Raw genomic sequence first — 288358 nt, forward strand, 5'->3', positions numbered from 1 at the left:
TTTAGGTGTGTATGACTCATGTGTCATTAAGATAGCCCTAGCAGGCCTCTAATGGAAAGGAAATGCAAGTCTTTAACCTCAAAGTAATATAAGGTTTGATTGTCTTCACAGTTCTGATCAAGAGATGAAGTGGTTTATATAGGATATTTATCCCCATTTAGATTTATATTTTCATATCTCTATTTTTGTCAGCTTTGAGGTATAATTGACAAGCAAATTGTATATTTAAAAGTATACAATGCGATAATTTGATATAGGCATTATGAAAGGATTCCTGCAACTAACACAGCCATACCTCACATATTTACCTTATGTTTGGTAAGAACACTTAAGTTCTAGCAACTTTTAATTATACAATTCATTGTTATCAACTGTAGTCTCATTGTTAACATTAGATCCTCAGGCCTGACTTTTTTTTTTTTTTTTAAAGATTTTATTTATTTATTTGACAGAGAGAGAGATAGCGAGAGCAGGAACACAAGCAGGGGGAGTGGGAGAGCGAGAAGCAGGCTTCCTGCCAAGCAGGGAGCCCGATGTGGGACTCGATCCCAGGACCCTGGGATCATGACCTGAGCCAAAGGCAGATGCTTAACGACTGAGCCACCCAGGCGCCCCTCAGGCCTGACTCTTAACTAAAAGTTTGTACCCTTTAACCAACTCCTTTGCTCTTCAGGGTAAAGCTACAGGTTAGGGATTCCCTCCGGATTGTGTGGTGCTATGACTGGCGTGGGGTTTGTGGCAAGAATGCATCTTAGCTTGTCCTACCTGCTTACATGTAGGTATTTAGGTGTTTTTTCTCAGTTGTCTGCTATATAGGAATAACTTACTTAGTTTTCGGAATTCTCCCAGAGAAAAATGATCCATGTGTAGCCGTACATTCAATGCATCAGTGGGAATAGGGAAAGTCAGAAGCCAATTATGTTGCCAACTTCCATATAGATTTAGATCTGAAAGAATCTGTAGAAAAAAGTCAGTCTAAACATGATATGTTGTAGATGCAGAAATGGACCTAGTGAGATAACATGACTTGTTTATATGGTTCAACAACCAAAATGGCCATCACCAATTTGATTAACCTTTCTCCTGGGTCTTTATATGATAAGAAGTTAATAGTAGAATGGTATCATGGACTAATGACTTCTGAAGATATGGGTGAACAATGTTAGAAGCCAGAATTCTTTCTGGGGCTGTTCTCCCTGAGATGACCAAGATTTTAGAACTGCTGAGAAATTGGATGAGATGAAAATATATATGAAAACCATGTATTAGGGAAGTTGGGGAAAAATGAGCCTGTAAATAATGAAAGAGAGTCCCGGTTCCTGATTTTTCTAAAAAATGTAAAGAATTTAATAATATGCATATTTTTAAAAATGTAGAGAGTATCACTGAAGCCATTGAAAGTCCTTTAAACTCACCTGTGGATTCTCACAATATCTTGTGACATACAGTTTTCATTCTAGATGAAGAAATTTGGGCATGAAGTAAAATCTGAGGATGGTAGAGTTTAAGGAACACAAAACAGACTCTGAGCACTGCTAAATCTATGTTGTGATTTAGAATTTTATCAGTAGTGTTTTTATCAAATCCCTGACCATTCTCCTGAGGAAAATGCAGCTTGAATCTCCTTATTCATATCAGAACAGATCTTAATCAACAGTGGAGGGTCTGAATACTTTTGCATACTTTTGAATTTTCCAGGTGGAATGATAGTGTATGATCTCTAAACGGAAGCAAGTGCTCTCGTGCCAATATTCCACTCCAAGTGAATTTAGTTTGAGGGGTTAATGCCACAAAGGATTGACGAGTCACGCACGGAAGTGGTGTAGTGGTCCCCTGAGAAGAGAACAAGAACATTGGTGTTCTCAAGGCACTTAAGTGATGACAAGAGGCCCAAGTGCCCTTACATGTCATTTACATGAGAAGCAAAGTATATTCAAGCTGGATTTGCAGTGTCCTTAACATGACAAGTTTATAGCCTCTTAGAGATTAATAGCATGGTGGCCAAAAGTACTTCTGTGTTACACGTTGGAGCTTCACAATGAAACAGATGTTTTTGATTTAACCTGTGAGAATATTTGTTTCCTGTTCCCTGCTTTATTGGCTTTTCACTGAATCGATCAAGTATCTGCATTTGCAGAGAGATGGTATGCTGTAACGTAATTTTTTCTTTTCCTCTTTTTAATATACACAGTAAATAACAAAATGGGTATTTATACATATTGAAAATGGCTAGTTCAAAGGACCCACAGTATAGAGCTAAGGCATTTTGGAATGCTGATGGAGTCACTCCTGCACATTTTCAAGTTGTGGCAGCGTTGCAGAATTTGCAATGTATAGTTCAGCTTCAGCCACGTGAGTTGGTTCACTGTGCAGAATAGTGTTGACCAATTGCCAAACTATTTTCAACCCAAAACAGCTGGTCAATAAACATGTTGATCTTTCTGGCCCACACTGCTGCCATATGCAGTCGTGGTAGCAGGTGAAAGTCATACTTGCTCATTTTCAATTCCCGTTCTTGCCCACAAAAAAATGGCTTAGATCTTGCCTGCTTGTTCTGAGGTCTATTTTTAATATCGAATGTGCTGACTGGGACTAATTGATGGATTATAATTCTAGCCCTTCTTGTGATTTGTTGAGTGACCCAGGGAAAGTTATTTTTTTTATTTTATTTTTTTTAAAGATTTTATTTATTTATTTGAGAGAGAGAATGAGAGAGAGAGAGCATGAGAGGGGGAGGGTCAGAGGGAGAAGCAGACTCCCTGCCGAGCAGGGAGCCCGATGCGGGACTCGATCCCAGGACTCCAGGATCATGACCTGAGCCGAAGGCAGTTGCTTAACCAACTGAGCCACCCAGGTGCCCAGGGGAAAGTTATTTTTGACTCTGGCTTATAAATTCTCTTAATGCACAAAGAGAAGATGCCAAGGGTAATGCACCTATTTCAAAAGAGTTTTGAGAACTAGAACTTTGGAAGCAAAATAGAAAACTGTCCCAAATACAAAGTGCTCAATAAATGTTTAATTATGTTAGCACTGATTGCAAAGCCTGATAGAGATACATTAGTCTTGCTTTCAACCATCTATTCCCCTTTTATTTGCAAGAAATTCCAGATAAATAACACTGCACATCACTCTTGATTAAACACTTACACAAATAACTCTCTTGCTACTGCTGTTTTTGATTCAAGTCTGAAAAGCCTAGGGCCTAGGTACTTGTGGTTAAGTTTAACTTTCTGCAAAGGTATTTTGTATCTTACACTGGCACAGTTCTTCAGGGAAATGGAGAGTTCCTTTTGAGAGTAGTTTCGGCAGAGTCCATGATATCCTAGGTAAGTTGATGCGAGATGTTTTATTTCATGCCCCACATATTTACTCCATAAACTAGCTAACAAATGAGGTTTGAAGAGTCTACTGGGGGAAAAGGAGTGTTGGGAGAAGTTGGAGGGAGAGTTGGGGAAAGGCTGGACCCTGCCCTGTTGGTGACAGAAAGAACAGAGTCTCCACTGCAGAGACTGCAGATAACCTGAGTTTGCAGCTCAAGGGCTGGACGGAACTGAGCTCGCCGGCAGGAAGTTTCTCCAGAGAAACACATGGATCTGCACAGCCCGCAGCATCTTCCTAGAGAAGCACCCTGTGGTGGTGGCTATATGATTTTTTTTTTTAAGATTTTATTTATTTATTTGACAGAGAGAGACACAGCGAGAGAGGGAACACAAGCAGGGGGAGTGGGAGAGGGAGAAGCAGGCTCCCCGCTGAGCAGGGAGCCCGATGCAGGGCTCGATCCCAGGACCCTGGGATCATGACCTGAGCCGAAGGCAGACGCTGAACGACTGAGCCACCCAGGCGCCCCTGGCTGTATGATTGTGAATACTTTTTTTTTTAAGCTAAGGAAACCACCGAAGTCCATTTTAAATAAAATAATTTTTGTTTTATTTTTAGTAACCAATTTACTGAACACTTTGAACCTGATGGGCTGCCAACATGGTTATATTTTTTTTCCCCCTAGTATCACTATGTTTGACTGTCAGTTTTCTCTTTTCTTATTTGGTCACCAATATTCTAATTCTGCCTAGCCTGTCCAGTGTCTCCCAGCCCTGGCCAGGCTTCAGTCTCAGGGGCCAGAAGAAGAGAAGGAGCAAGACCTATTCTTTTTTACTGTTCCTCTAGGTTTCTGCTGCTTCAGGGTTGGGACAGGGGAGGGAGAGTTAATGGGAACACATTCTTTTTCTTCACAAGTGCAATTGTAGTGTGTCCTTGATTTTTTCTTTCCTGTGTGTGTGTGTAATGGGGGGCGGTAAGTCCCTCAGTGTAGGCTCTCATATGTTCATATGTCCTTCAGGAGGTCACTCACTAGGTTGTTGTCTGACTCAGAAGATGTCCACTGGCTGACCTCCCTCATGCCTGGTTCGGTGGCGTACACCCCAAAGTCTTTTGCTGCTTGGGTTGTTGTGCCTTGTAGGTGGCCTTCTTGGGTCCTGTCAGGGTGGCTGAAGCTCAGCCGCCTTGACAGTGGTCTGTTTGCCCCATGGGAATGTGATGCATCCTTGCCCCCCGCCCCCGAGGCGGGGGTCTGCTTGTCAGTAATTCACTGCAGACCATTTTGTTTTTACTCTGCTCAAATACTCACAGATGGCAAAGGGTAAGTCCACTGCACAGACATCCAATAGGAAGAAATAACAGTTTTCTAATCTCTGCAATTGGTTTGGGAGAGGTGGATTCAATCCTTAACATTCCTATCCATTACTCACTCCTCCCAGGCCAACCCCTGAATCCATCTTCTTCTGTTTATTTACTTTGGAGGCTGCAGAAGAAAGTTCTGCCATTAGCCTCATAATGGGTCCTGCAGAGGTTTGCCAGGTGGGTTTTTAGAATATGGGTGCATTTCATCTGTTGTTTTCAGCTTTGGAGCTTTAGCCTCGTTCTAGGAGAAAAGGAAAAGTCCTTTCAACATCTGGCTACATTCGGTAGGAGGGGACTAAAGAAACTCACTAGTTTTGCCACTTTTCTTCATACCCTAAAGACAAAATTATTTTTTTGTGTGCCTGAACTAGATTTTAAATGAAAAACAAAACAAAACAAAAACAAAAAAACAAAGCTTTTGTCTACAAATAAAGATCTTCTGAATATTCAGTTTAGGTGGTGGTCAATGGGGAAGAAAGCAGCTCTCAAGAACCCCAGACTGGCATTGGCAGTCCAGCCAGCTCACCATCTCTAATCTCTACCCTCACTGTACAGGGCTTCGAGGAACAAGCTCAAGAAGAATACATGATGGTAGGGAAGGTTTTCTGTTAAAAACTCAACTCTGCAGCTTTTCAGCAAGATGTATAGGTCATTACCCTTAAGGTTTCAAATTTCCTCAGTTTAGCCACACCGGTCTTGTCCCACTGTTGTCTACCTTTTGCTTTGTGAAGTGATGGGAAAAATCAAACATGCTTCTATTTGCAGTCTACTCCAGGGATTCTAGGAGATGAAATGTGGCTTAAGTTCCCTGGGTAGGGTATATGGTAATGAGAGCTGCCGTTTATTGAGCATTCAATGGTACCAGACATGTTCTGGAGACTCATTGAGTCTCCTTATCAATCCTTTTCTGTAGGCATGGTTGCCAATCTCCTTTTACATATGCGGCACCTAATGGACAGAGAGGTTAGGGCAGCTGCTGAAGGTCACGTAACTCGGACGGGACAGAGGTAGAGACTGATCCTAGGCCTCCTGGCTCCACAGCCTCTACTCTTCCCCACTGTCATGTTGCCATAGGAATCTGTGAGCAGTGATCTCTTAAATAGACATTTGTCATGATCTCTTTATGAAGAATTAAGTATTCTCTTAGCTTCTCAAGTTACTAATAAGACAGGTTTGAACTTTGCCAAAATAAATTTTATAATCTCGCAGTTTTTACTTTATGAATCTGATTTTTTTTTTTTTTTGCTTATTAAATAATTTTTGTTCCCCATCCCAACAGTGAACAAAAAGTTTCCTCTGTAGTCACTTTAGTGAATAGGCTTATACGTCTTCTGGTCCATGGGTAAAGAAAACAGGATCAAAAAAAAAAAAAAAAAAAAGAGATACCAGTCCACACAGATAGTGGCAGAGCTGAAACCAGAACTCAGGACTGTTTCTAGTATTGGCTATTTAAGGGTGCAATTTTTATTGATTTCAAACGTTTTATTGTGCACTATGTACTGGGTTCTGTATTAGGAGCTTGGGACACAGAAATTAGATATGCTACCCTTACTAAAGAAGTTCAGTCTAGTTGGGACCACCCATGGAATGAGTGATTGCAGAATGACTTAGGTATGATAAGACCATCCTATGTGACATAAAAAGATGACATGCTCAACTCAGCCTGTGCCTACTTCAGAGGCAATGCTTGAGCTGGATTTTGAAAAATAAGAGTTGGTCAGACTGAGAAAAGGGAAAGGCATATTCAGAACTAGCATGTACAAAGCCATGAAAAATATTTGGACAATTGCAAGCTCAGCAGAAGTGAAGAGGGCCTGGGGTGGGAGGTGAGGATAAAGAGGAATGCAGACAGGGAAGCCCTACAGGGGTTTTTACATTGAAAGCCATAAAGGCCTTTACATTGAGGAGCAACATTTGATTTGAAGTTCAGAACCCTCATTCTGTCTTGCACTGGAGCCAGGAAATCAAATTCTAAGGGAGTCGTAATTCAGACCTAAAAGAGAGTAGTGGCAGTAGGAATGAAAAAGAAGCAAAAACAGGTAATTTTAAGAATGCTGTTCAAGTTTCATGTGAAAATCAAACAAAAGGACGTGAAGAAAAGGCATGGAAGTTAAATTTTCCTTGGCCTATTGCTTGTCATCTGATGTGCCAATTCCTGTTAGGCAACCCTCATCTGTCTGGGTATTTTCATGGGTACTGTCAACTCTGACTTCCAGCAACTGATTGCTAATCCTATGGTTCCTAGAATCTTAGATGTCTTGCATGGTCCTTTACCAACAGGCGCCAATATACCCTCCCTCGCCTTTTCCGTGTTCCTTGGCCCCACTACTTCTCACCTTTGCCTAAGTAACTATTTTATAATGTGTACTGCTCTTAGTTGAAATGTTTTATCTCTGGAGTTCTTAACAAAAACCTTGCTCCTCTTTTAGGCTGACAAAATGCTATTCAGCCTTATCACTGGTGGGAATTTCCAGAAGGAATGTATCACACCTTTACTTCCATGTCCTAGAAGAGGCCTGATGGTTGTTGAGAGGGTTAAATGTTTTACTACTAAGTTCCTTGCATAAAGGGCCCAATAACAGTTCTTAAGCACATACTGTAAGTACATAATTCCAGTACAATGTGATAATTTATATACAGCATTTATTGTGTTGGAATTATATGCTTATGTATATTCCCCCATTTTAATTGTATGTGCTTTGAGGGTATAACTATTACAACGATGTATGGGATGTTGCAGGTATCAATTACTTTCACAACGTTTTATGGTTCTTGATATGGAAGTAGTTATTAACATTTTTTTTAATCTCCATTGTTCCCTCCCTGTTATATACTGGCCCATTTTATATACTCTCCCTTATAAAATAAATGATTACAAAAAGCAAGAATTTAGAGAACAGATGTTACAGTTGGTTAGGAATTCTCAATTGTCATCTGAAGACGTTCAGCCTTTCCCAGATATGGTTCTTACTTGGAACTTTAATAGAACTCTTTCAGTTTGAAGACATGGAAGGAGCTTAAGTAAATATCTTAAAATGATATGGTTTTGGTATTAATAACCATCTGGGATGGGTATTTCGTACAACCCTGTCCACTTAGCTCTTGAATCCAACGTCTTTTGCTTAACACACAAAAAAAGAAAACATAGAAATGCTGTGAAAGAAATGTTTTTGTTCATTTGAAAAATAAAATACCAACTCTGCATTTTGTTAAGATTCATTTTATAAAATACCTTAAAAGAACAGATAAAGTACTTGAGTTTACATAATAATCAGAATTGAAAAAAGATGAATATAAATTAATTAAACACATAACTATTTTGCCACATTAGACAAGTTTTAAAAAGGCATTTAAAAAAAATAGTAATTGGGAAGAAAACCCTTCACTCTCTTGCTGTCTTTTTTTGGAAACTTTTCCTAGAAGCACTGAAATCCCAGGTCAACAGGCGGCACATGTGTTGTTGAAAACACACTGTAATTTGCTTCCAAATCTGTCAGCTTAAGAGAAAAAATTAAAGTTTTAACCAGGTTCGATAATTCAGTGCAAATTAAAGCTTCAAGTTGAAAATTCAAGAGGAAAAGTAATGTCCAAACTGTAGGAAATGGTTCTGGAACTGAAAAAGAAAAAAATTCACATTATGAAGAAATCTTTGCAAGTGTTCTTGTGTGTGAGATATTGAGTTAACAAATGGGCCCTTCGAAGTTGCAATTAGGGCTTTAGTAAGACTATCTGCAATGTGGGCAAGGGAAGATGAACAGGGAAGACCTAAATGTCATTTTGTGGAAGGAAGCGCAAATTAACCATAAGCACTGCTCTGATTCAATTCTAGAAAATTTGGACAGGATATTGCAGACATCAAGGGGAAAAAAAGAAATTATGGAGACTAATTTACTAGACTATCATTGAGGATAAGTACTTCTATCCCCAGAACATGTTGGGGGATAGGGGAGAGCAGGTTAGTGTTGGCCATGATTGGTTTTAATTATATGGATTATATGGTCTACTGGCTTAAAAAATAATTATATTACCAAGTCTTGAGAAATGGGAGGAATGTCTAACTTTCTAGATCACAGTGAAACCAAGTATTGATCATTTCCAACCATTAATGAGTAGTCATTTTTATAATTAAAGTATTTTTAATTATATCCACAAAAAAAATTTTTTTTTGAGTTTGGTAGTCATTGGTAATATGTAGCAATGGGATTTTCATGACCACATTTGATAGAAAGTTTCTCTCTTTCCATTCCATAGAAGTTTCTGATTCTTTTTAATGATAAAACTAATGGTTGCTATTGAGTACAAGATGCAGAGATTTTAGTGGAGGCTAGTAAGTCTTCTTCGCAAAGTAGATTTTTTTTTAAAAATGTAGGTCTAAATTTATATCACCAGTCTTTTTCTAATTCTCACTGGAAATTTTCACATATTATTTGAAAACTGAGGATGAACTATGTTTTTCTAACATTTGTATTTTACATCACTCTCTAATCTATTGAAGTTAAAACAATGTTATCACAATGAAGTGGCAACTTTTGGCTTTTAGTTGTACCTATGATTGGCAAGTCATAAAAAACACAAAACATACAGTGCTATTCCAACGTGCCATCGGAGACTGACAAAAAAAGAAGTGAATAATCATGATGATGTACATGGAGTTCCTAAATCAATGAAGAATTAGCTGATGCCATTCTTAAGTGTACAAAACTGCACTCATATACCTGCTCACAGGTGGAACATCTAAGGAAAAGTCAAAATTCCTCTCTGGGGACACCACTGACCAGTGCAGAATCACCTGAAGAAATTAAAACACCCAAGCCCGTGGACTCCTTTCAAGTACCTCCTATCGTGATAGCCAAATCCTCAAGGGCAATGTCACACGTCACTGCAAAACAATGCATTGGTTCTCCTCCCCTGGTTAACTTGGTGACCCCTCCAGGCTTGCACATTGATTTCCTGGGTCCTGCTAGGTGTTTGGTCCTGTCCTTTCAATCCTGAAGAGAGGCTCACTAGCAGATGCATCCTTGTATATCACACCAGGTGTGAGGCTGAAAGAGGAGCGGCAGAAATGTGCACCACCCTGCAGTGAGTCCATATTTAGAAAAGCTTCTGTGGGCTCATTTCACACAGACCTGGGTTTTGTCCCATTTCTCCACTAACTTCTCATTAGGCTTTGTCCATCAGAAAGAGACTTTTGCCATCAAAAGCACAGATAAAGAATAACAAAACATTGCATCGCAATCAGCTTGTGACAGTTTGTGCTTTAAAAACATAGTGCGTCAAGCACATCAGAGATGCTCAATAAATATTTGTAGATTTATTAAAAGTAATAACATGGTTTCTGAAGAACCAACCTCCATTTTGGAAAAAAAAAAAAAAGAAAAACCATATACATTTCTTTCCCCTGACTGGATGGAACAATGAGAATCTACAAATTAAATATGAACTCTGATTTGATTGCAGTTTGCCAAAAAGGAAAAAAAAAAAAAAGAACATTGCCACAGTAGCATCGGCACTCACCAGTGCGTTGAAGATTTAACTTTTTCCACTGCGGTATGAACTGGTTCCTACACCTGTTAGGTACCAGAGTGGAATCACTCAAATAGGAAATGAACTCTATTCCACTTTGGGAAAGGTACGATCATAATTTTATCTGAAAATTATTAACATATTTCAGGGAGACGGCCCTCTTATTCAGCTTGTCTCAAAGTAATGCAGGCGTAAATGCCAGCGGACCTCATCATATAACTTCAACATGGCATTGTCACGTGCAAATGTATTCCTCCCACATCTGCAGTAGTTGCTTCCTACTATTTTATGTTTCTACAGAGTAGTGACGCCCCTGGGATGACAAAGATGAGAATATGGGGGGATAAAGATCACAAAACTTACACTAAAAAGGGATGTTCCTCTATATCATATGAAAAACCCCTTATCAAAAGGCAGTGAGCTCACGGACGAAAAAATGCTTTATACATTCATAATTTTCCCGTCTCACAACAGCAAAGGTTTCCAAAGACAAGACTCAGTAGTGAAGGCCACACACTGTTTTTTTCTTTTCTTTTTTTTGCATTAGTTCGATATGTTGAAAATCAGAACCTTTGAAGCATCTTGTAAATGGGAGAAATGGAACTGGACCCGGCTGGGCGTGGGGGCGGGGCGTGATGGAAGGGATCCAAACGAACGTGTGACTCAGCTATTGACGTGGACAGCAGGGGAATTGGTGGGAAATGTTACAGCAGACCTGACCCCTCTACCAAAGGTCTGTCAAGAACACAGTACAAGGATCAAAAAACAAAAACCAAAAACCCTAAAACAGAACTAAAAACAAAAATGAACTGCAACTTCGTCAGCTTGTAAACAAGGAAAAGCATTTCACAGATTCAAAGTTCAAGGGAAGTAAACGTCTTTAAATTATTTTTGTCAGTTCAACCCTGATTTAAAAAGTATGGCTAGCAGAAATAAGGAAGCGCAGCCGTTGACATCCTGAGCGAGCAGATGTCTTCTGAGAAGCAGCACTTCCAAGCCTCTTCTCAAGATGCCACGCCGAGGAGACACCTTCTCTCACTTGTCTCTTTTCCACGGTCCTGGAATATCGATTGCTTGCCATGCTGGTGTGGACAGTCCTGGCTGCTATAGATTTAGACGTGGGGAGACTGGAGGCGGGTAGGCGAATTCTCGGAGGATGCTCCGGGCCACTTCCACATTATTCTGGGCTATCTCTAAGGCTCTCTTCACTTCTTCAAAGGCATAACCCTCTCCCATGAGTTTTGCAATTTTTGCATCAACATTTTCCAATGCTGCCTCGGGCCCGTGGGGTTTTCTGTGGTGGATTTCTGGTGCAGTCCTGCGTGGTCGTGGTTTAGGAGGTCTGGCTGGTGCTTGTGAACCATCTGTGTAGATTTTGAAAAAGAGAGATCATGTAAATAATGGGCTAAAAATAAAGACACCATATCAGTTTGATCTCATTTTATATGAAAACCCTATTTTTCATTGTCTCCATAAATAAACTTGCCCTCCCATTTGAACATTAAAAAAAACTGAGTTAGAATGTGTTGGAAGTTTGAGAAATTAATACAAATTTACTCCCAATTCCACATGTTATTCTTTAAGCCATATGAAGTAACAGGTAGAGAAGGGAAAAAAAAATTGAAAATGAAAGGCTTTCATTATGGGGACACTAGCTTATTCTTTCCTACTATGGTGGAAGATCTTTCTTGGGAAGTTTCTACCAGAGGAAACTGTTACAAGGTTGTCGATATTCCCGGAAGCACATGCCTAGCAGGTCCTCCATCCCACCCAGGCCACAGAACAACTACTTTGAGCAATAGGCTTTGTAGTGTCTCTGCCCGTCTGACTTTTCAAGTTAATAATGCTGTCACCTGATGCTGGGGTGGGGAGAAAAATAGTATATGCTTCGAGTCTACTGTTAGTTAATAGGCTGAGCAGAAGTAAACTCACTGCTTTGCTCAAATACTTTACCCAGATTCCAAATGTAGGAAGTTTTGCTAGAGAAAAAGCAAAGCCAGCAAAAACATGAGCAACGGAGATTCGTACTCCGGATCAGTCCCCTGATAAGTTTCTCAAAGTTAAATCAAAAGACATTAGTGCCCATGAATGGAGAGTAATCTTACTAAGAGAAAGAATTAGAGACCACCGCCCCTCACAGACCCCAGGGCATGGGCTGGTAACTTGAGAAGGCACTTTTATATCATGGATGTCCATATCTATATTTGGTACTGTTTTTCAAAAGTCAAAATTAAAAAAGAGATTAAAAATTACCAAATTTATGTCATGCAACACATTTATGGATTTAAGACTATTTAGACATCGACACTTCCTTAATATCTTTCTCAGACCACTGACAAATGCCAAATGATAAATCCAAGGACATAGTTAAGTAGATGAGGAAGTGAGGCTACAATCCAAATGCCTTGTGACTCTTGTCCCCATCCTTGCCCTCCTGGTCTCTGCTGCTTTGCCAACTTTCCCAATATCTTCATGAGAAATTGTAAGCTGATATTTTCAATAATAATCAAATCTAAATCAAAAAATTATCTAATACATTCTTTTATATTTTTCTCATAAGTCTTTTTCCATGAGAAGGTAACTTGTCAAAAACATCCTCTTCACAATTCCAGCAGTATAGTAGTATAACAGACATCCGTGAAAGCCTCCAATATGAACATATTTGGTTCCACACCAAACTGGATGATAGTCTTATTTTTAAGCTTTACTTTCTTGAGAATACTGCCCAGTTTGGAAAAATGTAGCTATAGATAAAGCTTATTAAATTATGCTCATATACAAGAACACATTAATTTCTGGTTCTTGCTCAAGTCTGTATATACTGTACCTTGCATCTATCAGTAAACATCTCAAGTTACTATGGTCTGCGAAACTGCATTTCTTACTATGTTTTCAGGTCCCATTTATTTTCTACTAAGTATTTCCATTATGTCATGCAGAGCTGGACAATAAATTTTACTTTGCTTCTAATCATTTCCATCTAAACTGTTAGAAATTCTAGCAAGCTATCCTTTAATCAATCACCACAGAAGTCATACATTGAAATCTTGTCTGCTCTGATTTACTTTTTGGTGAGAAAAAGTACCTACACTTAAATGCAAGTCTAAATTCCCCGTTTTCTACAGGTAAGGCTCAAAGAGTTTTTCTAATACTTTTATTTTACTTTTGTCCAGAATACTGAGAAGGGCAGATGAATGCCAAGCATCACTGAAAAGAACAGCTAAATATGCTCCTAGAATGGGAAGGATACTATGGTAGCCGGAGACACATCTAATAGTATAACTGGCAATGAAGTTTTAAGATTGAGAACTTTTAAATGTAATAAGGATATGTATTTTTAATTGAAGTATAGTTGACATACAATATATTTGTTTCAAGTGTACAGCAGTGATTTAACATGTATACGAAGTTTTTAAAATATCACCGACTATATTTCCTATGCTGTCCTGATGTTCTAACTGGAAGTCTGCACCTCTTGATCCCCTTCAGCTATTTTGCCCATTCTCCAAACTCCACACAACCACCAGTTCTCTGTATTTATGAGTCTTTCTCTGTTTTTTTCATTTGTTTTTTTCAGATTGCACATACAAGTGAAATCATATGGTATTTGTCTGATTTATTTCACTTAGCATAATACCCTCTAGGTCCATCCACGTTGTTGCAAATGGCAAGATGTCACTTTTTATGGCTGAGTAATATTCCAGTGTGTGTCTCTGTGTGCGTATATACATCTTTATCCATTCATCTGTTGAGGGGCACTTACATGGCTTCCACTTCTTGGCTACTGTAAATAATGCTGCAATGAACATAGAAGTGCATATGTATTTTCACATTAGTGTTTTTGTTTACCAATGTCTTACAGTTTTCAGAGTACAGGTCTTTCACCTCCTTGGTTGAGTTTATTCAGGCATTTTATTATTTTATTTTTTGGGGGGGCTTTTTTGGCATTTTATTCTTTTGATTCAGTTGCAAATGGAACTGTTTTCTCAATTTCTCTAATAGTCCATTATTAGTATACAGAAATACAACAGATTTCTATATATTAATTCTGTATCCTGCAATTTTACTGAATTTATTTATCCTAATAGTGTTTTGGTAGAGTCTTTAGAGTTTTCTATATATGGTATCATGTCATCTGCAAATAGTGACAGTTTTACTTCGTCCATATGAATTTGGATGCCTTTTGTTTCTTGTCTGATTGTGGTGACTAAGACTTTTGGTACTATGTTGAATAAAAGTTGTGAGGCCGAGGATCCTTGTCTTGTTCCTAATCCTAGAGAGAAACCTTTTCACTGTTGAGTGTGATGTTAACTGTGAGCCTGTCATATCCAGCTTCACGATGTTAAGGTATATTCTCTACCCACTATGTTGAGAGTTTTTACCATATGAATAGATGTTGAATTTTGTCAAATAAGTTTTCTGCATCTATTGAGATGATCATATGATTTTATCCTTCATTTTGTTAATGTGCATCACACTGAATTGCAGATGCTGAATCATCCTTGTACCCCTGGAGTAAATTCCACTTGATTGGGGTGAATGATCCTTTTAATGTATTTTTGAATGTTGTTTGCTAATGTTTTGTTGAGGATTTTTGCATCTATGTTCTTCTGGGATATTGGCCTGTAATTTTATTTTTAATAATATCTTTCGTCTGATTTTGCTATCAAAGTAATGCTGGTATTGTAGAATGAATCTGGAAATGTTCCTTTTCAATTTTTCGGAATATTTTGAGAAGGGTAGGTATTAACTCTCTTTAAATGTTTGGTAGAATTCACTCATGAATCCTTCTCGTCCTGACTTGTGTTTCCTGGGAGTTTTTAAATCACTGGTTCAACTTCATTACTAGTAATTTGTTCATATTATCTATTTCTTTCTGATTCAGTCTTGGAGGATTGTGTTTCTAGGGACTTAGCAATGATTTCTTTTAGGTTGTGCAAATTGTTGGCAAATAATTTTTTGTAGTAGCCTTTTATAATCCTTTGTATTTCTCAGTTGTAACTTTTCCTCATTCATTTCTGATTTCATTTGAATCCTCTCTTTCTCTTGATTAGTCTGGATAAAGGTTTATCAGTTTTGTTTCTCTAAGAACCAGCTCCTAGCTTTGTTGATCTTTTTTACTTTTTTTTTTTTTCCAGTCTCTATTTCATTTATTTCCACTCTGATCTTTGTTATTTCCTTCCTTCTTCTAACTTTGGGCTTTATTCTTCTTTCTAGTTCTTTAGGTATAAAGTTAAATAGTTTGAGATTTCTGTTGTTTCTTGGGGTAGGCCTGTATGACTATAATCTTCCCTGTTAGAACTATTTTTGCTGCTTCCCACAGATTTTGGAAATTTGTGTTTCCATTTTCATTTGTCTCAAGGTATTTTTTTATTCCTCTTTGATTTCTCCATTGACCCACTTCTTGTTTAGCAGAATGTTGTTTAGTCTCCATGTGTTTGTGTTTCTTCCAGTTCCTGTAATTGATTTCTAAATTGATACTGCTGTGGTCAGAAAAGATGCTTGATGTAATTTCAATCTTCTTAAATTTATTGAGAGTTGTTTTATGGCCTAACATGTGATCTATCCTGAAGAAAGTTCCATGTGCACTTAAAAAGAAGGTATACTTGCTGTTTGGGGATGGAATGTTTTGGATAAATCTTAATTTGGTGTAATATGTTGTTCAATGATACTGTTTCCTTATTGATTTTCTGCGTGAATTATCTATCCATTGATGTAAGTGGGGTATTAAAATTTCCTGCTATGATTTCATTAGTGTCAATTTCTTCCTTTATGTCTATTAATATTTATGTATTTAAATGTTTCTATGTTAGGTACTTAGGTATTTACAATTGTTATATCCTTTTGTTAGACTGATCCTTTTATCCTTACATAATGCCCTCTTTTACATCTTTTGTGTCTGATGTCCGCTTTTTTTTTTTTTTTTTTTTTGTCATTTTCATGGAATATCTTTCTCCATGCCTTTACTTTCAGTTTGCATGTGTCTTTAAGGTGTGAAATCTCTTGTAGGCAGCATACAGATGGATCCTTTTTATCCATTCATTTGCCCTATGTCTTTTGGTTGAAGCATTTAGTCCACTTATATTTAAAGAAATTATTTATAAGTATGTAGTTATTGCCATTTTGTTAATTGTTTTCTGGCTATTTTCATAGTTCTCTGTTCCTTTCTTTTGCTCTCTTCCCTTGTGATTTGCTTGGATTTCCTTCTCTTTATTTTTTGAGTATGTATTAATTATAGGTTTTTGGTTTGTGGTTAGCATGAGTTTCATATATAATTCCCTATTTATACAGCAGGTTATTTTGCTTGTCACTTAAGTTTGAACTCATTTTGAAAGCACATTTTTACCCTGCACCCCACAATTTATGTATTTGATGTTATCTTGCACATTTTTATTATGTGCATCCCTTAACTAATTATTGTAGATAGTTGATTTTACTACTTTTGTCTTCTAACCTTTGGAATAGTTTTATAAGTAATCTAATCTAGTTTTACTATATAAGGCCTTATCCCCCCACTCCGCACCCCACTTAAGTCCCTTTAACATTTCCTGTAAGGCTGGTTTAGTGGTGATGAACTCCTTTAACTTTTGTTTGTTTGAGAAACACTAACTCTCCTTCAATTCTGAATGATAATCTTGCTAGGTACAGTATTCTTGGTAGTAGGTGTGGTTTCCCCGGCCCCCTCCCCACCCCCCACCCCCAGCACTTTGCATTTATCATGCACTACCTTCTGGCCTGCAAAGTTTCTGCTGAAAAATCAGCTGAAAGTCTTACAGGTGTTCCCTTGTACATAGCTAGTTGCTTTTAAGATTCTCTCGTTATCTTTAATTTTTGGCATTTTAATTATTACGTGTCTGTGCACGAACCTCTTTGGGTTCATCTTGTCTGGGGCTCCTCTGTGCTTCCTTGGCCTGAATGGGTTTTCTTTCCCAGGTTAGAGAAGTTTGCCGCTTTTATGTCTTCAAATAAGTAAGTAAGTTTTCTGCCCCTTTCTCTTCTCCTTCTGAGACCCTTATAATAAAAATGTTAGTATGCTTGATGTTGTCCAAGAGGTCCCTTAACCTGTCCTCATTCTTTCTTTTGCTGTTCAGCTTGGATGACTTCCACTATTTGGTCTTCGAGATTGCCGATCCACTCTTCTGCATCCTCTAAACTGCTGACTTCCTCTACTGTATTTTTCAACTCAGTTACTGTATTTTTCAGCTCTGATTGGTTCTTTTTTATATTTTCTTTATTGACATTCTCACTATCTTTAAGACCATTTATTTGAACTCTTTATCAGATGGATTGCATATCTGTTTCATTTAGTTTCTCTTTTTTTTTTTTTCTCCCTCTGAGGTTTTGCCTTGTTCTTTCATTTGGAAATTCTTCCTCTGTCTCATTTTGTCTGACTCTGTGTTTGTTTCTATGTATTAGGTAGGTCAACTACATCTCCTGGTCTTGAAGGTAGTGGCCTTGTATAGAAGGTGTCCTGTAGGGCCCAGAAGTACACTCTCCCTTGGTCATCAGAACCAGGTGTTTCACCGATATTCCATGTGTGAGCTGTGTGTGTGGTGGGGGGCTGGCTTCTACCCTCGTCCTCCAGGTGTGGCAGGGTAGGAACCACTTTAGAGGGACATCTGTAGGAGAGGGCAGGCTGGATCCATGGGGGAATGCCAGAGTGGGGTGAGCAATGCTAGGAAAGTAGATGGAGAGCATCCAAACTGGTGACCACCAGCATTGAGCTAGCTAGGTTGAAGGAGGGCAAGGAAAATGGTGTCTGCCAACACTTCCATTCCTGGAAAAAAGTTTCTACAGATCTCTGCCCCTCCTGCACATACCCTAAAATGGTCAATAAATCTTCAATAATGGCCCTGGTGCCTTTTCAAACTGCTGCCTTGGAGTAAGTTTATGTACAGGCCCTTTAAGAGTGGAGTGGAGCCTTGATTTCCTATGGCCCTCTGGCTCTTCTGGAGTGAAGCTCCACTGATTTTCAAAGACATTATGGGGTTTCATATTCTTGATGCAGATCCCTAGGGTGTGGGGGATACCCAGTGTGGGGCTTGAACAGCTTACTCCTCAGGGAGGACCTCTGTACCTGTGATATCCTTCCTGCTTGTGGGTTGCTGTGCCAGGGGTTTGGTTCCCAGCCACATCTCCTCTCTGCCCCTTCTACCCTTCTTGGGGTGAAAGAGCTGTTCTGCTAGTCTTTAGGTAACTCTCAGAGTTGCTCTATATGTAGTTGCAGGCTTAGTATGTCTGTGGGAGGAGGGGAGCTCAGGATCTACCTACTCCACCATCTTTTCTTTATCCTAAACATATGTATTTTTGATCCTGGTAGAGAACATTAAAACAAGGCACCTTTCACCAGGAAAAACCCCAAGAAGCCTATCTGTTATGTAAGGCTGCTATAATTAATACTGGCAATGGTAGTTGCAGATGACTATTTTTTTTGAAAAAAATTAGTAAACACAATTTAGGAAACCTAAGTTAGCAAGGAAAAACACACACACACACACACACACAGACCTGATGATTAAATCAACTCTAGAGTAGTGAAGGTATCTCTGATCCTGGAACTGGTATTATTTTGCACACAAAATACATCTGAAATATCAACTATGGAAAGTGATTCAAACAACCTTTGGAAAGAATCATGCTAGATTTTGAAGACTACTAAAAAAGACCTTCTTAAAGCAAAGATTTATTATCCTAATAGATATTTTCCCTTGAAATCCAAAAGTCACATATCCCAGCTCATTTAATCCTAGTCCTCACTGCCTTAACTCAAAATTTATTTCCTCAAAAGAGTGCTGACCTCTCTTCAGAATTTTACAAATGCTTGGAATTTGAATTGTATCATGTATTTGAGCCTACAAATAGAAGTAAAATGGAATCTGTTGCAACTCTGGCCACTTGTTTATAAATTTCTACTTACTGATGAATATTCAAGTTTGGCATACCTTAATTTTTTGTTCAATTGTTTTAATTGAATAGAGTAGCTCTGTACCAGGTAACTGACAGCTACAACTGAGACTTTTCTGGATGTAGATGAGGAACATCACTTATACATGGGATTGGTTAGATACATTTCACTTTGGCAACTAAGATTTTAAGTGACCTTGAGCTAAGCCATTTACTTGTACAATTTTCACTCTCTAAATCTACTTTCCTATCTCATTTTTAGAAATATTATTTATCCCTTCTCAGTGAGGTAGTATGCAAATAATTAATGTAATGGTCTTTTCAGCACATATATTGAACATTAAAAATAAAGGACAATGCGGGGGAGGAGCAAGATGGTGGAGGAGTAGGAGACCAAAATTTCGTCTGGTCCCAGGAATTCAGCTAGATAGGTATCAAACCATTCTAAACACCTACGAACTCAACAGGAGATTGAAGAAAAGAATAGCAACAACTCTCTGAACAGAAAAGCAACCACTTTCTGGAAGGTAGGACGTGTGGAGAAGTGAATCTGAGGTGATACTCGGGAGGATAGACGGCGGGGGAGGGGGCCTCCGTTAGCCACTACTGGCAAGTGATAGAGCAGCGGAGCACAAAATTGGAACTTTTATTTATTTATTTATTTTTTTTTTTTTAAAGATTTTATTTATTTATTTATTTGAGAGAAAGAGAAAGAGACAGAGAAACAGCATGAGAGGGGAGAGGGTCAGAGGGAGAAGCAGGCTCCCCGCTGAGCCGGGAGCCCGATGTGGGACTCGATCCCAGGACTCCGGGATCATGACCTGAGCCGAAGGCAGTTGCTTAACCAACTGAGCCACCCAGCTGCCCCAAAATTGGAACTTTTAGAAGTCGGCTCTGCTGAGGGACATCGCTCCAGTGGCTAAGCGTGGGGTTGAACCCTCACTGGGACAGTGTGGTCTCAGGACCCTTGGGGTCACAGAAAGACTGGGGGTGCCTGAGTGCGGCAGAGCTCCCAGGTATTGGAGCGAGGAAGCCGGTTGCAGAGACGGAGCCGAGGAGTGGGCTCTCAGCTCGGGGTTGCCATAAACCATGATCTGCAGCACAGTTGGGCCACTGCTCCTCCAGCAGGGACCCAACAAGCGGCAGATCCGGGGAGACTCCCCTTCCTCCCTGGGAGGAGTGGTGCGGGAGTGCATGGCAGGGATTGGAGGGGTTGCTGGGGTTGGAGACTCCACACGGGGTTGTGGGCCAGGGATAGAAATGGTTGGTCACAGGCTGGGTGAGCATGGAGTGCAGCCAGAGACCGGGGAGACGAAAGTGATTGACTGCTTTTCTCTGGGGGCTCACTGAGGAGTGGGGCCCCAGGTTCTCGGCTCCTCCGGGGCAGAGATTGGGAGGCTGCCATTTTCACTCGTCCTCCAAAGCTGTATGGAAAGCTTGCAGGGAACAAAATCTCCGGAGAGCAAACCTGAGCAGATTACTTAGTCCGGACTGGCAAGGGTGGGGCAATTCCGCCTCTGGCAAAGACATTTGAGAAACACTGCAACAGGCCCCTCCCCCAGAAGATCACCAAAAACAGCCAGGCAAGACCAAGTTTACCGATCAATGAGAACAGCAGAACTCCAGCACTAGGGGAATACAGCACATAGAATTCGTGGCTTTTTTCCATGATTCTTTAGTCTTTCAAAGTTAATTTTTTGAATTTTTTTTTTGAATTTTTCTTTTTCCCTTTTTCAACCAACATCAATACTTTTTCTAAAAAATCTTTATTTTTCATTTTTAGAGTCATATTCTATTCCTTCATAGTAGTTAACCTTATATAAGTTGTTCTCTCTTTAAAATTTTGGGAGGCACTTTCTTCTAACAGACCAAAATCTAGCGTGTGGCAATGATCTATGCACCAGCATGATCATATTCTTTATTTTTCTTTTTTGTTTTTTTCTTTGTCCCTTTATTTTCCCCCAGTTTCAGGTCTCTTCTGATTTGTTTAGTGTATATTTTTCTGGGGTCGTTGTTACCCTGTTAGCATTTTGTTCTCTCATTCATATATTGTCTTCTGGACAACATGACAAGACGGAAAAAATCACCTCAAAAAAAAGAACAAGAGGCAGTCCTGACTGCCAGGGACCTAATCAATATGGACATTAGTAAGATGTCAGAACTAGAGTTCAGAATGACGATTTTAAAGATACTAGCTGGGCTTGAAAAAAGCATGGAAGATATTAGAGAAACCCTTTCTGGAGAAATAAAAGAACTAAAAATCTCACCAAGTTGAAATCAAAAAGGCTATTAATGAGGTGTAATAAAAAAATGGAGGCTCTAACTGCTAGGATAAATGAGGCAGAAGAGAGAATTAGTGATATAGAAAACCAAATGATGGAAAATAAAGCAGCTGAGAAAAAGAGAGATAAACAACTACTGGATCACGAGGGCAGAATTTGAGAGATAAGTGATACCATAAGATGAAACAATATTAGAATAATTGGGATTCCAGAAGAAGAAGAAAGAGAGAGAGGGGCAGAAGGTACATTGGAGCAAATTATAGCAGAGAACTTCCCTAATTTGGGGAAGTAAACAGACATCAAAATCCAGGAGGCACAGAGAAACCCCCTCAAAAATCAATAAAAATAGGTCAACACCCCAACATCTAATAGTAAAACTTATGAGTTTCAGAGACAAAGAGAAAATCCTGAAAGCAGCTTGGGAGAAGAGATATGTAACCTACAATGGTAGAAACATTAGACTGGCAACAGACCTATCCACAGAGACCTGGCAGGCCAGAAAGGACTGGCATGATATATTCAGAGCACTAAATGAGAAAAATATGCAGCCAAGAATACTATATCCAGCTCTATTACAATGCTGTCATCATCAAGACAGTATGGTACGGACACAAAAACAGACACATAGATCAATGGAACAGACTAGAGAGCCCAGAAATGGACCCTCAACTCTATGGTCAACTAATCTTCAACAAAGCAGGAAAGAATGTCCACTGGAAAAAAAGACAGCCTCTTCAACAAATGGTGTTGGGAAAATTGGACAGCCACATGCAGAAGAATAAAAATGGACCATTTCCTTACACCACACACAAAAATAGACCCAAAATGTTTGAAAGACCTAAATGTGAGACAGGAGTCCATCAAAATCCTAAAGGAGAACACAGGCAGCAACCTCTTCGACCTCAGACACAGCAACTTCTTCTGAGAAACATCGCCAAAGGCAAGGGAAGCAAGGACAAAAATGAACTACTGGGACTTCATCAAGATAAAAAGCTTTTGCATAGCAAAAGAAACAGTCAACAAAACCAAAAGACAACCGACAGAATGGGAGAAGATATTTGCAAATGACGTATCAGATAAAGGGCTAGTATCCAAAATCTATAAAGAACTTCTTAAACTCAACACCCAAAGAACAAATGATCCAGTCAAGAAATGGGCAGAAGACATGAACAGACATTTTTCCAGCTAGGCTGTCATTGAAAATAGAGGAGAGATAAAAAGCTTCCAGGACAAACAAAAACTAAAGGAATTTGCGAACATGAAACCAGCCCTACAAGAAATACTGAAAGGGGTCCTCTAAGCAAAGATAGAGCCTAAAAGTAACATAGACCAGAAAGGAACACAGACAATACACAGTAACAGTCACCTTACAGGCAATACAATGGCACTAAATTCATATCTTTCAATAGTTACCCTGAATGTAAATGGGCTAAATGCCCCAATCAAAAGACATAGGGTATCAGATTAGATAAAAAACAAGACCCATCGATACGCTGTCTGCAAGAGACTCATTTTAGACCCAAAGACACCTCCAGATTGAAAGTTAGGGGGTGGAAAACAATTTACCATGCTAATGGACATCAAAAGAAAGCTGGGGTGGCAATCCTTTTATCAGACAAATTAGATTTTAAACCAAACATTGTAATAAGAGATGAGGAAGGACATTTTTCCAAAGACATCCAAATGGCCAACAGACACATGAAAAAGTGCTCAACATCGCTTGGCATCAAGGAAATCCAAATCAAAACCTCAATGAGATACCACCTCCCACCAGTCAGTATGGCTAAAATTAACAAGTCAGGAAACGACAGATGTTGGCAGGGATGCAGAGAAAGGGGAACCCTCCTACACTGTTTGCGGGAGTGCAAGCTGGTGCAGACACTCTGGAAAACAGTATGGAGGTTCCTCAAAAAGTTGAAAATAGAGCTGCCCTATGACCCAGCAATTGCATTACTGGGTATTTACCCCAAAGATACAAATGTAGGGATCTGAAGGGGTATGTGCATCCCAATGTTTATAGCAGCAATGTCCACAATAGCCAAACTATGGAAAGAGCTAAGATGTCCATCGACAGATGGATGGATAAAGATGTGGTAGATATATACAATGGAATATTATGCAGCCATCAAAAGGAATGAAATCTTGCCATTTGCAATGAGGTGGATGGAACTGGAGGGTATTATGCTAAGCGAAATAAGTCAATCAGAGAAAGACATGTAGCATATGATCTCACTGATATGAGGAATTCTTAATCTCAGGAAACAAACTGAAGGTTGCTGGAGTGGTGGGGGGTGGGAGGGATGGGGTGGCTGGGTGATAGACATTGAGGATGGTATGTGCTATGGTGAGCGCTGTGAATTGTGTAAGACTGTTGAATCACAGACCTGTGCCTCTGAAACAAATAATACATTATATATTAAAAAAAAAAAAAAAAAGCAGGAAGGGAAAAATGAAGGGGGTGAAATCGGAGGGGGAGACGAACCATGAGAGACCATGGACTCTGAGAAACAAACTGAGGGTTCTAGAGGGGAGGGGGGTGGGGGTATGGGTTAGTCTGGTGATGGGTATTAAAGAGGGCATGTACTGAATGGAGCACTGGGTGTTATACACAAACAATGAATCATGGAACACTACATCAAAAACTAATGAGGTAATGTATGGTGATTAACATAACATAATAAAATAAAAATAAATTTCAAGTTAGGGAAATTATGACAAATCCAAGGATCAAACTTACTTGCTACCTCAAAAAAAAATAAAGGACAATGAATTCACATTTATGATAACTGCTATACTTAAATGCCATGAATAGTAATTACTACAAATTAAAAGTAATGTCAGAAGTGTGGAAGGGGAAAAAACGGAATCCGTTGTGAGTGCTAATTCCATAGAAAGCTTTTAAGCAACATCTTAATAAGGAAGATCTGTTACAACCTGAACTAAGAGTAGAAACTATTTAAAAAAGTGGGGGTAGGGGCTCAGTTGGTTAAGCATTCAACTCTTGATTTTAGCTAAGGTCATGATCTCAGGGTTGTGAGATCAAGCCCTGCATCCGGCTCTATGCTGGGTGTGGAGCTTGCCTAAGATTCTCTCCCACTCTCAAAGGATTCCTTTTTTTTTTTTAGTTAAAAAAAGGGGAGGAGGAGATCATTTTCATGTTCATCATTAGAGCAAACTGCTTAAAACTAATCTTTCTTTCTACATATCCATTCCCAAAGCTTATAGACAGCCTTCACTTTACAGCTTGTTCTTTTTCACCATGTCTGAAAGAGACACCAGGTCCTTTTTCCCTTTAGAATGGGTAAGTAATAGAAAGGAGCAATGAAACAGAAGATGAAACTATCTTATAGTTCCCCAAAAGTTATTATACTTTTGGAGTACATTGGAATTACTATGAATCTTACCAACTCTATGGAAATTTCTGTACCTGAATAAATGACCTTTCAATATCTTAAGGATGACATGTGTTACTCTAGTGCTGCTGCCCATGCTCACTGTATTTTTGAGCTATGAGCAATGGCAATGGCATCAAAATAAGTGCAAGAACACATGGAGCCATAGGATATAAATAGCACATCTTCTTGGAGCACCGATTTTACTCAAGGATTACAGATTGACCAAGGAGGAAAATGTAAAATTTGCACAAGTTTTTAAGATAAAACAGACTTGCAACACACTGGGGCTTTAACCAAAAGTGGACAATCAGGAAATTGATTCAGAGTTAACTCCTTGGTGGGCTGAAAGGTTTGAGAAGCGGTGGTTTAGGGTTAAATCTTGATTCAATTTTCATTATCTGAGCATATAAAAGAGCAAAGCGATACTGAGAAAAGTCCTGGATGGCACGGGAATAATCCTGATGAACACATGGTTAGAATAATACCTTAAATGGTTACTCCAGGTCGTGCATTCTAAATGAGGGCAGTATCCTCAGGAGGATGAAAATTGGTCCTTGAGGGATGAGAAAAGGTCTTAGATGCTAAAAGGTACACAGAAATAGAGAGTATATCTGTGGTATTAAACTGTCATTGTTGCAGGAGGGCAGGAGTGATTACAGAAAAAACAAAGGTCTAAAAGGGTCCTTAGGCAGATTATGATTAAAAAAAGCAAACAAAAGGCAAGGTACACTGCTGTCACATTTCTCAGGGTTGATGGCACTTCTACTTCAGGGGCTACCAACTATTTCACTGCAAGAGGTCCTTATTTATTACTCCCTTCATCGTCTAAAGTTTGGTGGTTTTTTTAAATACGTATTTTGAAAGATGTATCTAATAAGCAAATGTCATCACACAGATGAATCTATTTCCTATTTGTCGTATTAAGCCTTATTTAACAATAGCTATAACACCAAGTTTCTATATTTCTAGACCAAAGCAGAGGCATTTAATTCATTAGTTTTCTTGCAAATAAAGTTAGGGTTTCTGTTAGACTTCTAAAATATTAGTCTGTGACAGCACATAAAAATGATGGACCATCATACAATAATTTAAAATGACACTTATTTTAAAACTTAATGATGTGGTGAGTTACTTATGAAACTATGTTAAATGGAATTGAGACAGAATTGACATACTGAGTATGATCTCAATGTTGTGAACATGTACACAGACAAACATTAGAAGGAAGTACACAAACATTAGAAGGAAGTGCGCCAACATGGCAACAATGTTCTTGATTGATGATGGGTTAGAAGTGACTTCTCTTTGTTTTTGCATTTTATTCTCCAATGTGCATGTACTACTTTCATAATTAGAAAAAAACCAAATCGCCTCAGATCCCCTCTGCTAGCTTTACAGGTCTAAGCTGCTCAAAGATCTAATATGGAGAAATAGAATGATTTTGCTGATATAAAAAGTATAGAAAGCATAGAGTGGGTGGCTTCCTAAGATCATGTGAAACATGACCAGAATCTAGGTTTCGAAATCTCTAGTACAATTTCTAATACTCTCTTCCATCCCTCTGTCGTCCTTACTATTCCTTTGCTTCTATCAGACTTTATCCATTGGGCATCTCTAAACTCTGTTTAACAATCATTGTTATATGCATGTGTGATTTTTTTAAACTTAATTTTGGCTTAGCTACTGGCAGGATAACAACAAACTCTGCTAACAACAACAATAAAAATGCACACATAGCTTACTGATAAAACACAGAATTCATATCCTAATATACGGATACTTACTAGCTGTGAGACCCTGGGTAATTTACTTTCTTCTATAAATTGACATTAATACTATTTCAGATTGGTTGTGAGGAATAAAATTTTGTCTATATTTATAATATCCAATAAATGAGATATATACATACATATATAATTACATAGTTATACACATAAATGTTATATATATTGAATTATCTCCTCTGTTTATACATATACTATATTCAAAATTCTTAGCTTAACATTTGGCCCACAGTAACTGCCTAACAAATTTAGAAATTAATTATTATGTACAATCTGAGACATCATCTCTAAGTTAGAGTTACTACTTCATGGATAGTATTTGAGATAGATATCGAGTCTTACTTGAGTTACTACTTCACGGATAATTTACTACTTCATGGATAATATTTGAGATAGACATCAAGACTCAGACTATTGATTTTCTCAACTATAACAATATCTGAGAATTAAAATAAAAATATAAATTTAACTGATCGAGGCATTAAAAAATTTTTAAATACATCATTATGACTCTGTTATTCTACTGGAAGTTAGATCAATTCTAGAACTCATTTATGCCACAAACTTCAATTGCTATTAGTATAGATACACTGATTTTATAAGGACATGTTTTAATATAGTTTTCACTAAATTACAAATAAAAAAAAATCTTCACATACACAGTGGTAGATAATTATGATAGTTAAGGCTAAAGTTATACAATTTTGTAATACATCCAGACAATGGTTATAAGAGAACTATATTACTATTAAATTTGTAAGAAAAAAGGACTCTAGAAACTCTAGTTTGAAAACTAGAGCTATGTGTAAAAGACATCTCAGGTAGTTGAATTGTGGTGAAACTCTTAACACTGCATTTTCCTTTGTTGAAACACAAAACAAAATCTTATAAACACAATTTATCTTCAAACATCTTATCACTAATGACAATACACAATTCCAACCCTTGACTGAAGTGAAGCCACGATTTTCAACTGAGATTTTAAGAATATTCTATAGATCAATAGATGATCTCTATAGAGATCTCTATAGAATATTTGGTTTTAATATAAAATCATTCAATATTCTATTTTCCTTTAAGCTAGTAAAAAAACTATATTGGAATTAGTTCCTTTTATGATGAGACCTCCTTTATTTTGTTATTGTATTTGGTAATAAGATCTTTTACCAGTTACAAACATATTTAACATAAGTCATGTGCTGAAATTCTAGTTTTTTTTAGTGTTATTTTGAACTGCCTTCTAAATATCAAGAAATGAAAAAGCTTCCCATGAGCTAATTCTGCACTTCAGCTGCACGAGCACAAACACATCATTATGACTTTGTTATTCTCTGGATTTTTAAAGAATGGTATTCAAACTATAGCACATTATATCTTAAAACAAGAGAAAAGCAAACTGGAAAATTTATAAAAACTCACACGTAGCTGATAGAGACATGAACCCCATGTGAAGAAATGAGATTATTCGCAAAAAAAGTTTGCCCCACATACAGGTATATGTGAATTTAACAGAGTCTGGTAAAATCCACTTTTTTAAAAAAAATTCACTTATTTCTGATGAACTATTATGACATTCATATTAAATATCAATTGTTACATCTAAGAATATTATTTTGGGGGAGGAATAAAATATTTGGAAGGCTGTTGGTATATGTAGACATACATGCATACATTTTTTTTAGGTAAGATAAGGAAATATTTTTAAATCAATGAAAAAATATTTTTAAATTTTTAAAAAATATTCTTTTTCACAGAAAATTTATATATAAATCACTATCATTTATTTAGAACATTATGAAAGACAAGAGAAATTGAATTTGTAAGATACAAATTATACCGGAATCCTTAAAGGTCATTTTAAAAAGACCTTAATAAAAACACGTCACTGCAAAATAAGGGCTTTGAGAATCCTAAAGACACATGGCACCCAGTCTCCAGTTTTTAATAGACAGACCTAATCCAAAGAACAAGCCCAGCCCTCTGTTGGTGTGAAATAAACCAGTGGGCAACCTGTCAGTCCCGTGAACTGCATGTCAGCAAATATCTTGATGGAAAAAAGTATCTTATTTTCTGTGGTCCAATTGTGTTTGTAAAGAGAGTTCAGGGAGTAGGTTGAAATATTTGATGTTACAGCTAGCTGAGGCCCTCAGAGTAATAATCAAGACGATTTTTATCTCTCAGGTAAAAGCCAGTTCAGACTTCTGGTAAATGCCTATTTGGGGATATTTCAACAAGGTTGTGACTCAAAAGTTCTTCCTTGAAATTTCTAGTGTAATGCATATCAGAATTCCTACCATTTGAAATCATATGTGAATGATGTTCCTCTGGGCTCTACAACACCCACATATTATGGAGCAAAACTGTAAAGAAGCTGTGTAAATACAGCCTTTTGGCCACAATTCTTCAAAAAACTTGAATATATGTTTCTTTTAATCTAGAATTGGTGGCAGTGAATAGATTATTTTAAATCAGTCATGGTACTTTCCTCAAAGTTGTATTTTAATGTTACTTCCTGAAGGGATTTGCTTCCTTCTCTTATGTAGAGGCTGTCAGATAATGTCACTCCTTCTTGAGTTTCACATTTTTTCATCTATCTGGAAATCTAGGCTTTCGACTGGAACTACAGTGTTTCAATGGCTACCCAGGGATATATCTGAAATCTTGAAAGGACTAGAAGTAAATAGGCAAGACAGCATGGACCAAAATTTGAATAGGTTAATAAAATTTTCTAACTTTCTGAGATCTCTTCAAATGTTAGAACATGTAAAACCATAGAGGGGCTTCTCCAATACATGTCATCAAGTACATAAGAACTACCGTGTTGATAATTCTCAAAGCAACTCATGAATTATCTTGATTCAGAGGTTACAGAATGGATGGCTGTCACTATCAAATCTTGAAAGAGGATAAGAAGCTACATAGGAAAAACTTCTGATGTTTACAATTATGAGACAAAAATATTGCTCAAAAAAATAGGTGTGTTCAGTTCTGGTCCAAAATGGCAATGCAGGAAGACCCTGAACTCACCTCCTCCATGGACACACCAACTCTGCACCTATTTATAAAGCAATTCCTCCTGAAGAACTGAGGGCTGACTGACCAGCTTCTGTACAACAAAAGATAGACCACAGACAGAACAGCAAGAGAGATGGAGACACAGTCATGAAGGGAATCCCCACCACTGATGCTGCCAGCTGCCATGTGGAGGGATGGTTCCGAGGGACCATGAGCAGATCTGTCTGCCCTAGGGCACAGAAACAAAGCTGTGGTTTAAACTTCTTTTAAAAGAGCAACTAGAATATAAAGGGACTAGCCCTAGAACCCTACCAAACAATGGGGGAGCTGCTAAAACTCTCTCCAGGTTGGGCAGGCTGGTGAATACACGATTTCCATTCCCCCCTCCACCTTGGTTGAATGGATGGGAGCAGGGTTCAGGCATCCTGACTGGACTACCACCTCACTGAGCCCTGGGGCCCTAGCCCACACCAGCCCTCACTGTCCCACCATGGCAGCCCCAGAGTGGTGCACCCTTGTCGGCACTCGCTGTGGCTCCAGCTGTTGCACTGAGGGGGCACAGGTGCACTGAAGCCTGGAACACTTCCCGTAACACTTCGGCTTCAGATGGTTTGCCAGGGTACCCCCCAATATGCAGCACCCTAGGAATCCCCAGCCCATGCCCATCTCGGTTTCAGCTGCCCTGCCAGGTCACCTGCTGCATGGAGTGTCCTGGGCCCCTACAGCCTGTGTTGGCCTCAGCTCCAGTCAGCCCTCCAGGGCACCTCTTGCACTGAGCACCCCGTGACATCCTGGCTTGTACCCACTTCAGCTTCAGCTGCCAGGGCATTCTCTGCTTGGAGAGCCCTGGGATCACCCCAGCCCATGCACACTTCAGCTTAGGGACCTCCCGCAGCCAGCCAAATCCACAGGCACACAGTTTGTACAAGGGAGGACTATACACAAGAGTGTTCCTTCAAGCTTAGGAGAAGTTGGGGTTCTACCTAATTCATAGACACAAACATCAACCAAAATGACAAGACAGAGGAACATGCTCCAAGTGGCAGAACAAGACAAAACCTGAGAGAAAGACCTAAATGAACTGTAGATTATCAGGCATATTGCTTAAGAATTTAAAGTCATGATCATAAAAATGATCACTGGGCTGCAGAGAAGAGCAGAAGAACTTAGAACTTCAACGAAGAGATAAAAAATATAAAAAAGAACCAACCAGAGCTGAATAGTACAATAGCTGAAATGAAAAATACACTAGAGGAGATTCACAGTAGTGAATGCAAGAATGAAATCATATCCTACATCTTTTCCAACCACATGTTAAGAAACTAGAAATCAATCACAAGACAAAAAAACTTGAAAAAGCACAAATACATGGAGGCTAAACAACAGGCAACTAAACAACCAATGGGTCACCAAGTCAATGAGGAAATAAAATAGTACATGGAAACATGAAAGTGAAAACACAATGGTCTAAAATCTTTGGGATTTTATATAGAGAAAGAAGTTAGTTCTAAAGGGAAATTTATAGTGATACAGACCTATCTCAAGAAACAACAGAAATCTCAAGTAAATAACCTAAACTTATACCTAAAGGAACTAGAAAAAGAAGAACAAACAGAACCCAAGTTAGTAGAAGTAGGGAAAAAAAAGACCAGAGCATAAATAAATGAATTAGAGACTTAAAAAAAAAAAAAAATCATTGCAAAAGATCAATGAAACCAAGAGCTGGTTCTTTGAAAAAACAGACAAAATTGATAAACCTTTAGCTGGATCATTAAGAAATAAAAACACAAAATCAGAAACAAAATAGTAACAACTGAAGCCACAGAATACAAAGAATTATAAGAAACTACTACAAAAAAATTATATGCCGACAAAGTAGACAAGCTAGAAGAAATGGATAAATTTCTAGAAACATCAGATCTTCTGAAACTAAATCAGGATGAAATAGAAAATCTGAACAGATCAATTACTAGTAATGAAATTGAACTGATAATCAAAAACCTCCCAACAGTAGTCCAGGACCAGATGGATTCACAGGTGAGTTCTACCAAATATTTAAAGAGTTAATACCTATTCTCCTCAAACTATTCCAATAAAATAAAATAAAAAAATAATAAATAATAGAAGCTTCCAAATACATTCTGTAAGACCAGCATTACCCTGATAGCAAAACCACCAAGACAAAGACACCACAAGAAATGACACCACAGGTCATTATCCTTGATGAACATAGATGCCAAAATCTTCAAAATATTAGTAAATGACATTCAAAAATACATTAAAAGGATAATTCACCATGATCAAGTGGATTTATCCTAGAGATGCAGGGATGCTTTAATATTTGCAAATCAATCAACATGAAATACCACAACAGAACAGGATAAAAATCTTAATAGATACAGAAAAAGCATTGGACAAGATTCAACATCTGCTCAGGATAAACTCTCAACAAAATGGGGTTAGAGGGAACATATCTCAACATAATAAAGGGCATATGTGAAAAATACACAGCTAACATCACACATAATGGTGAAAAACTGAGCTTTTCCCCTAATACCAGGAGGAAGACAAGATGTCAACCCTTGCCACTTTTATTCAACATAGTACTGGAAGTCTTAGCCACAGCAATCAGAGAAAAAAGAAGAAAAGGCATCCAAACTGGTAAGGAAGAAGTAAAACTGTCACTATTTGCAGATGACATGATGCCATATACAGAAAACCCTAAGGATTCCACAAAAAAAAACTGCTAGAATAAATGAATTCAGTACAATCGCAGAATACAAAATTAATCCACAGAAATCAATTTCATTTCTATATACTAATAATGAAGTAGCAGAGAGAGAAATTAAGAAAATCTCATTTATAATTGCACCAAAAAGAACAAAATATCTAGGAATAAACCTAACCAAGGAAGTGAAAGATCTGTACTTTGAAAACTATAAGACATTGGTGAAAGAAACTGAAGATTACACAAGCAAATGGAAAATTATTTCATGCTCATGGAGTAGCAGAATTAAAATGTCATACTACCAAAAGCAATCTACAGATTCAATGCAATTTCTATCAAAATACACAAAGCATTTTTCACAGAACTAGAACAGATAGTACTAAAATGTGTATAGAACTACAAAAGACCACAAATAGCCGAAGCAATCTTGAAAAAGAAAAACATAACTGGAGTTATCGCAATCTTAGATTAAAGATATACTACAAAGCTGTAGTAATCAAAACACTATGGTACTGGCACAAAAACAGACACATAGGTCAATGGAACAGAACTGAGAGCCCAGAAATAAACTTGTGATTATATGGTCAATTAATGTACAACAAAGGCAAGAAATACAATGTGAAAAAGACAGTCTCTTTAACAAATGATGTTGGGAAAACCAGACAGCTATATGCAAGAGAATGAAACTGAACCATTTTTTTTTTTTGAAACAACCACTTTCTTACACTATACACAAAAAGAAACTCAAAATGGATTAAAGACCTAAATGTGAGACCTGAAACCATAAAATTCCTAGAAGAAAACATAGGCAATAATTTCTCTGACATCATTTTCCTAGATAGGTCTTCTCAAATAAATGATTGTGACTACATTGAAATAAAAAGCTTTTGCACCGTGAAGGAAACATCAATAAACCCCCCAGAAGGTAACATACTGAACGGGAGAAGCTATTTGCAAATGATGTATTTGATTAGAGGTCAATATTCCAAATATATAAAGAACTTCTACAACTCAACACCCCTCCCCCCAGATAATCAACAACAGGTAGAGGACTTGAATGCATTTTTCTTTTCTTTTTTTTTTTTTTAAATTTATTTATTTGACAGAGAGAGACACAGCGAGACAGGGAACACAAGCAGGGGGAGTGGGAGAGGAAGAAGCAGGCTTCCCGCTGAGCAAGAAGCCCGATGCAGGGCTCGATCCCGGGACCCCGGGATCACGACCCGAGCCGAAGGCAGACGCTTAACGACTGAGCCACCCAGGCACCCCATTGAATGCATTTTTCTAAAGATGACATACAGATGGCCAATAGACACATGAAAAAATGTTCAACATCACTAACTACCAGGGAAGTGCAAATCAAAACCACAATGAGATATCACCTTGCACCAGTGAGAATGGCTAGAATCAAAAAGAGAAGAAACAACAAGTGTTGGCGAGGATGTGCAAAAAGGAACCCTCAAGCACTGTCGGTGGGAATGTAGATTGGTGCAGCCACTGGGGAAAACAGTCTGGAGGTTCCTTAAAAAATTAAAAATAGAAATACCATATGATCCAGTAATTCCACTACTGGTATTTGCCCAAAGAAAACAAAAACCCTAATTTGAAAAGATATATGCACCCCTATGTTTTTTGCACCAGCATTATTTACAATAGCCCAGATACGGAAGCAACACAAGTGTCCATTGATCAATGAATGGGTAAAGATGATGTGTGTGTGTGTGTGTGTGTGTGTGTGTGTGTATCTATCTATACACACACACATGTGTCTGTGTGTGTATACACGCAGAATATTCTCGGCCATAAAGCCATAAAAAAAAAATGTGATCTTGCCATTTGTGACAACATGGATGGACATAAACAGTATTATGCTAAGTGAAGTAAGTCAGAAAAAGACAAATATATCTGATTTCACTTATATGAGGAATCTAAAAGATGAAACAAGTGAACAAAATAACTAAAAGCAGTAACAGACCCATAGAGAACAAACTGATGGTTGCCAGAGGGGAAGGGTGTGGGGGGACGGGCAAAATTGGTAAAGGTGAGTGGGAGATACAGGTGTCCAGTTATGGAATGAGTAAGTCACAAGGATAACAGGTACAGGATAGGGAATACAGTCAGTGGTATTGTAAGGACGCTGAATGGTGACAGAGGGTAGGTTCACTTGGGGTGAGCATACCATAAGGTATGGACTCATCAAATCACTATGTTGTACACCTAAAACTAGGGTAACATTGTGTCAACTGTACTTCAACAAAGAAAAATGTGTGTTCAGCATAACACATACATCAGCTACTCTCCCCTCCTTCTACCCATCCACTCCCCTACTCAGCTATCCACCTATCCAAGAATCATGCGCTGGGCACTCTTGTGAACATATGGGGACATAGCAGTGAAGCAAACAAGACTCCTATCTTCAAAGCATTAATATTCTAGCAAGGAAGACAGATAAATAACAAATCAAACCAACAATGAATGGCATTTCAGGTAGTGACAGGTGCACTGAAGAAAAATAAAGCACAAGAAGAGCACAGAAAATGACTGCATAAGGTCTAGGAACTATTTGAGATATGGTGGTAGGGGATGGCCTCCCAAAGAAGCAAAGCAGCAGCATTTCATTATTAATGGCCAGAAGTATGACTGGTATTTACTAAAATGGCACATCCTTCTCCCATTCTACTTACTAGCTGCCAGCAGAGCACTGTGGCACAGCACTTTGAAAATTAATAGTTTGGTGCCAATATTAATTCTAAAGAGATTTCTTCCTTTAGTCAAAAAATAAGAGAATGCAGCACTTTGATGTACAAAGAGATTTTTCCCACTTCTCATATCTGGTAAGGCAAAACAAAAGTTAGAGAATGAAAAGATTCTGAATCAGAATATGTGCTTTACTGAGTGAACAAAGATAATATGAAGGCATCATTCTTTTTTCTATTTCATGAGGCAGTTTTGTAGGCATTCCTCTCATAATACAAGCAAATTGTAAAGTGATAAAAATACTTTTTTTAGGCTGGCAGTGCTCATTAAATTATATAATGAATAGAAATGTGCTCTGAAAAGCAAAAAGCACTATATGAACATTAAGGAAGCATTATTACTATTATTAGCCAACTCACCTGAAGATGAAGGAAGCTGATCATAGTCCTGTGATGATCTGTTGGATTTGATATTTTCACCTGGTAATCTCCTAGCAGGAGGCAAAGGAATTTGGCCACTTGCTGGATCAAAAAAGGGATCTTAAAAGTAAAGATAATTTTCAAATTAAAATGGTTATCTTTACCAAGTGGCTGGAAAAAAAAAATTCTAGAAATTCTCTATAAAGAGCAAAAGTTTTGAAAATATTAGAATAAGAATTTAATAACTGATATTAACCATCTTCTAATCCTATTTTCTAATTTATTCATTACTTGCTCAAATATGCTGTTCCTATTTATTTCTAGACAATACAAAGTACTAATTATATATTTTTCAGATCTTAATTATAAAATTCTTAGTGATAAAAGCTGCTTTGAATTCTTATTTTCTGTCCCATTCTGTCCTGTACAATGAGTAGAAACTGTTGCAAAGTAGGGGCACCTGGGTGGCTCAGCCGGATAAGCGTCTGCCTTCAGCTCAGGTCATGATCCTGGGGTCCTGGGATTGAGCCCCAAGGGTCCTGGGATGGAGCCCTGAGTTGGGCTCCCTGCTCATCGGGGAGTCTGCTTGTCCCTCTGCCCTTCCTCATGTTCTTGCTCTCCCTTTATCTCTCTCAAATAAATAATAATCTTAAAAAAAAAAAAAGAAACTTGCACAGTAAAAAAAAAAAAAAAGTTTTGAATTTTGCCTGTAAGAGTCATTATCACATCAGTTAATCTCTAAGCGTTAGGCGTAATCTGTAAAATGTACCTGACATTTGGGGTTTGTGAGGTTTAAATGAATCCATGTGTGTGAAATCTCCTGTATATATAAAGTGCCTTTTAAATTACTACTACATTGGGCATCCTATGCTAAAAGTCATTTTTAACTGGGTCACTGAAGAGTAGATTCAATTGTTAAAAATTGTACTATTAGTAACATTAAACTTTGCATATACAGTAAAAAGTGATATTTTTAACCACCTTGATCATCAGAGCGGGGGCATCTGCAATAGTGCAAATTATAAATTATACACAAATTAAAAATTATTTTGCTACTTTTAATGATGTTTATTAACTGGAACTGAAGGCAGAAAAATAAATTTTGTCAGTGGTACCATATTAAATTGTTAGGACCATAAATCTAACTGGTTTAAAATTAGTAGTATATGGATTTAAATCCATAGATCTGGTTTCATTTCTGAGTAGATACACATTACCTCTGCAATGTCTGGCTCACTGATAATTTACTTAGCTACCACTTCTATCTCTGGCTCCTCTGTTTTCTTCTCTCATATTACTTTCTTTTATGTCTGCCAGCATCTCCAGAGGTACGGTAAGTTCCTCTGAGGGAATGGGTCTTATGTTACTCATCATGTTTGAATTATATCCCCTAACACACAGTACCAATCACACTGCTTGGCAAGTAGCCTAAACGTCATAAATATTTGCTTTTAACTACCAAAATAAACCCAGGCCAATTTATATTTTTCATAAATTCAAAATCAGTGAAATCTGAATTGCTAGCATAAGATTTAGATTGTAAATATTAAGGATCCAATGTTTTAACATCCCTTGAAGTTTGTCATTAAGAATACGTAAGAATTTGATTATTTAAGAAGAAAATGAACATGGGGCGCCTGGGTGGCTCAGTCGTTAAGCGTCTGCGTTCGGCTCAGGTCATGATCCCAGGGTCCTGGGATCGAGCCCCGCATGGGGCTCCCTGCTCGGCCAGGAGCCTGCTTCTCCCTCTCCCACTCCCCCTGCTTGTGTTCCCTCTCTAGCTGTCTCTCTCTCTCTCTGTCAAATAAATAAAATAAAATCTTAAAAAAAAAAAAAAAAAAAGAAGAAAATGAACACATACTAACTTTTAACTAGATAGTGCAAGAGTTGAGGTCTTTGATTATTATTTTCCCCATTTTGAGTACAATAATTACCCCTGCTTTGCTAGAGACTTTTTGACCTAAGGAAGGTTACTTACCTTGCTTTCATTAAATTCAAGATTAAAATTAATGTTAGATTTTGCACTTTTGATACTTGAAGAGTCCATGGTTCAGCCTCATTAATTTTGCTGAAACATTTTTGGAAGCAATGAGAAGATAAATCAAATCCCATGCAACAAATGTTAATCTTTTCATTTGGAAGAGTAAAGTATTTGGAACTAGGTATGGTGATTTCTGCCCAAATTTAGAAATTTCCCAAAGATTTAGAATTGAATATTCAATAAAATTTACCTTCCGTTATTGTGCATTTTAAACATCACTGATATAACATTAGGTCTGGGAAAGATTGCCTGTTTACAGTACATACACTTTAAAAAAAAATTCTTTAGGGGTAATTTAAAGGTTTGTCAAATATACTTATGCTGTACTAATCATGCATTTAAGACTAAACATTAGATCCTGGATATACTGCAGGGTCATAAATAGACTACAAAATACAGAGTTGTAGGATATTGCTCCATTAAACTATTTCACTTTAAAAGTCACTAGGGTACACTAAAAATATTACCATAAATAGCAAAAATACTTAGTTCAGTTCTGACTCACTATCATATGTGTCTTCCTTCACACTAAGTTTGCTACTGGTCAGGGATAGGGCATCCTGGGCTTCTAGAGCAGGTTGTAAAGTTGAAAGTATTCATGCTTCGATGGGAAAAGATCTACAACCCAGTACAATAACCACCAACTGTCTCCTGATAAAGAAAATTTGAAAAGCAATAAAGTTTTTAAAAATAAGTTCTTCAAAAACTAATTAAAGTAAAATTTTATATCCACAGTTAGAATTAAAACATACAAATTGAAAATACCATAGCCAATGTACCATTTGTATAGTAATAAATGTTCAAGAAATGAGTGAATAAACACGATGGGATTAATCTATTCTAAAAGCAAAGTACTATTGCCTGTGATTTACAGTATGGTAACTACCAAAATAAACTAAATTAAATTGAAATTTTAATACTTAGTTTAGAGATTATAAAAATCTAAGGAAAGACTGGGAGGAAAGGTTTGCTCACTATAAAAGAAGTGGGAAAATATTCATTGAAATTATGCTTTGTAAGAAGGAAACCTATCAAATGGTTATTTCTAGGAGGTGGCATTATGGAACGTTTTTCTTAATTCCTTTTTTTTTTTTTTTAATCTGAAACACTTCCAAATATTTACTCAAGTGTAGAAAAAGAGGCAAATAAAATTGGACAGTTAAAACAGTGGCATATTTCCTGCGGGGCTGTCCAAAAACCATCTGGAAGATTTATCTGTTATCCTCCACATTTTAAAAGAATATCAGTGCAGGATCTAATTGTTAGAAGGGTCTAAAGAGCTATTTAGGTGAAATGAAATTCCTCCCTCTCTGTGGCCCTCACTCTTTAACTCACATTCATAAAATCCCTACTAGGTAGTGATCAGGCCACTGATTAAATCCTCCAGTGTTAGAGAACTCATCACCCCTCTGATTCAATAATTCTTAAAGAAAAAAAAATGTTTAAGAATTCTTAATTTAGGAAATTACAATGACATTTTCATTTTTTTGAAAGATTTTATCTATTTATTTGACAGAGAGAGACACAGTGAGAGAAGGAACACAAGCAGGGGGAGTGGGAGAGGGAGAAGCAGGCTTCCTGCGGAGCAGGGAGCCCGATGTGGGGCTCGATCCCAGGACCCTGGGATCATGACCTGAGCTGAAGGCAGATGCTCAACGACTGAGCCACCCAGGTGCCCCAACATTTTCCTTCTTAATCATTCTTCTCACTGGTCTGCCTTCGGAGGAAACACTGAGGAAATCTAGCCCTTTTTTCACAGATACTGTAACTAGAAACAACCCCAGTATATATACCGAAGGTCGTCTCGCTCATTAAACGTTGCAGGTCCTTTAATCCGCTGTGGTTTCTGCAGTCAGGTATAAATTCCCGTGAGCACCCTGGCTGCCTTCCGCCAGGAATACCCCAACTCAGTATTTCCCTCAAAATTGAGCATGCCTCACAGTCCCCCAGAAGGCTTGTGGAAACATAGATGGCCGGTCCTACTCCCAGAGTTTCTGATTTGGTAAGTTGTCTGTGGAGCCTAAGAACTGTAATCTTATGTAAGTCCGCCGGTGACACTGATGGAGCTGGTTTGCAGACTACAATCTGAGACTGACTGTCTCCGTGACAGCTGAGCACTGGACCTCACCTCTCGCCTCCTCGGGTCTGAACTCTGAGTACAACCCTCAAATGGCAGGAGCTCCCATGGTAGCCACATGGTGACAGTGTTTCATAAAGGTCATAGTTAACAGAACCGCCTAAATCCTCTTCAATAACTCTTGCTAATGACCTAAATATTCTATTTTACTTTGACATTGCACTTCTGGATGCAACTGGAAAACTTTCATTTAACTGTAATAGAGTCAATTTTTTTGGCTTTTCAAGTTGAATTGTGACTTTAGGATTGGATAAGGACTTCAAAAGAGATTCCAGGTCAGAAAAATAGTGAAAGCAAGGTTCAATGAGGGCTGCCAGATATGTTGTGTATTTGGTGCACTGCACAAAGACATGCAGTTATGGGAATGAGTAGACTGTAATACAGCCTTGGCTTTGTTCCTGGAGCACTGGTCCCGGCACAAGGGGGAAGGACGGGGGCCGCTTTCAACCCACCAGCACAAAAGAAGGGCCTTTTTGTAATCTGAACAAAAGCACATATGTGCTAGCAAAGTATAAAGCTTTTTTTGAAGATTCTTTAGGTTTTGTTAAGATAAGACTAGCCCATCCAGAATGGATGCTCATGCACAGCAGTGGGCATGACTATTTGCTGAAAGAAATCTCGCATGAAGGCTGAAAGCAGAAACCAGATCAAAGAAGCATCAGAGCTGCACCCCTGCTTTGCTTCCCTCCACATCCTGCAGGAGTCCTAAGGCTCCTTCGCAGAAACCCAAGACCTTGCAGTTTGGAGACTGTCGCTTCACAGAAGTCAGTGGGCTTATAAGGCTGGAAAGGTGAACCTGACTCAAGTGTGCAGGGCACTGAACGCTGGGAATAAAGAGGGAGGTTTGATCAGGTGTTTAACACAACACCATGAGGAAATCTAATTTTTTTTTTTAAGTCATCTATCCTTTGTCTTCAATTAGGGATAATGATTTCATTAAGGAAACCAAATCTCAATCATGCCCAGTAAAGGTTTACCATTACACTAGGCTAAAATCTTCCCGATTGAACCACAGTGACAGCAACAACGGTACAATGCTCATGCAGTCTGCTTTAAGACAGCGATCCCCTCTATTTCCCTTTTATGGGTCTACAACTAGGGAGTCAAACTTTCATCATTTATAGAGGGTTCTTTAATGAAGTTCACTGAAATAAGAGTGCAGAAAGGTCACAAATCTTCTACTTTAGATACATAATGTATTAAATCATTTGCAAAATGGTACTTAAATGTTTATTTATGAGTCAAAAGAAACCTTCATGTTCTATTATTATGTAAGAAGAATTAAAATAGTTCTTTTGAAAAGGAGGAACTCTAACATGTGGTTTAAGGAGATTAAGAGTACCAACTTCCAGGTATACAATAAATCACAGAGACTGAAAGTACAGCATAGGGAATAGAGTCAATAATACTATAACAACACTGTCTCGTGACAGAGGTGACTACGCTTTTTGTGGGCTACACTGAGGAGCGTATAGAATTACTGAATCAATGTTGTGAACCTGAAACAATAGAACATGGTATGTTAATTATGCTTTAATAAAAAATAAATAGAATTGATTAAAAGCAGCTGTCTCAGTGGATCTCATATAGGATCTGGCAACAGACTAGAAATTTGTCACGTTAATGATATGAAAGGCTGGAAGAGGAAAAGAAATTACTATTTCTTTTCTTAGAAGTATTTATTATCAAGGGATGTCAACACTATTGAGAATGGAATTAGACTACCTGCATGTACAAAAGAAGGTCAAGAGACGGTCAACAGGTTCCAACGATACGCCCTGGCCCCATACCAGCCTCACACCATAGGTTAAGGGTGACTGTTGCTGAGCTGCCTGGCAGCCAAGCAACATCAAAACAAGCAAACCTATATATGAAATAAAAAGAGTTTTTACAACTTTTGTTTTATCTAATTAAAGGTGCATTTTCATTTTGTAATTTTTTTTAGTAATATCGATGGCATTTTTATGAAGTTTTTTAAAGTAAAGCACAATGAAAAATAAAATTATGATAACTAAACATTTTACAATTAACTCTTTTGATTAAAAACAGGTAAAGCTGTGTATTTGTGTAAAATGTTCTCTTCCAACTCCCGGAAAACTTGACTTAATTTTAAAAGAAGGCACTACATTGGCTTTTATTTAATGGGGATTAAACCACATAAATAAAAGATGACAGGGACCTTGTAGGAACCTGACCAGAGACTATCCAGAAGTTAGCCTTAGGAAAGGTTAACTAAAGTTTAGTGACTCTTTTTTTTTAATGTTAAAGTCCATGTATAAAACAAAGATTTGAATAACTGAATAAGTGAAAAAGATAGCAAATGTTATTAGTGTTTATGATCTAAGAATAAATAGGAGCCTAATAGTTTTTTTTTTTTTAAGATTCTATTTATTTACTTGAGAGAGAGAGTGTGAGCGAGCATGAGAGGGGAGGGTCAGAGGGAGAAGCAGGCTTCCCGCTGAGCAGGGAGCCCAATGCGGGTCTCCATCCCTGGACTCCAGGATCATGACCCAAGCCGAAGGCAGACACTTAACCAACTGAGCCACCCAGGCACTCCTAGGAGCCTAATAGTTATCCATGCTTTCTGCTTGGATTAGAAGGGGTATGACCCTCGCTCTTTGATTGGTAGTATCCAGTGAATTCACGGACCCCAGGAGGGGAGGGAGCTATCTCACACAGCAGGTGATACAGAGGACAATTCAATCAATTATTTACTGATGAAAAACTAAATTCAAAATTATTTCTTAAAAAATGAATCTCTTTTAGAAACTGAAGTTACCTATTCCAAGTTATAGGTATATAATTTGTGTGTCTCATCCATAAATCACCTCAAATCTTCCAAGTTATCAAACTGAGTGGAAAAAAAAACCTAGGAAAATGAATACTAAAGGTGAATGATAATGGCTAAGATTCCCAAGTTTTCACTAAGACACTGAGGCAGCCCAAGGTCAAACTGAGCACTTATTAAAAACTTTCAGATTTATCTAATATAAAAATGTAAGGTAATTCTTAGAAAAGAAAAATTTTACCCTCTGTTCATCCAAACCAAATTGAGAAAAAGGTTTCCGAACACGGATCAGTCTCACCAACGTGAAAGATCGGAACAGTTAATAGCAGCAGATTCAATGTAACTGATTATTTTTTCCTGACAGTTCTAATGGAGCGGATGGTTTATTATAAGTCTCTTTGTTTTTATTTCTACTCCTCACTTGAAAGGCAAAACAAAACAAAACAAACAACCTATGTAGTAATTTTTCCTTGAAAAAGAACACTTTGAATAGATATATTGAGATATTAAGGGATAACAATAGTAACAATAAAATGCAGATACTTCAGAAAAACTTATCTACTGATGTTGTAATAATGCAATTTACCAAAACATTATCTTTTTGAATACAATTATGACCCGAAGCCATAGCTAGTAAAATTAAAACTATTAGGAAAAAAATACTACACTCAGAATCGGGAGAGTCTAAATTCTCTCCTCATCACTACTCTCCCAATCACGGAGCCCTTTTGGGTCTCAGGGATGCCTTCTGTGGCATAAGGATGTTATCTGGATTGGATGAGCTCTACAGCACCTAGGATTCCTATCGCTTCTGACATTTTTGTAATCCCAGGACCCTGAGATCATGACCTGAGCCGAAGGCAGACGCTTAATGACTGAGCCACCCAGGTGCCCCTGTAATCCTTTGCATTAAATCAACCAACTGACAAGCAAACCTACCCAACTACTGTTTTTTTTCTACCCGGATTTCTCTGCTATGGAGTTAGAAACCAGTAAATTACTGATGTTTATTTGACAGTACGATCTTAGAAATGTTCTTGTTTTAAGTGAAAAGTTTTCTTTGGCTTTTCCCTCTTACCTGAAGGAAGAAGGAAAAGGTCCTGTCCTGAGGATGGCCGGCTGTTGGAGCCGGGAGGTTTGGAGTGTTCAGTGAGGCTATGCCTTGCAGGAGGTGGGGGAGGTGGGAGGGATGGGGGGAGGGCGTCAAAAGCATCTTCACCTGCATTTAAAGAAAGGTCAATATCAACAGCAGAACTTCATTAATGAAAACACAGCAGCATCAGGCCAAAGTAATGATTGATTTTCTCTTGCTGCTCATAAAGAACTTCACCTGCAGGGTTTATCTCACAGTTTACCAACTTTGAGAACGAAAGCTGCTTATTTTCTGGGAGTGTCTGAAGAGAAACACAGGCATACAAACACACATGTACATGTGCCAACTTTTCAAACTCCCAGGCCTTTCTGGTAAAAAGCAGCACTGCAGGTTATGAAAGAGCTTATTATCTACCTGTAACCTTTATAATATTAAGACACGAAGTTTGAACTAAAAATTATTGTAGGTCGTACCATCAAAACAGAACTTTTTATGTAACAAGAGTTCACAGCCTCTTATTAGAAAATCACACTGTGCACAAGAAATTTAATGTCACAGAACAGATTATCTTTTAAAGTTTATTCTTCTGGATTTTAATTCATTTAAACTAATGTTCCATATATTGTCAAAATACAGAAAATGTACCTATAGTAGAGAAATGTATTTTTCTATTTATCAGATATTGCTAAAGAGGAATAGTTAAATATAGAACTCTCTTCTGTGGTCCCCAAATTACTTATATTTGCATATTTCCCAGCTTTAGTAACTACAGAATATTGCAGTATGCTTTTATGTCTACTTATTTTTCCCTTGTCACATCTTACTATTCTACTCATATTTTCCCTTATCTCGATTCTTTAAAACAACAAAATTGCAATGTATGTATTTTTGTAAGTAATCTCAAATACTTTGTGAATAAAACAGGGTATAAGCAAACACCTACATATTCCTGTAGTAAAAATTCATGTATTTAAATTTATTGACTTAAGCCAAAGGTATATTAAAAAAATAGCTTTATCATTCATCCAACTTGCCTTACAAAACATATTCAAAGTATTTTCTCTAATGATCATAAGTCTTTTTCTTAAAGATTTGGAACTTAAAACATTTGGAGGTGTGGCAGAGGGGAGGAAAGAGAGCTTTGCTATCCTGCCAACCTTAGGCTATCTGCTACATTCATTATCTTATTCATCCAAATCCTTTTTTCAGCCCCTCAATGTCAGGTACCATGCTAGGCACATGGGTAATGTGAAGATCAAAATCACAAGGCCCTGATGCAAGGAGCTTAGATTCCACAAGAAGATCTAAGAAAAACTCACAAAGAGGTCTGATTCACAGGTAAGAGTCCCTCAGGTCTCACAGAGAGAGCTCCACATTGGAAGGAGGACAGGAAAAGTAGAAAGCGGTATTCAGCAAGGTGTTATCAAGAACAGAAGGGCCTGGGATATCAGAGGCTCAAAAACATTTTTTCATTAAATGCAAGGATGGTGTCTTCTAGACAGAGGGAATAGTATAAATAGTATAAATAAAGCATGAAATGTACATGAAGAGCTGGAGGAAGGTCGAGTTACAAAGACAGGCTGGAGCACTGATCTGCATTGTTTGATATGGTAGTCACCATCCATATACAGCTGTTTAGTTGAAATTAAAATTCAGTTCCATCCACAGTCGTGCAGGTAAATATATAGATTCTTTACATCACCACATAAAGTTCTACTGAACAATGTTGATCTAGGTCATGAAGACTTGGGTAACAGGTCAAAAACCAGCACATAGGAAGAAGTGGGAGGGAGAAAAAAAACTGTAGGTAAAGAAGTTAGCAGGTGCCTGTAATTGATGTAGTGAGAATGAAGCACTGAGCTACAGAAAGAGCAGGAGCAAAAGACACTGCAATTATATAACTAGATACACGGGTTGACGGTGTCTGGGAAAAAAGGGTCATTTCACAGTTCTTGGTGCCTACTAATTGATTCAGAGAAGCTTATAGATGGACCTTCATCATACATTACTTTATGTTATGGTGACTTGTTATTGTGAAGCCTTAAGGTGTGGAGATTCTAATTGTCTTCCTCTAAAAATAGGTGAGAAACTTCTAGAATAAACACAGATACCAGCACCAGCCAACTTTAACATACATACATGTGTACCTTCACGCATGTACACACACACATTAGTGTACTTTACATTAAAATTCGAACCAAAGAGACTGAGATTCTTTGGATGTGTAATTGCAGTGATTGTAAGACAGAATCTATCTTATATATATAATTTTCCATAATGTAATTAGCTAAGTAAGGGGAACTGGGCCATGTTATGCTGAAAGAAAGAGTAAGTACACATTCATTAAGAACTGTACTTAAGGAAAATCTCAGATGAACACTTCAAAACTACTAGAACACAAGGGCTCAGGGGAAGGAAGGATGAGCTCTCACAGGTTTTTTAGACTACATTTAGTACGTGAAGAGATGACTTGATAAAATGCAGACTGATGGCCAGCCCTGTACACCATTGCTTCAATCATATACGTGGAATAGTGGTTACGTGAACGTGAGAGCCACCACTACCTAGAGAATCCATTCTAATTCAGACAAATTCATAACCTTGTAAGTCTGTGTTACATTTAACTCTGAAATCTGATAATTCAGATAGATATTAACTGAAAGAAGAGGGAGGGTGGCTTGTTTGAAAATTGTTTTAAAGGTTTCAACCTAATGGAGGGATGAGAAGATCATAATCAGAGGGCGTCCTGTTGAGTGAAGAACCATGCTTTGGATTGTCCCGAGTTGGAGGCCTGGCAGGTGGTAATGGCACTGGATCAGAGGCTGAATCAAAAACATCTCCTAGAGGATAACACAAAATCTTAATGTATTTTCAGTACAACAATGGCATGGAATTTTGCCTTTAAATTCTGACCATTAAGATCTAGAACACAAAGAGAATATGTTTTATACATACCCTTTAAATATATGCCTAATTCAGGGATGTTTGATTTCTTCATCTCTGAAGAGGTACCATGTGTTCCATTTAATATACAATGACCATTATCACAAGACCTAAAGCAGAGATCAAAGGACAAAAATCGTAAGAAAAACTACTTTCCATTTAAAAGTAATTTGGAGGGTGATAGGAACTAGCAATGCTGCTCATACGCCAAAGCTTGAAAACAAATATAATTTCCCTTTCTGGAAAAGGTATAAGAAATATAATCTAGATATTTTTATTCAACTATTTTTACAAAGAAGAAGTAAATTATCTCATGGAGACAATCTTTTTTTAAAGTGAAATCAAGAGTTACAAAGGCCACAAAAATTGTTGATAAGCTAAACACATCTGTGAAAATTAACATATTTGGACGAGTTCAATAATACCTTGTCAAGTTTTTGAAGAAAAACATGTAGTAAGGCAAAAATAAATACGTAATAGTCCCAATGACTTTATTATTTGTTGATGGTATTTAACATATTTTTATTTCTGTAATTTAAGCTTTCCTTATAATAAACTAGAGCCCATCAAAGAAGAATTATTAAATGTTCCAAAATTTCATTAAAATTCTGATAGGCATATTTGAAGACATAGGGTCTGTGTGAGAATTTCACTACCGCTGTGACCAAAACTCCGGCACTTCTAGCGGCTGTAGACAACTGACTTTGGCAAAGGCCTTGGGTACATGACAAATATTTTAATTTGGGTGTCTGTAAAGGATAAGACTTACTAAAAAAGTATTTTTGTTGTTTGTATTAATACATTGGAATCATACCATGACCACAATGGACAAAACTGGGCCATGGGAATATAGCAGGAAGAGAAAGTACAGAGCATCTTTTGTCTTTAGAATATGGCTGTGTAACAATGAACTCTCTGCTCACCAAGTTATTCTGTTCACAAAAAGCTATAGGAAACAGAGTTTGTATTTTCCTTTTCTCTGATTTACTCTGAATTCTTGGGGCAAAGTAAAAGTACATACATAATGGATGAGATAGTGGATATTTAAATAGTTACAGCAAGAGTGTTTCATCTGAAATTCATTCCCATTCTCTCTGGTGGCCATGTCTGTTTCAGGGGCCAGAGATGGTTCATTTTAAAACAGTTATCATGTATTGAATTTTCATAATAATGATGGATTTTTACTGAAACTGAATTGAATTATTCATCTACTGTTTAACTTTTTCCACATATTGACAATTTATTTCTTCTGATGTTCCAAAGGGGGAAAAGGAAGTGTTTAAGCTTAAAGAGCTTAAAGAGTGTTCTGTGGAGGACATAAGAAGTTACTTCATCCATTGGCTTTCGAGAACAAATTAGATAAAAAAATTCACTCCAATTAAGGTTAGGGATTATCAACATTTATTACTTCTCTATAACAATAGAAAGATGATAATGGTGGTCATAATTCAAATTTATTTTCAGGATTTGGGAGGCCTGTCACCAAAAATCTCATCCAATATGATCTGACAATTAAAATTTAAAGCATTTAAATTATACCTCTCACTTCTTCAGCAATGAAAAAAATGAAATCCCAAGGAAACCAAAAAAGCTCATCTTATTTCAGTCTTTAAAAATTACATTTGTCAGAGTCAAAAGGACTAAAAATTGTGACAATTTGTATTTGATGTGAAGGAATAAGTTTCTTCTAATAAGAGTAGGAGATATTTGGTTCTTCTGATATAAGAAATTGCCTCTCAGTTATTTATCTTCTCAATGATACTGTTTTATCAACAAATGCCTTAAACACCACTGATTAGCACGAAATGCTTTGGTTCTTGTTTTGAAATATGAAGCCCTAGACTGCAGAATGTTAGTAATCCTGGTTAAGAATTCTGCAGAGTGTTGATAATTCTAACCAGGATCACTCATGTAGACAGCTCTCTGGTTAAAATGAAGATTTGCTCCTTTTTTCCAAGTATTGCATTTTCACCTCCGTGTGATACTCAAAGGCACTAAAAGATTTTTTAGATTTTTCATCTGAAAAGAAGGAAACACTCCACTCATAAAATGCTTTCCACTGATTGACTTGACCTTGAAAAGGAAATGGCACACGAAGGAAAGATGACAGAGATGGCTGAAGTGTTCGGCAGTTCTATCCTCAACCAAGAGCTGATGGAAGGCAGGAAGGCTGGGCTACCAGCCGGAGTCGAGCCCTATGCTGTGTGCCGAGCATCTCTCCAGGGATTCCGTCTCACAAAGGCAATGAGCTCACAAAGTAAGTTTCAAAACCAAGATCTGACTTACTGAGTACCTCGTGTAAGTCAAATGAGAAAAAAGAAAAATACTTGAGATTACAGATTATTAAGTCAATTATGTAAGTGCAGAATCATCTTTCTACTTAAAAACATACTAATATTTCAATACCCACCACCCGTTTTTAGTAACTGTTATACACCTCAGTGGAGCTGCCACTTCAAAGACCACGGGAGTCTCCATCATAAGGAGAACAAACAACTGACAAGAAGAAAAAAAAAAGACACTATCCCTCACAATCTTATTCGAGCTAAAGAAAAGTAAAATAGTTCCTGATTAAAAAAAATACAACTAAGGGAAATACTTTTAGTTGGTTGTTTTTTGTTGTTGTTGTTGTTTTTACTTCTTCAAGATATGATGGATAGAAGTAGGTAGCATATCAAGAAGGGAAATGAATATATATTATACTAGTCTTTACATCATGAAAAAAAATTCTAAGGAAGGTTGAGTAATACTTTAGTTTCTGAGCACTGATTTTTCTTCATGAGATATGTGCTTAGAACTGATAATATGCACTGAAAATAGTGTATTAAAAATTCATGAATTAATCACCACAATACGTAATGTACAGCATTATTAGACTATAATTTGTTTTGTGGGGGGGGAGGGGCAACAAAATGTTCCATTAGATTTACTAGTCGATTAATTTAGTTAAATGACTTCCTGATTAATGAGGAATCTCCATCTTTTAGTTTTCTCTGAAAATAACGCAGAAAATAATATATAGGAAGAGGTGGTTTTGACCAAGAAATCAAGGATTTTTAATTAAATACATGTAATTCAGTTGCTTAAAAAAAACCACAATGATAATGCTTATGCAGATGTGAGGTGATAAAAAGCGGCCTCTATGCTTACCTAAGAGGAGGTTTTACATTATGGCAATGAGATGGTTGTGAATTCAGGGAAACAGGATGGGATGAAGGAATCTTGTATTCATCATCATCTTCCTCTACTGGGTCTCTGGTTTTCTCTGAAAGGGAATTTGCTAACGGGCCAGTACACCTACCGGAGAGGGAAGAAAATCCAGTCTAGTTTCAGCATAACAATTCAGAACAGGCAAGTCGGATGTGATATATTCAAATCAAAGGAGCTACTTTGTCACTTGTGTTCATTTTTCAATTACAGGGTAACATCAGAAGGGCTGTTCTTATACTAAATACAAATGAAAAGGATTTTCAATCTTTTGTTAAGAGTCTATTGATGAAATAAAAGAATTTTCATACTTATAATTTTAAATGGCACAGTAAGAAAAACTAGTATCCTGTCAAATTAAATAAAAAGGTCTTGAAGTCAAAAGAGAATGTATAAAATTATTCAAACCAAAGCTATTAAAATATTAACACTTTGTTCCAATTTAACTTAAATGGGTAAATTAAGATAATAAATATATACGCATGGTAGTTTTATATATTAATGAAGTCTTTATAGAAAGGTCAAACTTTGTCTCTTGTGAATATTACCTATAGCTGAAAAAAATCCAGTTCAATTAAATGAATTCCTTCTCCTGTGGAGTTCAAGTACAATTCAAATTGTTAATTTTTTTTCCCCCAACAACTACTAAGAACTAAAAATGACTGGAACAATTAGGAGTAGATAATAAGAGAACTTATTAAGTCTTTGAGGTACAGTACATTATTTTTATGGCTTCAATTCCCTGGCTAAATAAAAAAGAATGAAAATGAGTACAACAATTACCTAATATCAAAAGAAATTTTCAAGCATTTTACTTGTCCATCAGAGTAAATAAACAAAATAAAACAAAGCCAAACAAGGAAACAAAACCTACTGTTTTTCAGTCGTCGCTAATGGAGTTTAATCTAATCCTTGCTTATGCAAGTGAAAAATATCAAAGTAGAAACACACGCACCTACCCTAACTTTCTGGCACCCAACCAATTTGCAAGACATTATTGGTGTATATAAACCCAAAGCTTTTGTTAATCATGGTGAAACCTCTGTTTCATTAAAAGCTTTTTTTTTTTTTTAAATTCCTGTGACTGCAATTTTGAAGCACCTTCTGTAGAGGGAGCAAGAATCCTTTGGTACATGTGCCATCAAGCCTGAAATAACTTTTTCATTTAGATTTCTTCTCACTAGTTAGAACGAGAAAAATTTTAAGGGCTTTTCTTTGTGCCCATTACAAGAAGACATTGTGAAAAACGTAAAAGTTTTCAAGTTTCAACTATGTATTTGAATCCTTAGAAAGTTCAAAGATTAAAGAAAAATCCCTCCTAAGACTTTTCAAAAGCATATTTTTACCTGTCTTTGAAGACTTTTTCAATACTGATTTTTGAATTCTTGTTTGTTTGAACAATCTCCAAATTCAAATGACAGTTTATAGTGAGATGAAAGCACAGTGACACAGTGACAAAAAAATCCACTACCCAGAGCCCAAGCTAATGACCTGATTAATAACCTAAGGGTTACACCTCCAATGGTGTAACCTTAGAAGAGCTATGTATATTCCAAATGAAGGCTGGGGAGTACATGGACTGCAAAATGGTGATCTTGATGGGTGTTAGAGTAGGGAATTCAAACATGACCATGGACATTGATTAACCTAACTCAAGGACCAGAATGGGTTCTATCAGCAAATGAAAGAATATACATCCTTTCTGTCTCCTAATATACTTTCATTCATAATGAATCCTTTTTTCCTATGCAAGTCAAGCATATCTTGTATAAAAGAAAAAGACTTATTAACCAAATGTTCAACAACATCAATGTTAGAAATCTACCATCTGCCTGTTGAGGGTTACTTCCAAAGATTTAAGAGTTTCCAAAGAAGCACTGCATATTGAGACAAGAATGGACAGTTTTTGAAATCACATCTGTTATGGCTGATTCTATATTTTCTCTTTAATGATAAAGAATTTCATCTGGGTAATTCCCCCCCTACTCTTTTGCTTTGCTGCAAATCAACATATGGAATATTTCTGAAGAAAATGAAAAGTAAAGCCCACCTAAGATTTTATGGAATAATAAAGGCTTACTGCTAAAATTTACTAACCATGGATTATTAGCTTAAGTGGATTTTAGTGGATTATATCCAGAAGTGAAAAAAGCCTTCAAGTGGCATTTCTATCTAAATCCAAAAAAGTGCTTAAATATCCCATTTATCACCATTTTAATAAGTTCGAAAGAGTCAGATATTTTTCTTCTTTGTGTTTTTAATGCAAACTTCTTATATCAGTATAATATTCTACTTAGATAAGCCAGTTTATAAAGAATATCATTCCAGTGCATTTAAAAAAATTTTTTTAAAGATTTATTTACTTTACACAGAGAGAATGCATGGCGGGGGAGGGGCAGAGCGAGAGGGAGAGAGAAACTTTAGCAGATTCTATGCTCAGCAGGGAGCATGATGCCAGGCTGATCTCACAATGCTGAGATCATGACCTGAGCCGAAACCGGGAGTCAGATGCTTAACCTGACGTTTAACCAGCGGCGCCACACAGGTGCCCCTCGTTCCAGTACATTTTATTCAGCATTACATAACTTTTTGTATCAAATTAATCTTATCTAGTTCTGAAGGGAAAAATAAAAGCAGTTTCTATCCTAAAAAACAGGAATGTACAGTATGGACTTTGGGTGATTATGTGTCAATATAGGTCCAGCTGTTTTAACAAATGTACCACGACGGTGGAAGATGTTGATGATGGAAAGGGGAGGCATGTGTGTGGGGGGGTTAGTATAAGGGAAACCGCTGTACCTTTTCCTCAATTTTGCTGTGAATCTAAAAAAACTAAAGTCTCTACTCTAAACTTCTCTAAAAAATAAAGTTTTAATAAAAAAAGAAGGTACAAATAAGATAAAGAGGTTGTATATAAAATACCGAAAGAGAAATCTCAAATCACGTAAATAATTACACTATTTGTAATTATATGCGGGATTTTTTTTTTTTTTCTCATCACAGACTAATTCAAAAAGTACGTTCAGTTTTACTCACTAAATAAGTGGTAAAAGAATTAGTTTCACAATTTTCCTTAGCTATCACGTGTGTTTACTTTTGGCAGCGGAGAAAATACCTAACTTACGGGACACAAGAAAATTTTCAGTCATTGATTTGGCTTCTGAGAAATGTTTAGGGTATCAGAGGAACAAAACAGAGCAAATTGTATTTGGCTGGTTCCAAGTTAAAGCTGCCAAATAACCCATCTCACCATTTACACCCATTACTTCATTCCCTTTATATTATCATCCTACACTCGCGAAGCACTCTGCACTGTGGCTGTCATTCTGGAGTTCATACTCTGGTAATGCACAAGGACACATCCTCTCAAAGATGCACAGCCATTCTCTCCCCAACCTGCACCTCTTGTTAAATTCAGCGTGTGTTAGTTATCTGAGCCTTCAGTGAGAAATACATCCATTTTCTGCAAGTGCACACTTGAAACAAACCAATAATATATTTTCCAACGCTGTTCTTAGTGATTTTTACATTTCAAAACAAACTCACAGATACACTCTATAGCATTTTATATTCTTGGTGTGAGAGGCACATAATCAGAGGGGTGACCTGCATATCCCACTGGCTTTATTTATGTAACTTATAACTCACACACCACACTTTGCCATGTACTTTTCTTTCCTCCAATTGAGTAATTCTTGATAACTCAGTCCATCAACTTTTTCAGAAAAAAAGGCAGAGTAGAAATATCCACTTTCATTGTCTATATATGAACCTCTTGTGACATTGCCCGACAAAACAATTTTCTTTCAACTTTAATTTGTTCGATTATATGTATTCAGTATATGTTCCTTCACTGACACTGTGTTTTCTATATATTCATCTACGTCTGTCATCTATTTCTGTCCTAAATTGCAAAATGCTTAAGGGTAGACCCTGAGTCAACAAAGGCCTGGCATGGTGTGTGTCCAGAGGAGCACTCACAGCTTTTAGATAAAAATGAGTGGTTATCAGAGAAATAGATGACCAAGCTGTTAAGGGGAAAAGAACAATCATTTTTAGGATTCTTTCATAATCTTAAAGGCATTTTAAATTATTTCACTCGTTTTCTACATGTAACAACGTTTAATGATATCTGAAGGCAAGGTTTTAAAAAATATCTTTTCTTAAAACTGAATCTTCAGAACCTGCTGTATACATTAGTCCATATTTCTTGTATTAATTATCACAATCCTAACAGGGAAAATACTTAACTCACAGAAATCATAGCCCTGGGAAGTGGTGACACAAAATAAAGCTGTATTTGAAATGATCGCACCTATGCCACAAATAAGTAATTTCCCCAGTATATCAGAGTGAGTTTTATAATACATACTGATTTTGAGGGTTCTTTCATGATATAGAGAAAAGTTGATGTGGCATATCATTATGTTTAACATGCGCTTTCCTATAAACTTTAATTATAAGCATTTCACGAACTTGTATATAAACTGGAGAAACAAACTTTAAGTTACATTTTTAAGTTAACTTACTCAGAACCAATGTCCATCTCTAAAATTTTTAGGGGGTCTGCTTTAGAAATCAAGAAGATAGATACTGAGGAAACACATACTTTTCTTGAGAATCTAATTTTTCAATATATGTTGGACATTAAAGACTTCACAATGATATTTAAAGTGGTATTATTTGTAATCACCCAAAACTGGAAATAACCCAAATGTCCCTCAGTGGAGAGATGGATAACCAAGCCACAGTATGTTTTAAAATGGAATACTTACTCTGGAGCAATAAGAAGGAACAAATATTAATACACTTGATAACATGGATGAATCTCAAATGCATTACACTAAGTAGAAAGAAGCCAGACTCAAAGGACTATGTACCACATGATTCTATTTATTTGACATTCTGGAAAAGGCAACACTATATGGACATAAATCAGATTGGTAATTTCCAGGGGTTTGGGATGAGGGGAGACACTGACATTTTCTGGAGTGATGGAACTGTCCTGTAACTTGATTGTGGTGGTGAGTACATGGCTATGCATTAGAACTCACAAAGCTGGATTTTACTGTACATAAATTATGCTTTAACCAGGGAAAATTTCATTTTAAAATTAAAAACTCATTTTAATTCATTTTAGATATTGTAGATAAGCATCTTTCACAAATATGCTAAATATTCTTAGTGGCCTTCAATTAACTTTGAGAAGACAAAGAAATCTTAACAGAAACTAAGAAATGCTTGAATGTTGTGGAATATGCAAAGATGCCCTTGCTTAATATGAAAATAAAATCTCATTCTAACCCTACACATTTCTATCAATGGATCGATATGCTCATGGAGAAATGGAGAATATATGATAGATTATGCCTCTGTGGGACCAAAAAGAGACAGTATAAGGAATATATTTTACATTGTATATTTAAATAGCATCCAAAGGCTCACATTTTTCTTTTCTTTCTTTCTTTTTTTTTTTGAGAGACAGAGAGAGAGAGAATGTGTGAGTCAGGGGAGGGATAGAGGGAGAGGGAGAGAGCCTCAAGCAGGCTCCACGCTCAGCACAGGGCCGATGTGGGGGCTCCATCTCAGGACACCAAGATCATGACCTGAGCTGAAATCAAGTTGGACACTCAACCAACTGAGCCACCCAGGCAACCCTAATGGCTCACATTTCCAAGGCTACTTATTTTTTTGTGATCATAAATGATCTTTTTGTAAATTATAAGTAACAGGTTCGTCAGACCACTAGGACTAATGTTCTATCAGTTCTCATCATAGCTTTTAGTCAGAGAAAATCAAAGATTAGTGGAATTAGCGGCACTCCCCCCCATCCAGGTTATAGCCATCCACCCAATGTTGTTTTCCCACAAAAGATGAGAAGGGATTGCAATTCTATGTGAACTTAGAAATTATAATACTATGATAAAAGGGAGATAAATAATATTCATATTTATTTTATACACTCTCCACACATTATTGCTTTCTCTGTTGAGACTGGAATAAAATGATATACTTGCAACCCTCAACTGTTTTCATCAATGTCTCAACAAAAGGCTGTAGTGATTCACTAGAAAACCTATGTTAGGGTGGTCAAACTGCTTTGCAGGAGATTTGAACAAAACTTTATTTTCCTGAATAGTCTTACTGATTTATAAATTAAGTCTGAGTTTCAAATACTAAGTTCTATCAGTAGGTAACAATCAAATGCACAAGCATTCTACATGATACAACAACAGAAGAATGCCACAGCGATCATAGTGAACAAATTGAAAAGAAGGAGCATTGGGGCGCCTGGGTGGCTCAGTCAGTTGAGCGTCTGCCTTTGGCTTAGATCATGATCCCGGGGTCCTGGGATTGAGCCCCGCATCAGGCTCCCTGCTCCTCGGGGAGTCTGCTTCTTGCTCTCCCTCTGCCCTCCCCCTGCTTGTGCGCACGTGCTCTCTCTTACTCTCTTTCTCTCTCAAATAAGTAAATAAAATCTTTTGTTTTTTTTTAAATAAAATCTTAAAAAAAAAAAAAAAGGAAAAGAAGGACCCTCTCCACCATCCCCTATATATCATGTCAATTGTTATTTATAGGACACTGCTATCTTTGGTAATAATGCACTTTTCCATTTACCCAAAGTAAAACAAACAAACAAAAATAGTGCGATATTTTGGCAAGGCTTAAAAAGATTTTAAGGTACTACTAGAGGAAAGATGGTTCTGAAACTAATAAAAGAGCAACCATATTCATTTGCTAGGATTAAGAAAACAGAGTAGCTCTTAATTACAGCTTTATCTTCCATTAAAAAGTTTTCTACCATCTTTTCTTATATTTAAATCAATAACACTAATTTCTTATCACCGAGCACAGAAAGAATTCATGTAAAACTGAAGTACATATTGCCTACACTGATCCTCAGGTGAACAATAACAGAACACGTTTTCCTGCTCTTTTGACACTAGGCACACGTAATGAAGCCTGGTATGTACCATATACAAAATGAAAAATTCCCATCAAGCTCATTCCCTTTAAGTGTTTTTAAATTACAATGTGGTATTTGTGGTATTATTGTCTTCCGTGGTTTAGTCCTTTTTTCTCTTCTTTCTCTGTCATCCACTTTCTAGTTAAAAACAAAGCAAAACAAAACAAACTTTCCCCTCTACCAGGAATTCTCCAAATCGTTTCATTCACACACTGATCTAGCTTTATAGTTTTACACTCAGATTTATAGAGAGACCATTCTGGTGACTGTTTAAAGACAACCACCAAAGGCGCCTGGGTGGCTCAGTCGTTAAGTGTCTGCCTTCAGCTCAGGTCATGATCCCAGGGTCCTGAGATCGAGCCCCGCATCGGGCTCCCTGCTCAGCGGGAAGCCTGCTTCTCCCTCTCCCACTCCCCCTGCTTGTGTTCCTGCTCTCGCTATCTCTCCGTCAAATAAATTAAAAAAAAGAAAAAAAAGACATTAGCATTTCAGGGGTAAATGGCATAGTCTACTCCAAGGTTATACTTTAATATATAAGTTCCTATATTGTTAAAAATCTCACAGTTAACACTCATGTCTAAGAGTATAACCAATCTATTAAATTTGAGCATTAAGTTTATTAGCTTTTGATAGTACCTACTGAAATATTCACCTGAATATAATATAAATTTTAAGCTTAGATCGTATGTTCAACTGTTCCCTCAGAATGTCTATTTAGGTGTGTGTGTGTGTGTGTGTGTGTTAAGCATCCCAAACTCAGCAGATCCCTAAGTCTCTGTCCTGTTCCCGCATCTGCTCTTCTCCAGTCTCCCTCACTTTGGAAAATGGCACCAATGATTCACTCAGTTTCTTTAGCCAAAAACCTATGTAGGGGTCGTCACTGACTACCATACCTCACAGATACCCAGTTTATTAACAGGTACCATTGGATCAAAATATTCCCCAAAGCTGACCTAGTCAATCTATCACCGTGACTCCAGTCAAAGCCCTGACCATCTCTGACTGGTCTACCACATCAGACAACGCCACTCTCCATTGGTCTCCCTGCTTTCACTTCTGCTGTCCTAAAGACAATTTTCCACATAACAGCCAGGGAAATTCTTTAAAAATGCAAACCAGTATCATGTCAAAATGCTGACCAAAACTTTCCGAAACTAACCAAACCAAAATTCTTATCTTGGCTTTAAAGGTGGTATAATATTTAACCCCGGAATACCTTATTCAACTCTAGTCAATTTATTTCAAGACAAATATAATTTAGTAAAAATTTAAACTACAAAGTAAAAATAATACACATAGGATTTCTTTTCATTCTCCTCCTAGAAAATAGTAAGTACCCATGTTTTAAGCTTTTATTTAAAATTTTACATTTATAGCTAAATGTCAATTATGTTAAATAGAAACCATTTAGAAAAACTATTTAAGAAAAAAATAACAATCTATGCAAACTAGTACAGTTTTAGCTTGCTTAACAGAACATTTTTTAAAAATAAATTCTATATTCTTCTAGGTCTCAAGATAGTTATATAATGAAAGTCACATAATTGCAAACACATAATTTTATAAGAAAGTAAAACTATCAGCATAGTCTCTTACATCAAGTAAATGGGAATCACGGTAACATCAAATAATTCAACAATTACATTTTGGTAAATATTTATAACAACACAATGTACATTTAAAAAGGTAAATGCTACCACCGGGGGTGGGAGGATGGGTTAGCCTGGTGATGGGTATTAAAGAGGGCATGTTCTGCATGGAGCACTGGGTGTTATATGCAAATAATGAATCATGGAACACTACATCAAAAACTAATGATGTAATGTATGGTGATTAACATAAAACAAAAAAAAAGAAATAAAACATTACAAATGTAAAAAAAAATAAATAAAAAAATAAAAACAAAAATAAAAAGGTAAATGCTAGCTGCGACTTTCCTGAATTCAACTTTGGGATTTTCAACATTTGCGAGAAATATAAGTCTACGTTAGGTAGTAATATGTGATTTTGCTTTGGGCTGATTTTGAAACATGCAGAAAGAGTCTAACATGGAATTAGGTACTTGAACATCCAACATCTCTATTTCATCCCTATTTGCTGAGACCTCTGCTCTATGCCCCTCTAGGGCTACGGGTCTATACTCACTGGACTCTGGTTATACATTCTAATGAGGCTCAGGTAGACCAAACATAAAAAACAAAAACCAAACAAAACTAGAGCAGTAATCCAACTCATACTGGCTTCAGCAATGAGACACAAACAGCCAACTACAAATGAACACTTACATTGCCAAATATTTCATATATAATTAACAATATAGATGAGTACCCCTTAAAAAACATATTGCATAGAACCTAAAAAGTTGAAGCTCAAAAGGATTTTGGAGATCATTTAAGATAAACAGCCCCTTCATTTATCACTTGGAGAAAGTGAGGCCTGAGAAGTTACCTTCTTCAAAGACAGTCAAATACTTAATATTGCTGGAGTCAGGTCTGGGATCAGGTTTGACTATTTTTAATGTTCACTTCAAAATTCCATGCTGGTTTTATAATAATACAGTCCATAAATGATTAAGACAAGTGCTTATTAAAATATTAAGTAACAAAGAAGGGCATGAAATTATCTCTACAATATAATCTAAATCATGTAAAAAAATCTAAAAAATGTCAAAATGTTAAAACTCTGGACATTGATATTTTGAGTATGTATATGCTTGTATTTACATATTCGTTAATTTTCTTTCTTTTCTACAGTTTCCATATTTTATACAATGAACAACTGCTACCTATATAGTCAGAATAAAAAACTGAAGAGAGAAATGTCACATTAAAAGTCGACACTTGTATTGTTAATTATGGTTAATTTGCAGCATGCAGAATCAAAAACTAATTTGCTGTTAAACATATATTGTTAAAATATTTCTCTGTTTAAGTAAAGCAACTGCACTGTTTCTGAGGGAAAAATCAAGAGTAAATGGGGACAACATATATTCATATGCACTTACAAACTGAAGGACTAGAAAAATACTAATAAAACACACTACACTATGAATTTATTCTTAATTTATAGGAGAAACGGTATCTAATATTAAATATATATGAAGCAAACTGCAACTTCTGCTTCTTACCCACTTGCCAATAGGAATTTAATAAACAGAATATATGAATTTCTTCTCTAATTGGCAAGATTTTATTTACTTCATTTTCTGAATTATCAGAGTTAATTGAACTTAGATGTTTTATTATATATACATATATCCAGAGTTCATTTGAGGCTAGGATATCCTATGTTCTTACTGATTTAGAGCCTACTATACAGAATATGTGTGTTTGCTTCCAACTTTTATGTCAGCTACATTATCTGGCAGTTCCCAGAAAAGTTACCACTGGAGAATGCTCCAAATAGCTTAGTTTCCCACTGTCCCCTGAATGATGTCACATTTCACACTCTTGCTTCTTCTTGTCCGCTCACTTTTTGAACTGTGTCTATTCTCCATGACTCAGGAAATTTCCATCCTATGAAACAGCCTCGGACTTACAAAGTCTGTAACAGTCTTTCCTCCAAGCATAAGTAAAAACTAAGAAGTTAGAATTATACAATTTAGTGCATAATGTTCTCTAGGGATTTCATGTATGTTCACTTTATTTTCTAAAGTAGAGTGCAAATTTCTTGGGGGCTGGGATTTAGCTTATCCTTCTTTTGTATTCTTATGTATAGGGGAGCTCAGTGACCAGCAGAGGAAGGAGTGAAGATGCTCTAAGACTTTCAATTAGAAGTGAGATCTTACCCGATAGTCAACCAAGCAACCAGGTACTCTCAGTGTATTCATTACACAGCAAACACAGTAACGGGTTATGGAAGATCAGAAAATTTAAGAAAAAGTTTTTGCCCTCAAAACTTTATAATCTTTTTTAATGTGGAGAAGCACTTTAGAATTAGAAGACAGTGGAGCAGAGTTCATAGTTAAATGTGTAGGACATAAACTGTAGAAAGAAAAATGAGAATTAGTCTTACCACTTACTGTCATTATGAATGAAGATGTCACACAAGTTTTCATAAAGAAATAGAGCCTGAGACATGGACCTTTAGAATAAAGATTCTGAAAGGGTGGTGCATAGGAGGAAACAGCTTGAAAAACTCAGAAAACCAGGAAAAAAAAAATCAAGACAAGATTGGAGGGCAAGCATTAGGAATTACTGAACAATGTTTTAGTTGGGTAAAATCCTATGGATCTTACTGCTAGCAGAAGAGCACAGAATTAATTTAAAAGGAAAGAAAAAACAATGCTGGGTTTTAAAGAGGAAAGTGATCTGGAGAAAGCAGAATTTAAATTCAATCAGCTGTGTAAACAAAATATATTGGAGAAAAGGCAGGGAGCCTGATTTAACATAAAGAGCAGGAAAATGGGTATCAGGAGACTTGGTTTTATCCTGCTTTGACTTGGGTAGATCTATCACTTAACTAACTGTCCAATGTGTCTCTTGTGTCCCCATTTTTCAAATACAATAACCCAGGTTAACTTATTTTTCAGCTAATTCATTTTAAAATCCACTGATACAAATTCTAAGATCAGGACATACCATCATGTGTAAGATTCTTTCAGTTGTCCAGCTATGAGGCACCGGAAAGATTAGCTGATTATAAAAAAAACTTCCAAAGAACAATCAATGCGACTTAGTGACTGAATGGGTTTGGGAATTGGGAAAATTGAAGGAATCAAAGATTATTTTCTGTTATCACACTGGATAGTTGGCATAAATGTGACGCCCCTCAGGGAGAGAGGTAAATTGGAGGAGAAAGCTCATTGTGCTACTCTGTCCTCTTCTCCGATACAAGGAAGACTTAAGTTTTCTCTCCCCGAGCTCCATGCTCAAAGTTTAGGTAAGTGTCATAGATGCTGTGGTTCCCAGCAAAGAATCAGGAAGGATCTTGATTTCTGGTACATTAGTTTATAAATCTGGCTGGATCATTTTTATTGATGTGTTTCTATTCACCTTGTACTTTCTGTATGGAGTACTTCACACCCACTATTTACCATAGCTTTACACACAGACAAATGACCTCCAAATTCAACAGAACTCACTTGATGCTAGGGAGGAGGGTGGCAGCGGGAGGAGGAGGAGAAAGCCGGGGAGGAACATCATATTCTTCACTTCCCAGGTGGCCATTGGAAAAGACCTGAAAGGAAATGAAAGGGCTAGTTTAAGAATTTAACTTCTGGAGGACCTTAAAACAGTAACAGCTCTTAGAAAAACTATAATTTTGAAAAGCATATGTAATGTCAGTTTATTTAAACAAGTGAAATATCAGAGGCACCATAGCGATTATTCACCACCAACCAAAGGAGTATACCAAGTTATATGTAAAAAATATAATACAACGTGATTCTTGAACATATTGAGAAGGAATACATACTATAATTTCTATAAATCTGATACAGGTAGCTAGATGCACAGACAGTAAAATTTCCCAAATACCTATCAGTTTTTATGGAAAAGTTACCATTCTCTATAGGATTCTGTGAAGAGAAAGCAGTACTGGTGCAATTCTTATTTCAATTCTCCCAAATAAAAGTGTTCTAAATTATATCTCTCTGGGGTTAACAGAACATTTTTAAACTTCTTGATAAAACAATACATGAGTACAATCAGAAATGCCTTTCATCTTTCAAGGCTGAAGCTTCAACATTATTGGCAACGAGAGACCTGTTCTGGCTTTCAAAGTGCATGCAATTTTAAATGAAATTTTTCGTGTGAACAGCACAAACTAAAATTGTTACCTTGCTAATAAGGTGGAGAGCCGGTGTTTAATTACTCAGAATAAGAAATTCCGATTTCCAGGTTTCTCAGTTATACTACAGGCACCGAACAACTGCTTGTTACTAATGCAACAACTTGGAATTAAAGCAATTTAAAAAAAGAGAGAATAACTTTGCACAGTCACACACATACAAAAAAGGTTAGACGTATTTTAAAATCTTTAAGTAATCATTAGGGTTTTATCATGGGGCTCTTAACGAAACTGTTATTAACTCATATTTAAAAGGTAGGCTGATATGGGGGCAAAAGGCTGTAATATAACCTGAAAAGCCCGATAGTCCCATTACCAATTTCTTTTCCTCCCCTCGTATTTCTTTTTTTTTTTTTTAAAGATTTTATTTATTTATTTATTTGAGAGAAAGGGAGAGAGACAGAGAAACAGCATGAGAGGGGAGAGGGTCAGAGGGAGAAGCAGGCTCCCCGCTGAGCCGGGAGCCCGATGTGGGACTCGATCCCAGGACTCCGGGATCATGACCTGAGCCGAAGGCAGTTGCTTAACCAACTGAGCCACCCAGGTGCCCCTCCCCTCGTATTTCTAAAATGGTGTTGAAGCTTTTGGAACGCAAGATAAAAGTCCATGCCCTTCTCTATCAACTTAAAGTAAGAAACATGGTTTAAAGAACACATTTGAAATATATCAATGATTGCTTTTCAGAGTTACACAATCTAAATCGTATAGCATTGAAGTCTCACTCTAAAATCTAGGACCTGTGCTAGAGTTCCAATTTCTCCTTTGCATGTCTCCCTCATTAGAGGCGATATTATAGTTACATGCGGACAAAACAGATCCCAAACACCATTTCATTCTGAATTCCATGTTCCCACCTGCACCCATTCTAATAGACTTAGAATCATTTTAGCTGCCACTGCCTGAGTGAGTGCAATAAATATAGGTTGAGCTAAAAATAAATATTTTATATTCTTTGGAAATGTGAAAAGCCTGTTTATAAATAGAAAAAAAAATGTTCCTCAAATGTGTAGACTGATAGCATCAACTGAAACAATTTACATGGAAACCCCATGGATTCAGGCCTTTTTTTTTTTTAAAGAGAGGCATGGGAGTGGGGGAGGGTAGGGCAGGGGCAGAGGAAGAGGGAGAATCTCAAGATCTCAAGCAGGCTCCACACTTGGTGTGGAGCCCGACACGGGGTTTGATGTGACGACCCTGGGATCATGACCTGAGCCAAAATCAAGAGTCAGACACTTAACCAACGGAGCCATCCAGGCCCCCAGATTCAGGTCTTCTTTAATTCTTTAACTAAGGAGACATCTTTTTCTTCTGCCTTCCCAGCTGACTATCCCAAATGTACCACAACTCCATTGAAAATGCTACCAATTTAAATATTCTGATCCTATTACTATTCTGCCAAAAAACACATAACAACAACAACAAAAACCTTTAAAACCTCTTTCCTGTCTAACAAATTAAAGATAATTTAGTGTAGAATTCAGGACACTCTATTATTGGTTTCAATCTACACTGCTGTATTTCACCTACCCTGCCTATTCTCTCTATTCTATCCATCCAAAATGGACTTCCTTCACTATGCCCATTCTCCCTTCCTTCATGCTATTCCTCCCTGTCATGTCTACAAAAACACCCTCCAATCTTTTCATGTCTATAAGCCAGTGACCTTCTTGCATGCAGCTTTCTTTATTTCTTCTTTTACACTGCATCTCAGTGAGATTTGTTTTTCTTCTTGAGGAGCCTATATTGTTCTTTCTGAATGCTTCTCCTATGCCTTATCTTTTAGTGAACTAATCCTACACCTGTCTCCTTCTCACTAGACTTTGCTTTATTCATTTTGTATTTCCCCTGGTGTCTTAAACATCTTAAGAACTCATACAGCTGAAAGAGGTTGAAGAAATAAAAAGACAGTAGGGGAAGTTTAGACTTATGGAAGAAGTTTAATCTGAGTTATCATGTAACTTATTATAAATTCTAGGTTATCCTAGATTAATATGTTTCTACATGCCTTAAGATAGCATCAATGCTAATCTTGAAGTTTGAAATGTCTTCTTAAGATTCAAATATTGTCTAAAAATTAAGCTTCAAGTATTTGGGACCCTTGAGATACCGGGTCTTTTGTGATCATCTTAGCACAATTAAGACAAAATCTTTTATTTGTACAAAACCCCAAAGGCAATCCCTTTTCCTTATCCCACGTATGTGAAGCCACACAAACACTACCCCAAAAATATGGCTAAAATTTGTCCTTCCATGACATCAGATTGGAAATGAAACCAGTGTATGCCAAGGACTTATTTCTTGATAGCTCTTCAGATTTATAGATAAGTTCGAGGTATTCATATAAATATATGCCTCTCCACCAAAAGGCAAAAGCCACAATCTCAAAAAGGGGAATCTTTCAATGTATTTATCTAGCAGCATCTTCAAAAGATTATTGTACACAGGATCATTTTAGAATAATGTCACTTGAAGTAACATCGCAAGTCAGAGATAGTTTTCTATCACATTAGAAACAGCAGTATTCTTAAACTTTCAAGAGGAACAAATAAAGATAGTTTAACACAACGTTAGTATCTGGATATAAGTAGATAAATTTCAAGTATCCAATGATATTTTAAAACATTTTAATGCAAATATTTTCACCTCAGCTAATTAAAACAAACCAACACCAACAATAAATATCTAGCCAACAAAATATTTATTAAAGAGCAGGTTTCTAATGTGGCTAGAATCTGAGAATTTCAGAGAAAGGAAACAGTACTACAGGAAAGAAATTTCTTACCAATAAAACAAGATAAACCTAAAAACTCTTAGCTTGCAGATTCACATTAAAAGTAAAGTATTACCTTAGCTAATTTGATGATGTTAGGTGGGAGGGAGGAGAGAAAAGGGAGTCAATGAAAGTCACAGAAAATTCTTACACTTCATTTTAATGATGAGCTGAATGGCTCTTTCCCTCACAGCTCTCTACAAGTGGTAAATGGTGTAATTAGAATTTAATTTATTCTTGCTCCCCTTACCATTTATCTAGTGAAGATGCAAATGGAAAGGGCAAATGCCTCTAATGGATGGTGGGAAGTGGCACAGTGACAGAGGACACATGATGAAGGAAAGCGAGTTGTCTCTCCATTTACGGGTGTTCATTTTATGAATTCCCCCTGCAGGTACATCCAATTCTAATTTAAGCATTTTGTGCTTACTCAAGTTTTCTTATCTTTATAATGGGAAGCTAATAGTTCATTTGAAGTATTCCCTCTAATGAACACAAGTTTACATGAAAGTTGTTCCTATTTCACACAACCACGTGTTTGTTTACAATTGGAGAGATTGACGGGTTATGTGAAGATACATCAACTTCCAAATATCTAGATCCTCGTCCCCTTTATTCCCATGATAAAATGCTTTAAAAACTGCACACCAGGTATGGGGGGTGAGGATACATTGTAACATTTACTATTCTCATGAAAAATAGGAGGAAAAGACTCATATTTCAAACGAGAAAATTACATGCTACCTTCGGCTGAAGGCCAGTGTTGGAAAAATACATTAAAAAGCTGTTTTTCCTCCTTGTATATCATGGATGTCCTCTTCCTCCAAGCCCTTTCCCTGCCCTGCCCTTGCCCACTCCAACCCCAGCACATATACACTCTCTTGCTTCTATCATCAGCTTAAATATTGTACTAACTCAGCAACCAATGTACTCATTAGGAATTATGCTAAATAAAAAGAGAGGAGGGAGAGAAAGAGATGATGATTTTGGTCTTAAATTTGTAAAAAAGAAAAAAAAAGGACAACTATAATGAATGAAAATGTCAACTGTTACAACTTCTACTGCTCCTTTATGTCTAGCTGTTACTTTTGGTTTTATTCCAGACCTGAGGAGTAGGATTTAGGTATTTGGAAGGTAACTATTCTCCTAGATAAGGTACTATTATTCTTCCATTTTATAAAGTAAGAAAAATAAGAGAGACAAACCAAGAAACACTCTTAACTATGGTTCCCAGAAGGGAGGTGGGTTGGGGGGACGGGGGAAATAGAATCGATTAAGGAGTGCACTTGTGGTGAGGAGCGCCGGGTGATGTACACAAGTGCTGAGTCACTATATTGTATACCTGAAATTAACATAACACTGTATGTTAACTATACCGGAATTTTAAAAAATAAGCAAATATTTTTTATGTTATAAATAAATCTACTCATTTAAAAAAAGGTAAGAAAAATAAGTGGAGTTGGGGCAAAGATGTAGTACGTTGCTCGCCTCCACAAAGTAACTTCTAGAGCAGGAGGTAAGACTCTGTTCTGATTCCAGAGCCTGGCTGATCTGTGCTGATAAGATGGTTAGCCCTGTTAAAATGCAGCTACCAGGTTTGCCTTATCCTTGTCAGTTTTCCTTCTGTCTGAAGGAGTTCTCTGCTATAAAAACCTTTTGTTAAATTTGGAAGGGGAGAAAACACTGGGATTCTGGTTATCCTGAACACCAGGAGGGTCTTGCATATAGAAAGCACTTACAAATGTGAAATTTAATCAGTTTGGATGGAGGAACTATAAAGATGTAAGGTGAGAAACAAACTCCAAGGCAGGATCACAGAAACTGAGAACCACAAGATCCCAGATGGACTCAGTCCTCTGTCAGATGTTAGCTGAAGCCAGTCTCTTAGGTTTTGCAACAGTGAAATGAGAAGAGGAGTTAGGCTTTTTCTACTGTATGTAAATTATGATGTACCTTGTGGTCTACTGAAGTTCCTTCATAAAGATAATAAAAGAGAAGAAGAAGAGACATCTCTTTTACATTATTTATTACATTAACTATATGTAAATCCTTCTTTATAATCCATTGTAGAAGTTGAACAACTAGACTGAAATCATAAATCTTAGAAGTCTAATTTTGGTTAAAACTTTATGTCTGGTTATAACATGAAATCAACTTTGAGAATATAAACATTGTATTATTAATACATACAACATATGAGATTAGACCTTAAAGAATCTTAATGAGGATTATTTAGCCAGAACTAAACAAGATTAAAATCCAGCTTTCACTATGAGATATTGTGCAATTTACTCAATGTTCTTTAGGATATTAATATGTACCAATGGTCAGGACACAAAAGTTCACATAGAAAACATTTAAAGGAATCTTCAAAACTGAAGTCACTATTAATATTTCATACCTATAGTTAACATAATAAAATTTCATACCTATAACCTAAGAAATTATAACCCCATTTAAAAAATGGTAAGCTTCCATACAAAAATTAATAGCCAGTATGTTCTAGGGCTTAGAAGGGCAGGTTTATATTAGTGCTAAAACTGTATAACATATTATGTAAAAGAATCCAGAAATAAGAGGTCTTCAATGAATTGGCTAAGATAATTACTGTAAGTATTTCCAAAGTCCATTCAAGAAATAAATTGTACTGTGTTGCAAAATATAACCAGTCAATTCATGTCAGAGCTCATTCTAACACTCTTCTCAAGACAAGTATGATCAGGTATGAATGAAAAGTAATAGAGGCTAAAGGAAAAAAAGAAAAAAAAACAACCCAGCAGATCCTTTCAATCCAGATTCTAGGTTATGGAAATATACATTTGATGATGATAAGCACTCCATTTTCAGAAAACATTATAAAAATGCTTTTATAAATACTTTTTCTTCCATTTACATGTTTAGATGACCTTGGAGGAAACCTTTAGAGACCTTCATATTTAAAATAGATGATATATTTAAAATACTGAAGGTACCGAGGTGAGTCTTGGACAAAGAGTCATGGCAAACTCCCAGCACTCCTCCCCTTTGTTTTGAATGCCACACTAGACATTTTGACTCTTCATATCCTGGCTGCCCTAGAACCTCTGAAGTTAAATATTATTATACAAAGGTTTCATTAGCACTTAACCTTGACACAAGAGCACATGTGTACATGCACATATGTGCGGGCACACACACACACACAAGTTGAATACATGTGTCATACTTCACATTTCTTTTTTTCTTGAATATATGGTGAATTCATCAATGCAAACCATTATTTTGAAGGAATTGATTACTCTCCTAAAATAACAATTAAAGATCAATAGGGAGGCATCACTTTAATATTACAGTCTTTCAAAGAGGCAAAGCCTCCTTCAGCTGAGGGAAGATGGCAACCATCTGATCTCAGAGCCAAAAATATCATGAAAGCAAATACCAGAAAATATTATAGTACAACTCTGCCAAGGGCCTACCAAGAATTCTAAACTCAATGATTTCTGCTGCTGCCTCTTTGGTTCCTTGTAAGCTTAAATTCTTTCCTGGATCTATAAATGATAGTGGTGATATCTTTCAAGTTAGAGCTCAACACGTGTGACAGTCTCTTTGAGTTTTATGGAGAAACAGCTTGCCCTGTAAGAGTGACCTGGAAGTGCTGTCTTTATGTATGGGAGAAGTTCATTTTACCTGGATGCACAAGGTGACTGTCCTTGGCAGCAATGTCAGTGGCCGATTTATGATACGCTATAATCAACTTTTTTTCAGACTAGGTAGAACCAGGTGAGTTAACAAAAAAACAAAACAAAACAAAACCAAAAAACAAAAAACAACAGTGCTCATTCTCCCACCAACAAGTTATTAATAGGAAAAAGTTTTGGCAGATGAAATAAGGGAAGGTGTAATAAATCTCCTGCAAATTATCTAGTGTCTTCACATTAAAATTAAATCATTACTTAGAACCTTCTTCCTAACTTCTTTTAAGTTTAAATGAGCTTCTGATTATTTATAACTTGGAGATAATTAAAGACCTTCAGGGAAGTGCCACACCAGGCAAAAAAAAACCAAAAAACAAAAAACAAAAAAACCCTCAAAAAACAAAAAACCACTGCCCAACCTTTTATTCTACCTCCTATCAGAAGAGTTTGAGAAGACTGTTTAACTTCTGCTTTGCTTCTTTCTTACCTTGGCTCCTTCTAAAGGCAAATCATGGCGTCTGTGTTTCCGCATAAGCACAGGGTCAGAGCCCATTCTACCGTGCCTTCCATTTACATTTGAACTTGCTGTGAGTCCAGGCTTTGGAGAGCCATCCCCTAAGAGCCGACATCCCACTGACTGATTAGTTCCAAACACATCCCGAGGGCACCAGGCTTCAAGAGGCATTGGCTGGTCTCGGGAAGGCACACTTTCCACGTGATGGAAGTGACGACTCAGTCTATTTTCAGGTGGGATTGGGGGAGGTCTCTCAGGTGGAGGTGGAGGAGGATCTCTTAAGGGAGGAGGTGGTGCTGGGAGTGGTTTATCTTGTTTTCTCACCATGCAAGGAGAAGACTGAAGAGATACAATGGGAAAAAAAATTAGAAGTTGTACCATACACTGAAAAATGATTTCCAGACTAGTCTATTATCACTTTTCTTTTCTAAGCCATAATGGAATTTTATTAGATTCCTGTGTCATCTTTTAATGCTTCTTTTTATCATCAATTAAAGACATTTTTGAAAATTAAGGAAAAGCTTACGCAAATATATCTCATTAGAATTTTTTGTAGAAAATGAATACATAAACTTGAACGTTAAGGACTATAAAGACTCTACAGGAAAAAGTAGCAGATATCAAAATTATGTGATGATTTTGACTGACTGAAAATAATATTTAGTCCTTAATTTATTTGCACCTTTACACAATTTAGGAGAGAGAAAGAAAACTATCAAAGTTGCTGTTGTTTTGCTTTTTGAAAGAGCAACTTGATTTGTAGTATCTCTGAAAGAAAGTGTTGGTTCTGCCATTTTCGAATTTGCTACTGCAACATAAAGCAACTGATAAGGGGCAAATTTGCTCTGGTCCTGTGTTTTACCAGTTATTACCAGAATAGTGGAAAATCATAAATAATAGAGCAGCATTATTTGTAGAACCCATCTGAATTTGTATGGATCCTTAAAATGAAAAAATATCGGTCTAATTCCCATCTGGAAATATGAAGGTACATGCACCTAAATTGAATCTATGTGATTCTCATGGTTTTATTTTTATTTACATGGTTCATCCGATGAATGATTTTGTGCTTTTATGGTTAGAGAATATTACAGAAAAAATGGAATGTGCTATATGTTTACATAATTCTAACTAAATACAATCCTAAAAAGTCTTAATCTGATCTTAAAACCAAGTTAACTGTAATCGAGAACAATCAACTACTCCTAAAATATTGTGCTTCTGACTCATTTTAGACTCTAGAGCATATTACCAAACGGAATTAACTTTTTAAGTCTTATATTTAATAAAGCAAAATATGCCCTTATCGAATTTGGGAAAAAAAAGTCCTCATAAAACTAAAACAAACCATGGACTTAGATTTACATAGTTAAAATTATGTCTTTAATATTAAAGAGTAATGTGATTACTTCACAAATACTGTAATTCTTTGTAATTAATTCCTTCAGGTATAAAAAGTACTATACAAATAATTCCCTCTTCTGAGTCACCTTGAAACATGGGTGATAATTTATCACATTGTAAGCCCTTATGCAAATATACTCCCATCACATTTTTTCTTGTCATGACACGATGAAAATGAGTGTAAAATATCATTCGATAAGGGCATGCAATTTATTTTAATGCATATAATGACTTTTGAAATCCATTTTACAGAATAACCATATTTACTCTTTATGCATTTTTGTAAATCAGGGAGATATTATAGACATATGCTCTCTCTGAATAATTATGTAACTTTTATAGTAATAAAGCAAAAATACGATAGTGGGCTCACCATAAGCAAAATGAGAAACACATCAAAGTTCTTCATAAACAATTAAGAGCACAAGAAATGCAAGGAATGGAATTCAAAGGAACCTGAGCAACCAATAAGTGTTACTTAAATTATCTGTGTTTCTAATAAAATCCGTTTACCTTTGGTGAACCAGTTGGGCTGCCACAGGGAGACCGGACAATGCCTTTCTGAATTAGATCCAGGCGAGGAGGTACTGGTGGCAGGCTTAGATGTGGGATCTGGAGAGGATCTGGATGTGGCTTTCTTCTCTGTGCAAGGGGAGAGGATCCTGGTGATGTAACTGGTGAATTCTGCCTGTCAGTGCACTGGAATAGAGAAGACAAAAGATGATGGTGATTTGATATGGAAAGTGTATGCCTTTCAGTTCTCAAGGAAGACATTTGGTTTGAGAAGGTGTCTGCCATTGAACATCTGTTAAACTCAGTTTACTCTGATTAATAGATGGAAAGCGTTCACATTGTCCCTCAAGGGCAGTATTATGTAAAGAATAAATGGGCAAGTTTCTCCTACATATTGCAGACAAGGTCTAGGAAAAAAGAAGTGCAAACGCATAGTTTAAAAACAATCAAATGCAAACATTTCCCGCAGAAGCTTGTCCACATTTTATGAGGAAGCCAGAAATATACAATGCAGAAATGCACATTGTTCTTGGTTTCTAGACTATGGAATTTTCTTAAATCTTTGACTTATAGTATATTCTAGAACTTAGAAGTCATTTTGTTCCATACAAAATATGTATCCAGTGCATAGCCTACTTTTGTAAAACCAATTAAATCAGGCAGGGTTTAACAAATAAAAATGTGTATTTAAAATAAAAACAGACCAACTGTTTTTTCCCCGGGACTTCACATGGAAAAGAAATCCTCAAGTTAAGTGTTTTTCTTTGCTACTAAAAGTTTTCTACTTTCTCTTCTAGATAAAATGGCATCGAAAAGCCAGTAACAAGTACTTTGATTTATAGATGTGTAACCTTTTTTTATCTTGGAATTTTTCTTTTAATGTGACATACACTGATTGTGATTTCATATAAAAACCATACCAATTAATCAAATAGCCTTACCAAGGTAAATAATATTCTGCTATGAAATATCAGGCAGTTTCTTTTTCAAGGCAAGTTACTAGCTCTTTGGAGATCTAGGTTTGATTTTTATACCTACTATGCTTTGATAGTCATCTGTTTCCTAATGCTCGTATTTTTAGAGTGTTACGCTTACTGTTAACCTATTTTCCTCCTAACATTACTCACCTATATAAGAGCAGTCAATGTCAACAATTGACAATTTAATTCAAGCTGTAGCAACAGTGACAAAGATTTAGCCATTCTGTCTTTATCTGAGAGGGGATGATAGATTTGTGTTCACATCCACACTTAGTTACACTGTGTAAGGCTTTTTCTAATTAACTAAAACTGGGGTTTGTCTGGTGTTTTTCTCATGATTAGACTATGGCTATGGGGCTTTGGAAGGAAGATGAAGGCCAAGTAATATTTTAACCACATCATATCAAGGGTCCAAACCAACTATATGATTCATCATTGTTGATGCTGACCTTGATTACATGGCTATGGTACTATCTGTCAAGGTCTCTTCCCTGTCAAGTTACTCCCTTTTTCTCCCCCGTCCATACTATACTATACTCTCTGCAAGGAAGTCACTATGCACAGACCACAGACCACACTTAAGGAGTGGGGAATTATGGGCCCCACTGTAAAGGCTTCTTTTATTTTTTTTAAAGATTTATCTATTAGAGAGAGAGAGAGAGAGTGGGGGGCGGGGCACAGGAAGAGAATCTTCAAACCGACTCCCAACTGAGCAGGGAGGCCAACGCAGGGCTTGATCTCAGGACCTATGAGATCCTGACCTTAGCCAAAACCAAGAGAAGGATGCTTAACTGACTGAGCTGCCCAGGCACCCTGAGGCTTCTTAAAAATAATTTTGAGTGGCTACACAAAATCTTCTAGACCATACCTCAGATATACCTGAATATTGTCATGACATTGCTAAACTGCCAAGTCTCTGCTTCTCTGAAGGGTGCCAAATAACTAAAATAGGTCAACAAATTTACCCATAATTTTACATGACAATTTTAAGAACCTTTTCTTCTTTTTAGTACTTCCATGATTCTTTTTTATATTTATCACCCTGCGATAAGGCAAAAACAAAAACAAAACAAAACAAAAAAAAACCTCAAATGTTACTAAATTAGAAAGAGAAAAAGTAGAAACTCTGTAGTAACAATAAACTGATTTTAATGCAGCCAGTGATTCTTAATAAAATGACAATACTACCCAAAAAGCCATGGAGCCTCACATGGTCAGGAATTTGAATCTTCTGGGATAAAAATGATCCAAAAATGATCATGCACCTAACAGAAAGAACTCCTGACGTAAACTGTGTGTATCACAGTATCACAGTATCACAGATCGGGAGGTGTCACAGATCTCTGATTCTCCGCCGTTCCCATTAGGATAGATTACACTCTCTGAGAATGAGCAAAACATCACCTGATCAAAATGCTTTGTTGATCTGGTTATTGTCCTTTACAAAACAGACTCAAGAAGCAAAACTATCCACACTTCCTATTCCAAACCACACACACACACACACACACACACACACACACACAGAGAAAGTGAATACATAGCACTTTATCCATTCAGTTGTTAGCAGAGAACGTTTTCAGTGCTAGGTGCACACAAAGCGGACTGCTGAATAAAACCTCTGCCCCTCTGAGCAAATTCTTCCACAATCTCGTCCTGCTTCCTTCATTACCTGGAAACAATTCTGACACAGCCAACAGCCCACCATCACTATTAGACCTTGACTTCTGCTTTAATTATTAATATTTAAAGTTATCAAATTCCCAATATGTTTAAATAAAGGGATGGATTTGATGTGAAATGAGTGAACTGTTAGATACTGAAAGGGTATACTGAAAATCATCAGGAGAGACATCCAAACCCATGTGTGTGGTGCAGCAATAACCTTGAACTTCTAGATACTTCCAGATAAGCATACTCTCAACAGCTTCGTGAATATAACTGGAAGCAGACCTTGCTTAAGGATAATTCATGTTGTACTCTCAAGGTGATTACATACCATCCTCCTGAAAAACTAATTCATTTTGAAGCATTACAATATCTGTAAGTTGACTTAGATTTTATGGAGGATATATTTGTATGTGAAGAAAAAAAGAACGTTTCATCTTTATTGATTATGTGGACTAAATTTACCATAATTTATTTATTTTCCTGAGTTCCCCTGAATTATAGTAAAATCCCCATGTAAGAGTAGATAAATTAACAATGCCCTTTAGATTAATAATGCATTATTCTTTGCTGAACCTTTCGCTCTATGAACAATTCTGTAATCAAGAGTACTGAAACTTTGCATTAACTTTTATTGCTGGCAAAATTCAATGCTAACTATGAACATCCGTAAACATTCTTAGTAGGCAGTTTTAGTAGATGGTTAATAAATAGCCACTTTTAATTTATTTGAATAATCACCATTTTTCCTTCCTATTTGATAGTCTAAGGAGAAAAGACACCTAACACAATGCTTCACACCCCAGCTCATAATTAAATTCTTAAATGAGGCATTAAAAATTCATGACATGAAAACCTATCAACTCAATGAGAAGAATGAAAAGTTGGCCCCTTTTTTCCCTTCTGAAAATAAAGAGAAGCAAAGAGAGTGATTTAATGGAGATCTAAAATTACTTCTCCTTTAAACTATACCTCTATCTCTATACAATGTTTGAATATTTAATGGTCTTTTAAAGGACTGTGATTCTACAGTACCAGAATCTCCCCCTACATAGGGAGGAATGACGAATGCCTTTAAAACTGAGCAGTGACAAAAGCATGTGGCCAGTCATCTTTAGCCTGCCAATTTATACTATTTCCCAAATAGCTTCTACCATCAGACATTTCCCTCAGCTCTTCCTCCTGTGTCTTCTTCCACATGTCTAATCCCCATCCTAAGATCATTCAGGCCATTTACTCTTCTCTACTTCTGATGTGTGATAAAGAGGGTTGTGGGGGAAAACAGCAACAACAAACAACAAACCTCAACTTATTCTCTGGTTCGGGCTTCAATTCTAAGACTGAACTATGCTAACTTAACCACATGATGTATCCAATATTCCTCAAAATCACTACCATCTTCATTCTGTATAGAAATGCAGATTTAGTACACGTATATAAAACTTCTTGAGGAGAAGACTAGGAAAACATTTATTTAATCCTGAATAATAACAATTAGGAATTTTCGTTGCTAGGGATACACTTGATTGGAATATGTGAATTTCAAGTGTGGCTAACTGTCACACTGAAGTCCTAAAGCCAACTGATTATAAAAAACAATGACCATATAGTTAGACGTGTAATCTGACTTCATCCACGTATATTTTCTAGATGTAATGTTTGAATTTCAGCTAGAACTTTATTATTATTTTTTTTTTTAAAGATTTTATTTATTTGACAGAGAGAGACACAGCGAGAGAGGGAACACAAGCAGGGGGAGTGGGAGAGGGAGAAGCAGGCTTCCCGCTGAACAGGGAGCCCGATGCGGGGCTCGATCCCAGGACCCTGGGATCATGACCTGAGCCGAAGGCAGACACTTAACGACTGAGCCACCCAGGTGCCCCTTCAGCTAGAACTTTAAAATGCCACACTGTCTTGCACAAATCGCCCACCTGTTAATATTGTTACCTGTAGATTACAAAAAGATTAATCCATTTCATGGAGACCTTATGGGTTAATAAAATTAAATGAAATATGAAATAAAAGCTGCCACAAAACATTTAATTTTTATTTGGATGATATAATTAGGAGTATTGACTCTTTTGATATAGAAGTGATAAAATGCAGCCTATTACATCTCCACAGTTCCAAAGTTTGCTCATCTTCACTACCAAAAGATAATTCTATTAGAGATATCCTTAAAGAAAAGGCTCCCACCCTTATTTCTTGTTTTGTCCTAGACAATTCCTTTCACTATCAGGCCTAAACAAAATCAAATATCTAAATGAATAATTAGACTAAAGTCTTACAATGCATTCAGAAGTCAAAAATGTCATTTGGATTATTTGCTGTTATTAATTCTGATCATTAGCACAAACTTCTAGAATTTAACATAAATTTTTAAAAAATACTTTATTTATTTCTTTGACAGAGAGAGAGAGATAGCGACAGCAGAAACACAAGCAGGGGGAGCGGGGGAGGGAGCACCAGGCTTACTGCCGAGCAGGGAGCCCAATGTGGGGCTCGATCCCAGGACCCCGGGATCATGACCTGAGCCAAAGGCAGACGCTTAACGACTGAGCCACCCAGGTGCCCCGATAAATTTTTATTTTTTTCATATTGATCTGGAGAGCATCTTAAATACAGAAATAAATAATAAGAGCAAAAGTAGTAAAGCGGAAGTTAACGGGTTTAGGAATACGTATGTTGTCAAACTGTTCACCATAATAAATAAGTTGTATTGATTTTTGTGCTCATCTCCTTGTGTCTTCAAGGAGACACACCGTTCACCGTTCCACTTTTTTTTTCTCATTTTAAAGAACATAATTCACTACACAAAATTTGGAATTATAGGAAAATATAAAGAGGTTTTGAGGACATGTACACACAGCCATTGGTGATGTTTCCTAATCACATATACACATTTTTAATCTACTCTATATTGGCTAACAGTATTATAGGAAAAGAATTCTAGCTGCCATTAAACATTCTTCATGAATATAATTTTAAAGGTTGAATTATATGGATATACCAACATTTACATAATTATTTCCTGCCATGAACACTTGGGCTATTCTCAATTTTTTTCTATTGTAAAGTAATAAATAAAAAAGTCTTTGGTCATACACATTTTAAATTTTTTGTACAGACTTTGACTTTATTTAATTAAAAAAACTTTTTATTTGACTATAATTGACATGCATTTTAATTTTTAAGGGCAGAATCACAGAATGTTTTGAGCATAGGATAATAGGCTCATAACTAAACTAGGTAAAAGTTTATGAATATGCATAAGACCTTTTCTGTCCAGATGGTAAAAATAATTTATTCTTCTACCAGTTATGTGTGATGGTTACCACTGCACAAACCTCAAAAGCATAAAGTATTTTTAGTTTTGGATTTGTTTACTTCGATATTTGACTGGCATTTTAGTAGCACATGCTGATGTTTCACTTTGAACTGCTTTAATAATTAGAAAAGAATGTAACATTTTTTTGCCATGTGTATTTCTTCTTTGGCTTACTGGCTTTGCATGTTCTTTGTCTCGTTATCTATATTATATTCTCTTAGGTACCCCTCATTGATTGGTATGAACGATTTATTAGGACAGTGAACCTCTGTTATGTTATAATTATTATAAATATTTTTTCCCAGTTTAATTTATTTTCTTCATTATTTTATGGTAGAGACTTTACCTCTGTTCTTCTGGTTTTAATCTCCTAATGAATAAATAAAATCTAATTAGTGTAATAAGAAGGCATAGTAATCAAGGGATACTTCAAAAGATCATGTCCATTCTGCCACTGCCTTAAATGGAGTCCTTTCTTGGTCACTCCATCTTTATCTGTCTACTCTATTAGGTTAGGATAAAGAAATGGAAAGCTATGGAAAAATTAACTAGTTAAGTATAGGAAGTGGGATATGAACATGGAATTAACTGTACAGAATTTACTACACAATATAAAACAACCATTTACATAAATGCAACTACAAGAGTTGGGAAAGATGGAACCATCCTTGCACATTACAGAATCGTTGATTTTTATAATTTCATTCCTTTATCTTGATTTTGGATAATTCTCACTTTTTTCTCCTATTACACTTGCTTTCAAAACTTTAGAATAAATTATCTTTTTTCATTTCAGCTCCTTTCAAAAACAAAAGCTGAGCACCTTAACTCCTGCCTGTATTACCATCATACCAGCATATTCATCTATCTTAACAATTTCTCCTAAGTTCTTTAATACTGGTAGCGATGAGTATGTCTTTAACAAATTGGAATCCTGGTGCTCTAGAAATTTAAAGACCACATCTGATTCTTTTATGTCTGCATACTTACCAATTTTTCCTAGCCCTTTGCTTCCTGAAATGAATAAATGCTATTCTTTATTTCTCTAACAAACTTTACAGAATTCTTTAGCACTCAGAATAGGATGCTAATGACCACCATAATGAATAGGGAAATCCTAATTTGCAATTTTAACAGAAAATCCTGAGAGAAAAGGCCCAAGAAGTAAAGTAGTCAAAAGCCCATCTCAGGATGCTCAGCAATTACCAATAATAGTCGGGGATTCATTCTATTTTAGTCATTCTTCATTTTATCCACACCTTTTCAAGAGCAATTTTATAAAACCTTTAATAAGATCCATTATTATGGAAATGGCAAAACATTTGGTAAGAAACCTCAAACCCAGCCAGGCTATTATTAAAAACAGGACAAGAGAAAACCTCTCCAATTACTAATAAGATGAGAGTACTGACAATCCCAAAGATAATCAGTCAATTTTATAATATTTCTAACAAGATTTTACTTAATGAATTTTCATAACTGAACAAGGTAGATCCACATATTATAAGGATGATGAGAAGGACTCTTAGAAGGTCAATGTTTTTCCCTAAATGCAGGAAAATTAATGACAGACACTAAGAAAACTTTTATCATTAAAATATAATATTTTAAGTATAGTTTCCTTGCTGTTAACTATCCTTTTGGTTCTTTTCTCATGTTAATTTGTGAACATAAAACCTAGAGTCTTTTAAAGAACAGCCTATACTGAATATTATTCTGAGGGTATCCATTACAAAAACATTTATCACACACACATGCACTGATCCATATGCAATTATGACTTACGTTATCTATTTTGGAATACCTGTACCATTTTTTTTTTAGGTAATAAAACTTATATGAGGAATGTGATGTAAAAGCAATAGAATCATGCCCTGCTTATCCACAGTCCTACTTCCAGAAGCTTGAATCTGTAGCAATTTAGGGAGAAACTGAGAGTAAAAGAGAAGAGTCCTCCCAATTTGATCTACAGATTCAATGCAATTCCAATCAAAATCCTGGCAAGTTATTTTGTTTGTATCATCAAACTTCTATAAGTTTATATTGAGACAAAAGACCACAAATAAACCAACATGATATTGAAGAAGAACAAAATTGGAGGACTGACACTACCTGACTTCAACACTTACTATAAAGCTACAGCAATCAAGGCTCTGTGGAATTGTCAAAAGAGTAGCCAAATACTTCAATGGACCATAATGAAGAGCCCAGAAATAGACCCACATAAAAACAGTCAACTAATCTGTGACAAAAGAGCAAAGGTAATACAGTGGAGCAGATAGTCTTTTCAACAAATGGTGCTGAATCAAATGCACATCCACATGCAAAAAAAAAAAAAAAAATTAGACAAAGACTTTATACCTTCATTCACAACAGTTAATAAAACCCCTAGAAGATAAATAGGAGAAATAAAGATGACCTTGGGTTTGGTGATCACTTTCTAGATGCAACACCAAAGGCGTGATCCATGAGAGAAATAACTGGTTACATTAGACATCACTAAAATTAAAAATTTCTGCTCTGTATAAAAAACCATCAAGAGAATAAAAAGACAAGCTACAAACTAGGAGACAATATTTGGAAAAGACACATCTGTAAAGGACTGTTATCCAAAATATACAAAAAACTGTTAAAACCCAACAATAAGAAAATGACTGGATTAAAAAATGGGCCAAATACCATCACAGAGACTTCACCAAAGATATACCAATGCCAAATAAGCATATAGAAAAGATGCTCCTCATCATATATCATCAGGGAAATGTAAATTAAAACAATGAGATACCACTATATACTTCTTTGATGGTCCAAATCAAGGACACTGACAACACTAAATGCAGGAGAGGATGTGGAGCAACGGGAACTCTTATTCATTGCTAGTGTGAATATAAAACGATACAGCCACTTTGGAAGACAGTTTCGTGGTCTTAGAAAACTAAACCTACTCTAAGTGTATATTACTCATTGAAAGAAACCAATCTGAGAAAGTATGTTGTGTATGATTCCAACTATATGACATTCTAGAAAAGGTAGAGCACAGAGGATTTTTAGGACAGTGAAAATACTCTGCATGATACTATTATAGTGGAAATGTGTCATTATACATTTGTCCAAAACCGTAGCCATGTATAACACCAAAAGTGAACCCTAATGGAAACCATGGACTCTGGGTGATAATGATGTATCAATGTACGTTCATCAATTGTAACAAATGTGCCCCTCTGATGGGGGATGTTGATCACGGGGGAAGCTACTACACATGTATGGGGACAGGGTATGTGAGAAATCTCTGTACATTCCCTTCACTTTTGCCGTGAGACAGACGGTTGCTGTGGGTGTCATCAAAGCAGTGGACAAGAAGGCAGCTGGAGATGGCAAGGTCACCAAGTCTGCCCAGAAAGCTCAGAAGGCTAAATGAATATTATCCCCAATACCTGCCACCCCAGTCTTAATCAGTGGTGGAAGAACGGTCTCAGAACTGTTTGTGTCAATTGGCCATTTAAGTTTAATAGTAAAAGACTGGTTAATGATAACAATGCATCATAAAACCTTCAGAAGGAAAGGAGAATGTTTTGTGGACCATTTGGTTTTTGTGTGTGTGTGTGGCAGTTTTAAGTTATTAGTTTTTAAAATCAGTACTTTTTAATGGAAACAACTTGACCAAAAATCTGCCACAGAATTTTGAGACCCATTAAAACAAAAGTTTAATGAGAAAAAAAAAAAATAAATAAAACCACTCTAAAAGTCTAAAATACAGAAATGAAACAAAACAAAAAAACAACCAGCCTCCCGCCCCAAAAAAAAGTCCTCTAAAGAGGGGGAAATTTTCTGCTGCATTTTTTTCTCTAAGAACATAATGTAAGGCACCTTGTTACCTCACTAAGCATACAGGTATTTGATTTGTGTATAAAATGAGGTGCACTATTTTAAATTATTATTATTGTTTACATTCCACTAACAACTTCCAGAAATTTTTAGAAACTACAAATTAGAAGCAGTGAAGAACAGGTAAAGGGTTAGAAACTTAACCTTGGAGAGCTACTGAGCGGAGGAAGAGTTGCCTTCCCTGAGGTTTGACGGGGAGGTGGTTGATAAAATTGCACATTTAAAGAAGTGCAAACAGCCTGACAAGTGAAGTAACCTCAGAGACGCTGCTCCATTAAAACTTAAACACTGTTAACTACGCTGACTTATGCTGCTTCCCCTGGAAATTCCTGTTTTGAGGACCTAATCCCCTGGCTTGGGACCAGCCTCCATAGCCCTGAAATTTCTTTGAAGTTTATATTTTACTTTAAACATCTATATGAATTTTGCATCCTGATCCAAATATTTTATGTGATTTTAATTTAAATGTATGGCTCTCCTCTCTTTGTGCAAGCACCCCCCCCCCCCGAAATCTCATAGCAAATATAAGCTTCAAGAAGTACCTCAGGCTGATTGTAGTGGCTTCTTATGCCCTTTGATTCACTCAGCTGCATAACCAATTTTGAAAAGTCAGGGAAGGGTGACATACAATTCAGAAATATTTCCATAAAAATGGCTGAGAAACAAGAACATTCTGGGGATTAAAGGAATAAACTTCAGTCTCTGAAAAATGCCCTCATGTGAAACCCACACTGCTTTGCAAAATACCAGGTACAGCTGGTTTGAACAACAAACAATTACTATTTAGTTACTGTAGCTCTTCACTGTACTTTAGAGACTACTTAATTATTTCAATTTACTTATGTGGAAAACAAGACTATTGTAAGCTTATCTAAATTATTTAGTGTTTAAAATAGTATTTCAGCTGAAATGATGGCAACTTCGCATTTTCTTTGAGTTTTAAACCTAAAGGATGATTTTATGATAAATTATTTTACTGTGGCCATGCCATGAAATCATAACGATGTAGATATTAATATAGCAAAGAAATGCAATCAACTGCTTGCCAAACCAACACAGTTTTGGTGTCTAGTTCTTTCTAAATAATGATAGCTAACAGCAGCTAAGAGAAAAAAAAAAACTTTCCATAGACATCTCAAAAATACTGATATTTAATTCTCAGAAGCACAGCAGTATCTCGTCTTAAATAACACTCTACAAAATAATGTTAGTAACAGCTAATACTTAACATTCACTATGTACCAGCACTGCTCCAATGGCTTTATACATATTAACTCATTTACTCTGAGTAGGGTTTCACAGACGAGGTCACTGAGGCACAGGGGGTTAACTAACCAATGCAAGGCACATCGGATTAAGTAGAACATAAACCCAGGATGCTGGACTCCAGGGACCTTAAGAGAACTGTTCTTCAGTGTCACTACCGATCATTCAGTTAAAAGAAAACAAAAGAAAACAAAAGAACCTCTTCTCAGTGACATACTGTGTGTTAGGCACTATGTAAGTCTCTGGGAAGGAAAAGAAGGGCAAAGGCTAGGAGAGCAAGGCACAGCGTCTGGGCTCCAGTCTGCCTACCACAAGGAGGCTGACTCCAATGAGGTACAGGTGTTCAAGTGCTTGCTTCTCCTAAACTACTCATTATACAAACCATTTTAAAGGAATCTGTAATGTCTCTGCAGTCACCTATAACTTCTTACAGCCCTTGGACAAGGCAGATTTTCCCTCGGTTAATCCCATACTGATATAAAAAAAAACTGCTACTGTTTTGCAGGGAGAGCTCTAGGAAAATCAGTAAACAGAATGAAGTTAAATGGCAAAGGAACCTGTTTGACTTTGCATGGCTACTGTCACCCAGGACTACCCGCACCGCCCAGTGGGGGCGGTGAAGACTTCTGGCATGTGAGCAGAATAATTCTTCCTGGGTGGGACCGTTCCATGGCTTGCTGGAGGTCTCATATCACCGGCCACTAACTGCCACAGGTTTCTCCCACCCCTGAGTCACCGTGAAAATCAAAATGTCCTCACATATTTCTGAATACCTTCAGGAGGTAGACCGGCCTGCAGTTGAGAACCATGTCCTATATTTTGAATGTCTATTGTTATTTTTGTATTTCATTTTTGTTGTAAGTTTTATCTTTACTACTCCCACGTAGACCTGAGATCTGTGGCTGGAACCTAAGTCACATTAAAAAAGCAACATTTTCCTAAAGACGCTGATGTGTGCACATGAACTCTTTCCTCAGGATCAGGAATACCATGGGTCCTTTCCTCACACATTATTATTGGGAAAAGCAAGAATTAGGTAATATATGAAGTTTTTAATTAGTAATATGTATTTTAACCGATGATGGCAACATTAGGAGAATGTACAAAAAAGGATAAAAGAATGACTCCCTTGATCCCTCGTCACACCTGTATTTCTCTTTACATGGCCATTCATTAAAATTTTAAATATGGTTTCAAGAAAATGTAACGGTTAAGACCTAAAGAATTAATCTCAGTTCATATACTTGGTCAGTCTGTCAACATTTTCATTTTTGAATGCAAATCTTTATTTTGTTTGTAATTTTACGTATCGGGTGAAAAATATGTTCTATCAACATAATTGCTGAGGAACTCTTAAGATTCCTTACACCTTTAACAAAATGAAACAAAACTCTGACTGGCAATAGACACCTTTTCTTAGCTCTGATCTGACTGAAATCAGAGAGAAGGACATGATCTTACCAATCACACCCTAGACTTCCTCTGAGGACTCACTCAGATCCAATTATCCTAGAAATTCTGACAGCTTGAGAACACAGGCAGAGGTAAAATTTCAAGCAAAATCTAAAACATCTTCTAGTTAAAAACATAAAACAGACTATTTCTAGGATGGTAACCCATATGCTGTATTGTAGATTTATACATTCTGTTTGCTTCTGTAAGATTAGCATTAATATATTTATAAAAGAAACAATAAGATATTCTATATGTTCAGTATGCAACTATTTATAAACTCCAGCTACAGGATATCACCATGGTAACAGGAATATACAAAGAGCTCAGTCCTCCATGCTATGATAGAAGCATTACTATTTTAAAGAATGAGATAGTTTAAGACAGGCAAAAATTAGTTCACAATATAGTCGTCAACCTGCTCATAAACAGGAGAAAGAGGAGTATTTGAAATAGCAGATAGAAGAAAACTGAATCATTCCACTGGACAGTGACTTACAGTCACTCTGGAAGTTGAACGAATGAATGAATGAATGAATGAGTGACTGAATGAGTGAATGAGGCAAAAGAATGAAAAAACAGAGAGGAAGAAGATTCAGGTAGAAGAGCTATTGTGTCAAAATGACAGTGTGATATTTGTTTATAACCTCAGCTGTTAGAACTGAATAGAGGGACACCTGGGTGGCTCAGATGGTTAAGCGTCTGCCTTCAGCTCAGGTCATGATCTCAGGGTCCTGGGATCGAGTCCCGCATCGGGCTCCCTGCTCCTTGGGAGCCTGCTTCTCCCTCTGCCTCTCTCTCTCTCTCTCTCTCTCTGTCTCTCATGAATAAATAAATAAAATCTTTAAAAAAAAAAAAAACTGAATAGAATCTATAATTTGATATTTTGTACATTTATATTCAGTCTTCAGTTTGGAATAAAGAAAGATGTGTTAGATCAGGTCACCGATTTCAAAGAGCATGTGAGCATGCATGTCCATTTATTATTTCACTTAATAAATATTTACTGCATGTGTTTACATACCAGGAAAACACAAAAAGAAAGAAGACATTGACACTGGCCTTAAGAATTAATAGTCTAATGGAGAAGGTGGTCCTCTAAATAAAACAATCTCGTGTAACTCCTGAGATAGAGGTACATATAAAGTGTTATGAGAACATAATGTCATAGCAATGTTTTTCCCAATTAGAGAGAACTGATGCTTCAATCTACACTAAAATTGAGGTTTTACTGAAAGTTAAGTGGCAGGGATTTATGAAATATTATAAAATTTACAATCTGTTTAATTAACTAGAAGCAGATAAGTGCACATGAAGACATTTAGTTGAAATATGATTCCTCAACTTACAAACAAATAATTACGAGTTGTTTAAATTTCTCCAATATCTCACAACTGCCAGAGGGAAGGAGAGAAATCTGCAGTGGCGCTTTAGGAAATGACCCCGGGGACTGCCAACTAAGCCGCTGAAGGGGGGGACTTCTGGAACAATGAATGTCTGAGACCACCAGTCTTCTCTTGGTAAACTAAAAAGAAGACCAGTATAAAAACCTCTCAGGGGGCGCCTGGGTGGCTCAGTCGTTAAGCGTCTGCCTTCAGCTCAGGTCATGATCCCAGGGTCCTGGGATCGAGCCCCGCATCGGGCTTCCTGCTCTGCGGGAAGCCTGCTTCTCCCTCTTCTACTCCCCCTGCTTGTGTTCCCTCTCTCGCTGTGTCTCTCTCTGTCAAATAAATAAATAAAATCTTTAATAAAAAAAAAAAAAAACCTCTCAGCAACCTGGACAGAAAGCTCCCCAGTGTGCCAGGGAGAACAGAACATGCCCGGTCTTATGAGTGGGTGAGAAGAGGTGGGTAGACCACGAGAGTCGCCCTGAACATTCTGCTGTGTGCCTTAGGTCACCAGTGATTCCCTTCGGTTGTCGGGGCCACTGCTGAGCAGGGCTCAAGCTTCAACATACTTCAGTAGGAAACAGACCAAGATGGCAACTTTCCCTAAACTCCTGGAGGGCAGCTACTGTTACCCGCAAGCCGTTAAAGGATATAGAGTTCTGGAAAGAATTCCTCTTAAGACCCCGCTCTCCTCCCCTGACATCAATCACTGAAAGAAGAAAATCCATTTAGTAAAGAAAAGTGAAATGCCTTTCTCCTAGCTAGGAAACATTACCTCCTAGGTCATGTGAACTACTTGAACTGCTGTATGTTTCTTAATGACTTTTCTGTTATTCCCTATTATCCATGCATTCAATAAACATTCTTTATATGCTTGCTGTGTCCTAGACCTGAGTCTTGCAATCTTTTTTTAAAGGGCTAGATAGTAAATATTTTAGGATTTGCAAGCCAAGCCAAGATGGAAAAATAAATAAATAAATAAATAAATAAATAAATAAATAAATAAATAAATAAATAATCAAGGAAATTATGTAGGTACTTATAAGCTCATTTAAATATATAGACATATAAAATGTAAAATCATTCGTAGCTCACAGAAAAACCAAGAAAAACAGGCCACAGCTTGCTGATTCCAGTGCTAGATCACTGTCAAATATCCAGGCCAAGCTAAGACCATTACGTTATCAAATTAAAAGGAAAGGTCTTTTGCATCAAGACCTAGCTTCTTCCGATAAGAGCCTACAAGGATGATCTAAGAAAGCTCTGTCCAACAGAATTATCTATTGGAGAATAGATATTTCTATTATATCAATAATAGATATCTCAATACCTATCGAAAATGTTCTATATCTGTACAGGTCAATAGGTAGCCACTAGACACAAGCGGCTATTGAGCATTTAGAATATGTTCAATGGCACTCAAGAACATTTTATTAAACTTTAATTATTTTAAATTTACATTTGAATTAGCCAAATATGGCTAGTATACCAGAAAACAGATTTAATAGTCATTATGTATCAGTTGGCAGGTCACAACTTAATTTTGTTTGGGTTTTTGGTGACCCATTAGGTAGGTGTGGGTGTAAATATTTTTATAGGGCATAAATATTTTTAGAATTTTATGTTTTTATCAACAGATCAAATTTAAATTATTTTTAACTTCTGGTTAAAATTGTATTGGGGGTCAGTCATTATTCATGATATGCATTATATTATAGAACTGAAAAGACCTTCAGAGGACAGGTAGTTATGCTCTATCAAGTACAATGTGTGTGACATGTTGCATAGAGGGCAAAACAGGCATATTGGGTAATGGCTCACAGCTGGACTTTTGAAGTTAGGAAGATCTGGAATAAAGTATTGGTTCTGCTATAGAGCAGTACTGGGGTCTTAGGCAAGCTATTTCACCTCTTCCTCAGTTTCATCCTTTGTAATACATGTAGGACAGTAACAGTAGCTTCTTCATTGGGTTGGTGAAATAATCAGATGAGATCAAGGATTGAAGAACCCAGAACAGTGCCCTGTCACTGAAATCATCACTGTTACTATTATATTAAAATTAATAATACTGCATGAGGAATGTTCTAGCATACGTTCTATAATCTGACTTAGTAGAAACCATTTTATGACTCAGCATGGGAGGGAGCTATGCATGTGGTTTGGGACATATCGCTATTATCCAGAAAACGTAAGTTAGAATCTGGTCTCTACAACCTACTAATGCAGCAAGTGACATGTGTAGTCTGCGCCTCACTTCCTTATCTGAAGCATGAGAAGAATATTTACCTCTGCAAGTTGTTCAGAGGATAAAATACGTAAAAAAAAAAGCTTTGCTCATATAAAAGATACTGAGAAACAACTACTTCCTTCCTTCCATCTCTTGGGTCAAAGGAATTACATGCTTCAAAACTAAGTTGTCAGGATTCAGGGGTAGAATCAAGAATAGTTTCTCTGAGAGTTAAATTATGGCATTCATGAAAAATTAATGAGCTGAAGAGTAGAAATAATCTCAGACTGATAATGTCAGAGGAGCCATGCTGGTGATGGTGACGTATCTGCACATGTGAAAAATACCAAGGGCATCCATCTTTGTTGAGCATGGAATGCTGAAATATAGAAAATACAGGAGCCCACGAGATAAATTTTGATATCCTCAAGAAGGAGTAAACCAAATAAATGCCTCATCTGTTTCCTGCACCAAGGGTTCCCCTTTCACAGAGACAGATGCAAACGATCTGATGCCATTACATGTTATTATCACTCCACCTAGATGGCAAATAGGTTTCACGTTACCTGCCAAGTCCTAATGAATTGCAGTGGAGGTTCTATAAGGCTGTGACCTCAGCGGGGGATGAGTGCCATGATTGATTAGCCCTGTCTGCCACGAGTCAGGAGGAGGGCTGGGACGGGGCACCTTCAGAACTTCTGAGTGTAATCCAAATTTCATATATCTTTTCTGTACACAGAATAACCTGATATCTAAGAGTCCAGTTCTCTTAATCATTATATTTCTGGCTTGTAAATTATTCAGTTGGCATTCTAGTTCATTGACTAGTCTTTTGTGAGCTTAGCTACTCCAACTGGGCAGCAGCATCCATTCTCAGTAAATTGACAAAGTCAATTTTCTGAGTCAGTAATTTTGATAAGCAAAGCCCACACTATGGTAAATTCACAAAGGTAAATCTTATGTGACTTCTCAATAGCCAAATGGAAGGCTGGTTTTCCTGGTAAGAAAATAACTCGAACAGATACTTCCTTTAGACTTCAACAAAGACTGTTTTTTATTCAGTTTCATCATTTCCAATTTTCATATTTCGTCTTAATTTTTTCTTCGTTTTCTTAATTTTTCTTAATTTTTTCTCCACAGATCTGCTCTTGCCAGTCTTAGAGAATGTTTAATTCTATAGGAAAGCTCTCACCATCTCTCATTTTGAAGTTTAAAACCAGCGAGAGTACTTGGAGTAGAGACATTAGTTCTTTCTCAGTCTAGGATTTCATCAGCCTGTCAACATTAATCAGGTCCTCACCTTCCTTTTGATTCTTCCACCTTTCTTTCCCAAACCCAAATCAACTGAGTCCTAGCCCATCTGTGACAGCATCAGTCCTTTCTCATGCCCCCACACCAGCCTGATGAAACCTGTGCTTTATCATTTTACCTTTCGAACATTTGCCAACCGATTCATCATCAAGGACTCCTCTCGGTCATCATCATCATCCAGGTCCAGCATGGGCATTCCAAAGGGGTCGATGATGCTACAGCACCTGGAACCTTCATCTCTTGGATCAAAGGGGTCCACGATTATGGGCTCTGTTCCTTTTATTTCACAGCGACAGAAGGGACAGCCCTGGCCATCCGACTCCTGCACAAACAACAACAAAAAAAATGTGATTGGTCTTTGTTCAAATAAAACAGTGCTGAGGGGCCAATGTTCTTCAACTGTAAGAAGAAGTTGCAAACAAGAGGTTTTAGGGTAGGAAGTAAGAGTGAAGGAAGATCTGTCTTGAAGAAGTAATAGAGCAGAACAGAGAGCCAACAAAATATATGATAAATGTTCAGTATCTCACATTTTCAAAGAAAAACTTCTCTAAAAAAAGTTTGATTTGCCAAAGAAAAGGAGCCTAACTTTATTTTCCTGAATGTTCACTTACAATTGTAATGTATCAAAACTTGAGAGTTCTATAGAAAACTGGAAATTGAATCATTTCCCCCTTTACCAAAAGGCTCCAGTGCTAGTTAAACATTCTATAAAAAGGACATTTTGAGGACACCTGGGTGGCTCAGTCGGTTGAGCCTCTGCCTTCGGCTCGAGTCATGATCCTGAGGTCCTAGGATGGAGCCCCACATTTGGCTCCCTGCTCAGTGGGAGCCTGCTTCTCCCTCTCCCTCTGCTTTCTCTCTCTCTCATGTAAATAAATAAAATCTTAACAAAAATACTTTAAAAAAAAGAAAGGACATTTTGAAAAAAATTCATTATAAATAAAGTAGTAGTATCAATTAAACAAGCCATTCTGGAAAAGTTCCTGTGCATATAACTATGGCTAAATATTTCCATTTAATTGCCTAGGTATTTTAAAATCTTGTTTTTATAATCAGTGGGAAAAAAATAAAGTAAATTGACATCTAGGAACCATCAACTGTCCTGAGAGCCTGTCATTCTGACACAGCTCATTTGGAATATAACACCAGGTGAAATATTAAATTTTACCCCTCATCTTGCTTCCAAACTAGATACTGCAAAAAGATTTGTGTAATGCTTTTAGGCCAGAAACTCATTTATTGGTAATTATTAAAGGTTTTGTCTACCAATTCCATTTCTCAAAACTCACAATTGGCAAGGAAATAGAACAAGACTGTTTCCTCATCCTGCACATAATGCTGCCTTCTAGAGTAGATGGTATATGATACTCACCACCATATTTGTTTCTGCATTTTACCCTAATTTTAATCGTGTTATTTAAAAAATAGTAAAAAGCATAAAATCATTTTAAGGCAGAAATGGAATGAATTAAAACCATTTTAGAGATGAGACAAGGGATGCAAAGAGAGCTAACATCTTTAAAAGAACCATTTAGTACTTAACTCAAGACTGTCCCACCCACTCGGTATGATGGGAAACTGGTTATCTGCAAGCCCTACACTGATGCTCTGACCAGCAGTGGAGTAACACTTCTGCTCTTCCCTCTCTGGACAATTGCTGGGCATCCACTCTGGCAGATCCTGTGGTCGCTGGTTATTCTTTCCCAAATATCACTCAGATGAACAAAGTGAACATCTCCTTTTGCCATACATATTGTTAAAAAAAGAAAAACAAATGCTCTTCGCACTAGTTAATGAAAAGAAAACACAACATTCCCTTTTACATCTACTGTTAGATAATTTGGGAAAGAAACTTGGGATGGTAAACTAGGTGAACTAAGGTGGTGTGGAGAAATACAGGCAGGCTGATAGAAAATCCTTTGATGTTTACTGCTACATATGTTTAAGTTGGTGGGCTTCAAGGCAACTTAAAGATTTTGTGCCATCATTTTACAGATGATAAAACTAAAACTTAATTCTTTTATATGACATTAACATTTCCTAACACGGGAGTAAACATTTAAGGAAAGCTAAACCTTTCTCCTGTCTTTTGATAACAAGAACATTAAATGCCAAGTGCATTGTCGACATAGGTTATCATCTAGATAAAATCCCCTTATCATTAAAGTCAAAAGGGATCCATATTCTGTGCCTGTGATAGCATTTCCTTACAGATCTACGTGAAATAATTTCAAAGATAGTATATCTGATATATAAGAGCAAGATGGGAAAGAGCTGATGTTCCCTGGGTGTCTTCAATGCACGAAGGATGGAAAGTAGTACTCTGGGCTCTAAGTAGACACATCATTCATTCATACATTTAAAAAAATTATAGAAAATTTCAAACATATGCAGAAGCAGAGAGAAAAGTGTAATGAATCTGTACGCACCTACCACCCAACTTTAACAATTATCAATTCCTGTCCAGTCTTGTTTCATTGATACCTTTACTTGCTCCCTCCAGCCTTGGCTTATTTTGAAGCACATCTTACCTATAGATGTTTTCATATGTTTATCTAAAAATAGAAAATCATTTAAGACCTAACTAAAGTATAATTACCGTTAACTAAAAATTAGTCCACTCGATCTAAAACATTAAAGTCAGTATTTTTTTAGCACAGTGCCTGGAATGTTTATGTCACGGTATTCAGCTATAAAAGCTTCTCTTAGAACTTCCAAGGCCAATTTGCTATCTTTTCTTGGTTAAGGATGACTTCCAGTTTATGCCATCCATTTCATGAGAGAAGGTAACTGGAAAGATGAGTTTGGAAAAGGGAAGAGGGGAAGGGCAATAATAGCATCTTGATGGCACCAGGAAAAGACGAGGAATAGTGCATCTATAACTGAAGTTAGTTTTTCTCCATCTCTGCTATCTGAAAGTTTAATACTGTACAAATTACTGATGTATGTTAGAGTTGCGGGTTTTAGGAATTTAGATCAGAGAGTGTATTTTCTGTTTAGCTTTATCTCTGTTGAGAGTTCACATGACTCACTAAATTAATAACAACAACAAAAAATCCCCCCCAAAAGCCTGAGTTGCAATGTACACACACTTTGATTTGCAGACATGGATCCCACTGAATCTGTCTCCCTAATGGTATTTACTCAAATATGACTTTACCCATCACTGTCTCTGTAAACTGACTACTGTCATATGCAAATTAAGTTTAACCATAAATTCTCGAATGCCACTTTGGTACTCTGCTCTAGTTCTGTCAGATGGTTGATTGAATACACATGAAGAATGTCTTCAACAGACATATAACTCATCAGGATTGTGACTCAATAATTAACATAATGTTTCTGTCAACATATACTTAATGCAAGATCAAGGAACATATGTTAATAAAGAACAAAGACCAATAAATAATTCCTTTCCTAGTCCTCAACATATTCATATCCTGAGAATGTTAAGAGGAAGTACTTGGGACTCCATCCGTTCTAATTGATTCAGTAGATTTTACTTCCTCGAATAAGAAATCCTTCCAAACCAAAGATACAGAAGTTATCAGTGAATACTACACTCATCTGAAACTAAGTTATGTAATATGCTCATGACAAAATAATTCAGACTCATATGCCAACCATTAATACTGTTAATGATATTAAACATAAACATAACTTTAGGTAACCTGAGAACAAATTAACACTTGACAGAAAAATAGAAAAAAAAAATTCTTTAACTTCCAAAATTGTCCAGTCCCCAGTCACATGCTACGTAAAAATCCAAATAAATATCAGTATCATATCATCATCATCATCATCATCATCATCATCTTGCAATAGGTCAGCTTCTATATTCTTTCTGCTTAAATATTGTTCAGATGGATATTACCTCTTAAATAGCTTCTTTAATTTCTTTTAAGATACACATTATATATAGCACAATTTATTTGCTCTCAGGATGATTATTATTAAAGGTCACATTTTAAGGTTAATCACTTCATGGCTTCCCATCTATTCAATATACATGGAGAACCCTGAAAAATAACTAGGACTTCCTGAGTCTCATTTTGGAGTGTATTTTATATTTTTTACTGTGTGTGTATATATGTGCTTTCTGTATCAGTGACTTCTAATTTATATTACTTTGCTATATTTCACATAGATTTGAAGTTACCATAAATCATTTCTGTAAAGCATGGAACAATTATAAATAAGTAAGTAACTGGAAAAATACACACCTATACTGAGAATAAATTGGGTCCACACTAAGCATTTTCAGAGCACAATATTTCCTACAGAAATTCAATAACTTCTTGTTAAAACAATGAATGAGGATAGTTAATAGTAACCTTAGAAAGAGATGGTTGGTTTTGGTGCTCTTTTATGAAGAGCAAGGTAAAGAAGATGTTGGCGAATCTAGATTCTTCTAGTTTTAATTTGTGAGGCCCACAAAAACAGCAAATCAGAAAAAGAGCACAGACATTCTGAATCAGGACACGTGAATTAGAATCCCACACCTACCAATTAGAGCTGTGTGACACTGCGTAAGCCATTTCATCTTATTTGTAGGGCATAATGAGGGAATGTACAGTTTAAGGGATATTTCACAGATAAAGATAAATTAATTCAAAGCTTTCAAAGTGCTTGCAAATTGTGGCATAATTACTATAAAAATAATTTCAAAAGCAAAGAAATATAATAAGATAACTGAGGAAACCTGTCTTAGCATCTGAAAATAATTCACATATCCACAAGAATTCCCATCTTATAATGAAATGAATACAATTTTAAAACCACAGAATCACCACTGTTCATAAATTAAGAATATCAGAAATAGGAGACAGCTTTGTAAGTGATACTATCAGTTACTACCATTAGGAAAAATACTAACTAAAATTTCAGGCACTATTGTAAGCACTACCCATATATTAACTAATTTAACCCTATGAGGTAGGTACCATTATTATCCCCCTTTCACCAATTAGAGAGTGGAGAGTTGACATAATTTGATGGAGGTCACGAAACTGAGCAGTAATGAGCAGGAAATTACATCCAGGAGGCCTAATGAGCCTTGTCATTCCATCACTATCCTACCACTATCCTACACTGTAACATAAGGATGTAGTGGTTCCTCAATATCAGATTCATAACCTAGGTTAAAATAAAAGTTTAAAAATAGCTGCCTAATACTGATCATTCAAAAATGAAAAAAAAGTATTTTGTTCAAATCGCAAATTTCAAAATTAAATAAACTACTATAATCAATAAATATCGTTTGCTCTAATTGAAAAGTTTCAGCTTTTAATAGGAAGATGAAAAACTTGTCCTAGTAATTAGAGTATTCCTTGGGATATATTTTTTACATAGTAAAAGCTTTTGAAATATTTGCTGCTAGAGCCCAATTTAAAATGTTAATGCATGAAGTTTATGCACTTGCATTCTAAAGATGCTTTATTTAATGGAGTCAACTTTTAAAGCACCTATGGATGGCCTCTGTTAGAGCCACCAAAAACCTTTCCCAAGTGCCAATACCTGCTACCGTCCAGGCACATCACAATACACTCAGCCCGAATTTAACACAGTCAAGCATCTCCTCCACCAGATTTTATTTTCTCCTCTTTTTCATTCCTATTGTCATCACTGTTGTTCATGAAATAATTGTAACATTTTTGGATGATTCCGGTAGCCCCTACATTACTCCCAAAGTGAAACAGGAGCTCCCAACATTTTATTTGATCACATTTATACAAAAAGACACAATGTGTCACCAAGGACAGAAATACCAATTTATAACTATCTTAAAGGCAAATATAATCTTATTTGTAGTACTAAGGTTAAAAAATTTCACTGAGGCTAGAATGTGAAGGTTGGTTGCTTTTGAGGGAAGATACAGTAAAAGATTATTTCTTTGTGCCTTAAATGTGATCATGTGAGCTGGTTTCTCACCTCTCTTACACATTTTTCCCCCAATGGTGCTCTCTAAATACGGACATCCATAAATCTCTTAAATCATATTTCACATTAAAATCAGAGCTCGGGACACCTGAGTGGCTCAGTTGGCTAAGCATCTGCCTCTCTTACACATTTTTCCCCCAATGGTGCTCTCTAAATACGGGACATCCATAAATCTCTTAAATCATATTTCACATTAAAATCAGAGCTCAGGACACCTGAGTGGCTCAGTTGGCTAAGCATCTGCCTTTGGCTCAGGTCATGATCCCGGGGTCCTAGGATCGAGTCCCACATCAGGCTCCCTGCTCAGCAGGAAGCCTGCTTCTACCTCTGCCTGATGCTCCCCCTGCTTGTGCTCTTTCTCTCTCTGACAAATAAACAAATAAAATCTTTAAAAAAAAATCAGAGCCTTACTGATTTTCATCTAATGACTTTGTGAAATTTTATTTTGAACATTCCAGATATCTTTCTTTTAAATCATTTGGGAAAAGATGCAGAAGAAATAATCACAGGAAGAAATTAATTTTATTTTTGACTGAATTAGAGTCCTTGGCAGTAATTCAAAACAAGGCTGCATATCCAATTGACATATGTATATCCATTTTTATTTTGAAAAGAAGATGTGAAGAATACAGTTTAGAATTTGTGCCATTCGTAAGCTCGGAAGCCACAATCTAGATTCCTGGGGGGTGGGGGGAACACAGTATGAAAACAGTCCCTCACTTTACACCTCGTGTGGTTAAGCCTGCACCATCACGGCTGTGCAATATGCTACTACAAAAAGATGTGGAGGAGTTCTGGATGCAGAAGAAAAATGTTTTGTTAAGAAAAATGTTTTGTGGAATAGTGAAGAAGTGAAAGAAACTGCGAGTTTTATTGCCAAGGACAGAACAGGAATGCCACACCCAGAGTGATACTGCTTCAAAGAATGTCTCCAGAGAGGTGATTATTCAACTTATTTCGTATTCTGCGCAAACTCTGGCTTGCTTATTCAATTTATTAAATAACACAGATGTTTCAGAAGGAGAAAAAAGTATCTGACACCTCTTGAGAGGCATGACTAATGGGCCATTATGACAGAAATGAAAGGGTAACCACTTGCTGAACAGCTGACACGGCTACTATGCATTTCTTAGGGTTTCCGTTAATTACATAAAATTTCAGTTTCCAATGAATTCAATTAAACCAGAGTAGGGCAACAAGTGGAAGGAAAAGTTGGTGAAGAATGACTTGCTAAAAATGCACACTGGCTGAACACATAATGTTTTATGGTCAGGGTTTAATATTTCTTTCCTCCTGGACTCTGACTGATTTATCAGAGCTTCTTGGCAGACGTGCAACCTTTAAAATCCTTTTCCAATCAGCATGCCCAACCAAAGTAGTAGAAAGTAACAAAAGATGTCTCGAATCCATAATTAAATTTGAAGGATAACAGGATGTTCATTTTAAGTAATGATTATTAATACATGCCCCTTTATAAAACTTTCAGATTTAATTTTAACTTCTGGAGGGTCAGGCCTGGGTCTTAATGGTGTTCTTCCTAGCTCAGAGATTAGTACAGAACCTGGGACACAGCAGCTGCCCAGGAATGTTTCCTAAATATATGGATAAGTAAATGGATTTGAGACGTTGTAGAATGATGGATAAAACAATCCATGTCTGCTCCCACCAAGTAAAGTAACAAATGATCCCTATGCCTAATTAAGTTTGAAAACCTTTTCTCTATAGAAAAAATAAACAAGCATATAAAGCAAAAACAATGGTTTTAAAGTCAGAAAATACGGACCCTAGCTCTGTGCCAGTTTGAATAAAGAGAACATTGAAAAAGAGAGACATATTGCTATGTGGCGTCATATCCAGACTTCAGAGTCATACAACGTTTCCCACTGCATCTACAAGTTTAGATACAATCTTTGACAATATCCTGCAGAACTATGGAAATGTTCAATAATTGTTCTTTTACTTCTCATATTCACCATGGATTAGGTGAAGTCCTGTGAGCAGCTTATCAAGGCCATGATGTGAGGCTTTTAGCATATCTATGGTTTGTCAACTGCATTTTAACTGGATTAACTTTATAAGAATTTTACTTTTATTAAGTAACAAGGGCATTTTGCAATAACATGCTTAAATGATTGTCAAACACTGCTATTCATATTATATGAAAACAGCCAAAACGGATCTGTTGGTTGGCAGGAAGCACCACTTTGTGAAATCTGTATGTAAAGGTAGAAATATTCATGTTATCCCAAAGTGGAAATGTTCAAAAGCTGATGCTTCCTTTAACGACTAAGATCCGAGTGAATTAGAAAGACTATGGAATATCACTTTGGAATTCGCAAACCTTGGCCTAAGAACAGTTTTCTTCAGGGTAGAGAAAACTTGAACCAGGGATCACCATGCAATGCTTATTGGTGTAAAAAAGTAATAAAGAGAAACTCAGTTTTACTGCCTCTAGCTTACTGCCAGTATTATTGCAAGCGATAAAAGTAAAATAATGTGGCTCAAAAATAAGTGGACAAAATCAAAATGTGAAAAGTTGAACGGAATCATCCAGCAGCTACTGAATGGAACAAATGGATCTTAGGTTTAAAATTCTTAGAATTTATTCTCAGATCTTGAGCATAATAAAACGTCTTTGAAAAAAATCATAGGTACTTTTTTTTTTTTAAATCACAGGTACATTTTAAAAGAAAAATGAAGAGAACTAAAACATCTGATCTACAATATCAACAATTTATCTAATTTATCTATTTAGCATCTTTTTAATGTAATCTTGAGTCTTTTTGTCTTTACACTATCTAGCATACAGTCCATAAATATTTACTGAGTACCTACCACTGTGGAGGCAGGTGGAATGCTAGAAGAGAGGGATTCCAAACTAGGTTCTTGAAGAGAAACAGGTAAATATGTATGTTTACAATACAAATACAATGAGGTAAGAGTTTACAGGGACATATACAAGATGTATCAGAAGAATATTTATTAATTGCAACCTGTCTTGTGTGGGAGGAATTAAAAAATAATGCTGAAATAATGCTTTTGAACATTTTTCATTAACCTATATGCAAAATTCTTCGATCAGATTAAAATAATAACATTATTTGCTAGTAGCAGAAGTGTGATTTGTATTTCAACCTTCTGAGTATTTTTGCATTTGTCATTTTTTGCTTACTCCTTCACTTAGTAAACCACTACTTTATAATGACCTTCTCCTGAAATTTTACTCAAAGACTAAGTTTTCAGTGCTTGGTAATTTATGCACTTCCTCAATTTCTAAAAGTAAAACTGAGAAGTACTTCAGAGTAATAAGGAAAAAAAAAGCGAAGGTTAACAATTTACAAATGTGATTGGGCACGTCTTTACATAAGGCCATTAGACCAATACGAAAAATCATGAAGTGAATCAGGGAACTGATCAGCCACGGTCAAGAGGAACTGTACTATTTGGAGAATGCACAGTAATATGCAGAAAAGTTGTGGTGATGTAAGGGACAAAGGATTAACAATACAGCCCTGGCAACAGGGAAACACTCCTGGTCTTTGGCACATAACGTACCTATTTACTGCAAAGAGTTCACGAACTTGCTAAATAAAATGTGTAGTATTGTCCGTGAAATTTTAGAGCATAAATTTCTTTTAAGAAGTATACAAAAAGTAAAATAAATAAAATCTGCTTGTTTTATATTCAGTCATACTCTTTTACTTACTCTGGGCTGTAAGGTAAACAGCCATTCTGTACGATGCTTTAAACAATAATCTTTAGTAATCAAAGGTTTCGCCAAACTAATGGGAGCTTCTGACTTTTAACCCACTTAATTTCCAAATACTAGGTAGGTATCAAGTTAAAGATGCCAAGTCCTGCCATATGTACATATGTGTATGTTCCCAGACTGAGGCCCCAAGAGTAGAGGCCAAAGACATAGGCCATGTGTGGGGCCAAAGAGTACTGGGAGTTTGTATCAGCCTAAACTTCTGGTGTCTTTAGGGAGAAATACAAAGTTTTTAGCTTCTCCGTACCTATGAGAACCATACCACCACCCAGAAGTCGTAAGTCAATCCAAAGGGGTGACAAACACAATTGGCCTCTATCTATCCCGAGATACTGAATGGGTATCAGGTAAGGCAAATCGTCATAACAGTCCCATCTGCCAGTCGGGCACTGAGTCAGTATCTCTGCAGTAGTTTCTACTGATTGATGTGAAATACACGTGCAAACATAGTTCTCTCTTCTACCAGAGTAACTTAGTGAAAGTCATTTATAAAAAGACATTATTAAGTGTGCAGAACAATTAACATAACTTACATAGCAATCAAGTGCCTATACGGTGAGAATAAGTTTGCTGATGCCACACCGAGCATCCCTCTCCCTCCAAGTTCTCCCTTTACTGCACAAAATTCACCACCATCATGAAGGGTTTATAAAGGGAAATTAGGGCATAGATATCAAGGAAAACCTAAAGTAAAATATAAACCAAATGCATACTGAAAAAGAGAAGTGTAGGGATATTGAACAATTTTTACTGAGGTAGGGAAGATATCTGGGAGTTCAGAAATGATGCTGAAAACATAAATCAGGGGCGCCTGGGTGCCTCAGTAGGTTGAGCGTCCAACTCTTAATTTCAGCTCAGGTTATGATCTCAGAGTCCTGGGATCAAGCCCCTCAACGGGCTCCGAGCTCAGCTGGGAGTCTGCTTCAAGTCTCTCTCCCTCTCCCTTAACACCTCCCCCTGCTCACATGCTCACTCGCTTTCTTTCTTTCTCTCTCAAATAATAAATACTTTTTTAAAAAAAGAAAGAAAAGAAAACAAAAGTCAATTGTAATTCATTTCTTCATTCTTCCTCTTTTTCCTCATTTCTCAAATCTCCCCAAAGGAAGAAGTAGGTCTTTTTTATAAGATCGTGAAAATGTGAAAATCATTATATTTTATTACTAAGTAATGAGCTCAACAGCACCAGTGCTCCTGAGTCTGCATTCTCCCTGCCTGACGCTCTAAGGCTTTCCTTCTTCAAGCAACGCAGAGGTTCTGGGTTGGACAGAAGATCAAGGACCGAGACAGCTCAGGAATGGGGTAAGGATGTCAATTATATACTCAACAGCAAATTTTTTAAAAAGGTTTGAAAATTTAATTCTTTGCTTTCTAAACCCCATCAATAATATTGACTTCAATAGTGACTGTGTTAAACAGCAGTTAAAAAAATGACTTGATCAAAATATTCTGTGAATCCTTTCAAATACTCAAAACTGGAAATTTGTCCAAAGACCCATTTTCAAGCCCCCAACCTCTATTACAGATAAAGAAATATAAGAAAACCCTTGGGGAAACCAGTTATTCTCTAGGTCTTAGTCTAAAACATTAAATCAATTCATATTTATCGAGGTACAACTACTTATGACTAAATCTTAAAATTAAATTATACATGCAAAAGAAACAATATAAAAAACAGCAAGAAAAATGAAATTATATAAAACAGAAAATCAAACACATGAGGTTTTTTTTAAACTACTCCTCAAAGAAAGCACTTAACAGACCATTTCCTGAATCATTAAGATGAAAAAAACTGCAAGGAGAAACAGTAACAGGGGATATAAACCTGGATCATACCTGCCATGCTGTGAGGCAAGAGGTGCACATCAAATGCCCACAAGGCTCAATCTTGACGTCTTTGTCGTTCTCAGCACAAATTTTACACAGCTGAAAAGTGGAGCCCATTTCACAATATAATTCATATTGTTCCTGGAATTTGGGGGGGAAAAAAAAGGCAGTGTTAATGTATTTCTAACATGAACTCTTAATATTGAATTTTTTCAAATACAATGACTTACAGTAAATTCCTCACACTTGATCCTGTCAGGAATATGTTGCCACTTAAGACATGTTTTAAATTGTTAATCACAATTTGGACATTTGAGCTTTTATCTGCAATTGTATAAACTTTTTTAATACTTTGGATTATTTAATGTTTTATACTGTTCCTTTAGGAAGGGACTTGCTTCAATGGTGACTCAAAAGACAAAACTTATCGTTTTAAAAGAAAATATAAATAACTTTAGTTTCTTTGTAAGTGCCACATATTCATCTAATTTTACCGTAAAATTGCAAACACACATACATACTTATACACACACACACATATATATGACTCTGACTGAACACTCAATTTTATTTTTTAAATACCTTTAGAAATTCCAGAACAGAAGAAAGGCAGAATTTGCCAAGCTCTTCCTGCATGCTACGGACTGTGGTCCACATTTATTATGTCATATCATCTCCAAAGCATAGTAAGACATATTGAATTAAAAAAAATACCTGAGGCTCAATAAGTTTAAATTGTTTTCCTCAAATTCTATATTAAATCTCTAAATTGCATACTCTTTTCCCAATACAGCACTGTCAGGAAAACTAATCACTTCAGCAACCAAAAATTGTTTTATTAAACATCTATTCTCTTGATATACTAGTTTTGAACATTTTAACATAGTAAAATTCTTGGTGTCCAAATACTGAAAAGATCTAGGTCACAAAGAAGATATAAATATATCAGTACGTGTAAAGAAAATATGAAAAAAAGTTAATTAATAGGGATACAAAGAAAAGGAATTATGGAAATAAAAATTCATTTAAATAAGGCAATGTTTCAGTTAATAAGTGTCTATTAGGTACCTGGCCCTGGGCAGGATAAATAAATGACAATATTTAACTGCTAGTCTACTAAAAGATCTTATAATCTTGGTGAGAAAAAAAAATACATATATTTATATACACATATATACACAAAGATACACATGCACATACACACATTCATATACAAATTGTGTCTACCATGAAGTATGTATGTGTGACTGTTTAATTTTTAAAGAAATTAAGAAAAAAGATGAGAATGGATCAAGATGAAAAATAAAGAAATCTAAAGCAATTAAAAATATATTGTAAGTCACTGAAGTCTTTAAAATAATAGCTAAGTATTTATATTGTTATGACATCCAAAGGACCGGTTTGCAATTATTAAAAAATTATAGTGAGCTAAAGGCACGGATGCAAAACTCAATGGAACCGAATGGGTAAGTTATTCAAATATTTATGATAATTTAATGGCATGATATTACTCCTGATTATGTATTTTTAAACCATGGCTTTATAAAGGGGAACTTTCTTTTGTGAGTATCCTTTTACATGTATTAGAACATAAGGAATCACTACATAATTAAAATAATGTCACTTATATTTTATACTGTAAAAACTGTCCATCAACTGTACATATGTCAACAAATATGTTTCACATAATAATACCAAGACCACTGGGACTAAATCTGGAGAATTTGAAATAAAATAAAATTATCTCTTGTCTTCCCCCAAATCTACATTTTCTGGGTTTTATTTGATTTTTATTATTTATTATACAAAGCACAAAAACATAAAAATTATAAAATATTTTAAAACTAGACTATATGCAAAACAAAATACTCAGGTTCTCCCTTTCATCTTCTTCCTAATTCCCCAAACCTTCTTACCTCCTCAGTTAAGTACTGTTACCAGTTTGGTATTTTTAATTGTTATTTTTAAAAATGGTAATTTCTTTCTTTCTCTTTCCAGAAACTGAACTAACATAATGTAACTTTACAAAATGAAATGTTACATAATTGAGCTTCTTAGTAATGGAACTTTTTTACATAATAAAGATGCCGAAGTTCCCATGTGAATATGTGGAGCTACCTTCCTCCTCTTAATGACTTTACAGTATAATGCAGTATGAATATACTATGGTTTACTTAACCTATGATTAAATAGTTTATAATTTTTCATTTTAGGAAAAATGCTGAAATGAATACCCCAATGTACAGATCTTTCTTTGTATATGTGAGTGATATATACAGAATCCAGAGTCAAAAATGTTTTTATTTAGATTTTGATAATTACTATTACCCTCAAGAAAGGCTTACCAAGTTACACTCCCATGCAGTCTATGAGGTTGCCAACAATAGATTTATAAGAATATAATTATTATCTTCAATACGCTTCAAGTACCCATTTGACTCTAAAAGCTAATGCATATTATTATTCTAATCTTCTTTGGCGTTTTCTAAATCTATGGCTCTCTCTTCGTATCTATTTACTTACCTATGAATTTATCTATCTATCTGCATAAATGCCAATATTGTATTGGAAGCAAGAATATTAACAGAAGAAATTTTTATTCAAAAAATGGAGACAGTATTTTTTTCAAACACTCTTAGAATTCCTTAAAGTATCTTCTGCATGAAATACCTATACATCCTTTTAGCTACAGTATAAGAGGATGCTTTTTATTTCAAAAGCATTAGATACTTAACAATTATAAATGGGTTACCAGAAATTGTCCTTACCTGTGTAACTTTTATATGATCATGGGGTGTGGGTTCACATAATCCAGTTAAATCAGGATTATAACTCCTCCCATCAGGATAAAGATAGCTGTATTATAAACATAAACTTTATTACCATAAATATACGTTTTTTAATTGCATTTAAGATTATTTAATCTGATTCTTCTATATTCAAACCCACATGTTGAAATTTCCTTTTTATGTAACTTATATCAAGAACCTTTGCTATCACTGTTTCCATAATATTACAAGTTACTTTCAGGACATTTAAAATTTAGAAATCATTTTCATATAAGAAGTACATAATGAATATGGACTCAGCTACTAAGCAACTATTTCCAATTAAATATCTTTACTATAGGTCCTTTAGGTAAGTTAAACATTTATTTTTCTGGTCATTCATGGTCTATTCCAAAACACTTTGAATGTACACCAATTTGCAATGATCGTGTCTCCCATGTGAAGCAGTTAATGTTACCTGCATCATTTTACACCATGCTTAATAACACGAGAGGAAAACGGAATTAAAGCCCACAAGTTTCCTGTAAAAGTTATGCAAACATCTCCATGGTTCCTGTTTCTCCAGTTTCCCATCCTCTGTCTTTCCATCTCACCTTCCAGTCACCCCACACACACTAGTCTACACACACGCTGACACACACGTACACGCACGATTAAAGAAATTAGAAAATGTTACAATTATATGCTTCATTTACTTCAAATCAAACTACAAACACAATCATTTATAAATATGAGGTTCCACTGTTACAGAGAATTAAAATAAGAACTAAAGTTACAGCAATAAGGCCATCTTGTTAGAAGCTTTTATTCATTCAGACACTCCTTTAAAAATGAAGTTTATTGTGTTAGGAAATACCTATTTTAGATTTTTAAAAATGGTAATATTACTGTTGGATTATGTTGACTGATTAAGATATATAGTTAGTTTTGTTTGGTAGTTCTCTGTTCTATGGCTTGAAGGAAAAATTCAGAATATACTACTACTGTGATCAATATTTTTAGGGGCAAAACTATACTAAAACTGTTCTGTGAAGTAACAAAAAATATTTATTCTTAAATAGTCCAAAATATGTTCATAAGTGTTAAAATTTACTAGTAAAACTAGAAAAAAAATGAACTTAGAGGACAGACGATTCTCATAGGGTAAGGAACAAATCAGTAGATCAGTGAAATTTTTTTTTTTTTTTTACAATTTAGGAAAGAGAGCTGACTACATCTGAAATGACAAATTTAGAGTGTTTTCGCAGGGGTGGGTTAAAGTTCTACAAATATTAAATGAAGAGTGCTAAGTGAGAGTTGGTAAGTAGCTTTCTTTTTATACCCTAAATAATGGCCAGTTTTAAAATTATTATATAACATTTTGCTCATCACACTTAAAAAACATGTAGAAATTCTATGAAGAATTCAAACCTGAAAGATTATAAAAATGACAATAAGGTTGCTACAGGAAAGGTTGAAGGGTCTATCTAATGTATAAGGGGCAATTCGTTATCACTATCCTCAGTAAACAAGGGTGCTACTGATGAGACCCTCCTCAATGGTAGGAAAGGAATAAACAATCTCGGTTGGCTGGTTATGGAAGTAAATTACCTATGTCATACTAAATTGAGTTAATTAAGGAAAGGACAGCTGACCCTGATGATAGCTGGACCAGATAATATCCTGTGTTTTACTGATCTTAGGGGAAAAAAAAACCGTCTAATAATATCTATTTTAATATAATCTAAAAATCTGATCTAGTTTTAAATAATAAAATGTTAATATGACCTATTTTAATGTACTCTATCACTACAGTTCAAATTCAACTAATTAAATGCCTCTGAAGGGGTGTTTGTGTGTGTGTGTGTGTGTGTGTGTGTAAATATTAACATCTGATTTGCGTAGGAGTTCAGAGGCTACACTACTGATTACAATATTATAATTTGTTTTTTTTATTGGCTTTTAAAAAATAGATGGAAGGCATTATGAACAATATAAATAAGCTGTATCAAAATTACTACATGTACAGATTTGCTCGCTCATAACCTCTATTTATAAAGTAAAACTTTACAGCACACTTTCTTAAAAACAAAATCCTGTAATCACAGTGAATCAAAAGCTACACATATGAATCTCAGATGCATTACAAGTAAGTTATAAATAACTGAGGATAGCAAATTTATATTAAGTTAAAAAAACAGAAATACAAACTTATTACCAGTTTGCCATATAATTCTTACGTAATTATTTCTTGAAAGTTCATAATTTATTAAAAAAAGCAAATTTATATTAAGTTAAAAACACAGAAATACAAACTTGTTACCAGTTTGCCATACAATTCTTACGTAATTATTTCTTGAAAGCTCATAATTTATAAAAAAAAATTTTTCTTCATATATAATCCTAGCACTTTTTTTTTTCTTTTTTGCAATTATTTTAGAAAAGGTGTAACTTAAATTATTTTCTCTTTGCTAACTCTTGTGGGCTTTTTCCTGCTAGGTTTCTATCACAATCTGTGCTGTTAGCAAATAAGGGAACATCCGTCCCTGAGTTACTCAGTAAGGGCAAAGGGCAAGAAAAGTGAGCATGATGATACAACAATAGAACAGAACAACACAAAAAAGAGAACAAAAAGATGAAGGGAATGGCACATGACTAAAACGAATGAGAGATATTTACTAGGAAGGCCCCTATCAGATTGTCTAAACTTTGTGGAGAAAAAAAGTCATTCTTACTCTAAAAGACAAAGGAGAACATACTTATTTTTAAATTTTAAAAAAGAATAGCTTAAGTTAAACTGAATTCAGCTCTTAACATATAATTCTGGAATAGGGATTGAGTATCAGTGTGACCAAAAGAAGAAAGACACAAAGAGAAAAAGCGGGGAAGGGGTAAGAAAAGGGTAAGAAGAAGAAAGAGAAAATCTGGTACTACCGGTCAAACAAAAAGGAAAACTAGCAACGTGAGGGTTACACGAAGCAAGAGAAGTTGGTTATTTTAAAGAATTATCTTTTTAATAAGTTTTTCCATCTATTTTAAACTCCTTTTAAGTGCTTTTTTTTTTTTTCCTGTGAAAAATACAAACTCATGTTCTAATCTGATGCTGGAATTTACTGGCTGTCATATACAGTTTAAATCAAACCAGTTACCTGAAAATGACTATTTTAAGAGATGAACGATAAGAACTAAGGAGCACTCCATTCCTCAGTCTTGAAATAGACCAGATCATCAGCCTCACTATCTCTTCTCTCCATCATAAAGCAGTGTCTGTCTTTCAAACTGGTGAATAATAAGCCCCCTGACTCCCATTTCTCATACTCACAATCCTTCCCTGCTGCCGTCAATCAGGGCTTGAAATAAGGGCTTGTTATGCGGGATGGTCTGTAGGATATTGCCGTCCCCTGTCACATAGCCGATGGCCCACTGTCCCAATCTGGTGCAGCTTAACCGGAAAATGTAGCTGTAAAGTGTGAGAAAATGATGTTTAGTCACAAAGTGTATGCTAACTACTAAACAATCTGTTAGACTTTTTTAAAGTCAAAGAATAAACAGAATCATTTACAATATCTGAAATAAGGTTATTTCTTCTTATTTTAACACCATTGTCCTTCTCTGTTCATTGATCTGTAAAAGCAGCACTGACAGTAATCCCACTTAAACACCTCCAGGGCTATAGGACAAAAGAACTGAAGTTGATCTACTTCAATATCAAAGGATCTACTGCCATCCCCATCAGCGGGTGCTCAGTATGAAACAGTTAGGACAGAAATCGTTTTTGGAAAGCAAAGTCAAAATTTAATTTGTTCACTTCAGAGAGCAACTGAGTCAGTTTCTACTATGGAATTCAATATATCACTTTGTAATTTTAAAATTATGCATTTTAAGTTAATGACTTGTTTAAAAATAATATATTTTTCTTTGGAGCGTTCCAGCCATTCATCTTTAAATGAAAGATCAAAAGAGCTGAACTATATTAATGAGAAGACAAACTAGATTAAGCACATGGCTGCCACCCAACCCTGTCCAGTTCAATGTCTTATAATAGGAAATTAAAATAGTTCAAAAATATAAATCAAATTAATGAAAATGACAAGGAGACACTGACTTGGTTTTAAATTCACTGTTATTTATTAATATAGCTATCTGCTTGTTTCATTTTAGATCACTTATCTTTATTTAAGTGTATTGCACTCAATCTTGCCATCATGATAACCGTATCTGGATTGTATAACCCCTTAAACAGCTCAAAAGTAGGTCAACAATCTGTTGGCTATATTTGAGTACCCTGATTGCTCTACATACGTGACAGAAATTGATATATCCTAATGTACATTAGTTACTTATGAACCAAGTACTATAAAAATAACTTTGCAGAATAAATTAACATACATAATGGCTATACAGTTATTCAATTTAATTAACTTGTGTATTTAGTACTGCAAGGTGATTTCATCTTTGAAGAAAATTGGGTTCTTAAAGAAAGGAAGAAGTTGTGATTTTTAAACAGTAAGAACTTCATACTTGTTTTAGAACCTTTGGAAAGGACTCTTCAAGAAAGTCCTAAAATGTATTCTCCTAGAGAGCCTGAAAATAGGCTATCAACCTGCCAATAAATGGAACCCTAAATCAGAATCATAGACAAAATAATTCCACACAGAAGTCTAGCTGTCAACTGGATCCGCCCAAAAAGCAAAACCTGAGAGATTCAAATGTCCTTGCAACAGGTCCTACTATTTTCTGTACCAGGAAGCCAAAGAGAAGAAATGCTTTCCAAGAGGAAGAAACTATTCTGCAAAACAAGTATTTACCAAAATCATTTGATTTGTTCACCGAGTTTTCCTAAACTTTATGTTTTAAATACCACATCACACTTTAAACATAACAATTTACCACAGACTGACCATTTCATCTTTGCCAAAAACTCAGTAGAATAAACTGTTACAGGGCAAATTGGGAAGAAAAGGAAGAAAGACATCCTTTTGGAGGGCACTGTCCTTTTATTAAAAGAACTAGTCCAAAAGTGATGCGGCCTGCCTTTTGCTCCCAACAGTGTTCTCTCCCAACATTATTTATCTCCAGAATCTTGAACAAGAGAACACAAAAGGGACTCGGTTTCTTAATTTTGCAAATAACTTCGGTGTTAAATTTGTAGGATTGTGTAATTCCAAACATAGCACATCTTTCAAATCATACTCCAAGAACAAGAAGATACTTTGATGCCAATCTACAGAGTAGAAGTTATGGAAAAATCTGGTATGAGAGATCCCTGACCAAAACAGAATGACTCATGTAAGCCACTGTCAGCATCTCAATGAGAACCAACTCTCCTTAATCTAAACAGAAGACATCAACAGGAGCCAAACTGTTCTCTGTACCCACTACCTTCTTTTTATATACCACATAAATTCGTAAAAATAAAAAAAGATGGAAATTTTCATTGTGGCAGAGAAAAAGGAATCGACAGTATTGGCTTATACTAGAAACTACTTTGTTAAAGGACAAACACCATTTGCACTACAAATCAGATAAAAATGGCATTAGAAGAAAAATGGAACCTTAAAAAAACAACCAAATTCATTCCTGCAATGAAATGACTCCTGTTGAGTGATACAATGAAATCAGTGTACTCATGGATGTTGGGAAGGCATCTCCTATTAAAATGTCACTGTATGAGGAGGACAGGTATCCATGTCACTGCTGTCATACCCAGCACATTGCTTGCCACAGCACAAACGCCTACTATGTAATGCATTTCTAAATGGCACATGGGGAAAATGTATGAATGAGGGAAGAGATTTTCTGATCCCAGATTTGTCATTAATAAGGTATGATTTCTCAGCCAAAGTCACAGGGTTGACCAAACAGCCAACCTCTGAGTTTCACCTAGTTTTATCATCTGGAAAATAAAACATAAATTCTGAAGCTACAAAGAATGACACGGTATTATGGAAGAAATTCTTAAGGACATGAAATTGGTTGGATTGTAACAATGGGCTTACATATGTTTATATACTTATATGTGTTCAACATGTACATACATGTACACTTATATGTACTTATATTTGTTTATATTATACGTTATTATAAGTGTTTACCATAGAACCAAATTGAACATCTTGAAAAATACCCTAAAATAATGAACATGAAACTGATTTATTTTGTCTTTAGCACAATATTCAAGTATTCAAATATACACATACAATTTTATATACAAACACAGGTGTCATGAAAGAGACAATGCTAATACCCTCCTTTAGTTTGAAAATCAGAGCTCTGAGACTTAATGAATTTCCAAGTTTATCAAATTACATGGTACCATATCCTCTTTCACTTCATGAATACAGAGTTTCAGTACAAGTACAATGAATGGATTAAAAGGATTCAATTAAAAAGTACCATTGTGGTCTATTAGCATTTCCTTCCCTCCCCCCCCCCCCCCGCCCCCATGGGTGTTACTGATTTACTTAAGAATGGACAAGAGAGGACTTTTCATCACTAGATATACCACATAATATTGCTGCTGAAGTCTTACCTTCCAGGTTTGGTGCTATATTTCTGCAGTCGTGCTTTAACTTCATCATATGTGAGAAATGCCATGTAACCCGGATGTGTTACAGCTAAGAAATTCCAATTCCGTAAAATAGAGCCCCAAGGCTAAAAATATGAATAAATGAAAAGATACTATTTAGATAATATCAACTATACACCAACCCATCACTTAATTTAGTTACTGAAATCTCCTAGATATTTTTAAAGTGAATATGAGCTTCTGTAGCTTAGGTCAACCTTTACCATTTAACAGTAAACATGAAATACCTTACTCTCTTTTTGGAGAAATAATAGGCAGAAAACAGGATAGGATACAGAGAACAAAAAGAAAAACTATATACTTTCTTCACAAGTTCTATTCCCAATACAGCATTTGTGGTAATTTTGAAACCTAAAACACATCACTTTTCTGTTCAAAACCCTCTAACTTTGAGTAAAAGTCAAAGTCCTTACAAATGGTCTAGAAGGACTTTACAGGGTTGATGCCCAGTTCCCTTTCCTCCCCATCTGTTGTGACGTCTCCACTTTCTGCCTCTTCTCCAGGGACGATGGCTTCTTTGTAGTGGGCTTGAACACAAAGGTACTCCCCCACCTCAGAGGCTTTGTATTTGCTGATGATGCCTCTACCAGAATTCTTCCTCCAAATAGCTAAGTGATTCCTCTCCAGTGTTGCTTCCTCAATGAAGCCTTCACAGACCACTCTATTGAAAACTGCTAGCTCTCATCACATTCCTTATCTCCCTTGGTCTGTTTTGTTCACCACTGTACCTTTAAGGTATCTAATTTTATAGAACAAGAAGCCATACCATGGGATGTAAGTGATTTGGCACCGTTTATACATTAACCAGAAGCTACATAAGAATAAGGAACATGCCTGTCTTGCTCACCAAAGGGATACCAGCACTGATGTAGTCTCAGAATACAGTGATCAGGGAGGTGTAATTGTTGAAGAGCTCCTCTAACTAGTCACTTGTCTAAAAGGCCTTGACTCCCAACCTACCATTCTTTCCATGGTAACATACTACTCTGCTCACATTTGGCTAGTTCTTGCACAATTACAGAAGGTTTATGATTCAGTAGTAAGTTAAAGATCTTGCACAGAAATACACAAAGGCACACAAACAGAGTTTGTACCATTCTCTCTTTCATGTGATTAGTTACCCCTCCAGTTACCATGGCAAGAGAAAAAAAGGCAGTCAGTGATAGACAATTTTGCTTGAGGGTGTGAATGAATTGTCTCGGCCATATTTTTAAGGCTGAAGCTGCATTTATTCCATGGACTTGGTGGCATACTCTATCTAATGTGCCAGGTTATTAACTCATATCTTCTACAGAAAAGAAGAAAAAACGGTATTTTATGTTGCCAAGTGAGAATTGTTGAAGTGGTCATCCTAGACATGATCATTGGTAGAGGGCTCCTGCTTTTGAATGTTTTGAGACTTGTTCCTCATTATTGTTAAGCAAGTTTTAGATTCACAAGGCAGAATTCTTCAAGGATTGTATCTCTTGAGATGAGGATAACAAGGGAAAGAAAGATTTAGTAATGAAGAGTTCTTTAACCTTTTCTGACATAACAAGAAAAATCTTCAGGGTATTCCCCCAGCACACTAAAATATCTAACTGGGCAAAAAGGAGCCCTGGAGAACACTATTATGAGAGGTTCTGTCTATGTACTTGGGGGAAAAAGAAAAAAAAAAAACATGTTTCTAATTTTCTTCTAAAAGAATAGAAGAATATCAGCATATGTTTTTAAAAAAACTTGGAAGAATATCAGCATATGTTTTTAAAAAAACTGAGAAATAACTGCTAGTATAGGAAATGGGTTTTATTTTGTTCTACTTCCTCATCTACAAAGAACAAGGATGGAGAGAATATAAAATATTTGGGTCACTTCCATCAAAGTCTACAAAAACTAATGGAAGAGTTGTTTAAAAAAGTGCTGCACTTCGTGGAGAACCAATGCGCAGATCAGAATACAACTGAAAAAAAAAAATGAAATTGGAGTTTTGAGCCAACTGCTACAGTATTAAGCAACCATTTCTTGGTACATAATCCAGAGGGCCAGCTTCTAACTACAAAAATATTTGTGTAATAGAAAGAGTCTGTGTACTGTTTTTCTTGTGAATGCTACCCACAGTCTGAAACACATGGTAGTTATGTGTTTTTTGTTTTTTTGTTTTTAAAGGATTTTGCCAACTAATGGCTTAAAGAAGGCAAAATAAAATGCTTTGGAGAATAGGATTATTTTTGCATTTGTTTTTAGACTAAAGGAAAGGTTTTCACACCCACCAACACAAAATTATTTAGAGATTCTTAAATGACTACAGAAATTAATTGAGTGAATGAAGGAAGCTATTCCCTCCATTCTTCCAAAATACTATTTTCAAGAATAGCCCTTTACTGACTTAAAGCTTCGGCTGGAAGAGGGGCCCGGACTGCTCTGTCTAGATCCGCTCTCTTATTCCTTGCTATAACAGATGACTTTCCTCTTCTTCTTTTGCTCTCTATTCCACTGATGCTATATATTCCATAGTCACGAATATATTCCCCCAAATCACACATTCCTTATGCCGCCACCCAGAAGCCCCATTTCTCAGCAACCCCATCGTCTCTAGTAGTGGGGAAATGGAAGGAGAAGGGGAGCAACAGCCCCAGGGAGAGGGAAGAGAGAAGCAAAATCCCCCTCTTTCCATTCCAGGACTTTAGCACCTGCCAATCCCAGCATCTCTGAACCACCTGGAGAGGAGAAAGAGAAGATTAAAGGCAGAAGCAAGAGGAAAGGAGGAAGGTAGCTACTGCAAGATTGTTCCAACATCTTCCTAGTATTTGTTCAAGTTCTGGCAGAATGTCAGGATAAGGGAAGAGAGGAAAAGAACGTACCTAGTAACCAGATTTACGTTCTTCTTTTCCTTTCTTTCATTTCCTAGACAATTCTCAATTTCATCTCCTAGTCCCCGCTGATGACTTCTTCCAACCCTTATGCTAGTTCTCTGTTGTCAAACCGCAATCTTGAGCATGTACCTTACTCACTTTCAGAGCCCATTCTGCTAAATACCCCACTCCCAACAATTTAGAGGTGAGAATTCATTGCTAATTCACCACCACCACTGTGCCTGCAGAAAAATATATGTTCATGCAGTTATAGTATTCATAAAACACATTTTTCATACAGAATGCATAATTATAACTTAAAAAAACCTACTACTCAATTTTTAAAGTTGTATAAAATAAAAGATCAGTAAAAGTTAATACATTTTACTTGTCTATGCATAGAACTAATTTTAAGGCACATGTATGATTAGTTAAAACATCTGAATAATGAAACTGAAAGAAGTGAAGAATCACAGAAGTATATAGGAGCTAATGAGAGTTCTTTAGCTACTTCTGTAATTATGAGTTTTAAAAGAGACTAGGCATGTTTAATTTACAGGTATTTTTTTGGTTTTGTTATCTAAAACTTTTCACGGTAACTCTACTTAAAAAGATTCTTTTCCTCTCCCATCCCAGTGAGCATAAATAAGACACACGTAAGTTAGAGTATTAAGATCAAATGCACTGTTTTAAAGTGAAACAGCTTATAAGAAAATATGTGCACGTTAAATAACAGTTTGGGTAAGTGTTCAACCAACATTAAAGTGCCCTCATAACTTTCATATATAACCCAGGCATTCTAGCATTTAACATCCGCATTAAAAAGTCATCTAGGCCGCCCAGAAAAAACACACTTTTCCTAGAATGAACAGTTAAGGCAGGAAAATAATTTTTTTCTCTTCCTTCACAAGGGGAAGAAACAAAGCTTCTACTACTTCAAATGCCTTTGTATTATGTGAAATAAATTATTTGTAAAATTATCAGACACCTTTAAAGAAAGGAGAGGTTCTATTATAAAATGGTCAGTATCAGGTAACACAATCTTTTTACAAAATGTATCATTAAAATCATTGACTAAAGTAAGCTAATGGCCTATACAGGCATACCTCATTTTATTGTGCTTTGCTTTACTGCACTCCACAGATACTGTGTTGTTTTTGTTTTTGTTTTTTTCAAATTGAAGGTCTGTGGTAACCCTATATTGAGCAATTCTTTCATGGCACCATTTTTCCAACAGCATTTGTTCACTTCAAGTCTCTCTGTCATTATTTTGGTAATTTTTTTAAAGATTTATTTATTTATTTGAGAGAGAGAGACAGTGCAAGCAGGGGGAGGGGCAAAGGGAGAGGGAGAGAAACAGACTCCCCACTGAGCACAGAGCCTGAGACACGGGGCTCGATCTCACAACCCTGAGATCATGACCGGAGTCAAAATCCAGAGTCAGACACTTAACTGAACCACCCAGACACCCCATATTTTGGTGGTTCTTAAAATATTTCAGATATTCAAATCATCATCATATCTGTTATGGTGATCTGTGATCTTTGATGTTTCTACTGTAATTTTCAGGGGTGTCACAAACCACACCCACATAAGATGTCAAATGAAACCCATAAATGTGTGTTCTGACTGCTTCACTGACCAGCTGTTCCCCCCATCTCTCTCCCTCTCCTCAGGCTCTCTATTCCCTAAGACACAACAATATTGAAATTAGGCCAATTAATAACCCTACAACGTCCCCTCAATGTTCAAATGAAAGAACTTATCTCCCTTTAAATCAAAAACTAGAAATGATTCAGCTGAATGAGGAAGGCAAGTTGAAAGACAACACAGACTGAAAGCCAGGCCTCCTGCAGCAAACAGCCAAATTGTGAAAGCAAAGGAGAGGTTCTTGAAGGAAATGAAAAGTGTTATGCCAGTGAACACACAAATGATAAGAAAGCAAAACAGCCTTATTGCTGATACAGAGAAAGTTTTAGTGGTCTGAAGAGCAGAGCAAACCAGCCATAACCTTCCCTTAAACGAAAGCCTAATCCAGAGCAATGCCCTAACTCTTTAATTCTAGGAAGACTGAGAGGTGAGGAAGCTACAGAAGAAAAGTATGAAGCCAGCAGAGGTTGGATCATGAGGTTTAAGGAAAGAAGCTTTCTCCGTAATATAAAAGTGCAAGGTGAAGTAGCAAGTGCTGATGCAGAAGCTGAGCAAGGTATCCAGAAGATCTGGCTACAACAATTAATGATGGTGGCTACCTTCAACGGAGAGGAAATGGCCTTCTCTTGGCAGAAGATACCATGTAGGACTGGTATAGCTATAGCTGCCCTATACAGTGATTCCTCTGATGGATCTGGGCAAAGTTAACTGAAAACCTTCTAGAAAGGATTCATTACTCTAGATCCCATTAAGAATATTTGTGATTCATGGAAAGAGGTCAAAATATCAACCATGGACAGGAGTTTGAAAGAGATTGATCCCAACACTCGTGGATGACTTTGAGGGGTTTAAGCCTTCTGTGGAGGAAGTAAGTGCAGATGGGGTGGAAATAGCAAGAGAACTAGAATTAGGAGCGGAGCCAGAAGATAGGACTGAATTGCTACAATCTCATGATACAACTTCAACAGATGAGGAGCTGCTCCTTAGGAATGAGTGAAGAAAATGGTTTCTGGACATAGAATCTACCCCCTGGTGAAGATGCTGTGAAAATTGTTGAAATGACAATAAAAGATTTAGAATATTAGTTGATAAAGCAGCGGCAGGGTTTGAGTAGATTGACTCCAATTTTGAAAGAAGTTCTACTGCAGGTAAAATGCTTTCAAACAGTATCACGTGCTACAGAAAAAAATTGTTTGTGAAAAAAAGGACCAATCAATGCAGCAAACTTCACTGTTGTCTTATTTTAAGAAATGGCCACAGCCACCCCAACCTTCACCACCCTGATCAGTCAGCAGCCATCAACACTGAGGCAAAGACCAAGACCCTCCACCAGCAAAAAGATTACGACTCACTGAAAGCTCAGATGATGGTTAGCATTTTTTAGCAATGAAGTATTTTTAAATTAAGGTGCATACGTTGCTTTTTTAAGACATGATGCTATTACACATGTAATAGGCTACCGTACAGTGTAAACATAACTTTTATATGCACTAGGAAACCAAAAAAATTTTTTTGACTTGCTTTATTGTGATATTCACTTTATTGCACTGGTCTGGAACTGAATGAACCTGCAACATCTCCAAGATGTGCCTGTATATACCAAGGGAATAATCATGAAACTAGTGTAAACTGAAAATATGCAAAAGCACAATTTCTGCAATCATTTATCTAATTTCTTATCCTATACATCCAGGTAGAATTATGATCTTAAAGTTGTAATAAAATAAAATGTATTCTATAAGTATTGATGACAAGAGTTAATTTGCCTTCTGTTAACAGGTCCTTTCATAAATTAAAAGTTAATCCCACATAATTTGATTTTCTTACATAACTCAGTCACCAGATCCTTGCAAACTAGTGCCAAGGAGAATCATAAATCAGAGAAGGGAAATTCTTATAACATGGGAAACATGAAAACCAATATTATACTCCCAACATTTGTTGAAAGCATGTTTCAAACAGAATAAATCTTACTATAGACTAAAGTAATAAAAAATTGCATCAGAATACAAGCAAGCCTGTTTTCTGATCAATTTACCTCACTTACTAGAGAATTCATATTACTACAAGCATAAAGATTTTAAGTGGGATTCTTTCGTTTTGTGACTACTTGAATTGAATGCCATACATGATATACATGACTACTTCAATTGAACGCCATACATGAAAACACAAATTTCAAGTCTTCATGTTTAGGGTAGTTCCACGAAGATATACAAAAGAATAAAATGATAGCATCCAGCTTTCATCATTCAATGACACTTGCTTTTGAAAAGCTATCTAAAGACAATTATAAAGGACAGATTAAAAAATAAAAACAATAAACAGGACAAGAAGGTTATGTCACAGTCATACATATCAGTGAGGAAACAGGGAAAAAAAAAAAAAACAAAGCCTAAATTTACCAAAAGAGTATTTGTTAAATTAATGACATACTATTTTGATGGAATATTATATACCAACTGAAAATTAATAATTATATTAATGAAAAAGATTTATTGACATGAAAAAATGTTTATAACATATGGTTGAATGAGCAACGTAAGTTGTACAACAGTACACACCACTGGAGTGTCCTATACAGAACCTGATAAATTTACTATTTACTGCCAAGTTTACTATTTCCTTTCTCACCAAATGAAAGCAGGAGACAAAGGGGAGACATTGGGATACAACCTCAGCAAATGCCCACCTGTAAAATTTGCATTCTGTCAGTTACTGGGCTAAAAGTGAGAAACTAAATAGGAAATTTAAGAGCAAAGCTCCTTTGCATGGATCTTCTCAAAGCTAACAAGCAATCGCCAGCCTCATAGCACCTGGTACTCCGAACTTAAACCCTAAACATATAGAGATGACCAAAAACTTACACCAGCAACTTCAAAATTATAGACTACCAAAAATGAGACTATTTCTCATATGTTTGTGTGTGTGAGAGAGATGTACACATACACGTGCACACGAACACACGCACATCACATGCGCACACAGGGAAGGAGATGAGGAGGGAGGAAAGGATGAAGCAAATAGGACGCTTACCTGAAAGAGCCTGGTAAAAATATCAAATTCAAAAACTGAAATGTAATCATTACAAGTTAAATCAATTGTTGATTTCAGAGCCATTGCTTCCAGGCCAGAGCTAATTTGATGAACCTCATGAAGGCACTGTCTGAATACTTTCCATGGAACAATAGTTCTGTGCAAGGAAAAAAAAAATAGTAGTTGAATCAAGTGTCATTTAAGACTACCTTCCACTGAAATAGCACAGTTCAATCATAACAGTAATATAATTAATTGCATTTGTATTAAAAGACAAATAGTTGAGAAAAAAGAAGACAAACAGGTGTTCATAATCAGTAATGGGTTTTGCTAACTGGATTATTTTCCATTTGCTAAGAATGTGACAAAAATCTAAGTAAATTTCTCTCTCAAAAAATCCTTCACTATCAAGATATTTCTAAAAATACATCCAAAAGAAGGGATTAGGTCAAAGTCCTGTGTGTCTGACCTCTTGCGTACACAAGATCATTTGACTTTGAATCAAGTTAAATTTTCCCCCTCTTTACTTCCTTAAAATAACTCTAAGACTATGGGTTCACGCAATAGTAGGAATTCTTTATTCATGGCACAAAAGAGTAATTCACCATTTTAAGAAAGCGCAGGAGAAAAGTCATGAAGGCATTTTAGCCATTACCCCCTTGTATTCTGCAGATAAACAACATGTTATCTAACCTTTCATATTAATACAAAGGGAAATTTTAAATTGTTTAGCTGGTCACATTGGCTAGCATATAGAAACTTATTTATTGAAAACTTATTTTTCTTAAATATCATGCATCAAAATTTTTATTAAGCAGCGCATTTACGTAGTTTAAAAATTTAGAAGAGCAAAAAACGGTGTCCAGGGAAGTCTCCCAGTCTGTCCTCCACCTGACCGGTTTCTGACATTCACCACCTCCTCCCCATCATGAAAATAAGTAATACTTATTATTCATCCCTTAGTTCATTTTCCTCCTTTTGGAATGTTAAATGCCTACTCCTGAAAAGGTGGAAGAAAGAAGTCCTTCATGTTTTTAAAATTTTAAGCTGCAGTTTTTACAACAGGACATCATAAGAGCTATACATACACTCTTAGAAGATTATAAATATTTAAGCCTTAGGTTTTTCTTTTCTAGTATCTTGTAAGAAATAAAAGACTCAGGCTGAATGGACTACATCGGCCCTATCCTATGCCAATTCTCCCAGCGAAGCATCGCCATAAATGTACAATTATATATTCATTCAATAATTATCTACTGCAGCGGTTGTCAAACTTGAGCATTCATTGGGAGCGTTGAAGGGCTTGTTAGGACAGAAATTGCTGATCCGCAGCCCAAGATATTCTAATTCATTATGACTGAGGTGGGGCTGGAGAACTTACAGTTTTAACAAGTCCCCAAGTGATGCTGATGTTGCTGGTCTGGGGAACACCACTTTGAGAGTCACTCATCTCTTAACTGCTAAGGTAAAGCACTGTGGATAAATACAATTACGAAAATACAAGATACTATCTGTCCTTGAAGAAGATACACACAGGGTAGAAATAAGACATGTAATGTTAAAAAAAAAAAAAAAAATTAGAGGGAGGGATATATAAGGAAGTCCTGGAGGAATTCCAGAGAAGGAGTGGTCTGTGGCAAGATGAATAAATGAATGGTGGGACACGCTTACGATACCATGCTGTATTTATAAGAAAGTTTAGGTTTGATATACCACTAAAAGAAAGAAAAATATGAGGCTGAATACATCAAAAGGCTTTTCTCCATGTATGAAAAAAACAGGAAACCACAGAGAACTGAAGAGACATACCACATCAGACGCCATTTAGAAGAAACACACGTCAGGCTCTGACTAAGGTTAACAAAATGTTGCTGTTTTAAGAAAACAAGGAACACTTCTGATAATGTTAGAAGGCTATTGATTTATGGCGAAGCGTAAATATGCAATTGTGTCCAGTTTCATTACAGTTACCACGAAAGTAGTGCTTAAGAAGCACATTTTCTTTTCCAAATTAAGATTCAAATATTCAATGCATAAAAGGGACATGAACCATAATATTCAAATTTTTTAAAATTTATACAAAGAACTACTGATTTAAGAATGGTATATGTTTTATTTTTGTATGGAAATCTTAAGAGAAACTTGTCTTGTGTATGAAGTATAAAAAGTAAATCAACTGGCTAGACACCTTTGATACGTTTCCATAAAAAAGTTATCTTCATCCCAATATTTAAGGAGCTTGCAGATCATAATTCCTTTCAATACCCAATGATTTCCCAGAGCAAATTCTTAAAAAAACATACGAACTTCTAAAATTATAGTCTAACATACCACTTGGAACAATAATTTACAAAGGAGCAAGCCACATTTCCACAGTACTTGTGTAAATGATACTTGCTCACAGTTCACTTGTGATAAAGGTCCAAACAAGCTCAATTAAGGGTTGTAACAGGGATTAAGAAGAAAGGGCATTATCTGGTTAACTAACTACATACAAAATCTGTACAACAGATACCTTTCCTTTGATCAACTGAGCCAAACACCCAACATAGAGAATGGTGGGGAGAAAGAGCATTTCATGAGTGAAGAACAGAAATAGCGTACAATGACTTCTTAAAAAAAACAAACAAACAAAAAACCTGTTCTAAAACTGTTGCACTAAGGATCTAACCTTTCCAAAGAGGATTTCAAGTTGCTACCACCTTCTTTCCTGATGTGTGTGGGGGGAGGAGAAAAGGAGAGAATGGCTTTTCACACCTTTAATTAAACTATAGCAACAACAGAGAGTAGTGGTTTCTACTCTCTTTCCCTAGAGATGAAGTCAGAGAAAATATTAATGACAAATTGTTTTACAAATACGTACAAACTTCATTGTGCTGGCAGAGATCTGGGAATAGAAAAGAGGAAGAAAAACTAAAGAAATAGAACATAAAAGCTTCAAGCTCTCACCAACCCAGAGATATTTTAATCTGTCCTTTTTGCCACTTACAATCATAAATCACTTTAATTACAAATTGAATTAACTTTAAAATCTACTAAAAAGCACAAGTAGCTGTTAATCCACAAAGAATGGAATACAAGGCCAATGGTTAGCCAGACACAGAATAATAATGATTTCAGGATTTTTAAACATCCAGTAAGAATAAGAGCTGTCATTTATTGATTGGTTGTCTACGCTCTCTGCCAATCGCCAAGTCCTATTACAATATATATTACTGGAGTTTGTCACAATAACACCATGAGGCCGATAATATATTTATCCTCATGATACAGATGGGAAAACTGAGGCTTAAAGAGGTTAAGTAATTTGTCTAAGAAAGACTTTATATGTCCTAGGCATTTTGGTAGGTTCAGAACAGAAATATAAATAAAGTCACAATCTAATTAAGTGGAAAGACTTGTAAATATATTATGTTGTGTCAAGTGCAAAAGTTATTATAGAAAAAGATGGATGTGCCTTGGAAACCCCATGAGATGAAGCTCCCTGAGAAAAGGAACTGTAGCTTACTCACCTTTGCCCAAGACAAACAAGGTGTGCAACTAAAATTTGTGTAATTAGGGGCACCTGGGTGGCTCAGTCGTTAAGCATCTGCCTTTAGCTTGGGTCGTGATCCTGGGGTCCTGGGATCGAGCCCCGCGTTGGGCTCCCTGCTTGGCGGGAGGCCTGCTTCTCCCTCTCCCACTCCCCCTGCTTGTGTTCCTGCCCTTGCTATCTCTCTCTCTCTCTGTCAAATAAATAAATAAAATCTTAAATAAATAAATAAATACATAAATAAAATAAAATTTGTGTAATTAAATTAAACTGTGTCTAGGGAAAGCAAGGGAGTGTTACATGGAGGAGGAGCCTAGAAATTTGTGCTCCAGTCGCTTTCTCCACTACACAGAAATCTTTTGAGGACTGAAAAAGAGTAATAGCCCATTCATATCATGTCAGGAGAGATAAGAACTTAATATAAGGCTATATTATTTTATTATTAGATGATAAGTCTTGGTCTGTTTACCAAGAAAACAAGAGTAACTTTATTTATAGTCTTGAAAACAGAGTGAGTGTCCTTTCAGATAAAAACAGATAACAGGGAAACAAAACTGAAAAGTTGTCAGTAGGTCAGCAACTGACAAGCCACTCAAATCTTCCAGGCTTTTCTCCTCCTCTATAAAAGTGGAAGAGTATATTGGATATTCTAACTTGAAAATCTTGCAGTTTAAAAAAAAAAATAAAAGGAATGGAAGACAAAAGATTTTAGGAGATTGTTACACACACACAAAAACAAAAGAAGGCAAAACATTTTCATGACACCACAAGTTCATAAAAGGATATAGGTTTTACTTTTAACTCCTATGAAAAAAAAATCCACATAATAAAGGTGTGAATCTCAACAAAGGCTAGGGTATTTGAAAAGTCATATACTTCTGTGTGAATGAGAATTTATACAGCACTTCTAGAAGGCAATCTGGCAGCAAGTTTCAAAAGCCTATTATTTTTGACCCTGAAAGCCTACTTCTAGGGATTTCACCTAACAAAATTATGTCAAAAATGAATAAATAAATACACAGCAGCAGAAATATCCATCCGTAAGTCTCTTCAATATAGTGTTGTTCATAATAGTAAAAAATTAAAAACAAATACACTCAATGGTAATAAAAGGACATACTACATTCAAAGATTATAATATTATAACAGCAATTGACAGTTGTACAAAAGAATATTGTCATGGAAAAGTGTCCATGACATACTTAAATGGGAATAGCATTTTTTGAAATTGCATGTCCTTTATGAGCCAATGCTAAAAACTGTCTAGAATGTCGGGAGAGATCAATACACAGTTTAACTGCTAAGAACTGGCTCATGCTGGGAGTTTAAGTGATTATTTTATTTTTCTCTATAAGCCATTAGAGTTTATTAGAAATAAAGAAATAAAAGATATGCTAAAACTGTTTTAAAATATATAATCATAGAATGAATCAATTAAAAACAAAAATTATAATAGTATTTGCCTGAGACACAGTTTTATATGTAGGAAATACAAAAGAATTTATATATTGAACTATGAAAAGAAATAAGAATTCAACATGGTTGCAGAATAAAAATCAGTTGTATTTCTATAAATAAGCAATGTATCATTAGAAAATAAAACTTAAAAATACTTGATTTTTACATTAGCATCTGAAAATATTAAATAAACAGGAATGAGATAAACACAAACACACATACAATCAGAGATATAAAAGACACAGAGGGTTATAACACTTTAATGGACTGGCAGATTCAATACTGTAAAGATATCAATTATCCCCAAATTGACTCTTAGATTTAATATAACCCCAATCAAAAATTCTAGGAGACATTTCTGCAGTAGGAAATGGTAGGCTGATTCTAAACTTTATAGGGAGATGTTAAAAGCCAAGAATAAGCAAGTCCATCTTCAATAAAAACAACACTGACAAACTTACACTCTGTGCATAATTAAGACAGTGTGATAGTAGCACAAGAATAAACAAGTAGATGGAACAAAACAATAATTTTAGAAAGAAATACAACCATATTTGGACACTGGATATGCCATATCAATTAGATTTAAACAGCAGTGGGGAATGAATGATGTTTTCAAAAAATGCTGCTGGGTCAAATGGATATACATATGTAAGAAACTGAATCTTGACCTTTACCTAATACCATATACAAATTTTATTTTAGATTATTGTTTTATCTTTCATATTTAGGTGTAAGATTAAAGGGTTTTTTTTTTTTTTTTAGAAGAAACTAGAGAGTATCTTCATTACTTTGGAGCAGGCAAAAAATGTAAACAGGCCCCCAGTTGCTCAAAGGATAAAGAGAAAGAGAAATTAAAACCTGTGTTCATGAAGATAGATCACTAACAATGTGAAAAAGAAAGCACACATTGGGAGAAACATATAATCGACAAAAGATTCCCATCTAAATATTAATAACTACTACTCAAAATTGGGCAAATGATTTTCACATACACAAAAAAAATCAAAATGTTCAATAAACAAAGATATATTCAGCTTCACTGGTCATCAGAGAAATGTACATTAAAAACACAGTGAAAGGGCGCCTGGGTGGCTCAGTTGGTTAAGCGACTGCCTTCAGCTCCCGGGATCGAGTCCCACATCGGGCTCCCTGCTCAGCGGGGAGTCTGCTTCTCCCTCTGACTCTATCCCTTCTTGTGCTCTCTCTCTCTCAAATAGATAAATAAAATCTTAAAAACAACAACAACAACAACACAGTGAGATTCCACTTGACCCCACTAGTATGGCTTATGAAGAAAAAAAAAAAAAGACAAAGGATATCAAAGGGTTGGAGAAGATACGGAGCAATAGGAACCTTTAGGCACTGCTCACAGGTGAGTCAGTTGGTAAGCCACTTTAGAAAACTCCTAGAAGCATTAAAGCTAAAATTATGCAGAAACTAGAAGCCAGCAATTCCATTCCTTGCTATACATCCAACAGAAATGCATACACGGGTTTTTAAAAATATAAAAAGAAAAGTTCATAATAGCACTACTGATAATAATCCGAAGGAGGAAGAACCCAATGACCATCATCAAAAGAATCAATAGGTAAAGTATGGTATAGCTGCACAATGGAGCAAGAAGAACGAACAATCTGTCACATATATGAACATGGGTGAGTTTCATAAACAAAGAATAAAAGGAGCCAGATTTTTTTAAAGCACATAACTGTATAATTTCAACTCTGAATGATTCCATGATGCTAGAAGTCAGGATACCATAGGCAGACAGTGACTGTATGGAACTTGCTGAGGGGCTGGGGAGAAGGGGTGCTCAGAATTATAGGTAATATGCTATTTACTTTGGTGGCATTTACATTAGTGTGTTCACGTCATAAAAATTCTTCACCTTACACTGATGTTTTCTATACTTTTCTGTATGTGTATTAAACTGAATATATAAAGCTTTACAAATTTTTACATAAAAACTCTAAGATGAAAAAGAGAAGAAAATGTGGGAATGGATGTAGTACCTGCCATAATATAAACAAGAAAGTCAATGTTTATTTGTGGTTGTTGGTTTTGTCACTGTGGTGGTGGAAGCGGTGATGGTAGTAGTTGTTTAAAATTCATTCTAGCTCAAGGAAATAAAATGTCACCTTGATTTTAAACAAAATGAAAATCTGTTCTATCTATATTAACCCATTCTTATGTTTAATTTCATCTGAATTTGGTCAGAAAATTCACTTTGACCAATGAAGATATATTTAGTGTCAATACGTTTAAATTGAGGGCTAGTTTTGGTCAGAAGATAATGAAATATTCATAAGATATCTTATATGTTTTGATTTTTATTATGGATGCAAATATTAGTACTGTGACTCCTAAGCCTGTTGATATTTTGTATAGAGTTTTTCCTAAAGCCATTCTTTTTCTGTAATTATTTCTGTAATTTGTTAAAGAATATGAAAATAGATTGTTATCAGGCTATACTGTTCTTACTCTTCCATCACAAATGTTTCTAAACACAAAAGTTTTTGTTTGTTTTTGAAAAGCAAATGTTTTCCAGGAACCCACACAAAGAACGTATCAATACTCTGGTCAAATAGTTACCTTACAATTCATCATGGGCACCATGGTAACAACCATGGTTATCAAGGATGTTCATAATTAGATCTAACCATTCCTGTGAAAATTCTTGACTTTCATACAGAAAGACACACATACTGGGTATTTAGGGTTATTTTTTCTCAAAAACATTCATAACATTTTGTCTATAGTGTGGACAAGCACTACTTCTCTGTAAAATGGACAAGTATCATTCTCATTTTCAGATTCTGAAAGTTAAATTTTGAAACAAACACTTTTTATAAGATTGCAGAAACAAGGAAAATAGCTTCTTCAACATTATTCCTGATTTCCTCAGTAATCTCATTCATATGATAGACTTGATGCTTTCTAACTTCTGGTCTCACAACCAGACTTCTGAACACGATTAATTTACTATAGCCATGAAATTATTTTGGACATAATTCCATTTATTTTCTGGCTTTGAAATAAAGTTTATTGGTGAAAAGGGATGGGAAGAGGAACTGTAAATATAATCCATAAGAATATGTCAGAATTCCATGTTTAACTTTTCCACTTAGTAGCCATTAACCATAGACAAACAAAGATTCTGGTCTTAAAACAGTGAGTATTTGTTCTTTTCTTTCTACTGCACAACTTTCTTCAGTATATTTTCTTTGAAAGGTTAGTGATACTTGGTAGGTTTGTAAGACACATGAGATACGTGGATCACAGCAAGATACCTTTGATCTGCTGAGGTCAGGTTAAATAAAATCAAGAAGTTATAGATTCTAAAATTAGAAAGTCCTGCCACAGAAGGGCTTCAGTAAGGCTTTAAAATGATCTTCCCTTTAGCATTAAGAGCCCAGCCTATCTTACAAACAACACAGTCCATAATAAAACAAAGCTCCTCATAAATCTCTCTACAAAGGTGAAATAAGTTAACAAGCAATGGGCAAAGTCCGCTAGATATCGAAGTTAAGCTGAGGCAAAAGAAATATACAACTTTCAACAACACTTTAAAACCCTCACACAAGAAACTGCATAAACACATGGAGCCTATTAAAGCTTTGGTTATAAAGGAGACCTACAGAATTTCTTAAAAGAGAAAATAAATCAGGTTATAAGTGCCTTGTTGTTACTACATCTAATGCAAACTTTTAAGTCTTTATCTAGTTTGATCTTTAAGTACTATTATCTGGTTCATCTCCCTCTTTCTTTAAATCCTGTCTTCCTTTAGCATCTGTAATACCACCACACTCATGTTTTTTCCCCTACTTTTCTGTGATTCTTCCATCTCCTTAAATTTCTTCTATGAATACTTCAATTATCAGAATTCTTTTTTTTTTTAGATTTATTTATTTATTTTAGAGAGAGAGTGAGAGAGCACGAATGGGAGGGACAGAGGGAGAAGGAGAGAGAGTCTCACGCAGACTCCATGCTCAGGGTGGAGCCTGACTCAGGGCTTGATCCCAGGACCCTGAGATCATGACCTGAGCCAAAACCAGGAGTCCAACTCGTAACTGACTATGCCACCCAGGTACTCCCATTTATCAGCATTCTTTAAGGATCTGTCCTCTTCATTCTCCCTGCACATTCTTCATGGTCTACATCAATTAGTCCAATGGCTTCATATACCTTTCAGAGATTACAAACTCAAATATCTGGGAACCAGGCAGTTAAGAGAAATGAGTAAAGAGATCCAGCTAAGGATTGCAGTGAATTGGAGGAGAGCCCGTCTCAACTGGGCAGCTGGCACCCAGGTCTAGCCAAATGTTGCCCTGTCAGAATTCAGACCTAGTGGTGCTGTCACTCCCAATTATTCAATGAAAGTCAATAAAATATTTTTATGGAAAATAAATTTTTAAAAGTTACCACTAATTTTTTAGTTAAATATTTCATAAGGCCAAGAAGTATTCTACAGGCTATCAATCTGCAAACTCTCATAAATACACTATCAATCCTAAAATCTCTATCCCTATTCTATATTCTTTCCACAGTCTCAAGGTTGTATATCCAACTTACTATGTTTATCACCACATGGATTTATCTCGGTGCACAAAACCAAACATAGGCCAAACTGAACTTATCTGGTTGTCAAATCCCCTCTTCTTCCTATTTTCCTGTCTCAGTGAAGGGTCCTCAGTTGTTCAAATAAAAAATTGAGACATCACATTTGACTCCTTTCTTTTGTCTCATACATCTTGATAATCAAGTATGCTTAATTTTATCTTTATATCATTCTCAAATTCATGTCCTTCTTTTACTTATATATATGTATAAGTTATTTGGTGTATTGATTACCTTTCATATATTATTTTATATATTGATTATTTTATGTATATTATTATAACCACTACCTAGTTTTCTACAACAGCCTCCTACCTATTAGTCTTCTATTTCTCTTCGTATTTTTCAGTTTCTAAAGTGTGTGGGGGTGGAGGGGGGCAATCAGACCCCAGGGGGTATACAAGATGATTCTTTTCAGGATGAGAAGAAAATATTGAAATTCTACTTGCATTTTTATGTAGTTTTTTTTTTTTTTGAAAATTTTATTTATTTATTTGAGAGAAAGAGAGAGAGAATGAGAAGGGGAAGAGAGAATCTGAAGCAGACTCTGAGCTGAGCATGGAGCCCGACTCAGGGCTCCATCTCACGACCGCGAGCTCATGACCTGAGCTGAAACCAAGAGTCAGATGCTTCACTGACTGAGCCACCCAGGTGCCCCTTTATATAGTATTCAAAATTTGTATTATATGTCCTTTATTTGTCTTACATATGAGAATACATGTTATTTATACAAAAATATATGTATGTATGCAGATGATAAATAATGATATGGTCAAAAAAAGTATTTACTAGTAAGTTAGTAATAATGAATATAATCAAGTGGGTTTGGAAGCCACTGCTCAAATTCATTATCCATACCTCAAAGAGAGTCACCCCACCTAAGATGCAAGAGTGACCACTTCCCGACCTAAAACCCATCAATGGGTCCCCATTGTTCTCAGGGCTCGAAAGAATAGAGTTTTAAAAATACAACTTTGTATATGGAAAAAGAAAGTACAAAGGGGCAGAGAAGGACAGAACTTTCAAAGCATAGTTGGAGAGAGAGAGAGAGAGAGAGTAACAGTTGTAAGGACTTCCGGCCTTGTAGGTAACTCCTACAGTGGGTCATAAACCACTACCCCTTATTTGGATTCCATGTTCACCAAGGAATTTTGATATGGTTCCACATATAATTTATCGATGGTGGCACACACATCGTCACCTGCCTGACAGTGGCATTAATCATTGTAAATTAAAAAAAAAAAAAATTCTGGGTTATAAGATCAGCTTATGAGCTCAGTTAAATTGTGTCCATTCTGTAAACATACTCTTGGTTCAGTTCCATGAAATCAGTGTTCAAGGATGAGAACCAGAACCTAAGTCATGGTGATTTTACTAGGTAAAGGTCACTTACTGAAGGATTCAGAGTGGAGAGAAGGAGAAGGAACAAAATAACAACAAAAAGGAGGAAAAAAGGAAGGCATTTATGTATCCTTGAAGTTATCTGTATCTTTCTTTTGAACTTCAGCAGACACTGTAACAGTTCAGTCCTGACCACAGCGCTTCCCACAGAACAGACTCCTTATTAACATATGTGCAACCCATACGTCATACCAGCCCCTCTATGGAGCCTGAGTGGTCCTCTGACAGCTCTAGTAAATAATTTAGTATCTGTGACATTCCTTAGGCACCTTTCTAATGGCACAGAACTGGTTTTAAATATTTATCACCTCTGTATATACTATCTTCCCCAAATTGAATACATACTGCTTAAAGGTAGAAAATTATAATTTGGCATCTTATTTGCTTTTTGTATCTAAGATCTTGTTATAAGGGGTTATACAAAATAGACCTGTAATTTCATTTTCCTTATTAATATAAAGATCTTTAGATTTTTTTTAAAAATAGGCAATAATAGAAGTTGACTAAATAGGAGAAATATTAAATAGTATTCCTTGAGTTCTAGGTCAGTTTTGTTCTTTCTGAGCTCCTGCTGTCCAGTTACCTTGTACAAGTCCTGAATTTCTATTGTGCACCTCCTCCTTTAATTAAATATGACTAAGTTGCCTTTTCTTTGACTAGAGGAAACACTGATCTAGTTAATATGCTAGAATAACACGTATCTTACTCACTGGAAAGGTAAAGAGACTATTGTCCTTCATTTCTTATTAAAAGTGAAAGGAGAATACAGGAAACCAAAGAAGGTCCATACCACTTCCCCAGGAAATCAAAGGTAGAGGCAGTGAAATGAGCTTTAAATATATTTTTTTCCATGGTAAGCAGGGCAGTTTCTTATATTCTATCCTATACCCAATTTTAGAAAATTTATTATTTATTTTTGGCTTTTGCTTTCAGATTTCTAGGGACTATGGAACAGCCATCATACAAAGTTGAATATAAACAATATTATTTGCAGGATTACTAATATAATGGAGTTTTGAATAAGATGAAACCTTTAAATTGGTTAATTATTCCATAACATAGAGTGCTTATTATGTGCCAGACATTGTTCTCTGTGCCTTATCAGTAGATTTTAGCTCTTTCAACCTTCATGACAACCCTGGATAGGAGGTAGTGTTATTATTATCAACATTTTTCAGATGAAGAAACTGATGCATGGAGAAACCAAGCAGCTTGTCCAAAGTCACAAAGCTAGTAAATGTTAGTCAGTCCTGAACGCAGACAACCTACCTACATACCTGTCAGCCTGCTGCCTCCCAATCAATCAAACAAACTATGTCCCTGTCTGTATCTCACATATGCACACGCTCACACACAGTCCTTTACTCCTCAACTCATTCGAATTAAGTAAACGACAGTTCCTGAAATCTAATATATTTTTATGAGACACTGTGCTAAGAGACTTCAGGAAATACAAGGATGAATAAATAAGCCTGATTTCATGGAGCTTATAGTCTAATGGGAAGTAAAATAACTAGACAAATAATTTAAACAATAAAAATAATAAATACAAAGGATAAACAAGAGCTTAGGGGGTTTAAGAAGAGATCTAGTAATAACAACAGAGACAGAATCATACGCAAGACTCACTTTGAGGGATTAGTCAGAACATATACGCCAGAGATTATAAAAACCTACAAGTGGGAGGAGCAGTATGAGCACAGACACAGAAACCTGTAATTGCTGATATAACAGGAAAGAGCCAAATAATCCAACTTGACTGAAGACCAGGACATAAGTAAAAGAAAAAAATGCTAGAAAAATACATGAATTCACCCAACAATTACTATCTATTATGTATACAGTACCTAAAGGATTCATTCAATACATTTAAAGGATAATGTTTAAAGATGATATTAAAAATGAAGTTAGCATATATGAAAGCACTGGAAACAGAACTTGACATATAATAACTCTACCAATGTATCTGGATGAAATTTTTTGGATAAAAAGTCAACAAGAAGCTTCACAGTCAAGCAGGAAAGACCCACAAAGTAAACATACATTCAACAATACAAACATGTCTAAAACACAACAGGGACATGAGGCATGGAATAATTAAAGTTGAGCATATGGAAGGGTGTATATTAGTGAGAACGGTCCAGAAAAAGGGACTTCTGAACCAGACTTGAAGAATTCTGGGATGGTAAAAAAGGAAGAAGAGGCTAACGGACTTCCGGGGAATTGACCTGTAGGAACTGAGGATTTAAAAAAAAAAAAAAAAATCAATTTGTAAATAATAAAGTCACCGAAAATTTTGAGCAGAAAATAAGTATCATCCATCCATCCACTTATCCATCTAATTATTCATACAATCTGTTAACATTTATTAGTGTGTACACATTCCAGGAAATGTGCCAGGTTCTGAGAAACAAAAATCAGGAAGGCAGGACCTTGCTTTCAAAAAACCTTTTCTAGTCTATCAGGAAATGTGATCATGTCAGCAGTTCACTGAAGTCTAATAGGACAGATATGAGCAAAGGCACTTGGAAGCAAAGAGTATGGATATCCACCTTAGATTAGGGTAGTTTCCAAAGTGGCATGGGTGACTGGCTTTTCAAACAGTGGATGCAACCTAGGGAAAAAAAACACAAAGGATGGGGGGAAAAAAACGCACACTGGGAAACGTAACAGTGCTGTGTAGTTAGGTTCTTTCTTTGTGGATGAGCGGACTACAAAGAGACGAAGCCAAAAAAAAAAAAAAAAAAAAAAACAACAGCAACAACAAAAAACTTCCTAAAGCTTGTCGTAATAATGGGATTTTTTTTTTTTTAAGATTTTATTTATTTATTTGACAGAGAGAGAGAGATAGCAAGAGTAGGAACACAAGCAGGGGGAGTGGGAAAGGGAGAAGCAGGCTTTCCGCTGAGCAGGGAGCCAGATGCAGGGCTTATGCCCGGACCCTGGGATCATGACCTGAGCCAAAGGCAGACGCTTAACAACTGAGCCACCCAGGCACCCCTATTAATGGGATTTTAGATTTTAACCTAGAATCAATAACAATTTGTAGAAGCATTTCAGACAAAAACGAACAAAAAAATAGAATGATTAGTTCTGTGTTTTGTTTTGTTTTGTTTTGTTTTGTTTTTGTTTTTGTTTTTTTTAAGATTTTATTTATTTATTTGACAGAGAGAGACACAGCAAGAGAAGGAATACAAGCAGTGGGAGTGGGAGAGGGAGAAGCAGGCTTCCTGCCGAGCAGGGAGCCCGATGTGGGGCTCGATCCCAGGACCTGGAATCATGACCTGAGCCGAAGGCAGACATTTAACGACTGAGCCACCCAGGTGCCCCTGTTTTGTTTTGTTTTTTTGAGAGAGCTCTCTAGTCTAAGAAACACAACAGGACAGGTTGTTACTGAAAATACAAAGGCCAGTCAGAAAGCTGTTGCTATAATACAGGGAAGGATTTGAACTTGAAATTGAAAAACAGAACGTGAAGTAAGGATGGAGAGAAAATGACACATAAAAAGATGCAGGTTTAGAATTCATGGTAAGAGATTCACAGAATTCATAGAATTCATGGAAATGTATGTCTAAATCTATTACCTCAGTGTAAAGAAGTGCTTAGCACCAGTGGCCCAAAACATGCTACCTGACTTGCTTAGAAAAATAACTGTTGGGGCACCTAGGTGGCTCAGTTGGTTAAGCGTCTGCCTTGAGCTCAGGTCATGGTCCCAGGGTCCTGGGATCGAGCCCCGCATCGGGCTCCCTGCTCCGCGGGAAGGCTGCTTCTCCCTCTCCCAGTCCCTCTGCTTGTGTTCCCTCTCTCGCTGTCTCTCTCTCTCTCTGTCAAATAAATAAATAAAATCTTAAAAATAAAAAAAAAGAAAAATAACTGTTACCCACAGTCTAAGCCCATCGATGGATTTTTGTTGTTTTAAACAGTTAGTAATCCATTTTTTGAGGCTCATGCTTAGTTTCTGGACTCTAAACTACTATTCCAGAGTGCAAAGATTCAGTTTGGTACTGACCTTATTTTGCAGAATTTACTTAGACATATTTATTCAATAATGTCACTTCTCTTTTTCTACATATTTCTACTATCTCCTGGTCAACAGACTAAGAAAGCAAAAGCAGGACTCAACCATTGAAACATTCAATGAATTTGCATAAAAGCCTAACAAATGCAGACCTTCCCAACCAGTCTACCATGACACATGATTGTTATTGATCTACTTGGGACTCCAGTTAGACACAGCCTTTTGGCAGCTTGGGCTTGAGTCCTGAGCAGAGAGGTGGGCCCTGCCATGCCTTTGAAAAGGTTGAGAAGCACAGAAATGAAGTATTAAGCATATGACACCTAAGGATTTTTGTCTGCTGGGATACAAAATCAATATACAAAAATCTGTTGCATTTCTACACACATATAATGAAGTAGCAGAAAGAGAAATCAAGAAAACGATCCCATTTATAATTGTACTAAAAAGAATAAAACACCTACATATACACTTAACCAAGGAAGTGAAAGACCTGTACTCTGAAAACTATAAAATACTGATGAAAGAAGTTGAAGATGACACAAAGAAATGGAAAGACATCCCATGCTCATGGATTAGGAGAACAAATATTGTTAAAATGTCCATACCACGCAAAGCAATCTACAGATTTAATGTAATCTCTATCGAAATACCAACAACATTTTTCACAGAACTAGTACAAATAATCCTGGAATTTGTATGGAACCATAAAAGACCCTGAAACAGCAAAGTAATCTTGAAAACAAGAAGAAAACTGCAGGTATCAGAATCCTGGATTTCAAGACACACTACAAAACTGTAATAATCAAAACAGTATGGTACTGGCATAAAAATAAGACACACAGATCAATGGAACAGAATAGAGAGCCCCGAAATAAACCCATGACTATATGGTCAATTAATCTTCAACAAAGGAGGGACGAATATGCAATGGGAAAAAGACAGTCTTTTCAACAAATGGTGCTTGGGAAACTAGACAGCTATATGCAAATGAATGAAACTGGACCACTTGCTTCCACCATAAACAAAAATAACTCAAAATGGAATAAAGATCTAAATGTAAGACCTAAAGCCATAAAAATCCAAGAAGAGAATACAGTCAGTAATTTCTTTGACATTGACTATAACAACCTTTTTTCTAGATATGTCTCCTGAGGCAAGGGAAACAATAGCAAAAATAAACTATTGGGACTACATCAAAAGTAAATTAAAAGCTTTGGGGGCACCTGGCTGGCTCAGTCGGTAGAGCATGAGGCTCTTGATCTCAGGGCCATGATTTCAAGCCCCATGATGGCATAGAGCTTACAAAAAAACAAAACAAAATACCTTCTACACACCAAAGGAAACAAAAAGACAACCTACTGAGTGGGAGAAGATATTTTCAAATGACATATCCAATAAGGGGCTGGTATCCAAAATATATAAAGAACTTATACAACTCAACACCAAAAAAACCCCCCCAAATAATCCAATTAAAAAATGGGCAGAAACATGAACAGATATTTCTCCAAAGAAGACATACAGATGGCCAACAGACACATGAAGAGATGCTCAACATCACTAATCATCAGGGAAATGAAATCAAAACCACAATGAGATATCACCTCACACCTGTCAGAATGGCTAAAATCAAAAGCACAAGAAACAACAAGTGTTGGTGAGGATGTGGAGAAAAAGGAAGCCCCATGCACTGTTGGTGGGAATGCACACTGGTGCAGCCACTGTGGAACACAGTATGGAGGGTCCTCAAAAAATTAAAATTAGAATTACCATATGATTCAGTAATTCCCCTACTGGGTATTTACCCAAAGAATATAAAAACACTAATTTGAAAAGATATATGCACTCCTATGTTATTGCAGCATTATTTACAATAGCCAAGATATGGAAGGAGCTCAAGTGTCCATTAATAGATGAATGGATAAAGAAGATGTGTATTCATGTACAGTGAAATACGACTCGCCCATAAAAAAAGAATAAAACCTTGCCATTTGCAACAACACAGATAGATCTAGAGGTTTAACGCTAAAAATAAGTCAGTCAGGGAAAGACAAACACCAAATGATTCTACTCATATGTGCAATTTAAGAAACAAATGAACAGACAAACAAACAAAAGAGACAAACAAAAAACCTTTTAAAATAGAGAACAAACTGGTGGCTACCAAAGAGAAGGTGGGTGGGGGGATTAAATGAAATAGGTGATGGGGATTAAGAGCACCCTTATCGTAATGAGCACTGAGTAATGTATAGAACTGTTGAATCACTATATTGTACACCTGAAACTAATATAACATTCTATGTTAATTATACTGGAACTAAAATTTTAAAAAAATAAAAATAAAATACAAACATTTTTTCTTGCTTCCTGATTTTATGAGGCCTGAATACCAAAACTGCCTTTAGGAGTTTTACAAAATCTTTTGAAAAATAGTTTTTTCCCAATTTTAATTCAATCTTAGTATCTTATCCTGACGGTTACTTTGAAAAAAAATTACAATAATACCTTAAACTTAAAAACTGCTTTATAAAAACCATAACCTGATTGGCTGTTTTTAGAACTAACTCCTCAATGATTCTGTTTTTGGAAACTACACGCTCTCAAGTTTAAAGGCACTGTTAGATCAAATGAAAGCCTTCTCACATGGCCTCAATGTGTAGCGAGATAAAGGACAGAGAGGCTTCCATATGAGAAGTTCTGCAAAAATATAAATTGGTATTAGAGCATGAGGAAGATAAAAGAATTCAACCTTTTGAAAGGCTACATCATTCATGCATTTGCTTATTCATTCAATAAAATATTGTGCAATAAGGTGAAAACCCACAGAGAATATAAAGATGGTTTCTCCAATGATCTAATAAAAGAATCATTAATTTTGATGACTATGGAAATATGTCTGAGTTCCAGAAGGAGCTTTAAATTTGGCTCTCATCCCAAAAGGACAATGTTAAAGAAAAATGAAACAGCTTTCTCAAGTAAGTGAAGACAGGAGAAAAAGGTATAAAGGTTTGGGAGGGTAAGGAGAGTATTTAATCAGTATTTCAACACTCCCCCGTTTGATTTAATAGTGATTTCACTCATGTAGCAGTTGGACAGAAACGTCTGCCCCTTGATGTCTATGGTTACATATAAAGGGAAATAAAGAGGTCTCAAATGCATAATTCTCTGTGGCTTGAGGTGCCAGCAAAACAAACTTCTCTCTTAAAAAAAAAATGTGAGCAATCTTTCCATTTTTTACTGACCTTTTGACAAGCAAACAATTTCATAACTCACCAGAATTTTCAGTTTTCAAAAAGAAATACCACAAACATTGTGGCCTATAAATTTTCTTAAAATTTTAAGATAAAGTAGATTTTGAAGGTTACCAAGTGTTTGCCTTAGGCTCAAGGTGTTAATATATGAGCTGTGACTTTAAGAAACCCTCTCAGTTTCAGAATCCCGCATTGGGCAATGCCTTTCTGCTTTCTACGGTCCACAAATATTTAATTAGTGTACTTTTGGCTGTTATTCTAATTTAGATGAGGATGAACCTTTCCTTTTAATTTCGCACTTGTGAATGGATATAGGAGCATGATAAATAGCTAGATTTCTGGAACACAAAATGTCCATGTTAGTGGCAATAACAGTATTTCCCCCTTTGGTGCCAAAAAGTCATTCAGAATACATTTTATTTAAGAAACACGGAAAGGGTTTTAATATTTCCGAAGCCAAAAGTTACGAAGCTAAGCACTTAGCACTTAAATAAGCATAGTACTTCATAAAGAGAGAGAAAAAAAAAGGAAACCCATTGTTCCAGTTAATTCACCAGCGTCGTCAATAAGACCATCAAAAGTGTATACCACATTTTATAGGTCTCATTTCACCAGTTAACGTATAAATACAGACTTTTAACTAGGGCATGAGAACAAGAATCTACGTGTAAGCAATCACTCTTCCCCCTTCACACTCAGCCAGGGTTCTGCCCGCATTCAAGGACATTCTGAGGGTGCTCACCGAAGTTCGTGTTGGGGAGGAAGTACCTAAAGGAAATCATCTCTATCTGCCCCTTTGTGATAACATGATCCTCATTTTCTCTAGCTTGTTTACACACTTACTCTCTGTGCAATGATACAAAGAAAGCCTGAACTGGGGTGCCAAGGCTTTTTCTCCCACCTGAATATCAGGTCTCAACCAAGCTTACATACCACCTCCTCTGAGAAGCATTCCTTGATTCATTCAATCATGAAGCAACTGCTGCCCTCTCTGAATTGTCAGAACAATTTATTCGTGCCATTTTGAAAGTATCTATCCCTTTCTGCCTTTTATTGTGCGTATGTGTCTTAAGTGTGTACTGAGTCATAAAAAGTTGTGAGCTTCTGAGAGATTCCCTCTAACATACCTTTGCTTCTTAGAGCAAGCTATTTAACTCAGTGGATGCTCATCAAGTAAATATAGTACAACTGATATTTGCTTTGCAATAACATAAAACTATTCAGTTATTAAAGCATACTTTTGGTGGCTGAACAGAAAAATTAGCAATCAAAATACTCATCAAAAATGCATAAGTACAGTTTCAAAATATTCAAGTAAAATCTATACCATATGGAACCGGAAGCAGGACTAGGTCATTCTTCAAAAAGGGATGCAAACTATAATGATCTGTACTTACTTGTCTCCAAAAAACTTTCTCCAGAATTCAGCAGCATCTGCTTTCGTGATACGAAAGTTATCTCCCTGGAACTGCCCATTGGGAAAGATGGCTTTGATTTCTGCCAACATGTGACTGAAGATGAGGGACAGTTTTGTAAGATTTCGTCTGTGGACACAAGGTGGGGGGGGGTGGGAAATGGAAAAATAAATAAATATATGCGCAAGTTTCAATGGGAATATATATTATGAAAAATAAAATTATGTACAGTATTAACATAGGTCTTGATGGTGGATCATGAACCTCAACTTAATAATGCATCTAAAAAGAGTGTTCACACAAACTATCCATTTAAATTCCTAAGAGGCTTTCACTTTATTATGCACCCATGTGTTCATTTAACATAAACATGAACAAGATAAATTACATGATTTCAGTGGGCTCACAGTTTAATGGGAGAGATGCACTCCTGAAAAAAATCATAATCAAATATAAACGCTAAACACAAAAGACAGAGTGACTACTTCTACGTGGGGGAGTGAGGAAAGATTTGTCATTAGAGGAGAATCCAGAAAGATCAAGTAGTTTGACAGATGAAAGACCTGGAGTGAAGGGGAGGAAGGGAAAGAGGGAATGGGAAGGAGAAGGTATTAGGGCAGTAGCAACAGCTGCTATACCAAAGGATAGAGGGACGGAATAGAATGCTTTGTGTCTTAGCCGGGTTTCGTACGGCTAGAGAAGAACAGAAGGTATTGAAGCAAATGGCATGACAAAGGATGAGAAACTTTGGTGGGGACAGGGCATAAAGAGGCACCTGAAACAATGAACCAACTCTTTGTCAAACAGGCTTTCTACTCCTGCCAAGAAATGAGAGTTTCTGGTGAGGGGTTCCAGATATGTGCACATTTCAGAAGCTCCTTGTTAAGAACTACTGCTAGAAGGAACAGGGAGCCAAAATGGATTAGAAAGATGGAGCACATGATTAAATTTGTTTTAGAAAGAAAAAGTTACGGTGGAATGAAAAAAAAATGGTTTGGAATGGAGGGAAAGGCAGGTGTCTTTACCATTACCATGGTAAGTTCTGGGGATTCTGGCAGGATTTAAAACGTGGTTCAAAACATGAGTCATACTTCAAAATACTACTATCATGGCACTCCTTCCTGCCACTTCCTAAGAAGTTTACAACATTATGCTAATCAGTCCAAAACTGCTAGTGCGAAACAGTAGAGAAGCAACTGAAACACAAAACCCTGAAGAACTTGTCAGTTTTGAAATGACCTTGCTTCTTTATATTCCTGTTTCCTCAGAATCACCAGACCTCAATAGGTACATATATAATATCATTCTATTTTAGAAGCTTCAGCTGCTTTTGTGGGTGTGTTGAGGGGTCAGGATGTAAGATGGGGAGGAGGCAATTGCTTTAGGATTAAAAGTAAATATAGAGGATAATTAGTAGAGAAAGCCATCAAGTCTGCAATGCATTTAAAACCTTACAATGTTTCAATAGGCCTAGGACACTGAGAGATGTGGCTCTTTGCCTCACAGTCACTCACATATCTGTGCTTAATGACCCTCAGATAATAAGCGAAAACATGTGAGGTACCTAAGAGATCGTATAATATGCACCTGTCAAAAAGTCAATGAGTACCACTCTTTCCAAAACATTTAGAAGAGAAGCCAGTAACTTCCCATGTAAGATGAGTACAGAATAAATGAAGGCACTCATGATAAAAAGTGGGAAACGTAGGAATGAAAGGAAAGCAATAGTATAATCTATACCTCAATGAATTCATCTGTATTGGAAAACCAGAAATGTCCCAATTTCCACAATCTTTATAATCTATGAGAAGATTTATGAGACAGAAGAGTCAGAATTTTAGGCTGTATTTTAATGCTTGACTGGCAACAATAAATAATCTGCAAAATCGTTATGGTTACACATAATGTTCCATTATTTTCTTAGATTCAGCCACACTTCCACACAATTCAGCCTAATCCAAATGTGAGAGTTCTTTAGCTGAATCTTTGATCTTCTCATTTGTGTCAACACATCCTCATTTAGATGATGGTAGATACAAGAAATTCAGTTATAGGAAATGAAAACTGAACTATTGAACTAGATCAAAGGGAAGAATTGTGGCCAGTACAAACTGCAACTGACTTTTGAAATTTGAGTTGAAGGAAGGGCATAAAGTCCTTTAGAAAATCTGCAACAAATTTATTTATATCATTAGGCAAAAGGGTTAATTTTCTACCAAACTTCCAATTGATACATACAGGAGAAAAAAGAAAAATCAAGATGGCTATAATTAGGGTAAACCAACTGTTCCTTATGTCTGAACTTATTGCTCTCCATCCCTTTATGTCTTTGTTCTTTAATCATAATCATATCCAAATGTTTTTCATTTTTATTTGATAGATCTAAAGTCTGAAGCACAATGCCAGCGATTACCCATCTCAGCTATGTGATCCACTGGCTACAAGACACTATACTTTAAAGCGGAAAGAGTAACATGCTATCTTTATAATGTATAGTCTAGAAGCTCTAGTAATCACTAGTACCTACATAACTAATCACTTTTTAAATTATAAAATGTGTGAAAGAGGGGTGCCTGGGTGGCTCAGTCAGTTAAGTGTCTAACTTCGTCTCAGGTCATGATTTCAGGGTCCTGGGATCAAGTCCCACACTGGGCTCCCTGTTCAGCGAGGAGCCTGCTTCTCCCTCTCCCTCTGCCTCTCCCCCTGCTCGTGCACACTTGAGTGCTTTTTCTAATAAATAAAATCTTTAAAAATAAATAAATAAATAAAATGTGTGAAAGAGTTCAATTTTCTTACTCCTACAAATGGATCACCACATTTTTTTACTTTTGCACAAACTATGGCCGTGGAAAAAGATATATTTTGCCTTTAGTCTTTAAAGAAACTCAAATTCAAGTTGTTAAAAATATGTGAATGCAACAGTTTTGCATTACCTTAATTTTCACACAGACCACAATATATATTTATCTTATATCTAATTTTAAAATACACACATGCACCAGATATATGGTACCTTGGAAAGCCATTATTTAAAAGATAGATGTTTTTAGAGGTTGCAATCCACAAGATATGGAAAGAACAGACGCCTAATTGTAGTATCCAATGTCATTTAAATTTATTATCAAAGTATGTGGTTTCTGTCTTCTATATAATTGTGGGGTTTTGCTGTTGTTTGCCATTATTTTGCCATATATTATGTGCTTTCTTTAATTCCTCATCTCACTTTTTCTTTTCTAAATAACTTCCAATTCTGAAAACAATATCCAAGAATATAGTCATCTCTAACCATCTAGACACAGAAGAAAGGCAACAACTATACATCTACAAAATGTTTTTCCCCTTATGAAATTTTTCCATACTCGGCCAATTTTCCCTAAGCCTACTGATTGCTGCTCACTATAACACCAAAATGATGACTGCTTAATAAAGGATTTGATAATTACTAATTAAGAATATGTTTCTATCACTAAAACTCCCCTACCTCCAAACATCTAAAGAAGTAAAAAGTTTCATCCACAAAGACTCAATAATCTTGTAAACATAACTTTAATTTTACAAAGAATTTTGCAACACTTCACATATAAGAGATACTTTATTTTGACTAATTACTACCACATATCCGCTATTAACCACCACAAGCTAAGCCATTTTTAAAATTTTGTGAAGTTTTGTATGAAATTTTGTTAATTAAGAAATAAGCTTTAGAATAGAAGTATCTTCAAATACCAGGTGATCAAAAAGTAGCTTCGGATGGCAATACTGGGTAAACCAGTAAAAGATGTAAACATTAGAGGAAACTTGAAAAAGAGGAAGGGAGGGAGGAGGAGAAGGAAAGCTAGCTACATTATTTTAAAAACCATGAAATGATTAGCAGTGTCAAGAATATTGCCTACAATGGGGCGCCTGGGTGGCTCAGTGGGTCAAGCTCCTGATTCTTGATTTTGGCTCAGATCATGATCTCAGGGTCATGAGATCGAGCCCCGTGTTGAGCTCCGTGCTAGTGTGGAGACTGCCAAAGATCCTCTTTAAGATCCTCTCTTTTCCTCTGCCTCCCCGCCCGCACCTGCTCTCATTTTCACTCTCCCTCTCTCTTTAAAAAAGATTTAAAAAAAGGATATTGCCTACCAAAGCAAGGTAGCTCTTTTCATCTTGGATTCAGCTACCTAATATTGTATTTCTTTAAAATGGTATGAATCAATTTATCCAAAAGTCAAGCTACATTACTACAAAGAATGTGAGGTTGAACCAGAGTGAATTAGCATGACTTCTGGAATGATGAAGTTTCTCTGCTTATGGTAAGTCTCAGCAGCTTAAGGTGGCTACAGCCAACATCAGACTGGAGGCGCACACTGTTTGATGTGAGATGATACAATCTTACCCTTAATAAAGAGAAAAAGGAGAAAAAGACATGGATAGATTATCATGATACAATATGGAGGGGGCAACACACCAACTATAGCCATCTTGGGATGATGAATTAAAACTTGAAAAATGAATAACAAATATATCAGGATTTGATTAGTAGCCTCCACTAAATGTGGAAGACACACGAGGAATGGAATCTAATCAGATTACATGTAGTCCTTGTATTTTCTCCATTCAAGAAACAAGCTGTGTCATAAATCAAGGAAGAAATAAAAAGCTTTAAAGGCTGAATTAGTGAAAAACTTCAAATGACACTTTATATCAGTGAGGCCCAAAGTTTGTGAGAATGTACTACCTCTGGTAGAAGAAAGAGGAGACAATTTTTTTATCCAAAAACTATTAATAATTCAATTCTCACATTTAAAAGGTAGAACATGCTCTTCTTAATCTTTACAAGGTGAAACAATTTCAACATAAAAGAAAGGCAGACATAAAGAATATAAACAGTGGCATTTAAAATGAGACTCATGTCCAGTTAAAGAGCAATTTCCATTCACTGTATTTCTAATGCAGTGCCCTCCAAGATAGGTTTAGAGAGTTACTTCACACTGTTTTTGACCTTGGGAACATTTTGATTCCTAAGAAAGTGAGGAGACTAAACTGATGTAAGTCTTGCCTTTCATTTCTCCCTCATGGGAACAGAGACTATTATTAAGGTGGATCCGGAGAGCCTTAAATAAAACTGGATCTTACCCATTCCCTGCCCAATGTTTTAAAGTTTCCAATATTGCTAAGGGGAGTGTGGGGCAGTTACCAATGAAAACTCTGAGTCTACTCCAAGTCATAAGAGAAGTAAAGAGTGTGAGCAGAAACTCACTAACCTGAACAAGGGAAAGGACAATTTTTTTAAGCTGTTCCAGATTACTTTTTAGAAATTGAACTGCTCACTTAAAAAGGAAGTTAGCAAATGATGTAGTCCAAAAACTGAACTAAATTGGGTAACTAAGGAAGGTCTTTTTCTTTTGTTAAAGGATACATCATCTATCACTAACATGGCCGGGAGGCCCAGCCCAAAATTGTGGCTGGGAAAGACGATCCTGGGCATCCTTTGATCTCTTTGTGAGATCTTGAATGTGTTGCCTGCGAAGGTCTATTAAGAAGAGCAAGAAGTGGGCTCCTGGGTGGCTCAGTTGGTTAAGTGACTGCCTTCGGCTCAGGTCATGATCCTGGAGTCCCGGGATCGAGTCCCACATCGGACTCCCTGCTCAGCAGGGAGTCTGCTTCTCCCTCTGATCCTCCCCCCTCTCATGCTCTCTCTCTCTGTCTCATTCTCTCTCTCAAATAAATAAATAAATAAATCTTTAAAAAAAAAAAGAGCAAGAAGTTAGCTCTCAAAATAAGGATGCTGCTCTCACAGTAAATATATTTCCTTTCTAAAACAGTTTTAAATGGACAATTTATAAATGCCTTACTTAAACCTAACTCAAACATGAAACTTGCCTATTATGTTCAAATATAGTATCCTTTGACAAGTTCCCAGGTGATATTCAAAACATTCTGCTTCGAAATAAGTCAATCAGAGAAAGACACGTATCATATGATCTCACTGACATGAGGAATTCTTAATCTCAGGAAACAAACTGAGGGTTGCTGGAGTGGTGGGGTGTGGGAGGGATGGGGTGGCTGGGTGATAGACATTGGGAGGGTATGTGTAAGACTGCTGAATCACAGACTTGTACCTCTGAAACAAATAATACATTACATGTTAAAAAAAAAAAGAAGATAGTAGGAAGCGAAAAATGAAGGGGGGGAAATCGGAGGGGGAGACGAACCATGAGAGACTATGGACTCTGAGAAGAAACTGAGGGTTCCAGAGGGGAGGGGGGTGGGGGGATGGGTTAGCCTGGTGATGGGTATTAAAGAGGGCACGTATTGAATGGAGCACTGGGTGTTATAGCAAACAATGAATCATGGAACACTACATCAAAAACTAATGATGTAATGTATGGTGATTAACATAATAAAATAAAAAAATATTCTGCTTAATTTGTCAATGATCCTATCCTGAAGTTTGATAGTACAAGGTTTATATCCTTACTCTGGAACAAGTTGCTTAACTGGTCTGTCTGCATCTGTTTCCTCACCCCTAAAATTTTAGATAAAAATGCCTGTCTACTGAGTTGTTATACATAAATAAGGCATGTAGGTAAGAGCCTAACACATCAAATTTTAAAAACAATAAAAGTTATTATTAATTCTACCTACCACTTCTGTTTAAAAGTATAAGTATTATTAATTTTTCTTCTTTTTCCAATATTATTGTCCATTAAATTGATGGCCATCTTAATAAGGCAAAAATCGTCATTCTCACTTTACTAAGATCATCAGTTGTCAATGGCAACCGTTTATAGTTCCACGGCAAACAATGGACATGTATTCGATTCATCCATTCAGTCACTTATTCCATAAATCTTGAGTATCTATAGATACTAGGTTGAGTTTAGGTCTACATAATGCAAAGGTGATGGCACAATCCTGAATTTAGGGGGCTTAGACATCTCCAAAGGCACAGGACAATGCAGTGGGAATAACTCTGCGAAAGAACCAGAACAAAGGTGGTAATCAGGAAGAGAGGCAGAGGAATTTATAACTTCTGGGGTGATGCAGAACTGGCCAGAATGTGGCCCTGTATCAGGTAGGTACATTAGGGTGAGTGCTACTGAAGCTAGGAATTCGATTAACTCCAAGGTTGAACAGGGTCATTTGTGTGGATCTTGAAATTTCCTAGGATTATGACAGTTTGCATGAAGAAAATAACAATAAACCTTATCTCAATATCTCAAAAAAGCTTCCCAAATAATTATTTTAATGTCAGTTAAAAAATATTGTGGCAATGCCAAAATGGGATTAACAACATCTCTTTGGTGATTCCAACAGTTTTAACAACATCTCTTTGGTGATTCCAAAAATTTTATATGGAAAATTTATTATGAGAACCAACTACTGTATGATATGATCACTAGTACTTTCAACTGGCTTAAAAACCTAATAATACCCACTTCAATAAAGAAAACTCTTTTGTCTTTAGTATGGGACATCTTTTGATTAAACCTAATCTGTAACAAGTATCCTTTTGTAAAATAAATCTTAAAAATGTAGACCAGTCTATTACTTGAGAAAGAAAAGAAAAAATCCATTCCTATATTCTTTTTTATTTAAGATAAAATACAATGAAAGTTCTGTGAACTAAGTGGAAAGTCAACACTGCTATGAGATTCACATAGAAGCAACCAGAACACAGAACTGTTTTCTTTGTTAGGTTTTTTCCCAAAAGAAAAAGAAACAGAAATTCAAACTATACATTTGACCTGGGGTAATGTGATAAAAGACCAGTCTCATCAACAAACACAACAAAGTTGACCCTGAAGCAACACTTTTTCTTTTTTTAATCTAGAGTTTTAGTTCTTTGCAATTCCCTGTAAACTACCATGAGGGGAAAAAAAAAAATTACAATGAAGTAGCAAGCTGAATTACATTAATCAGTTAAGTATTTATTGCTTCTAATGGAAAATTCTCAATTATCTTTCACTTGATACACTCTCTATTCCACATTTTTATTTTTCATCACATTTGACACTTCAAGGATGGCTTTTGTTTTTTTGCTCAATTGAATATGGTTTAAAATTTTCCTAAAATAATATTTCCTTCAAGGATTTCTACTGTCCATGGGACAGAGCTACCTTTCTGCCATTTCTCACACCACCTCACTGGCCTCTCCTCCAGCTCTCCAATGGTCTCCTGTTTTCCTGCTCCACACCTTGGGTTGACCCGTCTCTTCCTCCTCTCTGATACAAAGGTCCTATGCGTCAGCCTGTTGAACTTTCACCTGCACCACTCCTTTCTCAGATGTGATCTATCCGACGCCAACCCCACCACTTCCTATGACCTGCCACAGCACAAAGGTTTCTCTGAAGAGCAGCATGGTTATTTTATATACACACTGCATTTCACTTCTATCAGAACAAAACTCTTTTTTTAGAGAAGTGAAAGTCTTATTATACTTTTAAAAGCTTCTTATGTATAACAGAGATTCAATAAATGTTCATTTCAAGGATAATGGAAATATTTAAAGAATTATAAATAAGAAAGTTTTTCCATGGGGCGCCTGGGTGGCTCAGTGGGTTAAGCGTCTGCCTTCAGCTCAGGTCATGATCCCAAGGTCCTGGGATCGAAGCCCCCGCATCAGGCTCCCTGCTTGGCAGGGAGTCTGCTTGTCCCTCTCCCTGCTGCTCCCCCTGCTTGTGCTCTCTCCCTGTCAAATAAATAAATAAAATGTTTAAAAAAAAAAAAGTTTTTCCAGAACGCAAAACAGGGCTAATGAACAGATAGATAGGAGCAGTATATAAAGACAGTTTATAGAAATGCCACTTAGTAAAGCACCAACTTTCCAAACCTTGATGAAAAGAAATTTTACCAAAAGCTGCTTTAAGAATTAAAAATCTGGGGTTTAACTATAAATTAGAGAAAAATCTTTGTTCTATGAGTTTTAAGATCTTTTATCTTCCGCCCCCCCCTTTTTTTAAAATTTCCTCATGAATGGAAATATAATACCAGCAAGCTAAAGGAAATTAGTACTATATCCCCCATGTGTAGTTTCCAGAACCTCAAGTAAACTGAACACATTTGTCGTACTTTCTGAGGAAGCACTACATAGTTTCCCATCACATCACCTGTTCCTGACAGTTACTTCCTCCTTTTGGCTCTGGAAATTTTCCTTATTGATAACTTTGTCCCACTTCAACCCTGCTCTCTCAGAGCAAGTGAAAGACAAAAGAGAATAAAGCTCATCTCTCCAGTGCTCACATTGTGCATTACCAGCAGAAAAAAAGCTAAAATCATGAGATTTTTCTCCATCTCTTCCGCTGGGGTTAAAATGATCTTCATTCAAATGACTTCGGGAAATATAATCACCATTTTTCCAAGCAATTCTCATTTATTTTTGGTATCATCTGATGTGGATACCACATTCTAACACTCTGTATGTGAGTGCGTGTGCCACAAAATAAAAGAGTGAAGTGGAAAAAAAAGGATAATAAATAGTAGGCCCGGAACAGTGTTAGTTCTATTAAAAGCTGAATATCACATTATAGATAAATAGAAAAAAATTATAGGATATACACAAATAGTAGTAATCTCTGGGTAGTTTATAACTGTTTTCTCTCTATTTTTGTCTTTAAATTTTCCAATTTTCAACAAGAAACAAAAATGTCATTGAAGGGCCGTTCTATCGACATTCTCAGGCAAACCTGCGATGTACATGTGGGAGAGTGCACAGAATTCCACACCCACAACCATGTCCCCATCCTGTGGCAGGCCCCACGGACATCCAGGCTGCTTTGGCTCTCAAGTCAAGTAGGCATCTCCCGTGCAGTCACCCCCAAACCTCTACTTGACCACTGATTCTCAATTTTCTAAAATGTATTAGCCTTTTGGCCACAGTACATTCATCAGTGGCACACTAATATTTCTCTAAATCCCTCTCTAAAAGAAGGCCTCAATTACAATTTCACGTTTTTGGAACATTAAGCAGGGAATACAAAGGTCAGACAATTGAATAACCACTAAGCAGAATAAGGAGTCTTCTCAATCTGTTAGGTCTCATTATCCTTAAATCTAGTTGGTGATTTTATCTCCTACCTTTATAATAGTCTCTTAAAAACACACACACACACAATTCAAGTTGAGTTACTTTTAGGAACATAGTTCGATAGCTATACAGGCAAATTAGTACATCACATATATTCTTTGTCACAAAACAGCATGAAAGTAATTTCTAGTTACACATGACCAAAGGATTCAATTACCCACATTTTTTCCTTCAGCTTACCAAATATATGATATATAGATATAGATATAGATATATATGCTAATGATTCAAGAGAAAGGAGCTAGTTTAGAGGCCTACAGCCTCACTGAATAATGCTGGGGTTTTTAAAGCACTGAGTACATGGAGACATTTTTTTCTTTCAAAATGAAAAAACAAAAAAGTAAAGCAATCAGAGGAAAACATGGCTGTCATAGTTGCTAGCAGGAGGATTTCCCTGGACCACCATCAACCTCTTAAACTTTCTGAACATAGATAGCAACAACAGATACATTTTAAAAAATTTTTAAGGTCTAAGATTTTCTTAAACTGGTGAAAAGTTAAACTGGATTTAACTTATTCTGCAGCTGAGCGGTGGTGATGGGCCCTTCTTAGACAAGTGGTTTCTACATTGCCAATAACAAGCCTCGTGAGGGACGTACTCTAATACAGTGGGGGAAACCATGGCACTGTAGTGTAGGGTTCTAGACAGAGCTCTGCCTGTCTCACTGGCTCCACGACAGGAGAAAGAGCTGAAAGCTTCTTATTCAAACGGTTTTCCTCTATAAAATGAGGTGACCACAGTACCTCATTGCTGAGGTCCCATAACATTCTAGGAGTTGATCATGACTTTTACTCCAGCCAGCAGGAGGGGGCTAGAGAGCCCTGGCACTTCAAAGCCCATAGGCTTTAAACAAAAACCATGAATCCATTTCATAACCTGCAACTAATACGAAGTAGGAGATGATATATAACCTCACCAAGTTACAGACTTTCCTTAATATGCCTCCCTCGGAGATTGCAGAGATCCTAGAGTCAGGATTCAAAAATCTAACATAGAAAATTGAACTTTTAGTAAACATAAAAAATCATAGTATATTTGGAAGCCTTAATTTTTATTCTGTTCCTTACCATAATAGGCATCTCTGACATTTATCTTTTCTCAGCAAGGAAAAATCCTTGAAAAACATTGCCTCTCAAAAGAAAGAAAACCACAAAGCAGCAGAAATAACAACAAAAAAGGCAATTTAAAAGCTCTGTGTTTCATGTTAATGAATAGTAAACTCTAGGATATTGAAACCATATGAAAAATGTAGACTGCTAAAATAGAGTATGCCCCCTGGGAAACTTACAGTTTAAAAAATCAATTTTGTTTATTTGTTCTTGGTAAGGAAATGTGCTAATATATGTAGTAAGCTTAGGATAACAGCACGGCTAAGAATTTTAACTTTTATCTCAACCAAGAGTTTAGAAATATCCAAATTTAGGGAGACTATTATGTTTACCACAGGATGGCTCATCAATAATATGAATCAAATCCCTTTACTATTTCAGTCTGATTGCAAATGGAATAGCCCCCACATCAATAAAACCCCCTCGGATACTGGTTTTGGAGTAGAAAGACAAAGAGATCTAATCTATCTACACCCTGAAGGCAGTGTATGACGTTAGTTAAAAACTCCAGCTCCAGAGTCAAGTTAACCTAAATTTGAGCTTAAACCATTTAGTAGCTGAATGGCCTTGGGTACTAGGCTATGCCCTCTAAGCCTTAGTTTCCTCATCTCTGAAATATGAATTATGAGAGTACGAATCTCATAGGATTTGTGGAGGATTACAAATGGCCAAAAATTCTTCGCCACTCCTCCCATCATGGAGTGGTGTCTTCTTCCCCTCCCCTTGTGCCTAGTCTAGGCTGTGCCTGGCCTTGATCGGTAGAATGTGGTAGAATGAGGCTGTATAAATTCTGAGGCTAGGCCTTAAGAGACCTGCAGTTTCTGCCTCTGCATCTTGGAAAATGTTCTTGGAATTTAGCTGTCACGCTGTGAGGAGGCCCAAGCAGTCATGCAGAAAGGCCCTAGTGAGTCCCCAGCTGCAAGGCGGCAACACCTGCTAGGTATGAGGGAGGCCACTGGACCTTCCAGTTGAACCAACACCCGAGCCAACACCATATGAAGTTAACGTACAAAATCATAACAAAGAATAATTGTGGTTAATTAAGCCACCAAGTTTTGTGGTTGTTTGATATGCAACAGTTAAATAATTGGCTTAGGAAACTGACACATAGCAAGCATCTGATAAATATTAATCATTACTAGTACTATTAAGTGCTACTAACTTATTATAATCATTATCATCAATAGTAGCAGTTGAAAGGACTGGACCGTCTTCTGTCAATATGAATAATATGGATTAAAAAAAATCAAACACATTATTTAAGAGTTGTATTCCTACCTAACAAAATATTTTTACACATTGGAAATTATAAAATTTATAACCTCTAATTTCTCTGATACTAAAACAAACCAACCAAGAGAGATATTTTAGACAAAATCTGGACTACACTAATTGGAAAGCAGCCTACTCTGATTTGGATCAGAAGGAATTTACTACAGTTAATTTCCAAAACATATTTATTTACATAACCACACAATGAACTGAACTGTGAAAATACCATTAGGCTAATCCACTTATTTATACTGACAACAGACTTACTTTCTACTTAAATGCTCGAAGATAGAGAATCCCCTTAGTACTATATGTATGTAAAATGTAAGCAAAGACCTGAAATGTTTATAGACTGTATAGCAAGGTCTTTTAATTGAGCTGCCATTTAAATCCCTTGTTTTTTGAGGATGACTTAACATAACTAGATTTAACATATGTCTAGGTAAGAAATCACCCTGGATTTTGGCTTACCTAGTTCTATTCACTGGGGTCTCTGCTTAAAAGTCAAGCACTATTAATAATCCCTTACTTAACAACACTAAAGTATACACACTGATTTTTTTTAAGCATAATTCTTTTGGCTTTCGGCTGTACCTACATCATCACTACATGCCACTTGAGAAGACCTCTAAAAATCCTGCTGAACAGATCCCTGTACCTATCTACCATGTAAATGCTTAGTGAAATGGTTATTCGACAGATGTACCGCTATACCCAAAACTTGCAACATTTAATTTATACACTAAGCATGAGAATCAATCATTATTCCTCTCCTGGAGATACCTACCATTTAAAACTTAATAGAAATAAGAAAACAAATATTTAAAAAGCAGAAACCATTTTAAATATTTCAGTTAAACATCAGAATGATGGGAGAAAGACTGTGTATTAACTTACGAAAATTTTATTTCCTGCTTAAATCAAGTATTTCTTAAGGAATCAAATATTAGGAGAGAAAGAAGAGCTACAAATAATCCGAAAAGATGAGGCTGTAAAAGCAGCACCGGTTAATCTTTTCATTTGCTGGAATATCTTACCCGGGATGCAGCCACCCCCCCAACCCCTCCCCCGCCCCACTTCTCTGAAAGTCTAGCTTGTTTGCACAAATGTAAATTCTCCCTGTTTTTTAGAATAATTTTATATGCATAGAAATTGTGACCTATAGCTACAGACATGTGTGTGTGTATATATACATATATATACATACATATATATATATATATATATATATATATGTGGAATTCCAGTGACTTTAAATAAAGTTATTCATTCAATAAATATTTTTTGAGGCTCTACTGTGATCTGCCACTAGCACTAGGCAGTGGGGATAATAAGATATAATCCAGTTACGCCCCTGCCTTCCAGGAGTTTAAAATTTAAGTGGGTAATTATGTATAAAAACACACAATTACAATACGGTGTAATTGTATAATTGAGGTGCATTCAATGTGCTTCAGGAACACAGAAGCTAAAGGGAGAAAGTACTCAACCCTGGGCCTCTAAGAAAGGAGTAAGAGGCAGGGGAAAGGCAGAAGAACATGCCAGATAAAAGTAAAAGCCTGGTAGACAAGCCTGTGGGTGTAGAGGAGTCTGGCAATTTGACAGGCTGCAGGGTCAGAAGTAATTTGTATTCAGGGAAGAGGTAGCAAGACCATGCTATAGATATTGAACTGCCTTCCTATCCAGGCCTGACCATTGTCCCGGCACAGGCCCACCATCTACTCAGACTGCCCAAGGGTGCAGGGGTCTACATATCCGACCATGATTCCACCAGGGAAGGCTGCATCTAAGAAGAGACTGAAAAAACAAACAAACAAACAAAAACCCAAAAACAAAACCACTTTTAATAAAATGTAGCACAAGGTGCAACTTAATAACTAGGAATTCTTAGATCTTCATTTACCCCAATTTAAAAGCGTTTGTTAACGATTTCTCGATTGTAATAATTGAATTTTGAGGGTTTCTTCCTTGTGTCCTTGATGGAATATAATCTAGATTTAACAAATTGACAAAACAAACAAAAGAAAACAATAGCACACAGAGAGGAATGCTCCAGCAGCCTAGGTCTTAGAAGCAGATGTTCTACTTTGGCAGACTCTCAGCCCCTGGTGTATTACCATTTGAAACAGACTCAGAGATCACATTGCTGATGCACATCTGAAAAGATGTGTTTCTATTTCCAAATACCGCAGTAATTCCCTCACTTCCAGAAATGATTCACCAGATAAAAATTTAGTGAAGAAATATGTCCTTTTTCCATGATTTAAAATAGAATACTGAGCTGAATACGGCCAACCCCAAACACAACATTATCAGTAACCAATCAAGTACCACGCCACCAGGTGACATTCTCATAGAGAAATCTCTGGATAGGGAGACTGCCAAAGCTCTCAAGAATAAGACCCAAATGATTCCACTGAATGCACTGCAATCTGTTCTTTAAAAATGGACTGCGGTTAAGCAATACATTTTTCCATTAAGTTTTATGGAGTCTGATGTATTTCCTGTGTCAAAATCTGTTACAAAAATCTGTTTCACAGGCATCTTGTTAGGTATAACACACATGTGAATACGGTACCACATGGAGATGTCTGCAAATAGCAATGTGTAGCCCAGCATTTGGTTTCCGATCAGAAAGAATTTCTAGTATGTTGGTTGGTGGATTTAATTTGGATCCTATTACTATTATTTATCACCGTTCTTCCCATAATACACCCATAATATAGATACCACAGGGAAAAATAAAATCTATCTTCTTCATTATGAATAGCATTTTCATCGTCAAGTGTTAAGAAAGTAGGACTAAACATGAAGAATAAGTGATGATAGTTACTTAGTGGGCTTTAGATTTCAGTTCAGCATTCAAGATCCACGGCAAGAAGAAAAATAAATGTCTAACAATTATATTCAAACTTCAGTCCTTGGATAGGCAGCAGAAACATCACCTCACAGTTTGTTAAAAATGCGAAATTTCAGACCCCAGCCCAGAACCACTGAATCAGAATCTGCACTTTATTAAGACCCCCAGGTGATCCCCATGCCTGTTTAACATCTGTAAAGCACAATTTAGCAGGAACCTCAAAAGATCTTTTATTTTTCATTGCTCTGCCTCTAAGTAAGACTGCATCTAAAGCAGCCTCAAGATCTAAGAACCTAATTAAAGATTTGTGAAAGATTCCACTCTGTTTTCCAAATCATATATCTATCAGTCCCTCTCATGACACAGCCAATGTGCTGGGAGTCAGCTAATGTCATCACAGGGCTGGAAAGTCATTGTTTCGGACCGATGTAGCTTCTCTTTCAGCACAGACTCAAGGGCAACTACTGATGGGCTTTCATTTGTCATCACTCTTGCTCAATAACCCTGAAGAACTCACCCTGAGTCCTGGATGGCCCAGTCCTGGGACAGTCTGTACTTTTCACATGCGTAAATATCAACATCAGGCTGATAATAACCTCATCACCACACCCCATTTCACCCCCACATCTCTATCCTAAGAGAACTAAATTCTTCTGAGTGGTTAATATGTTGCCAGAGGTCAGAGAGAAGGCCTGCTTCCTCCTACCACAGGAAACAGAAGACGACCGCACACATCACTCGTTGAGCTAAGTGTGGCTCACCTATGCCTCATCTGAAAGAGGAGCAAACGAGCTCTCCGTTCGATAACCTCCCTCCATCACCATTAACCTCTGAGATTCCTAAATGCAAGCAATCATGGGCTATGTTTGGTTCTATCCTTAGGAACAACAGAGGGTGTGTGTGTGTGTGTGTGTGTGTGTGTGTGTGTGTGTGTGTGTGTGTGTGTGTGTGTTTGGGGGGGGCCGGGGAGTAGAGAAATTTGTGTGTGTGTGTGTGTGTGTGTGTTTGGGGGGGGCCGGGGAGTAGAGAAATTTTTCTGCCAGTGGAAAAATTAAAAATATCTTCTCCAAATGCCACTAAGGTGCTTTATCCAACTAGAACCAATTTTTCCCACTGCTATATATCTCCTTGTAACTTAATAATTAAAGAGCAATCAGGGCCTCCCTGCCTACCAACCAGCATAAATATCCATGGAAAATGTCAATCAAGCCCAGATAACTAATTTTATCATGAGAACCTCTAATCAAAGAGAAAAAGATCTTGGCACTGCCTGTGGGGGAGTGATGCACTCAACACCATGGGCTGGAACAAGGCCAAGGAGCATCCAAGTTTGAAAGGACCAGCTGTGTTATCCTAAGGGTGATGCTGCTCCATTCTGGCACCTGAGAGAAGGAAAGTGAAAGGCAGAAAGAGACTCTCTTGGCACAGAGCAGACAGCATGCCCAGGGCCCTTTGAGAGGCCAGCTTGGAGTAATAAATCAAGGGTAAAATTAACTAAGGCGCTCTGAAAAAAACCGTGATGCAGAGAAGCTAACCTGTTCAATATAAAAGGACTGATGGAGGAAGATGTTCTATGAACCACTGGTTTCCAGATGTTTTTATTTAAAAGACCTTGAAATGCTTCACAACAAAAACAGGGGAACTAACAAAGGATTCCTATTTATTTCACCAAAGGGCATTAACACAAAACCTATCATCTATTTGATAATAATATTTTCCACACCACAAAAAAAAAAAAAAAATAGGAGGAACAGAATTTCAGAAAGAAAAAAAAACATGTATTCCTTTAAATGGTATAAATTTAACTCCATGAAAGATTCACTAAAATGCTTGCCATGACTTCCAGTTCCAGGCCAGGGCTGGGTTTGTGAGGAGGAGTTCAGAGACACCCGCCGAGTCTTTGAGTTTCACCCTACAGATCCTCCACACGCCCCTAATCGCAGTGAAGAACTGAGCTAGACACACTACAGGCTTTGAAAAGAAATGAAACAAAAAGCAACAAAGAAGGTTCTCATGAAAATGAACTAAATATGGTCTGCTAATAACTAATTATTATTCATCTATTAAATATTAGCTCATTTTTCTCCAACTCTGAAACTGACTTGCAAATACAGATTATACATGGGAAAATGCCACACGAAAGAAGAATGGATTATTAAAATATACGCAGCCGACACTAAAAATAAGACCAAACACAATGGTTCCCATTTGATTCACTTAGCTCAACTGAAAGTTTACCATAAAATTCAAAGATTTCTTTGGACATGAAATTCTAGGTTAATCAAATTATTTGGATAGTAAAATTTAGTATTGTAATTTCCAATATTCTGGTAAACTTCCTGAAAACTGTTTCCATGAAAAGAAAAAAAAAATCATTTTAACATGGGTCCTACACGAATTAGCCTATTATTAAAAGTTATGCCTGCTTATTGAAAAGCCCAAGTAGATTCTCACATATCCCAACACTACTGAATTACTGTGAAAAGAATAGGATTAGAAATTAACCTTACTAGGCAGTTTGTTCCTCAAGTTAGCAGATATCGCAAAAGCACACTTAGATCACTTTTTTTTTTAGGACATTTCAAAATAATTTCAGAAATGTAGAGATGAAGTCACCATAATTATAAATCATATAATTATTTCTATCTTCTCATTTAAAGAAGTGGAACTGCAAACTCAAAAAGGTTGTAACAGACCAATTAGGGCCTAGAACTGAGTCTCTGAACTCCTGAAACCACACATACAGTTACCTCCTAATATAAACAGGCAATACTTTCTTGTGGGCTAACCAATTAATCAAGCCATAACTCACTTACTTACTTATTTATTTATTTAGAGAGTGAGCACAGAGGGAGAGGGAGAGGGAGAAGCAGACTCCCCGCTGAGCAGAAAGTCCAATGCAGGGCTCGATCCCAGGACTCTGAGATCCTGACCTGAGACAGAGGCAGATGCTTAACCGACTGAGCCACTCAGGTGCCCCCATAACTCACTTTTAAATGATCAAGAAAATTAGCAACAGATGCCATATAAACATTAAAATGTCAAAAATGTATACAAATATTCTACTAAATCAGAATGCATGCATACCCTATGACCCAGCAATTCCACTGTTAGGTATATATATCCATCAGAAATGCATGCATAGGGGCGCCTGGGAGGCTCAGTCGGTTAGGTGTCTGCCTTCGGCTCAGGTCATGATCCCAGGATCCTGGGATCGAGCCCCGCATCAGGCTCCCTGCTCAGTGGGGAGCCTGCTTCTCCCTCTGCCCCTTCCTCCCACTTGTGCTCTCACTCGCTCACTCTCTCTCAAATAAATAAATAAGAAAGAAATGCATGCATATATGTGCACCAAAAGACATGTTCTAGAACCTTCACAGCAACATTATTCAAACTAAAACTACTCAAATGTCCATCAATTGCAGAATGGATAGTGAAATACTCACAAAATAGAATACCAAACAGTAATGAAAATGAACAAACTAGAGTAACATGCAGCAATAACATTATGACTCAATCATAATGTTGAGCAAAAGCGACTCAAAAAATGGGGCACCTAGGTTGCTCAGTCGGTTAAGCGTCCAACTCTTGATTTCAGCTCAGGTCAGGACCTCAGGGTCATGAGATCAAGCCCTACATCAGGCTCCGCACTCAGCGGGGAGTCTGCTTAAGATTCTCTCTCTCCCTCTCCCTCTGCCCCTCTCCCCTGTGCTCTCTTTTTCTCTCTCTAATATAAATAAATAAATCTTTAAAAAAAATGTCTGATTTCAGTTCTCTAGTGATATTTATTTAGATTATATATGGATATGTCACCTATTAATATAGATATCCATAAATATGTGGATAGATAGGTATTGAATACGTATATTTTACACACACACAAACACACACATTTCCCTCCATTCTCTGGATAAAGAAGGAGGAAAAGACTTCTGCTCCCATTCCCTTCTTGAAACACAAGCTTATGACCTCAAGAGACTGACCTCCACACTGGCTAGTTTTCAGTCCATGCTCATGTTTTAACAAGACAAGAAGCTTCAAATGGAGTCACTTGTGCTAAGTCCCATGTCTCCAAACCGAGAATTAATTACAGTTCTGGAGCTCCCAGAAATGGAATCTTAAGCCAGTCAATCAGGAAATCATCTGATTGGCCCTAGTTAGGTAATCTGATAGACCTCTGCCATCCCCTAAAATAAAATAACCTCGGAATAACCAATCTGCTTTTTTGCCTAATATAACTTCCTTATTCCCACTCCTGTCTGCCTATAAAAATTTTTCCTTTTCTAAAGCTTCTTGGAGATCCTTTCTTTCTGCTAGGTTGGATGCTGCCAGATTTGAATTGATTTTTGCTCAAATAAACTTAAAATTTTTGATATGCCTCAGGTTATCTTTTAACACCCCTAAAGCTAAATGTGAAACTGCCAAAGTCCATGAATTGAGGTTAATACCAGAAAGAAAGCGGTCTCATTTTTCAACCTGCCATTGTGGATATCATACTTTTTTTTTTTTTTAATCCATCTTCCTTCCCTTGAAAAATCCAACCACTAACTTCCCATAATAAACTCAAAATTTCAATAAAAATTCAGTTTTCCAAAAAAATACTTCTGAATTTGAAAACATGCAAAACAATGTAGGTAAAATTAGGCCTAATTTAAGTTTGTAATTTATAAATTCAGACATTAGGACAGCTTGATTTTCTTGGGTATAAATCCTTCCCTCTCAGACATCTCCTAATTCTACACATTGAAGCAGAAAGAACAATTTGAGAAGTAGAAGCTCTATACTTTTCATTAACCTATTCAAGCTTGAGCAAGGCAGTTTTCCCTGGTTATATCCACTACAATGGTAAAATTAAGGCAAGTGCTAATTACTGAGCAGGCATCAGGTGCCAGGTGAAGGTCAGATCCAGACCACCTCGTTTTGGGCATTCCAAATTTTAAGGTGACACCCATTATCAAAAACACAGATAATGTGGGGTGCCTGAGTGGCTTAGTCAGTTAAGGTCTGACTCTTGATTTCAGCTCAGGCCATGATTTCAGGGTCATGGAATCGAGCCCCACTTCTGGGCTCTGCACTCAACAAGGAGTCAGCTTGTCCCTTTCCCTCTCTCCCTTCTCCTCACCCCCCCAACCCCCCACCCCGCCAATCCCCTCCTCCCCCACTTGCATGCTTGTTCTCCCTCTCTCTCTCAAATAAATAAAATCTTAAAAAAAAACACACACACAGATTTTGTAAGAGACAAGGTAACATAATCTTGAGAAATTATGACACATTTCTTTTTTAAAAATGCTACGTTAAACTATATTGATGTAAAGTGCTAGTTAAAAATTTTTTAAATGTGTAGTTTTAAAAATACACAGATATCCAGGGGTACCTAAGTGGCTCAGTCAGTTAAGCGTCTGCCTTCAGCCAGGTCATGATCTCCAGCCCTGCATCGGGCTCCCTGCTCAATGGGAAGTCTGCTTCTCTCTCTCTCTCTCTCTCTCTCCCTCTGCCCCTCCTCCCTGCTCATTCTCTCTCATTCTCTCTCTCTCATTCTCTCTCGTGCTCTCTTTCTCTCAAATAAACAAAATCTTTAAAAAAAAATACACAGCTATCCAATAGCACCATTTGAATTCTGCCCACGTGACTTCGTTACCTACTCAAAAGTTAAAATATAAAAATGAATTATTTTTACAGATGAATTAAATGTCTGTTTTTTATAGTTTCAAAAGCAAGTAGATGTTTTAAGTTTGTAAATGAATTAAACATGTCTGTTTTTTATTGTTTCTAAAACATGACAGAAACACATGGGCTCAACAATAACTTCTTTCTTTCAGAGTTTCATTAAAGGATGATTAGATTTAACCCTACCCAGAAATTTGAAATGCTGGCATTTTGCATTACAACAACTCAGAAAAATATAAGGCATTGGGCACCCCCTTTAGATCTCCTGTTACAAGTCATTAACCAAAACATCTGACCCTACAGACCACAATAAAAATAGAAATGTTATCTGAAATCAAACTGTTTTGGGGGTAAGAGCAGGCTGAATGGGGATTTGAGTCTGTTTTTTTTTCCCCCATCTGTAGTCAGAACCAGATGTTAGAGATTGAGATTAGGGGTGGGTAAGAAAACTTCCTCTTTTAAAACCCAAGAACTACCCTTTTTTCCCCCCTTGCTGCTTATTTTGAGTGACATGAGTTTAAGCAAACGTACAAGGTTTCAAATGAAAAGTTGCAGCCTAGATGTCAAATTCTCCTAACTGTTAGTGAATGAATGTGTGAGGAGGTCAGGAATTTTGGGAGGCGTTTACGGTTTGGTTTTGTTTGGAGATGGAAGGGCATCACAGAGAAAGCAACAAGTACCACATAATGGTAGGGCTAAGCAGCAAGGAAGGAGCCAATTCCTTTTAAAAGAAGCATCAATACCTCTAAAAAGAAGAAATAGTGAAAAATAAAAAGATCTCTAGGGTGATAACTTGTTGCTAATCTCTCAGAATTTAATACCATCTCTAGATTGAAAAATAAAATGTATAAAAATGACCGGAGTAATAAAGATGGAAATGCAAGAAAGAATAGCAGTGGAAGAAAAGAACACGTGATAAAAATGGGAAAGAGCAAAGAAAGAAAGTCCCTGTAACTGAGAAAACAAAGGAAAAACGCCAAAAGGGAATTAACAAAATAAATTAAACAAAATAAAGGGTAGGGAAAAACAAGAATTTTAATGTAGAAGTTATTTAAAAAAAAAAAACAACAGGTAAGCATGGAAAAGCTACCTTTTGACTATCTTTACATTTTTATTAACTACATATAATAGGCATAATGAGCACACATTTATTAAATAGATAAGGCAGTCGTTGCACTCTGAAGTTTTAGCACCTCATATATACACACTAATCCCATCTACAATTAAAATATTTGTGTAAGAAGCAGAAAAACAAGAGCATTTCAGCATTTGATTCAGAAATAACATTTGGGCTATGTTATCTCTGGGTGGTACGATTATATATGTGTGATTTTTATTTTGTTGTTTATTTATACTTCTATATTTCCAAATTTTCTATGAGTATTTATTCACACTATAATCCAGACAAGAATAAAACGTACTTTTAAACATTCAGTTTTGAGGTATGAGGTGAACACAGCATGAAAGAATATTCTCCTAAAGACTGGGAGTTTACCATGTACCTTGAGTGTCTACACCAATCACTCCTCCCCTACACAGATCTAAGTATACCCAACTTAGAATCAGGTGTGTAGAGCCCTTTTTTTTTTTTTAAGTAGGCTCTACACCTAATATGGGGCTTGAACTCATGACCCTGAGATCAAGAGTCACAAGCCCCAGGGACTGAGCCAGCCAGGCATCCCCAGGTGTGTACAGTCTTAAGGCTACTGTTGTAACTGATAAACCTACTCCAAGGAAGACCTCCACCAAGACTCCAAAACAAACATCCATATAATCACATATTTTTTTTTAGAAAGTATGCTGTACTGAAATATCTCAAAATTTGAACTGGCTATCTATTGTACCCATTTCTGTTACAGATTCACAATTTTTTTGAAACAAATAAGGTCCCCAAAGACCCTTTTTTCTGCAGAAGCAGGAATAAAACAGTTCTCCACGATAAAGACCAAAATGTGAACAAATCATCACAAAGGGAATTCTTTTAAAATGTCCCTTTTGTTTTCAAAGGATATCTATCTTGTACCACCTTTACGCCATTAATATTCTATGAAGAATAAACAAGTTGTAATCCATCAACATATACTTACTGAATAAATTACACAGCAGCTACAAATTCCTTCCATACCCGTATGCACAGACCTTTGTAATGGGAATGCCCCCTCCATCAAGAGGTGGAAACTCACGCTCCACTGCTTTAAGCAAGGCTTGGTCATGTAATTGTTTCATCAATGAGCCATTATTAAATGCAAAAGAAGCAGAGGCTTATATAGCCCTTGTGTGTTGGTGGGTCCCTTCTCCTGCTGCTAAAAACCATTATGCAATCTTGTGAACGTGCTCTGACTATCCTCCTTAAGGATGAAACACATGGAGAGAAACTCCAGCCACCCAGGTGAGGTCCCAGACACACACCCTTCTGTTCATGAAGATGCCAGGCTAAAGATGACAGAAAGACAAGTGTAATAAGTAAAGCAAGGTACAGGTGTTGCAGGGGCTAGAGGTACACCTAGAAAAAGCCTTGTTTGTGTGTTTGGGGAGTTAATTAGATGTGGGCTGAAGGATAAGAACTGCCTCACACCTTCCCTCAGCCCTAAGAGTACCAAATACACATTTGTTTGCCAAATATATGAGACTATATAGCCTATAACATTTTCTCAACATTTCCCCTTTTCTGACATTCTGAAGACTATATTTCTAAACCGCTGCTCTAATTTCTACCTTTGCTATTAATGTTATTGCTAAAGTACACTTTATAATATATATTGTAGTTGTAACTCCAACCATATAGGCCTGTGCAACCTTCTCCTAGAGAATGACCCAAGTTATAAACACAAGCATTATAATTCCTGCTATAGAAATAATGGCATGAGGCTAACCTGGTCTAACACATTTCACTTTGATTATCTCTTTGTCTAATTCGCTTCCAGATAATGTGCACAAGTTTGAGAATACGTCAAAGCTCCTAATTTCTCTTATGTCATAACTGAGGTAACGATTCAATCTTGGCAATGAACTTTCACATCTTCAGTGTTAAAACAGAGAAAATAAATTTGTCATCTTCTGGACAAAGCAGCCAAGGAACATAATTTCAGGGGTACTTATGACATGCCCAAACCTCCCCTTTCATAAAAATATGTGATGTCCTGGTAAAAATACTGGACTACAAGTCCGAAAATTAGAATTCTAGTTCTGCTCTATGAATCTTGGACAAGTCACTTAATAATCTCTTTGGTCTGGGTCTCAGAGTCCTCAAAAAAGTTGGTGACCAGTGGTTCTCAATTTTGCCTTTGTATTACAATCACCTGGCTGTCCTGTAAAATCCCCATGCCCAGGGAATATCCTAGAACAATGAAAACTTCTCGGGGATGGGACTCAGGTACCGGAGTCGCTTAAGCTCTCCAAGTGATTCCTATGTGCAGCCAGGGTTGAAAACAACTGAGTAAGAAGATCTCCAGGTACCTTCCAATACTCAATAGTTCCAACAGTGGGTTGCACATCAGACTCACCTAAGGAGCATGCACAGCCCATCACTGACAGGGCCCACTCCAGCCCAAGTCAATTGGAGCCTCAGAATATCAAGGCCCCGGTGTTACTTTTCACACTCTCCAGGTGATTTTGACATAGTGCCATGATTGGGAGTCACTGTCAAGACTCACATTTAATTTACAGAAAAATTAACTTTAGAATTCTTGAAAACAGCCAGCACTTAACTAGTAACAATGGGTTTGTTGACAAAAACCTGGAATTACAAATTTCTAAGAAAACAATATATATAAAACCACTAACCCCAATCCAAAACTGTGAGCCAAGTAATATCCCAGGGACACTTACTGATAATTTTCCTATAAATCCCTAACATGGCCTGATTTACTGGGAAACTGTATTTACAGAATTGATACAGGAAAAAAAAGAACAAGTATAAAGACACAACTTGTGTTTTAGCAAACAACTACACAAATCAAATTTAGTAAATAAACAGAAAAACAAATCGCGGAAGACCGTCAAATGCATACTTCATTAAAAAAGAACGTTGACCCATTTGGCTTATTCAACCACTTGAAAAGAGAACAAAATGCTACCTCAGCATATTAAAAAAAAAAAAAAAATTCCAGCAAAGGGACTAAAAACACTTATACTCTTTGAATGTTTGACTAATGAGTTTTCATGAAAAAAAAATTTGTTTAATCATTCATGACCTGAGCAGGTTGAAAGCCAAATTTTAGAGAGGATTTACCCTCTCTCTGCCACTGAAATATTGGCTTAGTAATAAAAATAATCTTTAAAGCACCCAGGAAAATAACATAAAAAGCAGTAGCAGCTATTATTAACCCATAAATGGTCTATAACTTTAATAGCTTGCAAACCCAGGTCCAGGAGACTAAAATGATACTTAATTACTGCGTTAAATACCATACTTATAAAAGTGGAACTAGATAGCATTTTTAATGAGCAAGCATATCATATTTTTAATATTTCAATTTATTGTAGACTATTTAAAATATGTTTTGCTACTTAAAGGATAATGAACTCAAAGATTAAAATGAGTAATCTAACAAATAGTTAGTCCAATTAGTCATTTAGCCTTTTAAGTAAGCATTAAGCATCAAAACAGGTCTGAACAATTTTAATTTTCATTTTATAAAGAACTTTGTTGTGCTTAACCACATCACTGAATTCATTTACATGAAATGGTCTTCCTTCACTCTGTGTGGTACCATGAAGAGTGAGGGGACTTCCTAAAACAGGCTGGGCCTGGGCCCGCTGCCATATTGAAGGTGCCCCTAAAATTCATTGTCTTTGTTGGTATTGTTTGGGCATGGGCAAGATCCTCTAAGCTCAAAATAACAACAAAAAGCTCGTTAAAACTCCGAAGAGTAAAAATTAGGAAAAATGGGATTTCCTCAAAAACATGCTTCAGAAATGGGGACAAGCTCAGGGGTCCACCTCAGTCAAGGGGTCACTTTGAGCTGTAGCCTAGGACAGAATCCTGAAAGATCCCAGGGATGTCTGGAGGAAAATGAGGAGGTTGCCTGGACTGTAAGAGGGAGTCGAAACCACTTTCTTCAAACACATAAAGGAAAATATAATTAAATCAGAGGTGATAAAGGATATCAATTTGCCAAAAATAATTAGCTGGATCATATTAACAATTTTCAGGATAATCCTGTAAGCAAGCCACTAATGGGATATAAATCGAAAATACCTCAAGGAGAAATTCACACACCCCCACACACCCACGTTGCACTGGATGGCAGATTCCTGTCCTTCATTGCTTGGTCCCTGCCTCCAGCCTCATTCCTTACTGCAACCTCCACACACACAACTGGCAGTTCCCTAAACAGGTCGTTCTGTTTCGGGCGTCAGTGTCCCTTCTCACCGCCAGTCCTCTCCAGCTGGAACAGTTCCCACTTGGCTTCTTTGCCTCATGAATTCCTCCTTAGTCTTATGCAAAAGTATTCATGTGCTTACGTACATCTTGATGGGAAAAAGAAGCCATAGTCTCTACTACATTCTTAAAGGTGTCTGTGAACCAAGAGGTTAGGAACCAGTGCCCTCCGCATGTGTGCCAAACACCAAATTAGTGTCCCAGATGCTAATGCTCACTACCAATGCAAGTCCCACACAGTTTCCAAAGAACTCCACAGCCAGGACCAAAAGATGAAAAAAATATTCAAATCCCAAGAGAGTCTACCCCTAAAAATCATTCACTTGCCCATATGCTTTGGCAGGGAAAGTCGGAAAAGAGGAAGATGTTTAGCTGACTCCCTCTAGACACACCTACAAACTATACTCCAGGATGTAACTAGCTCGGCCGAAGCAGCTCAGATACTTAATAGTGTCAGTGGATTCTACTATTAATTGTCCCCTAAAACATTTAGAAGACACTGAAATTTTGTATTTATTATACATGACATTTATATTTCTTTTAGAAGACACTGAATTCAATAATGGGGAAAATTTTTTATGACATTAGCAAGGAGATTAACATATGAATGAAGAGGTTAGTATTTTCTTGGAATTTATAAATATATTCCTATACATTTTAATCTAGTTATCTGATTTCACCAGTTTAACCGCTTTATTCTAAGAATAGGACAACTCTTCGACATAGATACTGAGGCAGCTAACATTTAAACCTGTAGTGTTGATGAAAATTAGAGAAATCAGTGAAGTCTTCACACCAGCCAATGCTAACAAGCACCCCATTATAAATAGCTCTCATGCATAGTCATGTTATGTACAAATTTTGGTTATGGAAAGATATTCACTGAGCAAGCAATTCCAGGTAATTTACTAGTTGTGATTATTGTAATGTGTAATTTTTAGTTGTGATAATTACCCAAGAGGTTTAGAATACACAATTTGTGGAATAATTATGGAACCTCTGTTTATTTCTTTAGGCTCAGTATTTGAGGAGAGAGCCTGAATTTATGAGGTCTGAGATAATTTCTCAAGCCCCTACTCAGTTACCTTTGTATGTTTGTATGCAGTTTGCATGTCTCTGATTCCCCTGCTATTCATTATTAAATACATCTCCTTTCAAAGTGTCAAGGGTACCATTAAAGACATTCAGAGTTTATTTTTGTTGCGTGAACCACCTCCTCACGATTCTCTAAGCTCAGTAAAAAGGAGACCACCTCAAAGCGTTCTGTGCACACCTTCCATCTTCCTCGAACTGAAAGTTGGGGTGGTGCCTAGTAGAGTTGTATAGTTCAACTGCCCTTCTCAGCTGTTTCCCAGAATTCTTTCAAGTGCTAGTTTTAATTATTTGTTCTGTTATTCTAATGGGTGGAGGGTGTGGGGGGGGGACCAGTTCATTCTTGTAGAAAATCAAATTAAAATAATCTGGAAGTTGATTAATATGACAAAGTTAATAAAGCTGTGTATATATTCTTCTAGATAATGGACTAAACTTAAATTGATTATCTTATACCCCTTGAAGTGGTTACTTATTTTTTTCATTATGCTCATTGTTAAGTGACATTTTCCCCTCAAAAATGTATTGCTTGCTTAAAAATATTTGAAACGAGGAACAGTTACTGGAACTAGCAAGACATTCAATTACAGGATTGCTTTTTAGGTTAATGCTGAAAGGAAGTTTCTTCTATTCCACCAAGAACCCGTGTTTTTACGCTCTTAAGCTACAACTTTATTCCAAGAAATCAGCAGTTTTCACTTAGCTCTCCACATACTTCAACTCTGTAACCCCAACATTTTTAATATGCATAAACTGTAGATGACATTAAAAAAAAAAGAAAAAAATGACTTCCCAAACCTGCACCGCCCTCTACAAGCAGTCATTAGGCACGTGTGCCATTCAGGGCTTCAAAGGTTAGTCTAAACTGAGATCTGCGGTAAGTACAGAGACGTACTGGATCTCAAAGACATAGCAAGAGAAAAAAGCATGTAAAATAGTAAGAATTTGTAATATTGATTACATGTTGAAATGATGATATTTTAGATATTTGGGGCTAAACAAAGTATTATTAAAATTAATTTCATCTACTGCTTTTTACTTTTTTTGACATAGGCACTAGATAATTTAAAATTATATGTGCCCTGCATTAGATTTCTGTTGGACACAGTTGCCCTTTGAGGTCATCTGCTCCCACTTTCTATTCTATTGCTTTGTTTCTGCTTTTCTTTTATTTTTGTCTCCTCTCTTTTTTTTAAGATTTTATTTATTTATGTCAGAGAGAGAGAGTGCGCAAGCACAAGCAGGGGGAGTGGCAAGCAGAGGGAGAGGGAGAAGCAGGGCTTGATCCCAGGACCTTGAGATCCTGACCTGAGCCAAAGGCAGACGCGCAACCAACTGAGCCACCCAGGCGTCCGTCTTTGTCTCCTCTTTAAGGATCCTTGAATCCGCTTAGATATTCCCCTCTAGTAGAGTAGCTGTTCCTCGATCCTCACTCCACAGTGAGACAACATTCCATCTCTCATACCTACCACTACCAGCTATCTCAAAAATAAGCAACACTATATTCCTCCATTTCTTTACCTCCCTGCACAAATAACTTCCACATCTACCACCAGAATAGTTGTTCTTCAGAGGTCAGACCCTCAGTATCTCTCATCCAAACAATAGCCAGGGGCACTTATCAGTTCCCCTGCCTCCAGTCTATCCCCTCTGATAGACTTCCATACCCACCCATGATCCTCTTTCTAAAGCACAAGTTAAATGACTTCACTCACTTCCTGAAATAAATGTCAATGGTACCCTAACTTTAATAAAGTTCACATTTCTGAGCATCACATCACTCTCTCTAGCCTGAACTGACAATCCCAGCCACAGTTTTTCATTACACCTCTTCTGAAAACATCTGACTCAACTCCTCATACTATTTATTACTTGGAATTCCCTGGCATGCCAAGTGCATTCAGAACGCTCTCTTTTTAGGCAGGCTGTGGCTTCAGACTCTAAGACCCTTCCTGCTAATGGCCACTACCCAATACTGCTCCTCCAAAGGGGGAAGCTATAGCCCCTGAGCTGCTCCCTGAAGCCCCCAGACCACTTTGCCCACATCACTAGTGCGGCGTACAGCAGTTATACTTTTTCTTCCCTTGAATTATATTCACGTATCTGTCTCCTCTGCTAGGATTCTTTTCAAAAAAAAGAACAAAAGAATCAAAGGGAGGGAAAGGAGGAAGGAGAAGGGGTAATAAAAAAAAGAACAGAAAAAAGGATTCAAGGATAGGAAACAGGTCATGTTAACCACCCTGTCACCACAGTACCTATTTTCAGGGTCTGCACATAGCAGGTACTCAATAGGAAAAAAATGTCTGCTAAATACTCAACAGCATCAGTGAAATTTGTTCTGGTTTTTAAAAGGCGGAAATTCAAAGAGATTTTTAATTGTCACTTTCATGTGGCATTACATATAACATGTGCTGAGTTAATGAATAAATGAATTAGCTTCTTACACTCAGACACCTTGTGCCTGGAAGTCTCAACAAACATAACCATCTTAACCACACAAAATTTCAGGACAATGGCACACCGTCCTCCAAGCTGCCTATATTCTCAAATATTCACTGAACTCCACTTCAAAGCAAAAGTAGAACTTATTTGTTCATATGGTCTAATGAACTGACTTTAAAACTTCTCAAAAACGGCAGAGATCCTAAGTATGAGATCGGTATCTGTTATCAGCAAGAGGATAGTCTTTTTTTAACGTCACAAAGATATGGTGAGCCTTAACCCCTCGCTAACCTTTGCCAAATAGAGGGCTGAAAAGCAACTCAAAGAAAATAGATATGCCACAGGAAACAGCATGTTATACCACATTCTTATTTTTAAGCTAAAAATTAATGAGTAGAAATTCCCAAAAAAGAGCTATAGAAAAAAAAACATGGAAAACTGTTAAAATATAGATCAATAATATAGAAATGTTTAGAAACTAAATCTTAATTTATTCAAAGGAAAGAAACGTAAATGGGGCCAATTCTAGCTATGGATTTGTGTAAAACATTCATTGTTGCTTCCAAAAATTAAAAAAAAAAAATTTAAAGCAACTCATTTTCATTACAAACCTAAAAATGGAACCATAGAAATTACTAAGCTACTGTTGCTGAGCTATTCAGACACACAAATCAAGATTTTCTTAGGCTTACGCACTGTCTAACTCTGGCAATGAGATAGTTTTGATTAAAACAAATACCATATTAAATACTTAAGTCAATTAGTACTTAGGATAGTAGACCATACATATATCTACTAGAATACCATTATAAAAAGGGAAACTAACTTTTCTAAGTAAATTTCTACTAATACATCCAAATTTCACTGAAATAAACTTTACCAGATAAAATTTTACAGAAAGATTAATCACCTACTTTCCTAATGAGTCTACTTTTCCACAAAAAAATCACAAGAAAGATCTTTCATTCTCAACAATTTAATTACTATACTCACTAGCAATGTAATTTTGTAAAGAATCCTGAGAATTTACTATGTGTCAGTATGCATTTTTAATGGTTCAATTTATAGTAATTTTATTTGTGAAATAAAACCACAATATTCAGAGAAACACAGGGAAAACATATATATAAATATAACAAATATATAACAATATAATGTAATAAATACTATATACCTAAGAATAATAAGAATTTACAACCAAAACAAAAATATCTCTTTTGTTTTAAAAAAGAAAACAAAAAACAAACAAAAAAACCAAAAAACTGTGATCCTTTTCAAGATCAGGCTGTTAGTGCAAAGATTATTCAGAATTACTGTTTTTGAAGTAAGAGATGGAAAGAACTTTAGAGATTATGTGGTATAACTCCATGAATATACAGGTAAGTAAAAAGGCCCAAAAAACTTGCCTGACATCACACAAACGGGTGGAAACAGAACCAGGACCGGAATCAGAATCTCAAGATACTTCATTCACTACTCATTCATTATACCATCATTTTGTGTGTACTAAATGCATATTTGCCTTACGTAGTAAAATCAGAAAACCAGCCACCAAGAAAGAACTTGTGATTACAAAACTTTTCCCAAAAGATATTGCTGATCCTTTGTCTGTGTGGCTAGCTTGGCCACTTAGGTTTTAGTACTAATATTTGTCTTCTACTGAGCGTTCTAAAACCATAGGAAAAGGATTTTGCATGTAAGTTTAAAAAGAAAAAAAACTTAATTTCTCATCCTTCTATAAAACATTATTCAATTTTTGATCTAAAATGGTGTTTTGTTAAAATGCTTAAGAATTATATAAAATTTATTTTAAACATTCTTAGCATAACATTAAAACTATAAGACTATTTAAATATACTAATTTTATTATCTCCACCTCAACCTTAAGTCATACTCAATCCATGTCCCATATTCTATAGTAATACTTGTTTCTGGATCTGTTTCATAAGGATCTCTATGTGCATTTGTTTTACAATCTATTTTAGTGGAAAACTGTCCAAGCAATTATTCATTCACCAGAGATCCCATTAAGGTTAACTCTGTGTTTTCATAATATAAACTTTACATCAGTTTCATGCTATATCATAGACTTTCTTATGTTGTTGTACTGTATTTACCCAACTATACTCTTACGGTTCTTGAGGGCAGGAGTCACAATTTCTGTTTCTTTTGCTTTGCTCTACATGCTTTGTACATAGTAAGTATGTAATAACTTAGCAAAAAATAACAGAATATATGACTTAGATCTCACTCTTGGAGGCACCGGCAATAACATACATTCAAGGTGAAGTACTTTAAACATGAAAATAGCATTAGTAGACATTATTCATTACCAATATTTCTAAAAACTAAGTTACTTATTTGTCTTGTTTTATTTTGTTTAGAGAAATTAGTATCTATTGATGTGAATACTTTCACATGACAATTTTAAAAATCATTTTAGGCCAAATTCAAGACTAAATTATATCCAAAAACCAGGAGTACTGAAAGTAAGTAAAGAAAAATTCCTAAAGCTAAGTATTAGCTACAACTTAATTGTAGCTTTTAGATTCTAAGATCAGAATCAGTGCTCTGCCAGCTGCTTGAATAAAAGCACAAAGTAACCCAACATTCAAGCAGATTCATTCATTCCTTCTTTCACTCATCAAATATTGAGTCCAGCTATCTAACAAGCACAATTCTGGGCAACAATGATACCGCAGTGAATGTACAGAAAAATTCTTGGATGAACAAATGAATGGAGAGTCAGATGAAAATAGACAAATGTATGGATGAAACAAATTTTGAAAAAGAAAACTTTTGTTTCATTAAAGTCTACTTTGTTATAATAAAATCAGAGGTAGTTAAAAGAAAAAGTATATAAGCAACACTCTACATCTAAGAAAAGCTCAGGAAAAAATATACTCAACATTTGAATTTAATCATAGGTAATTATTAATATAGTCCAACTGAATGATATGAATGGATGATCATTCCTTAAAAATTGTATCATTAATCATTTGACTGCTATGCGAAGTTCTAAAAGTTGATGGGGGATTAATAGGACACTGTACAACCAACTCAGTATGATGTATGTCACATAACCTTTGGTCAGCCTATAAGCCATGCCTTCAGACTTTTTCTTATTTTTAAGCTTACACATTGTCAAGATTAACAAGCTAAAAGAAAAATCTAAGGCAAAACTATGCAGACACTAAAAAAGATCAGTGGTTGCTAGGGTGTTGGAGGGGAAAATGAACAGACAGAGAACAGAAGTTTTTAGGGCAATGAAAATACTCCGCATGATACCATAATGATAAATATATATCATGCATTTGTCCAAATCCATAGAACATACAACACCAAGAGTGAACCCTAATGTCAACTATGGAATTTGGGTGATAGAATGTGTCAATGTAGGTTCTTCAATTATAACAAATGTGCCACTCTGATGGGGGAGTGATAATGGGGGAAGCTATGTATGAGTGAGGGCAGGTAGTATATGGGAAATCTCTGTATCTTACCCTCAATTTTGCTGTGAACCTAAACCTAAAAACGTGCAATTAAAAAAAAAAAAAAAAACCTTATCAGCGTCTTGTATTTTTTTTTTAATTCCAACATATCTAATAAAAAGTGCTTTATGCTCACTCTTGTTTACGGTGATTAGCGTCATAAAATCAAGGACTGGGAGACAGGAATGTATACAAATCCCAGGCAGACCAAGCAAACTGCCAAACACTGTTCTTATTGTTTTCCTTTGGGAATCCTGGTTGGTTAACTACTTTCTGAAACAGACTAGAGCTCAGAGGGGGCAAAGGTCGCAGACACTGTTTAATGGTATATAGCAAAACAATAAAGCAGAGGTAAACTACACATGTGGTTTTAATGTCCCATTATCATCTTCTGAAATGAAGAAATTTAGTAAAAAATGAAGATGGGATATTTACAGAGTCCGCACTCTCTAATAACTAAGTATAGCTAACATAGCAAAAATAAGTCTAAAATTCCTAAAGAAACATGTTTGTAGATATTAAAAGAAAAAAAAAAAAAAGACAATTTGAAACTTTCCACTGACTTCAAGAAGAAGAATATAAGCTAATGACCCACCAAATACAGAAAGTGTATACCCAGGAACATGCTTTCAGCCTGGCTAGGAGCTCTACAAATTAAGTGAAACTGGTTTTGTTATGGATTTATGCCCGTTTAAAATCAATGACTGCCTGGAAATGGTGCCAATTCAAAGACATCTCCTACTGGGAAATGTTTTTTTTTTTTCCTAATTTTTACTAAATGAAATTAATGATATAGTGTACATTTTTAATTATATTTGATGCAGGATTTTCTATTTTAATACTAAAATAAAAGTTTCTTGGCTCAAAATCTTTTTAAAAATTCTTGTAAAAAATTAAAACATTCAATTAAGATACCCAGAATTACTTTTTGTGAATCAGATTTATTTGAAGCGGTTTCTAAATTCATGAGAATCACGCACTTAAAAAGACAAATTATATTCCATTGATAGCCTATCCTAGTGAATTACAAAAACAAACTAGGTATAACTTGAACTTAGGATAGAAATAGCCAATCCTGGTAATATTCTATTCCTAAATCTCAAAATTAAAAATCCGAGGAAGTGTGGGCGCCTGGGTGGCTCAGTCGTTAAGCGTCTGCATTCGGCTCAGGTCATGATCCCAGGGTCCTGGGATCGAGTCCCACACTGGGCTCCCTGCTCAGCGGGAAGTCTGCTTCTCCCTCTCCCACTCCCCCTGCTTGTGTTCCTGCTCTCGCTGTCTCTCTCTGTCAAATAAATAAATAAAATCTTTAAAAAAAAAAAAAAGATTTAAAAAAAAAAATCCGAGGAAGTGTAAATGCTGTACCAGTCATGTCAAATGCTAGAAAACTTACAGACCCCAATCAAAGACATTCCACAGTTTGAGAAAATACTCCATAATTATGAACCATTTTTTCTACAATCATAAAATGAAGACAAGATTAAATAGAATGACTTGCAACACAGGAAGAAATTTGATTATCAGATTCTAACACTAAATCAAACTCTTACGTTATTTTCCTCATACTTCTTGATAGGCATAAAGGCCTGCTACTTCCCGGAAATACTCAAGTTGCCCATGGATCGATTATAAACCTTAAGTACTTCATAGATATAAGTTTAAAATATGGCCTAATGCATTAAGTATACATATTCTATAACATACATAGTTCAGAAACCACATGCGTAAAATACATTGTCTCCTCTTTTATTACTACTTTTTATTATCAAAGCAATTAGTTACCAGAAGAAAAGCATTAGCAGATATGTATGTGATTAAAAACATTTCTTTATTCTAATCCAAGTGATTAAAGAGTAGTTTCAGGAAACCTTAATTAGGCCTTTCCCTGAATATTAGGGGATTCCTGCTGGGCCAAAACAAGAGTCAGGCTTTAATTCCAATTTCTGACATGGATCCAAGTTGATAAAATTAAATTTTTTTAATCTGCGTGAACATAGCTGGCTAAGAGGCATAGTTAATATCTTTCAAGATAGGAAGATTAGTCAAATTCTGGCACTAATGCTAATGAACAATCCCTGACACTGGGAGAATTCTATGATAGAATTCCATAGCAACATGGAGTTTAAGAATCAATTATTTAGTCTCATGGCTTAGTGACCTTGAGCAAGTCACTGAAGCAAGTCTATAACTTCTATTTTCTCATCTTAAAAATGATTAGCTTACACACACACAAACACACACACACACACACACTCACTCACTCTCCCATGAGCACATGCATAACTGGAGAAACCTGAATGAGCTCTGTGGATATGCCAATGTCAATTTCCGGCTATTGATACTGTGCTTCAGTTATAAAGGTGTAAATATTAGGGGAGACTGGGTGAAGTTCCAAATATAAAGTTGGAAAAAAAAAGACTTGCCTAGATAAATTCCAGTATTGCATCCAGCTCTGGAACTCTGGAACTCTGAAAATCCTTTTTTTTTTTTCTACTTGATTGCCTCCCTTTCTCCTTTCCCCTTTGTATACTTGTTTGTTTGTTTGTTGTTTTAACTGACCCTCCAGCTGGAGCCTACCAGTAATATCCTCATCACTGCTTTGCTATTAGCAGCACACAGAGTAAAGGAGGACAATGCAGAAACCGACAAAGATGACTGGCTGACTGCAAGTGTTAAGAGACTACGCTGGAAACTTCAGTTCAGATAGTTTCATAAAGCCATCCGCTCATCCAACAAGTATTTACTGAGCACCCCTATGTCTTTATAGCTATGCTAGTCGCTGTGGGGGTCCAACCGTGAATGAGAACAGACCTAGGCAGGGCAGAGTCAATCACAGAATTTACAGGTCAGTGTGAGAAAGGCAAGAATCAAACTATGATGCAAATGAAAGTGACCCTGCGCCTGTGCCAAGGGCTATTTCCAGAGATTTGACCTAGTGAGGGCTGGACCCCTTTCCCGAGGAAGATGAGCTCTGAAGAACAAACTGGAATTACTGAGAATGAAAGGAAGGAAAGGGCAGTGCCAGGCAGAAGAAGTGAGCATCGACAAAAGCTCTGTGGTAAGAGGGAAAGAGCGATTCCAAGGGTTTGGAAAAAGGGTCAGTGTGGATGCGGCAAAGACATAAGGGAAATCTGGCGTGAGATGAAGCTGGCCGGCTAATAAAAGATAAACTTGGGAGGATCTTAGAGGTTATTTTTAATATTCAAGACCTATCAAAGATTTGAGAGTCTTATTTTTTATTCTTCTGATTTCAAAAAAAAAAATTATGTAGGATAACTACTAAGATTCTCCTTGACTACTGTTTTAAATAAAATCAGTATCTTAATTTCAGAGTCCTAATTTCTTATTTCAACTTAGTCATCTTAGCCAGGTCACTTAAACTGACAGTCTATCAGTTTTCTTACCTAGAAGATGTAAATAAAATCATCAGGCCCATTTATGTCTCAGAGCTGTTGAGAGATTTAAATGGCAAATTGCATTTTAAAGGATGAAGCAAAAACAAAGTGGTATGAATTAAAAAATGATATTTCAGATACCATTAAAACTAACCTACAAAAACAGTATTTTTAAATGGGTAAAATTTGGCTAACTCAGTCAACACAAGGAAACAATGTTAGGTCATTTTCTCTGAAAGGAAGAAGAGTGATTAACTGATGAAGAAAAAACTCTAGAGAATATTTCACTATATTGTAACACATTCTTTCTAAGTGACAGATACAAACATAAAACAGGAAGAAGTCAAATTAACTAGATCAAACCAAATCTCCAATATGGGTATCTTGGAGCTCATCTCTATAGGCTTGTTTCATAGAGGAAAATATTTTAAAAGGTTGGCAATGACAGATATGGGAAAAAAAGAAAACCCACTTTAGAGACAGTAGTTACTGTTCTAAATTATTTTATAATATAAAATAGGTACTCCTTGACCACTTTATTATACATACAACATAATTTTTGTCCAGAGGTTTTTAGAGTAAAGTTACAAAATCCTTCATCTATCCTTCTCCTAAGTATTAGCATTGTTTGACTATGAAAATATTAGTTCAAATTATAAATACATATTCATCTTTCAAGGTCTGTAAGATCATGTCCCCAAGAGCCAAAAATAATATTGCATTTATAATTTATCACAGAAATATTAGAAAACATATAATTTTGTGAAGGAAGACTCACATCGGAGGCACAAGTAAGCAGTTGTACATACAGAACCAATATTTTGTAGATAACTGGTAAGCCTATACCAAAAAAATTCAATAACAAGAACTCCAAGCTGGGTATTACTCAACCACACTTAGAAAACTGTGACTATTTGTTTGACTTCCCCACTCGTGGGAGATCTGCTTTTCTCCTCCTCCTCACCAATGGCAGCAGTTCAGTAAAGAAAATCTGTCTTATATGCTGCTTGCAAAGCCTATTAGACTCTCCCATGAAGAAAGATCCTAGGGCAGAAAAAATTGATTGATGACATTGAAACTCAGATGCAGCTTGACTTGAAATGCAGTTCAATTAAGTAATTTTGATTTTTTTAAAAAAATTCTAATGAAAATGAAAAGAAAGGTCGTCTGGCTTTTATGCTCAAACATTCATACCTCAGAATTTGAGAAAACAAGGAGTAGGACTCAAAATCTGAATAGGAATTTGGACAGGATTAAATGCTCCCAACCAAAATGTAAAATTTGTACTTTATATGTTCATCAAAGATAATAAGAAAAATATAATTTGATGAAAAATAAAGCTTATAAGATGGAATACAGGTATGAGAATCTGTCAATATACCTAAATCAACAATGAGCATCACTGAGGCTAAGTAAGCCTGTTGTTTTCTTTTTGTTTTGTTTTATGCAAAGTAGTACATTTAACTTGAATTAAATTTTGTAACAAATCTGATCTAAGTTATTTGTCATGAGAATAAACAGACTTTGGTGCTACAAGAAAAATTTTTAATCAAGCATCTTCCACCACTGACCATATTTGAGGAGGAGAGTATAAATGTATAATATATCCTGAAAAAATCACTAGATTCATGGAAGCATAAAGGGATGTGGTACTAAGTTTCGCTGATTTTTCTGAAATCACTCTTACGCCCATTCCTTATTTCCCATTCTCACTGCAGCGATCATAAATTTAGGCTTCAGGGGTGCCTAGGTGGCTCAGTCGGTTAAGCGTCTGATTCTTGATTTTGGCTCAGATCATGATCGCAGGGATGTGAGATCAAGCCCTGCATAGGGCTCCACGCTGGGCATGGAGTCTGCTTAAGATTCTCTTTCTCCTTCTCCCTCTGCCCCTACTTCCCCTGCCTCTCTCTTCCCTTAAAAAAGAAAAAAATGCCACAACAGTCTCTATAGAAGCGTCCTAATCACCAACTTCATCAAACTCCAACTTATCCTACACGGTGGTGTCAAATCTTCATAAACACACCTCTGGTTATGTCGCTGTTCTTCAATTATTCCTCATGTCCTTCTGAATATGAGACATATTCCTTAGTCTAAGATTCAGGTACATTCAAGATCTGGTATCACCTACGTCCAGAGCCAGACTTTTTTACCTCTCCCCTCCCCTCCCCACCACATACGTTGCACCTGCTGCCCCTACACCTTACACAGGACAGTGCCTCTATCTCCTACCGTGTCGCCAGTAATATCCCATCTATGTCTGAAGCTGGAATCAAATGGGCTCCCCAGAATACTCCACGATCAGGCAAGCCTTGCATGAGAAATCTCTTTCTCTTCAGGAGTTCTTTCTTTATACTTCTTTCAAAGCACTTTCCATCACCCTTCCATGCAAAATCATAATGACTTCTGCATACCTACATTATTTCCCTAATTTGATAATTCCTTCAGGGTAGACTGAGCTTTAAATCTGAGAGTGCCTTACATATCTGTAGGTTCCTCTGTCTTCATTGAACAAATAATAAAAATATCTTTGTTCCCTTTGAGTGCAATAGTGAAGGATAGACAAATAAAAACATCCATCCCATTTAAAGGATGATAAACAAAAACCACAGGAAGAAAGGCTGTTAATGGATTTATATTTCAATGAAATATCAATGATAACTTTTATTAGTTGCACTGAAACATACACAAATTGCATGGTGTCATCTGATTTAATCTTATTTTCTACTTTGCTAACCTAACAAATTAATAGCAACTAGCTGAGTGCCACAAAGCCACTTGAAGCAAACCTGTCAAGTAATTTCATCTACACCATTTAAGACAACTACCAAGCAGGTTTGCTCAACCTTCATATTTAGCACTTAAGCTTTTCTTTCCTCAAAAGCTTAATTTTGTTATGTTAAGCTCTTGGTTACACCGAAAGTTCCCAAGAATCTTAATTAACGGAACTTTTATAAATACTAATCAATATTCCCCATACTAAAAAAATACATTTAAAAAATTTAAAAAATAAAAGCATTCCAGAAAGTAGTCTACAAAAAAAGAGAGAAGCAAAAAGTACTTTTTAGGAATAACTACAGAAGTAAATTGTACATACACTGGACTCAACTCTATGTGTTTGTGTACATGGGCTGTTCACCTAACGTCAAACTAAGTGCTTTCAAGAAACAAAGTCTTTATTTGGGGGATGCACTATCACCTCTTTAATCATTTCCACCAAACATCCAGTTTACTGAGCACCAAAATATGGGCCCAGCACTACTGCAGTGGATACCTAAAAATAAATGACCTCTGACAAAGGAATCTAAATTTCAATTGAAGTAACAAGTCTACCACAATTGCAAGCAATGTAAAACAAAGTATACTTTGGAATACATTAGCATCTAGCTCTTTAAAGCTAAAAACAGGTTCAGGAAAAGGAGAGACCAATAAGCCCTTTACAGTCATGTTAGAGCTGGGACACGAACTGGGTGGATAGAATGAATGAAAAGTTTCCAGATGCATAGGAGAGCAAATCATTACCAAAGGCATAGAGACAAGAATTAGCGTGACATGTTTCTAGGATTGAGGGAATGAAAAAAAGACTGAGACAAGACTGGAGCAGTAAGAAATGAGATGGGGTATGTAAAGAAAACCAGATTACAAAGAAGACATTCAATCTTTTGCAACAAAGGCAAATGCCCATAGCTGGGGACCAAAGTGTTAAAGAAGACTTTTCTAGCTTTAGCACAACAGAGGAACAGAACAATACACTAAAAGGCCAGCCTTTAACAGTAATCTAGCCATGAGTGGGGGAGGGCTGAAAATAACACGGTTGCAAGAAAACAGGGAACAGGAAGAAGCAGAAAAGTTTATTTTTAGGGGAGAGGAGAATTCCTACAACCCAGGACTAAATGAAGAGAGAAAACAGATGAAAAGGATGAGTAGACACAGATGACTTGAAGCTTGATGACACTAACAGAAAGAAGCAAGGATGTTGGGGAGAAAGAAGAGGAGTTCAAGTTCATTAATTTGAGATAATGTTATGAGTTCCAAGCATTCGTGTTCATATGCAATATGGAACTAGAGCTAAGTTGAACAGAAAGAATCACAAACAACAGAACCAGAAACATGATCATGGTAACTGAGAGTTAAATAAAATCACCAAGGGGTGATTTGGGTCAAAGACTGAGCCTTGGAGACCACTGGCATTAGGAGGAAGAGAATCCAACAAGATGAATGCATATGGGAATGGTTTAGAGGTAAGAAAGGAGTTAAGACAGATAATATTACTAAAAACCAGAGAAGTGAATATTTCAAAAACCAGTGGGAGGAGAGGCCAGCGCAGCAGAGACCAAGCCACAGAGTTGAACAATAAGGTCAAAGGAAATCTTAGAGGCACTTCTGAAAACTGGAATATCCTAAGGTCCAAATCCAAGATAAACAGAGTTGTGTACACCACTAGCTTGGCAATAAAGACAGGCAGAAAAGTGACTCATGAAGCCTTCAGGTTGATGTGAGAAAGAAGTTGATATTTAATAAGCATATTGAGAGTTCGAGGTACTACACACTTACACACAAAGCAATGTATGCTGTCATAGCCAATAAAATCTAAATTGCATTAAGTTTTATGTCTATTAATTTATCATTTTAAATCATTATGCTGAAACTTGTTTCCAGGAATGCAAATGCCTTGTGAAAATAAACAATTACTATTTCAAAGGTTCAATTATATTATCTCTTGTTTAAATATTCTGTTTTCCATAAATCCTTGTGATTTCATTTAAATATATCACAATGCTATTAAAATGGCTTTTTAAAAACAAATACTACAAACTTGGTCAGAATTAGTGAAAACTTGTCCTGAAAAAAACTTTAGACGATAATTATTCCAAAGAATGGAAATTAATAAAATTGGTAATAATAACATGTATTTATGGGCATACTCTTATAAAATCAAATTCTAGACTTCAACACCAAAACCTTTCATTTTATAATTCAACTTAGCAAATAAGCCATTAATTTTAACAGTTCATCATCATCAACAATCAACACGTACTGAGATTATACTACTGTACTGATAAAGGAAGGTTTGAGACAGAAAATCTCCAGATAGTTACAATGCAGGTAGGAAAACTGGAGACATATCAAAAAGGTAATGAAATGGGTTCATGTTAATAGTATTCCCTATTGAAAGCATAAGAGCAGTTTAAAAATAAACCACAATAACAATACAGTATTTTCACATCAATAACAATGCTGAGAAACAGCACTGACATTTTTGAAATTAATGCAACAAATTAAAACTGAAAATTAAATTAAAAGCAAAAAAACTCACACATGCTTTTGATTACTTTAGATAATAAATATGCCATAAACAACTGTTCATTACCACTGAATTTAATGCAAAGTGTTTAAACACAACAGAAACTGTAGCAATCCCTCAACCAATAAATTATATTACAAAAAGCCTACAGAAGTTTAGAAAAATGTATAATTGGGAAGGTCAGTTTTATTTAAACAATTATAAACAATACAGTATACAGCCATTTTAAGCTACTCTATCAGCGTTAGTAGCTTATTAAGAGTAGTGTATAGAAAAATTAAAGCCTAAAGATTTAGATTGAGAAAAGTGAGGATCTGCTCTGTGCTACTGACTTGTAAAAAAAAATCCTCAGAGAAACTTGTTATGTCAGTGAGCAAAAGGAAAGTGAAAACAAAAGTTTGTTTCAACTCAGCTCCCTCTGACTTAAGTTCACAACTGCACCTGTCAATCCATAAAACAGAAATCCTTCTACTGATACATAGACAATAACTCCATTATGTTTCAAACATACTTGGCAAAATGATATAACTTGACTATGTCTAGACTCATATTTCAGCTAAATATAGTCAACCATTGTGTAAAGTACTTGAAAGGAATAATTATAAATATTTAAGTTGGAGCATTAGGTTTCTCTGAAAGTCAAATTAATACATTCATCAAAATATACTGAGGTAAAACTTAGTATAGAAATTGAGTGGCTCTACAACTCAGCTTCTGGTCAAGAGTAATCAACAGTAATCAAACAATGTTGTTGTATTCTCATGTTTTTGTTTCCTTGCTCCTGAAGAGTCTTACTCTCATTTCTAAAAATACAGTATTATCAAAATTTTGCACTAATTGCTATTACAACAAAATTCTTTATTTTGTTGTTTGTTTATTCATTTGTTTTTTAGATTCTGCATGAGTGAAGTCATATAGTATTTATCTTTCTCAGTCTGACTTATTTCACTTAACATAATACCTTCTAGGTCCATCCATGTTGTTGAAAATGGCATGACATCATCCTCTTTTATGGCTGTATAATATTCCAGTGTGTGAGTGTGTGTGTGTGTGTGTGTGTGTGTGTCCATCTGTCTATCAAAGGACACTCAGAGGTGGGTGGGGGGATGGGGTAATTGTGTGATGGGCATTAAGGAGGGCACATGATGTGATGAGCACTGGGTGTTATGCAACTAATGAATTATTGAACACTACATCTGAAACTAATGATGTACTCTATGTTGGCTAATTGAATTTAAATTAAAATAAAGGACACTCAGGTTAATTCTGTATCTTGGATACTGTAAATAATACAGCAACATTCTTTAAATGGATGCCATATTTCCTTTCAGTTTTACTCACTCTACATACCAAATATCAAACAATTCCAAAATTCCCTTGATACACTATTTTCCTATTATTACATAGAAGAAAAAAATCCTAGATGAAAATGTTATCTTTATATAATAAAATCCACTTACCCTAACTATACTAGGATTTAGGAAGAAGAAGCTGGCAGAAAGGGTTTAAAGTAGTAGAAGCAAGATTAGAGGAGAGGGGTACATTAATTTGATTCTAGGAATCAAGGCCAAGATATCAAAGTCCATGCTCATCAATTAGTAGTTCTCCTGTGCCCCCATCCCCTCCTTTCTTCTTATAGTGACGAGGGAAAATAATCTGTTTTAGCTTAGAAGAGGTCATCAACTCATTTGCTTTAAACCCGTCACCATAATTAAGTTGTATGAATTTCACATACACACAAAATTAAGAATATGAAACCTCAAAGAGCACAGAAAGACATTCTTTAAGATAAGTTTTAAGAATTTTATACCACAAAATCAAGAAAATATATACAAAAAAACTAGACCTTGTCCCACTGTAAGGAAATCCACAGAACTGATAACCTGAAAATTCATTCAGCTTAAAAAGTCCTAGAAAGTTTTCTTTTACCATCTTTGCTACTCCCCACTCCATTTTGCTCTTTACCAGGAAAAGCGAAATTCTAATTTTAGAAAAACTAATAATTCAACAATTTTAATGGAGGTTCATAAGATCTGGTTTAAAGAAAACATTTTCCCTATACCCTGAAAGGTAGGATAGAAAGTGATGGTTATAAGCAACCATAAGACTCCATGATCTCCAACACTCAAAATTTTATACAAATGTCAAGTAAAAACTAAATATTCCATTGTTTCTATTTTTCTTGATTTTATAGGATTCAGAAAATTAAAGTAGGGACTCATTCTGTCCCTTATATCCAAACACAAAATAATTTAGGTGCCTGACTAACATTATTCAACAATCCTCGTTCCTTAAAGACCAGAGACACACAACCTACTATTCAAATGGTGAACATCTGTCTAAGACACCCATCAATATTTCAATGCCAAACAGTTAAAAGGTTTATACACTCACTCCTAAAAATCAGGTGCCAGAGCACATAATCTATTAAGTCCTTTCTAGTTCTACCAATAGGTAGCATCATCCTATCACAAAAACCAGTGTGTACACGAGATGTTAAGAGTACAGATTCATATGAAATACTCATCCTGGTAATGAAATGGGTTCATGTTAATGAGAGGAGGAGAAAGAAAAGAAAAGAAAAGAAAAGAAAAGAAAAGAAAGAAAGAAAGAAAGAAAGAAAGAAAGAAAGAAAGAAAGAAAAGAAAGAAAGAGAAAGAAAGAAGAAAGGAAAGAAAGAAAGAAAGAAAGAAAAGAAAGAAAGAAAATTTCTAGAAGACAAGTAGAAAAAGAACCTGATTACAAATTTCAGTCGCACTTTATCATGCTAATGCTACACACCAAGCACGCCTTTGTATTCTCTACCCTGAACATAGGAGAAGGTACTGCAATCACCCAACCAATGAGCCTGCTTTCTTCTCAAGACTTCCAGGTACTGACATGTGCATTTAAAAAAATAGAATTTGTGCTCACTGACTTCCCTTCCTTTCTTCCTCAACTAATTTTTCATCATTTGAGTATTTCTCTGTATCTTTACCCCACTTCTCCTTCCCTCCTATCTAAGGAAGAAACAAAGAGGCTCATTTCCAAGGTCATGACTCCATCCCTTCTCATCTCGTCTCATGGTCCAAACATAAACAAGCATAGATGTGAGTGAATGTGTGTGGCTGCATACATCCCTGTCCACATGTTACTGTACAAAGCACACATGTCTGCATCTTGTTTTATTTTCTTTTTGTGTAAAACCTTGAAAACTGTTCCATACCAGCACATATCGATACAATTCATTACTTTTATAAATGGAAATATTCCACTGTATGGATGTATAATTTCCTTAACTGGTTTTCTGCCATTTGCTACTATAAATTACAATTACAATTTTTATTTATAATTATTTTTTATTCCTATGCCCTTATATACAAATATAAATGCAGTGGTATATGCACACACACAGTGACAGTGCTGAACCCATTTAACAGCAAATTCAACTTTTGAACGGGGTACCATGTTAAATACCTCTCAGCACAAGAGGCATGGAAAAGCTGGCAAATATGAAAGAAATAAAATGCTTTAGCAGTTCTCAGGCCTGTTAATTCTTTAACAATTCCAATAGCTCAGATCCTATTCTTAGGATGAGCATGCTAACAAAGATTCTAAGTCTTTCCATGGCTGGTCAATTCTGGAACGAACTGGTACTCTCTATTTTGAGTGCTGTGAATGGGATCTCATCCCTTTGAAAGTGAACTGAAATAATGTTCTCACTCAGTTACATTTGCTGGAGGGTTAGTATCTCTTCAGGCACACTCAGAGCCAAAGTAAACAAATAAATTAAATCTAAAATAGAGTGAAGGGGTAACAGTAGGACCCTTTCAGACCCGGATGGGAAAATAAATCTCCCCTGTGAGATTTATAATTGTCTTCAAAGTCTCCTCTGCTATTCTTAGTACCCAAACAATTCTACCCTTTTTGTTCTGCCTTTCATCTTACCGTTTCTTTAAAAAGCAACATGTGTTTAGTCAGCATATAGTATTATTCACATAATCAGCCAGGAGCACTGTCTAGGGAACTGAATAATGGCAGTTAGGTACATGAGCATTTGGAGTTATAACTTCCGTGTTCCTTAAATCAAAGATAACAGAGTTGCTTTCCCAGATTGGGGCAGAGAAAGCTCTCCAACCTTGCCCCCCTCATCACATCCCCTGTCTTGTTGACATGATATCATTGTGAGGCTGTGTTCCTGTTTATGGCTCAGAAAAATACTTGTTTATAGAACCCCGTTCAATGCCCTATTCATCCCCAGAAGTTAAGTGTGTTGAAATTAAAAAGCTGTGCTTGAATTTGATAAGTGAAATGACAGAGGACAGAAGGTCTAAACAGCTTTAGCTGAGGCCCTTATAAAAGGCCCTAAAATTCAAACATCACCTCTGACATTCTTCCTGCTTCTACCGAAAATAGATGGCAAGGTTGAACTTTCACTGAAACAGCTGTTTTTGGCTACGATCAGTGTCACTGACAAACAAAACCACACAGAAGAGAAGGCTCCCTGGCCTGATCTCATCCCTGCTTCTCTTGGAGACCTTCCATCCCCACCACAAGAAGAAAGGGTGAGAACAACTCCTCCTCCAGACTGAACCACAAGGATTTACCCCAGACCCCTTCAGGGCCACAGCAGCGCGGTGCAGACACGTTCAGACCCACAAATCATCGCTGTGTTACAGGAAAGTCTTGAGTTCTAAGTCATCAGTTTAAGAAACACATAGGACGTTTTATGTTTCTTGATCAGCTTATATCCTACTTCCAAATCAATCAATCGATTCCAAATACCCCTAATTCAGTCACCTACACACTTTGATTAACAGTCTTCCTATTGGGCTATTCTGCCTACTGCAGAACATGGGCTGAAGCCCTGCACCTCAGCAGTCTGGACCTTTGAAAAGGAGGATGCTTTTCTGTCTTGGACACAATTACCCTTTGTTTCAGGTTGCAAATGATCCTCTCTTGTTCTAAGCTCCAACTTGCCAAGGTCCCAAAAAGTCTGCACTCAGAAATTCTCCCCTGCCCAGGGTGACAAGCTCCCTTGAGCATCCATTCTTACCATTTCTCCATTATTCTCCTTCCCTCGATGCCCCCACCAAACCCTGGCCCCACTCCTATTTCTAAACAGCTGACTCTGGATCTCCCCATTATACTTCAATTTCTTCCTTAAGAAATCCAAATACGTTTCCTTCTCCTCAGTTCTCTCCACACGACCACCGGTCCTACTTTACCTTTTGAACTCAGAGGTTCTCTAACCCCCGCAGAACTCTTCTCCCCAGCTTCAGCCCTCCTGAGGAGCAGGCGGTTACCGGGGAAGCCTAAACAGAAGCCTACTGGTGTTTTCTTCCTACAGAATCTCGAGGGCCCAAAGTCCAGATCCACAGGCTGTCAAATCCACCCAAAGTTCCCTTGCAGCCCTGCTCACTACTCTTCAGGGAGAAATGTCAGGTAGCTGCAGTCTTCTTTGTTTAAAGGGCAACTTTATGCATAAGGGGCCTCGCCAAGGGTACTGCTTGTGGAAACTGTTACCACAGCCTGGATTTCAAATCAAATACGCCCCTGCATGGGAAATGAACTAGAGGCTGGTGTTCTGCTGTCCAAGCAAGGCTGCTGTAGTTAACAAACATGTAGCTAGAACCTAAACCAAATGCTACATGTTTCTGTCGTCTTAAGGGGGCTGAACACTACAAACCTAGCCTTGGTTCAGGGACGCTGTGAAGTCGATTCAGGCTGTCTTTAGTGAATTCCACCCTCCCCTCTCTGAGCCCCGTTCTTCTCTGTACCACTCCCTGGTGCCTATCACCTAGTCCATTCCTACTCACAACTGGCTTAAGGTAGTAACTCAGCAGAGGATTTCCTTGGGGACTGTGAAGAAGGAAGCTGATACACTAGCCACTCCACTTCACACCAGCTGAGAGGGAGGTTTCACCCTCCTCTCTCTCTGCTTTCTCCCTTTCAGACTTAGAGCTATGGGAAGAACTACCCCTACTCCTTGTGAAAGGCTTAGGAATGACAGAGCCAGGCAGACAACACTAGATGTAACCAGTATAGTGCCTAGGGCATTACTACAGAAGCAACCCCTCTTCCATCCTCTTATCCTAAATCACCCTTCCTCAGAGAGCTTATCACTAACTGAAACCAGAGCATTTCTAGGTGTTGTTTTCATGGTCTGCCTCCCCCAGTAGAGGGTACGCTCCATGAGGACTGGAGCTGCAGCTGGTTTGTGCACCACAGAATCCCCCGTGCCTGGAATATGGCTGGCACACCAAGGGCCCCCAGTAGATAACGATGGGATGAAGGAATCAATCTGGTGACAGTCATAGCCCCTTTCATGGACCTGCAGCTAATGTCTTATGAGACACTATGCCATGATTTAAACCCAGGGTGGGAAAACCGTTCCCTTAAACCAATCTTCCACTCCAAATTCCCACCTCCTCATCTCCTTGAATGCTGAGATGGGGCGGGGGTGGGGGGGGGGTGGAGCAGCAGGGATAGAAAGGGGAAGGAGAGGAAGATGACAAAGAGGAGAAGGAAAAAAGCATTCAAAGCAAAATGTAGATAGTGTTCCGTTTTCCTGATATTTTCTGTCTATTCTCTAATACACATGAAAGAGGATTCAGGCTCAGTAATTGAGAATTACCCTGTGTGACTAAAACAGGGCCAGGACAGAGTAGGTGCTCAACAAATCACATTGAAGGAACCGATGAATAAATACATGAATTACTAAAAATCTGAGAGTAAGGTGAACTAACAACAGCAGATTTTACTGCCCTGTGTCTCTTGCCTCAGTTTTCAGGTTAAAAACAACTCCTTGTTGGGGCGCCTGGGTGGCTCAGTCGTTGGGCGTCTGTCTTCGGCTCAGGTCATGATCCCAGGGTCCTGGGATCGAGTCCCACATCGGGCTCCCTGCTCAGCGGGAAGCCTGCTTCTCCCTCTCCCACTCCCCCTGCTTGTGTTCCTGTTCTCGCTGTCTCTCTCTGTCAAATAAATAAATAAAATCTTTAAAAAAAAAAACAACTCCTTGTTAAATTGTTTTAAAGGCACGACGTGGTTTACCAGTAGTTGAAATTCTTACCTGCTTCTGACTCACTGTTCCTGATGCAAAGGTGTGAAGGCAGTAATTTAAGAAGGCACCATCCTAGGCTGATGTTAAGCATTCACTTTCTAGTATAATAAACAATGCATTATATCATCAAGTGAACCCGAATCATTTTCACTCACACTTCACTTGAAATCTGAATGGCATATTTGAGAGTATTCTGGTAACATAGAAATTCATGGAAATTATGCAAAATCAATTTAATAAGATTGAAAATCTTGAGGAGATTGCTCTAAGCACCGAAACAATAAATTCAAATGCTTTCGAAATTTAATGCCAAGCACCTTGGGTTTCTAAATGGTTCCAATATGACATGTCTCCTATTTTGTCTATGGAGACTCAAGTTCACTGTACAACTCAATTAGGGCAACAAGATAGTAGATACTTCAAAAGAAATCCATTATCTCCCTGACCAAAGAAATGAACTCACATTTACTACATACATAAAATTTTCTCTATCAAGTCATTCATAAAGAAGTAATAAAAAGTACGAAATGTAACAATATGAAACACGATCTACATTAAAAGGAGATAAAATAAGAAACAAGACACGCTAACCTGGGAACATCATAGCTTCAGTTTATAATCCAACAAATTTCCTACTCCGCTCTCTAGCATTTACCACTATCACATAAACTGTGTAACTGAATCACCTTCCACGTGCATTATTTAAATAGCGCCACTTCACTTCTGAAGAACCCACAAAGGTTCTCCACAGCTTCTGTAAAGTCAAATCTACATTCCTTAACCCTCCCTTATTTTGTCCCCAACTTCATTCACCTTTTCATCATCTTTTATCATTCTCTCAAATAATATTAAAGATAAAAGCAGCTCACATTAATTTAATAACCACTAATTGTCTTGAACTATATTAGGCGGTTAACCAATGTTTTCCTATATACTCTCAACCTTGCCACTAGATGGATATTACAATACTTTTCTTACGAGTAAAGATATTGAGATGTGGAGAAGTCAGGTAAATTACCTAAATTACCATTAGCAACTAGGAGAGCTAGAGTTTGAACTCAGATGTGTCTGACTAATGATTAATGGGATCCAATGATTAATGGGATCACAGAAATGAGTGAAGCCTAAAGAGAATCAAGAGACCAGAAGAATGGAGTAGGAATAACAGAGAATACCAAGGACTACTAAGAGTAGATTTCATGGGTATACGGAAATAAGAGAGGTAGCACTGAGGCTGTGTTTGCAGAATGAGATTTGGAATTCAGGATTCCCAAGGGTAGCACGACTTGGCCAGGGATATACATGGCCGAGTGGAATAAAGGTAAGAGTCCCTGAGAGTGAAGTCAATAAGGTGAGAATTATAGCTGCCTAGAATGAAGGTAACATCTGGAGCGCAAAAAGACTAGAAAGTTCCCTTCCAATGCTGGTGTAACTATGAAGACTAATACTGGCGTCTATAAGGATGTGCCTGCTACAGGAGTCACAAGATTGTGGAAGTACTGACCGGAACACTTTTTGAAAGTAAACAGAAGAGTAATGATACCCATGCGGCTCCAGTGAAACAAGAGACTTCCAATATTGCTCCAAGGATCACAGCAGACGCCGGTGCTAGAAGGTTTTCCAGATTGAGACGGAAGGTGACGTTCCCTCTACTTTTCCATGCACATATAAAATGAAATTTAAAGGGAGGGTGAATCACAGGCAAGGAAGATTTTGGCCATTCCCTAGGTTTCTTTAAAATGCAAGATGCCTGGTGCTTGCACGCAGTTGTAGCTATGCATACAGAATGTGATGGAATTTGGCACAGTCACAAAGAGAGAGCTTAGGAAGGACACCAAGAGACGCATACGCATTGTTCTTGTAAGAGAATACTGCCCTTCCTTCAACTTTCCCACTGAGAGCTTCACACATAATTTACAATGATTCTGCAGGGGCAGAGTATTTCAATATAATGAAACATAACTAAATAACTCGGGAGCAAACCACATCATTCAGTGAAGCTATATCACATCCCCAGTGTGATGGTGTAAGTTGCCTTTTGGACTGAAAATGACAAACGACACAATGCCTTCTGAAAAGTTCTCACTCATCATTGTGAAACTTTTTTTTCCTAGTACTCATCTCCCACACAGAACTATGTTCCTATAACATTCACAATTTCTTGTAAGTGTTATTACTTAGTCTTAAAGGTTGCGAAGTACAGGGCATTTTCCCATCCATTATGATATAAGCCCACAAACTCCCCTAAGCAAGTAACTGAATTTCACCAGTGTGCGTATTCAGGAATAATGCCAGGCACCTGGTCTCTATTAAGGTCTATTAAGAGCTGCGCCAGAACTCCCCCAGACGCTGGCCAAAGGTAGAAGGGGAAGAGAAAGATGTGGGGGATGAACATAAACGGAGGTATAGTAAAGCAAACACAAAGACTACAAATAAAAGAAATCCGGACTATCAACAGATAATATCGCTCAAACTCTCAGTGGGTCATGAAATCCAACAGTTAGGGATAGTCACAAAACAGTATAACATAGAATAACTGTACAATATAATCCACAACAATATAATATTAAAGAGCCTCATTAGCATGAATTTAGTGCTTACTTTTAGCTAAATGAGGCATAGTTAATAAAGCTTTATTTCACATGGCCATGCCTTCATTTATGACTATTACACAATTTGAAACTTAAATCTCAAAAAAATGGCAGCAGAAACGGTTAATCCTTTCAGCATAGTGGTGGATTCCAGCACATAGTTTCGGTTGTATGTGACAGTGACACAGAATAATAGTGGCTTATGCTGATGTTTACTTCCCTTTCATCTAAATGTATGGCAGCTCTAGTCTATAAAATGGTCAATGACCAAGGCTCCTTCTCCCTTGAAGTTCTGCCACTCCTATGTCATTCGCTCTCCTCCACATGGCCCAACATGACTCATAACCATCTTCACATTCTAGCCAGCAGGAAGAGAGCAGGAAAAGAGGTAGGAGGGTTATGTGGCCTCCCTTTAAAAAGCATGACCTAGGAGCTGCACACCTCACTTCTACTCATATCCAATTAGTCAGAACTTACTCATAGGGCTACATCAGCTCCATAAGAGCCCCCCAAACACTGTTTACTATGAGTCGATCACAATGGAGGAATACATTATAATAAGAAAGGAGCCAAATGAATCTGGGGGCAATTACTAATCCTCAGTTCATATGATAGTGGCAACTACAAAATGACTTCCATTAGATATAAATGCAGTTCCACTGAGTGAATTAAGCAAATCAGATCATCTTTCCTTAAAGGAGAAAATAATTGATACACGCCAAGACACATTAAAGATAGGATTTTGTGAAACACTAAATATTTTTTAAAAACGAATTTTTTTTGTGTTTGTCTCAAATACTTTTAGCATAGAATAATAAATAATAAATAAATTCATATGCATCAATAAGTTAAATAATATTGCTCTTAGCCTTGGGGCAAAATACTCACTACCTTTCTTTAAGTGATAAATTTACAAGAGAGAGGTGATTATAAATGCAATATAAGTTGATGTATTCTAATAAGTAAACTTACTTATCTGAACACAGATAAGTACTTGATTTTTAAAGTAATCAGCAAGTCTAAAGCATCTTACTTAGCCTTTAGTATAGAAAAGGTCAAAGGAAGTTTTACACAACTTTCTCTTGGCACATCTCAAAGTATCACCTACATCAGCAGTAATGAAGTAGTCTAAAAAGGTGAGAAAACATTTCAACCACAACAGAACAGAAGCTTCTAGGGAAATTCTATGCCACATTTCTAGACCAGAAAATTTAACATGTACAACCTGCTGCAATTATTTTTAAGTTGCAGTCTTTCTGAAAGTAAAAAACAACTTAAATAATAATTTTTTTTACCTTCTATCCCCGTGTAGTAACTGCTAAAGAGACGCTGTAATATCCTCTAATGTAATGATAAAATATCTTAAAATACCATTTTTATAAAGCTCATGAAATATGTATACTTCAGAAAATACAGATTACTTTTCCAATCTGGTTTTGTAGTTTATGGCAAAATAAACACTTTAGTATCAAACACAGGTGAAATAAATCTAATGAATACTGTTTATATAGTTTTCCCACAGTGAAGGCAGAAGATCAACTCCTATACACAAAACTGCAGCAATCTTTATGATATGGAAGATTTCCTTTTAAAGTCAAATTTTTCTATGTCCTTCTCGTCTACTTCTGTTGGAATGAGACCTGATATTAGTAATTCCCAGCCCTGCGTCACTTCACAATTCTCCCCAGTTCTCTTCAGGATGAACCAAAACTCTAAAAAGAAAATCCTCTGAAAGCTAATTAGCATTTACTTTAATTTAAAATTCTCTATCATGGGGTGACCTGGTGGCTCAGTCTATTAAGTGTCTGACTTCCACCCAGGTCATGAGCTCAGGGTCCTGGGACCGAGCCCCACGTTGGGCTCCTTGCTCAGAGGGGAGTCTGGTTCTCACCCTCTCCTTCTGCCCCTCCCCACCCCTTTTGTGCTCTCTCTCTCTCAAATAAATAAAATCTTTAAAAAAAAAAATAAAAGATAAAATTCTCTATCACTTCATCTAGCATATCACCAACAATTTTTAGAAGATACATTATTATAATTTTGGAAACATCTCGTCATGTTGCTAATTGTCCCTCTGCAAGAGAAATTCTTGCTCCTGAAAGCCATTATGAGAAGTGGAATTAATTCATTACTACTGAAAACTGGCTCAGTATAGTCCTGATAACAATATTTGAAGTGCTGTTTTCAAATACTGACTGTATTAACTTAAAGAGATATCTCATTTTATATGTAATTAGCACAAATGTAAACCCAAGAACCCCAACAATCAGGTATGTTTAATTTGACCCCATTTTCACCTGAATACTTACTTGGGAATTCTACTGCTTTAGATGTTAAGAAATAAATAAGAGATGGGGTGGCTGGGTGGCTCAGTCAGTTAAGTGTCAGCCTCCTGATTTCGGCTCAGGTCAGAATCTCAGGGTCATGAGATCAAGCCCCGAGTTGGGCTCCACACTGGGAGTGGAACCTGCTTGGGGTTCCCGCTCTCCCTCTCTCTCTCTCTTTTTCTCCCCCTCTCTAAAAAAAGAGAGAGAGCAATAATGTAGTTATAATCTGTACTTCCTACCCCTCCCCCATAATGTTTTGCTGTCAACATCAAAACAACTTATGAGACTGTCTGTGGTATAACTACTTGATAAATCCTGGAGAACCATGATGGGAAAAGTCTTCTAATAAAGCCACTGAATAGGTGTCCAAAATTGCCTAATAAGGCTGTCCCTTGTTTATATGACAGACACTTATTTAGATCCTCATACTTCATTTCCTGGAGGAAGCAACAGTGCCTATCAAAGGCTTTTCCTCTGTATGTAATACTTTCCCCTGAGTGAGTAATACAAGAATCTGAATATTTTTCTTCTGTTAGGGAAAGCGTTGGTAACTTTGATTCAGGATCAACCTTGGGAAGTATCATATCATAATATGAAAGATCAATCAGATTTTGTTGTGAGAGACAGGAGACAGATGAGAACTCGTGTTTTTTTCTTTTAAAGAACCACCTCTGTTATTAACAGTTTATAAAAAAAATAAAAACAACAACAACAAAAAACCCTGAAATTTTAAGATTATATTTTAAAGCTGAAATTATAAGACAGGAAAATATCTGATCATATAATTTCAGAGACAAACCATTTTAGGGTGTGGAAATAAGACACACACCTGCTTGTCTCACGAGCCTAACGTGAAGTGCAGTGCCTACTGCAACTTCAATCAGGGCACAAGGAGGAAAACTCACCAAAATTAAAGGTCAAACTCTTTTCTCAAAAGTTGGTCAATTCTTTTAGGTGTTAACTGAGTTCCCATTGTGCATATGCACATGGTTTAGGATAAAGCATTTAAAACAAATGAAACACCAAAAATACAAATCAGTAGTACCAAACTTAAACAACTAATAGGTGAAATATCCAAAATGCAAAACCTTCATTTAAATATGAAATTGTGTGGTATACTATCAGGGTGACTTCCTTTCTTTTTTTTCTCCAATACATGCTCCCCTCTATGCATCGGAAACATAACCAGACTCATAGTAGAAAAGTCAGAAGAGCAAAAGAGAAAAAGTCTAAAAAAGGAAACCCTAATCCCTTAATTCCCACCCTTCTGAATATGCAAAACCACATAACCCCAACACAATATGCTTTCACATACTCCTGAGCTAGGTGGCTACTCCCCATTCCTTTCAAAGATCTTCCATGGTACCCTCGCCCTACCCATACCTAACTGCTACTCAACCCTCAAGCATCAGCCCATACATAATTCCCCACCAGACATCTCCCAGGTGGGCTCAGGTGCCCTCCTCTGTGAGTCCTCAGGACCCTGAGTTTCATCAACTGGATAGAGGACATCCAAAGGACCAAGACAGAACTCTGTTTCCACACAATCAACCACGGCGCTTTAGCAAATAGTAAAAGCTCAGGAAACTCAAATTCCAGCACTTGATTACTGAGAAAATGTATCAAGAATAAGAACCTCAATTATATCTTGAAAGAAAAGTGACATAATTGGGAAAAAGAAGAAAACATCAGCAAACATTCAAAATACTAATTGGGACGACCTACTTTAGATAGGGTGGTTAAAGAAGACCCATCAAAGGTGATATGTACACTTAAATCTTTGTCCCAACCCCTAAAAATGTGAAGAGTGAGCAGAAGAGCTTTTTAGGAAGGGAAAGGTATTTGAAAAGGCAACAAGGTGGAAAAGATCTTGGTACAATCCAGAAATCGAAATTAGACAAGTAAGGCTAAAGCTTAAATGTTATTCAAGAGGAAAGCAAAAGAGTAAAACGGTAATTTTTAAAATTATTTCAAATTAAGGGAACTATATAAACAAAACTATATGGAGAGAATACTGTAGTATGGGATACTGAGTAATGGATGGAGGTAGAGAATATAGTTCAGAAAAGCAGGGTGGAGCCAAAAGCTACTCAAAGTAGTTTCAGGTTGATACAACTGGAATTAAGTAATCATTTAAAAATTATATAAAAATAATCATGCATGATATAATCTTTAAAACAAAAGATGGCAATTCATTTAGGAAGGTAATAAGTAATGCCTAAATATTGTTCACCTGCTTCCTGAAGAGAGATATATATCAAAGACCCCTGTATCTAATATATTCGTAATATTGTGTTCATTAACTTAAGAGCTACAACTAAGAAACTACCAAATAACACTTCTGCTGTAGGGATTTTGAAATTTTACTTTATTTTGCATGAAGAAAAAACATACATGGATACATCGGATTGCAATTTCATATTTCTCAGGAAAACTTTTAAATATGCTAATTTGAACCGGTAAAGAACAACAAACAATTAAACATGCGAAAAGTGGTTTTACTTGTAATTCTCATATTTCTGTGCTATTTAGTTCTATGCTAAAACAGATTCTAGACACTGGTTCTAATTATGGATCAACAGGCAAAAGAGTGATGCATGTGGCTTCAAGGTCCTTTTCATCCTCTCTACAATGTCACATGAAAATAAAATCCTCGATGATTAAAAGAAGTATCTGTGGACCATACAAGATTAGTAAGCCCAATTTAATTAAATTTCTCTGGCTTAATAACTATTAAATTTCTCTTTCCATCCCCAGAAAGAAAACAAAAGCGAACAAAACAAAAACACCAACAACAGCTTCTGTCCATATATAGGTTCAAGAATCCTGCCAAGTTCCAGGACGTTCCTTCAATAGCATACAGCTTGAGATTAGCCTATACGCGGCCCTCATGCCGGTCAGATGTGCTTACTGTGTACCTACTGTGCACAGGATTTGAAGTAGGCACTGGGGAAAAGTAGTGAAAAAAAATTAAGATTATATAGACTACAACGGGATCTGGAGAGAAGAGAACAGAATACCATAGAGAAAATAAAGCACAGAATCACTTAGAGTGATGGGTCAAGGAAAGCCCCTCTGAGGAACTGGCACTGAGGCTATGACCTGAAGGATAAGCAACAGTGAAAGAGCTCAAAAAGCTTCCAGGCAGTTGAAGCAGCAGATGTGGAGGTCCTGAAAGCCTGAAAAACTGAAAAACGAGGGGCCGAAGCAAAGACCTGAGGGAGACTGTCTTGAGATGAGGCTGGAAAGGAAGAGGACAGAGAAACAGAAATGATAAACCACTCATATGAATAAATAGTGTTTTTTGTTGTGTTATGACTCCAGGTTCTAGCCATCACAGCTTCCACTCATATCAACCATATGGCCTTGGACAAGAACAGATTTTGAGGCTTGCAAATAAAAATGACTCATTTGGCATGACGGTTCTGGACAGCATTCCAGAGTCTGGCTTCAAGGAGAAGAGAGAAAGCACACTAAATATCTTGCTCTGGGTCAAATGGGCTCATTAGTTTCCATGACCAGTTAAAACTAAAGAGGAAATTTTAAACCTTAATATAAAAGTTACCAGTTTTTATGTTTTTTGCAACTCATGTGGCTTTCAAGCAATCAGTAGGATATTTTCGTTCTGCTTGTGATCACCTTCGTTTTCTGAATAAGAAATGCTGTTAAGATTTGTTTTCAGTATCCAGAGGTGGTGTTATCATAAGTGTCCGATTTTAATTCTGATTTGAAAAAAAAGGAAGACTCACATTCTTAGGTGTTTTCCTTAAAATTCAAATAACTTTATTATTCACAGAAATTTCAAAAATCAAATATGCTCTTTTAAACCTAGTGACATCAATAATGAATAATTTCGAGATACGGCTTTTTTATTTTTAATCCTGGAATAGCATAAATTTTAAAATGAAAAGTCTGAATTTATATAATTTCCTCTAAGACAGTTAAACAATCACTAAAGGCTAGTATTCTAAAGGAATTAGAACTTGATAATTATGTAAAACCTTTAATTTAAAAAAAACCTAGATCTTAAGATTTCCAGGTCCAGAATAAACAGACCCTCTCAAATCATCCATTAAGCAGCCCCCCTCTGTTTGACTACTGATGTTTTGGTTTTGGTTTTTTGTTTGGTTTTTATTGCAAATGATAATTAACTCTACTCCTTAAAAACTGTATCAATCAAAACTTCCCAGTTGTAGATTAAAATGAGCTGAGTAATTCGAAAACAAATTCTTAAGGACTGGGGTCACTCTGATAACAAAAAAACAGATTACATGGGGAAGATCTAGCCCAAATAAGAATGTCATGACTGTGCACTTCTTTTACCCTATTGACATCATCTGGAGAAACAGTTCTTAAAATTCTGTAATGTACAAGTGGTATAACAGATTTCCTAATGGTAGTTTTCTAGGGCTTTCTCTCAGAATCCGAGAAACTACTTCTTCTATAATTGTACACAGTAGGTGGTCTTGTTCCTACAAAACAACGCTAAGTGCTACTTAAACAAACAAAAGAGCTGAAGGAAACACAAATATATTCCTAGCAATTGAAGAGAACCCAGAAGCTTAATAACACTGAGGGGAGAGGACTACATAATATTGATATCATATTGTATTTATAACAAATTTTAGCACATAATTCACTATGTACGTTGATTACAAACCCAAATTGAAAAAAGAAACAAAAAGGACTCAGTCGTGTTAAAAAAAGACAAAAACAAAAAACAAAACACATAATGTCTACAGGCCTTTCTCAAAATTGTAATGCTATCTTCTCTAAGTTTATAACATTTAAAGAAAGTGACTTTTCAATTAACTTTATTATTACCAAATTGTGACACACTCTGTTCTTCAGAAATGCTGTAAATCTTGAGAGGAAAAGAATCATCTATAGAACTTTTCATCGTAAGTTTTCTTGTTCACCAATTAAACTATGAATACATGCTATCCCCAGAGCTGGTATTTGTACAAACTATGCAACATTTTGCAATTCAAGAACAGTCGGCCTTTTACTATATCACTTACTAACCTCTATGAACTATGTATGGCACCAGTCATATTTCAAGGCTCTTTATTTTTATTTTAATGGTAAGAAGCAACTGTTTTTTCAAGATCTTCATATTGTTTGTAGAGATGAAAAGAAACACATAATTATACAAAGAATAACCTGAGGAGGCTTCACATGTGAATTTATTTTCCTGTACCATGAATAGTTCTAAAACTAACTTCTAGCTGGGGGAAAAAAAAAAAAACACATCAACTTTGAAGCCCTATTTCACAGAAATTCTTTTAGAAAACTGAAGAACTGAATTTTGAATTATGTGTGACAACTACTATCTCACAGTGGAGAAAACCTCCAGTAGAGCTGTGGGAAATTAAAAATAATCACCACGAAGAAAAACAAAAATGAGCTTACTAAAAAGGAGAGCTATCAGAAGAAATTTTTCAATCTTTAAACGAAACACACTTGATTCTGAACTCCAACTACAAGTCTCAAATAGTATTTAAAGTTAAGAAGAAAAATAGGTTTGCTCTAAGGAATATTGGGACCCAGTAAAATTTTTACACTCTTAAAAATATAACCTACTAGATCCAGATGAACTTTCAGCCACATGCAGTAGATTGCTGATCTATTAAAACACATGGTGTACATTCTGTTTCAGCCCAAGCTTCAGTGACCTGCAGTGAATTGGAAACTTCCTAAAATAACATCTAATTAAAATTTTTTACAGTAGTTTGAGATTGTAATACAGCAAATAAAGTCCTGCTCTTACCTTGTTTGCTTGCCATCTGTCTCTCTCTTAAATGTCAAGTACTGAAAATGCTAAAATTATTCTAGTTATTTTAATCCCACATAAATGACAGTTTACAGTAAACGCATATAAGGAAAAATTTAACTTGCTGCTGGAATAATGTCTCATATACAGTAGAGAAAACAAAGAGTAGTTACATAATGGAAAGTTATCAGGGACTCAAGACATTTACGCTGCTCTTTAAATGTAATGGTTACCTTGGGTGATGAAAGGAAAACACTTGACTTTCTGTGTCTCATCCTAAGGCTTTACTCCCCCACCTTAGAGTCATGTAAAAGAGGTACCAGGTGCATCATGTTGCATTACTCCCTGGAGTGCCATTTCTTTTAGAACATAGCAAAAGGGTCAAGACATCTCTGCCTAGACCACCTTCTCTTTATAAATGGTTCCTGAAATCAGAAGACGCATTCAAATCAATTTCAGGAGATCCAACTTCTCCTTCAGACAGAGACGTCCTCATCCCTGATCAAAACAATCTACTGTGGTTATATGTGTCTAAAACCACCTCCTAGGAAATGAGATGTGGATTCAGGAGCATCCCCAGTCTCGACATAATAAATAAAATTAAATTTTATTATGTAAGAAGAACTATCAAGATAAATTGAAAAGGACAACTCAAGGAGGTTCCCAAACTAGTCTGGGGAAATGACATGAATCCATCACAAAGGCATTGTGAAACAACAACCAAAAAAAGGGCATATATCTTAAGAATTGGGTTTTGTTACCAAAAGAGAAAAACTATTTGGCACATATTTTTAGGGCAAGTTTCAGGACTAAAATATGGAAGAAATGGATGGATCATAGCCAATCAAAATGGTAAAGTTAAGATTACTGACATCCCACACTAGATAACTTACAAAAACACACAAAACCACCCCCACCTTGGTATAGTGAGTCAAAATAAACTACTGACAAATCCTAACAGCTATGTGAGGGGGTGCAACGATAATACACAGTGAGAACACACATGCCTCTGTTTTCCTTTAAAGTCTGCTTCTGAGTCTGCATGGTTGATGTAAGAGAACAGCAATTCCTTTCTTTAAAAGCCCTGTCTACAAATTCAAAATGTCTCAGATGTCCCTCAGAGCTAGTGCACTCATGGAAAACAAAACAAAACAAAAAGCAGCTTATATGGCAGGAATACCAGATCCAACCATCCAAACTTGCCTTTTAAAAGGAAAGAAAAAGAGGGGCACCTGGATGAGCATCTGACTCTTGGTTTTGGCTCAGGTCATGATCTCATGGGTCATGAGATTGAGCCCCCCATCTGGCTCCGTGCTCAGCTTGGAGTCTGCTTAAGACTCTCCCTCTCCAGGGCGCCTGGGTGGCTCAGTCAGTTGAGCGTCTGCCTTCGGCTCAGGTCATGATCCCAGGGTCCTGGGATCGAGCCCTGCATCAGGCTCCTTGCTCAGCAGAGAGCCTGCTTCTCCCTCTCCCACTCCCCCTGCTTGTGTTCCCTCTCTCGCTATCTCTCTCTCTGTCAAATAAACAAACAAAATCTTAAAAAAAAAAAAAAAGACTTTCCCTCTCCCTCTGTCCCTCCCCACTGCATGTTCTCTCTCTCTCAAATTAACAAATAAATCTTTTTCAAAAAGTAAAATAAAAGGAAACAAAAAGAGATGGCACTTAAATACAGAAATACAGAAAAATTTTAGCTAAAATCTGAAAACTAATTTTCAAGTTTGAAAATCCGTGTACATATCAGAGAATTCCATCCATAGGAACACAAGATGATTGCCAGAATAAGACTTCTTAAACTGGTACACATGTACTTAGGCACTCTCTGAAGAGTCGTGAAAGGATGTAACTACCGTCTGTTGCACAGCAAGCTATGAAGAGGATGAGGTACTCCTGGCAAAATACGTAACAAACGAAACTGGACTATTCATGTCGAAAGCATAGATTTTGGGAGGATTCCCCAGTTGCTGAAAAGTCCTGTGTGTTCAAAGTCATATATACAACATAGCACAGAAACAAAAACAGTCTTTGAAGAAATGTGAAAATCAGAATAAGAGGAAGTGAAAACACTCATAAGAGCTCAGATGGAGAACTAGTAATAGGAAAGCCATGAAATATGCTTGCCTTGAGCAGTTTGTGGGACCAGGCAGAATGGTGAAGCTGTGGGTTTTAAGGGCTTTATTTTATAGGTGCTAAGAGTAGCTACAAGATCACTCCATTAAAGAAGTGCTTCCCAATCTTAGTCTATGCTACCAACTTTCTCCAAAAATGTCGCTGCATTAAAGACATTTTGTGTACACATAGAATTAAAAAGCTGTTTCAAAATATAAATAATCTACAATAAATAATAATGGTGTGACTATGCTTACGGACATTTTTCCTTCTAAAATCAATGGCACTCATTGCTAAATCTGAAGTTGATATTCAGAGCTTGTCTACAAATTCTAAAAGCCAAGCCTCTGGACACTTCATCAGACACTTTCCAGTGTAAAGTTTTCACTTTCCCCTGTTTCTGGGACCTTGTTGCTCTTAATCAGGGAATAAAGCAGGATTTTCAAATAATCTTACAGTAATTCTAAAGCAATAATATATTTTATGAGAGGGCACCTGGGTGGCTCAGACAGTTGAGTCTTTGACTCTTGATTTTGGCTCAGGTCATGATCTCAAGGTCCTGGGATCGAGCCCCACATCAGGCTCTGCACTCAGGGGGGAGTCTGCTCGAGATTCTCTCTCTCTCTCTCTCTCCCCCTTTCCCTCTGCCCCTCCCCCCACTCACACTCTCTCGCTCTTACTTTCTAAAATAAATAAATCTTTTAAAAAATTATATATATATGTATTTTATGAATGTTTGCCAACAATGCAATGCTGGACACTGTTAAAGATTACACAGGAGAAGAAATTAGTTTTGCCTTAAAGATTAGATAATGAAATATTCAAAATAATCTGTCTTTTTCACAAAATATAGTAATATTTGACAATATATATTTAAGTGCTACATGAAAGGCCTTGATAAATGCTACAGTCCATGGCAGAAGAGACATTTTGGCAAGAGTAATCAGAAAAAGCTGATGAGGGTGGGGACTAAGTGGGGGCTTTAGCCATATTAATACTAAGAAAGGATCTGCACAGAAAGGGGACGAGGGGGAAAATGGTCGGATACAAAGTTGGCATGCCAAGGTAAATTCTCAGGGTAGTGAGCTGGCCAATCTGAAAAGAATATAAAAAGATAATTTCAATCCTTCTTTTCCAACAAAATTCCTTCAAAGACCTTACCAAACTTATCTTTCCTGGGGATCCTTTAAAATGACGTACAACTGGGAGTGGAGCCCTACAGTGGTAATAAAGGAAGCGTAGTCAAGTGCAAAGAGCTCTGTCAGACCCAGGATCCTCGTCCCCCTGTGCCCTCTCAGTAGTCCCTGGTAACTGCACACGGAAAGTAAGATGGTTTCACTCAGGGAGACTCTTGACAACAAGCATGACATCAGAACAGCTAAGGTACTCTTAAAAATGTGGATACTCAGATGCCAGCTGGTAAGGACAGGGTACCATACAAATTCAAGGACATGCACTTTATCATTAGAAGATTAGAATGCATCACCTGGTCCGTTGACTCTATAGGGAAACCACTAAATAGATGATTCTGCACTCAGGGGGGTCATCTGCCAAAAACATTAGTGACATATCTTGTGTTTAAAAAAAAAAAAAAACTAAGAAAAGTTTAAATTTTATGCACTTTAAAATTATACACATCGGGGGCATCTGGGTGGCGCAGTCGTTAAGCATGTGCCTTCAGCTCAGGTCATGATCCCAGGGTCCTGGGATCGAGCCCCATGTCGGGCTCCCTGCTCAGCGGGAAGCCTGCTTCTCCCTCTGCCTCTGCCTGCCGCTCTGCCTACCTGTGCTCTCTCTCTCTCTCTGCGTCTCTCTCTGTCAAATAAATAAAATAAAAAATAAATAAAATTATACACATCAGAATACTGACTCAAGATAGGAGATGGAGGTCTCTAAGAGCTTTAGCCCTCAGTCATGGACTACCTGCCATTAATATTTTATTGCCCCTAGAAGATCACAATGGCCAGCAGTTCATAAAGCATCATGGGCAGAAACGGGAAAAAAGAAAAAGTAAAGAAAATGTTTCCTTTTAAAAATGCCAAGCTTCTAAGACTGCCATAGGCGATTATGTCAGTCATGCAGGGGTTGGTAAACTTTCTCATTGAAGGCCCAGATAGTAAATTTTTTCAGCTCTGTGGACCACACAGTCTCAGTGGCAGCTACCCACTTCTGCCAGTGTAGCCACAGAATGGACAGGTCCACGTGCTCCTGAAATCTTATTTAAAGAAAGAAAAGAGGACTAGATTTGGCCCACAGGCTTTAGTTTACCAAATACTGATAAAGTGGAAAAAAGTAATGTGATAAATTACCAACTTAAACTTCAGTTGCTTTATACAAACATAACTGAGGTGTTTGCAGCATCTGTAAAATGAGCTAACAATTTATTTTCAGGAAAAAAAATTAGGTAAAGTTTCCAATTTCTCTAAAGGAAAAAAATACTTTGCTCATCTAGAAAAATTAAAAGCATAAAAAGTCACAGGCAGCATTTTTCTCTCTCAAGCAACATTTCTCTTTCTTTTTCTCTCTCTCTTACACACAGACACACACACACACACACACATACACACACACGAAAAGGCATGCAAAATGAAGCTTTAAATAAACAGTCCTGAATTTAACTAACAAATATAAGCTGCCTTGTTAAAATAAAAGTTGCATTTACTGACCATTTGACATACAGGATTAATACTGGTTTAATGAAGATGAGAAAACACCTCATTTTTACAAGTATAAAATGTGCTAATTGTTCAAATGAGTTCTCCTGAAACAAAGGTGAAAAGGTTTGCAATGCTGATACCCTTCAGATGCCAACAGTTACGGGCTCATACATGCCAACCTGGTAATGAGACATCATTTAGACATACAAAAAAAAAAAAAAAGAAAGAAAGAAAAGAAATACATCACATGTAAATATATACAATTCTTGTCAAGTCACGTAACTTCCAATCAAGTTAGCTTCTCCAGATAGAAAAGGGAATTGGAATACTAACTACTCATCTCTGAGGTGTAGTCATTGATGACCAATACAAATAACATATTTCTTATAAAACATAATTTCAATCTTCCTTACCACTGAAACAAAGTATTTGCTTTCAATTATTTGTGTCTAAGCCTAAGTTTACAGTAGTCAAAGTTTAAAAGAGGTACTACTCAATGAAAAAAGAAAAAATTGTTTTCTCTTTTATAGGATAATGAGTTTGAGATGAAACGGTCTTAGTAAATTTGTTCCTTGTCTTATTTTGAAATACGGTTTTCCTATAAAGCCAATAAGAATAGAAAAAGTTTACTCTAAGAAGTTTTCACTATTGTCCTGGATGTCACAATTATTTCATATATATGAGATTCTTAAAATATTTGATATTTCATAATACACAACTTATTACATATGGCAGAACCCAAGATTTTGGTCTTATACTAACAATCTGAAATATTACCATAATATCTTATTCTTAAGTGAGATTCAAATTTCATAACTTAAGACACAATTATGGTTTCGAGGAAAAAAATGAACATATATATTTTGGGATAAAATTCTCCATGGGTCTCTCACATGTCTGCACGTATTTTGATCACAGATACTGACACCTTTGTTTGGGACTATCCTTTCAGAAACACTTATAAAGCAAACAGCCTTGGATGATAGCAACAGTGTCTCCTTCTGGAACAAAAACAAGATTTACTATCCAGTGTCTCCTTCCAGTACAAAGGTTAGGCCAGTTTACCTAACTCCCATTATAAAAGATGCAGGTTCCTTAAGCTCAGGGTTCTTTCCTAATGCAATCCACTGAGTGGGCAAGTGTCACCTGTCCTTTATATCCCCCTGTAGGAGATGGGAGTCAGGGACCTGCACAAATGGTGATATGCTGCCTAATGCTATTACTATGACTAATAAACAGTCATTTTCCTCCAACCATTCTTACGTCTTCTGTCAGCATTTATGAAGTGTGGCTGATTACCTTCAAAATTAGTTTTTGACAACATAGTTTTAAAGAAGTGAGTCCTAAAGTCAAGTTACACCATAAAATATGTCTAAATTGTGTCCATTGATGTTGGGTTATCTATTGGGGCAGATATCAGAGACTGACTGAATATCCTTTCCCAATCCTTTTCTCCCTTGTCTTTCACTAAAATGAAAGAATGCTGAAATTTAAAATTATCAATAGACCAGGCACCTTTGTAGCAAGGGGAGACTTGGTGGCCTAAAAAGGCCTCAGAGAAATCTGCCTGAAGGAGCAAGTCAGGTAGAAAACTTCCAGGCAGCTTTTTGATCTATGATAAGAAGAGGACAGACATATCTGGTGCTGCCCTGCCCTTCTTTCCTGTCTAGTAGCCTTAACAAAGATAAAACCACAGCAGAAATTTTACAACCATGAAGTGACTAGAACGAGGACAAACCCAACTAAGGGAGGAGATTACAAAGCCAGAAAGCTTGAGTCTCTGGCAGCACTGTTGAGAAATATATATCCCTATACTCCTGAACTACTGTTGCTTAGGTATTGTTACTTTTAGCCAAACACATTCTTAATTCATGCAACTTACATACTTGGTTATGTTGATAAAACATTTTCAAAATTTTACTGTCCAAAAATGAGATTAATACTTTAAGCCAAGAGTTGGCAAACTATAACCCACAGCCAATTGTGGTAGACACAGCATGTCTACCACATGCTTTTGTAAATAAAGTTTTATTAGAACACATCCATGCCAATTCATTTACATATGGTCTATGTCTGCTTTCCTACTATAAAGGCACAGCTGCGTAGTTGCCAGAGACCATGTGGCAAAATCTAAAATCTAAAATATTTACTATCTAGCTCTATACAGTTTGCTGACCCTGGTCTAAACTATTCAATATGCCACTTGTAGAAACAATTATTTACTCTTGTTTAAATTAAGATCCTTGAATTTATTCCCTAAAGTCTTAATTTGAAGTCCATACTTACAATGCTCTTTATCTTAATATTAAAGGTACAAAGTGGATGGGAAGTGTAGCCTTCTCTATGCCAACATGGAACACACCTCGAACCTCTTTTTTTTTTTTTTTAATTTGCAATACAGAAAACTTTGTAAGCAGATTTAGCAACGATGATGTAAGTCATAATCAACTATTTTAATTAATCCTCCAGAGTTTTTATCACAAAAGAGTAAAACAGGGAATCTTAATCAAGTGATAATCAGGGCTATTAATATTATAACCTTTAATTAAATATACAAATTTGTAGTATTAATAATTTCTAAAGAGAGACATAACATTGAAATCAGTAAGAACGTCTGTTGTAACAAGGTATTATAAATATATTTATGTCGATATATATAAAAATATTGAAGGAGTCACACCATGTTTTTAATATATGCATAAAAATTAATCAAGAAAGTAATTCACCATGCTTTTTATTATAAATATGAAAAAAATTACAAAAACGATTTAACCTATAGGTCTTTCAAAAAAATGTTTTAAGTAATTTGTTTGTCATTATCTTCAATAGAGAAAAGTCTTCCATACTTCTCATGACATATACTCTAATGAGTTTCCATTTTCTTCTCCTGAGTATAAATTTTATACTACCATTTATTTGGTCACTGTTATGGGTTGAATTGTGTCCCTTAAAAAGATACATTGAAATCTTAGGGCACCTGGGTGGCTCAGTTGGTTGAGCACCTGACTCCTGATTTCGGCTCAGGTCATGAACTCAGGGTCATGAGATCAAGCCCCGTGTCGGGCTCGCGCTGGGTGCGGAGTCTGCTTGAGATTCTCTCTCCCCCTCCCTCTGCCCCTATATGCCCTGCCCCCCACCCCCCACTCTCTATTTCTCTCTCTAAAAAACAAATAAAAATACATTGAAATCTTAACCTCAACCCTACCTTAAATGTGGCCTTATTTGGAAACAGGATCTTTGTAGATGTAATAAAGTTAAGACGGAGTCATTAGGCTGGGCCCCATCCAGTCTGATTGGCATCCTTGTTAAGAAGAGGGAAATGGGGACATATGCAGAGGGACAAGAACACCCTGTGATGACTAAGGCAGAGATTAAAGTTGTGTTGCTAGAAGGCAAGGAAAGCCCGGAGCTACTGAAACTAAAAAGGTCCTGGAAGCATCTGCCCTAGAGTTGAAAGGAGCACAGCCCTGCTGACACCTTGATTTCAGACTTCTGGGCTCAATTTCTGTGAGAGAATCAACTTAAACAACATAAACTGTTGTTCTAGCCACTCAGCTTATAACATTTTCTTATGGCAACCCTAGGAAACTAATACACTTACGTATGTTTGATTACCTAGGATTACAAGATCAAATGATCAGATGTTCAAAGTAATATAGTTCAATAATAAGTCTAAATTATCTTTCTTCAATGATCCTACCAAACCAAGCAGCCTCAATCTCTATTATCTGAATCCATAAATGAATACGTTTTGTAATTCCCTTATAGGTGTATCCTGCTATAATCAGCACATCTATAAACAATTGATGTATAAATGCAAATTCATATAAGAACTCATGTTCTAATAGCTTAAAGAAACAAAAGATTAATATTAAAAATGGATTTAGAAAACTGAGTATTTCTGAAGCACTTTATTTCAAAATAGTCAACATGAGTACTATTTTATGACCTACCCAATTAGTGCTGGATGCTAATCTGTTTGGATTCCTGGAAACTCCACTTTGTTAAATCACTAGGGAAGAAAAAAAAAAAAAAACGGCGCTTCTTGGGCTAGATTTTCAAGCATTCCTCAGGCTATATGATTATTACTGCAGCTTGTCTGTTTTATAAACAGACTTCAATTTAGTTTTTTAAGAAAGTGCCAAAGGAGCTGTCTTTAACTAAATAACAAATCTGCTGCTTGAAAGACATCATTCATCAACCTTCTTTGTTGGGAGTATTGTTATTACGAAACTAAAAACAGGCATTCTTTTTTGAGTGCTTCTGGATTTTAATTATCAAATTTGAATGTCACCAGATATTTACTGAAAGGAAATAATCAATTTTAATAAGCTGCCTTAAGACTGAAAAACATAAAAGTTATTCAACCATAAAGCCAAGTTCACTTGAGTCTTGTGAGCCGGCTTACTGTTTTATAATACAATGCTTATTGCTCTCAGGAATTTGTAAACATTTAATAAACCTAAACTGGAGGGAGAAAAAATTCTCCAATTATAAAATCAAAATATCATATGTGTATAATATATAATTTGACTTGGAAGGAATTTAAATAAATTGCAATAAAATTTTTGAAAGCTAATAAATCAGGAGTTATTTAGAGGCTGCTTGATATTAACATAGGGCTGGGAAAAAAATAAATAAATAATATAAAATGAATTAAATGTAAACATTTTAAAAAATAAAATTAAAAAAAAAACAATGAATTTAGTTTTAAATTATATCTTAATAACTTCTTTGGATTTTAAAAATGTACTCCAAAGAAGAAATTGTTGGCAAAACCCCCTTCACTTTTCACTTACATGAAAATCAGTAAGAAAATTATTTTGTATCTACTTAGCAAAAGCAGCATAGATGTAGTTACTTACAAAGTCCTTACCAAAGATTCTTCAAGCTCTCACCTGCCCACTCTAACAGACTCCCTTTGTTTAACTTTGAAAACATTTGTCTAAGTAACTTTCTTGTGGTCTCTCCTTTCACAGTGTGTTAAGAAATAAGCCCCTTTATTTCCAAACTTTAGAAAAGTATATTCACATCTCTCAGATGCTTAAGAAATATGAATGAAAGCATTCTTATCAAGACTGCATAAACTTTCTATTCATTTATGATAAGTCAATCTCAGGAAGATGTTCAAGTTTTCTAAAGAAAATTCCATTTCCTACCTGGCAGACACTGCTACTCAAAAGTGTTGACTACTATTTGTCCTCTCAATCTAAGTTACCTATTACTTTAAAATATCAAAAATTAATCTTTTGTTCCTCTAGCCTTCCATCGAAAAGAAAAAAATGCTTAGAATGCAAGTGTTGAAAAAATTAAACGGCAATTGAATGTTTATACTAAAGTACTTGTGCTAAAAAAAAAATCAGTAACCTATTTTGATTTATTTAGAAATCATATTTTTCTACATGCAACTTGTCCCTTGTCCTCATGAAATGCAAAAGCACTACAATTTCCACCATTAATAAATAAAAAGAAAGGAGAGAAATAGAAAGACTAGGTTAATTTTTTTAATGTCAGGTTATTTCTTAAAAGAGTATAAACCATTCCCTCTCATGCATCATTCAACAATACATACTTCATAAAATATATGAAATACATTCAATACTGTACGAATTATTTATAAAAGAAAGACATAACTTCCCTAAGACTAATTCTCCTGAAAATGATTATTGTAATAACAAAAACAGTATTTTTACTAGAAACTACTACTGGATTTGAAAAATTATTTAATAGACTGATACAACAACAGTAGCCTTTAGTTTGAAACAAACTGCATCTTTGTTTTATGGTGTTGAAATGTCTGAACCGAAAAATATTTTGGCCATCCAGAAAATAATTTAAAGGCTGAAAAAACATAGATTGGAGTCAGGAAACCAACCAAGGCTACATTGAACACTTGGAGCAGAAATGGCAGCAGACTATTCAAAAGCAGTCTTTTCTCTATCTCCTTCTCGCAATGTACAGAGCTGCCTATGAGAAAATGTAGAACTTAATGTGGCATTTTAAACAAGGCCATTAACCTGTGAATTCTAGTAATAATGAAAACTATTACATAAAGCCCAAATTGTGCATACAGGTGAATCTCTTTACACGGTTAAACAGAAAACCCAGAAGGAATTTCATGACTACTTCCATGACCGATGCAATCAACTGAACTTGCATTTATACAAATTTAAACATCTAAATTGATACATTATTATTTGGCCAAAGCCATGTTAGGCTACAGGGGTCTGAAGAAAGCTAAGTAGGTTTGTTTGCAGCTTTGTGTTTTTGTTGTTCCTGTTATTGTTGTTGCTGATACTTTCTGATTCAACTTTTAACTTAACCATGTATCCTTAAAATATCAGTTCCAAAATGTTCTTGGTACACTATCTCATAAATTACAGCACAGGTATAAACAGCAAGCATAGTGATTTGTAGTCCCTAAGAGGGAAAAGCACTTTATTAATATAGCAGGTAATACATTTTTCTTTGTTCAATCAAGAGAGAAAGATTTTTGCCTGATACTCCTGAAGGATTTTAAATAAAGACTAGCATCTTCCAGGACTAATTTTTCTATGTTGAAATACTTTTTAAAAAAATTCTTACTTGGAATGCATATTATTATACAAGCTATGCACACTGATTTTCTACAATACATGTGCATAAGGAATGGTCCAGCAGCTGTGAAATGACATTAATAAGACAACAGCATCTATGTATTACTCTCTGGCATGAATTTTTTAAAGGCCTTTTATTTCCTCACTGATAGGTCATCAAACGCAGAGCTATTTTTCCACCTCAGTTGACTTTTGGTTTTGTCTCAGTGGTTGTAAACCAGAGTGTGGGAGGGGAAAATGGGTTGTTGCACTCTGGTTCACTGAAGCAGCTCTGAAATATGGAAAATCTGAGTATCCTTAGGCCATCCCCTCTGGGTGTTCTAAAACAGTGTCCAAAACTTGGCCTTGCCGAGCAGGTGATTAACACGTAACTTCTTATATGAAAGAGTAAATATCACTACTGAAATGGCCAACTGACGAAACTACCAGTCAAATCCCTGAAGAAAGGCCCCCCTGTCAATTCTACCTGTTAGCTATAGCTAGCTTCACACTCATTGTGACTTTTGCCACTAAAAATTTAAGCCACATGATAAAAAGTTCTACCTCTCCTCTGTGCTTCATTGAAACTACAAATTCTCCCTTCTCTACGTGATCCCCAGCCTCCACCCCACACGTACACACGAAAACTTTCTGTGTGCCAGAAATCACTGAATTACTCTTCCCAAAAATAGCAGCTCAGAAGGGTTTAGACATTCAGCTGGAGACACACTAACTCAGTGTGAGGTTCAATTGTTTGTAGGAGGGAGAAAAGAGAAAAAAAAAAAAAAAACTTGGGAGAAGTGATACCAAAGAAGAGGTTTACTGTAAAAGTCCAGCAAGGCATGAAGCATGCTTCTCACCAGAAATCATCATTCCACCCATTCTCAAGGAGGCTTTCACGATGCCCGTAATATCTATTTCACTAGCAAATAAATTCATCTATATTTCTACCTCTCACCTATACACACAAAAAAATACATTGCATGCCATTTGCTATATTTCTTCATTTATTCTTCTATTTATGATATTTGTCAAGTTATGTGAAATTGCTTTAAAAATTCAGGCTACAGGGGCGCCTGGGTGGCTCAGTCGTTAAGCGTCTGCCTTCAGCTCAAGTCACGATCCCAGGGTCCTGGGATCCAGCCCCGCATCAGGCTCCTTGCTTAGCAGGGAGCCTGCTTCTCCCTCTCCCCCCTCCTGCTCATGCTCTCTCTCTCTCTCAAATAAATAAATAAATAAATAAATAAATAAATAAATAAAATCTTTAAAAAATTCAGGCTACTCATATTTCAGCAATCAATTAAAACTGAGCTTATTCAAAGTTGATACCTGAAATTTTCCCATTTGTCCTTACATTTAAAACAAATCCACAAAGAACTTTATTTTCGATACAGCAGTGTATCACAGTGTACTCTCTGATTCATGAACTCTTCCAGCACAATTTCCTTCAGTAGAGTACATAATCACTTGGGGCAATGCTGATATAATCAGTGGGCTCCAAATCACTATTTCTCCTATTACTGCTCCCTTCAGTTTTCAGCTTAATAATACCAACATCCCTACTGACATTGTTTGCAGAAGCAAAGATTTTTCAGAGAATTTATGATATTCTCAGTAATCAGTGCATCATCCATGTTCCATAAGGCTCATTCTACCAAATAGAATACTTTGTTGCCTACCATAAGAACATTCTAAGAAGTTTCTTTTATTTTCTATAGAGCAAAACATCCCAGAGTTCCATGTACAATGGCATACTTTAGCCTCAGCTTGCACTTAAAATCCTAAGGAAACTTAGAAGTGAATGTGTAAAAATATATTACCACCAAAAGAAACATAAATCGGAATCTATGTCCTTGTGATGGTATAGCAAGAATGGTCCATTATTATGAATTCTGATTAAACATGTACCAAATGTAAGTTCTGCATAAAAATGGCTGGTCACAGAACAGTATCAGAAAATGAACATGGATGACAGTAAAATTCATTTAGGAATATGCTATATCAGCATAGAAACTAATAAACTTTGTCTTAGGGTGGAATTTAGGAGAGTGACAAAATTTACTTGGACACTTAAAACACAGAATTTATAGAGTCCCCTCAACATGATCAATCAGCATTATGCAACCTATCATCATCTGTGGAAATCTACCACAAGCAATCAACATGTATAGAGATTCCCCCATGATATGCTCCCACATAAAAAGCCAAAAATATCAAAATTTATAAATGAAATAGTAATTACATCTACTGGGTTAGAAAATGTTTCAGGTTACTAAAGAAGTCATAAGAGTGGGGTACAAGTTTACCACATCATATACAACTACATCCAATGAAAGCACTGTATCTGCTCAAATTCCTAGACTGAGAAACTAAACACCTTCTCACTAACCTGATATCCTAATAAGTGAAATTAAATGGATTTCTTTGCTGGTTCATGAAGAATTTCAGGGCTACTAAATTTGAATAAGAAGTATAAATACAGTTATAAAACAAGTTGATTTTATTAGATCACTGGTAGAACTACAAAGTAAAAATATAGTTTCAAACATAAACAGCTGGACTCCCCATAACTGTGGTCATTCTTAAAAGAACTGCAAGAAGAAATAATCACTATGATATTTCTCTACTTTGCTTCTGATACCATGTGGTGATTCACATTCCTCTTGGCAGTCCTGGAGCGTCTTAGAGCTTTAAAACTAAATAAAAGGCAACTGAAATATTCACCACCTTCAAGATGTGTACACTGCGATACAAGTATATTAAGTGATGAGCCTAGAGTTATAATTGGGTAGACATTTATGATTATGTTAGAGTTCATCACTAATTTAGAGAACAAGTTACATATAAGTAAACATTTATGCCATTTTACATTTTGGCAGAGGGTTTTTCTATGTTTGATTTTGACGGTTTTACTCACTCTGGGTATTTGTTTTGCTGTTATCTACAGACAAGTTCAGCGTCTACACACCTAGATAACTGAATTTGCTATTATACAACCATAGGCTTTATCAGACTACATGAGGCTAGCTTTTCTGACCTGAAAGAAACATTAGCGGTTTCTTGGAGGTTTTCCTATATGTAAAGAAACTAAAATCCTGAAAGATTAAGTGTCGTAAGCTAAAATCCAACTTGCCTATATTAAGATATTAGATATTTTAACTAATATTTGTTTTCAAATGTGGAAATCTAAATATATTATCACTATCAGTGAATATTCTAGATGTTTGCTGGAGAGGTGGGGGTTGGGAGGGATGGGGTGGCTGGGTGATAAACATTGGGGAGGGTATGTGCTATGGTGAGCACCGTGAATTGTGTAAGACTGTGGAATCACAGACCTGTACCTCTGAAACAAATAATACATTATATGTTAAAAAAAGAAGAAGATAGCAGCAAGGGAAAAATGAAGGGGGGGAAATCGGAGGGGGAGACGAACCATGAGAGACTATGGACTCTGAGAAACAAACTGAGGGTTTTAGAGAGGAGGGGGGTGGAGGGATGGGTTAGCCTGGTGATGGGTATTAAAGAGGGCACGTACTGAATGGAGCACTGGGTGTTATACGCAAACAGTGAATCATGGAACACTACATCAAAAACTAATGATGTAATGTATGGTGATTAACATAATAAAAAAAATAAAAAAATAATAATAAATAAAATATCCCAAAAATGGAAAACTACTCTTCTTCATTTGATTTAAGATAGATCATGAGATATAAGACTGAAATAGCCAGATGACAAATTTTAAAGGGGAATCTCTAAGTCTGGAATCCTGGCTATAAAGTGAAGATTCAGTTGACGTCCCTTTAGTCTTTGCCACCGCTCTTCAGTTTCTCACTTAACAGTCAGACCTTGAGAATCAAGCATCATCTCCCACCCACATCTATGACCTGCACATATCCAATCAAGGCTGCATCTTAAAAACACTCCCTCCACTACCCAATACTGGTGCATGGAGGGCAACAGAATTCTCATTTATCGCTGGTGGGAATGCAAAAATGGGATAGCCAGTTTGGAAAACAGTAGGGAGTTTCTTACAAAGCTAAACACAGGCTTATCATAAGACCCAGTAGTCATGCTCCTAGGTACTCAAGTGAACTGAAAGCTTATGTGCACATAAGAACATGCATACGAATATTTATAGCAGCTTTATACATAACTGCCAAAACTTGGAAGCAACCACAATATTCTTCAGTAGATGACTGGATCAACAAACTGTGGTACATCCATGCAATGGAATATTATTCAGTGATAAAAAGAAATGAGCTATCAAGCTACAAGAAGACAGGGGGGAACCTTAAACACATATTGTTAAGGGAAAGAAGCCAGTCTGAAAAAGTTATATATTACATGATTTCAACTGTATGACACTCTAAAGAAGGAAAAACTTATTATAAAGAGAGTAAAAAGATAAGTGGTTTCCAGGGATTCAGGAGGTGTGGGATGGGGGTGGGGGACCAGAGGGGCAATGAATAGGCAGAGCACAGGATATTTCTAAGGCAGTGAAATTATTTTATATGATACTGTAATGGTAGATACATGATGTTATATATTTGTTAAAACCCACAGAACTGTGCAACACAAAGAATGAATCCTAATATAAACTCTGAGCTTTAGTTAATAATACTATATCAATATTGGTTTATCAATGTATCACACTATGCAAGATATTAATAACAGGAGGGTAGATGGGAACTCTGTACTTTGGAGTAAGTTTTCTGTAAACCTAAAACTGCTCTAAAAACTAAAGTCTAAAAAAAAACCAGGGTCTCGAAGTAGCTATTATCACAAAGAAATTTAAGTAAAACTATAAGGTTTAAGTAATGTGAAAAGCAAATATACAAATGCAATATTTCTTCGGAAACAAAAACATGGTGACATTAATGCTGTGACGCAAAAAGCCATGGAAATTATGACCTTACCATCGAAAACAATAAAAGCAGAAACATTCTTACCTGTCCTGTGACTGCTCTTCGTACATCCTCTCCTTGCCTTCTTTAAAGAGTCTTATTGCCCGCTTTGACTTTTTCATCAGACTATCGATGTAGATTTTAAAATATTCATTCTCACTGAGTTGGGCAAGTTTCTGGTTGTCATCATATTTACTCAGTATAAGTCGCAAATGCTGATATGTATCAGGTAAAATATCAAGTATATATGGTGGGCTATTTTTCAACTGAAGCTTGGGATTTTGGCACAGTCTGACCTAAAAAAGAGGCAAAAATAAAACATTTTCATAGGAACCACAATAATGTCTTTCATAGAAAAGTTAAGAAATTTATCAAACTATACTATTTCTTCATTTTCCACAATATAAATTTTGATCTTAAAACTATGATTTCCAATCTACAAAGAATTGGTAAATATCTGCATCCGTCTTGATACAATTGAATCCAATTTTCCTCTCTCCCCATTCATTTTTTTCCATGTCACACCTTTACTTTTCCCCTCTAAAGTTTTCATTCTCTCTTCTACAGTATCCCGTTGTTCATGGCTTCGTAGAACCCCAGTGTGCTAAGTATTGTATACCACTAATAGTCTCTTTTGTTAAAATAAAAATTAGGAAATGGGCCTCTTCTGCTGGCAGCCGATGTCTCACACTTAGATATTATCTTACTACACTGAACTCCCAGCTAACGTTCTTTCATAGATTTTAATTAATGTTTTGGTCTATTGTTCCTGAACCCCGAGGAGACTAAAACAAAGAGGTGCAATGTTAATAGCTGAGTTATTAAGTAGTAAGCAGGTGTCAGGCCCGAACGAGTCTTTTCCACCCCACCCCTCCACATTATATCCCATGCCTATAAACATGTGCTACATAATGGTTCAGTTAATTCCATCAGGTGCCACCCAACCACCGGGGCATTTGGGCTGCCTGCAGAACTGAAAATTACTTCTGCAAACAGTAAGTTAACCCGTCTTATTCCTAGCCCTCAAACCAGCGTGTAAGGAACCACCCAATTAAACAATTTTTAAATGACAGGAGCGTATGCAGTGCAAAGATGCACACTCTCCCGCATAAAGGCAGCCTTCCTGAGAAGCCAGCGAAGCACAGGCTTGAGGGGCCCTCAAAGAGCTAGCCCTCTTCTGAGTCCTTCATTACGTATTCTTTGTAACACTTTCAAGAGCAAGATATTCTTTTTTTTAAAGATTTTATTTATTTATTTATTTATTTATTTATTTATTTATTTATTTATTTGACAGAGAGAGAGAGAGACCGCGAGAGAGGGAACACAAGCAAGGAGAGTGGGAGAGGGAGAAGCAGGCTTCCCGCCGAGCAGGGAGCCTGACACAGGGCTCGATCCCAGGACCCTGGGATCATGACCTGAGCCGAAGGCAGACGCTTAAGGACTGAGCCACCCAGGTGCCCCGAGAGCAAGATATTCTAAACACAATTGGTTAAGGTTTCTGTCTTTTTCCAGGAGGACTTCCCTTCCATCACACTTAACCACAGCATAGGTACAGGAAGATCCAAGTCAGATTTGGTCATTTATATGTGTCCAGAGGTACCCAGGACCGGAAATACACATGGGCAATGGAAGAGAATCAAAGTATAAAGTGTACAGCATCAAGATTATTTCTCTGATGTTTGTGGATTTATCAATGTGTCCAGAGGTACCCAGGACAGGAAACACACATGGGCAATGGCAGAGAATCAAAGTATAAAGTGTACAGCGTCGAGATTATTTCTCTGATGTTTGTGGATTTATTAATGTTTTAAAAATGTATAACTTGTGTCTTATTTATCAATCTAAAAAAATTCACTTTCATACCCAATTTTGTATTTGTACTTTTGTATTATTTTTCTTTAAAAGGACCCCCTCCAAATTTCAGGTTCTACAGAACATGGATTCACCCCTGAGTACTCACAGAAGTGCCTGGGCCAAATAGAAAACAGGAAATAACAAATGAAAAAGTATTCACACTAACTTTCACACTTGCTTTAAGAAGTAACTATACGATTATTTTTTTGTGTGTGTGGGAAGAAAAATCTGGCTCAAACTATCAAGCATCAGCCCTTAATTTAAGACAACCATTTCACACATTAACAGAGGGCATTATCATATCTTCCTCCTTGCTGTTGTATACAATGTAGAAGTATCTAGCATATAGTATAGACATAACAAATGGATGTATAGATGGTTAGAATACTTCATGTACATACATGTTATACATATATATATATATAAATCATATGATTATATTACTTGCTTATTTTCATGATTGAATATACTAGTATTCAAATCAGTAACCCAAAGGCACAAGCAAAGATTAAATATAAGAATATTATTTTGATCCCCTAAATTTCTTGGAAAGGTAAGATGCCATATAATTTATTAAATAATGTCAAATCATGAGAAAAGTATAGTTAAAGGGGTTAACAAAGCTTTTCACCCTCTTTCTACTTTTGTGACTTCGATATAATCAGAGAAGCTCATTCTGCCCTAAAGACTGATGAAGTCCCAAATATGTCAATGATTTGACAAATCCAAACAAGATATAGTTTTTCAATTCTTAAAACTATATAAGATAGTATCACAAGTATATACAAATTTCAAAAATATTGCCAGCCACATCCTACGGCAGGCACAGTTTAATCTCAGCAACATAAAACTGGGTACAGCGTGTCACAGATTGATAAATTATTAACTTGTAGTTAGGGAACTAGGCAGTTTCAAATTAATTTTGTCTTCTGGTGAACATTTAACTGATAAAAAAAAAATTCTCTCAGGTATTTTCTTCAGACATTCCAAGTAAACGTTCTTTAACAGATTATTTTAAGTGTTACAGATTCTTAATTTACTATTCTCTACCTGACCTTTTTCTCATTTGCTTTATTTAAATTGTAATTCTATCTGGGAATTTATTGCTTTATTCAGTACAATTGTTTGCATAACTATATATATATATATACCAGGTACTGAGCTTACTGCCAGGAAATTATAGATGACTAGAACATACTTCCTGCCTCAAGGAGTCTGGCAGAAGAGACCTAGTTCTCTATAATTAACTTAGGAGCAATGCAATTCTTGCTCTAAGGGATCTTCGGAAAGATCCTGTCCAATCCATTCATTTTCAGATAAAGAAACGAAGAACTACAAAGATTAAGGGACTATTAAAAAATCATTAATCTAACACAGGAGCCTACATCTTCTGAATCTCAGGCTGATCTTCTTTCTAACTATATCACAATTTAATTAGAATTAGGCATATAATTAATGATCCCTAGCTGACCTCATTTACATTTTTATTTTTACACCATTTGCAAATTTCCATGAACTTCAGGACCCATTTGTTAATTCTACAAACGTTTATGTGTCAGGCATTGTTTCAGGCCCTAGGGAATGCAAAATGAAATACATCACAGACCTGTCCTCAAGGAGTTTTCCAGTGAAAAAGAGGGATGGCTTAAAAAAGAATTACAGGAGACGTTAAGGGCTTTAATGGAGGAGAGTACAAAGTGCTGGAGGAGAAAAGCAGCAGCTCACTCACATCTCCACATGAGAGTATCAAGAAAGGCAAACCTACGTTTGCAAAAGGAATATTCCAGGCAAAAGCGTACACAAAGGCTTGAGAGGCACCAGAGAGTAGAGCAGAAAGAAAGAGGAGTCGATGCAGTCATTCTAAGAGGTGAAGGCTTAGGGAGCCTGTGGGTGAATGGCACAGGTAGATTTAAAATAGGCTAGATTCCCTTCATCAGGGCTCCTGTAGGCCTCGCAGTTTTCTAAATTTGCATTTAGGAAAGTGTAACATACAATGCGAACTATGATATGCGGCTGAGTGTACAGTCCATCAATTGGATTAGTATTAAGCTCTGTGATTTATGACAGCTCCTGCCAAAAACCAATCACCCTCCACCAGGACTATGACTTCTACGCAGGTCAAATTCAATTCAATAAATATTTATTGAGTGCCCATTATGTGCAAGGAACTGCGAAAGCCAGAGAAAGAAAAACTGCTTTTCTAAAAACAGTATGTTAAGGAGAAAAATCAAGCTCACCACAAGGTTCAAGTTCAGATTCAAATGACTTATATGTCTTCTAGAAATATCTAAGTTGCTCCCTATTCCCAACACAGAAAAGCTTTAAAAAGAACAAATCTACAGTCATATTATACAATACTGATCTTTTTAGGGCATCAACTAGTGCATAAAAGGATTGGTTCATTAGCAGTGTTACTCTTTGCTCTTGAACTCAAAGGCAAAACACATAGTATTGAGTTAGGCTACAAATTCCATTATAGTCATTGAGTCAAAGGATTTTAGAGCTAAAGAGAACCTTGGAAATCACAATGACCAATTCCTTCCTTTTGACTGAACAATACTAAAACAAAGAAATGGAACATAGCTGAGTTTACTGCTCAAAACCCTAATGTCGAGAGTTCAAAGTCAGGCACTCCCTTCATAACCCTACGCAATTGCCTGTTGTATTTGTTTAAATGTATTTAGAGATTTTTAAGGGGGCCTCTCTATGTATGTCTGCATCGTTTCACATACCTAAAAATATGTATCTAATCTATATATATACTACATATCCTGTATATTCACATGCATTAAAATATATTTGACCATATCAAAGCAAAGGCACAAATACAAACACAGGATTTGCTAGTGCTATAACAATTTCCAAAGCCATTAATTATTCTTGGAATACTCCTGTATTTAAAGATTTTCCCCACTGTGCCTTAATTAAAACTTGCAGTCAAAAGTTAACAAAAAGGTATTAGGTCAGCTAACATATTTCCTAGGTTCACCCCAGCCCCTGAAATGTATGAAAGAAATTCTACTGAAGCAAATGGAAACTTCAACAGTAAGGAATTGTGCCTAGACTATAACAGACTTTCATTATAAAGCACACCTCACTTCATGGAGGCTTCAGTTATATTAAACCAAGCAATGTACCCGCGAAGTGAAATACCCCATTTTTAACAACAGTAGGAAAAGCTTGAAAGAATCCCTTGTCTGTGCTCCTCATGTAAATGTTTTAAGAGGTTCCTTAATGCAATTACACAGAACTATATTATTATGATAAAAAGCATCCATGAGTTCTTTGAGTTCTTCCCACTTTAATTTAGCAAATCATCCTAAGTACATAAAAGTATATATATATATGTATACAGTATAAAATGTAAAGAGTATAAAAATAATCAAAACTCTACATAAAATATTAATTGGGAAAAACTAGAAGGTTAGCATATAAAACTGGTTTTGAATCTAGTATATTAATTAAGGTAGGATTTGGGGGCAACTACCAAATCATTTATGGTTTTCAATGAAGCTTTCTTTAAAAGCTTTCTTTAAATATAAGCATCATTAAATAATTGATTAGCTGTAATTAAAATATCAATTGGAAATTGTTATAGCACTAGCAAATCCTGTGTTTATATTTGTGCCTTTGCTTTGATATGGTCAAATATATTTTAATGTACGTGAAAAGGGTCACCAGGACCTGTAAATTTTACCCCCACACACAGACAAAATCATTTGTTCACTATCTTCCTTCCAAATGAAAACTGGTCTTCCTTAAAGGTGGAGGCATATCTCTTACTTGTCTGTTTCCTTCACCTAACGTAGAATCTTGCATTCAGTAGATGCACAATAAATACTTGATGGAGGAAAGAAGGTGTAGAAGGAGGAAAGGAACAAAGAAAGAACTTCTCAGAAGAAGATAATATTACAAATAGGATAACCATACCTATAGTGAATAAATCTATATAAGTGAGTACAAAGTTTCGAGAAGAATTTGATCATATCAAATATTAGGGGGTAAATAGTCTTCTGATTCCCTTCTCATGGAAGGGGGAAGAATCATATATTCCATGGAATGCTGTGCTTGAATCTTCATACTATGAACACAGACGCTAGAATCATCAAACCTAGGATCTCGTGCTACCATTTATTAGCTTTACTACTTTGGGCCAGTTTCTTCTAGAAAACTCTGAGGATGTTATGATTCTTTGAAGAGGAAATGTAAAGTGCTCTTCGCAGCACCTAGCACATAGTTGGTACTCAGTACTTCTTGGTACCTCTCTTCCTCCCATATTTTATATTATACCACTCTGCAGATATTGCCAATATATGAGAATTAGACTAAGGGCACTGACCGCTCTGTTGAGCATCATTAAGAGTTCTTTCAGCTCCTAAAGTTCTTCACACTACCTGAAACTCTGTAACCAAAGTCTGGAGTGTTTTGTGCAGGAAAGCAGCAAACAGTAATAAGCCCAGCTCGGTACTCCTGATAGGGAATTAATGTATCAGCAGTACTCAGCTGATGCAGTATCTGAACGGGTAGAACATTTACTTTAATAACTATTTTTGTTATTACTATTGGAAGATAGCATGAGTGAGCTTAACAATTATTTAAATATTAGTATGTTAAAGAGCTAAAAATTTGGTCAGTTATTTTCAAAATGCTTCATTACTAGGAAAATATCAGCAATTTACAAATACTAACAAACAAAAACAACAACAACAATTTACCCATATGCCCAAGCAGAGTGGATATAAATAGTATTGTGGCACCACTGAAGTCACAGTATGTTTCTTAAATGATCTTAATTAATATACAGGATAAGAACTTATTTCCATCTCAATGTTTTACTTATTTACCCACTTAACTGCTAGAAGACTGATTAAAATAGTCTATTTTTATTCTATACAATTTTAAAATGTGGTTTAAACATTACAAATGTTATTCCTTAAATCACTTCCTGACAACCCAACATAAAATTTACAAATTCTCTCAAAACTCTGTATATTTCCTTACTTCCCTCTTATCTAAGTAGAAGTTATCTACCAAGGTTTACTCTTCTTGTTCTTAGCCTTTCCCTCCCACATCGTAATCTAGGATGATACTTTATTATAATTTCTTCTTCCTTTACATTTTAAATCACTCCCTACCTGCATCCCTTCTCCTCAATCTATGAACCTCTCCTTTAGCACCACGCACACACAAAGTTATGCTCTGCTCAAACCCTCAAGCTATCTATCAGAACTTTCTTCCTTTTCACCAGTTGTCACACTTAGAGAACAACGGTTAAGTTATCCACACATTCTTTCTAATCTAGCCCCATTACCTAAATGAAACTACTCTGAAAGGTCAACAATGGCCTCTACTCAAGAAACTCAGTGACATCTTAAATTTTCACCCTGCTTGGTTTTCTCCATTTGGACTTGAATTTGGTTTTCTCAGAATTGGAAACTATCTCCTTAATTGAAGCTGTCTCTACCCAAGAAATCAACCTGCCCTAATTCTTTTCCTACCTCTCTCATCACTGTTTTTTGCAGGATTCTCTCTCCTTCACCGCCATCTAAGTACAACCCCACACACAGACAAAACACCAGTCTCTTGACTTTTTCTCTGACTCTCATCTTCTACTCTGCATTGCAAATCTCTTGCTGGTCTACAGCTTGAAATACTACCTCTGTGGGCATATCTACCAAACATATGTCTCCAGTTTCAACTTCTCTCTTTAACTGCACATTCAACTTTCTGACTTCAAAATGGATTTCACTCTGGCATGTCAAACTCAACATGGCCAAAAACAAACTTACGCACCAGCTCCCAAGCTTCCTCTTTTTCTTACTATGTTCCTATCTCATTAACAGCATCACTGCCTTCAGGCTAAAAACCTCGAGTCACTTTCACTTCACCTTCTCTTTCATCCTCTATCTCTAAAGGGTCACCAGGACCTGTAAATTTTCCCTCCAAAATGCCTCCCACATTTGAACCTACACTTGCCATATCAACTCTCAATTCTCTAGCTCAGCCCTTCATTATTTCTTGCCCAGTCCATTTTAATTCCTCTTGATCACTACTCCTACTTTTAAGTTTTTCTCTTAATCCATCTTTTGTAGAGTCAAGAGAGTTATCTACCAGAGCATAGCCTTAACTGTTTTTCACACTCCGCTTTAGGTTTTAACATTTCTCTTCCACCGAATAAAGTCCAAACTCCTTGAAAGAGCAGAAAGCCTCTTCATCTTTCTCTAACTTACCTTCTCAACAATCTCCCTTTACCCACATTCCTTTAGCCTGGTGTGTTCTGCACTTCACTGGAATCCAAAACATCCTTGAAAGAGTAGCTGGATAACACCTCTACCATGCTGTGTTCCTTATCGACTCTTCACCCCCCAGCAAGCACATTCTCCCCCACCATATCCTATGTTACAGCACTTTATTTACACCCCATTACAGCACTTACTACATTCTAGAGTATGTAGAATACACTATACTACATAGAATGGAATGGGTATTTATAAATCTCTATCTTTCCATAGATGGAATTTGATAAATGAATGGTGAAATCAACAGATAGCATATAAAGGAACTTTGAAGAAAGGAAGAGCTGATTTATAATCTGAATTGTAAAGATTTTATAAGAGTTGAAAAGATGACTAACTGATTAAGCCTTCTGTTAAATGAATGTCCTATGTCACAAGGATAAACCAAGGTAACTTGGTAGGATTCCTTTAAATCTTTTACTTTACCAAAAGTTTTCCCTAAAAGTGGAAAGGAGCACTTTGGGATCACTTCACTTAGCAAGCACAAGTTCAAAATCTCAGTATTAAACAAAAATGTTCAGACACTTAATGTGTTATCATCTACCCAAGTCTAATAATGCCCATGATTCTGCTAACATGGAAGAACTTCACTGGAGTAAAGGAAATACATGAAGAATAATTCAAATAAATGACATTCCCTATTCCAAGGGCCCAAGGACGGTGATATCTCAAACCCAAAAAACACAAACAACAGGCATCCAAAACCTACGTTTTATCCCACATACAATATTTTTCAGAGGTATGAGGAATTCATCTTAGAAAAGTATACCGACTATTAGTTGTTAAAGTAGCTGCATGTATTCCAAGCATCTTTGATTGACAACCTTTAAAATATATTATAGGTGCAGTAAAATTATAAAGATGGAGAATGAATTACACTCCAAGCTTGACAAATGTACTGAATGTACTAAGGGTAAAAGGCAGGAAAAGGCTATTTGGCATCATCACTTTTTAAATGCTTTTAAAACTCTTTCAATAATGTAATTTCAAATAAACAACAAGGACAGCAAGACAAAACATAGGCAGGTACTCAACTTGCTTTGCTCTTTGGCATCAATTAACTCTTTTCTAATTTCCTGAACATCCATGTAAGCTCAGTACATTTAGCATCTATTAGATGGAAAACTGTTTCTTCCATTTTCCATCACCTGGCTAAGACGCTTGTGAAAACCATGCTCAGGAACCTCACATTAATAAATTATCATTCCTCCCATACTGATTAGTAATCATTTCCTTACCCTCACCTCAGCATTTCCAACAAGAGTACAATAATGCTATTCCTAAAGGTAGTGTGCAGCAGAATCCAGACAGACAACTGTCTGAACAGCAGCCAGAAAAACAAGGAGGTTCTTCTTCACTTTGCTCCCACTGTACTTCCCATAGGTCTGTATTACAGTCTTGTCCATTCTATATGGCAATTACCTAATAAATATAATATAAATAATAAATTACCATTTATATGCCTGGCTCTGATGTTGGTGTCTGAGTTCCTTGACAGGTCAGAGGCAGAGTTATACACATCTTACCTAGCTTCGTATCCTAGTATCAAGCACTTAGTAGGAACATAGCAGGCCCTCAATACATGTTGATTAAGTGTTTAAGAAACCCATCTCTGTAATAGTTTTGAAACAGACTCCATATTTCAGGTATATTTGAACCTGGATATATATATTCATGAGTAATAGTTCTGTCACTGCATCAAACAGGCATCCAGGGACCGGAAGAGTTTGGGCTTAGCTATTGACGTAAACTGACACATCGAGCTAAGGCCAGAAAACATGTCTCAGTGGGATGCTTTGGTATATGCTACCATTCTTTTTCTCAGTAAACTGACATTTGGTTACAGAACACTTAACATCTCACCAAAAAAACACAACTGAGCAATGACTGCCTCCTACTCTCAGTGACCTTGTACAGAAGTCTGCCCTCTGAAAACATAACAATTAGTTGGAACTGGAGTCTCAGTTGACTTTTTAAATTCTAGAGGCCAGGGAATGGTAAAACTACACACTTACTGGGTATTTCTCCTATAGTCTGAGACTGCTTCATATCCCCTGTAAAATAAGTTCTTTTACTTTGTAGGTAGCTGCAACATACCGAACTTAAAGTTTGTTTCATATTTATCCTTCTAAGATCTGCCCTTGTTGAAGAGGCTTCCTAAAGAAAAAAAATGCTAACTAAACACCTAACCCTGCCTTTCAGGTAACCACCAGTTAGACTTGAAAGTTACTATTTACTGTTATTCGCAAGCTAAACTCAGGCTATTGCTGTTATTTTATAAAACAGGTGATACATCAAGGGATTAACTTTTGGACTCATAATAAATATCCTGACGTAATCACCAGGACAATGTTGAGAACCACCTCCTTCACCACTGACAAAGAAAAAAAAAAGGTAAACACATGTGAGGGATGCTTCTGCATTACACAATTATATTTTCAGTTAGTAATTATCAATGCCTTTTTATTACTGTGTGATAGAGTAGTGATAAACATCCTGAAGTCTTTTATAGCGATTTATGTGCTTTCCCTCCACAAAGCCCCTGGATGCATTCATAAATGAACACAATCATTTTCATTCTTGACAAATAATGAAGACAAATAGGGAAAGTCATACCAATGCACCTTTGCCGACACCGTTACCCACATTCCACTAAGTACAGACTTTCAGTAATAGTTTTCCTTATGAGTCAAGTTTCTCAACTGGAGAGGCTAAACCCGAACCCACAAAAGGGTTAATAAAATAAACAATGGCAGAGGCTTAACTATCACAAAACCATCTATTTTACCATAACCCATGGTGAAATAATTATAAGTGGATAAAACTTATGTTAACAATCAGTTACAAACCAAAATTATGAATATATTCTTTAATGTCTGAAAAATAATGACTTTATATTAACTATAGCTCACCACTTCCTGATATCAGTCTTTTTTATTTGCTGTGCTAACATTCACTCACATACAAATTATGACCTCTCACATAAGGGGATAGGGAGGGAGCGGTAGCTCCTTGGTAGAATCTGACCCATGTGTTGCCCACTCATATAACAGGTAAGCTGGGGAAAAACCATGAATTCCTTCTCTTATGCCCAACTAATGATTTAGGCAATGAGAGTGACCTTAAATTGCATTTTCTTTAGAAAAGTAAAGACAGTTAGTCTTGTGCCTGCCAAATATATGCAGTTCTTCCCACTGCATACCCCTCATTCTTAAGTATCCAATGCTAAAATCCAAACCTGACCTCAAGCAGCAAGTTGCAATGTTCTGACACTATGACATCACTCTGTCTGGAGCATTTTAATATTACAATTTGAATAAACTGGCAGAAGCTTAACTAGGTCACAATGAAGCCCAAAACTAAGGATATTTATCTGGCAAAAATTTCTGACTCTGCATTTAGCACCACCGGCCCTAGAATGGCAGGCCTATCATTCATCTATCCATCTGAACTTTACATACAGATAAATGAAAATAAAGCAAATCTTATCACCTTCCTATACCGCTAATACCACACTGACAGTGGCTTTTTGTGGCAAATATTCATACACAGTTACAGGCCAAACTAAAGGCGACTGCTACTATATGATTTCATGGAGGCTTTAGCACATCCCTACAAAGGATATTTTTTTAAACCTCCATTTCTGCAGTCACAAAAATATCAAGAGCCCTGTATCAACTAAATTCATAATTAGCCCCAAATATCTATGAAATGAAACCAGATGTTGCTACAAACATTTACCAATATGCAGGGGACGGTACTACTGCTTCAAAAACAAGAACTATTAATTCTGCACAGCAGCAAGCTACATCTTAATCATATTTATTTCATAATCCTACTTAGTAAGCTAGGACACTGACAGCTAGTTTCTCAGTAGACTCCAGTAAAATATTCAGGTTGCCTAGACTTCTCAGGGTATTGACATCCAGCTTGACTTCTTCTTGTAAAATTATTATTCATCTGAAAGCAACATGCAGAAACCACAGAGGTTTCTGATACTCTCAGCCCCACCACCTCCATCATAAATTTTCCTTTCACAATAAACAATGTGCAATCGAAAAGGTTTCCTGTTTCAAAATGGAATAGATAAAAGAAACTGTGACTCTACCATTAACAACAACAACGAAAAGTTTCTTAATGAAGATGAATTCTCACAGATGAAAATGGAAACTCTCTCAAATACTGCTTCCTCACTTAAGGACTAACCTGGTTCTTCCTCTAGTAAATATTCTCAGCGTCATGCATTGTGGTTGTCATGAGTGGTCCCTCAGAGGGTTTTCTTAAAACACTGGCTTGCACTCGTTTGTTATTTAACAGAAACACAACCTCATATAAGACAGAGCAAACACTTCCAAACTATTCTATGGCCATGTACTAACAAAGAGCAGCCAACAGTAAAAACTTTGCATATCTGAGTCATATAGAGGAACTTTGAACCTTGAAGAGTAGGACAAAAGGTAAAAAAAAACAAGTCTTTGCTCTGAATCCAACTTTTTAAAACACACAGATTGGATGCAAGGAAAATGGTCAATCCAAGTCAAAAGACTGTTGCCATAACAATAATTATTAATTAAGGGTAACAATAATATTAATTGATGGTACAAATAAAACCATAGAAGAGGAAACCATATCCAGGGCAAATAAGGCTACACAGAGGCACAAGCATACAGAACTTACCACTTTGTCCATGAGTTTCCAAGTTTTCTCCACAGTCCTGCGATCCGCTGCTGCTTGCTTAGGAGGTCCAACTGCATCTTGAATAGCATCAATAATACCCAAAATCCGTCCTTTTCGGGGGTTTCCTCCTCGACCACCAGGGTTTCTGCCATTCATAGAATTTGCCATCTGGAACCTTAGTTCTTTGAAAGGCAGATTAAGAAAAAAAAAGTTAGTCCGTCATGAAAATGTTTATCCAGCGGAAAACTGAACAGGTTAATTTGTACCCACTACATCCTCCATCAGTGAGAACAAAATCCCAGGTTCCCAGATTCAACTTCTCAATAGCAATGAATTTGCACTCTCAATCTGTACACACAACAAACAGTAACCTTTTGGAACACTAAGAGTTAAAGATACATCCTTCTCGAATTTCACGTAGCAAAGCCTTGATTAATACCCAACTCATAACCAAAACAAACAAACAAACAAAACAAAAAAACAACTTACAGAGGTTTCCTCCAACTAGATAAGAACACAATGTTCTCCCCATCCCTGCCTTAATCTCAATTCAATGTATACTAGAACTAAAGCTCCGAGAAAACATTTTGGGAGCCTCACTTGAAAACCTCACTTTCACTCTGTTAGATTTCACCGAGTTATATAAACGTAAAGATTATTCTACAGGAGCACAAGGGACATATCTGTTGTCAACAAAGGCTTAGGACTCGGATTTTCCCGGCTAAAACCAACAAGTACGGATACGGGAACACGGACACACGAACACACAGTTCTTTAAACCAACGTGGTAAGGAGTTAGCCCCAAGTTAAGAGCCAAATAAACCAACAAATAACCCACTAAAAAAAGAGGGGTGAGAAACTGACAAGAGCGGGTACAGAAAGGAGAAGAGAGTTCACTTATTTCGCTCCTTTCCTCTGGTCTCACCCAAGGGGAGTGGGGGTCCAAAGCTTTGTTTCGGGACGTCTGTGCCCCCTCCTTGTTCAGGACCCTCCCCTGCCACTCTCGGACCTCAGCTGGGGGAGGAAGGTGGACACAGAAAGGCCAGAGTATCCCCTCACACCTCCAGCGCCCGCAGACCCATCGGTCTTGGGCGCCCCGCATTCAGCTCCCGGGCGGACGCACCCCCCCACACACACACACACCCGGGATGTCTGCAATCCCAGCCGCCCGTCTCCCTTCACTCCCTCTCCCTCCTCCCCCGGCCCAGCCTGGGTTCCGGTCTTTAAATACCCCTCTTCAAACTGTGCCGGCGGCGGCGACAGCAGCTGGAAGCCAGGGCTGTCCCCTGTACCTCCGTGGCCCGCGGCTGGCTGCCCCAGGGCCCCCTGGCCGGAAAGAAGCGGCAAGCCTCCCCGGCGCCCCCTTCCCTCCCGGCCTTTCCGCGCTGTAGCTGTCCAGAGACACGAGTGTGCGCGGGTCCTACTTTACACGCCCGAGCCCAGGGTGCGTGGGTAGCCGGGGTAGGGAGTGTGTGATCGCCGTAAAAGCACGTTCCCGAGGAAGGAGCAACCCAGAGCACAGATCACCGAGACGGGGAAACGCAACAATTACCGTCAAGACCAATCCACACCCGCTCTCCCCTCCCGCCTGATTCTCGGGGAGGCCGCGGGACGCCGCAGCAGCACTAGCTGGAGGTGGAGACCACTCGCTGGATACCCCACCCCTGTAGGATACACACACATAGAGACCCAGCAGCGGGGCGGAGCCGGGGGCGGGGCCGCGCGCCGCTAGGCCAATCCCACGCGCCCTTGCACTGCCCGACAGCGGGCGGCGCCAATGGGCGGGAGGCGGCCGTCCTTCTCGCACTACCACCCAGTCCACGTCTCCCACAGTACACAATGGCCCCAAAGGAAGGCCCGCTCGCGGCACGTCCCAAATAGAAAGGGACTGGGAGGGAAATGGGGGGACGGGACTCACCCAGGAAGAAAGTGGAAAAAGGAAAGGAAATGGAAGAAAGGATGCCAGGCACTAGGGAACTGACCAATAAGGAGTGGGCGGGTGGGCGTGAGCATTGGGAGCCCGAGCCAAAGCCAACTGGGGCTAAAAGGCGGGACTTCCTGCTTCGCTCACCTTCCTAGTCTTTTGTTTCATAGCAACAGAGTAGTCGCTGAGAGGGTGTACTCTGGGCGGGTCCGAAGCTGAAGAATTTCATCTCCCTAGGGCTGCCAAACTCTTCTACCCAGGACAGCAGCCAAGCAGGTCTAAGGCATAGCTTCTTGCTGACTGTCAAAAAAGAGCAACAGTCACCCAGCTAGTTTCTAAGATGAAATATAAACCTCGCATAGCGTAAACGAGGGTTAACACCTGATTGCCAACCAAAACTTCCTAAATTTCTGAGTGTAGCTCTTTTACTGTTAGTTCTAGACAGAGAGTGCAGATCAAACATCGGCTGATGAAAAAAGCATATAATTGACAGTGCTGACCAAATAGTCTCTACTAAACAGGCCAGGGCAGTAAAAGAACCAGACTATAGGAATTGCTAATATATGCATCACACCTTTTAATTTAGTGCAAGTTTCTGCATAAACGACTGAAGAAGAAACAGCTTTTGTATTTTGTTTGAGTCAGGTTTGTATAGATTTCTCTCCGTCTTAAAAATAACTTTAGGGGCGCCTGGGTGGCTCAGTCGTTAAGCGTCTGCCTTCGGCTCAGGTCATGGTCCCAGGGTCCTGGGATCGAGCCCCACATCGGGCTCCCTGATCGGCAGGAAGCCTGCTTCTCCCTCTCCCACTCCCCCTGCTTGTGTTCCCTCTCTCGCTGTGTCTCTCTCTGTCAAATAAATTTAAAAAAAATAAATAAATAACTTTATTGTATCTGCCATTCTGTCCTATCATTTGTGATCTCTCTTCTGTGGTTCCATCACTATGCCCTTAGAAAGAACCACATCTGGCTAATCTTAAAAGGAAAAATCTACTGTGTTGGGACCCTTCTTTCTACAAGATCATAGATTAAACAAATGCCTTATATTTCTTTCTGTTTAACTTCGATCCTACCACAGGTGCTACTAACAATTGCACTGGACTGTCATGCTTCGGCATTTTCTTTCCATTACAGTTGGTAGTGCTGAATACACTTTACACCTTAGGCTTCTCAGATGTTGTGATATTTTGTGCCTTTAAAAAATATATATATTTCTATTCTTTCTCTAATCTGTTAACCTGATAAAATATTTCTCAATGGTTCTAACCACTTTCTAGCTAAATAAACATTTTAGTACTGTGATTACTACTGTCAAGGATCCTGAGTTGTTATAATTTACTCTACAGCCCTAAATTCAGATGGTTAAGATTTTCATTTGGTTAAAACAGGCAAAACGAGCTCTTTGCAACTAGTCAGGTGATAGAATGTGGTTCAGGAAGTAATTTTGTTTCTTGCCATTATTTCTATGCCAATAATTAAAGAGTAGTTCCTTGTTTTCACATTGTGTTTATCTACAATAGTGCTGACCTCTCCATATCTCCTCCACCCATTCGTATCTCCTTTATTCATGGTAACAGTAGATACATTTACTAAGGGGAGACTGCAAAAGGGAAAAATTTATTACGTCACCTTTTAAATAAATTTAAAAATGTATAAACTGTGTATAGAAGGTTTTTTAGCATGTAGGAAAATAGTGGCTTAAGGGAACACTGTAAGTACATTACTCATACTCACATCTGGATAAATGTAGAGTAAGTAAAATACATGTTATAGCATGTGGCATTCCTCATATTAGTTTTGCAACTGAAAGAGATGACTTAATGAGAAAATGGCACTGCCTATGTTTCAAGCATACCGTATTGATACAAATTATAAGCTTTATGGGATATGGTAATACATGTATGTATATATGTACACACATATATAATACACACACACAATATCAAAAAATTACAGCTTTATTCTCAACTTTATCAAAATCATCTAAAGTCTAAGTTATGTTCTGACATAGCAGAGTTCCCATTTGAACCCAAACTAGGATTCAGGGTTTGGTTATGTCTGATTAACTGATGGGGCAGTAGCCCTTCCTGCAAGCTGTTAGCATGAGCTGATGTACATGGGAGAATAAAGACCTGTTGGGATAAAACTTCATACCCCAGGAGCCTCCAGTGGAAACACAAGAGACTGAGTATAAGAAAGGACCACATACTGAAGGACTATAAATACAAGCACACACTGAACATGGCATCTTCACAGGAGAGGGGTGTTCTCCTGGAAGACCCTGACCTGAGGCAGAATGCTAAGAGTCTTGCAAGCACCTTAGCAGCCAGTGGGTGAATAATATGAAGAGGTTGACCATCAGCACATGGGAGACCCTTCCCCTATGATTCCAAAAAAGACTGGGAGACTTTGTGGCAGGAGTACTGAGAAATTTTGTAATGGCAACTATGAACCCTTGTAATTGGAGCATTAATATTTAACATTAATATCTGTACTCAAAGGCTGGTGTCATCTGGGGAAATGTAGATTACAGTCCTGTCTTTGAACACAGGGGAAAAAAATTTAAAATAAGACAACTCTTTGGGACAAATTTTTAGACTTTTTTCATTCAGTTCAATCTTTTTCTTTTCTTTTTTTCTAACTTTTACAAATTCACAGTGTCCCATGTGATAATAGACATGAGCTGACTAAATAGCAAAGCCTTCCCATAATTTACTTGACCCATAATAGTTACTCAAAAACAAAATGTTGAATGAATGAATAGACTGTTTAAGGGTATCACATAGGAAATATAAGGCTGTCCCTGTTTCTGTGCAACGGAGAATCTACTGTATTCACAATTCTAAGCAAGATGTTACATTTCCTACAAGGCAGATTTTCAATGCCTCTCCTAACATAAAAATAGAAAATGACACAACACAAAAAACAAATCTTCCAGAGATTCATTTGGAATGGACACAAATTCACAGATAGAAATAAGAGCATTACTACCTAGTCATATTTGGGTTTAACAAGTCATTCCTTGTTAAAAGGAATATATTTCCATCTGTCTTTAACAACACATACTAATAGCTGGCAATAAGAGGTGGTGGATGTATGGTTTCATCAGACATAACCAGCCTCTTGAGCACAAGTTTGGGCTTGACTGGGATTCTTCCTTAACAGTGACAGCAACAACAAAAACATGAATGGCAAAGAAGATAGAACTTTATTTCTCTCACACACAGAAAAAGTCTGAAGCTAGGAATTACAGATAGGAATGGTGGGTCCACAATTTTCTCAAGGATCCAAGTTCCTATCTTCTGTATCATCCCAGGACCCAAGATGGCTGTTAGTGCTCCAGCTACTACCGCTGATTTTCAGACTATAGGCTAAGAAGAAAGTGAAAGGCTATATTGAACTTCCAGCTCAGTCAATCCCCTTTCAGCAATTTTCAGAGAACTCTCACAAATATTTCTCTTTGAAGGACAGATTTGAGTCCAATGGCCAAGCTTAGCTGCAAAAATGTCTGGAAGACAATGTGCTTTTTATATTAGGAAGCAATATAACCAGCCTAAAATTAGAGTTTGGGTTCTAAAGAGAAAGGGGTGAATGGGTGTTTGGCAAGAAACTGGCAACTCCTACCACTAATAATTAACTTATGATTAATAAATCAGTTCTGGAAACAAAAACTAGAGTTTCCAATGCTGGTGGTATGAGATAATGAAAATTTGGGATACTCAGTTGAAATCCAGAACATATAAGTATATATGTATAACAATATATACATAATATGTAACATATATAAATATTTATATTATAATAACTTATCAGTTCCTTAGCAAAAACTAGCGTCTGCTATTACTAGATAAATATGTGCTTAAAGTTTATTATATGAAAATATGTATAGTAAATTATATATAATTCTCATTACAGCATGTGGGCTCAGTGATCCTGAACAATTCAATATCATAGGGTACAGAATGGGCAAAATCAAGTAAGCAACTGCCTTAATGCATTTCCACTCTAAAGTGTTTATCAGATTAGACAGTTATTTATTTGGGGGAAAAAAAAAACCCTTCAAAATCACTTCACTTCTTTGTGATTTTCTTTCCCAGACAGTTGATTCCCAGGTCCATCATTCCAATTATTTTCCAGAAAATGATTTGACAGTTGTTATTTGTAATAAAAAGGATTTATACTAAAGTGTTAAATATAGCTACTTTAAAACTTGGAATAAACCTACTACTTTGCCTCAGTTCTGTATTCCTTCGTACCTCCATTGCATTCTTCATATTTCATAGTACAGTTTCCATGTTTCCCTAACATGCCTTGATTCAGAAAAATGTAATTTTCTTTTCCCTCAAGACTATGTGTAAGGAATATAAAATTTGATAGAATTTGTCACAATAATTTCTCTACAGTCCCTGTGCATTTTGATTTATACCACATTAATACAAGATTGAATTTTTATTTTAATTTTTCAATTAAACAAAATATATAAATTCAAAATTTTAAGGCTGAAGGGGATCTTGGTACTGATCACACCACTCAGTTTGGCAGATCTAGAAAGCGGAAAATTTGTCCATGGTGATTGAACCCTAAAAAATATAGATAATAAACTCAAATTCAGGAGATTAATGTGTAGTATACAAACTATGTAATCGTGTGAGAAATATAATTGCTAATCAGACCAGTATTAATATAGACCAGATATGTATTCATTTTTCTACTCAAGAAGCCAAATTATAACCAGAAAGTTCTGAAATGAATGTATAAATCAGAAGCACATTACCTCCAGGAGTAGCTCTAATAATGTCAACAGAGATTTAATATATTCTAAGTCTACCGAAAGTCTCTCTACTGGTTCCCAAGTTCCCAATTCTCAACAGACAAAAGTTATCCTATTCTATTTTAAATCCCTTGATTGTTTTGAGACAAAATATCTACTAGGCATCCCACTTTATTAGCTATGACTTCTAACTGCTCATTTACTCATTTATTCAACAAACATTTTTGAGCATCTAATATATGCCAAGCATTATGCTAGACACTAGGGAATACAAAGATGATCAAGCAGTAGTCATTGTTTTCAAAGAGAAAGCAGGCATATTCAAAGATCATTATAAACTCAAGTGGTAAAAGCAGTAATTTCTTGAGGCAGAGATCATTATGAGAAATTGAGGAAAGGCACCTAACTCAGCTTGGAAAAAGTGATTACAAAGCTGAAACATATAAAATAAACAGGATTAGCAGTTAATCACAAAAGGTCATTACCAGTCAGAGGAGGCCTCATGAGCAAGGACATAAAAGAAAAAAACAACTTTGTATGCGCAGGGAATAAGTGGGTCCATTTTGTGGGAAGCAGAGAAAGGTAAATCAAAGGAAAAAAATGGCAAATGACAAGTAAATGAAAATGAGGCCTCAGGTGCCCAATTAATGACCTGGATTTTATCTTTTTTGATGGGGAACCATTGAAGGGTTTTAAGCCAGGGAGAGTACACGGGATTAGAAAAGTGAGGCATATGACATTGTAACATTCATATTCCAGAGTGTTCATCCTGATGGTCAGATTGATAATAGATTGCAGAAGGATAAAACTGAAGGCAGCGTGGCCAGGGAGGGCATATGCAATAAGCAATGAAGATGATCTCAAATGAAGCAGCGGTACTGGAGGTAAAAAGAAAAAAGGGAGATATTTGAGAAATATTGGGGGAAAAAATGGTTTCCAATCCTCTCTGCCCATTAGAATAACAAATTTCCAAGCTGTCCTCCCAGAGATTCTGCTTTCATTGATCTAGGATAGTTTTAAAGTTCACTAGGGGATCCTAATTAGCAACTGAGGCTGAGAACCAGATTTAGTTAATGTAGTAATCACTGATAAATATAGGAATATAAAAAGTGCAGAAAATAGAGGAGTCAAGAATGATGGTCAATATCCCAGTTTTAATGACTTGGGAGAAGAGAACCTCAACAATTATCATAGAGAATATCAAAGGACAATCTATTTTGGAGAAAGGGAAAATTAATTTGGTTTTTAAAAATAAAAAAATTAAGGCATCTCTCAAGTAAGCAGAGGATATTTTAGTTAGATGATTGGAAATATATGATCTTAGGTTTGGCAACATTGACAAATGAGTAATACTTGAGAGATGTGATGGCATAAAGAGAGATTATCTGGGATAAGAAGAACATTGAGCTGAGAGATGAACCTTGAAGATCAACATTCGGGAAAATATCAGAGAAAAGAAGAAATCACAAAAAGTTGGAGGATCACAAAAGAAACCAGTTGGGGGTAGTATCCTAGAAACCAGGAGAGTCTAGTGTTTCCATGAAACAAACAACAATTTCAATTGTAGGAGAGTGGTCCCATAAAGAAAATGGAAAACATCCACTGGAGTTAATAATTGAGAGATCATTTTTGACCTAAATGAGAACAATGTCAATTGAAGAATGAGTTGAAAAGAACGGGATATGAGGGTGCCTGGGTGGCTCAGTTGGTTGAGTGTATGACTTCGGCTTGGGTCATGATCTCAGGGGCCAGCTTCAGGCTCTGCACTCAGTGGGAGTCTGCTTGTCCCTCTGCCCCTCCCCCACTCGTGTACACTCTCTCTCAAATGAATAAATAAAATCTTAAAATAAAGAAAAGAAAAGAATGAGATATGAGGAATGAAAAGTAGAGATTAGTCTTTTAAGAAATCTGTGTAAGGATGGAGAAGAGAACTTAATATCTACAGATGAATGCAGAATTGGGTAGGTTTAGGGAGGGCAAAATTTTGGAATGAAAGAAATTTAAGCATGAGTGTACATGTCGAGAAATAAATCAGAAAGAAAGAGATTAAAGGGCATGTTATCCTACAAGAATGGAAAAACAGGAGACCTCTGAGAATGAAAAGGGAGAAACATGGAAATATTTAAATAATAATATCTATAAAAGTATGCATACTTTTATTAAAAATATATTTCTAGAGGTGGTAAGAGTTTGAGGGTGACCATGTTTGTTGGTTTCTAACTCTACTAGATGAAGTGGTAAACAAAATAGGCTTCTCAAATAGAAGGGAACTTAGGAGGGGTGAAGGTTTTGAGTTGAAGAAAAGAAAAAAGGACAAGTAAGAGAAAGACACAGAATCTACTCTAAGAACACAGTGGAGTTTGGAGACCATGAATTAGATAGTGATACCAAAGGGGAAGGATTTGTGCATTTCCCTGGCAGGGTGTTGGGGAAGTAAGATTGTAACTTCAAAACAGGTTTGTGTTTTGATTGAACAGGTTTTGCAAAATGCAAGAAAGAAATCAAGAAATCAAAAACATCAAATCTTTTGGTGAGAGAGTATAGTTCAGATGATCAGCTCTAGGGTTCAAGATGGGTCAGGAAGGAAGAGAGCACACAGAACAGAAAAGATGGTTATCTTTTTCACAAAGAGTGTTAACACACCTCAGCACCAGCAAAGTCATGTTATAATAATCCTGCCCCAAAAGAAATTATTCCACTTGCTCATGCCTGTGTGCAGGGTGCTTGTGAAAAATTTTACAGTTTTGTATGGCCTTCTATACACTTCTATGTACAGTCTATGTGTAGTTAAGTAAATCTTAAATACTCTGTTTCTTTTACAGCAAGTTTTCTATTCTAGTAGCCAGAGTAAAATAAAAAAATAAGATACTTTCTCACATTAATAAAATTTTGATTTAAAATGTTCATGGTACGGGTGCCTCGGAGGCTCAGTCGGTTGAGTATCTGTCTGCCTTCAGCTTGGGTAATGATCCCAGAGTCCTGGGATCGAGCCCCATGTTGGGCTCCCTGCTCATTGGGGAGTCTGCTTCTCCCTCTCCCTCTGCAGCTCCCCCTGCTTGTGCTCTCTCTCTGTCAAATAAATAAATAAAATCTTTAAAAAAAATAAACAAACAAACCAATAAATAAAATAAAATGTTCATGGAAGGGTGCCTGGGTGCCTCAGTTGGTTGAGTCCAACTCTTGGTTTGGGCTCAGGGTAGTGAGATTGAGCCCCACATTGGTCTCCCAGGGAGTCTGCTTGGAATTCTCTCTCTCCCTCTCCTGTTGCCCCTTCTCCTACTCACACATGCATGGTGCATGTAGGTCCTTGAGCTCTCTCTCTCTCTCAAATAAATAAATCTTTAAAAATCAATCAATTAATCAATGTTCATGGAATATATTTTTCACAAAATAATGAAACATTAAAAAGCAAAACTATTAACTTCATTTTACTATTTTTAAATGATTGCCGAAGAAATTTTTAAAAACCAAGAGGGTTATTGGCTTTTTATCCATTTGTATATTTTAGCCGCTAACTTTGTATGTGCCTTTTCACACGGAGTGAAACAGCAGTCACCTAGAAATAAAGTATCCTGCTCAGATGACATACAGAAACATGGGACAACCCAAAGACAACTTTCTGGACTACTACCTGCCCTACTACATGTCATTTTAATTTCTTGATCTATAAGTAAAGGGTATATACAACTATTAGTGAGATTCATTTCCATTAACAGGATGCTGCATGTCAAAGAACCAGAAAGGTTACTAACCAAGCCCCAGCTCTCTCAAAGCAGCATCTAAAAAAATAACAGCATTTTTTAAAAAATCAACAGTATTAAGTCCATCACCAAAACTCTTGTTTCTATCAATTGTCAGTATCTCTCCACAGACATTTTATCAAACTGTGCCATTTATGAATTAGATTTCCAGTGTTTCCGATCGGGGTTGGACCTGGGTATGACTGGGATCATCTAACCATTTTCAACGGTTTCTCCTTTTTGCATTCTTTTCTCACTTCATGGCGTTGCCCCCCACACATTGTGTGCAGACACACACTCTCACACCTTTATGCAGCCCATGTGACTAAACCTGCTTTACTTAACCAACCTTAAGTTTCTAGGACTCAGCTGTCCCTGCTCTTTAATGTCATAGTTTACCCACATTGTATACATTGTATTCAGATTGTATTCAATTGTTTCAGACAAGCTCCTGTTTTCTCTCTCTGCCCTCTTTCTCTACATTCCCCCACCCACCAGTTGCTTGGTTAAAAAATTATGACAAATTTTCTCACGTGATTGGTATATGAGTTCAATGTGTTATCATTTTCCAAACAGTTACATTTTATTCCAGGGTAATAGGATGTCTTCATCAGATAGCATTTTATGAAGTGTCAGGCTTGGGTAGGGCTGATGATTTTGGTTCTGTGCACCCCACCACCCCATCACTACATCAAACACCTCCCCAGCAGGAAGTCACTTGGTCCACTTATATACATTTTTTTTCCCCTATCACATCTTGTTTTCGTTTTGCCTGCTAACCAGAAGAAAGTGTCTATTTCCAATATTAAAAGGGAAGATCAAGAAGACTTCATGTTGTTATTTAATCTGTGGTATTAATGAAAAAACAGATGTACTTTTAAAATATAATTTTATGAACACCAAGCTAGGATGAGAGGCAGAGACCTCAGTCAGGAGATATAAGCAGCTTATATTTTCTAGTCATGAAAAGGAATATTCACATGAATAATACTGACCTATGAAATATAGATCAAAGGCTTTCTTACCAGCTACAGTTGCATCTAAATATGAAGAAAAATGGATTTGAAAATAAAAGATGGCATTTTGGAAGGCATCCTCTGGGAAGGGACTGAGGTGATGAATACAATTAATTTTCTACTCTTCTCCTTATGCCTGCTCTCTCAATGACCTCCTCTCAATTTTCCATGTTACTCTCACAGGTCACAAAAGATTGCTGGGAAAGCAATCAAAATTGTGAGCATTGATTTTTTTAATGTACACAGAAAAATAAATGAGGGGATTGTATGAGTTGAATGTCAACAGCAGTTGACAAAGTTAGGTCAACTACCACCTGCTAAAGTTGGTCAATTTCCTAAAGAAGCTCTAGAAAAAAAATGTTTATAAAATTTCATGGGGTAAATAACCTTCTTGATTCTTCTCAGTTGCTAAATCTCTTGACAAATTTCCCCCAGTTACAATAAATCTGCCCAAAAAAGGAAGGAAGGAAAGAAGGAAGGAAGGAAGGAAGGAAGGAAATTAATCCATATCCTAAAAGTCTCTCTCCTTTTTCTCATATTTGTCCTTAGTTTATTTTTTAAGCATTTCTACTATTGCATCAATGCATATAAAGAATAGCCAGAGAGTCTTCGCTCTGGGTCAGGTACAAGGTAATTCTTGCATGAAATGAGCTATTTCTTGGCAGAACTGAAAATAAACTGAGATGCAACCATGGCTCCTCCAGCTTTCAAGCAAGCTTCTTTTCCAAATTCTGGTGTAGATGGTTTATCCTCTGCCTCTTAGCCACAACGCACCTGATGGAAACGTTTCCTCTTATCTGTGGATATTGACAGAGATGTGTTTTTTTCAGGTCTAATGTTGTAGGAAATAAGTGTTATTGTGAAACTGAGATTACATAATGCACAATTAAGCCATATTATTGGTGGGAAATGAACAGGACTATGTTATATGTCCAGCGTTTCTCTGATACATACTGTAATTACCTGCTACTAGTTTATTCAACAAGTATTTGATGTAAATATATAATTACAGTGCCTACTATAAAAGTAAGAAAGAAATGAGTATTTAACTTGGGCAAGAGAAGTGAGGGAATGCCCCATGGAGAAAGTAAACTGGACCTTCAAGGATGTTGAAGGAGGAAAACATAAATTTGGAGATTGGGGTTAAATGGAATGCACAAAGGAAGTATAACAAATAATTAAGTCTGTGTGTCCAAGGGAAGGAAAGGTGCCAGTTTCTATGGTAGAAAATTCACATTAAAAATGACAAAATGCAACAGATAATAAAAACCAATTATGGAAAGTTATTTTAAATGATATAATTGGGAGTTTGTACTAATTCCGTAGTCAAAAGGGAACTTTAAGGATTACTGAAGAGGATAAAGGTAAAATAAAATCAGTATTTGAGGGACTTCGTCATTAGTAGGGTAGACTATCTAAGAAAATATAGAAATAAAGAGAATAGTAGTGAGGGCTCTTGTTACGACACTGTTGACTCAGTTTGGGTTTCAACAGTTTAGGATCTGGAATGATGGGTAGTAGGAAGAAATTAGAAAGATTAATGTTAGACACACTTTAAAGCAGAAGAAAGATCATGACTTTAACTCTAATTGAATATGAATTTAAATGAAGGAAAAAATTACAAGGCACTAGGGTGGCTCAGTGAGTTAAGCATCTGCCTTTAGCTCAGGTAATGATCCCAGGGTCCTGGGATCAAGAGCCCCATGTGGGGCTCCCTGCTCAGCAGGGAGCCTGCTTCTCCCTCCCCCTCTGCCACTCCCCTGCTTGTGCTCTCTCACTCTCTCCCTCAAATAAATAAATAAACCTTTAAAAAAATTAAATGAAGTAAAAAATAACGTATCTGAACATACGTGTATTTGATAAAAATAGAAAAGTCAAGAAAGGGAATAGACTTGGGGTTATAATGAGTTCATTTTCACACACTTGGGCTTGAGGCCGTATTTGATGATAAAGAGGTCTTTCTCATGGAGTCTTACTGTCTTCTTCTTTATCACAATATCTAGCAATATCTGGCAAAATAATTGTTAGTTTGATAAATGGGAAAAAAGTCTTAGGATAGAGGAAATCTCTGGGTTAAGAAGATCTAATGCTTTGATTCCAAATACATACCCCCTATTTAGTGATATAATAGCCTTTGATTAAACATACTAAAAGGGGATTCCATTCCCATCTAGCCACTTCTGATAGTGAGAAGAAAGCTCTTCCTTACAGAGAGCCCAAATCTATGTACTCAGAGATAACTCAGTGACCTCACTCAGTTCTGCCATTTGGAACCATGGAGAAAAATGCAATCTTCTTTTTGGTTGAAAGCTCTTCACAATATATTAGTATGATAACACATAGCCCCCTGAACCTTCTATTCTTTTTTTTAAGTACATATTTTTTTTAAATTTTTGTTATTATTTTTTTTATTGACGTATGGTTGACACACAATGTTACATCAGTTTCAGGTGTACAACATAGTGTTTCGACAAGTTTATATGTGATGCTATGCTCACATTCAGTGTGGCTACCATCTGTCACCATGCAACACTATTACAATAACATGGCCTATATCCCCTACTCTGTACTTTTTATTCTCATGACTTGTTCATTCCATAACTGAAAGCCTGTATCTCCCCACTCCCTTTCATCCATTTTGCCCTTCCCCCCTCCTCCCTCCCCTCTGGCAATCATAAGTTTGTTCTTTGTATTTACGGGCCTGTTTCTGCTTTTTGCTTGGTTTTTTTTTTATTCATTTGTTTTGTCTTTTAGATTCCACATGTAAGTGAGACCATATAGCATTTGTCTTTCTCTGTCTGACTTATTCCACTCAGTGTAACATCCTCTAGGTCCATCCATGTTTTTGCAAATGGCAAAAGCTCATTCTTTTTTTGTGGTTGAGTAATAGTCCATTTTTTATATATACCACATCCTTTTATCCATTCATCTATCAATGGATACTTAGGTTACTTCCATATCTCGGCTATTGTAAATAATGTAGCAATAAACATAGGGGTGCATATATCTTTTTGAATTAGTGTTTTCACTTTCTTTGGGTAAATTCCCAGTAGTTGAATTACTGGATCATACAGTATTTCTATTTTCAGTTTTTTGAAGAACCTCTATACCATTTTCCACAGTGGCTGCCCCAATTTACATTCCCACCAACAGTGCACAAGGGCTGAACCCTCTATTCTTTAGGACAAACTACTTTAGTTTCTTAAACTGTTCATCAAGTTATTTGGTTTCTATCCCTTTACCTTTTGGTGTTTCTTCTCTGGTCATACTCCAGTTTGTTTGTATCTCTTAAAATATGATCCTCATCTAAGGTAAACTGTGGACTTTGGGTGATTACGATACATCAATGCAGGTTCATCAATTGTAACAAATGTACCACTCTGTTGGGTGGGTGATATTGATAATGGGAGAGGCTATGCTTGTGTAGAGACAGAGGGTATATGGGAAATCTCTGTACCTTTTTCTCAATTTTGCTGTGAACCTAAAACTGTTCTAAGAAAATAAAGTCTTTTAAAAAATATGATGCTCAGGGATGCCTGGGTGGCTTAGTCAGTTAAGCGTCTGCCTTTGGCTCAGTTCATGATCCCAGAGTCCTGGGATTGAGTCCTGCATCGGGCTTCTTGCTCAGCAGGGGGCCTGCTTCTTCCTCTGTCTCCTGCTCCCCCTTGTTGTGCTTTCTCTCTCTCTCTCTCTGACAAATAAATTAATAATTAAAAAAATATGATGCTCAGATATGAATACTGTTATATGTGGACTCACAGAGTATATTTGGACTTAGTCATCTTACAGACTGTAAGTTTGTTAAGGCAGTCTTCTATATGATTAGTTGTGGTCTATGGGCTCATTCGTTTGTTTAAGCTCAAGTATATTTCATCCAAAATGTTACTCAGCTATTTTTTTACCTATCTTGTTAATTGCATAAATAAACTTTCTCACCATCCATCAGTTAAAACATGCACACACATGTACACACACACACCCAAACTCTATGGATGGATAGTACAATTTACCACACAGCAGGCCCAAATCCAAGAAAGTTTTTCAACTTTCTTAAACAACTTCTATACCAGAATCGAAGGAAGAGTCTTCAAATCCACTTCAGGTAATTTCTCTTACTGACTAAATTCAACATTTATGTAAGAGAAGATATCAGATGACATTTAGCTAATGCCCGAAATGGGTAAGTCTATTTATTAGGAATGCCTCATCATTTTTCTTGAGCTATCATCAAAGGTTAAGCTTTAATAAGAAATAGAAATTTAAGAGAAGAAACAACTTTACAATAACTTCATATGTAATACATAATTAAAGAGTTGTGCTGAATCAGGATTTGAGGAGAATCTCAATAAATCTAATACTAATAAGTCATACTTAACCAGTTAAGGAAGCTTATCACTCTGGAAACAAAAACGTTTACTTAAGTCTGAAATGGAATAGGTGGGATTCATTCCAAAGAAGTCCTAATGATGCATGTATCATAAAATCCACATTAAAAATAGAAAAGGAGGCTAAGCATAGTCATTAAAGCACAATGTGTGAAAGTAATAAATGCTAGCTTGTCCAAATAGCACAACAATTGGGGAGGGGTGCTGAGAGTGAAGGAAACTGCTTTATATCAGTGTAAACTCAATTACTCAACCAACATGTAAAAACACAAGGCTGGATCAGATTGGGGCCAGAAAAAGTGCAAGTAGAACTTGAATTAATAACTTTTGATGGAGCAACAAAAAAAATATAGCAGTGGAGGGAATGAGCTATGCAGTGACAAAAGTTAACTGTAGAGATTAGTGGTTCTTGAATATCAGTGGGGCCCACTCTGTTTCATGGCCAGAAACCAGATTTATTTATAGTTTGTGATGTCAAGATATCAGAAGCTGAGAGACTGTAGTAGGTAGAATCCGAATATTAATAGGCCCTGGAGGTGGGCACTTGCAAATACAGAGTCCATAGTCCATGTTATAATTTCACTATCTCTGTCCTTAAGATAGTCCCAGAAAATAGTGGATTACTTTTCCTCTGATAATAGAAAAGGAAACAGTGTCTATAATTTCATGAGAGAAAAAAATGGCACCAAAATGATGGCCACTGTATTCACAGTTGGATACAGAAGTCAGATTTTTCATTCTGATCCCGATGGAATGAGGAATAGAAAATTCTATGCTATTCCTCACACAATGGAGGCAAGTACTTCTAATTATCTTCAGCCAAAATAAATTAATACGGGCTTACACCACAGCATTTTCAGGAGCACTGGGTCTAATAGCAATGGTAACATTGACTATATTCATAGTCATAATAATTTTAACTTATTATTTATTTCAAAAGTTTAAAAGGTTTTTTTTTTTTTTTTGCAATTTAAGGATACAAAAGTATTATATTAAACACTTATGGTGAGCACTGATTTATTGAGTTAGACCTCAAGGGGCAGCAAGAAGGTAAATGTGGTGAGCACACTTTAAAGACTAGACAGAAAAGCAAATGAAAACATCAGGAGAACATTGCCCTGAAATATTTCTTTGTCCCTCCATCAGACTCTGAAAATAAAGGGGAGGAGAAAAAAGATAATAGTCTTAAATTAAACAACAACAACAACAACACAAATAAAAAAATCTAAGTTATTCCTTTCTCAAAGTGTTGACATTTTTAATAGACCAACAATTTGGTTGAAACTATTTTTCTCACATCACTAAATGTTTTTAAGTAGCAAGGGAAAGAAAAACTTTATTTTTTAATTTTTTTAAAGATTATATTTATTTATTTGTCAGAGAGAGGGAGAGAGATAGAGCACAAGCAGGGGGAGTGGCAGGCAGAGGGAGAAGCAGGCTCCCCACCAAGCAAGGATCCCGAAGCGGGACTTGATCCCAGGACCATAGGATCATGACCTGATCTGAAGGCAGAGGCTTAACCGACTGAGCCACCCAGGAGTCCTGAAAAGCTTTAAAAATCCTTTAATTTGTCTATGTTAAATAGCTGAACTGCTTAATTTTAAATCAAGATACTTTATCATTAAACACTGACATTTCAATTTTATTTAATGTACAAATGGAGTGCGCTAGTATACAAACAAGATAAAGCATTGTACTAGAAAATTTTTAGTTTTAAGTGGTGAAACCCATCTCACATCAGTATAAGTAAAATAATGAGGGAAAGGCGTGTGGGAAATGGTGCTTTTGGCTCAGGCCCAACGCAGTTTCCAGGGGCTCAAACATTATGTTGCCTCTGGTTGGTCCTACTTAGTAGGAAGTTAGCCCCTGGCAGTTTTAACCTTTTCTCATTCACACAGCTTATTACCCTTGTAAGGAAACTCTCCTTCCGATAGTTTGAGGAAACTAACAGGGAAGGCCCTGATTAGCTTGGCTTGTGTCGTCATCCAACCCCCAGTTACTGGATCCAGGAGATTGAAGTATTGATTCAGGGGTCTCCCTGCAGCCACATGGGAGTGAGAATAAAATGGGAAGGTCTAGATGCTAACTGGACAAAAACCAAGTGTCCCCTAAGATATCTCATGGTTACAAGAGCTCTATATGGAAGATGAATAAGAAGCTCTGAGATGAATAAGAAGCTCTACTGATTACTGCCTAGTAACTAGTCACCCAATCACACTAACTTCAGTTTCCTCTGAGGTAGAAACATAGACAGTTGTTCTCACAAGATGACAGAGTATTCTGTTCATCAAATGACAATGCCAAGACAGCAACTTTCCCAGTTTTACTTCTACCCCACCAACTACTCCATCTTGTCTTCTGCTGCATCCTCCGCTTGTAGTTGATCTCGGAATGTGGAACTGATTAGCACTCTACCCTATATCCACCTCCTGCCCTTCTCCAACTGCGACATCCTTTAAATGACCTCATCCTCTCTCGTGGCTTTAGATATCATTTCTATGTCCAGTGTACATACCTATCTCCAATTCTGACCTCTCCCTACAATTCCAGATTCATATATCCAAATATCTACTTGATGTTTCCACAGGCATGTTTAATAGACCCAAGGAGAACTTCTGATATCATAGACTCTCAATCCCACTTTCTCCCTCTTGTGTACCCCCACATTAGTAAACAGCACTGCAATTCATGCAAATACTTAAGATAAAAATCTAGGAATTATTCTTGCTGCTGTTTCTTCATCCTTCAAATCCATGGTTTTGGCAAATTATGTAAATTCTACTTTTAAAACTTAACTCAAATTCACCCTCTTTCTATCTCTACTTATTAACATCCCAGCCCTAGAAACCATGGCCTCTTGGCTTGACTATGAGCCTCTTAACTGATCTCCCTTGCCTTCCCGTATCCTATTCTCTGCAAAACAGCTAGAGCATTCTTGTTAAAATACACCTTAGCTCACATCACACAAAACTCTCACATCTCACTCACCTTCCCAACACTCTTGGAGTAAAAGCCCTCATCTCTAATATTACCTCCAAGGCCATACTTGCTCTGGCCCTAAATGTCTTTCAGATCTGACCATTCCCATCACTCACCCACACTGGCTCATTCTTGCCTCAGGGGTTTTGTTCCTGCCACTCCTTTTGCCTACCCCTCCTCTTCATCTCATCAAGACTGATCCCTTCTAGTCAGCTATCAATCTAAATATCACCTGTGCAGAATATTGTTATCTAAGAAAAACTTCCCTGTTATTTCTTTACTATTCGCTCAATACTTCTGAACTCAAAATGTATATGGGTTTTTCCCACATGAAGCGATTCTCCAATTCTGACCAACATCAACTGGTTGTCCTAAATTCACTCAGTTCTGATGCTATCCACAGAGAGTTAGCATTAGATCATACAAATTAGGAGCTCAGTCCTGTAAGATGACCCCAACCCAGACTTCAGATGCCAGTCACAAGTCTAGGTGGTTATCTGTGCTTCTAAGTGGCTAGAAATCGGAGGTTCCCACGTGTGAGAGAAAATCTCTAAAGGCCTGATATATAGGGAAGCTATTTAGATTTCTTTCTAAATCAGCATGATTGTATGTAAATGTTATTTAAACCAAAAGCCTAATTTATGGCCCACCAATAATACATTGTATATCTGCCTTATAACTGAGTAGCCTAAAGGAAAACCATCTTATCCTTAAGATACCCATCAATGCTCCTACTACTTCCTGCATTGGTTGATGTTAAAACTCATGATTCCTGCCTATATGTTAATCTATAATCTTTTGAGCTTTTACAAGATGTAAAAAAAGTATTTAACCCTGTAAAAACTGCTCATTTTCCAGACACTTTCTTCCCTGTGAAGAGCATGTTACCTGGGCAGCTGTCAAACTTGGGCTCCAATAAAACTTTCTTTCTTTTTTCTTTTTTTTTTAAAGATTTTATTTATTTATTTGACAGAGAGACACAGCGAGAGAGGGAACACAAGCAGGGGGAGTGGGAGAAGGAGAAGCAGGCTTCCTGCCGAGCAGGGAGCCCGATGTGGGGCTCGATCCCAGGACCCTGGGATCATGACCTGAGCGGAAGGCAGACACTTAACGACTGAGCCACCCAGGCACCCCAAAACTTTCTTTTTTTTAGAGATTCTAAACAGTTTCTTTATTTTGTATCGATACATGACTCCCTCCTTCGGTTTGATTACTTTGCTATAGCAGTTCACAGAACTCAGGAAAACAGTTTACTTACTAGATTACCTACTTATTATCACAAAAGGTTTTAAAGGACCCCAATGAATGGTCAAATGAAGAGATACACAGGGCCAGGTCTGGAAATGTCCTGAGCACAGGAGCTTCTGTGGAAGTTCAGGATGTGCCAAACTTGTTCACTAACCCGGAAGCTCTTCAAACTCCATCCTTTTTGGGTTTTTAATGGAGGCTTCAGTACATGTGTATGATTGATTAAATCATTGGCCATTGGTGATTAAGTCAATCTCTAGCCCTTCTCCCCATCTTGGAGGTAAGAAGGGGCAGGCGGAAGGGTGGGGCTGAAAGTTCTAATCCTCTAATCACTTGGTTGGTGCCCCTGACCATCGACCGCCTTCCTCAATGGCTTTCCAAAACTCTCCTCATTAACATAAATACTGCCTGGTTGAGAGGTGCTTGTTATGAATAACAAAAGACACCTTTATTGCTCTTATCACTTAGGAAATTACAGGAGGTTTTTTTTTTAATTTTTAAAATTTTTTTTATTAAGAGCTGTGTGCAAGGATAGGATGAAGACCAAATATAAATTTGTTATAAATCCCAGCATCACGATTATTCTCCAACGATTCAATAAAAAATGGCCACTCAACCTCACTCTTTTATAGGAGTCTGCAATTTTTTTTTTTTTCTGTAATGGACTAGATAGCAAATCCTTTAGGTCTTACTCCCCATATGTTGTCTGCTACAACTAATTGACTGGTGTTGGCAGCAGGAAGGCAGCCATAGACAGTATGTAAAGAAATAAAACTTTATTTGCAAAAACATTTTGCCAATGCCTGCTCAATTACAACAAGCTGTTTTAATTCTCTGTTTAATGGCATCTTATTTGTGCACTGTGTTTTCCACACATTCAGATTTAAACTCTGCCCGAATATCCTCAAAAGAGCACCCCAGGAGAAACAAGCTTGACCACTATGCCATCATCAAGTTCCCCCTCACCACCGAGTCAGCCACACAAAAAAAATAGAAGACAACAGCACACTTGTGTTCATTGTAGATGTCAAGGCCAACAAGCACCAGATCAAACAGACTGTGAAGAAGCTCTGTGACATTGATGTGGTCAAGGTCAACACCTTGATCAGGCCCCATGGAGAGAAGAAGGTATATGTTCAACTGGCTGTTGCCTATGATGCTTGAATGTTGCCAACAAACTTGGGATCATCTAAGCTGGGTCCAGCTGGCTAAATCTAAATCTGAATTTTTCACCATAAAAAAATAAAAATAAAAAAATAAACTCCATGAGAGCAGCAGTGACTTTGATTATCTCCCTCATTTGTTTTATTGTTTGTTTGTTTTCCCTAACACCTAGCCAATGGAGCATAAACAGAGCTTGGTAACTACTTATTGAATGAATGGTTGGTTGGATGGATGGATGGATGGATGAAACTGGTATATAAAATTCAAAACACTATAGAAAAAACAAAACATCTCAGAGTGTTTACCTAATTTTTCATTAGGACAAGAAAGATTAGGAAATTATTACTATAAATAGGTGATTTTACTGTTTAAAAGTCTCTATTTCTTCCTTAAATATAATTATACCACATAACGAGAGAAAGACAAAGGTAAATCTAAATTATGTTTCCACAGTTCATATTTTACAAATTCTACTCATTTTTACTTTACATTAAGGCCCTTCTCTCAACCTGGGTGATTTTGCCTCCCAGGAGACATTTGTCATTGTCTGGAGAAATGTTTAATTTTAGAACTTGGGAGGAGGGGGTACCACTGGCATCTAGAGGACAGAAGCCAGGGATGCCACTAAATATCCTACAATGTACAGGACAAAACCCCACAACAAAGAATGATCTAGCCCAAAATGCAGTAGTGCTGAGGTTAAGAAATCTCGTTTTATGCTTATTTCCCATGAAAATAGTTCTTTGTTTTTAGGGAAATTTTATGGAATCTCCGGATCTGTAGACTACTTTTGAAAATTTGTGAGAAAGCCAATTTTATTTCCTAACATCTTTAAGTTTTGTATGAAACACAAAACAATTCTGAAAGGAACACTTCAGTTGGGGAAAAAGAAGACAAACCTCACTGTCACATTTATATTCCAAGAACATTCAGCCAATCTGATAACCTCCTTAGAGGAGTCAGACTTCAGACTGCTTGCTCCGTGGACTCATAGAAGATTAAGTGCCTACCGCATTTCATGATATTCATTGGCCAAATGACAACAATGACAGTAAATTTGAGCTGACATCCTATGGTAGCAACAAAACAGGAAAGGAAGGAAGGAGCATTCCAAGGGCAAGAACAATACAGCAAGTATCCTTTTATAGTTTTCATGTAAGCCTATGACTTTGTTGTTGCATGCTGATACTGTCCATTGTTGAGTTAAACTGGCCCTATGCCACATTACTTCAACAAGTTAGCTCAAACAATAGTTATAATTTCTTGATAGTTAATGCTAGAAATAATATTATACTTATTTAAATTTTTTTAGATCTCAATAGAATATAGCAAGAATTTGTTGGTATAAAGACCCATTATTTAGGAATACAAAGAGAAACTTCCATAACCATTTACTCATACTTACTTCACATAGCAGGGGAGCAGGTGTGTGTGTGTGTGTGTGTGTGTGTGTGTGTGTGTGTGTTGAGTGGTAGGGAAGGGTATCTAGAATATAAACAAAGACAATGTTCTGCACATTTTGATGCTGTTCATATCATTAAATAGATAACAGGGATTATACATGAACAATGTATAATTACATCTTTATGAAACTGCACAATATTTCATTGTTCAAATTCTACTCGTATCTCTGTGATTATTCCTTCCTGCCACCTTCCCAGGGAGTTCTTCCTTTTGTTTTCTCATGTGAATAGAATATTTTTTAAAGTTCTGCCTTGGGCTCCCTCTTCTAATTCTGTATTTATTTGAGGATTTCATCTACTCTAACGGCTTCAACTACTGCTTTCCTGCCAGTGACTTTCAAGTCTTTGCCTCCATTTTTCACCTACTTCAGGAATACCTATTCTTTGATTTTAATAGCTATGGATGCATCTCTTTGGAAATCCTGTTGGAGCCTTAAATTGCATGAGTCCAAAACTCAGCTTATAATTTCCTCCTTTTATATGGATTTTCCTCACTGACCCCCATCTCACCCATCCCAGTGGGTAATACAAAAATATGCAAGTCACCCTGACTCTTCTTTCTTCTTAATGTCCAATTTCCAATCCATCATAAAAATTCTACTCTTTTTCCCTCAGAAATATTTCTTAAATGTGTTTACTTCTCCCCTGTCTCCCACCACCACATTAGTCTGTGTTCCCACCTCATCCTCTGATTATGATGCTTTCATGTTTAAACATAGTCGATGTCATCCTATTGCTCTTAGGGTGACAGACCTTTTAACATGGACTACAAGGATCTGTATGATTTAGCTCTTTCTTGCCCCCTTCACCCAGAATCATGGCTTTCTTTCTTTTGCTCTGTTCCAGTGACATGGTCATCTTTCCTTTTCTCACACATACCATCCTCTTTCTCTCCACAAGGTGATGGTGGTTGTTTCTACACCTCTCTCTCTCTCTCTCTCTCACACACCCACACACACACACTCAGACTCTGCTTTAGAAGGACTTTTGCAGGCCTCCTCTTCTACTGGCTCTCACTACCAACCGTCAGATTTCAGATTAAGAGTCATTTTATTGGGAGAAGCACTTCCCCAGAAGCACTGGAAAGACTGCTTTTTTTGTAGCCTGAAGTGTAATTAGGTATCTCTCCTTTATGGTGCTTGTCACATTTGTTACACTGTTTATATTTGTTTGTATTATCAAACAGCCCAGCTGTCTTCCTTAATAGATGATAATCTATCTGTTTGTGCTCAGCATTTTATCCCCAGCACTTAGCTTGTTTTCTGGCACATGATAGGATATCAATAAATATTTGCTAGAAGTATGCAAAAAAATTAAACTCATCATGGCAACCCATCAGTTCACTCCCTAAATGCTTTATTTCTGATTTCTCTTATTCTATCATGGTTACTATCGTCTACTAGACTCCAGGCCCAAATTTTCAGACTTCCTTGGCTTCTCTCTCTCTTCATTTTGCTACCCACACCTAACTGTTTGCTAGTATCATTGATTCTATACCAGAGCACATTTCCCAAAAGCCTTCTCATTGCCATTACTGCTCTTTCCTGCTATAGGCTGTCCCCATCCTGTCTCTAGGCTACTGCAAAATCACCCAGTTGGGTTCTGTATCTAATCTTTTCTTGTCCCCATCTTTCTTTCATCTTCAAACAACACTGCTCATGTTGCTTCTATGATCAAAATGATTTTAGGATTCTTGACCACGTATTCCGTACAGTAGCCAGCAGGCAGCTTCTCTGTAACCTTGACTGAATGAACATTTTCTTAATTATCTCTAAACATTCTGATTGTCACAGCTTATATTCCAACCAAACTGAAATATTTCATGTTCCCTGGACATGCCTTGTTTTTAGCACTTCTAGGACTTTATCTGTAATACTCTCCCCCTTAAGCACACATTTAACTTTCCTTTTCTAGACTACTTTCTTATATTCAAGGATTGGCTCTTTTTGTTTTTGTTTTTCTTTTGTTTCACATTTTTATTTCTATTTTTTAATTTAAATTCAATTAATTAACATACAGTGTATTGTTAGTTTCAGAGGTAGAGGTCAGTGATTCATCAGTCTTCTATAACACCCAGTGCTCATCACATCACGTGCCCTCCTTAATGTCCATCACCCAGCTACCCCGCCCCTCCACTCCCCTCCACCCAGCCCAGGATTCTTTCTTACTAGCCTTGTATAGACTAGAGTGATCAACAAATGATGCTTAATAGATATACTTAACAAATTGCCTCATTCTTTTCTTTTTTTCCTATGTAGCATTAGTTTACATATCTTAACGTATTTTATATCTCTTGATCAGAGTTTTTCCATGCCTTTTTCTGAAAAGACAACCACCAAAAGAAGATTTTATGAAGTCTGCCTCCTTTGCCTTTTAAGGGTACTTCATTTTTTTCAAAACTGACAAAATGATAAGAGCAGGATTTTTAAAATTATGACCTAGGAACAACAAGCACAAACACTTGTTAAAAATCTGTGCTTTTCTGTACTCAGAGATGACATGCAATTCATAAACTGATCAAAGACTGGAGAAAGATGAAGTTTATCTAAAATAATAATACACACTATAAATACTAAAATAGCAGCCCTGGAAAAGTTTAAGTTGGCTTTCACTGCAATATTTACCTTTTATCTCAGGAAATCTCTCAACTGTTTCTTGAGGATGTTAACCACGGGTGTTCTTAGCAATTTAGGCTAGGACAACTTATCATAGTATTGATTGTATTTATTTCCAGGTAGTCAACCTAGAAACTGTAATTTTGAATTGCTAACACCACAGATGTCTTTTCTACAAAAACACTAAAGTAAAAAAAAATAGTATTTTTAACAATTTTACATACACTCTACCAAGTACTTTGTACATATTTTCCGGTAAGACTCTACTATATTTTAAAGGAGATTTTTACCTTCCATTTTAAATAGTCTTTACACATAAACCATGTAAGTATTGAGATTTTTCTATTAAGTAGTTATTCACCTACTTTTTTTAATCTTAAATGTCTTTCATATAGTTCATTGCTCCAAGCCATATGTATGTATATATACACACACACCTAAGTAGGGTTAATAAAATGCATACATAGCATAAAAGATTTATAGATTAAAATGAGGCTATGAAAGTATATGGTATAAAGTTTAAATACAATCTTTAAAGAATCTTCCCCATGAAAATCATGGTGGTAAAACCACAAACCAACCAATGCATGGAAATCTTTCTTTTTAAGTTTCAAGACTTCTCCAAAAAGAATTTAAAGCTGTTGAAGGCTTTTCTGTGGAGTAAACTGAATGTGCATGCGTGGAAGCATCTAAAAATAAAATGATGTAAACCCTGCACTTTAAAATTTAACTCTTGTGATCATGAAACTGAGAGTCAGTGTCATCTTTCAAAATTGAGATACAATGTGGAAACAGACCATTATCTGTTACAATGCCTTAGTATATGGCAAGAAGAAAGTTTATTTCCTTAAAAGTGAAATTATAATAAAGAAACCGTACTCTATTGAGTTTATTTTAACATTAATTTAACATCTATTTATTAATTCTTAGGGTAAAGATAATTTATGAGATAAAAAGTGTTATTTAAAACATTGACACCAGTAAAACATTGAGAAAAAAACTTTATTTTAGTAACAGCTGAATTAAATTAATGGAACATCCCACTCCTTAATAATAACAGCAGTGACAATTATTACTATTAGTGTTACTTACATATTTGGCAGCATCTTATAGTTTTTTATTTTGGCTTATGGAGTTTATGGAACTCATTTTGCAGCATACAAATTTGCCTTGGGTTTGATAGGTAATTATCATTTTGAACACTTATTAGTTTACATTTGGTGACTATTGAATGGGTACCATGCACTATGCAAAGTATTGTCCTTGTATTTTTTTGAGATAATTCTTTAGTTCTTACAACACATTTAATGAAGTAGGTGCTATTACCCCGATTTCAAGAAACCAAGATTTATAAAACTAAGTAGTTTACCCAAATCATATAGCTAGTAATTAGTATAATTGGTTCAGACCTGGGTCATTCTGATTCCAGAACCCAAGCTTCCAACCCTCTCACATCATTATTGACTCCCTAAGCTGAGATTTCCTGATCTAAGACTGTTACAGCTTTAATCCTAACAAAGACAGGAACTATCAAATGTTCTCTCTATACTAAAAATTAAAAATGGGGCTCAGATAAATCAATTATCTTGTACTTAAATGTTATACTTAAAGATAAAAACCATGGTTTGTCTACATTTAGAGCCCAGGCTGTTTTCACTATACCAGTCCAACTGGACTCTCAGCAAAGATAGAAATGATCTCTCTTGGCTCTCTAATAATGTAGCCACATGTGGCTATTGGAACACAGCTGATGCTACTAAGGAACTATGTCTTCAATTTTAGTTAATTTTAATTGATGAAAATTCAAATTTTAAATGCTACATGTGGCTAATGGCTACATTACCACACAGCACAACCAGGATTGAACTCTATTATCCTGACCTCCTAAGCTGTATATAAAGAAAACTTGATGGAAAAAAATTTAAGGAACTTAATTACTAAATAAACTTAATTTTAAATAAATTCAATTATTACTCATTAGTTAATCCTTTAATTCAATATACACTGGAATTTCCAAGTAAAGTAACCCAGCCATATCCAATGTAGAACTCAAAAACTTTTCCTTCTTCATGTTTGCTCTAAGTTCACTTTTTTCCCTAGTTGCTTTATTTCTACTTAACCTTTTTTCAAATTGCTTAAAAATCAAAAGATACACATTAAATCATGCTGGAAAAATATTTTGCTGTGCATCCTTGATAGTCTTTCCCTTTATTTTTCGAACATCTAGAAAATGTGAGCTCTGTCTCCAATCTGTTTTGCAGGCAATCTGTTTTGTATTTTACCAGTCGTGTTGTGACATTCACAGATCAGTAAATCCCAGTTTGGAGGGCTAGGGGTCGGAGATGAGGCAGTTAAGTCAAAGGGGATGGAATTTAATGTCGCAGTCCCTAGTCTGGGCAAACAACCCAAGGCACGAAGATTTTGGTTTTTTACTCTTCTAGTAACATGGGAAAACATCCCAAAGGCTTACAAAATTAAATGTTTCTCCAAGCTAAGGTCTGTGACAAAAGTTATTGGCAAATGAGATGCCTTGGTATGGGTCTAAGCTGCCTACCTGATGGACAGTAAAATCCTTGTCCTCTTACTACCCTTGTTAACACTGCAGGACCTGAAGCTACATCGAGATGCGATATATATCCTAGAATTAGTCTTAGAATGTGGTATAATATCAATCCACACTTCTGAGAAACAGCAAATAAAACAATTATTCTTTAGCTTGTCAAATTGCCGTAGATCTTCCCTATGTTATCCCTTTTCCTCCTGTCCTACTCGCCTCCAGAATCCAGAGGGTAATCCCAAAGTCACTGGGTTACAAAGAGGTATTGATCTATACTAATACACATTCATACCTGCTGAACAGTTTCTACCATGCACATTTCCCTGATTTTTCTTAGAATCCAAGTACCTTAGCATAAACTTCGATTAAAATCTGAACTCTTTAGAAACGGCATCTCCCTGACACTTGCCTGGCTCATTCTTAAAGGCATGCGACTCCTGATCTCCAGGTTCTAAGTTTGAGCCCCATATTTGGTGTAGTGATTACTTAAGTAAATAAATAAAAATTTTTAAAGATTTTATTTATTTATTTGAGAGAGAGAGGGGGGCAGGGGAAGGAGTAGAGGGGGAGAGCGAGGGAGAGGGAGACAATCCTAAGGGGACTTGGCCTTGGTGCTGAGCTCTGGGACCCGGGGTTAGATCCCTCCAAGGGAAAGATCATGACCCAAGGTGAAACCAAGAGACACAGGCTTAACCAACTGAGCCACCCAAGTTGCCCCAATAAATAAATTAATTAAAAATAAATAAAAAAATAAAATGTAACATTGTGGGTTTTTTTTTTAAAGAAGGAAATGACATCTTCCCTGTCTTCGTGACTTAAAAACCAAGCATCATTCTCTTGTCATAATCATTTCCTTTAGGTCTTTCTTTTTTTTTTAACCTGATACCAGTTTAACATTAAGCAAAAATTTCATAATGTAACTCAGATATCAGAATGGAGATGATTTCAAAATCATTAGCTGTATTTCTTGTCATTCACCTTTCCTGAACTTATGTGAATGTTATTAAATTAGACGGATTAAATGGAAACTTTACTGGTTTTCTGTTTGTGTTTATTTATTTTTTTAAAGATTTTATTTATTTATTTGACAGAGAGAGACACAGCAAGAGAGGGAACATAAGCAGGAGGAGTGGGAGAGGGAGAAGCAGGCTTCCCGCTGAGCAGAGAGCCTGATATGGGGCTCGATCCCAGGACCCTGGGATCATGACCTGAGCCGAAGGCAGATGCTTAATGACTGAGCCACCCAGGCACCCCTTCTGTTTGTGTTTAAATCCTGACTCTGACTCTTGCAAGCCATGGCCTTGGTTGAGTTCTTTTAATTCTCTTAGTCTTGACATCTTTATCTGGAAAATGGGTGTGATAATGGTACTTACTATACAGAGTTGCTGTAAGAATCACATAAGATAATTTACATGAATTACTTAAAATATGGCTTGACATTAAAAAACACTTAATAAATGGTATTAGTGTCCTTGTATTGTTGTCCATGTAAATAGATATAGGAAAATTAATGACAAGTAATAAGTACACACTTTAGTCTATTTATATGTAGAGCAATGCACAGTAATGAATATTCAGCCAAAACCAAGGAAAAATCTTTCAGAGTATCTATAAAGAATTAAGCTTGATGATAGACTGCTAATCACTGAAAACACATTTTCCTAGTATTTGAGGAATAAATAAATAAAAATATTATTCCTACTATTTAATTTATAATCAAACATGAATCAAAAAGAATTACAATGGTTTTTCTTGAGGCTTTACCTGGAGCTAGTTAATGCCAATTGGTATATTTTTAAGAAAGAAAGAATTCTCAATGTATAAGCCAGAAATGAAGCACCACTTCTTACTGAAGAAATCAATTCTTCTTCCTGGTTTTCTTATTTTTGTGTATTTGCTCAAGGAAGTCTTCCTAAAGTCCAAACAAGAGTTCATTGTTGAGATGAAGTGAAACTCCAACCTCTCCACCACATGGAAGTAGTCATTAGACCAGGCTTGTGTGTACAGTTAGGTCTCAATCAACCCTGACGACAAAGCCCATTGTGACATACACTATAAACTCAGAGATTATCTTGAAACTGCATCTTTATAAATTTCAGTGTATAGTTCTGCAACACCTTCAACCAGGATTGTTTTCTGGATTTTTACAGGATCATCTACACTTTTATATTTGTGGAAGTGTAGCCATGATGTTTCTATGAAATGTTAGATCAACTTGTTCTTATTTCCTAGAATAAAGCAGGAAAGAGGGTTTAAAAAGGCAATGAAAATGGAATTATAAGACTGTATAACTTTTCTCCTTGCATACTAATGTACTACACTGTGAACATTTGGGTACACATTGAATGTCAGCAATCAGAACATAGCAGGTTCCTCAAACCATACAGCCTAAGATATATAACATCCCACACATTTTGATTAAAAATTGAAAATACTATTCAAAGCAATAAAGCCCACTTCAAAACTGACATAACATATCCAGAAATCAAAACGAAGTTTTCATGGAATCCAAGTGCTATCTGAGTTAAATTAGCTTTTGCAGAAAAGTTTAAAAAATGGCATTGCAGTTATTTCTGAAAACCCTGTAATATATTAAAGGACAACTTTGCAGTACATTTGCAAATACCTGAAAGATGTCAAGAGAATAAGTTATTCTCAGGAAGGAAGATTTGGTTGCATGCCTTTGTCCTAACTTTAAATGTAAAATTTGGGGCGCCTGGGTGGCTCAGTCGTTAAGCGTCTGCCTTCGGCTCAGGTCATGATCCCAGCGTCCTGGGATCGAGCTCCACATCGGGCTCTCTGCTCCGCGGGAAGCCTGCTTCTCCCTCTCCCACTCCCCCTGCTTGTGTTCCTGCTCTCGCTGTGTCTCTCTCTGTCAAATAAATAAATAAATTCTTTAAAAAAAAAAAAAATGTAAAATTTAATAAATTGTCAAAATGTTAACTGTGGTTCTTAACAAACAAAACACACCACTACCAGTTGAACCCTTTTTCTCAGAAAACTCAGATTTGTGTTTAAGTTAATAACATGTCCAGCTACAAACAGACTCCTTTGTAGCTAGAAGTGGCTACATGACCAAGACTAGACAGCAAGATGTATGAGATGACCCTGAGGAAGATATTCCTTCCCAAACAAAAGGCAAAATCTTAGTAGGATAAAGCATTTTGGCCATTTGCATGTTCCACTGCCCGGAACACAGATATGATGACTAGAGGTATAACGTCAATCTTGCAATCATGAGGATAAAAGACTATATGTCCAAGATGGTAAGAGCAGGAAAACAGCATCTGAAGAACTTACAACATCATGAAGCTGCTTCAAGTGTCAGGACTGCTCCCCTCAGACAACTTGTTGTATGAGAAAAATGAACGACCTAACTGATTAAGCCCCTATCGGTTGTGTTCTTTGTAGAATGCAGCCAAACACAAACCTAACAGATTCCACGCACTATAAAATTACAAACATTATAAGCAGTGATGTTTAATTATTTGTCTAAGATCAATGATAGAATGAAAATTAGCAATGTGTAGAAATAGAAAAGAGAAATAATGATTTCATATTTTTAAAATGTGCATGTTCTCTTAAGTATTCTCTAACCAGTCTGCTATAAAATACAACACTCAGCATTTTTGCAAACTTTCAGTCATTCCAAAATTATGTTTTTTAAAATGGCTTAAAGCAGGCTACTCAATAATCAAATGGATAGTAAATTCTTCCCTAGTTTGCTCAAATATAAAGCAGAGTTATAAAAATTTGATATCAAAGTCCTTAGGTTAAAGTGATCCAATCAGAAGTACTGGATGATAGAGAAAAATGAATTTCCACTCTCTTTGGTAGTTATCTCTTTACACAATAGAGACATATGATATAGTGATAGAATTTCTATTTGTTAAAACCAGTATTTGAAAACATTTACTAATCAAGAAATAATTTCACTTATGAAAATTTAAAAAATGAGATTGGTTGTAAAAAGAGCAGGAGGTGTTGCTTCATGACACATCCAGTATTTCTTATTTAAATAAAATCTTGATTCTCTGATCTGTACTTATATACACATTTAATTTTGATACCGTATGTAAATGAAGTTTATCATTTCTTCTGAAAAATTAGAGTAAATTTAACTTCTATCATAAGAAAATCTTTGTAAAAAATACTCAGGAACATCCTCTGTACCTATTTCCTTATGTGTAAAATAGGTAGGAGAGTATTTCCTACCCCATAGGGTTGTTAAATGGTATATATATTAAGCACATCAAACATGTCTGGCACAAAGTAAGCAAATATTAATAAAATATCATTATTCCCACTGCTAGGGAAGGGAGATACGATGACGTGTTTCCTCAAAATGTGTGCCTCCCTTCTGCAGTATTGAGCTTTTGCTGAGAAGTGGCTCCTCAGCTAGGGACTCCATTTCCTAGCTCCTCTTGCAACTCAGTGGGCCTGTGTGTCTAGTTCTTGCTTGTGGAATGTGAGTGGCCGCGGAATATATCACTTCTAGGTCATGGTATTTACCAAGTAGGTGTGTTTCCTTACGCTTTTTTCTCTGGCCAGTATATACAGATGAACTCCAAGACCCTATGAGGTGAAGAGGCATAAAGTAGAAGAACCCTACATCCTTGAATCACCAAATGGAGGAAAGTCATGTATGCAGGAACAATAAACTCTAGAATGAGTCTATTACATGAGTCAGAAACAAACTTCTATGATGTTAAGAGACTAAAATTGGGGAGTTAATTTGTTATGTGTTAGCTGTCAAAAGTTTTATGAAAGTGATTTAATAAAGTTCGTATTTACCACATAAGCTAAAAGTAAAATTCTGATTTTTTTCCTATGAATTGGTTATGAGAGCCTGAGAGTTGTGTATTTTCTAATATCAAAGACAAATTTTAACATCATTACATTATTTCTTCTATATGTTTTAAAAACATTAACTTCTATGAGGTTTCCTTATAAAACCCAATTAATTTTTGCGGGTTTGAAATTTAATTATTGAAGACATTTATTGAAGAGCACATTATAGAAGCTATTATAATTCAAGATTTTTTTCTTTTTTTGCAAATGAATGGTCATAATGGAAATTTACAATTTAAAAGCCAATTAAAAGGAAAGATGTTCTAGTAACTGATGTTCTAGTAATGTTGCTGGTGAGCAAAAATCTGTTAATGTAAGTCGGACCATCTTTCAGTTGACATTTGTCTCAAATGATACTATCTGTGATTTTAGTTAGGATGTTATGACCAGAGCCAATAGCTATTTCTTTTATACAAATAATTAGATTTTTATTTCAAAGCTTCTATAACTCAATTCTTAAAAGTAAAATGATGACAGTGTAAAAGAGTTGTGGTAATACCAAAAATCTCAGTGACCTTACTTTTTCTAATTAAAGTAGAAAAATATTTATTTTGACATATTTATGATATATTCAGATCCTGGAAGGCAGGGATCTATTTATTTTATCTTTCTATCTGTCTAACTATCTATCCATATAAATATGCACACAGGTATAGTGTTTGGCTTTCCATCTGACCCCTACTCAAAGTATGAGCGGAGCTTCTATAGTTTATTTGTTCAACTAAACATCCTTTAAAAAAAAAAAAGATTTATTTATTTGAGAGAGAGAGAGCATGGAGAGGAAGGGCAGAAGGAGAAGGAGAGAGAGAATCTTAAGCAGGCTCCACATCCAGTGCAGAGCCAGACGTGGGACTAGATCTCATGACCCTGACATCACGACCTGAGCCAAAATCAAGTTGGACACTTAACCGACTGAGCCATGCAGGCGCCCCTAAACATCCTTTTATATACTTTTTTTTTTCCAGATGAGCTCCAGACTTGTATGTGACATTAACAGTATGTTTGTGAGGGGTGCCTGGGTGGCTCAGTCATTAAGCGTCTGCCTTCAGCTCAGGTCATGATCCCAGGGTCCTGGGATCGAGCTCTGCGTCGGGTTCCCTGCTCAGTGGGAAGCCTGCTTCTCCCTCTCCCATTCCCCCTGCTTGTGTTCCCTCTCTTGCTGTGTCTCTCTCTGTCAAATAAATAAATAAAATCTTTAAAAAAAAAGAAGAAAAGTCAGTATTCTAAAAAGAAACAAACAAACAAAAACCAGTATGTTTGTGTTATGCATTGATGTCTGTATATGCATGATTATGATTGTGCATTTGTATGTGAAAAAGGATAGATGAGAACTCTTATTCTACATGTTTGGGTGCCCCACCTTCTTGAAAACACTTGTTTATAGAGAAGTGAAGAATTGCAGGTCTCTGCCTGAAAGTATCTTAAAGCATTAAATTTTTTTGTAATAATAATTAATGCTCATCTTAAGGGCATAAGGATACGTTTCATTTTGGCATTAACAATTCTATTCATATAGAATTTCACTGTCCTGTTATGTTGAAAAGAGTCAATGATTAAATTATGTTTAGTCAGGGAAAGAGATATATAACCTATCCAGTTGCTATGAGAACTACATTTTTTTGGTTCACTGAAATAATCTAGGCAAGAAAAAGACAGAAACTTTGTAAATGACTAAGTCAATATATACTTATTAAACAGTATTTTGGGAAAATACTAAATAGTATTAAAAATGTTGGTCATAATTCTTTCACCAAACATATTCTGGTCATATTTTGAGATGATTCCTCTTTACCACACACATTTTTTTTTTTGCTGTGGTAGTGGTGTTTGAATAATTTATCAATTTTTGCCTCATTATTTTCCAGATAAGATTATATCAGACTTGCTTCATTAAAATTATACTTCAAAAAGAAACACACACACAAGGCATACAGGAGTATATATTCTTTAAATATCATTTGCCATCTTGCATGTTCATGCCTTTAAAACAATCTGTGATAAAGTGCATTTACATTTCTCCAACTGTTCTTTATAACACATTTTCTCTCAAAAATTACCCCATTCTCTGGTTTAGAATCCATTTCACTCCATCACCACTTATATTGCTATATATGGGCAGGTTTACACAAGGTTTACTCATGCTTATGTGTCAGACTAACTTCTAATGCAAACATACTTTTAAAGAAATTATCTGTGGTGGTTACGCTACATCTCTACTCCTGATTGTTCACACATCACTCTCTATGCTTGTTCTTTCTTCTTTGGCTCCAATTTTCATTCATTTACTCATTGGGAGAATATTTATGGAGTCCTTTTCCATGGCAGGCAATGTGCTAGGCCCTGGGCCATGATGAATAGGACACAACTTTTGACACTAAATTACAATATAATGGGATAGGTGTCAATTGGCATAAATAGAAGGTATTATGGCAGAAAGAGTACAAGCAGTCAGTCTGGTCTCAGGTGATCAAGAATAGCTTTCTTGAGAACATGGCTTTATCAACTGGAATACTGCCAGCCCAGGATATGACTGATGGCCAGAAAAGGAAAATTTAGTTGTTACAATGGATTTCCTCAAATATAAATTTGGTAACTCAGGTAGATTCAGGAATGAAACATTCTACAACTGGGATAATGCAAAGTGTTGAGGAAGGAGTAACCAAGCTCCATTCAAAGATTAAGTTAGGGGAGAAGCTGGGCAAACTCATTTAGCTACAGATACTGTCTCTGAAACTGCATAGGCCACCCAATGCATAGTGCTTAATGAGCATAGCAGGCTCTCACAACTAATGTGTTGCTCTCATAATGTGTTCATTGAGATCAGTTGCTTTAGCCTAATGGGAGGGGTAGTGCAATAGGGAATTCGAGATGAGGTATTGGACATTAGGAACTTTCTATACATGGGAGAACAGGAGACAGGATCCGGGCTTGGGAAAAGACTGCACTGCAGCCCTTGGCTTTGAATTCAGTAGGCTTCACTGCCAAAGACAAAAGCAGTGGAGCCTAGAAAAATTAACACACAATAGAATCTTAGGAGAGGAACCTGAGGCTGAATCCTGTCAAATAGCCTGAATCAACATGCAGTGCACAGGAGTCTCTATTATTGGGAAGGGGACACATTTTAAGCACCAGCTATACGGAATCCATGACATGGTTAGTGAGATTCTTTCCTCCCGAAATAAAGTATGCTTGCAGACACACTAAGCTTTTTCTCTGTCTGTAATCCTTCAAACTAGAAATTATCGAGTTTTAGTAATATTTTCAGTAAAATGCTGTTAAGTGATTAGCTGTCTAAGAATGAAGAGGGGAAACAACTAGAAAAGCCTCATCAGAGACACAGTCTCACAAAAACTCCGAGCATTATTGAACTAGAGGAGTGGGCTGGGTCCTATTCCAAGCCATCTTCTAGAAGCCAGGATCTTTAGAAGGCAGCTTGTGGGGTCTCTGGGAAGTGGTTGGGGGAAGGGCAGGACTCTACACCCTGCTAGTTCCACTTGTTGGTGAGCTCTGACAGGAGGTGTTGACTTTGTGGATTCATGACATACAAGCTTAGGAACTGAGTAAACTTGAGATCAATTCCCTCCCTAACTTCCATTACGGTAAACAATTTCTGCTGATGGTCTCCAAAAAAGAATCTGAGAAGGACATAAAAAATTCCCACAGACTATTTATCTCAGGAATTCACTTCCTGACTCAACAGTCTCAGTCTATTAAGCAATAGGCAGAAGCTCACAAATGGTATCTATGATTCCTGTGAGCAGTCACATGCGTGAACTTCCTCTGACTATGAATTTTCCCTGACCTTGCAATCCTCTTAAAGTTCTTTATTTTATTATTAAGTTTCTAAAAACGAATTGTCTATTAACATATATTTAATATAAAATTTTTCAAAGGTTCAGAATAAATGTAGAGAGGGAGGAAATATCCGTCTGTAATTATACTGACTTTTTCAATTTAACATGTGAAGGATCTAAGTGTTTTGAGTCTATATTCTTAAAAGTAAAACTCTCTAAGGCAGAGCAGAAAATCCGAGACCCCTACATTTTTTTTTGGTGGGGGCATTCTTCCTTTACCTATAAAATTATTCAGAGAAATGAAATAAAATGGAGACTGACCTGAAGAGCAAGGGGATTTTTTATTCTCGATCCTTCAAATGCCAGTGTAGTTTCTGCCCAAACCTATATAATGTTTGGGAAAAGGCTATTTCTACAATTATGGTTCATTCATACAATGGAACACCATGCTTGCAGTATGAAAAAGGAAAAAAAAATCCTTATTCATTAATATGAAATAATATTCAAGATACATTAATTGAAAAAAAAATTAAATGGTATAATAAGTTATTATGTGTTCAATTTGTGTTAAAAAGGAGATAGGCAGATCTATAGCTTGATAATACATATACTTGTATATCTAGAGTTTTTTTTTCCCAGGAGAATATACAAAACACTGATAACTGATAACAGTAGCTCCTTCTGGGTAGGTTGGGAGAGGGGAAGGTTGGAGAGGCTGCAGAACATGGGTACTGGGTTGCTGGAGGGAGAAGAAAACTTAATTCTTATTTAATTGCCCTTCCTCTGTTGGATATTTTTACTATATAAATGTATTATTATTTTTATTAAAAAATAGATTAAAAATATTACTCTATGAGCCGTATGGAATGGTATAGATTTTAATCTAAAACTTACTTCTTTAGTATATGCTTATTATGAGACATCTAAATAATTACTTAGCATTGAACCTGTAAATTAAGATTGTTGTTTGCCCATTTCTAATATACTACATACTTATAGAAGATGGATCTATGGGAGACTATAATGCAATCTTAGGGACTAATATACTATAGTCTATCTATTCTTTCAGGACAAAAGTTTCTATAATCTTAAAAATTATTGTTCAGGAGTTCAAAACCTTGCTAGAATTCTATACAGTATAGCCATCCTCGGTTAATTTTCCATTTCTTATACTATTGGGCATTTAGATAAACTTCAATTCATCCCTCACTTGTGTGGCTAAAACAGAAGCTTCCTCAGAACACCATCATTGCCAACCTGAAAAAAACTGTAAGATACAATTTTATTGAGTTTGGTAAGTTCTTTATAGATTTTGGATAGTAGCCCTTTATCTGATATGTCATTTGCAAATATCTTCTCCCATTCTGTTGGTTGTCTTTTGGTTTTGTTGACTGTTTCTTTTGCTGTGCAAAAGCTTTTTATCTTGATGAGGTCCCAATAGTTCATTTTTGCCCTTGCTTCCCTTGCCTTTGGCAAGGTTTCTAGGAAGAAGTTGCTGCGGCTGAGGTCGAAGAGGTTGCTGCCTGTGTTCTCCTCTAGGATTTTGATGGATTCCTGTCTAACATTTAGGTCTTTCAACCATTTGGAGTCTATTTTTGTGTGTGGTGTAAGGAAATGGTCCAGCAAATAATCCAATCAAGAAATGGTCAGAAGACATGTACAAACATTTTTCCAAAGAAGACATCCAAATGGCCAACAGACGCATGAAAAAGTGCTCAACATTGCTTGGCATCAGGGAAATTCAAATCAAAACCTCAATGAGATACCACCTCCCACCAGTAAAAATGGCTAAAATTAACAAGTCAGGAAATGACAGATGTTGGCGAGGATACGGACAAAGGGGAACCCTCCTACACGGTTGGTGGGAACGCAAGCTGGGGCAGCATTCTGGAAAACAGTAGTGAGGTTCCTCAAAAAGTTGAAAATAGAGCTACCATATGATCCAGCAATTGCACTACTGGGTATTTACCCCAAAGATACAAATGTAGGGATCCGAAGGGGTACGTGCACCCCAATGTTTATAGCAGCAATGTCCACAACAGCCAAACTGTGGAAAGAGCCAAGATGTCCATCAACAGATGAATGGATAAAGAAGATGTGGCATATATATACCATGGAATATTATGCAGCCATCAAAAAAACGGAAATCTTGCCATTTGCAATGGCATGGATGGAACTAGAGGGTATTATGCTAAGCGAAATAAGTCAATCAGAGAAAGACATGTATCATATGATCTCACTGATATGAGGAATTCTTAATCTCCAGAAATAAACTGAGGGTTGCTGGAGTGGTGGGGGTGGGAGGGATGGGGTGGCTGGGTGATAGACACTGTGGAGGGTATGTGCTATGGTGAGTGCTGTGAATTGTGTAAGACTGTTGAATCACAGACCTGTACCTCTGAAACAAATAATACATTATATGTTAAAAAAAAAAAAAAGAAGAAGAAGAAGATAGTAGGAAGGGAAAAATGAAGGGGGGGAATCAGAGGGGGAGACAAAACATGAGAGAATATGGACTCTGAGAATATGGACTCTGAGGGTTCTAGAGGGAGGGGGTGGGGGGATGGGTTAGCCTGGTGATGGGTATTAAAGAGGGCACGTATTGAATGGAGCACTGGGTGTCAGTTTTTGAAAAATCAGATCCACTCCTTAGAACCTTTTACTAGTTTTGAAAATATTCCAAGAGAATTGGGATCTGATTGTCCCATAGAGGCCTCAAGCTAAAAGTGTCCAAAATTAAATTCAGTATTTTCCTCCACTCACCGTCCCATCAACTCCCTTTCCTGCTGTGTTTCTTTTTTTTTTTTTTTAAGATTTTTATTTATTTAACAGAGATAGAGAGCACAAGTAGGCAGAGCAGCAGACAGAAGGAGAGGGAGAAGCAGGCTCTCCGCCAAGCAGGGAGCCCGATGCGGGGCTGGATCCCAGTACCCTGGGATCATGACCTGAGCCAAAGGCAGCCGCTTAACCGACTGAGCCACCCAGGCGCCCCCCTACTGTGTTTCTAATCTCAGCAAAGGGCTCTACCCTTCTCTACCCTCAATTACTCCATCTCCTCCCCTTCATCCAGTCTAACTGACCTAAACATCTCTTAGGTCCACTCCTTTCTTCTCTCCTATTAACCTCGACCTAGTTAAAGTACCAATAATATTGCCTGAATACTGCAGCAGGCTAATAATTAATCTCTCTGTCTTCAGTCTTTTCACTTAAAATCCATCCCCACAAATTCTTTTAAGACACAGATACGTCCATGTTGCTTCCTTCAAATGACTTCTTTGTGAAGGGTTCAAGACTCTTCACCAGCTGACATATTGCCCAATTTTCCACGATCAAATTTTATCCTGTGTTCCATATGTATTCTGAATTTTCAGGCATAATACACCCATGGCCATTGCTTTTTTGTTTTTTTTTTTTTTTTTTTTTTTTTTAAGATTTTATTTATTTATTTGACAGAGAGAGACACAGCGAGAGAGGGAACACAAGCAAGGGGAGTGGGAGAGGGAGAAGCAGGCTCCCTGCCGAGCAGGGAGCCCGATGTGGGGCTCGATCCCAGGACCCTGGGATCATGACCTGAGCCGAAGGCAGACGCTTAACGACTGAGCCACCCAGGCGCCCCGGCCATTGCTTTTTTGAATGAGACAATTTCTCTTATGATTTCATGGAGTTGGAAGTGTCGTTGAGCAAACAAGAGTCCTAGCAAAGAACTTCTGCAAATATCCCCAGGAAAAGACACAACAGTAAATAATTAAAAAAAAAAACAAAAAAAACTTATGGGAAAAACTGGACTTACTCTCTAAACAAAAAAAATATAAATATAAGAAAACTTTTTTCCTTCAAAGATGAATGTTAAAGGAGAGACTACCAAGAAATAAACCTTGGCCTTGCTAGAATGTACTTTTCTTTTTGTGAAAGTAGGGAGAAGACATTAAAGAATAATATGGCTCTATTTTTGTTGTTGTCCTGACCTTGAAGGGGAAAGAGGATCCGATAAGTAATTTGCATAAAAGTGCGAAGTGATGTCCTTGGGAGGAAGTGATCCAATGATAATTGAGGCAGATGAGGAAATCCACCTTTCCAATGTCCCTTAAATTCCAGGCAACCCACACTCATTGCCTGGAGCTCCCGGAGGTAGCAGAGCTTTCCCTATGAGCATGCCACTCTCTCTCTGCCTAGAATGCTTCCCCTCCCTGCCTGCCAGTTTCACTCCTGTTCATCTTTCAAGTTTCTGTGTCAGTTTCACCATCTCTGTGAAGCTTTCCCTATCAGTCTGCTCTGCTGTATACTTTTGTTAAAGCTGTTTACTCACTTACCTCGTCAAGTACATCATGCTTTCTTCAAGGGCACTGCCATATCTCTAGTTATCTGTCACAAAGAGCTCTGTTTGCTGAGTAAATAAAGGAATGAATCTACCACAAACTCTGAAGAAAAAACAAATAGCAGCACTAGTAGTTATCAGATAGGGTTCAGGTTTTATAACCATTAATTTGAAAAAAAAATTCAGTTTGTAGTATAAATTTCAGTTAATTGCTAAAAGTTTTCAGTCTCATTACCATTGCAAGGGAAACCATCCATTCTCTCTTCTCATGTTCTACTTTGTTCATAAATAAGGAACTTTTCACTTTCTCAAAAATATTACTAGACCATTTACCTTTCTCTGACCTCTCACTTGTTCCTTTCCTTGGAAGGAGGAGTGAATTATGTGATGAGTGTGATGGTAGGAGTCTGGCTTACACTGATCTACATTTCTTTTTTCTAATGCTCAATGTCAATATGCTCAAGGCTGCTAACATGTGTGATCTTTCCTCTTGAGCTCTCTCTGCAGCTCAGTGTGAGGCAGCTACTTTGCAGACCCAGCTCACTCCAATTGTAAGTCCCAATGCCTAGACATGTGAAGAAATCCATTTTTTTTTAAAGATTTTATTTATTTATTCATGAGAGACAGAGAGAGAGAGAGAGAGAGGCAGAGGGAGAAGCAAGCTCCCAAGGAGCAGAGAGCCCGATGCGGGACTCGATCCCAGGACCCTGGGATCATGACCTGAGCCGAAGGCAGACGCTTAACCATCTGAGCCACCCAGGCGCCCTAGAAATCCATTTTGATTTCAGGCACAGGAGAGGTTTTTTAATCCAGCTTTATCAGATACAAGTAAGCAATACATTTCATCTATATCTGGCCCTTTTGATTATTTTTCAATTGGTACAGAATTTGTTGTGTGGGGTGAGAATACCACTTGTAAAACCAAACAACACTTAATAAACCTCATAATGCATGTGTTTAGATGTGGTAAAGCAATCTTTTGACTCCCCAGATGGCAGAGCCACTGAATGTTGGAATCAGAGTATAACTAGAGGTTCTTTGATAAACTTGGGGGAGATATTCCATGGAAACAGGAAAATTAGATTCTATTTTCAAGAAACCTATTTAAAAAACAACAACAACAGAAATCAGAGCTGGTGAGATTTAGGCACAGCTCTTCTCTCTCACCACCAGCCCACTAGAAACCCCTTCGACATTCCAGCAAAGTTACTTTCTGTGGTTGATACTGCAATTAGGACTGGGCTTTTACTTATATAATGGTTCAGTTGGCTCCTTCATTTTACTGCTAATGCTGAATTTTACTGAGCAATTCTTTCCCTGACCTACTTTCATGTAGGACCGCCTTCGTTCACATAGACCAGATACCTCCAAATGACTGGGATCTTGGAAAAAGGCAGGATAATATCTCTTGATCTAAAACATGATCTTTACTTCACTTTCTGATTTAGGACAAAGATAAGGACTTGGTGATGAGGTATTTGCTTTTCTCCTCCATCCTAAGGAAGGGTCATTTAGGCAGTTACTTGGTCCCTGTCTCTTCATTACATGGTCAAAATCCTTCCCCTTCAAGAACCTAGACTGTATAACTCAGATATGGGAAAATGCACTATGGAAGAATATACCCAAGTAACAGTTAGTGCTAAAGTGTCTTGAAAAAAAAAATGGTGAAGATTAGTCAAGAGAAGTTTTGGAAAAGGAAACACTTAGAAGAGATTGTTGTTAATGTTATTATGGGAGTTGGAGGGAGAGGTAAGTTAGGAAGTATGGGAGAGGTGCTTATGAGTAGACTCTCTTGTGAAACTCAACTCTGTGTTTTTTCACTTTGGAAACTGAAAATGTATTATTTATCATAAAGCTTTAGTTTATCTTCTTTTGTTTAGTTATCATCTTAAATTACAGCAACACTACAGTAAAGAAAACCATTTATAGCTGCATAAATAGCATGATGGTCTCAGGGAGGCTAAAGGCATGAGGGAGTACAAAGGTAAAATGACCTGATTTACCCTCCTGACAGAAAGCAGGCTCCCATGCAGACGGTGGCCATCATCTCAGGAAGACTGTGACCTCTATCTTTTCCATGTTGATCCTCAAGCTAGATACAACTTTTTCTGAAGAACAGGGCACGATGCATCCTGTTTGTCTCATAGATAAAAAGACAATGCAAGTCAGAAAGTCTAATGATGAATTTTAGAAAATAAAACTGTGGTTAACTTCCAGGGGAAATATTGACTTGAATGAACATAAAAACACCAGCAAAACAAGGTCTTCCTTCACAACTGAGAGAGAGCAAATAATAATAATACAACACACACAATCAAAGAATTTAGAACCAGAAAAAGCCTAGGAATTATTCAGTCCTCATTCCTGGTTTCGAACCTGAGGTTTAAAGAGGTTAAAATCTTGTCCCAATATCACCCAGTGTGTGATGGGGAGGAGGGCTGTGGCGAAGCCTAGAAACCCTGACTCCTGTCTATAATCTGTGTCCCTTAATACACCATACTGTGCCTATTCTCAAATGGCCCTGATGCGCTGTGGTGAAAACCAATCCATGCCTCAAATCAGCAGAGTCAAACAATGATCAGTTTTCTAGTCAACTGTGCCTGATGAGCTGTACGACCTGGATTTCTCCTGCAATGTCTCAATTTTTTCTTGCCCAGTTATTTTTACGACCTATTTAATACATCATAAAATTATATACTAAATTAAAAAGACTATAACTTGTAAGACTATATTATGAGGATAATGCCATAAGTAAGAAATCCTAAGTAGACTATTACTTTTTTAATTTCACAGATATCTATAAGTTCTGCTTGGGAGAGCTGGTTTGGACTGGATACAAAGAAATTAGCCATGTAACAATTTATCTCTTTGGCAAACCCATTTTCTTAGTTCTTCAAGATGACTCTTGCTTCAGAAATGAACACATGTCTACAGTCAGTGTACAAATCCAATGGTCATTGCAATAATATTGCAAAATACCATCTGACCTGCCCAAATACATATTTTTAGACAGTTCTATAAATGGCTCCTTCCCACGGGATACATATTTCTATTCCTTTTTTGTGAATGAATGTGTTCCCCACTCCCGCACCCTTCATTTACAGGAAGAGGAAGAAACATTGGAATTACTAAATGGAGCATGACTTTTTTTTCCAGAAAACAGGCCCAACCATGAGAATTAGAACGTCACTTGGCAACCAGATCCCTTTTCTACCCTCAGAGACGATGACACTTCAGGAAAGAGCTTACCTCCACACACTTCCCAAAGCCTTATAAGGTCAGGAGTGTTTGCTGAGAAACGTTTATTTTCCTCTGCCCAGTTTAAAGGCATCATGATCTTTTTCAGAGAGGTTTAAACTCTATGAGATAATTCAGTAAGGAGACTTTGGATGTAAAATTTGTCATATTAAAACTACTAAAATCAGTTTACTGGAATTGGCTCCAATCTAAAATAATTATTATGAGAATATAGCTCTTGTATTTGTGTTTTTTTTTAAACTCATCATCTTTTAAATCCTTTTAATATTGTTTTATCTTAATTATAGTAAGGTTAATCAAAGACATGGTTGTTTTTTAGCTTAGCTGGCAAAAAAATGGAGAAGAAAAGTACAAATTTTTAAACTTAATATTCAGAGTAAATTTATAAAGTAAAATATTAAATTCATCTTATATGTAAATGGTTATTAAATTCTTTTAGAAATCCACTAGGAAGCTCTGTTCATTAATCTGACTTGATGGTACCATTAGGATCTCTCTTAGTAATGCTGCCTGCCTTGTTCTTTTTTCATCATAAAAGCCAAATCCTCACTAATAACTCTTGATAGAAGAATATCACTGTGGAGCAGAAAAGGGAAATATGCATCCTAATGATATTGGAATTTACTTGGAAAGACAAATATAGAAAGCAAATTAGTGGTTGATAAATATTGAGAGGTCTTTAATGACTGAAGTCTCATGTACTCAAATGTTATAAAACAGAGGCAAGCTGCCAGGAAGCCAATTGCTGGAAGGATTTGTTGAGCTCTTATGATATGATGTCACGAAAGCCTTTGGAAACATTAAAACATAAAAGTCACCACCCCACTTCCTTCTGAGAGAAATTCTAAATGCCACTGAAAGTTCAAGGTACTAAAATTCGCTGATCTCTTAAAGATCTCCACTCCTGGAATAAGGATCTAGGATGTTTTAAATGTTACCTGGTTAGTTGACGAAGATAATCCTTAAGTCTTAGAATGCTCTTGATCTTAAACTTATTTCTTAAACTCTGTCAAGTTACAGAAAGTGTTACTATAAAACTGCATAGAAATTGATTGTATCCTGACAAATAGTTAATAGGTGAGCTTAATGACTGAAGCTTTGATAAAATTTAATTCACCCTTATTACCTTTTCTTTTGTTATTTTCTTATGTTTGACATACATTACTGAATTTATGGGTGTTTTTGCATTTTAAAGCAGACATTAAACAGGAATCTCATAGTTTCTGCAAGAGGTAATTTTTATTTCTTTGGATAAAACAGTATTTTGATAGTTTAAAATAATATCATCTGTGGTTATTGAATGGTGCTATTTTGCTGGTGCTTCTAGAGACAGTCTTGTATTATGTGGAATGGGAGCTGAAAGTTTGGATGACCTTACTTCAGCTGCTGAATTCAAGTAAAGGAGTTTTGTTGATTTGGTATCTCTTAACTTGACATCAATCAAAACATATAATCTGTCTTTAAATTCAGGTCATGCCTCTACCAATCATTATTTGCTTCATAAGTGGCCTTTCTTGGCCAATGAAGATAGCCATTGACTTACAGGATCAGAGATACATTTTGTCATTGAAATGAACTCCAGTTTCTACCCAGTATTTTAGTAGCAAGGTATTCCCCTACTGCACATCTAATATATAAAATCTTGAAGAGATTATTTAGAAATTGTTTTTAGTGTTTCTGATTCTTTGCTTCTCTCTATAATAGTCTATATGCTATCAAACCATAGACAGGGCAACTTAAGGAAATTAAAAATAAAAATTGGGGCGCCTGGGTGGCTCAGTTGGTTAAGCGACTGCCTTCGGCTCAGGTCATGATCCTGGAGTCCTGGGATTGAGTCCCGCATCGGGCTCCCTGCTCAGCAAGGAGCCTGCTTCTCCCTCTAACCCTCCCCCCTCTCATGTGCTCTCTCTCTCTCATTCTCTCTGTCTCAAATAAATAAATAAAATCTTTAAAAAAATAAAAATTAAAAAAAATAAAAATCGTATATTTTATCTTGGATAAGAAGCTGGGTGCAGAAAGAATCTGCAATAGGCTAATAATAAACTTTTAGATTATCTGTGGATTTTTATTGTGGATTATTTCATGTAAAACAAAATTTTCTTAAGATCATTATTTTCCATCATAAAAATTTTTATAATTTTTAACAATTTTATAACATCATTTTATACTTCCAGATGTTGTGACAGGGTGCTTTTCTGAAAGAAAGGCACAAAGACTCAACATTAATTTATTAAAATTAGCCTTTATGATCATTAGTAGGAGAAAGTCAAATAATGACAGCTCTCTCAAAAACACATAGTGATATCTGGGTATAGAATAAGATATTCATAGAGCAGTTTTTAGGTTAAATTTGGTATATCAATACTGTTCTTGGCAGAATATATTTACTTAATCATTTAAAAATATTTTTTAAGGGTCTATTATGCATCACTCTAGGTAATAGAAAACTATGGTCCTTTCCCTCAAGTAGGGCATGGTCCAATGAATACAGTGACTGAGTACCTGTGAGGAGACTCTAACCTGAATTCAGGGTGATGGAGAATAGAGGAGGGCATTCTTCCTAGAGAGGGTTGAATTGATGAACAGGAATTGTTAGATAAAGATGGGTAGGCTTTTGAGGCAAGAAATAGAGTCAGCAAAGATGACTGTAGTCAGAGAGGCTTAAAACAGATGATATCAAGGGTACTCTACTAATGTTGCTAAAGCATAAAATAGGAGATCAAAAGTGGCAATGGATGATTAGAGGCATGGGTAGAAGCCAGATTACGGAGGACTTTCTAGTCATGTTTGAGATCTTGGTCCTTTTTCTTATAAGCAATGGAGAGATGTAGAAGGGTTATAAGCAAGTGTAGACATATGGAGAATGAATTTGAGGGGGTTAGCTTGGAGCCAATTGGGAGGCTGCTAAAGTAATCTATTTTAAAGATAATGCAGCAGTAGTAGGAAAGAACTAGATATATTTGAACAATACTTTGGTGATATCAGCAGGATAGTTATTGAATGTGAAAAGATAAGAGTGAAGAAATAATTAAGAATAAATATTTATGGTGTGGGTGATTAGGGAGATGGTGAAGCCTGTCATCTGTATTAAAAAATCCTAGGGGTGCCTGGGTGGCTCAGTTGGTTGGGCGACCGATTCTTGGTTTCCACTCGGGTCATGGTCTCATGGGATTAGGCCCAGCATCAGGCTCCATGTTCAACACAGAGTCTGCTTCGGATTCTCATTCTCCCTGTCCATACTTCTCTCCCCCCACCCCCCCACTCACTCTCTCTCCCTAAAATAAATAAATAAAATCTTAAAAAAAAAATCCTAGAGAAGTTTAGAGAGGAAGAGGATGGGCTAATGTTGAGATGCTTTAATTTTAGAGGGGCTTTTGTCCATTCAAATGGTGGTACCTGGCAGACATTCATATATACAAAGTCAATGCTCCAAGGAGCTTTTTAACCAGAAATATCAATTCAGAAATAATTTTCATATAGCTGGTGGTTAATATAATAAGTATGGGCTGAGATCTTCCTGTGAAATAAGATGGAATAAGACCCATGGCCCAACAACAGTTTCTGAGAAGTTTTAAGTGATCAGAGAAAGAAAAGTCCAATAAGGAGACAGAATAGAACTGGCAATAGGTATTAGAAAGTTTAAATTGCAGAATAAAGTGCCAACCAAGCCTACGAGGTAGAAAGTTTCATATGTTTCTGTTTTTAGAAAGATAGAAAAACCATCAGTTTTGTTTGTAATAGAAAAGTCCAGAGCGGTAGAAAGAATACTTACCCATAGATACAGTGATAAAGATGTCATTAATATCTTAGTGAGATCTTGTCCAGGGTTGTGATGGGGAAATTATCACTATGCATTATCACTATGCATTAGGAATGATTGCATGGATGACAAAGTGGAGACAGAAATATAAACTAAACTTCTGAGAGGTTTGGATGAGAAAAGACTGAGAAAGATTACCTCTCTTCTCCCCCTTTCTCCAAATTTAAAACAAAAACAACTCTCCCAAAAACTCAGACTACAGTGGCTAATACCTTCTGCTTTCTGCTCAGCCTACCTTCCATTCTCTTCTCTACAGCCATTTCTCTGACATCCTTGTCATAAAAATTGATCTTACTGGATTGCAGAGAAGTGAGGGGGAAAGTAGGAGAGCTGAAAAATGTATTAATAAGTTAATACATACTTTTCCTCTTAGCTAAACTGTTGAGAAGATATAATGAGGAACAGCACTGTGATATCCAAATGCTATTCTATGTTTGCAGATTTATCTAGGGAATAAAGTAGCAAATGAAGAGAAATCTTATTAAAGAGTCTGTCAACCTGTCTTTCTCTTTCATGTCTGGTATTTTATAATAGTGAAAGCTAGGGCTCTGGGTCAGGCTGCTTGGGTTTAAATCCTGGCTCTTCCCCTTATGAGCTGTATGACTCTAAGCAAGTTAGTTAGCCTCTCTGTATCTGCATTTCCTCATCTGTAACACAAGGAGGGTGATGATATCACTGAACTCACAGTTATGATGGAGATTAAAGGAGATAATGGTGATAATATACAGTGAGTCCTCATTTGTTTTGACTACTAATACAGAGAGAAGAAGAAAGAGGAAGTCAGAGAGAGGAGAATTTAAAATGTGTGTCAGTTTACTTTAGAAATAATCTGTGAAATAGAAATCTATTTGAATTTTCCCCTACATTGAAACACTTAAAGCTAGGAGATCAGCAAACCTTCAAGGGTTTTTGATGACAAGTTCTCTGGAAATAAGATGGTTGTTGGCAGTCCCAGGTTAAGATTTAATTACACAACTGAATTCAAGGTGAAATGACTTTTAAAGATGATTTCAATTAATAGATGGCTCTTAATAGTTGCATACAATATGAAAATTAGAAACTGAAATGAAAAAATAAGATTATTGAGAAAGATATTAATAGGAACCTTAACCATTTGTTATATTATAAATCTTGTTTTATAAAGACTATTTGATTCAGTGAATGTTACTTATGTTTGGTTTGATAGAATTTTCATTTAAAAAAAAAGGTGGTAGAAAATGTATGGTCATATAGTACAGGTCAGGTCTACCCCATGCTTTATATTTCACATTAGGTGAGTGGTATTCCTATTGTTATAGCTATTTTATATTTTTAAGTAGTAAATAAAATTCTTAAAATTTAACCTCTAACCTAAAGCTATAAAACAGTATTAAATTCTATTTACATGACCAAACCTTCTTACAGCTCTATAACCAGTAACAAACAAGAATCACTACTTCTCAAATCTATTGATACTCCAGGCCATTTATTACTTACCATAATCGTCTTGTATTATTAATTAATATTCTTTGGTTTATTACTTGACTCCTCAACTGATACATAAGTCTCTTGAAAGCAGTATTATTTGGCCCCTAGGTGTGACCTAATATGCTACCTTATAACTCAGGCAGGCTTGAATCATAAAGAAAACAAATAAACAAAAACTTTTGCCCACAACTTTTATTTGTTTGCTTATATATTATCCGATGGTAGGGACTTTATCTCCATGGGCTCAGCATTTAGGCCTGGCATAGTGCACACACAAAATAAATAGATGAGGGATGTAGAAATAAATAACTATTGAAAGGTTTTTGTAATATAAACAGAATGGCCTTGGGCAAAATCATAAAGTGGATAAAATTGGTCTTTCATTTTTCCAGGCTCCATTTCTCATATTCTCTCCCATTTCAGAGACATCTCACCAAGAATGTGGCTCAATTGTCTAGTAATTGCTCCTGGCCACTAGGCTATCACATACTAGAAAAGAAGAGGGAAAAATTCCAGGACTAAGCACCCTTGGTTGGGCCAGGCACCGCAGGTATTGCATGAGAGAAAACCTGTGTATTTTCTCTTTTCAGGTCTGTTTTGTTGAGTGGAGGTAGCTCTGGATTTGGGTTTCCAGAGGGGGTAGAAGGAAGGTTTTATTTTGTTTTTATTAAACAGATAGAATGTCACAGAGTCCTGGGCCCTTCAGGATCTGCTAGTTCTGCTGTTTGAACTTTGGAAGGATGTATGTTTGGTGTTGCAGCCAGCATATCCCTTTGAGGAACATAGGTGTGGTCTTCTTTTTTTTTTTTTTTTTTTTTTTTCACTTAATTCATATTTTCTTAACATCTATGAAGACTGAGCATGTTTCATATGTTTATCAGGCACTTGGATTTGCTCTTCTGTGAACTGTCTACTCAAATCGTTTTTGTTTGTGCCTTTCATGTTGTTAAGTTTTTTGTAACCATTCTACAAAATTTCTTTATGCATTATAGCTATTTAGTCTTTTATGTGTCATCTACATTGCAATTTGTTTCTAAAGTGGTGCTTGTCTGTCATCCAATATTAATACATTTTTGCAGAAAATTTTTTTTATAATATTTGTATTTCTTTTCTTGGTTTGAGAAGATCTTTTCAATCTTGAGGTTGTGAACAGAATCTCCTAAATTTTCTTTTAAGATTTTTTATTGGGTTTAAATTTGCTAGATATTTAAGTAGTTTCCACTCTGTTTGGCTTTATAAAGAGCAGTGTGTACCTAAACAAGTCATATATAATGATCACCCCCCCCAGCCCTTAAAATGGCTAGTTAGTAAACCAAACCAAAACAAAATAAAACAACACAACTCTTGAGGTTGGAAGATGGCAGCAGAGTAGGAGGACCCTAGTCTCACCTTGTCCCATAAATACAATTAGATAACTATCAAATCATCCTAATTACCCCAGAAATTGACCTGAAGACTGACAGAATGAACTCCACAACTAAAGGTAGAGAAGAGGCCATGTTGAAGATGGTAGGAAGTGTGGAGATGTGATTTGGGAGAGAAACAGATCATGGCTACTATGGTAGGGAGGGAGCTATGGTCTTGGAGAAGGGCAAGAGACAGACTAGCACACAGGGGAACACACTCAGGAAACGAATCCCCATAGCAATTGGCTTGGAAAGTGAGAGGGTCTAAATTGTGTGACTTCTGGCAACCAGTGGGGCTCAAAGCCTGGAGTTTTAAAGGTCAACAGGCTTGGCTGGGATAGAGCCCAAAGGGCACTGCATTGCTCTTGGAGAGAAGGTAAGCAAACAACCCACGGATATACAGTGTGGAAATAGCAATCTGAAGAGCATCTGGGACACACAGTGAGGAGGTTATTTGCTCATATTGGAATAGGTCCCAGAGAGGCAGCATTCACAGAGAGTTCTCTCTGGGAAGAGAGGAACTTGTAGGCACCATTTCCCTCTCCTGCCCCTCAGCATAAGCAGAGGACCACCTGCGGGAACTGTCCTGTCCCCCACACTCTTGTGGAACTGTTATTCCCAGTCCAGCTTACCTCAATCCCAGTGCAGTGGGCCCCCTCCTCCAGAAGAACAGCCCAATCCCCTGCCCACACTGCATCTCCCAACCTGGGAATTTGCAGAGCCTCGGTTCTGGCAGTAGAGGTGACAGGTCTCATTTCACAAACAGGCCAGAGTACACCTAGTTAAAATTCACCACATTCAGGCCAGGGACCAAACACTGCCCACAACAGGCAAAGAGAGGCTCTGCAGATGACTGACCTGAGGAATAAAGTGATCAGGATAAAACAGAAGAGCACACACGGCCCACATTGGAGACACTCCCAGAAGTGCCCTGGGGAGCAGAGGACACCACACAGTTGGGCACTCTAGGAACTCTTCTTCATAAGCCTATTACCATCAAGAACAAGAGACACATCACAGATTTTCCTAACACACAGAAACAGGCACAGAGACTTACACAAATGAGAAGACAGAGAAATTTAACCCAAATAAAAAAATAGGACAAGGCCATGGACAGAGATCTAAGTGAAACAGTTTTAAGCAACATGCCTGATAGAGAATTTAAAGTAATTATCATAAGGAGACTCACTGGACAGAGAAGTGAATTAGTGACCCGGAAGACAGAGTAATAGAAATTAATCAAGTTGAATAGAAGAGAGAAAAAAGAATTATGCAAAACAATAATAAGCTTAAGGAACTCAGTGACACCATCAAATGTAATAACATTCATATTATAAGGAGTCCTAGAAGAAGAAGAAAGAGGAAAAGGGGCAGAAAATTTATTTGAAGAAGTAATAGCTGAAAATTTCCCTAATCTGTCTGGGGAAGGAAACAGACATCCAGATTCAGGAAGCACAGAGAACTCCCATCAAAATCAACAAAAGCAGATCCACACCAAGACATATTGTAATTAAATTGGCAAAATATAGTGATAATGAAAAAATTTTAAAAGAAGCATGACAAAAGAAGACAGTTACACAAGGGAAAACCTAGAAGGCTAGCAGGGAATTTTTCAGCAGAAACTTTCCAAGCCAGAAGAACATGGCATGATATATTCAAAGTGCTGAATGTGAAAAATCTGCAGCCAACAATACTCTATCCAGCAAGGCTACCATTCAGAATAGAAGGAGAGATAAAGAGTTTCCCAGACAAACAAAAACTAAAGGAGTTCATGACCAATAAACCAACCCTGCAAGAAATATTAAAGGGGACTCTTTGAGTGGAAAAGAAAGACCAAAAGTGAGAGCATAAAAATAGGAAACACAAAAGGAGTAAAAATGAATATTTCTGTAAAAAAAAATCAGTCAAGGAACTCACAAAATAAAAGGATGTGAATATAACAACATATACCTAAAATGTAGGGAGGAGAGGAGTAAAGAATGGGTTCAAACTTAAATAATCATCAACTCAATATATACTGCTATATGCAGAAGAGGTTATATATGACCTAATGGTGACCATATATCAAAAACCACTAATAAATATGCAAAGAATAAAGAGAAAGAAATCCAAATATATGATTAAAGAAAATCATCAAACCATGAAAGAGAGAAAGACAAGAAAGAATCAGAGTAAATCTTCAGAAACAACCACAAAACAGATAATAAAATGCCAATAAATACATATCTGTCAATAATTACTTTGAATGTAAATGGACTAAACTCTCCAATCTAAAGGCATAGGGTGACAGAATAGGAAAAAACAAAAACAAAAAAAACAAGAACAATTTATATGCTGCCTACATGAAACTCATTTTAGACCTGAAAGCACCTGAAAGTTAGAGGATGGAGAAACATCTCTCACGCAAATAGATGCCAAAAGAAAGCTGGAGCAGCCAATATTTATATTGGAAAAAATAGACTTTAAAACAAAGACTGTAGCAAGAGACAAAGAAGGACACTATATAATAATAAGGGGGACAATCCAACAAGAAGATATAATAATTGTAAATATTTATGCACCCAAAATAGGAGCACCCAAAAACATAAAACAGTTAATAACAAACATAAAGGAACTAATTGATAATAATAAAATAATAATAGGAGACTTTAACATCCCACTTACATCAATGGACAGATCATCTAAACAGAACATCATCAAGGAAACAATGACTTCGAATGATACTCTGGAACAGATGGATTTAACAGATATATTCAGAACGTTCCATCCTAAAACAGCAGAGTATACATTCTTTTCAAGTGCACATGGAACATTCTCCAGAATAGATCTCATATTAGCGCACAAAACCAGCCTCAACAAATTCAAGATCAAAGTCATATGATGTATTTTTTTTCTGACCACAATGTTATAAAACTAGAAATCAACCACAAGAAAAAATCTGGAAAGACGACAAATACATGGAGGTTAAATAACATGCTTCTAAACAATGAAAGAGTCAACCAGGAAATAAAAGAAATTTAAAAATACATGGAAACAAATGAAAAAAAAAAACACAATAATCCAAAACCTTTGGGATGCAGCAAAAGTGGTTCTAAGAGGGAAGTTTGTAGCAATACAGGCCTACCTGAAGAAGCAAGAAAAATCTCAAATACATAACCTAACCTTACACCTAAAGAAGCTAGAAGAGCAAAAACAAACAAAATCTAAAACCAGACAAAGAAAGAAATAATGAAGATCAGAGCAGAAATAAATGATATAGAATCTAAAAATAATAGAACAGATCAATGAAACCAGGGGCTGGTTCTATGAAAAAATTGATTTGTGAATATTGACCACCCTTGCAACCCAGGAATAAATCATACTTGATCATGATGAATGATTTATTTAATGTATTGTTGCATTAGGTTTGCTACTATTTTTTGAAGATTTTTGCATCTATGTTTATCGGCAATATTGGTCTCTTTTTTTAGTGGTGACAAACCTCTAGCCAGACTTATCAAGAAAAAAGGAGAAAGGACTCAAATAAATAAAATCACAAATGAGAGAAGAGAATAACAACCAACACCACAGAAATACAATTACAAGAGAATATTATAAAAAACTATATACCAACACATTGAACAACCTAGAAGAAATGGATAAATTCCTAGAAACATATGAACTACCAAAACTGAAACAGGAAGAAAGAAAATTTTAACAGACTGATAACCAGCAAAGAAATTGAATTAGTATTCAAGAAACTCCCAAAAAGCAGAAGTCCAGGATCAGATGGCTTCACAGGAGAATTCTACCAAACATTTAAAAAAGAATTAATACCTATTCTTCTTAAACTAGTCCAAAAAACAGAAAAGGAAGGAAAAGTTCCAAATTCATTCTATGAGGCCAGCATTACCCTGATACCAAAACCAGATAAAGACACCACTAAAAATAGAGGCCAATATCGCTGATAAACATAGATGCAAAAATCCTCAACAAATAGTAGCAAACCTAATTAAACAATACATTAAATAAATCATTCATCATGATCAAGTGTGATTTATTCCTGCGTTGCAAGGGTGGTCAATATTCACAAATCAATCAACATGATACATCACATCAATAAGATAAAGGATAAGAACCATATAATCATTTCAATAGATGCAGAAAAAGCATTTGACAAAGTACAACATCCACTCATAATAATAATAATAAAAAAAAAAACCCTCAACAAGGTAGGTTTAGAGGGAACATACCTCAACATAATGAAGGCCATATATGAAAACTCACAGCTAACATCATCCTTAGTGGGGAAAAACTGAGAGTGAGAATTTCTCCTAAGGTCAAGAACAAGACTGAGATATCCACTCTCACCAATTTTATTCAAAATAGTACTGGGAGTCCTAGCCACAACAAGCAGACAACAAAAAGAAATAAAAGGCATCCAAAACGGTAAGGGTGAAGTAAAACTTTCATTATTTGCAGATGATAAGATAATATATATACAGAAAGCCCAAAAGACTCCACCAAAATACTCGTACTGACAAATGAACTCAATAAAGTTGCAGGATACAAAATCAATGTACAGAAATCTGTTGCATTTCTATAAACCAGTAATGAAGCAGCAGAAAGAGAAATTAAGAAAACATTCCCATTCACAGTTGCACCAAGGATAATAAGATACCTAGGGATAATCCTAACCAAAGAAGTGAGTTTTCTATTCTGAAAACTATAAAATGCTGATAAAAAATTGAAGAAGACACAAAGAAGTGGAAAGACATTCCATGCTCATGGATTGGAAGAACAAATATTGTTAAAATGTCTATCTGGCAACGTGCACTTTTAAATGAAATTCCTATCAAAATACCAAAAGCATTTTTCACAGAACTAGAACAAACAATTCTAAAATTTGCATGGAACCACAAAAGACCCCAAATAGCCAAAGCAATCTTGAAAAAGAAAAGCAAAACTGGAGGCATCACAATTCTGGACTTTACGTTATATTACAAAGCTGTAGAATCAAAACAATATAGCACTGGCACAAAAATATAGACACATAGATAAATAGAACAAAATAGAAAACCCAGAAATGGACCCATAACTGTATGGTCAATTAATTTTTGACAAAGCAGGAAAGAATATCCAATGAGAAAAAGACAGTCTCTTCAACAATTGATGTTAGGAAAATTGGACAGCAACATGCAAAAGAAAGAAACTGGACCACTTTCTTACACCATACACAAAAAATAAGAGCAAAATGGTTGAAAGACCTAAGTGTGAGACTGGAAACCATACAAATCCTAGAAGAGAACACAGGTAGTAACTTCTTTGATATCAGCCATAGGAACATTTTTTCTAGGTATGTCTCCTGAGGCAAGGAAAACAAAAGCAAAAATAAACTATTGGGACTGTATCAAAATAAAAACTTGTGCACAGTGAAGGAGACAATCAACAGAACTAAAAGGCAATCTATGGAATGGGAGAAAGTATTTGCAAATGACATATCCGACAAAGGGTTAGTATCCAAAATATATAAAGAACTTATAAAACTCAACACCCAAAAAATAACTAATGCAATTAAAAAATGGGCAGAAGACAGGAACAGACCTCTCTCCAGTGAGGACATCCAGATGGCCAAAAGACACATGAAAAGATGTTTATCATCACTTACCATCAGGGAAATGCAAATCAAAACTACAATGAGCTATCACTTCATATCTGTCAGAATGGCTAAAACCAACAACACAAGAAACAACAGGTGTTGGTGAGGATGTGGAAGAAAAGGAATCCTCGTGCACTGTGGTAGGAATGCAAACTGGTACAGCCACTCTGGAAAACAGTATGGAGGTGCATCAAAAAGTTAAAAATAGAACTACCTTACTGACCCACCAATTGTACTATTAGGAATTTACCTAAAAGATACAAAAATTCAGATTTGAAGGGGTACATATACCCCGATGTTTATAGCAGCATTATCAACAATAGCCAAACTATGGAAAGAGCCCAAGTGTCCAACAACTGAAGAATGGATAAAGAAGATGTGGTCTATCTATCTATCTATCTATCTATCATCTATCTATCTATCTATCTATCTATCTATCTATCTATCTATCTACAATGGAATATTACTCAGCCATCAAAAAGAATGAAATCCTGCCATTTGCAGTGATGTGGATGGACCTGAGTGTATTAGGCTAAGTGAAATAAATCAGTCAGAGATAGACGAATACCATATGATTTCACTCATATGTGGAATTTAGGAAACAAAAGAGATTTTCCTTAGGGAAGGGAAAAAAAAAGAGGGAAGTAAACCAAAAGAGACTCTTAATGACTGAGAACAAACTGAGGGTTGATGGAAGGATGTGGGTGGGGGATGGGCTAGATGGATGAAGCATATTAAAAAGGGCACTTGTTATGATGAGCACTGAGTGTTATACATAAGTGATGAATCACTTAATTCTAATCCTGAAACCAATATTACACTATATGTTAACTAACTAGAATTTAAATAAAAATTTGGAAGAAAAAAGAAACAGACTGTTAATGATAGAGGACAAACTGATGGTTACCAGAGGGGAGGGACATAAGGGGATGTGAAGATGATGCTTTTCCACTGCAATATTGCTAGTTATAAATTTAAATGATAATATAAATGATGATCACTTTTTAGCAGATGATGATGAATGTATTTGCAAATACATGTAAAAAGTATCTTTGGGATACTTGTCAGAAGTGTAATGCATCTTTTCAAATGATCATTTGATTTTTAGATGTCACTAATAGCAATAGCTGACATTTATTTTATGGTAGTATTCTAAGTAGTAATTAATTTCACACAACAACCAGAGGGGTAAGCCCTACATATCTCAAAATTTTATAGATGAAGAAACAAAGGCAGGGTTGAGTAAAAGTCACATATTTAGGAAGTAGTGTAGGGAAACCCAACCAACTCTATGTTACCTCTCAGAAGTACTAAACATAGTCCATTATCTAGATCTTTTAATAACATATGAGTTAAATCTTACTTTGATAAGGACTGGGATAAACTTTTAATAGTTCAACTCAAAACTTAAAAATTTATAGTTAGTTTTTCTATGTACTTAATTTAATTAGATTTGCAATCCAGGATTTCATCATTTACATTTACCATTTAATAGAAGTTAATTTTCAGAAGCACCTCCAGAGAGAATGGTCATTTAAAAACCTAACTTTAAAAAATGTTTTTTAAAATAAAGTGAAATATAATTCATGGACATTTACTGTTCTAAACAGTACTAGCCTTGGGCAGTAATCACACATTCTTAACTTAAAAGGTTAATTTAGGGTTTAAGGGAAAAATAAAATAACCATTGTTCATGATTATTAATTTGATTAAAACTTTTAAAAAATTGGTTTCATCATGAGTCAGACAACAAATTGACTTATAGAAATATATTGGCTCCATTTAATATATAAAAAATAAAACCATGTGGGTAGTTTTTTGTTTTTCCTAAACCACAGTCTTTTAGAGAGCTCATATTTACAGAGGAACCCTGATGAGTAGCATGTGTTGAATTTAGAAAGTAGGGCTTGGAAAATTACACTACGCACACAAACTCTTCCACGTGAAGCAGGGTGTGTGTGTACTTATCTTTGATATTCTTTTTACAAATAGACACAGAAGCACGCTTATCTTAATCTTTGGTCCCTACGGTATTGTGAAGTCTTTTTACTGGGTGAGAGTCATTAGGTGCAAATTTGGTCTGCTATGTCTGATGTATTTTCTTTGTCTTTGGTTCCTCATTCTCTTGCTTATCCACTGCACAAAACCCAGTGGAGAATCACCAGCAGATGATGCAGCAACAGCAATGGCAACTGAGTGCTTAGACGTCATGGCCTCTAAACTTTTCCATTAGCCAATTTTCTTCAAAATTCTCCAATTCTCTGCCCACATTTAGGGGAGCTCTTGGGGGATAATTTGTAAATAAGAACTTTCAAACCAGCGACTCACAGACCAAATTCAAATACTAACATGTTTTGATTTATTTCTTGTTTGGGTCTTCACCATGTGTTTTATTTTAATTATATTTATTCATTTACTTTTAGATCTTATATACAGAAAATTGGATGATAATACTCCTAAACCATAGTATGTTATTATCATATGTCCATGTAGGACTCCTCTTGATTTTTTTTTTTAAAGATTTTATTTTTTGACAGAGAGAGAGACAGCAAGAGAGGGAACACAAGCAGGGGGAGTGGGAGAGGGAGAAGCAGGCTTCCTGCTGAGCAGGAAGCCCGATGCAGGGCTCGATTCCAGGACCCTGGGATCATGACCTGAGCCAAAGTCAGACACTTAACGACTGAGCCACCCAGGCGCCCCTCCTCTTGATTTTTTTTAATTGGTATTTCCCTCTCATTTCTCATGGTTAGTTCTGTCTCCCATAACCAAGGCAGGACTCTAATGTGTTTGAATTATGTTATTAAATATACATGAAATCTTGTAGAAAATTTTGTGTTTTTCTATGTGAATGTGTTTGTAATTTGTATCAATGATTCTATGCCATAAATCTCATTCCTTTTCTTTTTTTATCAATGCTATATTTTATAAATCTGTGTTGCTATGTACCATAAACTATTTTTTTATAAATGTTGAATCAGTTCCTAACATTTACAAATTAGAAGATTTTATATGCAAGTGCAGATTATTGGCTTCTCTTTGAGTTTACATTTCTGAATGGCAAACAATCATAGAAGCTATAATGATTGCTGCTTTTAGAAGGGGCATATGCTTTCTATTTTTCCACTGGACCCCAGTCACTCATTACCTGTCTCCTGTAAGCGTTTCAATTTGTCCCTAGAAACTATGAAACTTGAGCATGATTCATAAGATATTGTGACCTGTTAAGCTCTTATACTTTCCTTCCCTTCTCTCCTCTCTTGTACCTAACGTAAGTCTCCAGGTTAACTTCTAACTACCAGTATCTTTTTCTCAGTTATTAACAACTTTTTCTGCAAGGCAAAGAGTGTTTCTATGATTGTTTTCTATTTTCACATTTGTGTATAATTCAGCCCTTTCTTTCCATGAGTCTCTTCTACTATTGTTCTTTTTCTTTAAAGATTTATTTATTTATTTATTTATTTATTTATTTATTTATTTATTTATTTTAGAGTGAGAGAGAGAGAGAGCATGAGAGGGAGAGGGAGAGAGAATCTCAAGCAGACTCAAGGGGTTCAATCTCATGACCTTGAGATCATGACCTTAGCTGAGAAACCAAGAGTTGGAAGCTTAACTGACTGTGCCACCCAGGTACCCGTCTTCTACTATGTTCTATGGGAACATGTGTTTCTTTACCTTTATTTTAACTCTAATGTGTGTCCTTTGTCCTTATTTATGAGATGTGACTATGTAGGTATCATTTGCATAGGACTTCCTGTTCTATCACTGCTTCTAAAACCAGGATCCTCTACACCCTCACATGTATCTCTTCTCTGAAGTACTGTATGTTCTACCTTTTCTCTTCATTCATTCCTTCAGTCAGTCACAAATGTTTATTGAGCTACTAGGTGATAGAAACGTTGTTCCAGTTTTTGGGAATACAGAAATTAACAGCAAAAATACCCCCAAACAAAAATATCTTTCTACTTCTATCTTCATGATTCAGAGAATATATCAGTAGTTGAGAATAAGTGCTGGCCCAAATACCATCACTCTTCCATACTCTTAAAAGGTAATAACAACTCGGTCAAAAATGTTTGAATGCACTTTTTGACTTTTCATCTACTGTTTAAAAATGGATAGAGGAGAGGGAGGATCAAGATGGCGGAGGAGTAGGAGACCAAAATTTCGTCTGGTCCCAGGAATTCAGCTAGAAAGGTATCAAACCATTCTAAACACCTATGAACTCAACAGGAGATTGAAGAAAAGAATAGCAACAACTTTCTGAACAGAAAAGTGACCACTTTCTGGAAGGTAGGACCTGTGGAGAAGTGAATCGAGGCAATATTTGGGAAGATAGACAGCGCGGGAGGGGGCCTCCATAAGCTGCTACCGACAAGTAATAGAGCAGTGGAGCACAAAATCAGAACTTTTAGAAGTTGGCTCTGCTGAGGGACATCGCTCCAGTGGCTAAGGGGGGGGGGTGGAACACTCGCTGGGACAGTGTGGTCTCGGGACCCTCGGGGTCACAGAGAGACCAGGGGTGCCTGAGTGTGGCAGAGCTCCCAGGTATCGGAGCAGGGAAGCCGGCTGCAGAGACGGAGCCGAGGAGTGGGCTCTCAGCTCGGGGTTGCCATAAACCATGATCCGTGGCACAGTCAGGCCACTGCTCCTCCAGCAGGGACCCAACAAGCGGCAGATTCGGGGAGACTCCCCTTCCTCCCCGGGAGGAGCAGCACGGGAGCACACTGCAGGGATCTGCTGGGTTTGGAGACTCCACATGGGGTTGGGTGCCAGAGATAGAAATGCTCGGTCACAGGCCGGGTGAGCATGGAATGCGGCCGGAGACCCGGGAGATGGGAGTGATTGACTGCTTTTCTCTGGGGGCTCATTGAGGAGTGGGGCCCCGAGTTCTCGGCTCCTCCGGGGCAGAGATTGGGAGGCCACATTTTCACTCTCGTCCTCCAAAGCTGTACAGAGCTTGCAGGGAACAAAAGCTCCCGAGAGCAAAACCGAGCAGATTACTTAGCCCAGACCCCTCAAAGGTGGGGCAATTCTGCCTCCAGCAAAGACATTTGGGAACCACGGCAACAGGCCTCTCCCCCAGAAGATCAGCAAGAACAGCCAGCCAAGACCAAGTTTACCAATCAATGAGAACAGCAGAACTCCAGTGCTAGGGGAATACTGTGCATAGAATTCATGGCTTTTTCCCCATGATTCTTTAGTCTTTCAAAGTTATTTTTTTTAACTTCCTTTTTTTTTTTTTTTTTGGATTTTCTTTTTCCCTTTTTCAACCAACATTTTATCAATCCCTTTTTTAAAAAATCTTTTTTATTTTTCATTTTTAGAGTCATATTCTATCCCTTCATAGTAGTTAACCTTATTTTTGGTATATATATATATATATATATATATATATATATATATATATAAGTTGTTCTCTCTTTAAAATTTTGGGATATAGTTTCTTCTAATAGACCAAAATATATCCTAAATCTCTAGTGTATGGCTTTGTTCTAGTCTCCTGCCTGATCACATTCTTTCCTTTTTTTTTTTTTTAATCCTCTTCTTTCTTTTTTCTACCAACTTCTTATCTTATCAATTCCTTTTATAAAATCTTTTATAATTTTCATCTTTACAGTCATATTCCATTCCTTCATCGTACTTACCCTTATTTTTGTACATATATAAGTTTTTCTTTCTTTAAAATTTTGGGAGGCACTTTCTTCTAACAGACCAAAATACGCCAAAAATCTAGTGTGTGGCACTGATCTATCAACCAGCCTGATCATATTTGATCATATTCTGGTTTTTTTGTCTTGTTTTGTTTTTGTTTGTTTGTTTTTATCTTTTTCTTTATTTTTTTTTCTTTTTTCTTTCTTTCCCTTTCTTTTCCCCCAGTTTCAGGTCTTTTCTGATTTGTTTAGTGTATATTTTCTGGGGACGTTGTTACCCTGTTAGCATTTTGTTCTCTCATTCATCTATTCTCTGGACAAAATGACAAGATGGAAAAAATCACCTCAAAAAAAAGAACAAGAGGCAGTCCCGACTGCCAGGGACCTAATCAATACTGACGTTAGTAAGATGTCAGAACTAGAGTTCAGAATGACGATTTTAAAGATACTAGCTGGGCTTGGAAAAAGCATGGAAGTTATTAGAGAAACCCTTTCTGGAGAAATAAAAGAACAAAAATCTAACCAAGTCAAAATCAAAAAGGCTA

At 36.6% G+C, this 288358-nt stretch overlaps 1 protein-coding gene across 4 annotated transcripts; it reads right to left on the minus strand.

The window, feature by feature from the left end:
* Window positions 1-7881: 7881 nt before the first annotated feature.
* Window positions 7882-227427, minus strand: CBLB (Cbl proto-oncogene B). 4 transcript variants are annotated; one of them, XR_013445074.1, is made up of 20 exons: window positions 227307-227427; window positions 225755-225936; window positions 212973-213223; window positions 136852-136998; window positions 117178-117334; window positions 109604-109725; window positions 106394-106531; window positions 103072-103159; window positions 100313-100444; window positions 88889-89092; window positions 71266-71451; window positions 69322-69687; window positions 61684-61778; window positions 49577-49723; window positions 46439-46536; window positions 46192-46323; window positions 43469-43609; window positions 35425-35544; window positions 10564-11564; window positions 7882-8290 (listed from the first exon to the last, which is right to left on the minus strand). XR_013445074.1 is itself a non-coding variant. In XM_078065662.1 (19 exons), exons 2-19 carry the CDS (start codon window positions 225920-225922, stop codon window positions 11305-11307), a joined length of 2952 nt encoding a protein of 983 aa, XP_077921788.1. In that variant the 5' UTR covers window positions 225923-225936; window positions 227307-227427; the 3' UTR covers window positions 7882-11304. The 4 variants fall into 4 exon arrangements, 2 of the variants coding, with proteins under 2 accessions (XP_077921788.1, XP_077921797.1); XR_013445071.1 differs by having other exon boundaries at window positions 9512-11564; XM_078065662.1 differs by having other exon boundaries at window positions 7882-11564.
* Between the last annotated feature and the right edge of the window lie 60931 nt (window positions 227428-288358).

The sequence above is a fragment of the Halichoerus grypus genome, chromosome 1 (genome assembly GCF_964656455.1).
Source record: "Halichoerus grypus chromosome 1, mHalGry1.hap1.1, whole genome shotgun sequence".
Taxonomy (NCBI): Eukaryota; Metazoa; Chordata; class Mammalia; order Carnivora; family Phocidae; genus Halichoerus; species Halichoerus grypus.

Coding starts and splice junctions, on each gene's coding strand:
- CBLB (XM_078065662.1), bottom strand. CDS start 225,922: ATGGCAAATTCTATGAATGGCAGAAACCCTGGTGGTCGAGGAGGAAAC. Junction 106,532..109,603: donor TATAGCACCAAACCTGGAAG/GTAAGACTTCAG, acceptor CACACTTTACAG/CTACATTTTCCGGTTAAGCT. Junction 71,452..88,888: donor GGTTGGCAAATGTTCGAAAG/GTAAAATGATAA, acceptor TCTCTATTCCAG/TGCACTGACAGGCAGAATTC.